The sequence below is a fragment of the Falco punctatus genome, assembly GCF_963210335.1.
Source record: "Falco punctatus genome assembly, chromosome: 13".
Taxonomy (NCBI): domain Eukaryota; kingdom Metazoa; phylum Chordata; class Aves; order Falconiformes; family Falconidae; genus Falco; species Falco punctatus.
In genome coordinates, this window is record NC_137593.1 from 5,711,190 (window position 1) to 5,996,677 (window position 285,488).

The 285,488-nt window shown below is 42.3% G+C and overlaps 12 protein-coding genes and 2 long non-coding RNA genes across 44 annotated transcripts in view; 8 read left to right on the top strand and 6 right to left on the bottom strand.

The window, feature by feature from the left end:
• The first annotated feature begins 5,485 nt into the window (after positions 1-5,485).
• On the top strand, positions 5,486-22,876 carry MYNN (myoneurin). Of its 2 annotated transcripts, XM_080410507.1 has the most exons (8): positions 5,486-9,816; positions 10,529-10,827; positions 12,773-13,575; positions 15,451-15,610; positions 16,266-16,444; positions 16,716-16,799; positions 17,228-17,314; positions 19,027-22,876. In XM_080410507.1, the coding sequence occupies exons 2-8, from the start codon at positions 10,562-10,564 to the stop codon at positions 19,293-19,295; spliced, it is 1,848 nt and encodes a 615-aa protein (XP_080266633.1). In that variant the 5' UTR covers positions 5,486-9,816; positions 10,529-10,561; the 3' UTR covers positions 19,296-22,876. The 2 variants fall into 2 exon arrangements, with proteins under 2 accessions (XP_080266633.1, XP_080266632.1); XM_080410506.1 differs by lacking the exon at positions 5,486-9,816 and having other exon boundaries at positions 10,354-10,827.
• On the bottom strand, positions 21,593-49,181 carry LRRC34 (leucine rich repeat containing 34). 8 transcript variants are annotated; one of them, XM_080410522.1, is made up of 13 exons: positions 48,605-49,181; positions 47,082-48,394; positions 44,683-45,873; positions 44,254-44,372; positions 43,235-43,359; positions 43,019-43,083; positions 42,167-42,250; positions 40,476-40,604; positions 30,201-30,296; positions 28,492-28,646; positions 28,240-28,395; positions 26,679-26,805; positions 21,593-26,406 (listed from the first exon to the last, which is right to left on the bottom strand). In XM_080410522.1, exons 4-13 carry the CDS (start codon positions 44,367-44,369, stop codon positions 26,203-26,205), a joined length of 1,257 nt encoding a protein of 418 aa, XP_080266648.1. In that variant the 5' UTR covers positions 44,370-44,372; positions 44,683-45,873; positions 47,082-48,394; positions 48,605-49,181; the 3' UTR covers positions 21,593-26,202. The 8 variants fall into 8 exon arrangements, with proteins under 8 accessions (XP_080266648.1, XP_080266647.1, XP_080266646.1 ...); XM_080410521.1 differs by lacking the exon at positions 44,683-45,873 and having other exon boundaries at positions 47,082-49,181; XM_080410520.1 differs by lacking the exons at positions 44,683-45,873; positions 47,082-48,394; positions 48,605-49,181 and having other exon boundaries at positions 44,254-44,673.
• Positions 44,762-47,083, top strand: LRRIQ4 (leucine rich repeats and IQ motif containing 4; the record flags this gene model as incomplete). The annotated part of the gene is given in 7 exon segments (XM_080408965.1): positions 44,762-44,965; positions 45,873-45,878; positions 45,882-45,967; positions 45,969-46,389; positions 46,391-46,546; positions 46,550-46,571; positions 46,574-47,083. Coding segments are annotated over 7 exon segments (1,254 nt in total). The 3' UTR covers positions 46,933-47,083.
• A 67-nt stretch (positions 49,182-49,248) lies between the features above and the next one.
• Positions 49,249-109,583, bottom strand: LRRC31 (leucine rich repeat containing 31). 3 transcript variants are annotated; one of them, XM_080410508.1, is made up of 10 exons: positions 107,632-109,583; positions 64,938-65,195; positions 63,526-63,648; positions 62,966-63,133; positions 60,332-60,499; positions 59,301-59,468; positions 58,368-58,535; positions 57,072-57,239; positions 55,764-55,931; positions 49,249-54,585 (listed from the first exon to the last, which is right to left on the bottom strand). In XM_080410508.1, the coding sequence occupies exons 1-10, from the start codon at positions 107,705-107,707 to the stop codon at positions 54,266-54,268; spliced, it is 1,785 nt and encodes a 594-aa protein (XP_080266634.1). In that variant the 5' UTR covers positions 107,708-109,583; the 3' UTR covers positions 49,249-54,265. The 3 variants fall into 3 exon arrangements, with proteins under 3 accessions (XP_080266634.1, XP_080266636.1, XP_080266635.1); XM_080410510.1 differs by lacking the exon at positions 107,632-109,583 and adding an exon at positions 66,818-67,970 and having other exon boundaries at positions 63,526-63,675; XM_080410509.1 differs by lacking the exon at positions 107,632-109,583 and having other exon boundaries at positions 63,526-63,675; positions 64,938-66,807.
• On the top strand, positions 67,975-107,638 carry SAMD7 (sterile alpha motif domain containing 7). Of its 3 annotated transcripts, XM_080410518.1 has the most exons (10): positions 67,975-76,207; positions 79,399-79,462; positions 84,409-84,512; positions 85,236-85,362; positions 85,504-85,640; positions 86,730-86,808; positions 96,145-96,824; positions 98,226-98,347; positions 99,198-99,308; positions 100,237-107,638. In XM_080410518.1, the coding sequence occupies exons 3-10, from the start codon at positions 84,410-84,412 to the stop codon at positions 100,507-100,509; spliced, it is 1,632 nt and encodes a 543-aa protein (XP_080266644.1). In that variant the 5' UTR covers positions 67,975-76,207; positions 79,399-79,462; position 84,409; the 3' UTR covers positions 100,510-107,638. The 3 variants fall into 3 exon arrangements, with proteins under 3 accessions (XP_080266644.1, XP_080266643.1, XP_080266645.1); XM_080410517.1 differs by having other exon boundaries at positions 67,975-79,462; XM_080410519.1 differs by lacking the exons at positions 85,504-85,640; positions 86,730-86,808 and having other exon boundaries at positions 67,975-79,462.
• LOC308072934 lies at positions 92,761-96,233 on the bottom strand. Its single transcript, XR_013931850.1, has 2 exons — positions 93,865-96,233; positions 92,761-93,178 (listed from the first exon to the last, which is right to left on the bottom strand). It is a non-coding gene; the product is annotated as an uncharacterized lncRNA (long non-coding RNA).
• A 103-nt stretch (positions 109,584-109,686) lies between the features above and the next one.
• On the top strand, positions 109,687-129,096 carry SEC62 (SEC62 homolog, preprotein translocation factor). Its single transcript, XM_080410528.1, has 8 exons — positions 109,687-109,815; positions 118,106-118,214; positions 118,617-118,722; positions 121,360-121,573; positions 123,253-123,345; positions 125,806-125,866; positions 126,789-126,908; positions 127,500-129,096. Exons 1-8 carry the CDS (start codon positions 109,780-109,782, stop codon positions 127,964-127,966), a joined length of 1,206 nt encoding a protein of 401 aa, XP_080266654.1. The 5' UTR covers positions 109,687-109,779; the 3' UTR covers positions 127,967-129,096.
• A 3,666-nt stretch (positions 129,097-132,762) lies between these two features.
• Positions 132,763-139,058, bottom strand: LOC308072933. The gene is made up of 3 exons (XR_013931849.1): positions 138,962-139,058; positions 137,530-138,623; positions 132,763-136,648 (listed from the first exon to the last, which is right to left on the bottom strand). It is a non-coding gene; the product is annotated as an uncharacterized lncRNA (long non-coding RNA).
• A 109-nt stretch (positions 139,059-139,167) lies between these two features.
• GPR160 (G protein-coupled receptor 160) lies at positions 139,168-142,160 on the top strand. 8 transcript variants are annotated; one of them, XM_080410531.1, is made up of 2 exons: positions 139,168-139,376; positions 139,866-142,160. In XM_080410531.1, exon 2 carries the CDS (start codon positions 140,745-140,747, stop codon positions 141,762-141,764), a length of 1,020 nt encoding a protein of 339 aa, XP_080266657.1. In that variant the 5' UTR covers positions 139,168-139,376; positions 139,866-140,744; the 3' UTR covers positions 141,765-142,160. The 8 variants fall into 8 exon arrangements, with proteins under 8 accessions (XP_080266657.1, XP_080266658.1, XP_080266661.1 ...); XM_080410532.1 differs by having other exon boundaries at positions 139,878-142,160; XM_080410535.1 differs by having other exon boundaries at positions 140,360-142,160.
• A 591-nt stretch (positions 142,161-142,751) lies between these two features.
• On the bottom strand, positions 142,752-181,181 carry PHC3 (polyhomeotic homolog 3). 7 transcript variants are annotated; one of them, XM_080410497.1, is made up of 16 exons: positions 181,056-181,181; positions 177,617-177,764; positions 176,690-176,848; positions 175,185-175,262; positions 173,465-173,590; positions 171,281-171,376; positions 168,420-168,660; positions 166,047-166,924; positions 164,387-164,537; positions 163,057-163,310; positions 162,084-162,240; positions 157,900-158,014; positions 156,395-156,545; positions 156,072-156,303; positions 151,464-151,588; positions 142,752-150,445 (listed from the first exon to the last, which is right to left on the bottom strand). In XM_080410497.1, the coding sequence occupies exons 2-16, from the start codon at positions 177,740-177,742 to the stop codon at positions 150,383-150,385; spliced, it is 2,952 nt and encodes a 983-aa protein (XP_080266623.1). In that variant the 5' UTR covers positions 177,743-177,764; positions 181,056-181,181; the 3' UTR covers positions 142,752-150,382. The 7 variants fall into 7 exon arrangements, 6 of the variants coding, with proteins under 6 accessions (XP_080266623.1, XP_080266625.1, XP_080266624.1 ...); XR_013931848.1 differs by lacking the exon at positions 142,752-150,445 and adding an exon at positions 155,813-155,909 and having other exon boundaries at positions 151,456-151,588; positions 173,465-173,623; XM_080410499.1 differs by lacking the exon at positions 176,690-176,848.
• Positions 181,182-184,303: 3,122 nt separating this feature from the next.
• PRKCI (protein kinase C iota) lies at positions 184,304-213,943 on the top strand. 4 transcript variants are annotated; one of them, XM_080410515.1, is made up of 19 exons: positions 186,692-186,707; positions 187,656-187,928; positions 192,402-192,523; positions 196,611-196,700; positions 198,027-198,077; positions 199,262-199,347; positions 200,708-200,848; positions 201,680-201,734; positions 202,474-202,532; positions 202,954-203,130; positions 204,129-204,226; positions 205,239-205,325; positions 205,938-206,073; positions 207,083-207,170; positions 208,337-208,462; positions 208,565-208,644; positions 209,681-209,770; positions 210,050-210,165; positions 211,307-213,943. In XM_080410515.1, the coding sequence occupies exons 3-19, from the start codon at positions 192,409-192,411 to the stop codon at positions 211,392-211,394; spliced, it is 1,683 nt and encodes a 560-aa protein (XP_080266641.1). In that variant the 5' UTR covers positions 186,692-186,707; positions 187,656-187,928; positions 192,402-192,408; the 3' UTR covers positions 211,395-213,943. The 4 variants fall into 4 exon arrangements, with proteins under 4 accessions (XP_080266639.1, XP_080266640.1, XP_080266641.1 ...); XM_080410513.1 differs by lacking the exons at positions 186,692-186,707; positions 187,656-187,928 and adding an exon at positions 184,304-184,719; XM_080410514.1 differs by having other exon boundaries at positions 186,671-187,928.
• Positions 213,944-214,095: 152 nt separating this feature from the next.
• Positions 214,096-239,595, top strand: SKIL (SKI like proto-oncogene). 2 transcript variants are annotated; one of them, XM_080410505.1, is made up of 8 exons: positions 214,096-220,427; positions 221,068-221,202; positions 222,150-222,994; positions 227,845-227,942; positions 229,359-229,597; positions 229,807-230,048; positions 231,195-231,419; positions 234,428-239,595. In XM_080410505.1, the coding sequence occupies exons 3-8, from the start codon at positions 222,242-222,244 to the stop codon at positions 234,587-234,589; spliced, it is 1,719 nt and encodes a 572-aa protein (XP_080266631.1). In that variant the 5' UTR covers positions 214,096-220,427; positions 221,068-221,202; positions 222,150-222,241; the 3' UTR covers positions 234,590-239,595. The 2 variants fall into 2 exon arrangements, with proteins under 2 accessions (XP_080266631.1, XP_080266630.1); XM_080410504.1 differs by having other exon boundaries at positions 221,068-222,994.
• Positions 239,596-243,171: 3,576 nt separating this feature from the next.
• Positions 243,172-253,629, top strand: CLDN11 (claudin 11). The gene is made up of 3 exons (XM_080410537.1): positions 243,172-243,683; positions 246,450-246,614; positions 252,776-253,629. Exons 1-3 carry the CDS (start codon positions 243,458-243,460, stop codon positions 253,006-253,008), a joined length of 624 nt encoding a protein of 207 aa, XP_080266663.1. The 5' UTR covers positions 243,172-243,457; the 3' UTR covers positions 253,009-253,629.
• A 449-nt stretch (positions 253,630-254,078) lies between these two features.
• Positions 254,079-285,488, bottom strand: part of SLC7A14 (solute carrier family 7 member 14) — a 53,302-nt gene continuing 21,892 nt past the window's right edge. The window contains exons 2-8 of one of the 2 annotated variants that reach the window (XM_080410502.1): positions 275,588-275,987; positions 269,090-269,326; positions 268,127-268,344; positions 266,041-266,187; positions 264,737-264,945; positions 263,305-264,182; positions 254,079-260,866 (exon numbers count right to left, since the gene is read on the bottom strand). In XM_080410502.1, coding sequence (XP_080266628.1) covers positions 260,544-260,866; positions 263,305-264,182; positions 264,737-264,945; positions 266,041-266,187; positions 268,127-268,344; positions 269,090-269,326; positions 275,588-275,891 — 2,316 coding nt within the window. In that variant the 5' untranslated portion in view covers positions 275,892-275,987 and the 3' untranslated portion in view covers positions 254,079-260,543. Of the gene's footprint in view, positions 260,867-263,304; positions 264,183-264,736; positions 264,946-266,040; positions 266,188-268,126; positions 268,345-269,089; positions 269,327-275,587; positions 284,057-285,488 lie in introns of those variants that run through there. The other variant, XM_080410503.1, reaches the window with a different exon arrangement.

Consider the following 285,488-nt stretch of genomic DNA (forward strand, 5'->3'; position numbering starts at 1 on the left):
TCAACAGCAAAAGCACATCCAACAGACCTTCATATGGCACAGATAAGATGTAAAAAACGTAAGACTTCAACCATAGGGGAGCATACCCAGCTGAGGTCTTTGAAATACAATATTCAACTGATCAAAGAGAGGTAGAAAAAAAGTCTCTTGTACTCCTAAACTATTATCAGTTTAAGTCTGATACAACTGGGAACTATACACAAATGCAGGCACTGACAACCGTTCCTTTTGTATAGATTTGAGGGTTTGTAAGACTCCCCCAGTGACTGCGGCTAAAGTTGAATACACACAAATTAAATGATTAAGCTTAATTTTAAGATACTATTAGGCCCAAGTTACGATCATGCCCCTGCAAACTGAAAACCATAAATGCAGAAGGTAAAAACCATCCCCCAGCTTCCTATGCAAAGGTCATGCAATACAGAACTGTTGCTTGAAGATGGACCTGATCTGACTGATCAGGCAGGTCAAAGTCACTGAGCACAGGACAGACACCCAGACCTGTTCTCCCCGGCCCTTGTGTCAGAGGGTTAGCATTGGCTGGATCTAGGTTTTTCCAAATTTCTTTTGGATAAAACAACTTCCCCACTTGGGTGTGTTAAGCTGCATACAGAGAACCGGGCAAAGAAAGGCACAGAATGTTATTATACACGTAAACCATTTTTAGTCCATAGTTTTAGCATTCACAAAGATTTGATTGTATGACTTCACTTTACCATTAAATTACTTCTGTAAAAATGATTGAGATGTATGCTTCTTCCATTCCCTTTGCTGATAAATGTCCTTAGATACGACATCCAACCACATTTTGAAAGTACCCCTTGCTGAGGCAATCTACAAACAGAATTAGGGTAGGGTTCTATTAATGTTTGCCAGACCTGTCAGAGGTTAAACAGCCTTTGAATTAAACCATTCTTTACTCTTTGATAATTATTATTTCTCCTTAAGACATTTTTTGTTGTCTTATAAGCAAGGTCAGCTTGAACTGCTTTGTTAGACTCAATATTGTAGTTCAACATTAACTCTACTTGCACTGTTCTTACAAAGTCTGCAAGCTCTGTCACCTCTGCAAACTACTTTTGGAAATACTTAGCAGAATTTTCAGTAAATGAAAATGCTCCAGCTTTTCTGTTGGTCATTTCAAGTACGCAGCAAAGTGTACTTTAAATTTACATACAAAGCCATACCAATATGTGAATCTATGCTAATTCACATCAGTTAGTCCATCTTTGCATATAAACATCTTGAACTGATTTAAATCTTCCTTGGTTTGTTTGGTGTGCACTGGCATATCACATACAACCCAAACAACCATGGCTGTTTAGAAACGAATGCAAGAAAGCTAAAAAGTAAACTGAAAACAGCTTAATGAAACCAACGTAAGACAAAATACTGCTGCTTTCACATACAGCAGGTTCTGCAAGGAGTGGAAAAGTGTTCTTGCTGAGATCGGGAAGGGAAATGATGTTGAGAGGTGACTGAAGGCAGAGTCCAGGGTTCAGCCAGGAGTGGAACACAGCTTGAGACCACTGCATGCTACACAATGCCACAGCTGGAATAAACTGCAGCTGAGATCTCAAGCTTAGAAACACGCACTTGAAAATGCGGCAATGGGGGAGGTGTGCTCATCACCTCAGGGTTGCCAAACCTGTCAGTTCCTGAAATGCCCTCATCAGAAGAGGGCTATTTGCCCAAGCACGGTAATATCACACCTCCGCCTACTACCCCATCAATTCTATGGGGTCTCTAAGGGATTTCACCTACATCGTGCAGATATTTTTTTTTTCTAGGTTCACTACAGAAAGGGAGCAAGTTCCCACAGGGACCAAAAACTCTGGGGTGTTTAGAAAAGCACACTAGAAAGATGACCACGCAAAAGGAAGGCAACTGCATGCACACATTAGCAGAATGCAGTGAGGCCGTTTCCTGCTGCCAGGGCAATCGACAGTGTGCTTTATCACCTTTGGCCAAAGCACTTTCTAGGTACCCGACCTGATATGACAAATGTCGCATGACTGATCTCAAACAGAGAAAACGTCCACCTCAAGCACATGCGAGCAAGACATCCTTCAAAGTTCACTGTTCAAACATTTGTCACAGAACCTCCAGACAACCTGAGCTCAGAGTTAATTTCTGAGCATCTTGCACTAGGTGACAAGTCACCCAGGATGCACAATCCTAATTCCCAAACCATCTGAATGGCAGCCCAGACTATGAACCTCAATAACACGATTTGATAATTTTATTGAGCACCAGTGCTCTTCTTCTCCCAAGCATTCCCAAACATCGCCTTCCTCTGTATCACTTTGTGTCACAGCTAGCACTGATGATAAACTTCTCAGTGCACACAAGCTTCAAATGAACCATTAGAATTTAAAAAACAAAAGGATTTTGGAGGTATTAATAAAAGCACTTATGCTCTGCAGGGAAGAAAATCCACTTAACGTCAAGTGATTCAAGCATGGCACTGAGGTGGACCTCCTTCCCCAAGCTGCTGACTGTCACAGGTAACTACTGCTCTCTGCCAGGTGAATTCTGCATCAAATTATTTCTTTGACACAGCCAGGCGGCTGCTACCTGCAAATGGTTTTAAACTCTTCAAGGGGAGAAATTGCTGAGAGCTTGTGGTTTGATTCCTAGAAAGCCACAGTAGCACCGGTTTTGGACTGTTTCACTGGGGCTGGAAAGGCAGGTGCAAGCTGTTCAGAACCAGTAGCAAGTTGTAGCAACAGCAGCGACACTTGCAATCTCCACCACAATACCATATTGCACAAAGTTTTCCTTGATACATAATAAATAGATACAAAGGTTTCTAAACTTTTTTTTTCTCTGACACATGGATCTGCAGAGCATACACTGTGCCATGCGTACAGAAACTTAGCAGTTTAAGCTTATCACCTCTTTCAGAAGAAAAAAAAATCATGGTAAATGCCATAAAACCAGATATATTTAGGAAACAAGACTTTTCTTAGGGAAACAAGACACTTGTAAAACAAGGAGAGTTTCATTTGAAAAAGTAACATACTAAGCACATAAACTATTTTGGCTTTGCATGTTTAGTTGCAAGTCTGAAATTAAGTATTTGATACGAAGTGAAAGCTGTTGCTCAGAAACAAGTTAAAAGAATGAAAACACATTTGTTGGAAACAAGAAAGAACATTACTAGCAGCAGAGCCAGCACTAGTTTCAGCTAGATTGGGTTTATTAAGTGACATTCCTATTCCACTACCAGAAAGAACCTATACGTCCGTCTTCAGGTGTGTAATGTCGGACTCTCCTATCTCCACTTATTCTAGCAACAGGTTTCCTTCAAACAGAATTAAAAATATTAAGTACCCAAGTTCACTCCCATCCTCTGTGCAAAGGAAAATAAAAAAGAAGGCCACAAGATGGCACTGGTCAAACGCTCAGGAAATTATCGAAGGGTTGGGGAAAATGTGTCATTGACTCATGCCCAAGCCCAGTTTCTAGGGCCATGTCTGTTCCCTGCCGAGGTGAAACCTGTGGTGGGGCAGTGGTGCACGCTTGGCTTTTCTCACACGGGGCATGCACATGTGCCTGCATCTATGGTAAATTTTCGGGGGGGGGGTGGGGGGGTGGGGAGGGGGGGGGGTGGGGTTGATGCTTGCTATGGAAACACAGAAGAGGTTTGGCCTGCAGGTAGTTCTTACCACAGAAGTACCTGAACAGCCTGCATCCATGGTGGCGAGGGACACGGGATGGGCTCTCGGCACTACTCCTGCAGGGAGACGGTGCTGACGGTGCTTGGCGTTCAACACGTAGGTTTGCTGCGTGGCGGGACCAAGGCCTGTGCACAGAGAGGAATTGCTGGGGACAAACCTTGACGCTGTCCCCCTCACAGTTCCTTCTTCCACACCTCGGCAAAGTACTTGTCACCAGCTCCCCGTGCTCGGAAGCTTGCGTGTTTTCGCAAATTCAGCTCCGTGCTTTTAAGTTCGGCGAGTAAAACTCAACATTTCTTAAAGCCGATGAGTAAAACCCAGCCTCGTAAGTTTCCATCGCTCAGGGCGCTGCCAGATAACATCGCCGCGGCGGGGGGGAGCCCGGCCCTCCCAGCGCCCGTCCTCCGGGAGGGGGGATACGGAACGAATCTCGGCGGGGACTGCCACCTAGGGCCTGCGCTCGGCCCGCCCCGCCCCCGGGGTCCCCTCTCCCCTGCCGGCCCAGCCGAACAGAGCCCGGCCGGGCCCAGCGGCCGTGCCCCGCCGCTCCGGGGCCGCCTGGGCCGCCGGTCGCCTCAGCGGGGCCGGGGCAGCGCCAACGGTCGGGCGCGAGGAGGGTGGTCGCGCGCTGGTCACACCCCCCGGCCCCGGCCCCGCGAGCCCGGCCGCGACGGGAAGCGCGCGCCCGCGGGGAGCCGCCGCGCGCTGTCGGAGCTGCGCCGGCCGCGCGCCCCACGACTGAGGGAAGCGCGGGGATCGGCCCGGCGGCGCCGCTCTCGTTTTGTTCTACTGGGATCGCCCCCGGCACTGGGACCGCGACACCGCGAGCGTGGCCGCCGCCGAGGCTGACAGAGACGAACTCTTCGCGGCGGCAGTGGCGGGGGGCCGGCCGACCGCGGCCTCTGGGCGATGCGGCGACCAGTCTCCGCGGTGGATCCGCGGATGCCGGGCCGGGGACAGGGACCCCAGGGCGGCCCGGGGATGAGAAGCACCCCCTCGCTGACCTTTTTTGATAGCGGAGCCCTTCCCCCCCACCTCCCCACCTCCCCCCCGCCCCGCCCCCGCTCCATCCCTCACCTCCCCCCTGCCAGCTCCCCACGTCCGCTGAAAGTCAGCGAGTAAAACAGCGGACGGGCGCGGGGAGCGCCGTTAAACAGCCTCTTAGGGTTAGACGCTCCCGGGCCTCCCCACCCGCCACGAGATCCTGGGGTGTCCCCGCGGCACATCTTAAAACGCCCTCGGCCACGCCCCCCCCGCGCCTCCATTGGCCCGGCGGGCACACTCCTCCGCCGCCACTGGCTGCGGCGGGGCGAGGGGCCGGAGGGAGGCAGCGGCGGGAGTTTAGAACGTCGGGCCACCCGTCCCACGGCTGCACCACGTGCGCCCGGGGGGGCACCGGGCCGGGCCCGCCCCTCTTCCCTCCCCGCTCCTTCCCAGCGACCGGGTCTGGGGGCTGCGGGGGCCTTGGGGGGCTGCGGGGGCTTTGGGGGCTTGGAGGCTGGGGAGCTTGGGGCTTGGAGGCTTGGGGGCCGGGGGCTTGGGGTCGGAACCTGGCAGCCGAAGCCGGGCCTGGCGCTTGGAGACGGGATTTGGGGCCTGGGGTTTAGGGCCGGGACTTGGGGCCCGGGGGGCTGGACTGTGGGCGAGTTCAGGCCCTGCCCATCTCAGCTGATAGCCCCTTACCCCAAAATTCCGCCCCCCACCCCCTCCGCTGCCCCGAGGCAGTAATGCGCCAGCCGTCTGTCCGAAGAGGGTCTTTAACTCCTTCACGATCTCTCTGTGCAAGGCGCTTTCCTGCTTAGCACCAGCTCCCCGGAGAGCTCACCTCGGATGCCAGCTGTCTCGCCTCTGCTGCATCACGCTCCTCAGAACCGTTTCTCTGTGTTTGCTTTTCGACTCCGAGATTTCCACGGAAAAGAAAGGTGCTTCAAGGCTGCGCAGTCTGGCAGGTACAACGGAGTATGATGCAATAGCTTAGAGCTCCTGGTCTTCCCAACTTTAATTGTACAAATACTGTACAACACTGTTCTGGTAAAGACTGTCTTTGAAGAACCTCATATTTTACGCCTACTCAGAAAGATGTATTCATGGACTAAGAAGGAAGTATCTGCACCAGATGTTGTGATTTTTATTGGACTTTCAAAAGGCACGCTACAGACACAGACTTCCTCCTAGACACTAGCTTCCAGGTAGCTGTAATCTCAGGCTTTTTTCCATGAAGTGTTAAGTAAAATCTGTTATAAAAGCTCATGTATTTTGAAAATATGTTATTTTCATGCTAACATGAGCACCATGTTAGGCACAGCCTTCCTGCATGCTGTCCACCATAATCTGCATTGGCTGGAAGGCAGTCAAGGAAGTGACAAGCCTGCTGTCCACTAAAAATTCCTATTAGGAGGAGCGCTTACTTTCACCTTAACACCACGTGGGACCACGCAGGCCATCTCCTTGTTGAAGCATTCAGCTTGATTCCAGGGAAGAGGCTGAAACCACCAGGAAGGATGCAGGAGGGGGCCTGGAAATCAGGACCATGGGTGGCCAGCAGCTGAGGGGAATGTGCTCGAGGTTGTAGGTCACGAACTCTGGGAGGACAAGGAGTGTGAATAGATAACAATCGACAGGATGAGACATGCCAGGAAAAAATAGGGGAGTGGGGAATGGATGGCCCAAGGAGAGGTAACACCTTGCTGTTAATTGATGACTGTAAACACTTACTTAAAGTGTCCTTTGTTTGTAGTTAACCAGTTAGGGGTTGCCTAGTATGTAATGCTTAGCTTAAAGAACCAATCAGTTTAAAGAGCCCAGCTTCTGAAAACATATATAAACTCGTGATTGTGTACAATAAATGGACATTTGCTTGCATCAAGCAGTGTCCCTTCTCTCCATCGCAGCAGAAGGACTGTAGTGGAAGTAAACCCTTATGCCAACATCATGGTGATGATTCATTCGTGACAGAATTGGAGCAGAGCTTGTCAATCCCTTGTGACTCTATGCCAACATCAGGAGGGTGAAAGAAGGTTTCAGGACCATGAAACCTTTGATTCTGAACCGTAATTTCATGGCCACCAGGAAGGTGGTAAGTTTTTTCCACCTCACTATGATTCTGTGTCATCCCTTCCTCAAAGACCAGGCACACATAATTTTTCTTCTGCGCCTTGCACAAGCAGCTCTTCAGGTGTGGTGACTTTTGAAGCTCTACTTTCTTTCAGCATCCCTGTTGGGTGCTGTGTAAAATCACAGCTGTACGGGTCAAGCCAGGGAGTACCACGGGGCCAGCAGTAGCCTTCCAAGATCGATATATTGTGGGCAACACTGTAACCGCGGCCCACCACACTGCCTGTGTGAGACCTGAAGCATGGACTGTGAGCACAGCCTGGAGAGACTCACAGACCTGGTACATCAGTGTGCTGGGGGAAGAGCTCTGTCACTGTACCTCAGTCAGAATCACTTTCTGCTCACTACTTTTCATCTTCAAGTCATTGTCATAGACATTCTTCCTCACAGCATCCCTAACTCCCCAAGATGTGACAAACTCACACTCTTTTGGGTACCTAGAGGAATCAAACAAAATACAGTGGCACCGGACAAGTACTCTTCCACTTCCGTCTCCATGGCAACACCAGCATCTCTCCTTGGTCAAGGTAGTCTTTTCAGGGATGCCCCAGGTAAAAGATGCTAGGAAAAAGCATTTAATGTACATATAAATTATGTGTATTATCTTGAAAAAAATACTAGAAAGATATTTTAGCCCTTTCACAGGCCAGGCAACTTCGGCAGCTGTGAAAGCAGAGACCATTCAGCTCCTTGGAGAAGGTTATAGTGTGTTATGAACAGGAGCTTCCTTCTTTAACCGTGGTTGTCAGGCTATGACTGAAAATATTGTATCAATAATAATGCAAAGTCATTAGTTACTTTGTATTTTTTGTTTCATTACAATTTTATTTACAATTATTAAAATTGAATCCTCAGAGGCTGCTGAAGACCTTGCATGAACAAAATGAGTGCTATTAATATCAGAGCAATATGCGGTTGGGCAGAGATGTGGCTGCAATGTCAACCTTCTCACCCTGGTGCTACAGTTGTGCACCACAGATCTTGTGATTGTGGTATGGCACTAAGAACACAAGTGTATTCCCACCAGTGTTTTTCCACGGGGACCTGAGGGAAGTTGCAAGCATTAAAAGAGGTAGTAATGATGCTCATTTTTCCCCAATGCCATTTTGTGGCACTTCTTATACACACATCCCTACAGCTACTAGAAACCTTTGCGTGATGACAGCAGCAGTGTCAAGAAATCTTGCAATTGCCACTGTCATATTCAACAGAATATCGTCGCCGCTTGCTTCCAGCTTTCTTCTGTTTCCCCTTTGCCTTCCCTCTCACTGCTTTCTCCTGGAGCCTTTCCTATTTCTTTGCTCTTGGCTTTTCTCCTCTCAACAGTTGGGGTTTGGCTCATGTTTCCCTTTGCCAAGGATGGCAAAGCTAATTTCCTCTCTATAGCTCCTTCCAAGATCAGGCATTTCAGTGCCTGGGGTACTAGAAAATCCAGGAGGATTAGTCACTTCCTCATTTTTCCAAGCTCCAGCTGCAGCAGGAGGCCTGCAGAGGAGAGGCTGCCTGCTGCAACGCACTCTGTGCTCAGCTCCCAGCTTGTCTGTTGCTCTCTTGCTGGCTGCTTTATTATGGTTCTGCCCTGCAGGGCTAGCAGTGCCAAACAACTCCCTTTCTCCTCTTTGGCTGGGGCTGTCTTATTCTGATTTCTGCTAAACACACACTGACCCTGCCCCACTTTGCTCCTGCAGGAACTCCAGTGCTTTCCACCTCTCATTGGCAGCCCTGCCCGGTTTGTCCTGCTCATCCCACCTGCACTTGCTGGCACCAGCAAGTCTCTGTCATGCTTCGCTCCCCTCATTTCCCCACACTTTTCAGCTCCTTTTGTTGATATCTTCTTGTCTGTGCTTCGTTCCCAACAAAATGATCCTTCCAGCCTCTGCAGCCCCAGCAGGAGGTAGGTTTGACGCTGTAAGCCATAGACCTTCGGAGTGACATTTTGCCGTCAAATATTAACAGAGGGTATGGCTTTTTATTGAAAGATATGTTGAAAATCAATTAGAGCATTCCAGATCCTAAAGTTTCTTGTTCATGCCAGTGCTGTCACTCCTGGTGTGTACAGGTGGCAGGAGGTGACAGCCCCGGAGCACCCCGCAGCTTGGGGCTGGCTGAGGGGAGGCCCTTGGTGGAGGCAGGGTGCCGCACCCCGGGGCGATGCTTGGGGAGCTGCCAGCACGGATGGGCTGTGGCTCCGTGGGGATGCAGCTTCTCGGGTGGGCCCGGGCAGCAGCGTGAGGCAGGTCCCAGGCAGGGTAGTCACTGTCGTGGGGGTGGCGAGCAGACACCATTATATGGCGCTGTGGACCAAAGGCGTTCAGCGCTGTTTCCGTAGTGTAGTGGTTATCACGTTCGCCTAACACGCGAAAGGTCCCCGGTTCGAAACCGGGCGGAAACACACGCCAGGTCGGCACTTTTCCGTTTTTTCTTCCTCACTTCGAACGTTGCGTTTCTGAAACTGACCGGGACTGACCCTGCTGCGGTGCCGCACCTCCGCACTTCTATAAACACCTTTACCGGAGTCGTTCTTCACTGGAACAACCGTCCCGGCGGGGCTCCTCGGCGCTGCGGCGCTACCGCTGACAAGGGCGTTAGACCCGTTTTATTTACCAGCCCAGGGGGCAGGGCGGAGACCCGGAGCTGCCGGACATCGCTCCCTGCCGTTGCGGTCCCCGGGTAACGCGGCTCCGCCCCGCCGGGCACGACCGCAGCCCCCGGCAGGCAGGGCGCCCCGCCAGCCCGACTGCGGGCCGCGCTCCGCCGCACCGCACCGCGGGGCCCGCAGTCCGCGCCCCCCCGCCCCGGGGGAAGCCGTTCGCGGCCCAGCCACGAGCGTTGCCCGCAGCGGGCCAGGCCGCGGCCGCGTCCCCCCCTCCCGGCCGGCCGCCGGTGCCCGCGCAGCCCCAGGGCCGCCGTCCGCCCGCAGCGCGGGGGCACCGGAACTGGCAGCCCGGAAGCGGCGCGCGCGGCGTCATCAGAACATGGCGGCCTGAGGCGGAGGCGCCGCTTCCCTTCCCCTCCGCAGGTGCGTGGGGCGCCGCCGCCGCCCTCCTGCCGGCCCGGGGGCGGCCCCGCCGCGGCTCCTCGGGGCGGCCGGGCAGCGGCGGGGGCACGGGCGGCGGCCGGGCAGCCGGGCCCGGCCGCGGGGGACGCGGGGGTGGCTGGGCCGGGCCCGGGCGAGGGCCGCGGCGCGGGGGGGCGCTGCGGGCTCCGTCCCGTCCAGCGGCGCGGCCGGGCCGGGGGGGCCGTGGCTGCCGGCACCCCGGTCTGCTGCCGTGGCGGCCCGGGTCCCGGCGGCCGCTCGGAGCCCCCCCGCGCCCGGGCTCTGTCCGTCCCCGGCCCCTGCGGCAGGGAGCGCGTCTGGGCCCCGGAGAGCGGCCGCGCCGCCGCCCGAGCGCGGTGGGGTCCCGGCGCGGGGAGCGGGCGGCTGCGAGGTGCCCCGCGGAGCCGGTTTGGGCATGGCCGGCCGTACGCTCGGGCAGGCTGATCCGCTGAGCCGGGGGGTGCCCGCCCCTTCCCGCGATCCGCCTCTGAAATGAGCAGCTCCCCAGGTTGAGAAAGATCCACCCGTCTCCCTGCGCCTCGTGCGGGAGCGCTGCTACACCAGCTGTCCTGCAGGGATCACGAGTGGGTTCGAACGCTGGCTCTTTCCTAACCATCATCTTACTCTGTGAAGGGGGAAACAAAGTTAAATCCCACATGTAAATCCTTTTTCTTTTTTCCCTTTTCTTTCCCAGATCAGAATAAAGAGGCTGCAGCTCGTTGTCAAAATGCAGTATTCCCATCACTGTGAGCACCTTTTGGAGAGACTGAACAAGCAGCGAGAAGCTGGCTTCCTTTGTGACTGCACTGTTGTTATCGGTGAATTCCAGTTCAAAGCACACAGAAATGTGCTTGCCTCTTTCAGCGAGTACTTCGGTGCATTTTACAGAGACGCATCTGACAATAACGTTGTATTGGATCAGACTCAAGTGAAAGCTGATGGATTCCAAAAACTCCTGGAATTTATTTATACGGGAAACTTAAACCTTGACAGGTAACACACTATTAAAGGGGGAAAGAGAATAGGGAAATCAACTCTGTGTTACAGCAGTAGTGGATTTTTTGTTGTGTAATAAGTTCTGGAGGAACAAAGAGTAGTGGATATGAATACATATTAACAAGTTGAAGAGCATCTGTTTGTATGTTTTAAAATACCACGTGACATGTAGTGCCAAAACAAAGGTATGTTGTCTCAGATTTCACTGACTGATAGTTCTGGTCTCCCAGTCTTTCTGTTTGCATTGGAAGGGGTTAAACATCTTGGGTGATTACCAGGAGAGGGAAGGATAAGTGATAAGCATACTCTTTCCGAAGTTAGATTATAGGAGTCCGCTTTTGCAGAGAAACCCTCCAGAAACTGTGTATGCAGTAGAGACTAAAATTTGAGGAATGGATGAAGATAGGCATGATTTTTAAAAAATTACATCTGTTAGAATTTGCATGATCTGTTACTTAAAATCCTATATTACACTGCCAAAAGGAGTTACAGAAAAAGTGGTATGTCCGTCCTTATTGCGTTGATTTGCTGCCTGTTGTATTGCTTCACATACAGTGAGGATTGTTTGCAACCCTTTTTCTCTCAGCAAAAGAAAAAGCTTATCCCTCATGAGGGAAGTGTGAGTATTTAGAAGTACGTAGCCCAGGATTTTTACTCCTTTCTCAATGTCTGGTGTCAAATGCAGGTTTGAAAACCCTTTGTTTCTACTGAAGTCTGAAAACTTATTCTCGATAATTTAAGTACACAGATACAGGGTGGGTTCTTTATTTTTTACGTTAGCTACAAGCACTGACAGCACTAGAGCCATGTACACAGCTGTGTGGTGCAGTTAGTGATTGATGCTTTGCAAATTACATATGAGCAGAAGTGTGCAGCGTTCTTGATGTCTGTCTGGGCCCACAGCAGGAGAGTTTCTGGATTCATTCTGAGCAGTTGAGATCTTTGAAGGAAGAGGATGGTGAAAGTACCGTTCTCACCCAGGCAGAACTATTTGACTAAAGATGATGCCTGCAGGTCTGCCCATGTGCACCCGTCACTTCATACTGTATCCATTTGGGTGACTGCTGCAACTGTCTGCAAATTCCGTTGCTCTCTGTGGTGGTGGGTACGTAAGTGACACCAGGAGGATGTACTTTGAACTCTGTTCTAATGTAATACGAGATGCTGAAACAGTTGTATTTCTGTACAGAGAGCAGTTGTGGCTACTTACTTATGGCTAATTACATTTACTGTGTAATGGATTGTTAGAATGATGTCGTTTACCATTAATCTCTCTTTAGAGTGCCGTAAATCCATAAATGCATTGATGGTGCGTGTTGCCACCTTCTCCAGATCAATTTTTTTCTAAACCATCAAGGCCTGTGTTGCAGCAACTGAAAAGCGGAGTGTAGTAGTTTAAATGAGGACTTCCTTGGTGTTAATGTTGTGTGTGTGCAGCTGATGCAGAATTAAGACTGTTTGCAAATCGTTTTATAAAACAAGATTAATACTTGCCTCACAGAAGTGCTGAGGTGAATGCACTGCTTACGAATTACTTAAGACTTTTGCCAGAAGGATTATAGAATGGTAATTTTTGCGTTTTGTTCCCCAGTGTTTTACCCCTTTGTGCTGTGATTTCTGAGCTTTTTGGACCAACAAGCCCCTGTCTAGCCTCACCACCTTACAACTGGACTTTTAACTTAAAATCCTACAAAAGGCATGCAGTTCTGTGGATCTGCAGACCCCACTAGACATGGGCCATCGGTTCGGGAGTAATTGTCATACTACTGTCTTGCGGCACTGCAGCACTGAGAGATGAGGTCTTGCTGTATGTGTTCTCCAGGTTACGTTTTCTGGCAGTGTAACCTTTCTGTCGCTTTGCTGTCTGTATTTTGTACAGTTGGTACAGAACAAATGTTTCCTTTGTTCAGAATATTGTCACCCAAGTCTTGCTTTCTTGCAGCTGGAATGTTAAAGAAATTCACCAGGCTGCCGACTATCTCAAAGTAGAAGAAGTGGTCACTAAATGCAAAATCAAGATGGAGGACTTTGCTTTTATTGCTAATCCCTCTTCTACAGAGACATCTAGTATCACTGGAAACGTTGAGATGAATCAGCAGACTTGCCTTCTGACTCTCCGAGATTATAGTAATCGGGAGAAAGCAGATGCTACTTCTGCAGAATTGGTTCAACCACAGGCAAAGAAAGCAGCTTTAGAAAAGAAATCTCCTCAAACCAAAAAGCGAAAGAAGAATTTCAGCTCCCCCAAAAGCATACAGAATAAATCCATACAATATCAGAACAATGTGGCCGAGAACACATCCATTGAAATGTTTTTGGATGCAAACAAGCTGGCCACCCAGATAACGGAACAGGCTGCCCAAGGCAGCGATAACTCTGAACTACAGCTGGCATCTGTGGTGGAAAGCGAAACACTGGCAGCGCAGGATATCCTGGTTCAGAGTATTGCAGCAAAACAGAAACGGGGAAAGCCTCAGCAAAGCTGTGCCCTGAAGGAGCACTGTATGTCTAACATAGCCAGTGAAAAGATCGCTTACCAGCTGGAGAGTTCAGGAGAAGAGCTTGACCAGAAGTACTCCAAAGCGAAGCCAGTGTGCAACACCTGTGGAAAAGTCTTCTCAGAGGCTAGCAGCCTGCGACGACACATGAGGATACACAAAGGAGTGAAACCGTACGTGTGTCAGCTTTGTGGGAAGGCATTCACCCAGTGCAATCAGTTGAAAACCCATGTAAGAACTCACACAGGTAAGCCATCGGCCTTGTCTGCTGGGCTGTGGAGACCTGGAATCACAGCCTGTGAAGACGGGACTAAAAAGATCTTTGCATTCTGACTTCCTCCTCTAGAAATTTTGTCTGCTGCTGGTATGCATGTGGGGATAGTACCTATATACTCGTAGCATGAAAATTTTCCGTGTTTTTCAATACAAAATCACAGTTTCTGCTTTAAATAGCTAGAGAGGACTTTATTAGGCTGAGCATCCTCTGGATGCATTCTGGAAAGACTCAGAAGAGCCGGCTACCCTTTAACTCTGTAGAGTGCTGGAGTGCCAAAATCTATTGCCTGTAGAGGGTAAAAAACTCTCTATACTTGATACCAGAATTTCTGTTGCGTTTTTTTAAACTTCAAATCGTAATATATGTTTGGTAACAAAAGTGGAGAAAAAACGCAATCTTGTGGCAAGCAGGTAACTTTCTCGTAGGGTCTTTAAAAAAGGCAGGGGGGTAGCTGGATTTCTAGAGCATTTGGGATTTTATTGAGTAAAATGTGCAGCTGAAATGTGTGATGGTGTTATGATCTCTGCATTCAGTAACGTTACCAGAAGTTAGTGTTATATCAGGAGCTACTGAACAAAGCATTAAAAGAGAAATCAAGTAGGAACACTTTAACGTTCAGACAATGTGTCTGACTTAAAAGGGTAACAAACAGCAAATTGCTGGAGCCCGGGAAAATGTATGAGAGAAGTACTGTGCTTGTCTCTTCATATGTTCTTCCTTAGAGATGGAAGACAGTGACAGGTTGGTTTGTTTTTCAGGCTGATCTGACATAGCTGTTCTGCTGTTGTCGCTGCTGTACTTAGCCCAGTGAGCAGCAGAGGGACCTGGTCTATGTAGTTTTCTTCCTTTTGTGGCTGACATTCAGAATTCTGAAGTAATGGTGAATCAGACAAAAAACTGTTTCCTTTTGCTTGTTTTCTCCTTTGGAAAGTCTTGAGCAGAGGCCAGCAGTGGAGCTCTTTCCAGGAAGCTGTGAAGATGTAAAGAGGTGAAGTAGGAGGTGTTGAGGTACAGCTGCAGCAGGACACCTTGCTCTTTCTGTAGCCAAGGGAGAGAATTGCAAATATTGTCAGCCAGTGACTAAGATTCATACATGAGATGGAGTTTGTGAGCAGCATTCAGGGACAGTTTGCTAGTAGGAACGTCAGCTGTGCTTTCTGCTTTTGAGGGTATTGTACTAGGAATTGTTGCACAAGTAGGTAGGGAATTTCATGGTGTTGGTTGCTAGATGGCAGGTTAGATGTCTAATACTGTTATTTTGGAAGTTTTTCTGTACATGGTGTACTTAAGAATTGTTGAGTTCTGGGTTTGATTGCGCACTGCCATAGAAATGCAGAGATAGGCTCTTCTGTACTGTCATCTAAGACTGTAGAGTTGTGTGATCCCTTACATGAGACTGTTGGCCACTGAAAGAGCTTGAATAGTTGGAGAAGCACCTGTAGCATCGTACAGCAGATGCTAATGAGCAATTAGTGAGCACTAGACTGTAGGTTGCTGTTTGATGGGCAAGAGGCAGCAGATGATTTACTGGTTGTTCGTTTTGAATATTCCGAATCGTGTATAGACATAACCAGGAAAAAGTCTGAAAATGTAGTAGTAGCATTCTTAATGTGGAGAAAACAGCACTGTTAAAAACATTGTTACCTTTTTTTCCCAAAAGGTAATGTGTTAAAAGATAGTCTGCTGTACTCCTGGCACATTCCACTTCAGTGGACTGGTGATGGGATGTTCCAGGATGTTATTTTTAAGAAGTATTAGAACAGACACCTGAGCTTTGGTCAGGTAGTGGACTGGCAAGCTTTCTTACATGAGTGCAGAGAGCACAAAGGTTTTATTTTTCACTAGGGGAGAAGCCATACAAGTGTGAACTCTGCGACAAAGGCTTTGCTCAGAAGTGCCAGTTAGTGTTCCACAGTCGGATGCACCATGGAGAAGAGAAACCATACAAATGTGATGTCTGCAACCTGCAGTTTGCAACTTCAAGCAATTTGAAGATTCATGCCAGGTAGGCAAAAATGAGATCCTGCCAATGCTTATCCATGTGTTTATTTAAACAGAATAATTTACTCCAGTGTGAGCAAGAGGTACACGTTCACGTAATTTGGTCATTTCTGCTCCTTTTCTTGTGGGTCTACTTGCACAGTGCGTAACGGAATAATAACATCTCTGTACTTCCTCATTAGAGAAGGGATTTGTGATTTATGAATGTTACAGCCTACACGCTGGTATCCTTATGGCATCGAGACATGGATTTTGTTTTAAACTGCTTGTAGCAGCAAAGAGGAGAGAAGTCCTTGGTGGGAGGTGAAACAGAACAGTTCTCACCATTCACTACTATCCGCATGGGGCTTTTCGCATTTTTGGCAGGAGTGGGAATTATACTCCCTTGTTAGGATTCGTCTTTTTCTCTGTCAGTACACTGTAAGGTGAAACGTGTGGAGCTCTCATGGTGCATGGTCCATGTGCAGGGCTTGCAGTTCAGGTCAGCTGCCACAGAAATCGCGGATGTGCTGATTCCCAGAGTTGCTACATCTTTTTTAGTTCTCAGAACATCTCCACAAGGGACTTTGGGCATGAAGTACTGATTGTAGAAAGTTATTTAATCGTGGGTGTTGATTCCCTTCGTGCCAGGAGGTCACTGATGCCCTGTTCGTTCACAGGAAGCATAGTGGCGAGAAGCCCTATGTGTGTGACCGGTGCGGGCAGCGGTTTGCTCAGGCCAGCACACTCACCTACCATGTGCGTCGCCACACAGGCGAGAAGCCTTACGTGTGTGACAGCTGTGGAAAAGCGTTTGCCGTCTCAAGTTCTCTCATCACCCATTCTCGAAAACATACAGGTAAGGGGAGCCAGAGCACTGGGGTACCAGAACGGGCCTGGCAAGGGAGAGCTGGCTGCCCGCGGAGGGGCTGGGTAGTGACCCAGGAGTCTGTAGGTTGGGAGTTACCACTAGAATTGTCATCCAGCTCCTTTCTTGTGTTTTTTCCCTTTGATTCCAGTTTAGGGAGCTCTTTCTCCCATTGGACGTTACCTCTGTTTCATTTTGATTTGTTCTTTATGTGTATTCTGGTTTATATATTGAAATAACATACTCCTTGTGTTTCCTTTAGGAGAGAAGCCATATATCTGTGGCATTTGTGAAAAGAGTTTTATTTCCTCTGGAGAGCTCAATAAACATTTTCGGTCCCATACAGGTCAGTTTCCAGACAGGCTGCTTCCTGCACTATAAATAATATTCTACTTTTACCCTTTTGCCTTTAAAATACACCATATTGCGCTGTATTTGAAAGAAGCAAGTTTCTTAATTTATATATGTCTGTGTTGACATAATTTAAAGAAAATATTTGTGAATTTTTTTTTAATTGCCTTTTTCAGACTAATGTCTGTGTAACAGCATAGGTGTTGTTGTACGATCATGGCTTTACTTCTGACGTTTGGGGTTTTTTGCTTTGTTTTAATGTATTACTCTGGAAACAATTTCATTCTCAATACACACAGACAAAATAACAATGTTACTAGTTGTATTCTAAAATAAACCATTGAAATCCGTTTTTCTACATCTCGTAACTGTGTTTTCTTTTAATTTCAACATCGTTCTAACTGCCTAATCAATTTTTTTCAGGTGAAAGACCATTTATCTGTGAAATGTGTGGAAATTCTTACACGGATATAAAAAATCTTAAGAAGCACAAAACAAAAGTTCACACAGGTGAGCTCCCTGTGCAGAGAAAGATTAGGAAACTACATCAACTGTTTTGTCTTCAGTACTGAATAACATACCCAAGCCTAAAATTAGAAAATAAAAGATTTTTGGATAGTGTCTCTATAGAGCCAAAAGCATCTGCTTTTAGAGGTACCCAAACCTTTTAAAGCATGAAGTACATGTTTTAAAGTAGATTGAAGACAAATTTTCAAGTATTTGCATTGCTATAGCAAACGCAGGTTGGGCAACGTAGAAGTGGATTGCTGCTGACAAGAATTTTCTGTACGTGAATATGTACTTTCTTGTACTAGTAACTTGTGAGAGCTTCCCATGTGAAGGCATAGTGTGAATTGCAGGAAATTTTTCACTTCTGCTGAATATGTTAAAGGAGTACGTCTTTACGAGGGCAGTAACTGAGGTGAACAAGGCATACTGGTTACAAGAAATGCTTTACATCTTGAAGGCACAAATATTTTTAACGTAATGGTGGAAGATAGCTTTTTTTTTTTTTTTTTTTTTAATATATGCAGTCTATGTTAATCCAAGTCTGAGCTGGATTAGCAAACACACGAGATCAGACAGCTGGCAAAATGTTCCCAGCTGCAAATATTGCTCTAAAAAGACTTTTCAAATCTCTGTTTCAAAGATCTATTCTAGATAGCAGATTTTGATGAGAAAGAAATTTGACAGATATTACTTGCCTTCAGTACGAAGCACAGAGATGTTCAGCTAGCCAGCCTGTGTCAGCAGTGGCTCCGAACAGCTCATTATCTGCCCAGCCTGAAGTGCATTACCCATAATTTCCTTGCCTTTGTCATATGGAAAGAGAATAGTAGATGTCTGTATGTTTGGATTGGGAGGATGAGAAAACAAGTCATGCGCAGAGGCAGCTTTGAACGTCCAGAGCTTGAGAAGCCCCGTTTAGGAAGGCCCCGGTGCAGCAGGACTCCTGCAGAAGCAAGGGTGAAGTGAGGGCAGCAGTGACTGGAGAGGGCTGGCGGAGCCTGAGGGTGAGAGCTGGGATTGCTGCCAAGGCAGGTCAGCCCTCATGGAGGGACAGGAGTGCTTCGCCGCTTCGGACCACTTCAATAGAGGGAGGGTTAAATACCTGATGTGGGTTAGCGAGCTGTGCAAGAGCAGTGGCAGACTGCGTTCGAACAAAGCAGTGAGGAGGCTGTCAGCGGCGATTTCAGTTTAGAATAGGAAATCATTTCTCAGGTGGCTGGATAAAAACTGCAGTGGGTCTGGCTGGGATGGAGTTAATGTTTTCTCCCGAAGTTGTTTATGGATCAATGATGTATTGTCCATTGCTGTTGCAGTTGAAAGAGGATACTTGGATGTGGCTTGTAGATTTTCTGGGGTGGAAAATCTCAAGGAAACCTTCATAATGACATTTTTTCCAAAGCTCCTTTGTGCACTATGATGTTGAGGTTTTGTTATCTTCTGTGCCATGCCAAGTAGAGGTCAAGTTGGAGTGCATCAGCTGCTTAGTTGTCATGCTACAAGCAGCAGAGGATGCGATTCTTAGTGCTTACATTGTGTTTACAGCTGGTTCTGGCTTTGCGGCACATTGGAGCGCTGATAGCCCAGCTGCCCAAGCAGTCTTTGACACACCAAGTGCTGGTTTTGACAGTCATTTGAAAGGGAATTTGCAGAATTTGCACAGGGGCTTTTGAACATTTATTTCTTTTGTGGTTTTTTTTCTTCCCCCTCCTCAGGATCTGAAACTCCTCCCGATTCTAATGCACTTGATAATTCTTTCAATGAACAAGAATCCATTCAGAGTCAGAAAAGTCCTTTACCGGAGTCCATAGATGTGAAGCCTTCTGAGATGTCTTTAGCACTTCCTCTTCCCATTGGGACTGAAGACCATCAGATGCTGCTTCCCGTGACGGGTAATCAGTCTCCTTCATCAGAAACATTACTAAGATCTGCTGTGACTGGATATTCAGAACCTCAGTTTATTTTCTTGCAGCAGTTATACTGACAGCACAGTACAGAGCCATCACCATCATTTGGTAGTGAACTTGTATACGTTTGGTAAGATGAACATAAGCAAGCAAGCAGTCACACTTTTTTAATTGGACTTGTTCTTTTTTTTTTCTTTTTCCTCTGTGTAAAGACACTTGTAAGGCAATTCCATTGTGCAGCGCTGTCTTTTGGGTTTTGTTGAATTGTGCTAATCTACAGTCAAATCTCTGTTTGCAATTAACACTGATTTCCAGGAGACAAATCCTTTCCAGCAACACCTGCCTTAAGAATTCTCTGTTACATGTTGAGTGTATTTTGGAGATCTCCCATGTTCCTGCTGATCCGATGTGTCACAACGTCATTTGAGAGCAGACATTTTAAGCCATATTTGATAGCTGAAGAATACTAACCCAGAGGTTTAAGGGGAAAATCATAATTTGAATGTACTAACAAGCTTGTACTTCTGCATTCTAAGGTGATATAATGGTACATGACGGAAGGTAGGCCAGTGCTCTGGTGAGGTGCTTGCCAAGAATTACTGCTGTCTGCCAGAAGTATCCATCTTCAGTTGAAGGCTGACCAGAGGGCAAGTTTTGTGTGTATTTTCCTGACGAGGCCAGTAAAGGAGGGTTAATTTTTTTTTTTTTTGCATGGTAAGCCAGGGGGTTCTAGTAGCATAGATAATACTGGGTATTCTTTCCAACAAGTCACTTTTTCTTTTCAGTGAATCCAGCATTGTTGTATCTTGTCCCAGATTTATTTTTCACGTCTCTAAAACACCCTGGTTTTGGCACAAACAGCAACATTTGCTCAAAAGGAGAGCTGGAACACACGTGTTGTAGATGAGAGGAAAAGATGCATTGACTTAATTGTGAGGCATGAATCATAGCTTCATAATCCCTTTTTTATAGTAGTGCTTCTTCTTGTGCTAGACTGTAGGCGCAAAAGAGGAAATAAATCCTGCCCTTCACTGTGAAAATAATAAGCGAATGCCACATGAGGGGGCATTAAGGAAGAATACAACAGAGCAGATCAATATTCTTCCAGGCAAGGTTTTCTTAAGTGTGACTGATTAGTTTTAATTGAAGTATTTATGTATTGCTTTACGTCTCATGTCACTTGTCCACAGTAACTGCAGAAAACCGGTATCTAGCAAGACCCATGTGAAGGTATGTTTTGTTACTAGCAGTGTACATTTTTAAAAAGCAACATTTTTAGTGTCTTGGTAGGGTCATTAGTTAAAGACTAGTTGACAGCAGGAGTACTTTTATACTCCATTTTGCCAGCTTCTTCCATTAACATAATGTTAGCATTAAGTAATCATCAAATAGTAAGCAAACAGTCATAGTACTGTACCAACAATGCATTTAAGGATATTATTTGTTGGTTATTTACTTGGTGCTAGCATTCGATTTCCACTGATGCCTTGTGTCCAGACACTGATAAATAGAAGAGCATAGGAGATACCTCTTAACTGATTCTGTTCTACATGGAGTAATAATTAATCTGCACCTTAATTAAACAGACTTGTGAAAAATTTCTTGGAGGATTTAATTTAAATATGGGGCCAGTGGTCCCTTGATTCCCGGGCATGACTACAGATATTATTTTTTTTCTTCTTCCTACATCTTTGTACATGTAAAGTTGTAGGCCTTTTGCTTCTTTGTGTTGATCATCTTGGTATGTGGCATGTTTAAAAACTCTGCTTCTTGATCATATTTCATGCTTTAATATATGGCAAATTTGCTGATAAAGTCTGCCACAGGCAGGAAGGAGTACAACTACGTTCACTGGGAACATTCTTAATGCAGGTATCTCTGACTCTGTCTGCTGGAGCTAATTATTGTTGTAACTGCCTGACTTACTTTCTTTGCTTATCGATACTACAGCATTTACAAACAGCTGATGTCCTTCGCAGTACTGGCAAAGGACAATGGATGAAGTTTTCTGATATTTTTTTCACCTCCTCTTTGTTTGTCATTTCCTCTTTTCCTCCCTGTTTTGCTTTTGTATCTTCTGTTGTTGATGTAGCACCTTAGTCTTGCCATTTAAGATTGGAGAACCACAAAGATTGGGATCTTGACTGTGTTAAAAAAGCAACCTCTGTGTAGCTTGTCCTAAAGGCTCCTCTTTACTTTCTCTCTCTGAAAAATATAGCAAAAGTCTTGGGATAGAGATAGGCTTAGTCATGAATACTGAAAAAGAACAGTACTGGACAACTGATAAATTACGTATTTTAACAGCTTTGAAAGATAAACTAATGATATGCTGCTGTTATCTGAGGAAAAGTATCTGAAGCGTAACATAGCCAGGATAAATGATCACAAGAGAGAACTAGCTCTGGAAGGAAAAAAAAAAAATTCAAAATTACATTCCTACGTAGAAAATGCATTCCATAACAATGTTTGTTTGGACTGTTTTTATATTTCTAAAATTATAGCTTGTTACTGTATTCTTAGATTTCAGACTTTTTTAAAAAATACAGTGCTTAGATTTATACAGGATTTGTTTAGATACTTAGTAACACTTGCTTTATTAGTCATTTAGTTTTCTTTATAGACAAGAAGATAATCATTATTTTTTACAAGACAACAATTTTAACCTTTCTTAATAGAAAACACAAGCTTGTAGTTTTGTCTTGGAGCAATAATTTAGTGACCTGCACTCTTGAGTCCCCATCTGAGAGTCTTGATTTTTATTCTCATCTTTTGTGAAGATATCTCAGCTGCTGAGGTATGATCTCTATGAACTGTATTCATTTACTAGAATATAGATTTTAAATATATATATACACACACACAAAAAAAATACTCGTAGGTGTGTTCAGGCTGGGTGCTGTAGGACCTGAAGAAGCAGGTCTGTACTGTACCTTTTGCCAACAGGTGCATGGAAATGGGCTGCACATCAAAGTCCTGGGTTTAAGGATTCTGAGTTCATTTTGGAGGTACAAGGTTTATAACAGCATTGATAACTTCTGTAAGGGATTAATATGGGAAAGCATGGAATCTTGTTAGGCAGACATCTCCTTGAGACCTGCCTGCAGAAGGCAAGAGGGAATTTTAATAATTCCATTAACAGTAACTTAGAGAAAATGACATGATTTGTCACACTCAGTACCGGTTCAGTCAATTTTGCACTGACATTGGTGCAAGTTTTGCCTGAATAGGTTATCTGCACCTAGAAGTCTCTGAATTGGCAATTGGGAAATACTTATGTGAGAATAGCTCCTTGTATGACACTCGCTTCAAAATTTGTGCCTGTACGTGGGCACAAAGCATGACAACTTTTCTGAAATCATGTGTTTCAAACCAGCTTTCAAGTATGGACAAGTCCCATGTTAAGGATTTCAGGGCTGTGATCTTGGAAAGTCTAGCGGTAGGCCTTGCAGAGTTAAGTTCAGATAAGGACTAATAACTGATCTTTTTGGTTAAATTATTTTTAAAGTATCTTTCATGTATATACAATTTTTCCTCTGTTATTTGTATATACCTCAACTCTCAATTTTATAATTCCCTGGGAAGGGAGGGAGTTGTACATATTTTAGCCTGAAGTGTTTTATGTTAGACTTTAATAAACTTGTTTTGTAATTTTCCCTCACCTTGTGTCTCCTGTTTTAACTGCAAGGGGTAGCAAGAAAAGGAGGAGGGAAGCAGTCTAACATAACCACCATCAAAGCACCCTGTGAGAAGGACACACGGTAGCCCTTGGTGCAGCACGCTACCACAGCAAGGATTGCTACTTTTTCTTCAAAGTAAACACACCTGATTTTTCTCATAGCAGATATTTTGGGTCTGTTCACACAAAATTAAACAAAAACTTTATTCTGAATACAGTCTAGTACAATGACTCTTGGGTTAATTTTGTCTACTTGTTTTGAGGTTTTGGGGGAGGTTGGTTGTTCTGGGGTTTCGTTGTTTTTTGTGGTTTGGTTTTGTTTTTATTTTTTACACAGTGCTTTGTAGATGCGGGTTTTATGTTAAAGTAGATAGTGAATTTCTTTATCAAATTTGTATCTTAACTTATTTTTACTAGATTGTTTAATTTTACAGCAGGTGGTATCATGGCTAGAGTACACAGTAGGACTTAGGGTACCTGTGTTGTACCACTGGCCTGCTGGGTCTGTCCTTTTCCTTCCCTTTAAACTGGGGCAAAAATGCTGCCTTTCAGCAAGGTACTGCGAGTTCTGGAAGCTGAAACAGTGCTTTACAGAGCAGGATTACACTTGCTTTAGCTACTAGAATAACTTAGAAGAACATGGCAAAAAATTCTAGGCTATATAAATTCTCTCACTCCAAAGAATGCAAGATACATCTTGTATGACTGTCAAGGTTTGGCTTCCAGAGAAAGGAAAGCAATAAATGTCTCTGGCGTAGGCCTCTAAGCAATACAGGTTTTTGCACAAACAATTATTTTAGTTTGCAGGAACCTTTGTATACAAAATTCAGGAGGAATTACTCTGCAGCCCTTTCTTACAAAGGGATACCAAAGTAAACTGTAACACATGAGCTGTTTTTATGGATATTGCCAATAATGCAGAGTGCTCTTACGGGCCAAGCATCTTGCTGTTAAACAAGGGTTCAGACAGAGTACAAATATTTCAAAAACATACGCTAGCACTTTTGAAAGGAGATGCCATTGATCCTGTGATATTTTGTGTATGATATTTTGCTATTTTACCACATCTAGTAAAGATAAAATACTGCCGTTGGTAGGGTTGGGACTGACCCAGTAGATTTGGTTCCCTGTTACCACAGCAGATTAATGAATGTCATTCATGCAAGTAAATTAAGACTTAATTTGGGCAATGAAAGTAGTTTGAAAGAGAAAGATAGATATATAGAAAAAAACATACCTCAATCTGAATCTGGTAGTGGTCTTTCTGGCAAGAAATTGTATCATCAGTGTCTCAGTAGTGAGAGTACCCTCTCAGAGTATAACCTGCAGTGCTTCAGAGCAGCAACACTCAGAAAAATACCAGCTTTGATAAATCAGGCTTATGTAATTATTTAAAAACCTAAGTATTTTCATAGCATGTAGATTCTTCTCAAACAATCTCATTCAGTATATCCTCAACTTCTGTTCTCATTGCTCTGTTCTTCCTGTTTAACAGCATCTAAAATACCAGCTCCTCTCTAGAATAGGGTTTTCACAGTGTGACTAGGGAGTGCTTAAGGAGAGGTCTACAGGTTGAGAGGGCCCTGTGCATACATACCTGCCCTGGGGGCTTGCCTCATCTTCTTAGGATACTAAGTGCTTTGTGGAGCAATAGTCAGACTAATTTGGGGGTGGGAGGAATGACAAAAAACCAACTGAACAGCAACAGTCTTCTACATACAACAGCTGTTGGTACCACCTTGATCCTTTCATACATCTCCCTGTTTCTACACTACTGCTGTGATAATACAGAATGCGAACATCAGCAGTTACGTCACTGCTGCTTAGGTATTATTGTTGAAAGTATTTTCTTTTTCCCCTCATACTTTGATCTTGTAGGTCTTTTGCCTATGGATTATTCTGTTACTTTATACTAATTTTTAACAGGCACAGTTAGACGTGCAGAAGATTGCACTAGTGAGAGCCTTTGAGCGAACCTCTGCTGTCTGGTTTGGTGACTTTTCTATTTAGCAGCGTGTATCTAGTCACCTCTACAGGTATGCACAGAGCGGGTGGAAAAAGGAAACAAGCTGAGTGGTTCCCAAACTTCTACAAAGTCTGTATTCAAACCATTAAACAATGTTTAACTACCATTATATGCATATGTTGTCTTATTCATGTGCAGGAGCTGCCACATGGCTATCATGATAGAAATCTTTTTAAACAGTTTTCAAGAGACAGGAATAAATAACGACACCAGGTTTGGTGGTGTTTTTCATTTGTAGTACAAGAAAGTAATACATGCTGCGAGTTAATCAAAATACCATTGATATCCCAGTAAATTAGGTTCACTAATTCATTTAACTTGGTTTTAAAAAAAGTCACTCTTGGAAAAAGATCAAAAGTGTGCAACTACTAAGTCAGAGATGACAGTTTATAGAGCACAGTAGCAACAAATGGATTTACCCAAACCTCTCGGCTTCAGCAGGAATCTTGTTCTACAGCATATCTGCTTTGCTGTCAAGCAAAGCTCCTGCCCAGCAGCTGTGCCAGGTGTTTAAGTTTTTGTCAGTTTGATGGGCCTGGCTGTACTCCAGAGACACAGCGACGTTACCTGTGGGCTGTTCCTGCGGTGTGGAAGCCTGACTGCAGAGACTGCAGCCCAGGAAGGCAACGGCAGCTCTTCCTCTGCAGCAGCTGTGTGGAAGAGGACCCTGTGGTCACGATGCTCTGTTCACAGGTGCTACTGCTGCTCTGGTCCAGCCCCTGCATCTTTTTTTAAATAAGCAGCACTTGATAGAAGTGCTGATCTCAGGGGGTCTTTAAAAACAGCGGAGTAGTTCAGCTGCTAGGAGTTCAACCCATGCATGTGCACTGCTGCAGTCTAAACCCTTTGCATGCCTCTGGTCAGTGACTGTTTACTCCCCACTACTGCTAAGAATACCTAGTGTCACTCACTCGCTGTAGTGAAAATGTTTTCTTCTAAGCATGTTCTTTTACTAAATTTATCTATTGCCTCAAAACCCTAGAGCTACAATTAATCATGGTACAGCAAAGGAGATAGAGCACTGTAGAAATAACTGCAGCAAAATTAATGAATTTTCATATTAATGGGCTCTTAATAGATTGAGCGTTATTTAGCAACAAATTTTAAGGTCAGTGGTTTGCTGTTTTATCTCTAATGCCATTTCAAGCGGGTTTACATTCCTTGTAGACTAAAGACCCAGAAGCAACAATGTGCAGCCAGTCTGGTATTAATAGAATTTAACTTGGTAGAAACCAGATAGGAAAAGCTCAACCGTATGGAATGCATCAAGCTGCTACCTCACTCACAAGTGTTCTGAAACAGCTGCAATGGCCAGACTGGCATTAGCATCTTTCTTTGTCACCTCCTCACAACTCGGTGTCCAGTAGTAATGCCTCCGAAGGCCATGGGAGAGCTCCGCAAGGTGAATGTGCCCATCCACTTCGTACGGTTCCACATCGGTACGGTTGGGTCTCAGGCGGCCTGTCTGGATTAATTCTGAAAAGGCCTGAAATGAATAAAACCAAGACTATAATACTCCCTTTTGACTGACTGCAGTGAGTGCTCTAGAAGATAACACACAGTAGGAGAGTACTTGATCGTTTGAGTATGCTGGTGTCCAGCGAGTCTCTTCACAGCACCATCATCATAATTTTTTAAAATACTTAGTAATTCAGGTATCTTGTTCACTAATTGCTGCAGTCTTCCCAATGACTGTAAAAACAAGTTAGAACAAATACACTAAACAAAACCCTTTTAGAAGAGTTCAGAAGCACTTACCATACAGGTGGCTTCATCAAATTTGTTCCCCCAGATGTAAATATAGGAAAGTTCCATGTTTGTTTTCATCGCATCTGAAAGAGCTACGAGTCCTTTGCCACTTATGTTGTTGCTTACCACCGACAACCTAATAAACAGAGAAAGTAGTTACACAAGTGCGTGCCAAACCACAGAATTCCCATCTTTTAATTGAAACTGAGAGCTTAACTATGATTTATCCTTATATTTTATCATTATCTGTTACTGTATATCATATAATTGTTATTGTTAATATAATTACTTATTTATATCAAGGCCAGTCCAAATGCAAAATTTTTTCAGGTTGTAAAGGCAGTTTGGATTATGGGCTTGTACTATTTCTAAAGGCATTTCCATGACTCCTGCAGCCAGGTTGGTCACAATTTAGTTCTTCAGTGTCAGGGACTTGCTGCGTGGTAGCCAGGTCTCATCTGTGCTTTGAAGCCCAAGCCTTGGCATTTATCCAGGCTAAGCTTTGATCTTTGTGGAGTGGCAGTTATTTTTATATTAGTGAACCTGGAAGGCTTTCAGAGGCACCTAGCAGCCACCACCTCCTCAGTCTGCTACTTAAAACTAATGGCTTCAGGTAACACCTTTGATCAGCTTTTACATCCTGCCGGCGCATGGTTTAATACAAGGTACGGGGAGATTACAGCTCCTCCGGGTTCACCCGGAAGCTGACTTCCACAGGGGATTTTCTTACGTGGTGAAGATCAGAATCAACAAATATAGTGCCTTATCCCTGCGTGGAATCTGATTATCTTAAAATTCTGAAGATGTACAGCTCTTGTTTGGTTTTGTTTGTGCATCACAGGGACCTAAGCTTTCAAGATGCAGAAAGAATTAACAAGAGCTAATTGCCTCACCCCCACCCCCTGCCAATTCTGGATGACTGTAAAAGCTGTGAATCACTGAAGTAAGATAAACCACTACAAAAACGGTTGTAAGCATCACTCCCTCCTGCCCCCCCCCCCAAAAAAAAAAAATAGAAGAACAAGCGTTGTCAGGCCACGCAGCAATGGACAAAATATGAAAAAAAGGAAGCACAAAGAAAGGGGACAAAATAAGTTACAAGCAGGCCTGGCAGTGTGGGAAGGTAAACACAAGGTGTTAGCATGTGAGACTGAATGGTGTGTCTTGGCCTCGTGTTTTACTCCTTTAGCTCATGTGAAGCTACAGGGGACTTAATTCAAATACCAACACAGGCCTCCTGTGCCGTCTGAAATGCGTGAGTGTGTCCTGCTGGGTCTCCAGCTGCAGGGCTCCCAGAGGACCTGTGCTCACCTCCAGCACCCTAGGATGTCTCACAGGTCTCGGGGCACCTCACGTGGCAGGACACCCCTATGGTCAGCAAAGGAATCCCACCCAGTCTGTCACCCACAAGTTTTTTCCCTTGAGAAGGAAAAATGGACCAAAAAGTTTGGAACTTCCTGATTTATCTGTTTTGATCAACATCAAAGCACACAGCTTTGATGTCAGTTCAGCCACTGCAAAGTCCAAGTTTCTTACACCTGCGGTCTGGGGAAGCTGTGTAAATACTAACGCCTGCAGAGTCCTGTTGTACAAAGCCAAGGCTTCACTCAGGTAGATGGCTCCATCATCTTCTATTCGGTTTGCATTGAGATCTAGGATTTCCAGGGTTTGGTTCAGTTTTAGTAGTTCTCCCAGAAATTTTACATCATCACGGGTTATTTTATTACTGAAAGAGAGAAGCACACATTTATTTTTTTAAAAAAAGTGCTAAGAAAATTAGTTTCTAATGTTATTCAGGGCTATGTCACTTAATAACTCTTACCAGCTAAGATCGAGGTATCTCAGGCTGGAGTTTTCATATAATGCCTCACACAGTCGCTCTACACCAAAGTTTCTCATTTCGTGCTTGCACAAGTGTAGTTCCACAAGCGAGGAGTTATTTTTCAACATCAGAGCTACGTGAACTGTGGTCTCTTCCTAAAAACATACACTCAGTTTTATTAAGCTGCACTTCAGGGTAAGATATGGTCTTGCTTCAGTAAAAGGGAGATGCACAGCTAACAGCGAGATTTGGTCACCAGTAGCATTCTATTTTGTATATTGTATTAAAAATAGCCAGGAAAAAATACATTGTGATAATGCTGAAAATAAAAAAAAGAAAAAAAGAAAAAGAAAAATACCAGAAATATATTTGCAGACTTACAGTACTAAATACATCCTTGCAAGATCAGAAGCATCACTGTTTGAATCATTCTGTCTAATCAGTTTTCCTCCCTGTCATTGTTCTTAAAAATCTGAATGTTTCAGCCAGTCTTCACTGACATTATTTTTTTGAGATGTAACGTGTTATTTAATGAAAAGAAACAGGATTGCTAGGGGAAAAAAATTGCCCTATTGCTGCTGTAAGGCAAAGTAAATTTGGTTTGAAGTGAATACTGAGTCAAAAATAAGCAACAACCCAGAGACCTCAGAAAATTATAGAGTTGAGGGTGGAAACAATGGCAAACAGAGCCTCCCACAGGCACAGTCCAGGCCTTGCTGTCCTATATTTTCAATAGCTGTAGTTCAAGTGGGGTTCTGAAATTAGGTATAGGCAGTTCAAGCTCTGTCTTAGTAGAAAAGAAACAATTAAAACCTGTTTAAACTGTTAAATTCACCTTTGGGAATTTAGGAAGATCTGGCCTTTGTGACAGCTTAATTTCATTATCCTGTCATAAGGAAAATACTGTTGCAGACACCTGACAACTGCTGCCAGTCTGGTGAAACCACCACCGTGAAACCAAGCAGCTCTGTAGCCAAGGCTCCTCCAGCACCAGCTGTGCACAAAAGCTGCATGCCTGCAAGTGCACAAAAGCTGCATGCCTGCAAGTAAAAGCCCTGCAGCAAGGTGTGCCTCTACACACCCAGCAGCCTGAGAAGATCAAAAAGATCAATCACTGCCTTGCAGATTCTCTTTTCAGCCCTCGATTGTTTTGGAGGGTTTGTGTCTTTGTTTTGACTTACAAATGCATCATAGGTTTTACATTGATGAGGTTCATTCACTTGTTAAATTTATGCTTCAAGTTCACACAGCAAAACAACAAAACCACACAGCCCAGTGAATATGGCATATTGTTGAAGTCTGCCTTTCTTTAGGCTGTGGGCACTGCACTGCTCAGATAAAAACAGCCTTTTGTTCTTCCCCTCATTTCCTGCTAAACAGCATTTCTCCCTTAGTCTGCTGAACTATGCATGAAACTCTCCCTGCTGTAACAGGTTCTCCAGTACCCAGACCTCTCCGTGTTAACCCATTATTTAATGAACGCGTATGTACCAGGAAAGAAAATTTTATGTAATTAAACTTCTAGTTAAACAGGAGCAACAGTGACTGCACAAAACTTGGCACAGAAAGAGGAAAAGAATATTTCTGCAACAATTTACTTTGTAAGGGAACCCAGAGCACCATGTAGTTCAGACATCAATAAATATATCAGTAATGACTTTACTTATGCTTCTTTCTTTGACTGAGCTGACACTAATCTACTTACATACCTCTTGGCTGTATAGTAAAGGACGATTTAGATTTATTGCTTTGACTGATTTGTTCTGAGTCAGGGCTGTTGCTATTGCTATTAGACACTCCATACCCTGGAAATGAAAATAAACAAACTCTTTAGAGAAACCTGTTCAATGTATAGATCAAGCAACCAATTTACTACAATGACTTAGAATTGACTGTCAAGAAGATCAAAAACGTCAAATGAATGGGCTCAGGTTGGAAATACTATTTTTTCTGCCTCCATGTACTCTGGAGAGTTGCAAGTGCAGTAGCCAAGTGCTTACAGACACATAATGTATTTTCTGATAATAACAGTGCCAACTCCCTATGGAATAATAGAGTGGAATTAGACTAAGCAGTACAAATGACTAGGAAATTTGGCAACTGAGAAAGTAAAAAGCAAGACTAATGAATCTCTAAGATACTTGTTCATTTAATTGATCCTGTATTTTGGTTTTCCTGATTTGTGAAGCAAAATCAGCTTGCGTGTGTTCCCTGAGGTCTTTGGTAAAAGTCTTAGCTAACATTTGTCCACTGGGTAAATTCATACTAAATGTGAATAATGTGGTACAGAGAAGCCAGAGACTAGAATATGGGCCAGTTCAGGGGTTATTTTATTTCCTTCTAGTTTGCTCACTAATTTATATTTATGTTACTTTCCAGTTAGGCTGGTCTACACCCAAAGCCATTTCATTTTAAACCAACTCTCTGTCAACTCCCTACACCAAGCATAAACACATTAAGCTTTCAAATAAATCCTACACTGGTCACACTTCCCTCATTTACCTATTCATAACACTCTTCATGCTTTCTGAAGGTATTCCCCCTTCTAGTTCAGGAGAAAATTCTGTAATTCCAGGAAAGAAATATGAGTTTTTAGAAGTGATCCACAGGCTTTTACCGACTAGAGTGGGAAGCACCCTGCTTAGGGATTGACCCATTCGTCCTAGGTGCACTGTGTAAAAAGTCTCAGCACCTGATTCTAGGAGGTGGCGGGTTATCCAAGATTAAATTGGGTGCCTCTGTGCTCAATTCAGTACTGTTGTGCTTATGGCCTTTATGGATCGAGCTCTGAAAGGAGCAACAGAGCTATGGGACTGGGTGACTTTCAGGCATTACAGTGATATGGAGAAATAGTGTGAAATGGGGACGCTTAACACCGACTGTGATTGTATATGTCTACTCGGAAATGCGGGTATGGTGACTAGTCATGGGTGCGGTGTCTGGTCACATAGGCACACAGCTCTGAGGAGACAACTACAGTTTTTGAGGAGACGCCTGCCCCTCTTCCTCTAACAAAGGGGAGACGCCTGCCCTTCTTTCTCTAACAAAAGGGGCTATTTAAAAGAGAATGAGAGAAGATGAGAGACATTCAAATGCTATCTAGAGGGAGGGAGTGCTAAGTCTCCTTGCTGGAGAAGATTGGATGGTCACAAGGACATGAATCACCTTTCCTTGCTGAAAAAGATTAGATGGTCACAAGAACATGAATCACCTACAAACCTGCAAGACCACCACATTCCAGGAAACGGACTGATAAGCTAATTAACATACGAAGCGGGGTTTAGGTAACGAATATGTATAGGCATTAATTGAATATTCATTTGTTTCATTGTATAAATGTGGGATGGTTCGTCACTTCGGGTATGCACGCTTGTGGAGGAGCGATCCCCCGTGCATCTGCGCGCAATAAACATACCTACTTTATAACTTTCGAGTTATAGAGTCTAATTCCGCACGTCAGTTTTGGCGAGCCAGGCAGGAGGATTTCTGCTCGGCCGAGGGACCAGCTGCGGAGCGGACGCTCCTAGGCGCGCCCCGGGAGATTTCCTCGGAGGAGCCTCCTCTTCTCAGCTGTTCACCCGGGAGCAGAAGAGAACCCCTGGATCCGCGGATAAAACGGTATGTTTAGTAACGGGGCGGCTGGTGAGACGCACGGAGACGTCCGGCGCGCAGCGTAGTCCCCAGGAGGAAAGGTACCTTGGGAGGGGGTTTGCTGACCAAGGGGTGGCCGCTAGCGATCTTGAGGGAAGATCGAGCAAACCCGAGGTTACTGCCATTCCTAAAAGCCCGGAGGCCTCGTGACGGAAAGCGGGGGGCGGGACGGAATAAGGCGGAATCTCACAGGAACAAGAGGGACCTCACAGCAAAAGTAAAAGGGAAACTTTTGCGTAGGAAAAAAGGGGGAAGCTAAAAACTTCCATTGGGTTGTCTTAAGAATTGGGGAATTCCTAGAATATAACAACTGAAATAGCGCTCTGTGTCTTGTTTGTTCTATGTGTTGTCTTGTTACATGTTCAAAACTTGGAGTTATGAAATGTATGTTGAAAAATAATAATATTCTGGTAATTCGTGGCAAATAGCGGAAAACTTAACACTCTGCTTAAGACCAGGAAAAATGTGGGTTTTGTTTGTTGTTTGTTTTTTGGCAATTGTTCATTGAAATGCATACTTTGTGAACTGTCAGTGTTCCTAAAAGTTGTACATAAGTGCACGGTACCGTATAACATACTGCTTGTGTGACTGAGGGCTGCCCGGAGAGTGTGAATGGTGTGATTGAGATGCGCATTTTGATTTTCCGTGTATAGCTTAATTATTTTGACTGAGTGTGAGTGCAAGAGTGCTTGAGACACGCGTTTGAGTGCAATACGAGTAAGGAGCTCTATCCGCGTTTCCGACCTTGGGTGGCTAAGGCGGCCGGAGAAAAACAAAGTAATTAAAATTGTAAAATGGGAAATGGAAGGAGTAAGCCCTGTGAAAAATCGCCCTTGAGTTGTATATTAAAACATTGGAGTGATATCGTAGGACATGGTGGTACTGAAAATAGAAGGAAATTGATTAAATATTGTAATCAGTGGTGGCTTTTGTATAAATTGGAGTGATGCGAAATGGCCTCAGGAGGGAGGAACGTTAGATTATAACACTCTCCTGTGATTAATGTTGTTTCTGAGGAGAGAGGGAAAATGGGGCGAAGTATCGTATACAGACATGTTCTTCGTCCTCCAGGACAAACCTGAGTGGCAAAAGAACTGTGGATTAGTACCCCCTCGGGATCCTATGGTACTAGCACTAGAAAGAGTGCGGGATTAACATCACCTGATCTTTGATTATGGCTTTAGAAAAGGATAGGAAAAAACCCTAAGACCTAAACTAGAAAGATGTTCTTGTTGAAATTTCTGTGTTTAAAAGCTCAGGTTGCGGTTCCTTCTGTGGAGCAACCAGAATGAAACACGTTGTAAGATAAAAATTTGTACTAATGTATGTAAAACCTGAGGGGGGTGGGGGGTGGTGGAGAATCAAAGACCTTGTGAAAGTGTTAAAGTATTGGGGTGAGTTTGTACAAACCCCCGTAGCCCCTCGAAGGTGCGACTGAGTCACGCTGGATGCATGGCAGGGTGTTTGCTGTTTGCCTGCGAAGGCTGATATGTAATAACACAGACTTAAAGCAACAAGTAGCAGATTTGCATTCAGGGTAAGAAAGAGTTAAAACAGAACTGCTGTTGCAGAGGCAGGCCTGTGTAACCTGCAGAGCAGGAACAGCATCTCTTGCCCGGAATCCTCCTGATGGTGGGGAGGAGGGGGTTGCTGTTGCTGACAATTGAGCTGAGGGACCTGACAATGTCACCCCAATTGCTGCAGCATTTGCAGTACAACAGGACCCGTAACGGCCCCTTTAGGGCAGGGAATGGGTATGAGGTGGAATTTTAGTGAATACGAAACCAACTTATTTGTTGAACTTCAGTAAAAAAAATAATAATTTTTTGTTACAGTTGTGGGAGCTGCTGGCCACCAGGAAAACATCCTGAAACCTTTAAAGTACAAACTAAGAAAACAAACAAGAATGCCAAATTCCCCAAAGGCCCTTCTTGGCAGGGACTTATTAGAACAATTGGAGGCAACAATCAAATTTAAAAAAGGGGAAGTTACTCTGGAAGTTAATGATCACCAATACATACAGGTTATGAGCCTATCTTTGGCCAGTACTCCTATAAAAAGGGAAATTGATACCAGAATTATTGATCAGGTATATCCCGGAGTATGGGCAATTGACATACCGGGACGTGCCAAGAATGCATCACCTGTTATAGTAAAATTAAAGGAAGGACAGAGTGTGATAAGAATTAAACAATACCCACTGAAAAGGGAAGATAGGGAAGGAATTCGTCCAAACATAGAGCGATTCATAGAATTAAAACTACTAAAAGAATGTGAGTCAGAATTTAACACACCTATCCTCCCAGTTAAAAAACCTGATGGGTCTTATAGGATAGTTCAAGATTTAAGGGCCATTAACAAAATAACAGAGGATCTGTATCCTGTAGTAGCTAACCCCTATACCTTACTAACCACCCTGACACCTGACCTAGCTTGGTTCACAGTTTTAGACTTAAAAGATGCCTTCTTTTGCCTCCCTCTCCATGAAGCCAGCCAAAGAATTTTTGCTTTTGAATGGGAAAATCCCGGAAGCGGTCGAAAGACCCAGCTCACATGGACGGTGTTGCCACAGGGGTTTAAAAATAGCCCCACAATTTTTGGAAACCAATTAGCAAAGGATTTGGAGTTATGGGAACCACCGTCAGGAGAAGGGAAAGTGTTACAATATGTAGACGATCTTCTTATTGCAACCAGAACCAAAGAATCTTGTATTATTTGGACTGTGAGCCTGCTGAACTTTCTGGGACTACAAGGATATCGGGTTTCTAAGAAGAAGGCACAGGTGGTGTTACAACAAGTCACATACCTAGGGTACAAGATCAGTGCCGGACAATGGGTCCTAGGGAAGGCCCGAAAAGAAGCCATATGCCAAGCCCCCCGACCACGAACTGTAAAGGAACTGCAGACATTTCTGGGAATGACAGGATGGTGCAGGCTTTGGATATGTAATTATGGCTTGCTTGTTAAACCATTATATTCCCTGATAGCAGCTAATCAGAAGGATCTTCAGTGGGATGCTGAATCAGACAGAGCTTTCCATGAACTGAAGAAAGCCTTAATGTCGGCACCAGCACTAGAACTTCCTGATGTGAGTAAGCCATTTTTCCTATTTTCCCATGAGAAACAGGGAATGGCATTAGGAATACTGGCACAAGATTTGGGACCATACAGACGGGCAGTGGCATACTTCTCTAAACAGCTGGATGCCACTGCAAAAGGGTGGCCTGGTTGCCTGAGAGCAGTAGCAGCTGTCATCCTAAACATCCAGGAGGCCCGGAAGTTTACCTTGGGCCAGAAAATGACTGTCTTAGTATCCCACACAGTGTCTGCAGTCCTTGAAACAAAAGGGGGGCATTGGCTCTCCCCACAGAGATTCCTAAAATACCAGGCCATAATGGTGGAACAAGATGATGTTGAGATCGTGACTACAAACATCGTCAATCCGGCCTCGTTTCTTAATGGGAATGTTGGCGAATCAGTCGATCATGACTGTCTAGAAACAATCGAAGCCACTTATTCTAGTAGGACAGATCTCAAGGATGTTCCTATTAATGGAGCTGAACATTGGTTCATGGATGGGAGCAGCTATATGCTGAATGGAAAACGACATTCCGGATATGCTGTTACAACCTCTGAAGAAGTGATAGAATCGGGACCGCTACCAGCTGACACTTTGGCACAGAAGGCTGAAATCATAACCCTTACTCGAGCTCTGGAGAGAGCTCAGGGAAGACCTATGAATATTTGGACTGATTCTAAATATGCCTTTGGAGTGGTACATGCTCATGGAGCAATATGGAAAGAAAGGGGACTGTTAAACTCCCAAGGAAAAATCATCAAACATGCGGAAGAAATTTTGAAACTCCTAAATGCGGTCCAGCTTCCTGAAAGGGTGGCAATTATGCACATCAAGGCACACCAGAAAGTGAGCACAGAATTAGAAAGAGGAAATGAACTGGCGGACAGGGAAGCAAAACAGGCAGCCAGAAAAGCAATCAAGGTAGAGGGTGCGCTAATACCCGATGGACAAATATCTCTAGAAGGTAAACCAGACTATACTAAAGAAGATCGCAAACTGATTTCTGACCTAGAGGGATCATATAATGAGGAAGGGTGGGCTGTAATCTCACATGGGAGAATAGTGATTCCTTCCTACATGGTATGGTCAGTAGTTCGGGAAGAACATAGAAAAAGGCACTGGGGGGCAGAAGCTCTATATAAGGATCTCACTAAAAACATAATAGCACGAAATTTGTATACTACTATTAGACAAGTAACCCAACAATGTGATCTTTGTCTCCAGACTAATCCTAAGATTACCAAGGGGCCAAAGTTGGGAAAATTGGGAAAGGAAATGTTCCAGGGCAACATTGGCAGATTGATTTCTCAGAACTTCCTTGAAAAGGGGGGTATCGATATTTATTGGTACTAACAGATACCTTTTCAGGATGGCCAGAAGCCTTCCCGTGCAGAACTGCTAAAGCCCGGGAAGTGACCAAAATACTACTAATACTACTCCAAGAGATAATACCTAGGTTTGGAGTCCCAGCAGTAATGTCCTCGGATAGAGGACCACATTTTGTGTCCAGAATAATGCAACAGATCAGCCACCATCTAGGAATAGATTGGCAATTACATACCCCATACCGACCACAATCGAGTGGCCAGGTAGAAAAGATGAATCATCTAATCAGACAACAGATTGTCAAGTTAGGTCAAGAAACAAATCTAACTTGGCCCCAGTCTTTGCCATTAGCTCTTACACGAATTCGAACTAGACCAAGAGCAAAAGAGGGGCTTAGCCCATTTGAAATTTTATATGGACGACCCTATGGGGTACAAAAGGGGACGTCTTCACAGACTGGTGAAGAAACAATGACTTCCTATATGGTGGCACTAAACAAACAATTAATAAGAATTGAGAAGCATGTGATGGGAACACGCAGTAGGGGTCTGGATGGACCTGTTCACGATATACGACCAGGGGACTATGTATACGTTAAGTGTTTTACAGATAAAACCCTGGAACCACAGTGGACCGGACCTTTTCAAGTCCTACTCACCACCTACACTGCAATCAAGGTTGAGGGACAGAATTCTTGGATTCACCATACCCGGATCAAGAAAGCCCCTGCAACTTTGTGGAAAGTAACCCCAGATAAAAAAGAACTGAAACTCAAATTTACTCGGACAAATGGGAACAATGTGGGTGGCAAGTAAGTGAACCTGAGCGGTTGTGGATCCACCATATGGGAAGGGCACCACAACAAACAATATAGAACAAAAGAGTCTGGGACTGAGCCAGTGGCCAGTCTTGCCCAACTTGTTATCAGTAAGCCCCAACTCAAACAAAGATATTTTTGATCAAAACAGATTTTATATGTATATATGAGGAACGTTTAGATTCTTAAAATGATCAATAGTGGGTTTAAACCATTTGTGTTTTTTTGTACCCTCTCTCTTGCCTACAACCAAGAGCCTGATAACTGGCCTTGGAATCATGCCCAGAAAAAACACACTGGAATAATGGGAAAGGTGGACTCAAAGACGAAACTAGCTATGGTGGTTTTTTCTGAAAATGAGGTGTACCAAAAGAATCAATGGGATTGGGAGGATGTACACAAAGTCGACCGATTATGGGGAAAATTAGGAGATAGGATAAAAGTAGGGTGTCAAACGTATAATGAAAAAGATAACACCAAGATTTCAGGAGACACCCTGATTAATGTCAGAAAGGTAGATAAGGAATTTACCCTTCTAAATACAGCCATGTGCTTTAATTCACGGGAATGTTGGCACAATTTTACCTTAACCGAGCCCATCTTTATAATATGCCTAGGAAAGGAATCCCCAAGAACAGCTCTGACTTATAAGATCAAAATAACAATCATGCTAACCACTGTTCCTACCACCACCACAGTTACAACAACCCCATTAACGCTTGATCTTAAGTTAACTAAACCAAATCCAAAAATTTATACAATTGGACCATATGCAATCAGAAATACAGGTCAGCAACAAATGTTGTTTAAAAGAATAGAGTTACAAATACAAGTCAATGTTTCTGATGTTAAGCCATCCTGTTCCCCCTTCTTACGGACCTCTTATGAGGGATGGACAACTTGGTTAAGAAAAAGAGGAAATATTTATCGAAACCGAATAGTGAGAGATGTAACTGGAATATTGGGAACAGGACTCGGAGTATTAAATTCCATAGACTCAGAGGTGATAATGAATAAACTAGCCGCCACCACGGCCGATCTATCAAAACTACAACAACCACTAAAATCTTCATTATTGGCATTAGGGGCGCACCAATGGTTGATATCGAAGGTACTCCCCAGGTGGGAACAAATAAACATGGAAGATCATCAACTCATCACTAAGGCGTTAGGTGGTTTACAGGACGACGTCGCCCTGGCTCTAAGTTGTATGCAAGCCCAAATGTGGATGCAATCAATAGCTGCATCCATAATAAGAGAAGGAGAGGAAGGCATATTTCCTACGGAAATTCGAAAGATGGTTTGGGACAATGCTACAGAAGTAGAAAGAAAACTCCAGTCATGGTGGAATATGGTGAACTTTACCTATGACCCCAACACACACACAATCACAGCTTTTGTATTAACCATACATAATGCAGTAATAATTACCATACACCCCATTGTAGCCCTTGGAATTAACCATAATGGGGTGCTCCTATACCCTTTTGAACATAGAACATGGGCCAGAAAGATAGGCGACAAGTGGCAAACAGTAGATTTAGAATCTTGTATTATGCGAGAACAGCAGGGCTTCCTCTGTGAAAGCAATACTATAATGGCCCAGGATACTTGTTTAGATACAGATCAGAAAATATGCCATTTCGAGGCCCGACCAAATGCAAACTTGAAAACAGTAATTATATATGCAGGGAAGGGATGTGCGTGTTTGAGAACTAAGTGTAACACAATAACTGTAGATGGGGAGATAAAGGAGACTGCACAATATTCAAATTATTTTACATCTAACTTTACCCTATGATCCATCATGATATAGAGGTGATCAAGAAAGTTTTTTTAAAAAAAAAAAAAGGTAGAACAGGATGGAAACCATAATTGGTGGAATACTCTCTTTGGCTGGTCACCTTCTGCAACAGGAATTCTTAACACTATGGTACACCCCATTGTGATCTTACTGATCAGTTTAGGAATTTCCTTAATACTAACCATTATGTTCTATTTGTGGGTTTGGAGAATGTTTAAAAGGGTAACACTTATGTATGATGCTTTATATCATTCGGGAAGACTGCTTAAGTAAAAGAATTTACTTAATTTAATAAAAAGGGGGGATTGATATGGAGAAATAGTGTGAAATGGGGACGCTTAACACCGACTGTGATTGTATATGTCTACTCGGAAATGCGGGTATGGTGACTAGTCATGGGTGCGGTGTCTGGTCACATAGGCACACAGCTCTGAGGAGACAACTACAGTTTTTGAGGAGACGCCTGCCCCTCTTCCTCTAACAAAGGGGAGACGCCTGCCCTTCTTTCTCTAACAAAAGGGGCTATTTAAAAGAGAATGAGAGAAGATGAGAGACATTCAAATGCTATCTAGAGGGAGGGAGTGCTAAGTCTCCTTGCTGGAGAAGATTGGATGGTCACAAGGACATGAATCACCTTTCCTTGCTGAAAAAGATTAGATGGTCACAAGAACATGAATCACCTACAAACCTGCAAGACCACCACATTCCAGGAAACGGACTGATAAGCTAATTAACATACGAAGCGGGGTTTAGGTAACGAATATGTATAGGCGCTAATTGAATATTCATTTGTTTCATTGTATAAATGTGGGATGGTTCGTCACTTCGGGTATGCACGCTTGTGGAGGAGCGATCCCCCGTGCATCTGCGCGCAATAAACATACCTACTTTATAACTTTCGAGTTATAGAGTCTAATTCCGCACGTCAACAGCACCACACACTTAAGAAGGAAAAGAACCTCCAGGGAATAAGAAGTCCTTCCCTCAACATGAATTACACAGGGCTTAGACAGCATAAGAAAAATGAACAGCAGAAGCAAACCTCAGAAAATCTGAAAGCCAAGCACTTGAATTCCCAGGGACATTGTGGCAATAATACATCATCCGTTAATGACTTCACAGGTGCTTTATGCAACATGCCTTTCCAAGTATGCATTGCCATATTATACATTGTGTTACCTGGAGCTATCACAAAATGTAAAATCAATGACAAAAGATGGCATTCCCCCCTGATTAAGCACTGCAGGACCTTTGTGATACCCTTGAAAGACTTACATCATTGATGATAATTTTACTGGGTTACTCACTATATCACAGTCTCCAAGATCCAGCTTCTCCAAGGTTGAGTTAATTTGTAGCATTGAAGCAAAAAACATCCCACCTTTGTTGCCTATTTTGTTTCCAGTCATTCTCATATACACAAGAGTTTTATTCCTCTAGACAAAAAAAAAAAAAAATTCCTTTCAAACAGCCTGATAAACAACACTGTCCTTTTCCTTGTGAATCTCGCTGGTTGTCACACAAAAACAAAACAACCCTCCAGAAGAATTGTGTCTAAGTGATGACACTGACTAAGCAGTTGGCTCAGGCTCCCCTCAGAGGAGTCAAAAGCATGAGAGTCTGGAAGCAAAACTCCAGTATTTCAAACCTTTTGTTTCTCCCAGGTTCACAAATTTCATAGTCACAAAAATAATCCAGGCAGATATTTCTGCCTAAGTTGACATCTGAAATGCAAATGATATCAAAACTGATTTTAATCTAGTAAGTGTATTTTAAACAAGAAAGTAATCTGCTTTATTTTTTCATAATCTTTTAAATCACATGACCAGTCAAAGTCAAACCAGTGTGTAAGTCTTTGCAGGACTGGTGACTTCACTGGTAATGTAAGGTTCTGATCAGACATCTAGGAAAGTCAGCATCTTTCCCCTCACCCATCACAGAATTTCAATGGGTAGGAAATAGCTATTTAACTATTAAAGCCCCAAATGCAATGCAGAGTAACTTTTTACTCTTAATTCCTCAGTACCACATAATCACTGACTACCAGAGATGATGGTTGATTAAGTTAAAGATTACAAAATGAGTAGTTCTGTGAGCAGCAGAACTATTGAAGCCTGGTTTCATACGCTTTTTATGTCTTCCACGTGTCCTCAGTACCCCTTCCCCCACTGCAGTGTGGCATCTACTACAGCATCTTCCTCCTCGGTAACACCCCCCCTTCACCCCGGATCCCCCCCCCCGCCCGGCCCAGCAGCCAAGGGGCTGGTGCTCAGGACCTGCCACCCTCCTGCTCAGCAAACCCCGCAAACGCTGCCCGGGGCTGCACACCCAGCCTGGGGCGTTGCCACCCCGGGCTGTACAACCTAGAGTACAGGGCTGTACAACCTAGAGTACCGCCGTAGGTTCTGGAGGCCTGTCAAATGCAGTTGAAATCAATTTGGTTTGAAGCCCATGAAGGAGGAAGAAAGAGCTCATGTGAGTGTCGTTTCACAGACACAACACATAGGCCCCATTTCCTTGGGAAACCACCTGAAAAATAACAAACTTGTTTTTATGCTGCTGCTGTAAGGGAAAGTTTTGAAAACATGTCTCAGACATCCTGGATCATGACAAATATTGATGTCAACGTACAAGCAAATTTAACACATAAAACGACAAAACAAACAAACAACAACAAACCAAAAAAAAAAAAAAAAGGGAAAACCGATGGCATTATTTATCCTATAGCATAGCTTGGCATTTTTCACACAGCAAACTCCAGCTGTGATAATGAAGTGTTAATGGCAGGACAGTGCAACTTTCTCTCCTGTGGAACCTGATTCCTGAAGTCTGCCCTGGGAAAACAAGGGATCCCTGGGACAGAGCAAAATGCTGAATGGTGGAAAACAGAGGGCCCTTTCAGCCCGCTCCGAGGTTGGCAGGACAGCTAGCACTGTTTATCAAAAGCAAAAATATCAAACTTGATGCCATTGTCTAAAACTCCCAGACAAATACTCACGTGGAGCGCTCCTGCTATCAGCTCTGCTCCACTTGTGCCAATATCATTAAACATCAGGTTAAGGTACCGCAGAGTGGAATTTTCCTTAGGAACAAACAAAGCAGAAAGTAGTGAGATTTCTTCCCAGATCATGCCTGCATTTTTCAAAAAGGAGATGCATCATACACGTATTTAAAACCTCTGTCCCTCACTGCATTTCAGGCAGCCCCTGATTTAGAGTAGTTAAAGAAAGTATGTCAGATGATGAGAGAAAGGCAGAAAAACTTGTAGCTTGAAGGTCCTCTTAGGCTTACAGAAACCACCTAGGAACCCATGTGCTCAGTGTGACCAAACGAGGCAGGTGGTCAAGCTCAGACGCAGACTTTCAGGCATTTTGTGAACTTACTGGCACTCCCCAAGCTGCAGGAACACAGGAACCAAGTGGCAACTCATCGTTTTCTGCCTGTGTCCTAGTGCTTACAATGGCAAAAAGCAGCATTAAAGTTTCCTGTGTTTAGACCTACAAAAAGGCTAACAGAGATGATAAAGTATCTAAACAAAGACCCTGGCACACTTGACACTACCATTGCCTCCTTTATTGAATTGAACTGTAAGCCTAAAAGCCCCATGGTTTATTCCACTCTTCTGTCTCCCGGACCTCATTGCCAAATGTCTGACAGTTTTCTACCAGAAATTTAAAAATCTCCCCAGAGAATACAATCTGAGATTCTAGTAGGGTGGATTTTGATGTGAAAGTCAAAATTAATGGGATTTTGCCAAATCAATGCATTCTTCTCTCCAACACTCCACATACAAATATTATCCTAACCAAATAAATTACAAGTTGCTGAAAGATAAACATCACTTTGGCACCTGGAGGAATGCTGCCACGTTCTTTGCTCCACTATCAGTCAACACGTTACACCTAAGATCCAAACCTGAAAAAGATGGAGAATATGACAGACACGTATCTATAATTAACTGATCTCTAAACAAAAAGAAATAAAACTGAACTAAAGCTGAAATCAACACTGCTGATGTTTTCTTATATTCACACAGCGATTTCAAACACACATGAAACAAGCTTACCTGTGACAAATACAGTGTCACGTAAGACAGAGGCAAGAACTTGAAGATCGTCACCTGTAACTCTCTGCACAGGCACTAGATGATTATTTCCAGCTATTTTTAATGTGATCCCTTTTGTCCATCTGCTGCAAGATAAAAATGTAAGAACATGGGGAGGAGTATAATGATACAGAAAAATGAATTCTCTCTCCAGGTAAGTGTATTCATGCTTGCCCTCGCTGGTGTGTTTACCTGCAGTTACCTGCTGCCACTACCTTTGGTAACACCATGACAGATGACATGTTTCAAGCTGTACCTCAGCACTGTCCTTTTTGATATTCTGAAGACACTGCACAGCTGCAAGAGCACACATACACAGAAAGCAGGAAGAAGCAAGGTGAGGGGAAGGCAGACAGAAACAAAGACTATCCTGGAGGTTTCCTCATCATCTCCTTTTTTACTTGCTCCCTTTATTTACTCTGTCCTGCCCTCAGGATCAAAAACTTATACAAACCCTTTCCCTACGCTGTATTTCTCAGGTTTTCTCTCCAAAGGGCTATTAACTTTTACCCCAGAAGCATCCATGAGAGGAAGCCTTACCTAGCCACATGATGAGAGAGAGTTTGGGTGGTTAATACCTTGGCAGGACTCAGAGACAGTTCAGGAAAGCGTTACCAGCTGGAAGCTAACTGGATGCAGCTAAGGGTTTTTTATACAGGAGCAAGACAAAAGGCTGGCAGTTAAGATGACTAGACACTGGGTTTGGCTTCTTTAAGGGACACAAAGGCACCATCCTGTAAATTTTTCACTTTGTTTTGATTTCACTGCTTGTAAAGCTGCCCAGAAGGGATATATGGCTACAAACTTCTGCCAAGATGATGTCAAGATGAGTCAAACCAGAACTTCAGCAGTAAATGCTAAACATGATTTGTGTTTAAGCCTGAAACTGCACAAACTTTCTCATTGTTCAGTTCCTTGTCCTGCTATCTTGTTTAAAGCTTTCAGAAGTATCGAAAACATGCTGTTTCTTATTTCCTTACGTTTCATCATTTTTATCAGCTTCTTGAAACACATGAGCAATGAAGGGGTTTTCAGGCTGGCCCAAGTTTTGGCAGGCCTGCACATAGCGCTGGTGAAGATCTGGAGGAACCGACATGACCTGATGGAAAACAAAACATGATCGCATGGTTACGGCAGCCTAGCAACATCACCGCGGGCCCAAGCGCTGTTGTGCTGGGCTCTGCATAACAATAAAAAAGGGCTTGGCCTGCAAAGGGTTACAGCTCTTGGTATGCAACACAAGAATAACAGATAGATACAGACAGGCAAAGCACAAGGCAAAACCATGGATTTGTGGATGTGTTTCTGATCCGCCCTCGCATAGGATCTACCCTAACAGAGGATTAATATCCATACAGGCACGTCCTTTTTCCCCACGGAGCAGCTGGGCTGCACCCTCCACAGCCTACCTGAGCGATCGGCACCCACGCCAACCCGCCATGACTGCCCCGCGGAGCTGGGCTGCTCCAAGGGGAACGGTGTTTGGCGATGGAGCCGTTCCCAAGGGCTGCCGGGCGCAGGCAGGAGGCAGGCGGGCTGGCAGGAGGCCCGGCGGTGCTGGCCCTCCCCGCGGCTGTGGTGGGGACTCTCGTCAGCTCACCCCCGGAGCATTTACTTTGTGGTCTGCCCACGGTCTCCGAGGAGCCTTTGCAAAAATTTCCGTGGTTACACGGATTAGCAGTTACTTCAAAGGTACCTGCGCTGGTCCTTTCCACCAAATAAAACCTCCCAGAGACTTCAGTGCAGGTGGCAGGGGGCGGGCTGGGGTCGCATGCACTCCTGTCCCAGTGTGTGGGGCTTGCAGCTCGGTGCTGAACTCGGAGCCGATATAAAAGAAAATACCCTCATGCAACAGTGGAATTAGACCGGGAAGCCCAGCGTGGGTCTCTCCCCATGGTGGTCACTCAGCTTTTCCTCGTCCTGGTGGCACCTGGAAAGCACCCGTCTCTGGAAACCCAGCCTCCTCCCAGCATAGTTACGGCAGCAGCGAAAAGGTCATCAGGTGGGAGATGACTGACAGCTGCCTCTCAGTCTCTGCTTTCCTTCTTATCATTCCTTCAGGCCATCTAGTCGCCCCTTCCCAACTCCTGCTGTTTCATATCTGGTAGCAGTACAGCTCCGGGGGTTATCCATACCGGACTCACTGGTGTCTCTCTGGCTCAGAAGCCACCAGGTGTTAGGTGAAGGTGCCACTTCTTTTACAATGGGACTCTTGCAGCTTTTTACAACCAGCACCGATGAAGACAGTTCTCAGTGTTTGTAAATATAGATTTCAAGACTCAAGGAGGTTGCTTTGTCCAGCAGAATTTGGCTGTTGGGGCACTTCAGAATGCACTGGGATTCAAAGATAAGGTCCTGCTGTATGTACTGCAGGATTTGGTCTCTATGAACACCATTGAGACTAGAACCTGTTCCTAAATGCTGAATTCTGCCAGTATTCATTTAGCATAGGAAGGTCATTGAGTGCTGTTGATTTTGAATTTTTTTCTCTCCTAACCAGAGCACAGAGGGCTGAGTCTCAGCAGAGCCAGGAGGCCAGTGCAGGGGCACTCATAGTCCCAAAGCTGACTCTCTTGGTTTTGGGGATGACCATGATCAGACTGCATAAGAAATACCAGTGAATGAAGTGCCAGAGAATGAAGCCCTTTCTCCCAGACACATCACAGACAAGATATTTTTCATTGATTTAGCCAACAACCATCACACCAGGGGTCCCAAGTCTAGAATATCTGGAAGAGCTGCACATGGAAAAGAACCTGATTGTAAGCGTCCCCAGAGACATCAATCACTGGAGGCACATGAATGTCCTCTACTTGGATCAGAATCACATACAGGACATATGCAAAGAACTGGGAGAGCTAAAAAGTCTTCTTAGCTTAGATTTAAGCAACAATCCCCTCTCTTGTAGTTTGCTGCCAGTTATTGGCCAGTTGCAGTCCCTTCATCAGCTCAGGCTCTATAAAACAAACTTGCACAAAATCCCAGTGCAGATCTGTGAATACCTCCATCATGTTGAACTGTGTGGCTTTTCTGACAACAGCCTTCAGTGTCTGCCTAAAGAAACAGGGAACCTGACAAAACTGAAGGAAATTTGCCTCCAGAAAAATAGACTTGAATGTTTTCCCCGAGGAGCCTTGTCATATTGCTAATTTAGAAATAATAGATCTGGAACAAAATCTAATCAGTCTTATCCCAGGAGAGGGAGGCTTTTGGACAAATTTACTTAAGCTATTTTTAGCTTTTAATAACTTATCCTCCATTCCTCCTACACTGTAACACTGCCAAAAGTTGGCTGTGCTGAGTCTCACAATCTCCTGCACAAGTTTCCCCCAGGTCTGAAGAATCTCACTGAAATGAGAGTGCTCAGACCTTCTGCTATCAGCCTGGAGGCGTTCCCACAGCCGGTCTGCTGCTGGCCAGCCCTTTCACATGTTTATCTAAGGAACACCAGACTGCACAAGATAGCCAGGTTCTTTACCAGATTAACCAGTGTCAGGATACTGGATCTGAGTGAAAACTGCTTTGATGATATTCCTAAAGGAATGTACACTGTGAAAAAAACAGAAGTATTTGCCCTGGGTGACAATCAGGTACAGGAGGTATTTTGTTCCTTTGTTTTCATTTTTATTTTATTGATACCTCCCTTTTGCAAAATCTAAGTTCTTCATTACAACCCCGTGCCACCTTTCCCTAGTACAGTGAGAAGGCATGTTCCACCTGGTACGCACCTAAGCCTGGGTTACTCATTATGACTGACATCTGAGTATTCAGTCAGGGTGAAAAAAAGCAGGAAGGTGGAAACACTGACCTTTGTGTTGAATCATAAAGAAGGAATACTGACTGGAGGGACTGCTTCAGTCTTTATGCATCTTTTTTTCTGCGTACACTGGAAAATGAGTGCTGCATTTGCATAGAATCAATACATCATCAACTGAAACAAAGCAGAGGACAATTGAAAAATGGATGTCATACTGTTAATGCCTTTAACACAATTAACGTTTGCTGTTCATTTGATAATGAACAATTATGTACCCTCAAGTTGTGCTGTTCTAAGTGTGACAGTATTAATGGATGTGCTCATTTTAGGGTCCAGAATACACCTTTCCTTTTTATATAATGCTCTGCTTCTTCTCCAAGGAGATTTTCACTTGTGCAATTTTCTTCCTGAAGATTACATTTACAGAGGCAGTAATTTATGCAAAAGAATCACTTTCAGATTTCATTCATTTAAATTACTCTCCCTTGCACTGTGTATACAAAGGAAATAAAGCAGCAGACTGATGTTTCTGCTAAGAAATAAAATTAACCCCATAAGAAGTCCTTCCAGCAGAGGAAACAACCTGGATTTTTTTTTGCCAAAATTTCCACCATACGGTGAGGTATAATGTTATATTAACGAGCGGACTATTCTGTGTTCATCCATCAACAGTAATGCAGCTTCACAGCATTTTCTTGGAGATTTTTTTCCTAAAAACAAAATCCCAAAGATTACTGTTTAATTGACATAATGTATCTTTTTAATGACTCTGTCTAGGTACCTGTGGAGGTGAAAGAACTGACAAATTTGAAGTGCCTTAGCTGATCTGAAAACCAATTCAGTATCTTTCTCCTGGAGTCATTAGAGAGATTGTATTTGGGACAAGATACAGGAATTAAATTCAGCAAACTGCAGGTAGGAGCAATAGAAGGGGGAAGATCTTGGTGTGCTGCAGCATGACACTTCGATGGACTCCAGCTGCTTCCAAATGCGGGACTGAAGGTTCTCCTTGTCTCTTTAGGTACGTGGTGCAGCATCAGGCCAGGGCTGTCACAGTAGGGATAATATCAAAACGTAGAGTTTGAAACAATGTTCTCTCTCTGAATTTAGTAGTCATCCCAATAGCATTTCCGTTTATAAACCTTACTTCTGCACTTCCTAATATTCTCTCTACATTGATTATATCCCAAGCTAAGGAAAAATGCTTTAATTATTAAAACTTACGCACACATATTTTGCAGAAACTGGAAGAACTACATGGAGAATAATTGTCTGGAGTACCTGCCTGCAACCATCAGCTCATTGACCTACTTGAAAATACTTGACTGTTGCAACAGTTTCTTTCAACAGCTCCTGCAGTCTGTCTGCCAAGTACAAGGTGAAAAACAGTCTTGGTGTTCATGGCCTTACGGACCCTAGTTTTGGAAGGGGGAGGGAGGGAAGGAAGGAATGCAGTACATCTTTCAGAGCTCATCCTCTAATTGCAAGGGAGCCAATAATAGTTAGGAACTGGGAGGGTGGGGAAAGTGCTGTGCCCAAGGCACATGGATGCGAGTTCCTCACTCATGACCTACCTCAGCCTCAAGGTCTGGGGAAAAAGGTGCTTCCCAGAGCTCAGCTCGAAGCAGATCCCCTGATGTGATAGACCCACTGGGTCAGCACCAGTGACTCCAGGGGGGTGGTGAAGAACCGGGTCTCTAGGGGTGCTCCTCAGCCCAGTCTTTCCATCTTCCCCAGTTCTCCATTCCATCTCTGTGTGGCTCAGCTCACTGGCACTGTTGGTGTGCTAATTAGCAGGACTTTTGAAAGCTGAATCCGGCCACCTGGCTACCAGGAGAGTAGTCTTCAACTAGTGAATTGAATGCTTTGCTAGGAGAGCTTGAGTCCCATCCTTCTGTATTTGGGAGCGGATCCTTTGAACTTGGAATGCTGTGGTGAGATGCTCAATACACACATTCATTACATGCACAGACCAAATCGTTTGTTCCTCATCCATGTGCTGTTTTGAGGAGCACGCGGGGATGCTCCACATCATTTGTTCTTTGTGCTGCAGCTGCTTTGTGTGTTCAGGTTTGCAAAAACTGCTCATTCAGAACAATCACCTGTCCCAGCTACCTGAGGATTTGGACAGTCTTCAGCAGCTGGAGTTGGTTCTTGTGGATGGAAACCGTGTGACAGACACTCAAACTGGAGCGTGTTGTCAGGGGACATCTGCCATCTGAGAATACTTACAGAAAAATAAGTTGTAGCAGTGGTGCTAAGAAAGTCACCACAATACACATAAAAAGCTGTGGGTTTAGTAATAGATACTCTGCAGAACAACCTAAAACAATAACTCTCTGTGCAACATCAAGAACATCTTAAACCACTCTTTGCATTGGCTACAGCAAAGCAGTACTTCTATTATTATGTTAAGGTAGGATATAGGGAACCATCAGGAAATACAGCACCGGGCATCGTTCAAAAACGTACCAGAAGGTTGTCACGGCCCCACCAGGTCACAGTCAGCAAACACAGAACAGCCCTTACAGCTTGCAAGGGAGTTTCCCTTAGTTCCTTGTCCAGCAGAAGGGGAACGGTTAGGGTGTTTTACTAACAGGTCAGATCCTCTAAGACAAGGCATTGCCCAAAGAAGAAACTAACTGCAGGTGGCATCTTCACTCTTGCTGACTGTATTTTGACTGCAGAGTTGAAGCTTCATTGCACAAATACATTGAACAAAACACATTTTTTGTGTGTTTTTGTGTTGCTTTTTTTCCCCCAAAGAACATCAGTCTATGTCACCAGTGGGCCACAGAATTAATTTGCTCAGAAAAAATACAGGGCAAGAAGAAAGGAGAGGTAAATCCTCAGTCTTTGATTCTTCTGAACCTGAATTATTTGTCTCTTTCTCTAATGTCTGTAATTTCTTCATGAACTACTCTATTTCTCCCAAACTGTTCTGAACTAAAAAGTGACATTTAAAGATGTGTAGACATGATCATTTACTATTCTAATCGAAGGGTCTGGAGGACTACATTGTTAGCATCCTCCTGGTAAGAAATTCCTCTTGAAAAAAATAATGCACAGTAAAAGAAGTCAGGTAGCTGGCAGTCTATCTTAGCTGCAAACAATGTAGTCTAATACAGGATAAAAGGGTTTTTCAGAGACCACAATGTGCCTGGCTTTTTGCATCAAGAATATCCACCAGTAATACTGTTCCACGCAGCTTTTTCTCCAGGTATTCAGATTGTTCTCCTCTCTTTTTCAGATCCAAAGTCTGTGGCATGGGCTGATGAACCAGAAGGCGACTGGACCTTTCTCAACACTTAAGAATCTAAAGAAACAAAGAAAGAAGGAAAAGAAAGAAAAAGGAAAGGGAAAAGAGAAACCTGTGAAAGGATCAAAAGCAAGAAAGTGGTATTTGGGCAGTAAATTGCACAGAGCTTTCTTCATTTACAAGGGTAAATGTGAGCAGACATAAGTGAGTAGTAGACAAGCAGTATTAAAGCTTCAAATCAGTGAGCGTTACAATGAAAACATCATTTTCTGAGGTTTGTTTTTGGGTTTTTGTCAACATTGACTCAGCTCAGTCAGGCAGATTCTGAAATATTCTTGAGATGTCTCATTCTGAATGCGTGTTAGCTCAAAGCATAGAGGCAGCTGATTAATTGGAAATTAATCTGTAGGAATCTGGTGCAATGAAGTGTTCTTTGTTCTAAATCCTGAAGTATTTTACATGCAATTCTTAGAAATCCATTGTCCAGTGAGGTACAGCCATATCTAGAGTGAAACAATGTTTGTGGCCCCAGCTACTAGCAGTTATTTAAAGAGTTTTACATTCAGAAATGATCAGTATCTTGTTTGGAAATGTGGAGGAGGATTCCAGGCAGTCAGAATACATGCACTTCTACCAGAACCTGCATTACCACCCTGTCTTACAGAGGTGTAAAAAGCTGTTTTGAAAGTATCTCTACATTTTTGCAAAACTGTTCGCGATGTTTTGACAATCTGTAGCTACAGTATTTGAATGACTGCAAGCTGTCAGATCCTTAGTGTTATAGCTCATCGCCGAGATAGCTTGGTGACAGTTTGTAAAGTGTCTGTGTATGACAAGCCTACTTGAAAGCAGGGAGTCTGCAGAATGCAACATTCTGCAATGATTCTGGGCCCTGGCCTGTCATAACACCTTTGTTATTCAAAAGAACCATGACAAACATTCCTAACTGTAATTCTAGCATGCCAAATTTATATGCAACCATGTCTTCCCAAGGCATGTTACACATAGCTGTTTGTCCTAGACATCTGATGTCAAGTTTTTATTCTGTATTGCTCAGTTACCTCTTAAACTCTAAACGCCTCCAGGGTGTTATTTGCAGTGTACGTAAAGCACAGAGCAGGACTGGAACCAGCCACTGTGCAGCTTCAAAATGCGCAGGTGGGTGGGAGCAGAACCTTTTCTTTAGTCGAACTGGCTGGTCGGAACTGCAGTCCTGCTCTCCCTCCCCTGGTCTGAGTTGCCTCAGGGAAGGTTGTGGCATCCTGAAGGAGGTGGTGAAGGCAGGGGCACTGAGACCCAGCTCTCCATAGAGCTCCACCTCCAGGCAGTGTACTCTGGATGCTGCAGCTACATCTGCATCAAGGGTATGGATCGATCTTCCGTCCGGCTCTTGAACTGATTGATATTGAAATCCATTAATGTGCTTGTTGGCCAGAGAGAGCTGGGCGTGCAGAAAAGGGAGATGGCTCAGGTTTGATTTTTCATTTTACTAGGTAACTGATGCTGGTTTAATTGTTTGCAGGTGTCTTGTGAAATTTTTTCACCCTAAGTGAAGGCAAAGAGGAACAGAGAGAAGGATGATCCAGAGACTGCTGAGGAGGAAATCACTGGAAGAGAGAGATTCGTGGGAAGACTGGCAGGTAGACAGGACAAAGTGATTTAATAAAAACTTTTAGCGGCACAACAGTGGCATAACAGGACCATGAGAGGGCTAAAGACTGAGAAAGGGATCATGAACAGCAAGCGGAGGGGTTGCTAGCATTGAGTCCATACTGTGCTCTGGAGCTAAGAATGAGAAACCCAACTGTGGTGAAGCAAAGAACCCCAACACTGAAGTCCAGTTCAGTCAGTAAGATACTGGACATTAAACATGGGCCAGCTGCTTTACTGAATTAGAGGTTCAAGTGGGAAAGGAGTGATTCAGAGGGATTCTCATAGAACAGATAAAGGATCAATTTTCTAGTTGGACCAGAGGCAGATTTGAGGAATAAAGTCACAGGAAGGCAAGAGATTAAGAGAAGAGGTTGGTGTGAGGCTGTTTAACAGAGGTGATGGTACTTCCACGTTAGAATAACTCCTGGTTTAAGACACTGCTTGAAAGTCTTTCTTGTTAGCCCTGTATGAAACAGGGGCTCTGCTTCATTTCAGAGGTTGACGATCTCTGTAGAAAATAACTGATCCCACACAGCAGCAATCCCAGGCTACCTCTGACGAATACACTCCAATTCATATCAAATTTCTCAGAGCTGGGGGAGTCAAGAGCGCATTCTGAGTGGAACTGAAACTCAAACCAGGAAGTCCATGGAGACCCTCACATGAAATCATGGATTAAGCAATCAAGAGGCATCAGCACAGCATGGTCAGCTGCAGGTTATAACCTTCACCGGTGAGAAGCTGATGCTGGAAGGGTCACTGGGACTGAAAGCTGAATATTGATCTGCACCTGCATGGGAGAACTTGCTGAGAGGGGTCTTAACAAGTTAGGAAAGTGCTACTGAATGATCCTGTTGCCTCTCCTCCAGGAGACCGTTGCAGCATGTAGATATACTCAAAGCTAATTGAGCAGTACTTTATCCCTCAAGCTGCCTCAGGATTTCTCTAAGACTCCTCACTCAGTGGGCAGATCTAATATCTTTACTTCCTAAAATACCTTACCAACGAATAATCCCACTGCAGCGTTTGAGCTCACGTGTGGGTTAACATGCTCCACGACACAAATGACTATGTCAGAATTTCGCTCTATGTAAGCACATACAATAAAATGCCAAACATGAAATTATCAAAGAAAAAAAATAAGGAGCCGCTTACATGTCCCAAGTTGATGTTTTTTCTAACAAGCCTTGAGCACAGAGCAGGATGCTGCACTCTTAGCTAGAAGCTGCCTCGTGGCTTTGAGTAACAGACTGCTTATTTCCTTCGTCTTTAGGGTAAGGATAAGAACATTGTCTATGTCACAAGGTGTTGAGAAAGTTAACGGATTAATCCTGAATGCAGGAAGCATGAATGCACTGCGGGGACTCCTACTGGCTTCCATAACGCTCTAGATGAGAGTCTTAGACCTGGAAGTCCAGTTTTGTGTTTCATGTCATAAAAGAGTCTATATGGAAAGCTCGTTCTGGGTAAGGCCGAAACAGCTCAGGATGAAAAGGAACATCCCTGAAGCATCCTGAAGCCTATGCATAGCTTTATTCAGCATGCTTATGGATTGCTTTTTGTCAAAAATCCTTGCTAAGGTAGCAGGACATGTTTCTGATCTAACCTGCCACACAGGACATGTCTCTGATCTAACCTTGCCCGAGACATGCAAAGATACCACACAACAACAAAAACAAGGTTTCTTACCTTGATTTTATGCTGACAGGACTCATCTACACTATGAGATGGCATCGAGGGCCAGAGCAGAGTCAGAACAGCTCCTTCTGTATTCTCTTTACTGGACTATTACACAATCCTGAATTGTTGGGATACTTTCCAAATCTCAGAATTATGTAGATTTAATGCATTCATGAAAAGGCAAAAGTTTTGGGGGAGAAGAAACTAAAATTTAAAACAGAGGTTTCAAGTATTTTCACATTAGAGGCATTTTCCTTATATACACGAGGCCACACTCCTGCTGCCCACCCACCTGCATTAGCACACCCCCAGCCACTTCCCTCCACTGGCAGACCTGCAGTGTGTCCATCTGAAATCATCATTGCTCTTTTGACAGTCATTGCAGTACTTGCAACATGAAGATGAAGCATATACAGTAGTGTAAGCATGGCCCAGAGAATCTGAAAGAGTATGTTATTAAATGGAATTATCCAGAAGGTTAAATAACCATTTTTCTGTAACTGTAGAACTATTTTATGAGCTCTTATGAGATTACTAAATCTTATGAGATTACTAAAAAATCAGCAGTCTTCTAAGTCAGGGACACAAAATACTTGGTTCATGTGCTGCTTGTGAAAGGCCTTCCAGAAACCTTCAACCTCCGTCAACAGTCAAAACGAATGTTTCTTTTGTTGTCTTGATTAAAGCTTTCCAACCGTTTCCGCTGGGATTCTGAAAGGACCCATCTTTGCAGCCCCAGCTCTGCCAAGGCAGGCAGCTTTGTCAGTGCTGCTAACAACTCGCTGAACCATGTCCCACAGCCACGGCGGGACGATGGGCGAAGACTGACATCCAGCTCTGAGAGTTCTTTGAATACTGCTAAGCCTTGACAGAAAATGACCCACCCTTCGTCAGAGATGTTGTTATTGTAACTCAAATCCAGCTTCCGTAATCTGGCTAGATGGCCATCCTGCGTCAGTAATGCTGCAAGAAATGACAGACACAAACACAACTAATACATGCTGGCAATTGCTTTAAAAGCTTGTAAGTAAGAAGAGTAGTATTTTAATACTATATTATTTACAGCTTTTCAGTAGTCAAACAGCAAGATTCCACTCAGCAATGTAAAATTGCTGTTGATCACAGAAAGACTTTTATCACAGCTGAAGGAGTGTACCACATTTAAAACATAGGCGATCAAAGGGAACAGAAGTATCAGGTTAAAATTGTATGGCAACCTGCAAACCTTTGAGCCATTGGAAGGAGGGTATATCAAGCACCAATTAAAATAGGCAGATAGTCTTTACACAGGGAGATTTAGAAAGAGGAAAGCTAAGTTAGTTGAGATGGCAGTATTACAGCAGCCACCTCTCACTGTGGGAGGGTAATGGGCCCAGTATACCCTAAAGCGAACTGGGATCCTTAACATATGATTGGCAAAGGAGACACCCATGAAGGGTGATGTTTGTAAAGCCAAAAACATTCAGGCTTCATCTCACCAGCCTTCAGATTACAGCACCTTAATAGCTGCTGCACAGCTATTGCCAGTCTCAGACACTCAAAACCCATGAGTCAGGCCCACAGAATCACAAGGAAGATTATAAAATAAACAGGTTTTTTAAAAGATCCTAGAATTTATTTCTTCGTCAGGTTCCCATTTTCCAGTATTTCTCAGCAGCTGCTAAGAGGTGGGCGAAAATACTTCTGTTTTAATTCTCCCACAATAGTTTGACTCCAGAAACACACCTAATGGGCTGAGAGCTGGTAGTGCCTGTATTACTGGCTGTCAGCACATACATTTTCTACTGAACCCAAAACCAGCAACGAAGGAAAATAAAACTTCTCAGAGGCAGCTTTAAATATCTGATATAAAAAACAGATGCAAGCCTTACATTTTCTAAGTGCTGCTTTTTTGTGTTAATAGATAAAACTGCTAGAAGATTCTTTGCATTTTATCCTTTTCAGCTTTTGCACTGTGCATGTACAGGGGACACAGACTTCAGCAAAATGAAAACCCTTTCTGGGAAAAATACTGCTGTATTTTCCATCTTTTCATTTGATGTATGCAAAAACGTGCTCAGCCCATGGAACAAGTCCCTTCTGAATTGTGGTCTAAATGCCCTGGGCTCCTTGACTGCTAGTAAATACCATGTTATACGTACTTAGAAGTGCCAAATCTTCAGCCACCAAGTTACAGCTGCTCAGTCTTAACACTTGAATCTCCGTTGCATGCTTTAGCGCTCCCAAAAGCAGCTTTAGGTTCCCACCAACGCACTTATTCCAAGAAAGGTCTAATATCTCCAGTTCAGGAAGGTGAAGGGCAGCCTCAGCTGAAAAGATTAAAACCAGCAACTTCTGCTTACTAAGAGAAAACAACGCAGCCTCAACAGACACCTCACCGGCAATTCACCTGTAAATAGGCTCCTCACAGGCTGCCTACTTGGGCTTAGTATGACTTATTTTATCCTAGTAAAAGCCAGACAAAAGAATATAAGAAGGGCCTGCCTATGGAATCTTTAAGGACTCTGTGGAGGGGTTTCATGCCTGTCTTTTTATTGGCTTGGTCTTGTCCCACTGCAGTCAATTTAATTCAATAGCTTGTTTCAAATCATTTTATATCAATGTAAAGAGAATTTTTTTGCTGTGAACTCACCATGCAAGGTGAAATAGTCTGTGCCTTTTGACAACACTGATTTCCATGATGTCACTCTTACATAATTGTAATGATATAAATATAGTACTCTTCCTGCAGGGAACTCATACCAGTTTAGTCTGTTACTGCTTGCTGAAAGCAGTCAAGTTTTACTACAGGTTTCAATGTCACTACTAAACAGCACAAAATATATTATAGTTGCATAAACCACAGTAACTAACAGATCCCTTCGTACTTAGATTTTTGTGTGCCATCACATGCCTATCAAAGGGACAGCATAGCTGTTAATCCACTGAGATTTGCAATTAAGTAGGTAAAAGAGGCTGAATTTACGTATCCTGTTGGACTTTTCTTCATGGCTGCACAGTATCTTATCTACTACTGCAGCCTTTGCTTTAGTTCCTCCATTGCCCATTGCTTAACTCCATCCCAGAAAGTTTCTACTGAAACTTCCAGCTGCAGTGCGATGAAAAACCTTCGGTCAAAACTTTACCTAACTAAACTGCAAATGCAGTGTTAAAACAAAACTATAATTACAGCATAAAATGATAGCATGCTTTCCTTTCTCTTCCAAAATTAGTGAGCATACAGAAGATTGCTGTCAAACAAAGGACTAAAAGGACTTAATCCAGTCAGGTATAATGAGGGAAGACAGACAATGGTTTTCCCTTGCAACCAGGTCCCATGGAGCACTGGTTTCATCACAGGCTGTTTCACTTGGGACTGTGGTATGGTGTAACCATGATCTTTGGAGCTCAGCCAAAGCGAAACGCTTTGTCCCACAAAGAGACACCCTTAAAAAAAACCCCATTCCTACCTAGTGATGAAAACGACTGTTCGCCTAAACCACAGTTGCTGATGGCCACAGATTTCAACTTTGGTAAAAACCTGAGCCTGCCCAGAAGAGGATCAGATGAAACTCCTACATTTTTATTCGAGGATAAATTCAGCTCTTGAAGACTGGAGAGTAAAGGTATCACCTGGGCTACAAAAATATGAAATAGTTATTAGACAGTCACCGATCCAGAAAAAATATGTAGTTGTACATTTCCCTGACATAATTTCTTTTCTTTATAAATCAATCCAAAAGTCAAGGCCAAGTTTTGACACTCAAATTTATGGTGAGTAATGTTTTAGTCCATAAATAGCCATGCCATTTTCAGTAAGAATGTTTAAGAAATTAGGTATTACTTACTCTGTGGAAGGTTGTCAGAACACTGCTTCCTGTTGAAAATTTCTAAATGAGGTAGGGAATTTAACATTAAATGAGATGGGGGTTATTTCCAAATGTCTTCACTGCTGGCTGAAACTCCTTTGTATTAATGTTATTACTCTCTATTAGTCAATAAATTAAAAATAAAACATGATTGCTATTAGTAATGGTTAATATTTCCCAACGCTTCAGCAGCAGCTTTTCAGATTACCTTCTTTATCATGATGGAAAATGATATGTGGGCAATATAGGCTTTGAGTCATGGGAATTTTTGTTGTCCTACAGAGTAAGAACCAATGCCAAAAAGTTACGATAATGCACACAGAAAAATAAACTGTCTCACTGATTAAATGGGAAATTTCTTTTTCTTCCTAACACTGTTTATGAGTTGGACCAAATCAAACCAGAGCCTGCAGTCTTCAGATTTTCTATAAAGCATACAGCAGCAGCAACGCAAGACCTCCTAACATCACTCTATTTGACGTATAGTTCACTAAGTGAATTTTAGGCAGTACGTTTACATGCACATATGCACCTTGGATCCATGCTAATTTATACCAGCAGGGGAACTGTCCCTGGCTATTTGCAAAATTACTGATTATCAAAAAAAGCGTGCTTGCTAGCAGTTTCTATATTCCCACCATGGGTCTGAATCATGGTGGATTCAGGTCCTTAATTCCACACGGGATCAGACACTATGAGCTTTCCTTCGATTCAGCAACAAAAAAAAAATTCCATATTGATCAAGCAGGCTATCCTGCACACTGCACTTGCAGAACTGCCTAGTGAAAAAAGTACTGAGACCTGCTAGACAAGGTTAGGCAGAATCTCTTACGCCTTTGAGATATTTTCAGAAGTAAAAACCTAGATTCTTAATGGATTTCCTCAACATGTCCTTACACAAAACGGTCATGTCCTCTTCTGTTACACAGCACTGGTGGAGATCAAGGACTTCAAGATTTTTCAAGCTGGCCAAATGAGCTGTTGAGTCTTTAAAGCCACCACCAATCTCTTTGTTACACGATATGTCTAATTTTCTTAGCTCTGCAAGGTGCTGTAAAGCAGTGTCTGAAATGGAAAAGGGAGCATGTTGGTCACCAGCTGCTGCAATAGCACAGGTCATGACTTTAGCTTTTATTTACTTTAACATCAAAGTTTGCACAAAGTATTGCCGGCAAAGCTCTTAGACTAGGCTTCAGCATATAATCACAGCAGACAGAGTGATACTGCAAAGCTTCCTCATCTATGCAACTCCTTCCTTCTCTAAAAGAGCAGGTGAAGGTGAGGACAGCTCATCCCCTAGATCCATTCAATCCTCAGCCTTTTGCTGAAATTACTACTGGATGTGCTAGTTAGTGCCAGTTGTTTTATCCTATGGATAAGACCTCCACCAGGGAGAGACACAGATAAAAGCCCATTTCATATGGATTCACTGGACACTCATTGAGTGATAATGGTAAATTTGGATTTTTCTCTGAAAGCAGGATTAACTTGTTAAAAGTTAGCTAGCCTGTCTATGCCCTCGTCTATGTTCTGTCTAGGGAGAGAAGAAGCATGTCCAGAGAGCTATTAATCTGCCCTAAGATGTGTCTCAGATAAATGGGGTGGAGGGTGACTCTCCCCACCGACTTTCACATGCTTAAACTCAGGGAAGATAAATGCTACTTCTGCTGAAAATCTCTGTAGTCTTTTATCAGTCCTCAAACAGCAAGTAATGATTGCCCATTAATACTGCCAAACCATCAGCAAAATCCCACCTCATTGCCTTTCTTAAATGGTTTTCAGATGTACAATTTATTCAGAATAAAAGTCTGTCTGAATGTAAAGTCTAACCTAAGCCCTGGAGGCTGTCTTGCTTTAATCCACACATGTGTAAGTTTAACTCTTTCAAGCCTGGTACATTTTTCAGATCCTGAGCAATAACCTTCATGCTGCAGCCGATATGTTTGTTGATAGAGAGATCTAATACTTCGAGGCTGGGGATGACACTTAGAATTTCAGCTAGGAAAAAAGGGAAAGAAAACCAGAATTGGTAAATGGAATACATACAGATGAGCCCTGGAAAAATATAGCACCGTGACAAACAGGAAGAGGTAGGCTGGGTTTGTCCATGTGTGTGGTTTAAACTTCCTGAGTTCCTGTTCTACCAAAAAAATACAGCAAAACAAAGATTGGATAGGAATCAATAAAATCAGTAAAAAATCTGTATGAAAATAAAGGTGAAAAAACACAAACAGTTAGAAAAATACATGGGAATAAAAAGCAGGAATACAAACAGAAAGAAAGATTTTCAATGAAGAGAGATAGGACTGTATGTTGCATATGGGCCATCTCCTGCAGTGGAGATGAGAGCACGGGGGCTTCTCTTTAGGGGAAAAAAATATCTTTTAAAACACAGAATCAGATAAAAAGACCACACAGGATTAAGCTATGGTGAGAGGAAAGAGGGGAGGGGTGGCCAGTGGTTGCCAACTCAACCTAAATCCCCATCCCTCAGACCTTCTTTCCTATCCCATGGCTAACTACATATTCAGCTGCTTAATTTTAAGCAATCAATGTTGGAAATTCTGGCACACATGACTTGCCCAGGGTCTTAAAGGATCCAGCAACCCTGGACCACCGAGACACCCAGACTGTGGTTTAGATCCACCTATTCTTCTCAAGCCCACCTCACATGATTAGAGAGAACAACTTTCTCTTTGGAAGAAAGTGCATGAAATCCCAAGACTGTGTAGTAAACACCATTGTAATGCGGGGCCTGAAATCAATTAACTTTCCACTAATATGTAGCTTAAAACAGCCATCATCTAGGTAGTTACATTTCTGTGAAGCCAGTGTCAGTCCAGCTAGATGGATACACATACCAAGGGATTCTCCATCCTTTGCCGTCAGGTTACAGTCTGTAATTTTCAGAAGTTTTAACTTGCATCCTTTCTGGAGTTTTTTTGTCAGGAGTGACAGTTTTCCACCTATGTTACTGTTCCATGATAAATCCAGTTCTTCAAGTTGAGAAACAATTTCAAATGCCTCTCCTGTAACAGAAATCTAAGATGATTAATTCTAGGTATCAATTTCAGTGCAAGACAAAAATACGGGTTTGGAATATATTAAAGAGGAAGGTTAGCCACTTAATTCTCAAATTATTATACTTCGAATGGCTTGCCAGGAAAATTGGTGTATGCCATGAATTGCTGCTACTGCAGGAATGTTGTATAAATTCTCACCTTGTCAAAGGACCAATACAGACCACAAGTCATTGTCACAGTACACACAGACCTGAAATTGATCCAGGTTCCCAAATCCTCATCAGACTGCTTGGCCATCATTGTAGACCTGTGCCAGGACCCAGAAAGTCTAGTCTATGGGGAAATCAATACAAGTGACAAGTCTGAATTTACTGTCCTGTATAGTTCTGCTCTATTTTATTTGGCAAACTTCCAACATCCTCTGCAGGTCATTTTGGAGGGGATGAAAGAAGTCTGCTCACAACTATTTCTGAAACAAAAAAGTTTAATTTCTGACAGGAATTTCTGGTTCATTTAATAAGGAGTCCAGATGAGCATTGCTTTGACCCGGACTAGCTTCCCTATGATTTCAAGGCAGACAGCACTGATTTTGATTATATTCAGAAAAATTAGCCTTTTCCAGGCTTGACGCACCTGCCAATGTGAACTGTGTTAATGTTTCTTTGTAATACTAACATCCCACTAAAGTAAAATCCATCTTCCCAGCTTCCTTTGTAGAGGGAGGCAGATGTCTGTTTGCATAAACTCATTCCCAAGATTGGACCATATGCAAATGCAATTTCAAAGTGTCATACACAAATTTTTGATCTAAAGTCTTGTCATCAACCTAATAATTGAGAATTGTAATTTGGTAATAAAACCATTTCATGTCTGTGTGTTTTCATAATTAATTATTCACAAAATATTCATAATAGAAATACAATTATTTCTGTTGTTGTAGAGTGAATATTGAGGTTTGAGAGAAAAGGACATTCCTTAACTTCCATTTTTGCATTTATTTTAACATAATGCCTCAATCTTGAATACTGAGCAATGCTCCACGGTTGAGAAGTTTGCCTTTGCAGCATAGCCTGTGTCTGTTTGACATGGGAACTAGCATTCCAGACACATTTTCCACCCAGAAGATAAATAAAGGACTAACTCCAGGAATGGCTTCCTACCAACTCTCACAGTCCCAGCTCTGAGCAATCACACAGGGGAGGTTAATATTATGGTTATATTTGCAGCATTGATTTCTAAGCAGAATGTGCTACATGTGGCCACATTTCCACAGATAGATGTGGACATAGACAGGCATATTGGCCTAAATATACATGCTATTTCCAAAATCGCAGGCAAAATCAATGCAAACAGACTGTTGCTATTCCACAGGTCAAGGGCATCACATATTGATGGCAAATTCAAGTCCTACGATGAGTTTTCTGTCTGTCTCAGCAGAGGCTAAGCCAGAAGGGGAAAAGAAACAGCACAGAAGAACAGGCAGAATAAATACATTTGAAATATAACCAATAAAAATGAAGAGAAAAAAAGAAGTATGAGAAAAAGGTTTGAAAAATAATGAAATAAATTTGAAAAAAAAAATAGGAAACGAAACATAGATTTTACCCTCATGAGAAACAGACCAATTATTTTCACCAGCTTTTGTAAAGATGCATTTTTCCTCCTTGCCAGATAGCATGATTGACTTTTGAGCTACCACCATATATATAATTTTATTTCTGAAGCTTTCCTGGAAAAAGCCTGGATATGAATGACATAACCCCCAGCTTTATAACGCAGAGTGGTTTTTAGAATTTGCAAAATAAGCAGTAGTTTTTATAATTCCTAGTTGATTGAGTTTGCCCTTCTAGATCCATATCACAGACTCACCCGAGTAAACTCCAGGCCCAGAGGTAAGTAACTTAACATCAGAATCTGAGCACATAACACCACCTTTAAAACCTTTAAATCTCATGTTTTGCAGAAAGCAGGGTTGCAGGTACTCCAAACAAAAAAGTACACAGAGAAATAAGCTTCTCCCAGACTTGCAAAAACAAGTCGTAAAGCTCCAAGGCAGCTCTTCTGGTTTTAACTCCTCCAAAAGACCATCATCTTTTGTGATGAGTACTCATCTGTCCTGCAGCATGAAGACCTAAGCTGACCCTGTTATGACTGACTGTTTCAGTTCTGCTGTCTACCATTAGATATCAAACCTAGTCAAAGAAATACTAAACCAAACTGAAAGCATGCTTTCCTGCAAATAGGACTGAATTCTGTTCCCTTCTGAACACGAAAGCTTCATACCCTGAGGAATGAACTCAGCAGATCTACTCAAGTGTATAAGGTCATTCATAAGCTCAAGTTCTTTCTACTGTCACAGCGGGAGTTCACATTGCCCAGTGTGCAAGCAGCAGGAGTAGGATGTAGGAAGAGATGAGATGGATTACATTAGACCCAAGCTGTCTGGAAGTAAATGCAAATGAAATCCTGTACCTAAGGAGGTGACATCCTCAGCTGTCAGCCTGCAGTTGTTAAGTCGAAGGACTTTTAACAGGTTCACATGATGAAGATGTACAGTGAGAGCTTTCAAATTCCCACCAACACAACCATTCCAGGACAGGCTGATCTCTTCCAGATCTGGAAGAAATGGCAGTAGAGAAGCTGTAAAAAAAAAAAAACACCAAAAGAAATAGTGTATTCTCTTTGCATGTTATTGGCACACCCTGGATGTCAACACATCTTAATACAGAGATGCTTTCTACAACCAATACAGCATTATCAAGCCATGATAATTTGTACCTCAGTTTTCTTATCTGTAGTTTGAGTGTAAGGACATTCATCTGCTTCAATCATCTGCCTGTATATTTACGTATATTACATAATTTATATAATTTATTAATTAACATTTCTCTGGGACCACCAGCTGAAATGTTAAATAAAACCAGGCCTGTATAAAAGACATGGAAGGGAAAAGAGGAGAGTGAATAACTGAACAGGCAAATAAAAATTAAAGAAAGGTATGAAACATCTAGTTGAATAAAATGTGTGTTTACCCAGCTCTGTTACATCTGCTGCACTTAAAGCACAATTATTTACATCCAGATTCTTGCTGTTGGGTTCCTTTCCCAGTTTCTGCATGAACTGGATAAATCTCTGCTCACCAGATGGTGACTCCGCTGCAGAAATGAGATGTGAAAGTCCATCTGAGTAACAAAGAAACAGGGCTCTGGTTACTTCTGCTACCAACACAATGTGTAAAACCTGTCTGTGGCTGTCAGGTGAAGAGAAACGAACTAAATCTGTCACTAAACCAGGGTCTGTTGTTGATCAGTGTGGACCAATAACTTGAGTGATAAGATCACTATAGATCAGATCAGTACAAAGCTCCTGATGCAGAGTGAGATGTTGCACATCTCCATGCTACCTTATGCCAGTGACTTCGGATGCTTGCACCGCCAGTTCAAGGACATGAAATTCACTGCAAACTCGGAACTGCAGCTATTCTGGATGCACAAGCTGTATAACCAGCTCCGTGTGCCTGCACTGTAGCCACACTGCTGCAATTCAGTCTGTACTTGATCTGTTAGCACCAAGTAGCCCTGCAATTGTGTGGTGAACCTGCTGCTTCCTTCGTGACAGACTATGTTCATTTTCAGACATTATGTAAGGCAGTTCCTGCTTTTCTTGGCTTTGCAAAGCATCCCCCACTTAGCTGCTTCTTCCATGCAGTTTGTACAGCAAGGAAAATTGCATTTACGTTTATTGCTAAACTCTTTAACAAGTTAGCAATTTCACCTAATGCCTATAGCTGGAAGAAAGCAGCCAAAAATCACACAAAATCACAATCCTACTCTCAGTAGCTGTCCTCCCGTTGTTTTCCCGAACCTACCCAAAACTCTTAGGACAAAGGATGGGGTTCTAAGCCTCACCTTCCACCTCCTTTTTAAAAATAGCTTCATTTCCTCTGGTGTGGATGTAAAGAATACGCTTATGTGTGCAAAACAACATACATGATGAATTTCTATTCCCTTCCCCTCCCCCTCACCAGTGTCAAGTGGTAGGAAACATCTGCTCTTGTTGTCTTCAGATTGCTTTAGCAGCAGGGTGGACAGAGAACTGACCTTAAATACAAGCCAAGCTACTGCTCAAAGCTTGACTTTGAAACCAAATAAGTTCTGCAACTAAAGAGCTGACTCCAGCGCTGACCTCTTACACTGGAGATCAAGGAAGAGGGGACCCAAAAGTTTTATCCCTCCTCAGCAACCTGGATCTTACTCCTTGCTTGGCACCTATCAAATTAGAGGGTACATACTTGATAATGTTCCAGTCAGAAGCAAATCCTGTCTAAAGGCTAAACTGTAGGCAGCAAAATACAGGATTTTGGCTAGCAAAAAAAGCAACTAATTTTCTATGAAATTAAAATATATACACATGCACATGTATTTCGCTACTGTACCAGCATTACCTTCTACAGAGAGATCTTGCTTCTCACTCTGATCATCAGCTTCAGAGTGGTTTATTTCTGGTTCTTTGATTTCCCTTCTGTCCTTGCCTTCAGATTTCCCAAAGTCAAAGCCCCTGAAGAATTTTCTAATAGCTGAAGGCTGCTCTTTTCTTTTTCCAGGAGAGGACCCCTTCCCTTGGAACCGTTTTATAACAAAGTCAAATGGGGAACTCTCTGTGATGTCCTCCTCATGCTTATCTTGGCAGCTCTGCACGTCATCTTTCAGGAGATAAGCAGACATAGAAAGAATTAGTTTTAGTAACATCGAGAATTTCCTACCGTTCCCTCCATGCTAATATCAGAAAACCACTGTTAAGCAGACCAGACTCTGAATTAATTTTTCCTCATTCAAAAGGAACTGTTAATGCTCAGTATTAGCACAGCAGTCAGTGGTCCTAGTTCTCAATGGTACAAGTACCACTCCCTGCTGCCTTGTTAATGCAGACTGTCCCTAAGGCCACCTCACCTGGCCACTGAGCGCTGAAGCAGGCTAACCTGCTGCTTCCCCTGTCACTTAATCCCCAGGTTTGGTTCACAGTCTTGTGGCCACATTAAAGAAGGAAGGCTGAGATATCCCCGTTCTGAGGGTCAAGTTTGACACCAAAGTGATTCTTCACAGCAAAGGCCAACCAGGAAGGTGAGAAGAGGTGGTGTGCATCAGGGAGTACAAGGACATCCTTGCCTGAATAATGTCACATGCTCCCAAGCTCAGGGTGGAACATGCAAACAAAACTCCATTAACCTTAGAGCAAAGCTAAAGTAATAGTGCTAAAACCAGCCAGGTATCATAGCTATGAACACTGGGAGTGTGCCACTGCTGGAAGAAAACAAGCCCCCCCAGATAGCTTGTTCGGATCAGTTCAGTACTAGTGACCTCAGTTTCAATGACTAATTCACAGGTAAAGTTTGACTCTACAATTTATACACGGTCTTTCCTCATTTCTGTTTATGCTACACAAGCTATAGCATCATCTGGAGATTCTGAAGCTGCTTTGGTTTTCTCTAAACATTACTTTAATGCTCTTTCTTTAGTTTTAAGTCTAGCATTCACCTGCACACACATGCTATTACTGGAGCAGTCATAAAAACTAAGCAGGCATTCATTGACTTTTGCTTTGTCAAGACTATGTAGAAAAGATATGTATAAGTCCTACTGCGTGCCGTTGACCGTAGGGGGAATGACCCATGCTCAGACCTCAATCCTGCAACAGACCAGAGCTCATGAATGGATTTGTGTACTCCCACAGGCTCCCCCCCGACTTCCCCCATACAGCCTCACACACAGAACTCATTCCACAATTTGCTGTCATCCATAGAGTGCATGACCTTGATCATCTTAATAATCATCAGTTGTATAGAATGTCACTGGCATCAACTTCCCAGAAAAACAAAACACGTGAAGAAGTATCAGAAACCCTATGACTGGCACAGATAGTTTTCACATTATTATAGCAAAAGCTGGGTCGGGGAAAATGTCAATATAAAGCAAATGCAGTTTTTATATAAACATACCTTTATTGCATGTGTGTGTATACATAAATGCGGGTATACATACTGAGATATATATATATATATGTATGTAAATTTTCATATTGTATTGGAAGTTACCTGCCATAATACAAGTGTTCATGGGCAGAGCACTTACAAAAAGCTAGTGCATTGTTTAAAGTCCTGCTCTTAATAGCCTGTCACAGCAGTATTTCTTATAAGTACAAAAATTATACAAAACAATGCACATAGGCGTATATGCACATTTACTGAGCTGGAAAGCAATGCTGGTTACTCTGGCTGTGCTTTCGTGCTGTGGAGAGGTATTATTTTAAAGAAGTAAAGAAACATACCTGTCTTTTCCATTGTTACACTTGAGGATCTCTTTCAGGTTTTACAGCGCTTTCAGGGATTGCAGGAGAAGAAAGCCATAATATGCAAACAAAACCTCACTTTTTTCCCTAATAGGATTTCCACATAGTTTTCTTTCAAGAGTTTCTGTCTTCATCAGTTTGATAGCAGCAGCTCTGCACAAGGGGTTTGTGGGCTTTTCCCTGATGCCTCTGTTCCCCTGCACTGTCTTCTGCTGTCAGCTTGCTGTCCCTGGCCTGTCTTTTTTGGGGGAAGTTTGGCAAGTCCATTTAAGTGCTCTGATCATACCACAGCTCAGACCCCTCACAAGGCAGAAATCAGGAAGTGGCAGCACAGCCTTCAGTACCGCACCTAACCACTGCATGGCTCTGAAACAGCTGTTGTTAAAAGAGGCTGAGTCACCTTATAGATCAGGTTACAGGACTACCTGAAGAAAAGCTCTTTGTTTTCCCACCCCTTTTGTCCATACTGGTCAGAGATACTGCTGGAGGCTGAGCAAAGCCATGCTGTCAGCAGGATGTTGCATAGTTCAGTAAGAAAAAGGAATGCAGAAGACTAGCGCGCTCCTGTTCATTTTAGGGCAAGGAGACATGAGAATAGAGGTCATACTGCATCATCCCACACAACCTGCTTGTGGGCAACAGTATGACACATTACAATGCAATAATTTGATACATCATATGCATACATCAGACTTCACCACACTTTTTTTGTCTGTCTGCCCTGGAATCTGATCTCCGTGATGGCAAACGTTACAATTTCTAATTTAAACATACTCATGGCTGGCTATGCTGAATCTCTTTCATTTTGATGATTATTTTTAATCTATGAGGTCTTCACTTTTGTAAGCTAAACCAAGCAAACTCTTCTTGTCTCCCCTGATGCAGCAAATTCCGTTTCCCTTATTACCTGCTCACCTTTGTCTGCACTGTTGCAGTATAATTTATGCTTCCTTAAATACAAGGGACGATCCACCTATATGTATACACTAAAGACATATGCAAACTGGAGTGCTTTTGGTGGGGAATGATAAAGCTGGTAAACAAAACTAATGACTGCTTTGAAAGTAGCTGAGCAGGCACCAGCCACAAGGACAGGCTTGACTCAGTGTGTCAGTGTACAAGTGATTCAGACAGGGTGCTGCTGTGACCAAACAGGGTAAGATTAAGAGAAAAAAATATCAGGAAAATCCTCCTGCCGATGAGAAGTACCATGCTAGGAAACATTTACAGTAGAAAAAAAACGTGCAAAATCACTGTGATGAACCATCTTTCCCTGAAGAAATGCAGGACACATTCATATTCCCAAGCAGAAAGGATCTCCAAGTTGGTTTTAGGGGTTTTTGACACCAGCAGAGGCTGTTCTGTCCGTTTCTGAAAACAGCATCTCACTACAGACCTGCATCCACTGGGAAAGATCACCTCCCTGTGTGCTAATTCACCTCACAGTGTTCAGGAATCTCAGCTATGCAGACTACTGAAAATCCGAAGCATTTCTGATGGTATGGACCTCATTGAATTTGACAGCTCTTTTCCACTTCTTGTGATTAAGAGAGCAGCCAGGGATGAAACAAGAGGCAAAGCAACCCATATTTGTGAATGTGCGCCAGGCTCTGCTGGCCCAAGACACTCAATGTATCTCCACTCTATAAACTCCACTCCCTGGAACTGGAGAAATCCTTAAGCATGTTAAACACCAATTACAGTGGTTAGGCTGGACTAACATGGATGCTCTGACATCAGTATATTAGGTGATGTGTTGCCCATTCAGAAATTCTTTCACCATTTTAAGCTGCTGAACGATAGTGAAAATACCTCATGGCACCATGACAGCATCCTGTAATCCGGTGAGAAGGGAAAGGTAGTTTTATAGTTTTGCAGTGACCTAGTTTCCTCTTCCTAGAAAGCAAATCTTTATCTTTTTTACAGTATCTATGAGGGAAGAGGGGACAGCAGGATTATCCCAAAACAAAGCAGCATAACTGGAGTGAGGTGGCTGCGCTGGGCTGAAACATTACTTTGCAACAGATCCAGGCTGTGCTGTGAATATGCAATATATCTTGACAGCCAGGCCAAGCCATGCCCCTGTTAGCAGATAGACCGGGCCTTGCTGTGTCGGTTGCTGTCTCCCCCAGGGCATCCTTCTGAACATGTGTCCTGCTCCTGCCTTGCAGACCTGTGCATCTGCTTCTGGCAGTACGTCATGGGCAGCACAGGACAGGCTTAGCTTTTGGAGTTTAAAAATAATAAACGCCTTCCCCTTTCTATCCAGTTAAATGGTTTGTGACCATCTGCCAAGTGCTCAGTGTCACACTTGTTTATATCTACTCTTCCCTCTGTGCAGACCTGGGGCAAGGTTAGGAACAGAACCAATTTTGGAACAACATAGTTAAAGGTGCATCCCACACAGCATTCCCCAGTGAGAGATTAATGTGGATTTTTGTACTTTGCCTCATTGTGACTCCTTAATCCGGCATATATTCCAAAGAAATAATGCCATTAGAGGATTAGTGCCACAAGTTCATTTGAAAAAAAGGATTTGCAAACACTGAAATCCTATATTCTATGTACTTAATCACTGAGTATCATTTTGGGGATTTCCTCTCCCTTTAGTGGTGTCTCTTTTGATGAAACCCAAGCAAAGTAGCAACTCTGTTTTGGAGGGCCCTTATTATCCATTAAAGGAAAACAAAACCCGAAGTACATGGTTAAAATAATACAGAATCTAAACACACTGGACTAAACCCATCCTTGCTGTCGCACAATCATTGCAGCTATACCAGGGAGGCACTTGGTCCAATATTTATATAGAATGCAATGATTTGGATATTTATCTGCTAGGAATATTTAATAGTCCAAGTCCTGCAGCATGTACGAACACACTGACCCTTGTTTGCTTCTAAGGCAGTTCCCTTCCCCTGCTTTGCTCACACCTAGTGAGGCCACTGTTCTCTCTGTGGGAAAAGGAGACTGAATCACTGCCATGTTATTCATTCTCTCTTTCCTTAGCATGCATCTCTGCTGCTGCGTTTCTCCTTTCTGTGTGATTGCTACTGCCTGCAGCAGCCTCCATGGGCTTCTCTTGCTTGGCTCAATTTGTTGCAGGCTGCCTAGGTGAAGCGGGCAGTTGCACGGGCCAAGAAATTGCTGGGGGTGGAAAAACACTTATTGCCCTGTGTCTGACATTGCCAGTGCCAGGTGACTTGCTCTTGGGCTGTGCTGACTCAGAATACATGTGCCAGGAGCTGCTGCTGAGTCAGGATAGGGGAAGAGTGGCCTGCTGCAGCACCAGGTTCCCTGCCCTCATCTTGCCCAGCCACGTGCATCAAACCATACCCTCCACAGCTCTCCCCATCCTCTCTCTCATCCCTCCATCTTCTGACCCAGTTCTAAGCCCTTGTAAGTGAGGCAGCAAAAATCAGACGTGCTTACATAGCTGAGAAGCCTTCAGCTGGCACTGGTGGTATGTTGCTAGTGCCACAACATCTGTATCATCCACTAATTTGATGTTGACTCTCTTTACATCCAGGCAATTCACAGAGCAGCTTTAGGTCTACACAAAATCCTTCAGAAGACACTGCACACAAGATGGGCTGGAAAGACAGTTCCCCAAGGATGAATGAATAGATGCAGCTGCACTCACTATTGGGAAGTGCTCTGCAGAACCTAGGCTGGGAAGCATAGCTTAGGCTTCCAGGTAGAGTTCAACAGTGTGCTGCCACCTGGATAAACACTATTTTCCACACATTCTTATACTCTCAAAAATTATTGTGCCACATAGAAATATTTCCCTGGAGCAAATTAATTCCAGACTTCCCTACACTGAGATATATGCATGCCTGAGGATTCAATTTGGTCCAAAGTATTCAAGTATCCCCATCATTTCCCACAAAATAAATATTCCACCTTCTGATTTTAATAGCCCATCAGCCTACAGTAGTTCCTGAGGCAGCTGTTTAAAACACATTTGACTGGGTTATGAAAACTAAATCCAACTCCCTCAATTCTGTATTTATGTACAACCATAGATGGATCACAGAAGGGGTTTGAAGAGGCACTGAGAACATAGGGAAACAGCTAAAACCTTGCATTCAGAAACGCATATGCCTCCGAGTGACCTCGAACAGTCCCCTAAACTCAGACTTTTCATGGGTGGAAAGTTTGAGGAACATTTTGACGTTTCACTGTACTTCTACTCTTTAAAATGTAATAAAAATTAATGTTATGAAACTGTGGTGCTAGCATGCAAAGGCGGGCTCTGCCCGAGCTGAAAGGGCTGCACACTTGGCAGGACAATCCAGCAAGTGCATGTGCTGAACGAACAGGTTGTGAGCAGAGATGTATGGCTGCCCCTGATTTATAGTTATAAGAATTTCAGCCCTGCATATACCAGTACGAGCTGCTAGACATAAACTGTAGAATTCTAAAATGTATTCTTTTTTTAAAAGCCAAAATAATAGCAATGATAAGTAGATTTTCCCAGCTATTCTGTCATATGGAATAGGCATTTTGATTTCCATAAAAAGCATGACTAATAGATCCATCACTGCAAATGTGTATTTATTTCCACAATGCAGATATTTTTCACACTCTGATAATGACTTACACTTTCTTAAATGGAGCTACACAAATAGGAACAATGTTTAATTCTCTATTACAACATATTAGTCTGATAGAGAAGATTTTCAAGCTGGAAAATTCTTTTTGGTTGAACTTATGCCAGAATTAATCCCTTTCCAGTTAATCATTTATGTGAATGGGTAACCTGCAGAGTTCATGCAAGGCCTGCAAACTATATTAATTACTAGAAACCTAATTAAAAATCAACAGAGTCCAAGGATCAGTGTTACTTCCATATGGTACCATCTGGTACAATGGGTCTGGATAGTTCAGCAAAACTCCCCATTGCCTTCTGTGGAACTTCAACCTGAATATGTGTTTCCAGAGAGCGCAACTTTATGGGGATGAGCTGGTTATAAAGCATTTTTAGGTTCATCCTAAATGACAGCATCTGAGTCCCTGTATTTCTAGCTGTTATTTCAAAAGTTAGTTAAAAAAAAAAAAAAGAGCATTTACTCAACAGGTTTTTTTTAATGTGATAGCAGCGCAGTCATAATTTGCCTTTCCACATCCAAAAATACCTTAAATACATACACAGGCTAATGAAAAAATTGCCAAACAAGCAAATATGAAAACATGTCTTGCCTAAAATGGTTCAATTAAAGATAATAAGTGGTATATTGTCATTTGCTTTGTTAATTATTACTCCAATGTAAAAAGGCACATCCAGAGTGAAATTCTATAGATGACACCAACATGGCAGAGTGCGGCTTCCGTTACCTCTGGTGTGTGTGCATGGAAATGGTAATATAATTTTACCAACTGATTTGCTCTTTCAGCATGTGGCCAGTTTGACAGTTTTGACCAAAACATCTCAGTCTTGTTTGATACCGTTAGCTGAACATTTAAAAATTCAACTTGTACGGTTTTAAATCCAGACCTTTCCAACCATTTTGATTCAGGGACACATAAATCCAGTCATCTTCCAACATACAATGCTTGGTCAATTTAATTTTCAAAGGAACTTCATGGTTAGCCGTATTTAATCTCTCACAGTCACTCATTGGCTTTTAAATTGAGATCAGCCATGCTAAGTAAAATTTAGTAGCTTCAGCTTTGTCCCTGCTTGGGTCCAGTTCTCTCTGATTAATTCTCAGATTTCTACTGGGAATGGGACAGCTGTGTAAACAACCTAGTCTCTCCAGACTTCTCACAAGAGCTGTGGTAAATGTAATGCTTTCCCATTGAACAGCCACTTATGTTGCAACCTGTTACCTTTCCAGTGAGTATTTGCTGACCTTGTCAGTACGTATTTAGTAAAGATGAACACCAAAGTTGGGCACTTCCCTCTTCAGCATGTCTTGCAACTCAGGCAGGAACTAGAGCACCTACCCTGCAACCAAGCAAAAGGCTGAGGATTGAGGAAAAAAAAAAAACAACTCCTAAGGAGTGGTATAGCTTAAAGGACATTCTGCATACCCAGGACATCAGAAGATTACAGTGGCACTGACACACAGCTTTGCCCATTCCCTTCTCTGGTTACTTTTCAGTTTCTTGTGAGTAGACCCAAAGGCAAGATCCTGTGTGTTTCTAAGCCAGCTGTGTCACTGTATAGTCTGGTGGTTGTTTCTACGCCCAGAACTCTAGAATCCAGAACACCACTTCTTGTTCAAGCTCATTCTTGCAATTTCCAGTCTACCAGTGACAGACTTCCTAACCCATCCATCAGACCACCCTTTCCATACTTGTGCTTGTGGCACTCCTGATTTAGACCTTTTGGGGGAAACCTGGAATGCAGTGAGGTTTAGCTAAAGAATTTGATTAGCCTGAACACAGATTTCATTTTGGAAAAAGATGGGGTGATCTGTGATAAGTCATTTACCAAGTTCTGTATCAGTCTGGTTCATTCCAGTATACAGAAATAAGTCTCCACTGAAGTGTATCTTGCTTCAGTGAACTTCATAAAATGACATTAGGATTATCACTCACAGATTCCTCACTTGTGACAGTGTTCAGAAACTGGATTAAAACCTGCTTAGACTCTAGTTTAGCAGGTTCTCTTCTACTTATACAAATCCATTCTGGCAAACAACATAATTTTTGAACTTGCAATAAAATGGTCTAATACAATTTTTTGCCATACATATCTGGAGATAAAATCCCACTACCTGAGCCATGTCTGTCATTGATTTTGTCAAAAGGGAACAAAGGAAGTTCTGACCCAAATCAGTGCTGACAAAAAGTCTAGTGACAACATTAACGCGATATCTACCTTAGTGCATGGAGCTGAATTCACAGTGATAACCCACTCTGGTACTTCAAAAACTGTAAAAGATGTGATGTAGTTTACATTGCTTTTGAAATTAATTGAGAAAGAGTCTCCTCATTCTTAATTCAGCTTTAGAATAGTACATAAACTGCCAAAAGCTGTTGGGTTTTTGGCAATGTTCTTCCAATTCCTTGTAGCCTATGATGAAATGATGCTCTCTTGAGGCATCCTATACTGGATGGATCAAATCCCAGTTTTGGGACTTCTTCACTGCTTGCCGTAGAGGTAACCCCAAGCTGTAAGTCTGGGTAAGAGCATACAGAAGGTGGTGTGGACTTCAGCTCCATCTTTCACATTAACATTTATCTAGTGTCAGTAGCTCAGATTACAAACACCAGATACCGAGTGGGAGCTGTCAGGCTACAGTTATCCCCTTTGGACAGAGGAATCTGAGTGTCGGTGTTTCCCCACTCACACATTCCTCTCTGCAAACAGGATAAAGTGGGACTACACTGTCCTAAACCATCTCAGATAACAGTGATGCTAATTGACAGACTGAGGCCCATTTGATACACTCTACATTACTTTGGTCTGTTCATAACTCGTCTCCTACGTCACTCTCTTTCCCGCCATTGCCACTCTGCCATTTTTTGTATCGACTGCTGAGTGACAGGCAGACCACTGCATGATTTGAAACACACCCCTGCCTGATGCCTGTGAAATCCAGTCAAGAAGTACTAGATCTTCTCTGGAGAGGAACCATTAAAGCATCTTTAGGAATTGTGGTTGTCACACGTCACTACAGCACACAACAATCCTGCTTCTGTGCCAGAAACCAAAGGCTAAATACCAGGGGTCCTGAAAGTCGTGTGCTCTCTCTCCAAACTTCCCTCATTAGGTAAAACAGGAAAAAATAAATATATATCCTTATCATATTGCTGGGCTTGCTTCTACCTCAGGAAGTAATTTTTCCTGGTATTGAACTTTTTGTTGTTTTCCTGAAGTGTGATTCACATGGACTAAAACATCTGACAAAAAAATGGATGCTGATGCAAGAATTTACTTCTAATTCATTTGGGCAACCCTGTATTTACAAAGCATTTGCTTCAGCCTCACTGAGACAGTCTCGAAAAATCCCAGCAGAGTAATTTTTTTTCAAGACTGTATCTATTCATTACATTTCAAGTCACAGGTTTCTGTAGGCAGTTACAGACAAAGCAGACTGAACCCAAGCTGAAAACTACCTTTAAGTCTAGAATGCTCCTTCAGTTCCTTGTCTGCCTACACATGCAACAATTTGGACAATGTCATAAAAATTATTCTTAGGTTACTTTAGCTGGTTTCTAATTATTTTTTAAAGGAAGTCCTACAATTATTTTTAAAGCCAAGTATTGAAATATATTTTTAAACAAGAATTCTAGGTGTGATTTTTTTCTTTATAAAGAAGGCCCAGACAGCAAGAAATTAGCCATGATAGCATTTACAACAAAAATAGTCAGTCACTTGAAAAAAAATCCAAAATAATCCCACGTTAGATATTATATCTGTATTTTGTGTTACATTATTACGAAATAGTTTGTTTTCAGTAAGGAGAAGCAGAATTACACCCCTTTGATAATAATAACACTTCCATGAGAACGATTTTCAATAGGAATGAGTCCATTTTCTCCAGGTTTAAGCATTGAGAGCATTTGAGCATTTGAGAGGATAAGGGGCAATTTTTTGTTCTTACAGCAAGTACTTGATTAATATTAGGCAGGTGAATAAGAGGTTAACAAACTTCAACCCTGCTGTCCATCAGCTGACATGGATATTAGAAGCACTCCCCGGCATTTTTAAGATCTGTCGTTTACTAGGCATTCACTCTGAGAGCTAACTCACTGGCAGTGAGAATTAAAGAGTAAATTGCCAGCTTGAGCAGTATAACCATCTGATCCCTGTGTTAGCCTCACAATATGCTTAACAGGATTTCCATCTTCTAGTTCCCCCCAATCCAATCGGATACACAATTCTGGGATAACAGTGTTCTGGGGTAACAGTTTGCCAACAGTCAGATTTAAACCCTCTCCAAAAATCAGCATAAATAGGTAACACAGTGTGTGAGAGCTAGGCAACTTGTTAACCTTCTCTTATATTTCTTGTTGGAACAGGAAGATTTTAAGTGAATGCATCAAGCATCTTAAAAGCTAACAACAGCTTAGCAGGTTAAATGTGAAATAGGTTTATCAGATCAGTGTAGTGCTCTTCTTGTAATTATGTTTTTACAGCCTTGTTAGGGGATGGTATTGGAGAAGAGCTTGTGATGTCAGAGTGGGTAGGGCTTAGAAGCAGGGATGAGGGGTAATCAAGATAAATTCAAATTGTATTTAAAGTAAAGTCAGCGTTAGTTAAGGCAGTTTTTGACACGTTAATCTTGATGTGTTTTAAAAGCTGCCAATCACATTACTGCGGCAGCTTGGAAGGAAGACTTACAGTGAAGACACATACTCCTGGATGTTCACGGTGTCTTCATTTTGCCCAAAACTAAGGTCTTCACAATAGATGTAAGTATACATAAAATAAAGTGTGCTAGTTTTTTACATAAATGGTGGTGCAACACCTGCTAAGCAATACCAAGAGGTGTATGACTTTTCAGATTTTGATAGGAAAGACTTATCTCACAATAGAAACAGTGCAGATCAATGCAGACTTCTTCATGGTGTTTTTCTTTAAAAGCAGCACTGGACTGCAGAGAGTAAAGTTAGGAAGTTCTGATTTCTCAGCAAACTGCTATATGTACTCTTCTGGGTAAATAATCCTGCTTACTGTATTTTTTTTATAACAAACTTGATAATTTTAGAAACATTTAAAGATCTATTTCACAAATGGAGGATTTTACTTTAGGAAGGCTTGTAATTGTGTATTCAGCGTTTTTCTGGAAAACTTTGGATACAGATTGAGTTGCTTAATATATATATGCACAAGTGTCCCATTGTCTTGTCTAACTAACAAAATACTTTTAAGATTTCACTGGTTGTTAATAATACAGCTTAATCTTTGTGTTTACCTTTTTAAAGTACAACAGAAAAACCTCAATATTTTATGGATACTTCCTGGAACAGTGGATTTTCTAAACCAGCGTGCAATCAGAATTAAGGCTATCATCACACATATATTTGGCTGGTTTAGTCTGATGTACCTACATAAGTTTTACCTAATTAAAATTTTGCTGGTGTGCATAGTCATTGCAACAAACCCTGGTGCCAGCACTGTTGTGGAACACCAATGTATGCACTGTGATGCATTTTGTAAAAATAACATCATAATGTGTTGAGGGTTCCTTATGTCTTGTTATTATCTGAATATTAAGTGTAAACTGAGAAAAGCTTGGGCACTGTTTTATTGCCTTTCGAGCTAAAATGGCAAGATCCTCAGCTACAGAGTATGTGAATTTCCATTATCTCCCCAGTGCCCCAGAGATTTGGAAAGAGCGAGACAGGGGAAATCCTAACTTAAATATTTTATCATGATCTGATCCTTCAAACTGGGGCTGAATACGTTCAGTCTGTTCAAATTACTGATTTCTGAATCTGCTTACAGGATTGGGTTTGTAATTTCACAGGTTAATCTCACAAGGGGAAAAGGTTTGTATTAGAACTTGTGACTTCATATGAGTTTGGAAAATAACAGTGGTTTTAGTATCTGATATCTGTGATTTAGATATATATTTAACATACCTGTAAATGTTTTTTAAGATGAGTGTGTGCTGCCTTTGGCTTTGTAATAAAGCAAGCTAACCTGAAACAATTAATGATAAAACCCCACACCATCCCATTTTACCTTAGTGGTATAAGATAGATCAAATACAGTTTTCTGTTTTATTAGAGGATTTTGGGAAGTCTGAGGGATACTGCTGCAAGATTTAATATCCTAACTGAAGCAGGGAGGTACTGAGGATTCAGTACAAGTTTTCTAGATTCAAACTCTTAGTTAGCCAGTGAAGTTTCTGGCTGACTTCACTGGCTAACTAAGTGAGCTTTACCTAAGTAAGAGTTATTAAATATAGATAGTTTTAAATAGCCTTCCTAAAACATGTTCCTCTTTCCACTACCTGGTTTCTTTTGGAACTGGGAGTGTTGTCATTTGCACTAGTATTTCATCTTAAAGAGACAAATGCCATGAAAATTCAACTGCATTTCATTTGGAAATACCAGCATCGCTTTCCGATCATCAGAAAGCTTTCCATCCCAAGACTTCTATTTCCAGTATTTAAAAAAAAAAAAAGGATTTTTAAGTACTTAAAAAGTAAGAAAATAATTTAGTTTCCCTTTAACTGATCCCACTTATGCCACACTTCGCAATTTTCAGGCTTCTCAAAGTATCAGACAAGAAGATAATGTTTCAAATGTCATCCCTAATTATGAAATAAATCCACAAGGAAAACAAATTACATGATGCTTCTATCTCTGTATACAACCAATGTAATAGAGAACCCATCCCTTGTAAACCACTTCTCCATGTACCAGTTTGTCAGGATACAGGGTGGGTGTACAATGTTATGCACATCTGTGCATGCACATGCTTTCTCTGCTACAACTACTATTTTTGTTAGTCCTTGCTTAGTTATTCGACTTAAGTTTTTAAAAGGCATAGTTAAAGCACTCGCTGTGGTCACAGCTGGAGCCTTTGGGTGCTGCCACAAATAACAAATGAATAACATTAGCACTACTGTTCTGCAGAAACCAGCCCTGTGGCTACAGCACTGAGCTGAGAGGGAGAAGAACTAAGCACAATTCCCACCTCAGCTGCTTACTGCCCTGTATCTATATGCTTCCAATGCCATGTTGTATGGCAGGTCTGCTTCTTTTTCCTTCACCATCTGTAGGCTTTGAGGGCTCTTGCCGTGTGTTCGTGCTCAGCATAATGCATCTCCACCTTTGGTTTTAGTCAATGCATCAGGCTGACTGTTGTCTTAGTGGCACACAGGAATAAGTTTCCCCTTGCCCCCAGACATTCCAGTGAGGAAAAAGATGAACTTCCATTATGAACCTAACTGGGTTCCTGAAAGACTGAGTTTGCCAATACTAAGTCTTCATTTCTTCCTGAAACCAGTGTTTACAAAGAAAAAAAAACAAAAAAACCCTGCTGCTTGCAATCTTGCAAGAGCGGTAAAACATTCATGTCTTCATTTCAGTGTAAAGGCATGCAATGCAAACTCTACTAGTGGACATACAGTATAAATAGTTATTTTCCTTTCTTTAGGGAATGTATTGTTCTCAATCCAGTTTTAGGATTATGCTCTAATCTCAGTCTCTGAACAGTCTGTGCCCACGTATCTAGGATTAGAATTTAGCCCTACAGCCTCTCCAATGGTACCTTAGCCCAATTAAGAAGATGTATTTCATGCTCCTGTATGACATAATGTTGGTATAATTGCTTTCTTGCTTTCCAAAAGTAATTTATTTTGCTGACTGTGGGTTCTTGAATAAGTACAATCTCTAGCTTTATGACTCTTAGCACAGGTTTAGGGCACAAACCCTGGATACTACAATATTATTAATATTCTAATGTTGTTAACTGGAATGTCTATCTATTTTTTAAAACACCACCTGATTTCTCAAGTGATCAGGAGAGCTTTTTCTGAGAAGGGAGCTAATGGAAATGAGAATGAGACAATGTATGAGTTTATTCATGTATTTCACTCATAAGCATGTATACATATTTATATTATGCTTAACTGATTTCTCTGACACAGATTTACCTGAGGATTTTAAACAATACTCAGCTTCTTCCAAACAGTCTGTGGAGCCACGGCAAAGGTATACTAAATGTTACTTTTAAAAAAAATGCTAATTCCATGTGTTTTATGTAAATAAAAATAGTATTAGCTATTGAAATCTTAATGCATTTAACTAAAAAAACCCCAATGTCTTCCAACAAGTCTATATTATACATAACTTAGTATACTACACTGTATTTTGCCAGTGCAATTAATAGACACATAGACTGCTGCAGACATTTTGAAATTGCATATAGCATGATTAGATCTGCAAATGCTTCTGGTTCATGAAGTTAGTGTCTTGCCACTTCTCATCTAATAAATTGAGACAGAATTAGTACTGGGTGAGTGGTTCTGCCTGCTGCCAAGAAGGGTTTGCTAAGGGTAAGACTCTAAAGGTAGAGATTAACTTGTCTTCATCCCTGTAATGTGCTGTACAGCCAGGATTTGTGCAATAGGATCAGAGAAGAGCCAGATATGAAGGTAACGCTGGACAGCTGGTGTGTATGAATTCATATGAACCTTGCTGCAAGAGTTTGAGCTACTCTCAAATCCCAGTTAATATATCCATCAGAAGTATACTTTCCCTGTTCCCTTGGAGATATATTTTTTGCTGATGATGGTTTCCAATATGCTAGTTATGAAAACAGTATGAACCTCGAGTACCGTAAATTTGACCTGGAAGTCAGAACCCCAGCTAAGTAATCAAAAAAGTTATTTTTCCAAATGGAATAACGTAGATCAGTCAAGTTCAGTATCTCCTCCTGACACAGTTGCATACAAGACTTTATATTAGGTTAAGCAGCTATCTATTTATCCTACCTGATCAATTGGAAGCCTCCCTGAACAAGAAATTCAGGGAAATAAGTGATTTAATGCAGGTAACACATACATATAAAATGTGTCCTTTAAGTTAAATTTAAACCAGACTGATATTCTGCCATTCAACTTGGGAAAGTAGATTAGAATTCTGGTGGAAATAACATGTCAACATTTTTACTACAGATACCAGAGTTATTTTTATGTATCTGAGAAGAAATCAAAGATAAGCTAGATAGGATTGACCGGCACACCAATAAAAAAACAAAACCAAAACCAAACCAGAATGACTTCATGAAGCAACTCCAGCAAAAACTTCATTAAGAAATCAAACCTTCCTTTTGGCTCATGATGATTCAAAAACCAGGTCGGCAGAAACAGTAAGCTACAGTTTTAGTGAAAGAAGATACCAATGAACTTTCAAGTCATGTTATTCCATGATTTTTTCAATACTATATCTTTTCCATCTCAAGCCAACAGACCACTTAATCTACCTTTGCAGAGATAAGCTGCTTATGTGATGCACATTGCCTGAAGCAATAAATGTTGCCTGAAATGATGCTCTATGCATCTTAGTCATCTAATAGATAACAATCTATCAAACACAGATCAACTCCACTTTGGGTGCTGTGTATTTGGTACCCTGCACTGAGTGAAAATGCATTAAAACTAAACATCACTTTTTAAAATAAGGATTTTAAGTTCTTAAACAGTTTCTGCTCCAGCTCTGAAAGGAGGCAGTGTGAGAGACTACCTGTCAACCGACAGTATAACATACTTCACATCCAACATAAAATCCAGTTTTGTTTTGGGAACTGCACAAACTATACAGAGAATACCACAGTAATACTGATGCTACTGGTTAATAAGCACACTTACTGCCATTTGATTGTTGATAGATTTCTGTCAGAACAGGCATGGTATATAGCAACCCTACGGTGTGGTGGTAGATTTGGGTCAGAATAGATGGGTCCCTTCCCGCTAGGTTTTCCATGATTCTACACTAAGGTTGTATCTATAATTTTAGTCACAGGTATGATTTTACTGGAGAGTATAGAAGTTCTAGGTAGGCCTGATAAAGTCTTACTTGAACATCTCTTCCCCCACACAGGGACAGCTTCCCCAGAATGAAGTGCATTCACAACTGTGATTAAAACATGGAATCGAAGAATTATGGCAGTTCCTAAAAAGCAGAAGTGGTACAGCTTGTCGGTCATCTGACAGACAAACCTTTGTTAGTATTAATAGTAGCTTTTACATATTTTTTTAAAAAATACTATAATAGAATGTTTAAAACCTCCCATTTTTTCCATTATGTGTATCTGCACCTCTACTGGTTGCTTTGCAGCTTCATATTCTCTAGTGAGGTGCACCAGAGGCCAGGCTGTAAGGAGGTAAGTACAGTTTAACGTTGCAGCTTGGTTTTCTAGAGTATTTAATACACAGTCACTCATCTGTGATGGAAAACCACCTAAATGGCTCACTGGATCAACACAATATGGCAAATACCATCATCTCAGTTGCCATCTATTTTTTTGAGCTGCTGTAAAGTTTAGTTCAGCACTAAATCGCTTTAGTACTGAGCTTTAAAATGCTTTAGCAGCTCAGAAGCACTTTGGCAGCTCAAATACTCTTCATGAAGCACCCAGCATCCTAAATCGCTTTAAGTCTGAAGTATCCTAAAAATCCACAAATGGAAACATGTCCAGCAGCACATGTTCAGATACATATGTCAAGAACAAAGGACATAGTGCTGCTCTTGGATTTGACGGGCTTGCCTGCTTCCAGGAAGACCTGGATCTTGGCCAACCCAGAGCATAGCATTTACAAGTGTAAAGAACTTTTTATTTTGAGGAAACAACAGTGGCACGGTCCAAGTATAGCTTCTACTCTCAGTTTGCATGGCTGAAATGACTAAAAAACTCATTTTGAGGCTGAGACCAAGTACCTCCACCATACCAAGGAAATGGCAAATTCCTAAAGCATGTGAAGTAGATATAAAAATTTTTAAGGGAAAGCTATCTAACTCGTCGATAGGTCAAAGGCAATACAAGGAGTTATAATGAATTATAAATGGGTTTGGTAACAAAATACAGGATTTAGCTGCTGTCAGATTTTGGATAGTGAACAGTTTTTAAAATTTAAGTTTATGTTTTGGAGAAGGACTGGTTGTGAAAAAGGGAATTTTGGTTGTTTCTGCTTGCTATTCCTAAGGAATTTCTGTATCCTAGGTAACTGGTTTAAAGGGAAACAAACCACTTGGCAACTGGATCCATCTTGTACTCAACAATGCCAACATCCCAAGCTGTGTTTGATCTCACTGAGACTTGTACACCACCACTGCCTTTACAGTGGTCTCATACACACAATTAGTCCCATAGCTGGATTTTGTGCCAATACTGTTAATCACAGGCATTGACTTTTAAGGCTAGAAGCAGGGGCAACATAGTATAAAAATAAAGATATATTTCAGCCTGCAAAGTAAGTTTGGCATAAATGTGAAAATACACGAGAAAGACTTGAGCAAAAGGTAGGCAGAGTTCTCAGGGAACAGTGGCATTTTAATGTAATATTATCATCACAACATGCTAAAGGCAAATTGACAAGTAAGCCATAAAATGGCCAGAACCACCTAAAGCCCTGGATGGTTCTGGACATCTGTGCTTCAGAGGCCACATCTTCATGGAGTGATTAATAACATGAATTCAGCAATCATCAGCACACAGCTGAAATGCAAGGCAGCTGCTGTCAGGGAATTAGTCAGCAATGACTTCCTTGCCATGGGATTCACATCCCAAACTGGACCCAGCAGACAGGACCCTTAGCAGCACAATCAGTCAGTCCTGTGTTTCTTAGATCTTGTTTCTCAACGATTCCTGTTTGCCGAGTTTCATGGAAAGATTCAGAAAGGCATGATTCACTTGAGCTCTCTCTGGCTTTGGTAGATTCTCTATGTGTCTCTCCTCATGTTTCTAAAGTGTCCCTCACTGCTATCTATACCAAGTGCCAACAGAACTCATGAAGCTGTAACTCTCTACCTAAAGGATGAAAACACTTAAGCATCAAGTCTTCCTTCTTTCAGGAGAGAAAGAATCCATTTCATCAGAGCTAACGGAGAAGAAAATTCAACTCCTTAATTTCAACTTACTTAAAAAAAAAAAAAACAACAACCAACCCGTTTGCTGTGCAAATCTAGTTTGAAACAAATGTACAGATGCCCATGATGCCTAGCCTACTCCCTCTGCCAACCCCTCAACTTAAAGCATCCCACACAGGATAGCTTTTAAACATCCAGGCTATGGGTGACAGGCCTTATTTGCTTTATGACCTATCTGCACAAAAAAATCCTGCTGTAGATCATCCCCCTGAAATCCTGAGCAGGACACACTGTGGTTATTTATCCGCCAGTATCAGGATCATTTGTCATCTAGTCACCTTCCTCCTTGGACAGAGTTAGAAATTCTCACGCAATCCACCTCAGTGACAGTACAGCTATTCAGTGACGCTTTGTAATCTACTAGTTTTTAGTCTAGATTTTTACTCCTCTGGCTTTATTTACCTGTACCTATATGGATAATCTGAGCCTCAGTGCTTTGATCACTGTTTTTGAACTACAAAGCATGTTCTTTAATTATTTTTTTTTTTTTTTTTTTACTTCATTTGCCAGTCTTAAGGGGCTGATATCATTTGGAACAGCTTATTTCTATCATTTCTTCCCATCTGTTTCAATTAGTTTACAGTAGACAGGGCTCCAAACTACTACAATTCCCTAAATTAAACCAAAGATACCTGCCTTCCTAAGTATGAGCACATGTCACTGTTCTCAGGGCTGCAGGCAAAAGCCTTTGGCTTACTTATGTCCTTTTGAGCAACTGGTATTTTCCAACTGACTTTCCTTGCACAGGAAGGCCCAAGGACATTGAACACCTCAGTACAAACAAGGGCAACATTCAGATGATCTTGAAAACTGAAAGTTTCTACATGGAAACCAATACAATCCTCAAACACTGAAAGGTACAGCTGTGACTGGCAGAACAACTACCATTTATCTGAGAAATAGCTTCAACCACCTGCTCTGTTTCTTACATTGTAGAATATCTTATTCTTTTCTTTGGGCCTGCTGGTTCAGTTCTTTACAATATAAAAGTGGTTGCTGTCTCCTTGCAGCATGACTCCACGAGATCACATGAGAAAAATGTCTATCCTGGGGGAACAAGGAACACTAGAAGAAAAGCACCTGTACAGATTAGCAAGTGGCATGGCAGCAGGAGGTAAGCAGGAAGAAATCTAACTGCACATTTGTTTATAGGATTGCTAATACTTGTACAACGTACAGGAAACAGCCAGTAACAGGTTTAGGGTCTTCAAAAAGTATTTCAAATTCACCTTAGGAGTAACTGGAGAAACATTTTTCTTTATGTAATTAAAAGTTAACATGGGGGATTCTTGGCATTCATAATTTGATCAAGAGATGCTAAGCACCTGGAAGAGTCAAGGTCACAGAGGAACTGCAACAAAACCCATAGCTAGTTGTTGTGATGTTCTGGCTTACCACTGCAGGCTCTCCCTTCTAGAGCTGCTGTCTCATGACAAGGCAGGTTCCAGCTAATAAGATTTTTCTAAAAATTAATCTGCATTAGAAATGAAAATGTTCTGAAGCAGAGAACTTACCATTCAGGGCCGTTCTCTTCTGTCTCATAGTGTTATATGGATTACTGTAAATTGTCCTTTTGTATACTTGACTGTGCACATCCTGTTTATTTTTACTGCAGTTTGATTGTATACATCTGTATTTTTTAGACAAAGTTGTTAAGGTGGCAGTGGAAACTTTTTTAATTGCTGTTATTACAAAAAAGTGTGATTTGCTAACTCATACTAAAATGCTGGCATTTGAGGAAAAAAAACACCCTATTTTATCTGGTGAAGTTATACTGCAGACAGAATTAATTCTAATTTACTACATTAGCAACAGAACTGTATATGCTTTGTGTCAGAACTGCGGCAGCGGCAAGAGATGCTAATGAGAAATCAGCTGATGGCAGTAAACCCTCAACTAATGGGTGCAGGCCAGCAAAGAATGCAGGCGATTCCCTCCCAGTTTGAGCCTCGACTGGTAGACAGGTATTTTGCACCATTTCTCTATTATATTACTGCAGTTAAAGAATAAATGTGCTTGTATTGTACCCGAGTATATAAAGATCCTAGATTATTCTTAACCAAACAATGTCCTTTGCATATTTGAATGTATTTTTTTCCTCTCAGAGATCTGTTGCCTTCAACTGAAATGATGGCATCAGCTGATGCAAGACAAATCCATATAGCGTCCCACCTCGGACCCACAGTCCCACAGCATGCAAACATGCCAAACATATTGTCCAACCGCATTTACCCAGGCCCAGGTAACGAAGCATTTTCTGCATCCTGACAAGTGAGAGTATTTAAATGAGAAAGCAAACTGCACCTACTAGTTTTTCCATAGGTAGCGTCAGTAACAGTTTATTTTCTTTGCACAAATGGTCTCACTAAAAGGAAGCATTCTGCCTATTATATGTTTTAAACTGTGTCCATTTAAGTCCAAACACAACCATTTTAGCTTTTTTTAAAAATACACTGCTTTCAAAATTATCTGCACAATTTTGTTGTCTTCTTTTCTTTTTGTATTTTCACACTTAAAGAAGCAAGTCAAATCAACGCTTCTTGCTACATTTAGCCAACGCTCATACATGAGCAAGAGCTGCTTTCAGAGACCACTTTACCTATCCTATTCTTTAATCATAATATCACATGCCAGTTTACTCCTGTAGGGCAACTACAAGTCCTTTTAACAAAGGCTCAAAATTACAGGGCACAGTTCTAAGGAGAAAGCTGGGTATTGCAGCATGGCAACACAACTGTGACAAACACGTCATGCTGCACATAAATTTGCATATCACTTTATACAAAGACGTCATATCTTAAGGCTCCTTCTTTGAGAAGAGTGATTAAATTATTGATGCCACATAGATCCATAAACAAGATTTTCTGGCTTCAGCTTCCAACCCCCCCAAATGCAGATCTCAAATAAGATACTCTCTCAAGAGGAAATATAATTGTAAATTACATGGCACCTAGGCTGAAGACAGTCTCGAAGGAGCAGGCTGGCTTTGCTTAACTGTTGGTTATTATCTTCTGGGCAACTATGTGTACTTCAAAGACATAGGTCACCAAACAGAATCACACTGCTGTCTCTTCCCTTTATGGATAATACCTAAATACAGATTTGATCCTACAAACACCTGATGCTGGACTTCACATTTCTACCACATATTCTCACCAAAGCAATGAGCAGAAATACTATTTAACTTGAAGTCATATCAGTTTCCTAGTGAAGCACATAATTCAAGTCTTAATAAGCTTTTTAAAGGGTCTCTCCATTGCTTTGGAGTTTGTGCATTTGCTTGAGGAAACTAGTGAATTTTAAAGATTTTTTTTCCCCCCCTCCCTTCAAGGATACAGCTTTCTGCAACCAGAATCCATGGAAGCTGTGGCCAGAAGACAGGAACTGGTTCAAAAGCAAAATATTGCCAGGTAATCAATAGTAAGCTTTGCTCTGAGGTGCATGCCAGAATTAGGGCAGCAAAGGCAGCTGAAAATTATTAAGTCACAGACGTGTTATAGGCTTTTATTTACAGTGATCAAGGTACTTTTTCAAGTCAACCAGGGAAGCAGAGAGCCCCTAGTTGTCTCTGAAGGCCTGAAGCTACTAACTTCCCCCTTGCCCCTATTCCGCTTTTAGCCCTAAAATAACACAAGGAAAAGAAACAAGCCCCTCAGCTTGGTTAAAGAAACAAACAAGATACAGACTTCAGCCCCAGCCCTTGAACTCTGGATCTAAACACCCTGAAGTTACAAAAAGTCAGAAAAGAATTCAAACTTTACAGCTGTATATTATCACACACATGTTAAGACACCAGAGCTGGGCCCTTGGGATGATTAGCTGTGCCTTCACCCTACCAGGGTAGACAGCTTTCCTAGTTTAATATAGTCTGAATGTTAGGGTAAGTACAGAGAATTTGGTTATTTGTACCAGTTTCAGCGTAATCAGTAGCTGGTTAAGTAGCCACCAGTGCCCTCCCTCACAGCCACACCATTTCCATAGCAGAACTCTAACCTCAAGCACTCCTGCACTGGGCTTCAGCACCGTACTGAGTGGCAGCACCCCTCACACAGTAAGACTAAAAGCAAAGAACAAATACATCTGAGTAGGCATCTCAAAATAATCATAACAGAAGTTTTTTAGCTCTTCAGTCGATTACTGAACTCCTCCAAGCACAAGATTTACATTAGCAATGCATTTCATATAGCTCTTGTCACATGGTAAAAACCCTGAGAAAAATCAGTAAAAACTAACAGCAAGCATTGATTTAAAGAATCAGTTACCAATATTTGAGTGAGCGGAGGTTATCTTTATTCGGCAGCGCCAGGTGCATGGGGGATCACTCCAAAGTCATGCACCCCAAGGGAACCTTGTGCCTGGACAATTAGCACACTCCTTATGTCACCCATTCAAGGATTTAGTACATCCTCAAGTCAACAATAAGGGTCTCCTCGGATAAACATGAGCACACCGTTCTTTAAATAAATCACATATGGCCCATTATTCATTCCCCCCTTTTCTAACAACTATTGTAAATTCTTTTACAACTATAAAAAAATCACTATGCCCTATGATCATTCTTTGACAGTACCAACCAAAACATTGAAGTAATACACATATTAGTATTCCTAAAACTATTACAATGAGTATTATAACAAAAGTGTGGTTACCTAATCTGGAATGGTTAAAGCATGAAGTTTTTGTCCCATATAGCCTTAAAATTCCATGACAAATCATCTTTAGTAATTTCATGTAAAATCTGAAACCTGTTCCATATCTTATAGATATCTGTTTCAATTTGATTACTTTGGTCTATGTATACATCCAGTAATCATTCCACCCATCAGATTGGGAACAAGTGTTTTGCCCTGGGTTTCCAGGACATGCTCCCTCTGTCTTGCTTTGAGCTTCCCAACAACAGTTATTATCACTTTTCATAAATATTGTGGTGATTAGGCTTAATATTTGTAAATCAAAACATATGAGTTGGGTCCCAGATTTATCATCAAATAGGCAATATCCTCCACCATCATCTGTTTTTTTCCAAAAGTCTGGCCAGGTAGGCCATTTGTCATCAAGATAATTCAAGTTTTGAGAGGCCACCCCATACAGGGGTGTTACCAGGCCTCCTTTAGGAAGACAGGTACATATCCAGCATTCCTTAGCTTTCGTAACATTAACAATCATTTGCAATGTTTGAAGATGGGTATTGTTTACCCATGCTTCAGTTTCTAAAATACTGACAACTGTTACAATCAAGATCAGAATAACTTTACACAAATGTCCCCTGATCCTTTTGACAGTCCATTGTGTCTCCAGAGATTTCTTTACCTGTCAATATCGGGTTCCTCCTTTATCTTGACTGCAGTAAAGATGGCCAACAATACTCAATAGGGTCCATTCCACTTCTCTTGTAGAGGATCACCCCATTATAATTATGATCTAAAGAACCATAGACCCATGGGTCCTGCTGGGGTGATGGCCCATGATTTCTCAGGAGCCTTCTTTATTGAGAGTAGTGAATCCAGGCTGGTTGTTCTCTTATCTTGACAGTGGTGAAGGTTGTCAGCAGCACCAGATAGGGTCCTTCCCACTTTTCTTCCAAAGGTTTCCCTGAAAAAGTCTTTATCACCAGACTTAAAGGAATGGACTGGTTGATCTAATCCTCTGGCCCTTGTTAATTGTCTCTGGAGGGCCTTCATATATTCACACAAATATCCCTCTCCTAACTGCCTTAGATCTTCTCCAGCAAATTGTAACTGGTACGGTCTCCCATATAATATTTCAAAAGGGCTCAAATTCTCCTTTGTTCTCAGTTTAGTTCATATTCTTAATAATACCAAGGAAAGAAATTGTGGCCAAGTTAAATAGGTCAAGAGACAAATCTTCACTATCTGTTAATTAATTAAATGGTTCATTTTTTTCACTTGTCCACTTGCTTGAGGCCTATAAGGAGTGTGTAATTACCAACCTATTCTTAATACTGTACTCACTTGTTGTATTATTTTGGCACAAAAGTGTGAGCCTCTATCCGAAGAGATTGTTGCCAGAACCCCAAAGTGGGGGATAATTTCATTTAACAATCCCTTTGTTACCTCTCTTGCTTTGTTTGTTCGACAAGGGAAAGTTTCTGGCCAACCTGAAAACATATCAGTCATAACTAATTAATATTGGTACCCCCCTTTTCTTGGGAGTTTGGAAAAATCAACTTGCCACTGTTGTCCTGGATAATTTCCTCTACTAGTGTTCCCTAGTTTTATTCTATTTGGTACATTGGGATTATTACGTAAACACACTTTGCATTGCTGAGTCACTTGTTTTATTACAGTATATAAGTTTCACCCTATCAATTTCTGATTTAGACTTTTATATAACATATCAGCTCCCCAATGAGTCTTATTATGTTCTGTTAGGGCTGTGGTCTGTATTAAATTGGATGGTACCACTGTACGGCCATCTGCCAAATAAGCCCACTTATTTAATTTTATTTTACCATTCATGTCCTGAATTAGCTTTAGGTCTTCTTTAGACTAGTTTGGCTCCTGATCTATACTTACAGTTTGGATTTTACCATCTGGTATTAAGGATAATTCCTCCTTTCCCACCTCCTCTGCTACTCGTCTGGCCTCATGGTCGGCCAGGCGCTTTCCAATTTCCAAATCAGTGCCTCAATGGGTCATCTTATGTTCTTCCTTCCTGGATGACCCTCTTGTAACAGCAGGGGCCATTCCTCACATCAAGGTCTGGCATGGCACATGTTCCCACTGCTCAACGCCTACTGGGTTGCAGCCAACAGCAGAGCTCAAGATTCTTCTTGGTGGCAAACACAGAGGCCAACCCAGTCTTGCCCTTGACTATGGTAGGAGGCACCTGACCAACCTTATTCCTTGTACTTCGTTGTCAGTGCAGAGTTTCATCTGTGCATCCCATAACAAGTCACTGTCATGGTAAAACACACAGATTTACATTAGTAGAACTACTACAGAATGTATTTTATCTCAGTTTTTATGCCAATATCCCCTACAGCCCTGCTGACTAAGGGATATTGTTTTACCAGAACTAGGCAGGCCTCCCGCTTATCATTTTTACTGTAGCGGGTAAAGCATTTTTCGCCTTACCTGGAGTTTATTTCCAGATATACCTGGTTAAAGATTTCTTTTATTTCAGGGAGGTCCTCTTTTCCACTTTTCTGTTGAATTAAAGATAAGCTCAAGATTTCAATTACTTTATCATTTTTAACTTTTGGTTTCATTTCTCCTTCTTTAAACATCTAGATGTTCTAATAAATCTCATCCCAACAAAGATTTTGGTGAATTTGGCATTCTTATTTGTTTTCTTGGTTTGTACTTTAAAGGTTTCAGGATGTTTTCCTGGTGGCCAGCAGCTCCCACAACTGTAACAAGTTCTTTTCACTGAAGTTTAACACTAAGAAGTCCACCTTATTTTTCCTAGTCCCTAGTTCACCAGAACCCCTTGCTGGTTCTTTAGCTTAGGGCAATTTCAATTCCAGTGTCCACTTTCCCTACAATATGCACAGTGATCGATCGGATCCCATAGGAGAGGGATTCACTCTTTCACTTCTGCCTGACATTCCTCCTCTGTCTCTGCCTCATCTCCTCTACCAGTTTAGAATGACCCAGCACTTCTTCTCTTACCTTCTGTACATGTTCCCTGTTCCTTCTATCAACATCATAATTACCTAGTAACAATCAACTCGAACCTTTATCTAGCCCTATTAGACCATCCTGACAAGTCTTTCACAACCAACTTTCAAACATCTAAATTTCCCCATCAAAGATGCACCTTTATTCTCCTCAGACCCACTGCATGCCCTAAAGGGGCCGTTACGGTCCTGTTGTACTGCAAATGCTGCAGCAATTGGGGTGACATCATCAGGTCCTTCTGCTCAATTGTCAGCAACAGCAACCTCCTCCTCCTCACCATCAGAAGGATTCGGGGCAGGAGATGCTCTTCCTGCTCTGTTCCTGCTCTGCAGGTTACACAAGCCTGCCTCTGCAACAGCACTTCTGTTCTCTTTCTTACCCTGAATGCTAATCTGCTACTTGTTGCTTTAAGTCTGTGTTCTTATGTATAATGCCTTTGCGGGGAAACAGAAAACACCCTGCCATGCGCATGACTCAAGTTGCATCTTTGAGTGGGTATGGGGGTTTGTACAAACTCACCTCAATACTTTAACACTTTCACAGGGTCTTTGATTCTCCCCCCCCCCCCCCCCCCCCCCGCCCCGCTTCAGATCTTACATACATTAGTACAAGTTTTTATCTTACAACGTGTTTCATTCTGGTTGCTCCACAGAAGGAACCACAACCTGAGCTTTTTAACACAAAAATTTCAACAAGAACATCTTTCTAGTTTAGGTCTCAGTTTTTTCCCTATCCTTTTTTGGAGCCATAATCAAAGATCAGGTGGTGTTAATCCCGCACTCCTTCTGTCACACAAACATATCTGCACACATTGCTTCATCCCACTTATGTTCTCTATGAAGAAACAGCACAAGCTGTAAAATTGTGTTGTAATGTAAGACTTCCTTCGAGTGGCCATCTTTCACCATCACCTAATGTATACGAAGGCCACCAATTCTGACAATATTTTAAAAATGTCTTTTTGTTCAAATTTCCACTGGGAATTCCACCAAATTCTTTCCAATGATTCAAAATACATCCCAGGGGTGTTTTGGTATTTATTTCTTGGCTCAGTTTGCCGCCCCCCCCCCCCCCCATTCCTAATGAGTCTGGTATTTGTCTACAATGTATTAGTTATTACTGGAGGCACTATACTTATCTCAGAACACACACCACAGTTCAAGACCTCTATTTAGCCTTATTTCTTGGCCTCATTATTTTTATATTATCTCCTCGCAAAATAATATCTTAGGCACTTGCCCCCTTTGTTCGAGTATACAGACAGCACCTAAGACACTAAGGGCAGAGGTTAGTTCGTGCTTTTTCCAAATTACATTAGTTCTAATGTTTTGTCCACAGTCTCCCGCTCTAATTTCTAATTATGCATTCCAACACTTCATAAATTGATTTTACAATCGCTCCATCCATCTCTGGCCAGCCCCTCGTGGGGAATACAGACACACAGATAGGGACTCCCCACTCGCTTCACAGTTACACTCACACACATCACACTCTCCGGGCAGCCCTCAGTCACACAGGCAGTATGTTACACGGTACTGTGCACTTACATACAACTCTAGTAATGCTGACAGTTCGCATTATCACACAAAGTACGCATTTCAATGAACAATTGCCAAAAAACAGATTCTAATTTTTTCTGGCCTTAAGCAGAGTGTTAAGTTTTCAGCTATTTGCCTAGAATTACCAGAATATTATTATTTTTTTCAACATACATTTCATAACTCCAATTTTGAACATGTAACTAGACAACACATAGAACAAACAAGACAGAGCGCTATTTCAGTTGTTACGTTCTAGGAATTCCCCAAATCTTAAGACAACCTAAAGGAAGTTTTTAGCTTCCCAAATCTTAAGACAATCGAATAGGACTATTACCCTTTTCAGAAGGCGTCCCTTCTTCTCAACCCTGCGAGACGGCGTCCCGTCTTTCGTCTTATGGGGTAAAACCAAATCTTAAAAGACAATCAAATACTCAAAACAAAAAAGGTATTTATATTTATTCTATGTTGTGCAGAAGTCCTTGTCCACCCGTGTGAGAAGCTGAGGGGTAGGGGAGTCTTGCTGACAGAAGATGCAGTCAGGGGCCCTGAGGGTCCCCAGGCCCCTGGATTCCAGCACTGGTGGAGAGTTCTCCTGGCTGGTTCACCAAATTGATGCCCAAACAGCACGGAGTAACTGCTCGGAGACGAATTTTGTCTTTAAGCAGCAACCCCCACCATATACTCAATAATTCTTTACACTATATGCACTTTAAAACATATAGAGGTTTACACTCACCCCTCGGATGCTCAAGACAGTACTCACATGCCAACATTCATATTATACAGAAATGTTCTCACATTTCCAACATAAAATAGATATTTAATATTAATCCTATAATTATTAATCTTGCATATACAGATTGACTCCAAATTATCAAATGTTTCAGTCTTCCGACTAAAACACAGATTTCCAATATTACCTTAATATTAAAACAAATACCAAAACAGAATCAGAGTTCTGATACCACCTTAACATCGAAACAAATACCAGAACAGAAACGAATATCAATCCTATGTATATGGATTGACTCCAAATTACCCGACATTTTAGTCTTCAGACTAAAACATAAATTACCAGATCAGTATCAGATGTATGCCTGCGGTGCTAGCTACCCAGCATGCGCCACCCTGCATAAGCACACAGAAATCTTACGACTTATGCACAGCTTTACAGATGGACCAGTCCCCAGAAACAGAAATATCCAGAACAAAACAGTACTATTCTAAATACAATATAATTATAATATTTAAAATTAATATAATATTTGAATAAAGATAGTACCTTTGCTCAGCAAGATGGAGTCCTTGTCTGCTCCTGCGGTGATCCAGATGAGATGAGGAGCCCCTCCGGGAAAATTCCCAGGGGTACCCCAGGGAGTCCCCACTCTCAATGGGTCCCGCAGCCGAGCAGAGGAGGTCCCATCTGGGTTGCCAAATTGATTTAAAGAATCAGTTACCAATATTTGAGTGAGCGGAGGTTATCTTTATTCGGCAGCACTGGGTGCATGGGGGAATCGCTCCACCAAAGTCTCGCACCCCAAGGGAACCTTTCAGCCCCCCCTTTATACAAGCCACTCATGTCTCTTTGTTAACTTTCCGGGAACTCATTAACATATCTTGTGCCTGGGCAATTAGCACACTCCCATTCAAGGACCTAGTATATCTTCAAGTTAATGATATTAACATATCTTGCACCTGGACAATTAGCACACTCCTTATGTCACCCATTCAAGGATTTAGTACATCCTCAAGTTAACAATAAAGGCCTCCTCAGATAAGTGTGAGCACACCGTTCTTTAAATAAATCATATATGGCCCATTATTCAGCATGGCCATCACATACACCCTCAGCCACATGAGAGCCAGTCCTACCTGCTCAGGCTTGTTCTTCAGTGCACCAAACCTGGGAGAGAGAGGAGGAAAAAAAACCCCAACAACCCACGAAAAAAAACCCCAACAACCCACGAAAAAACCCACAAAACCCTAACAAAAATAAAACCCCAAAACCTCAACATAAGACACCCCAACCTAAATCTATGAGATAACCTTTCACCATACTCACAATTTTTGATTTTTTGCTACACCACATGACCCCTTTACCCTTTATAGAAATCAGGTGTTGGCAACCATTCTCTTGCACTTGGTGCAGCTGTGCTGCTGAGCACCTGGGCCCAAATCTTTGTTCTTCAAGGGACTCTGCCTCATACCAAAGCTCAGTGATTCCCCACCTTGCTGGTTCTCACAAAAGCAGGCTGTCTTATCTGGAGGAATATTCAGGAATGTAACCCTCTTTGCTGTGTATCTCCACCTCAAGAACTGTGTGTGAGTAATGACAATTAGGCAAGAGGTACAAGGACATGGTACATAGACAAAACACACTTGGATCTCTGAAAGCAGAGAATTAATGGTTCAGAGGTTGTTGCTAAGGCAAAAACAGGGCAGAAAAAAGCTCTGAATGTTATGGAGTGATCAACTAATTCCTCGTAACAATCATCTGAATAGACACCTTTAGCTCAAACTGTTTTCCTGACAATTTTACATTAATGAGAAGACTAAAACTCAGACTCCCTCTGATCTGTTGTCCTCACCGCACTATTAAGAAAGCTATCTTGGTGCACGTTAAAGACTTGTCTGCCCTCACAAGCCCTTTTCCAGAGAACAGTGTGGAAGTCCCACTGAAAGCTCATCAAAGCAAGGACAGCAGACTGAGATGTTTCTGGTTTATGTCTGGTAGATTGGCTCACTTTTGCCATCTCTCAGCTCCACATGAAGCTGTGGAGCTCTAGGAGCTATAGTTTTTTCTTTTGGTCACTAGCTTGGCTCCAGAGAAAGCTGATGCTAGTGAAGGTTGGTACAATGGAGACACATACTACTTGAATTCTCCATATCTCACTGGTAAGCACTTCTACCTGCTATGCCAGAGGCAGGAAGCTGGCACAGACTCTGGAGCATTGGCTTGATCCACCAGGAGGGAGATGGTGGAGCACTTACTACCAGAATCTCACCCTTTCACACCCTCAGAGCCATGCTCAGGTGCCAGGTACTACGGAGAGTTACTCAAGAGACTTAACGTTAGCTTACTCTGAATATATGCACAGGTTCCATAGACAATATAATTCTAGTTCTTTATCGCTTACAATATCACTGCAATTTTGCAGTTTTCTGTACAATTTTCTGATGGGTAATATAAATCACTTATCTTCTTTAGTCTTTGACTGTTATGTCCCTGGAGACAATTTTCCAAATCCCAAGGGAGCATAATCACCATAATAATGCCTGGATTGCCAATATACAAATGACTTCTTTGTCTGAAATATTATCCAGAAGCATTACATGGAAGATATTTTTTTTCCTTTTAGTTCACTGGCAGCATATTAGATGTAGCCAGATTTGCCCATCCATCTGCAGTTTGTGCCCTCTTACACACAGCAATACAGGGGAGACAGAAGAAAAGCAGTACTCTTGCCTATTCAATTATCTGAGTTTTATTCTGCTGCTGTAAAAAAGAGGTGATGAAGGAACAGAGCTGCCCTAACTGCCTGTGCTCCTGTGTGTCTTTCAGAATGGAAATGGAGATGAATGCTATTTTTCAGCAAAAAGAAATGGAGAAAGTTCATCGGAAAGGACTACTGGGTCTGGAAGCACCTTTCCTTTACCATGGCATGCCAGCTAGTCCCATTGCTTTTCGTGGCAGGCACAGACTACCTGAAGGCCATCTTCCCAGCGACTTATACGTTCATCGCACCACCATTGATGAAATTCATGGCAATGCTATGCTCATGGCAACCAGCCCATACCCTCCAGTCAGCACTTTGCAAAGGGAGAGGGGACGTCGACCAGGGAGAAGAACTGGAAATCACAAAACTGCAGACTGTAGTGCCAATGGCACAAAGAACCAAGGTGATGACAAAACTACAGACCCTACTTCAGCTACAGTGGATGATGAGAAAGAAGACAAGAAAGAAGCAGAGGTGGAGACACCAAACAAACATGAACAAACAAAAAACCAGACTGAGCCATCTGCTGTTGCCAAAAACTGTAAAGAGTTTGAACAAGGCTTGAGAAAAAACTGTGCTACTCATGAAATGTCTACTGAAACCAACAACTGCAGCAGCACAAATGAGAAGGAATCTAATAGTTCCTGTGCTGCTTTTGATGAGAAGTACATGTACCCTTCTGCAATACCATTCTCAACATTACCATATGGATTTCCCGTACCCAGCAACCCATTGCTACCTTCAGGTTTGTCAAGTCTCCAGATTAGTTAGAGTGGTGTGTTGATATAATTTATTATTATTGATTTGCACTCTTATTTCTTCCCTCTGTTTTAAGCAAATTTTTGGTATGATAGAGTCATGACAACTAAATGTAGAATTCATATGCAGCAAATAGTAATACTTGGTAAATCCAAGTCAGCAAAGGTAAAGTGTGGGTTTTTCTACCTGCGAGCTGTGTTTGCTGACATAACAGTGCTGAAACCTTAGGCTGCAGTGCTTTATTTTGCAGGACAATGCAATTACACAGCAAAAAGTCACAAAGCAGCTTCCTAACTATTTCAATGCTTTATGCCATACACTATACTGTGTTTGTGTTTATATCAGTCCCTAGGGACAACACAGTTGTCACCCCTAAACTGTCAAGTTAGCAGCACTTTGAGGTTCGCTACAATTCTGTTCAACATATTACATTCTATCCTCTCCTTCTGGTGGTCAGGAGGAAATGTAACAGCACACAATCTACTGACCATAATCCCTGTGACTGTCAAACAGGACAAGGAATCCCCTTAGAAGTTGCACTCATTTAAGAACAAACTTAACCCTAAGACTTGGCCTCCTCAAGAGCAGAATGTAAGACACAGGCCTCTCCAGCCACTGTGCACCAATTATTGTTTCTAAAGCTTTGTCTCTTTTGTTAAATGCACCAGTGCCAGTGGATGAGCCCTGCAAAACTTCCCATTACCTGAAATGAGAACAGGCTGGAGTGTTTGTCCAGGATCATCTACTATATCACTGAAAAATATATAATCACAGAATCACAGAATCATTTAGGCTGGGAAAGACCTTTAAGGTCATCGAGTCCAATGAAAACCTAACACTGCCAATTCCACCACTAAAGTATGTCCCTAAAATGCACATTAAGTATTCAGTTCCTGTCTGCAAAAGGAATTTCAATTTAAATAAACATAATAGCTGAATGAAATTGTGACATAACTTCGCTCTTCTGCCCACAACTTTTCTGCATGTCCTTCTAACTCACAGTAGACACTATAAGCTAGTAAAGGCTTGGTTCCATTCTACTGAAATATAAATATTAGTCAAGTTAAAAACAACAGTAGGACCTAAAAACCATCGGATAATGTACTCATTAGAGAAAATACTGCAGAATTACTTGTGTGCGTAGTGATGGTACATACAGTGCCAACAGTAAACAAAAGAAGCCACCAAAAGAAAACCCTCCAGGATCAGCTGCTACTGACTATCTGGTGATTTTGGTGTCAAAGACTCCTGTATCTGTCTGTGACTACACAGTGCTGTTAGTATATTAGGTTCTGGACAAGTGTTAAAATTCTCATGTTAGCAATCATTTCCTATTGATTTGCAAGTAAAGTTCTACAAACATAACATTTGCATTTCCTCCTCAAAGGAGCACATGGCCTGATCCTGAACGTAGAAGACATTTCTTCTGTTGAAGACATTCGCAAATGGACAGTTGATGACGTATACAACTTCATCGTTAGCCTCCCAGGCTGTTCAGATTATGGCCAGGTGATAATAAACACTCATCACATTTTGGGTCTTTAGGACAATTTAGATTTTAAGGTCATCAGACAAATGTAAATGCTAGAGGTTAATTGGTTGTCACAAAGTTACAAACAATAGTAGTTTTCATTGTGCTTCAACTTATGAAGCCATGCTCTGAGAGGTTACATGCATTTCTGCTGCAACAACACAATACCAGCAGAAAAACAACAGCATAAGAAAAGTATCTTATTTTTTTCATTCCACATGCCCTGAAGAATTTTTATGCACATTAAAGCAATTTCTCATTCTTGAATATTGGTATCCTACCCCACCTGAGCTCTTAGAGGCATCATTCCTTTTGAAAAAATGAAGTATCATTAGAAATACAAGCAAAGAGGTTGAAATCTTGCATGTTCCTGGTAAAACCTTAAGAAGATCAACACTATTCTTTCATCAGTAGCAGGCTGCTCACTTCCTGAAAAAAAAAAAAACCAACCAAAAAACAAAAAAAAAACCTCCTAAGCAAACAAAACTCCCACAAAGTATCATTGAAATGTTACAAAGTTGCAAACAGAAACCCCAACAAAGTATCACTGAAGTGTTACAAAGTTGCAAACAAAACCCCACAAACAACCACATTGAAATGTACAAAGTTGCCACTTGCCAAGAACAAGTAAATAAACTACCTGCAAATACACTGATACCCACAGACCTGAACAAGAGACCGCATGCTGCAGTCAGGAGATAAATAAGATAAAATAGTTGCACTGTTATTTCCTCCTTCTATTTATTGCCTATGCCTCAAGATTAAGTATAAAAGATAACCAATGAAGTCTGTTTTAGCACATCATGATGTGTTCTATCATTTCATAAGGTATTTAAAGACCATGCTATTGATGGAGAAACCCTCCCCCTACTAACAGAGGAACATCTCCTGGATACAATGGGATTAAAACTCGGACCAGCATTAAAAATCCGCTCTCAGGTATGGTCATTAAATGTATGCCAAGATGGCAAGTCACAGAGATGTGAAAGAGTCAGAAGCTAACAGGATGAATTTTTTTTCAAACCGAAACACACTTTTTTCTTACTGATAAGGCAACTACCATAATATTAGGAGAAAAGAAATTACTCCAGCATAGTTTGCTTTCACTTCTCTGCATGTTACAACAACATGTAGGGGAGACACTAAGGGGAGGTTAGGACTGACAGTTTGAGAGACAAAGTGGAGTCAGGATACAACACTGGAGACTAGGCTGACCTTGGAAATGGAAAAGACATGTTTGACAGAATAACTGTTTCACTTTTCTTTTGCCTTCCCAGCTAGTAAGAACTGCTCTGATAGACACTTGCTTTTGCTTCAACCTGTCTTTTAAAACATACCAAGCAGAGGTTTCTACAGCCTTTTGGGGAATATGATCACACATGTTTCACAGACAGGCTGTCCCTTTATGTTTAAAATTTTCTGCTCTTAATTTCATCAGTAATATCAACTCTCTGTGTGTTTCTGTTGTTGCCTGGTTCTTTTAATTTTCTTTAACCCTTTGCTCTCTCTTACTCTTCTCTCATTAAAAGCACCTTCCCTGCTCCTGGCTGGCAGTTTGCCTCCCCTCTGTCCCATGGGTGCTACAGCACCTAGAGAGCAAGAGGAGCCTGATGCCAGGCTCAGTCACTGGACCATTTCCCAAACTGAGTATTGCCAAGCTTCTTCCACAAGAACCAGAACCTGGAAAAATATGAGAGGGAAAAAAAAGAAAATATTCTTTTCATTTTTGCTAATCACTGATAACCCTTTGAGGTGGCTGGGATCTCCTGGATGTCCCTGGCATTGCTACACAAGTCAGCCTTGATGTTTAATGGCCTTAACGCTACCTCAAGAAGCAATTACTGCAGTTGTGCTTTTGTCTTTAAAGGTGTCCCGACGTCTGGGCAATGTGTTCTACATGATGAATCTTCCTCTGTCTGTCCCCCTGCCACCCGCTTCAGGCAAACCCTCGGATCAGCCCTCTGACATGGCCTCCCCTCTTCACTGCAACAGCAGTGGCGATACACTGGATAGTCCCTGCTCTCAGGACCCAGAAACTTCACAAGCAGTGGAACAGATTGTTTCAGAAAACAGGGAAAATCCATGTGACACAGCTGGATCTCAGGCTGACTTCCAGATGATAACTTTCCAGAAGAGCTGAGCTAAGTCCAGGACATAACATGTTTTTAATAATACAAGAACCTCTAGTTAAAACATGTTTGAGAAGATAGCTACAGCCTGAAACCTCTGTATGACTGGGCCTGAATGAAATAAGCTGCAAATGCAGCATGAGGAAGTGTGGTATCTTGAAGAAGGCATTAAAAAAATGTGTTATTACTTTCAAGTGCAATTCATTAAAAAGAATACCAGTACCATTAACAGATAAATCTAATTTTTCATTACAGTCCAGCATCATCACTGAGATCTGTCAGAGACTCAGAGTGCATTGACTGTCTTACAGTGTGTTCACGTGGGCTACTGAGAAACTACAAGGAGAAGTTACAACTTCCACACATAGGTGACTTCTGCTTCTGTTGAACAAAATTTATATAGAAAATGTATATGGAATTCACTGGGAGAGTACGGAAATCATTGGGAGAGTATGGAATTGCCTGCAGAACATAAAGCAAAATACCTTAGACTCAGCAATATGAGTTAATTCCATTGCTATTCTAGAACTAAGCCTTTCTAAGTGCCTGGGAAGGGTACACAGGGTATAGACAAAATATACGGATTAAACCCTGGACATGAAAATACCACCTGTAACATCAATTTTAATTATTCTGAGGCATTCTTCTCACAAAGGTTTGAATTTGCTTTGCATGATTGCATGACTGGGATGAGTTCAGGAGGAAGCATCGCCATAAAGACCTTGGACACAGTTACCTGGATAGTAATGCTCCTGCAGGCAGCAGGATTAAAGCCACCTGCTTCCCACCTCCCTCTGCCACAGCACCCTTCCCCTCAGCCCTCCTGGACAAGCCACGGAAAGCCCTTTGCTCAGCATTCTTCATTTTGGAAGAGGCCATCAATTTCAGCCTGAAAGCTTCTTTTTTTCTGCACAAATACGATTTCCCCTCACTTCTGTTACTGATGATTCATTATCTCACAGCAAACAGGAACCACAAAATAGAGGGTTTAACTAGGGATAAATCCCTAGCATTTTATTGATTCCTGTGTGAATTAACTTTGTTTCCTCTTTAGGGATTTTGTGATACACTGGTCTTCCACTTAGGCTTTGGAAATCAGTATACTTCCACTCTCCTCCTTGCAAGAACGCTTATTTACTCCAAAGGACACACAAGTATTGATAAAATTTACGTTCTGTAAATTGAGAGTTGGTAGCTTGTGGATCTGCTGTATATTGCTACCTTAGATTATCTCCTCTTAGTTTAGTTTGCGTGGCTCAAGTACTTAAACAGCAAGAGGTGCACTGCTGTTTAGGTGGTGAGTGTCTAAACACCTGAGGAGGGGAAGCATTCTCATATTTTAGACTGTGAGCACACGTTCTTTTACTTCAGCATGAGATAAATTATTTGGTATCATTGGTATATTTGTGAACTAGATAATATGTGATTAGATGTTTGCAACAGCAAACTGTATACATCATCTTACTTATACTGTCCAAACTTTGCAGCCTTCAGAAGGGCATATATCTGTAGTACTGCTTTTCTGAACTAACAAAGCCTTTCTGTAAAAGGAGTAGAGCCTGTTTTCACTAAAAACTGCCATTGACATCAGTTATGGCAGTTTTGGGCTCTGCATATATCTCCAATTGTACACTGGAGTGTACAGTTTCAGGGTTAATCAGTAAAATCCAGCAAGGTCCAATGCAAAAGCGGGGTATGCTATGCAGTAAAATACTCCAAAGTTGCAGACAGACCCTGAAGTAATCCCCTCCTAAGCAAAGCACTGACCTTTACATCGCTGATCTGGTGAAATAATGGGAGTCTTTCCCAAAAGTTTGGATTATGTCTTATGCATCATCTGTCAGTATCTTTCATATAAGGAACTGTTTACTGAATACTCAATAGTGTTCCAAAAAAGCAAAATTATAACCTGAGGCTGAAAGGTTTAACTATAACTCCATAAGACCGTCTAAAAGAAGTACAACAATATTAATCTTGGACTGGCAATTAGTTTGCTGTTCCCTTTGTCTCAAGTGACACAAAATGTGTTAAACTCTGTTCTCTTCATTAACTTTTCTATATTTTTTTCATGGCTTTGAAACTTAGGCAGACTGGAGAGTTTTATGTTGAATTTGGTAATGTAAATGCTTGCTTTTTCAGATTTTGGATGAAACACAATTATCAATGTAAAAAGTCATATTCTGTTTTAAATGCTTTTACCTGTTATTTTAATATGTAACATCTTGGATTAATTACACTAGAAAAAATGTTTTACTTTTACAGTAGATTTAACTATTGTGATTTTTTTTTAAATGTAGATTGTTCATATACAATGAGGGAAAAAGAAAATATTTTTATATAGTAAAAGTGCTTCTTAAAAAAAGTATCAGGAACACCCATTGTGTTTAGCATCTGAAAAAATTTCTAACTTTTTTTTGTGTGCAATCGACGATCATGTTGACAATGTCACTTATCTAATTAAACACAGTTAATGAATTGGTTTTCAAATGGCATCCCGCCTCTCCACTGTGTGAAATATCTGAATCTACCTAAGACCTTCACGCTAGAAGAGGAATCCCTGATACGTTTCCAGGTCAATTAGGCCAGGAGATGTCGCTGTAAAGCTACAAGAGGTTACCTATCACCCCTCCGCAGAGAAATGCAGCACACGAGGTACAGGTGGCCTGTTAAGAGCAAGAATATGAAGAAACTGAACATGTTTTTCTAAACAGCAGAGGATCGTGACTTGAAATCCCATGTTCCAGGGAAGAAAGATTGAAATCTGGTTCTGAGGAGTGTGACTATTTTTGTAAAAGGCTCAGACTCGAACAATGCCAAAAGCAAAGAAAGTTGGGATGCAAACTTTGCAGTCTGGTACTACTTCTGCAATTAAAAAAAGTCCATATGATTCTTTCCACATACCGGGCTCTTCTTCCCAAAACGACAAAAAGGATGACTTCATGGCTTCCTGTATTGGATGGGGGGGAAGATGTGCTGGAGCAGCCAAAATGCAGTAAGGCCTGGACTGCATACAGCTGTAAAGTGAAATAGAAAGAGGTTTACCTAAACAGACATAATTGATTCTATTTCTAATGAAGGAAATACCACTGGAAATTAATGATCTCCTAAAAACACTTCAGAAAGATTGGGGCAGGGGGTGGTGGTGGTGTAAAAATTAAAAAAAGGCATAGAATCAGTAGACAGAACCATATTTTCAGATTTTGATGTGTTTCCAGGAATTATGTTTATATGTAAACATTGAGGCCTTACTGATTGTCAGCAGCTACATGTTCTTTTTTTACTTGTAATGCTTATTCTAGCTGCAAAGGGGTGTAGCCAGCAATCCTAAGTATATAAGAGAGCTGGCAGAACTGTACTACTTAATGACTTTCTGGTGCCTGTGCCACCACTGCATTCATTTTTTCTGCTATGCCACTAAAATCACAATGGGTGCAGATGACGTATTTTAATACATGTAAGATCATTAGAAATGTTTCATTTAACATCTATTGCTGTATTAGTCTGTAATAGTGGTGCAGTTAATGAAGAGAATGTGTTTTATGAGATGTTGTAGAAGTATCTGATTTTATCTGTATCTACACTAAATGTGTAGGCTCCTAGGGACAGGGACTTCCATTTCTTTTTTTCTTGTTTTCTTTTTTTCTTTTTTTTATTTATTTATCGGGCCAAGGTTAAAGACAAGATAAATAAGAATGTGTAGCAAACAAACAAAAAGGTTCTGTACTATAAATACCAGATTGAGGAAAGTCCTGAAAAGGAAGAAACAGTTTATCCTTCCTACCACAACCTGTGTTTCTGTCCTCATGAATGCTGCATATGATCATGATGTAGAATACATATTCATACAGACCTAAACAGATAATTCTCTGTTCAATTCCCCAGGTGAAAAATCCTTAAAAAATGCTCTGAATGTACAACAGTTAGGCAGAATTCCCACTTGGTCCAAGTCAGGCAGCCATTCTAATCAAGTACGTGGAAACAAGAGCAGGTGGCTAGACCTACAAGGTGATATTATTTCAAACTGACTCGTAACCATGCCACAAACTACTTTATAAAACTTAATATTCTAAGACCTTTTACAATTGTGAATCTTCCACAAAATAGTTTTCAGAATGTTAATTTATCCTTTGAGTTTGAAACAAAAAATTAATCACCTGAAGATTTTAAAATCACCTCTGATTTTTAAACTAAGTAGAAACTTCTCATAATTTAGGCTTTTGAAATACCGTAATATAAAGTTGGTTGGTTGTGCAGTATTTTGAGTCACCTTCAACATCAGAAATTTTACAGAAAAGCACCCAAAACTAGATACAGCTCTCATTTTGGTACCTTGCTCTGATAATGGCATAATTATTATAATTCACTAGAAAATAACAAGTCAGCTCTATGATGCTGGCTGTTCATCACGGTTCTGCAGCCTGTGGTGCTTGGTTTTGATTAAGCCTTTCATGCTATAATGAATAGCTATAGCTATATTGCTATGGCAATTTCAGTATAATAAGAACACATGTTATAGTAAGATAGAAAACCTCGCCTCACCTTTTTTATTTGGTTAGGATTTGGGGGGTTTTGAGGGGGTGGGTGTGTGCTTTCTGCCTTTGCAGTTGCAAAGCTCTTTTCTTCCTTTGGGAAGGCTTTGCTCCTACCACCACCTATACTGAGGCCACAATAATTATTCTGTTGACTTGGCCTTTAACTAGTCCTTTCTTTTGTCCCATTGCCAAGTTTACCTAAGACTGTATTCTTCCAGACGGACATTAGTTCTGATACTATCCACATGTTCTTCTTGAACCAACAGTTTCCCTGCTGGTGAGGATGCAAAGTCCAGACCGTAGAAAACAGGAACCTATTGTACGTGTTGTATAGAGAATGATACAGTATTTTTTCTGATAGTACAGCAAAGTCATGAATAGATGTTTTGTTTTATCAAAATTTAAAAACACATAAATGTTGCGTCTCTGTGTGTGTATTACTTAAATAAAAATCAATCAACCAAAATAGCAGACAGAAAAAGCACTGCTGACCAAGGGGGAAAAAAGAAGGCATCAGGCCAACCTGGTTTTCATCTTTGCTGATTCCCTTTCAGTTACAGGGTTCAAACGGCTCTGCTAGAGGGGTGCTGCTCAGTCTGTGATTCATGGGACTCCAGCAGTCGGTAAACAGTTTGCATTGAAAGATGGTCCGTAAAGCAATTACTGATTTCTGGTTTAATCTGGTAATTGGAGAGATATTCAGGAATCACATTTTTATATAACAAATATTTTTAACTCAAACGCTTGTTGTCATAACAACAAATTTATGATTTTGCAAAACAATAACTATTAGTTTTTCCTAATGCTATATCCTTAAACATTACGAATCTTCTCCTCCACTCCTGCCACTGCCAAAAAAATACAGATACACAAGCAAGCTTTTTTTATTATTTTTTTCCCCAAAACCTTAGGTGTTTTTTCCAAAAAGTATATTGATGTATTTTCCATTTAACATATCTATGTGTTCAGATACATCTCCACTGACTCCAGCATGGTCTGCTGGACCAGCAGATCAACAGTGGTCTTTAGGAAGAGCTAAATGCCACTCCAAATCAGGAGAGACATGTCCTTATTAGCGTTCATCAGTTGTTGCTAAAATGAAAACACATTCTTGCAATGAACAAAGCTGGCATTTGAAACAGATGTAATTAATTATAGAAGGACCAGAATCAGGAGAAATTAAATCTTAGTTCAACTATATTTTTTCGAAGTTATATTTATCAAATAATTCTGAGTTGCATAGAGATGAAAAGGCACTTGCAAGAGTGGAAGTATTTAAGAAGCTTCATAGCAAAAGATAATTCTGGAGATTTGTCTAATGAATCTTTGTTGTTCTGCTAAATTAAAAGCTAAGTGGCTAACTAAATATTTATAAGCTTCTGAGATGGAAATGACTCAGGATGTCTACACTGGAGCGTGCTTCTGAGTTATGACTCATGTATATGTGGGCAGATTTTAGCTGAACCTGCCTTGAAAGTATGTGATGCTACATGGTACAAGGCCATATTCCTTACATTTTGAATGCATATTCAGTGCTGAAGCTGACTGGATGAAAAGGGAGATAACCTCAGAGCCTGCAGCATGCTACCATCTGTAGATGATCTAGGAAATGGCTCCGAACATATTGCTGGGGAATTTGCCTATACTCCTTGAATTCCTCTATGGAAGCTCTTTCCTTCCTGCCTGCCTGCCTGTCTGTCTTCCTGCCCATCTACATAACAGTTGAGATAATTGTGATTTGTGTTCTCCATTCTCTTCCCCCAAAGCCAGAAGGATTAATCATGGGTCCACTGGATAAGCTTCTTACAAGTCAATGGTTTATTCAGCAGAAAGACACTTGCTCAGACTTCTAGTGTCACTTCAATTTCTGTATTGCAGAAGGCAGTGTGACTCTAGAGGTAATTTGTAACACGCTTTCCAGTAATTCAATTGCCAACATGTAGCCTTGCACGTCTGGTGTATATTAACCATGCTACAGTGGTAAGACCACATCATCTTGTGGATCCAGATGACTGACACTGAGCCCAAAACAATGAGATTACCAATAGCATAAATGCCAATAAATTGACAGAAATAAATGAACGTAAGGGTATGAGAAAATACATACCAGAAAGAGTAGAACACCACCTAATTTAGTGTTCTGCCTCAGTGGTCAAGTGAGGATACCTAAAGCAAAGTATAAGAATAAAGTAAACATTTCAGAATACTTTCATTACCTCCAGGGACCTATCTCACAGACAGCCAGAGGTGATTTTTATATTTAATAGCTCATGATGCACCTTTGTTTCATTACTCTATCCTGCTGTTTTTTGAACTAAGTTTCCAGCATCCGTACTCCCGTATTAGGTCACATTGTTGGGGTAAAGAAGAGGAGGAGGAGGGAAAAGAGGCTAATGAAATGCCGTCTGTTTGGCTTCAGTTGAAAAAGGAAACCACTCCACTTGCATGCAATATCCTTCATAACAGTAATTGTCGTGGTCATGATTCTGAAACCCTACTCTAATCAAAATGGCAGTTGGCACTTAAGGGGCTGTGACTTTACTGCACAGTTCTGAAATGCTTCATTTTGCAGCCTGCCCTACAGTTGACATAGACACTAACCTTGAACACAAGCCACTTGAACCTTCACTTCCATTCCCTGTCTTTCTTGAAATTCAGTCACTTGTTTCTCTCCCATTCACATCTGTACTGATGACTGCAAATAAACTTGCCACATGTAAGATTCAGTCTTGACAGGCTCTGTGGTCCATAGTGGTAGGAAGTTCACCATCCAGTGCCTCACACTAGAGGACACGCTCTCCAGCCCACTTTCCATTCCTCGGTTCTTTCTAACGGATCTGCTGAAGTGATCGGTTTGCTCCCTGTGCTGCACACCAGTCTGCTGCTGCATGCCCAGCTGTCCTGGGAAAAGCTCCTGCAAGTTAGTGTTTCTCAAACTTCAGATGAATTAAAAGTTCTGTGGAAAAAAAGAAAACAGGGATTAACCAGAAATCCAAGGTGTTTTTCTGGCAGCAAACAGCTTGATGTACTGCAGATAGTATACCATGCCAAAAAAGAAAAAAAAAAAAAAAAAAAGCACAATGAAAAGCTAAGCATTAAAGGTGGGTTTATGAATCAGCAGTAGATTCCAACACAACTGGTCTACGGGAAGTAAGACCTTAAAAGAGCCTGAAAGTAGAGGTATGAGGGATGACCTGGAATGCGACCCATCATGAGGTGGTTGCATCCTTCATGAGGAGGGCAGTGAGCAGACAGGAGTGCGGTTCCAAACAGCCTCTCCCACAGAGTAGGGAGGAGTTTCACAACTGAAGTGCAAGTATTGAGGGGCTCTGAGCTACACCATGCTAAAACCCTCACTGCAGGCATTGTGTATTATTAGCAAGCTGGAAGTTACAGATGGCTAAAACTCCTTCCACCAGAAAGCCTCCATTTCAGATGTGCTTTCATGTTACTGTAAGTTAAGCACATAAAATAACTGCTAAAACAACTGCCAACTTAAAAATCTATTTTTTGAATAAATGCACTCTGGATGCTTTTTACAAGGTATTGTTTTATTGTAACCATAAACACTCTTAATTCCCTATGCCTACATTTTTATCTTTTGAATCACACTTTTATAGTTTGTTCACTCTGTAGTCAGACAGCTTAATTTGTAACTTGTATAGATTTTCTTCCCAGCAAGAGCAAGAGGAAAACATTCAAAAGAAAAAGATGTTGGACCAGAAAAAGCACAATAACTGGCACAGTCACTCAGGGGCAAATACGCTGCTGGAAACAATTTTAGGTTTCTAATTGCCTCGTTTTCAATCTCAGTGGTTCCAAAATCGTAGGAACGGGAAGGGGCAACGAGATCTGAAAGGACTGGACAAGACTATACAGCACTGCACGTACTTTTCCATCCCGAAGTGCCAGGGTGCGGTTTGGAAACATGGAGCCAGGATAAACCATTATACGCTTTGCTAACTGGAGTGACCTCACAGCGCAAGCATGCGGGACAGCCTTTGACAAAAGGCGTTTTGGTTTATATAGGTTGCTTTCTGAATCCAGCTCTCCGAGAGCGTAGGAGAAGATCTGAGCAATCAGCATCTGTTTAAATAGGGATCATAGATAATTCTTTTCCATTAAAGATCTTTTCCAATCTAAATGATTCTACGGTAACCACTAACAAAAGCCTGCTACATGGAGCATCTGTAAAGCCTAGCGTCCTATTTGGGAGTATAAGAACTAAACGCACCGGTTGTTGTGGCCCAAGCGCTGGAACACCTCTATGGCAGCAGGCTGGGCTGGCTCCCCACGCTCACCCCTGAGGGCGGGCGGGCACCCCGGCTTCCCAGCCTGCGGACAGGCCAGGACGGGGCCGGCCCGCTGCGGCCTGCCCGGGCTTGGCGCGACGCAAGGCGGGGAACCGGGCGGCCGGGAGCCTCAGCACCGGGCCGGCAGCTGGACTTCAGCCGCGTGAGGCCCGGGCACAGCAGCGGGAGAGGCCGCATCGGCCCCGCGGGGAGTTTCTGATTAACCAGGCGGCTGCTGCAGCGGGGCCTGACAGCCCGCCGGGGGCGCGGCCCGGGCTCCCCTCAGCGCCCGGCGAGGCGCGGCGGGCTGAGGCGCTGAGGCGGGGCCGCCGCCGGGCGCAGTGAGGGGCCGAGGGGGCGCGGCCTTCCCGCCCCTCCGCCGGCTCCCGCCGCCTCTCGCGAGGCCGCCGCCCCCCCGCCCCGGGCTCACGTCAGCGGCGGAGCAGACGGGGACAACATGGCGGAGCGGCGGAGGCACAGGAAGCGGATCCAGGTAGCCGAGGCTCTCCTTCCATGCCCGGATCGCGCCCCTTCCCCAGGCGGCAGCTCCCCCTCCGCGCCCTCGGACTGGCCCGCTCCCGCCGGCTGGGCTGGGCTGAGCCGAGCCGGGCGGTCCGGCCGCCCCTCACAGCGGCTCCGCTCCCGGTTCCGCGGCCTCCCCGCCCCGACGCCGCGCCGTTGCGAGGTGGCGGCGGCGGGCGGGGCCGGGCGGCCCGCGGGAGCGGGCGGTGAGGGAAGCGCCCTGGCCTCGGCCGGGGCGGCGGGAGCCCCGCTGGGGGAGCGCCGCGCCGCACCGCACCTCGCTGAAAAGCCCGGGCTGGCACCGGGCGGCAGGTTTTCCGCGGAATTTTCTAGCAAATTCGTAAATCCTGGTCAATACTGAGGAAAACTGTGGCCCGCTGCGCGGCGGCGAAGCGCGGGCCGAGGAGCGTTTCGGGGGTGCCGCTGCCCTGGCGCCCAGGACCGGCCGCGGCCGGGGGCTGAGGGGCGGCCGGCGGGGGAACCCCGGCCCCGGCCCCTCTTTACGCGCGGGCCCGGCGGTGCTGCCCTCCCCCAGGCACATCGTCTGCTCGGTGGGCAGCGGGTGAGATTCGGAGCTGCTCCATGTCATCGCCCTGTTATCCGTGGGGCCTCACCGGCGCCCAGCACCCCGCAGTCCCCTCAGCCGGGCGCTGACACCCGGCGCGGCTCTTCCCAGCACGCGTAAGCAAAAGACATGGGACAGATGGTGTAAGCATCTTAAAAACAAACGTGCCCCAGCCAGGAAATGATGTGGTAAGGAAAGGAAATTTGTTTTTAGGAAACATAAACAAACAACCGTGTCTAAAAATAGTCCTAATCAGCTTTGAGTTAATGTTAAAATGTAGCGATGATTACGTGGTGTCGCTTAAAGGCAAAGTGGAAGCTTTCCTTACCTGAAGCCTGGACTTCACAATGTGTAACTTTAACAGTGGCTTTGTTACAGGGTTTTAAATGCATGCTACAGCATAGTTACATAGTCAACATAATACACATAACGTACATAGGCATAGTTACAGCCTCACTTACCATAATGCCTGTTACTGTTACGTATTATTAATGCTAAGCCTAAACTCTGTGTGTTTGGGATTTATTGCTCTGCTGTAAGTGGAGATAATATTAATGAGATAAATCATAGAGCCATTCAACAATGTAGACTTCATATATCATCTTTCTGCTTGGTTGCCCTCTCTCCTTTCCCATCCTTTTCCTTACTAGCCCACATTCCTGTCCTCTGAGAAGATGGAGATGTTCCTCTGCTTGTAATGGTTCCTCCCCCCCCCCCCCCCCCCCCCCCCTTAATTCAAATTACTGGGGGGATGGGAGGAGAAATGCAAAGAATAATTAATCAAAATCTTGTTAAGCAAGCTGTATCAATCACATTCAGTGAATTATCTTAAAACATTACAGATTTATTCTCTTTTCATAATCGTTACAGACTGTCCCTTACCAAGGATGACAACAGCTCAATAAAGCATCCATCGAAACCAAATTAAACATAATGTTTTGTGTACTGCTCAAGGCTGTGGTCTTGCAGGCACTTAAGGACTTTCCAGCCTGTTAGCAGTAAAAGTATTGCCCAGATTGTTAGTAATTATATCAATGTCTGGGTGTTAACGCTTCAGATGCAAGGTTATGACTGACCTAAGTTTGTGATAAAGTGTGCAGATAAAATGTGTATTGTGTCTTTAGTAATTTCCCAGTGTATTTCAACAACAATGGGAAGACAAGACAGCTAACAAAGAATACTGCTGAATGCCCAGAGCATGTTCTTAATTGGTCAGTGAATAAAACAACATGTATTTTTCTTGGTAGTTGGTTTTGGTGTTTCTTTTAACACTTTTTGAACTTTATTGACATAGTTACTGTATGATTATCACATTTCAGGATAATGTTGCAAGTTTCTCCTTTTAAAAAGGAGTGTGGGATTTTTACTTGTAGGTGTTTCAAGTGCTTTAGAAGTGTGTACATACTTTAGGATGATGTGTACCCCTTAGTAATGAGATTGTTTATCATACTGTGTGCAAGTCTGACATTTGAATACCCCATTGTCATTAAGTAGAGCTGTATTTCTTGACAAGAGTAAGGTTCTTAGGAGATGGTGTATTTAGCTGTAGAAGAGGCTGATGTAAGTAAGCATTCAGTTACAAATACTGTGTACAGAATCTGGGTTCTGAATAATTTTTCTGAAAGTTTCTGTCTGCCATCGAGATTGGAGTCATGGTAGCTCAATCAGCTAGCTACACATGAGAGATGAAAAAAGTCTCAGTAAAATAGTTCAAAGTTCTGTCAAGGCTACTTTCTGTGTTTTCCATTAGAAGTGTTAACAGAAAGAATGCATTTTATAGAAGGCGTTTTCATAAAAAGACACGTTGCCCAATCTGTATTGCCTAGAGTAGACTCTTCCTCTGGCAACGAGTTGAAAGTTGTGGAAGCTGCAGAAATCTTAACCTCAGAAGTTTGAATAAAGACATTTTAGAGGTAAAGTTTTTCAAAGTGTCATTCCTGATGGTAATTTAACTGTAATTAACATGGAGATTACTTGAGACATGCAGTAGTGAAAAGGGACTGGTCTGTAGGATGCAGATTGCTTGAGCCAGTGAGCTCCCACATGATTCAAATGTCTGAAATCAAGAATGCTTGCTGTATGTACAAGACTTAGAAAAGAAAAACAACGTATGTTGTCAGATGGCTAGTTTAATATCTTTTCTTTAGGCAGATATATCTTAAAAGATAGGAGATGTCTTTGAATGCTTGTTATTCCAGCAACCTGGTCAAAGCTATTTCATTTCCTTGAGAAAAAAATACAGTTCTATACGTACCCTGCAATACTCATTTAAGCACAAAATCTTCAGACTTGGTTACTTTGACAAGCATTCAGCTGGGTAACACGTGGCATTTGTTGGCAGGTCTGCAATTTGACTGTTAAGTAGGCATTAAGTTTTACTTAATTACATTGGCCAGATTCCACCATGCACAGTTTTATTCTGCCCATGTGAGGTTTTGTTTATCTTTGTGTTGCGATTAACAGCACTTGTATAGCACCTTAGTGCTGTGTCCTCTGCTCTAGAAACATTAATGCATATAAATACTGCTCTTATGAATAGAGAAAACAATTCTTAGGCAAATGTCTCACTGCAAATTGGTGGCTGAGGTGGCTCAATGTCGTCTAAATGCCATTAATGGCACATACTTTCCTTGTTGACTTTTTCCCCCTCTTGAATCACTGGATTCAAGCTTTGAGATTCTCCTGATGAAGATCATCTACTAATCAGTATTAACTTTTGTAGCCTACAGTTCTGTTGTGTCTTGGTTTGGGTTCTGCTGGAAGGAAAATGTGCAACAGCTGCATTGCTGCTTCCTGTGCTACAGCTTTTTGTGAATTGAGTATGGAAAGGAACTTCAGAAATGACAACAAAATGGTTTTACAGTAATGCAGATTATAATCCAGTTTGGCTGTTTATATGTATTTTCTCATAAATGCTAGTAAAGCTGAGTGGGGTGATACCAAAGGAGAATGGCTAAGTAACTTTGTTGAAAGTGAGTGGTATTGGATCATAGAGGAGGAAGAAACAAAGATGGGGTCCCCCCTGAAAAATAAGAATTAAAAATAGCAGACTCACTTGTGATTAAAACAAACAAACAAAAAAGTGATACTACTGTCGTCTGAACATCTGATTTACATTTTTGGAGGTGGGAAGGGAAAAAGTCAAAACAACTGGTCTGGGGTTAGAAGAGGACTGAAGCTGGCATGTTTTGGCTTCAAAATACTGTACATTGCTCCTTTAACATGTGTTTCAGAGCTTTGTATGTTTATAGCATTTGCTAAAAAAAATTAGTGATGGCTGAAAAGAAAGGAGGAAGAAAACACTTCTATTTTTAGAGGATATGTATAGGACAAAAAAAAATACCTGTCAATCTTTTTCTGTAAAGAAAAGTTAATGTCTTGTGGCTAGCACACAGCCACGGTAATCCAGAAGAACTGGTTTCTCTGCAAGGCTCTGCCAGAGTTTCTTTTAAGAGACCACAGGCAATCCATGTACTGGTCATCAGTGCAAGAGTTGGACAATTTTATGTTTATTAGTCACTGAAGAAAATATAGATGGAGTCCTAAGAGTAAACCCTAAGACCCTAACATGTGTGTTTCCCTCCTACCCACTCTCACCCAGTCATCTATCAAATCACACTAATTTGCGTGCTTTTTCTCTGTCCTACTGCACATTTTAGGCAATGTATAAACGGTTCAGCAAAATGGATGAGGAGTACCCACTCCCCTGCTACAGAACATCTTTTAGTCTTAAATCCTGAGAGTCAACAGGGAAAGGAAAAAGATAATCTTGTGATTCAGCTGAGCTTTGATGTGCTCAGACTGTCTTCAGAGAAGATAACACTAATGCAGTTGTAGTGTCCTTATAATGCGAGGAGGGTGTGAGGAATGGAACATGGAACGTGGCTTGACGGTGTCATTTTTGACATAGCCTCTCAGCTTGAAAAACAGGCTGCACGTGACAAATGTGCTTACATTTCTTCTTTTTCTTATCTGAAAACTGTATAAAACTTAGGCTTTGGAAGTCTTTTGTGGGGGATGGTGTTCGGAAAATCTAAGTTCTTACATCTAAGAGCAAAGAAATAAACTAGATATTCATTTTATTGAAATCAAAGAATTTTGATGACTCCTTTAAAACAGAGGAGTATAAATTCTTGTAATGTGTTTATCTGCACATGAAATAACTTGTTAGTGATAGTTATTATTTACTCTCCTGATTTTCCAGAAAACTTGTTTGCTTTACAGTGTTGAGGAAGGAAATCATCCTGTCTTGGGTTGTACCTATATTCTTGCAACTGTGTTGCAAAAGTTACAAAAAAATAAGAGTGAAATTTCAAACTGCAAATAAGCTCTGGCCTTATGACATCCATTGAGTGGTTCCAGGAGTAAGAGAACCTGAATAAGTCATACTTAGGTTCTAAGTGAGATGAGAGGGAAAAGGAAGCTCATGGGCACGCTAGTTATAATAACTCAGTTCAGATGGTTTTATTTTTAATGTATACAGGCTTCCTGGCTGCTGCAGACCCAGCTGGAGGTTGACTTAACTGGGAACTACATCACTGTATTGAAGGAAGTTCAGAATGCACTGTGCTATACTTTGATTTGGGAGATAGTGGTAAAAAAGTAATATGATTAGTTTTTTCTTTCACTTCAGTGGGTCTGAAAGGTCCCTGCGTTTGAAAATCTCCGTGTTCTTTTATGAATTCATATAAGACAGAATTTTATAGACATGCTTGAGAGTTATTCTTAAAAAAATTAAAGTATCAGTGCATTTCTATAAAGTAGGTAGGCTGAGCACTGCTTTTCCTGTCTTCCTGTAGGTGGAGTTCTTCTGTCTAGATAAATAGGAAATTGGGTTTGATTTTATTTTTAATGGCATTTTTCCAGAGTCTGTAAATTATCAGGGATCATAAATCTCTAAATTTTACATGCTGTCTAGTGACAACATGCATTTTTTGATACATAAAATGAAAGTAGATGCAAGGGTCTAAAACAATATATAGAGCAGAAGTATTTGGAAACTTGACACTATCCAATTTTTTATTAATTGGAAACAGTTTAGTTGTAGAATTTTAATTGAGAAAACATTTTACAACATTACAGTAATACATTCCCTGAGATGTTTCCTGAATCTTTCTGTCTTTCCTATAAAAGAACACTTTAAATATCAGGAAGTTTTCATATGCTTTGTAAGACTGTCGTGTATTTTAAAGCTTTATAATTTGTTGAGAACTACCCCTTGATTAATTTGTATAATTTTCTAAATGTGTAAGGAGGTGTCAAGTGCCTTGGTTTTGGCTAGTATTATAGTTGAACATAAAGATCAGTTGAACTGTGTCTTTAAAAAGTTGTGCTTAGGATACTGAAATTTTCAGTGATTTTGTTGATTTCACTTTATGATGAAATACTATTTTCTGTCAGTCATCTGTTTTAATATTTTAACAAACCTGGCTCTGTAAATAGAGGGATGAAAATAGGGTGAAAAATGGGGATTAAATTGGAGGGGAAACTTTCTCAGAATGAGCTCAGGAAAACTGTGGCAGTCTCTCTCACAGGGAAGCTTTTTTTGTTTGGGGTGTTAGGAAGCTATCCCACAGAAAAGGACAAAGGGATAGATAGTAAGGAGCAATTACAAAAAAATAATCTGGTGCTGGCCACTGCCTGTGTAGTGCGTCGCATGACCTAGCCGAATCATAAATATTTTAGGAAGAAGAAAAACCTAGCAGAGAGGAGTTACTCATATCTGTGTTATATGTAGCTTCTCTGACTGTTTCACTGTCCGTGTGTGAACAACAGCATTTGCCCTTGTGAATTGTTCCACATTTATCTTGCTGGTAGGAAATACCAGAAAAGCGTTATTTTGAAACACAATTGCTGTATGTAGCCATTAGGCTCCATGGTACCTTAGCATGTGCCCCCTACGGTAAATGGTACACATTTGTTCGTGCACTTTAAATGCGTTGTAACTCATTTTATTGCTATTAAACCAAATCTGGTTTGGTACCAAATTTGGTAGCATCATCAGTGATTTACAATTACTGGTACAACTGTACCATATAAGGGGACATCAAACCACAGTATATAAATTATGTGCATACATGCACTGCAGTTAGTGAATAGTTTTCCATGAGTTACCTGGTGTTTTGTACAGATTTTTAAAATTTAAAAAGAAAAAAAAAAAGAATTGAACAGAAGAGTTAGGAGTTAATGTAATCCGTATGAGGATTGTTAGGATCATCTGGCTTAATTTGAATGCATGTTTTTGAAACTGACTGGTGAGTGTGACAGCAGATTTTTGCATACATAAGAACAACTTAGACTTTAAAAAAATAATCTTAGAACTAACAAACTACAGAGTCTTTTGGTCATTTGGATATCTTGTATCTGTATTAGTCTCCTTAAAATTGTCCTCAAATAGGAAAAACAACAATCTCCTGGAGGAGGATAATTCATTAACCAGTTGATTTTGAAAGTTAGCTGTGCAAACTGTTGAAAATTAACAGCTCTCACCATCTGAAGTTTTTATTCAGGTGTAACAACATCTATCTGACCTTGCATTTCCACTTAACGTGCTTCTTGCGTTACTACGATTATACATCTTAAAAGCAGTAATGGAGGTTCTGTGTTTATTGACCTTTAGAAACATTATGTCTTTAAATAGAATCTTGGAATTCTATGTATTTCTGTAAATCACCAATCTGTTTTCTGGCTTCTGTAGTCTATTTCTTTGGCCAGCATGAGAAGAATAGGTACAGAAAAGGTACTGCCAGTCTGAAAAGATGTCCTAGCATTTCCCTGTTATTGATCCTCAAGGAGCAGGGGGATTTGGAGAATTAAGCCTTACTGCTTAAAATAACTCTTATAGAAAGGAATTTGGAGAAAGTTTGCATGAGTCAGTAATATGCCAAATCATACTTCACAAAAGCTATACTTTCGTGAAGCAGGAGCAGAAAGGTCTTCCTTTCCTGATTACGAATATTAGGTCTTAATTTTACATAATTGAAAATGCCCATCTCTGTCCTTCTGCAAGTTGGCAAATGTACAGGATTTGTGAACGTGTGCAGACTAAGGGTTCCCTTGTAAAACAGCTGTTTCGATGTTTGTGTATTTCATCCTGGTGCGCTTCATACTAATGTTCCCAGTCTCTAGATAGGAAGAACCTCTTCAATGGCACTCTGAAGTTTAAGTCATTTTGTAGTCATGCAGTGGTACTGGCATTTTCTAGCCAAACCTTTCAATTTCTTTTCAGCATGGTTTTTCTCCTCTTTCATATGGAATTCAAGCTGCTTTGTATTCTGTCAGCATGCCTACATTGTTGTAATTTCATACATACTCATTCCTTGCTGTTGTTTTTCTTTGCTCTCAGCTTCACAACTGTTTTCATCCAAGCTTGTGTGCCTTAAGCAGCTTTCCGTGTGCCCAGTGCTTTCCTCTTAGTTCCACCTTTAGTCTGCTCTTTTTACAGAGCTGTTAAAGGAGTTCATAGTTGTAACCTTCAGATCATCTAACTTAAGAATTCCTGCTCTTTTGCTTTATGTAGACAGACAGTTCTTGTGAAAATAGGTCAAGTGATTTTTCCCATCTTTTACATTTTATTTGTTATTTATACATTGCCATAAAATAATAAAGACTTTGCCATATCTGATTTTTTGATCCTAAATGAGTAATTTTCCCATGTGTTTAAAACTGTATTAATTTTGGACTTTTACCATTGTAGGAGGTCGGTGAGCCATTCAAAGAGGAGAAGGCTGTTGCTAAATACTTACGTTTCAACTGTCCAACAAAATCCACCAACATGATGGGCCACCGAGTTGATTATTTTATTGGTAGGGTTACTTTTAACCAGAGAATGACATTTTCTTCTAACTTTGTATTTGGGGGTGTTGTGTGTGGGGGGTGCTGCTTTGTTTTTATTATTAGTGCTTTGTCTGATAAGTATTGATCTTTTAGTTTGGTTTTGAAAACTTATTAGGCATTAGATAGTCATAAAATTAATCTAATTGGCCTGAAGAAAACACAGTAAACTTTTTGCTCTGTGATTTAAAGGTGTGCAGTTGTCAAGAGTAATTTATTTCAGAATAGCGGCTAGTCTTACTTTTAAAGATTGAGCAGATGCAGAATATTACCAGGACTGACTGGCTGGTTGGTGTAGTTCAAGGAATATAGACTAAACGTTAAAATAAATGTCATTAATTTAAATTAATTTTTAATTCCATTTTCCCTTCTAGCCTCAAAAGCTGTGGATTGCCTCCTGGATTCTAAATGGGCCAAGGCAAAGAAAGGAGAAGAGGCTTTATTTACAACCCGAGAGTCTGTAGTTGATTACTGCAACAGGTACAACCTAGCTTAATTCATCAGTTTTATTAATTAATACAGTTGTCAAGGTGTCTTAGTTGTTTAGGAACCAATTTCACTTAGCCTTCGTATACTCTAAAACATTTGTGGTTGTATGTAGAAGTAATTATTGTATTTTTATTACTGTGTTTGAGGGTGGAAACAAAGTAGTTTTGCCCTCTTTGTTCTCAAAACTCTCTCATGCTTTGATTATGCCGCTTGGGGCAGCAAGATGAACAAAATTATTTTCCTAAATTTTTTATTTATTTTAAATTAGTAGGGTCAGAGCTGTCAAATATCTCCTTCCCATGGATCTAGTGTGCTATCATGGCAGGAGCTGGACATTGAGGTTCAATTTATGCCTCTCAGGTGGTATATCCCTGCTGCTTAGTGCAGTCTTAAGTGCTTAGTTAGTTGAATGGCATGTTCTGACTATAACTCATTCAGGGCAGACACATAGGGTTAAGAGGACTGCCTACACTTGGAAAGCTCTGCTTAGAAATGAAGAATATGGGTAATATTTAGTCCATTTTTTTTTTTCTCTCCCCTCCCCTGGCCTCTTTTAGATAGCCATCCAGCAAGGTGAGATACTTCCCCCCCAGTTCCAGGGCTGATTCTGTGTTTGAACTTTAATCCTTTTGCTGATTTCTTCAAGAAAGTTTAGAAGAAAGTATTATTTTAATGCAAGCAGAAAAATAAGTTTTCCTTTCCAAGATCTTTGGACTGAGGTAGGAATCTGTATGCTTGTTCTTCAGTTGCTAAAGCATCAGATGAGACAACAGTTGGTTAAGTTGTTCAGCTCCAGCATTGTAAAGAACACCTGTGTAGTATACAAAGAAAATCAGTTCAACCCTCTGTTCTCTGGCACTGATTTTTATCATTTATTTAGTATCATTTCATGACCTGATGATCCATTTGGCACCATACCATGTCTGCAGTTCAGTTTCTCTTGCTAGCTCCTATACTGCTAATCGCTCTAAGGCCACCTTTGGTCACTGAAGCTGTTTTCAGAGGTTTGAACATTAGCACTGTCTACTTCCTTTGCCTTTTGGAAAGGGTGGAAGAATATCTTAATACAGAAATAATCTCTTCAGTATAAGAGGCTGCTTAGGCTCTTACTCGTATTAAAAACAAGTACCTTAACTGTCTTGGTGTGGCTATTGCTTGTTTTACTCATCCTATCAAACAAAAATCAACTATCAGATCCTGTTCCTTCACCCTGTGTCAATTGCATCGATGAGTTGCATATTTAAAACGGGTTACTAACTGAATTCGTAATGTTGTTCCAGTAGATAACATCACCCAGTACACTTACATATTGATCTAAGTTCAGTAGTTTTCTCTTGAGGGGGTTTGTTCACAAATAACCTGCATCAATAATGCTTGGTTCAGCAGTTCTATAGAGGGTTAACAAGTTGGGAATCGGCAAGTAATCTAGACTTGGTTAGTTACGTCAGGGTCTGCCCAGCTTCAGGACCTGGCTGTTGGCCATGCTGGTACTATGGCTGCATGCTCTGAGCAGTAGATCTTGCAGAGTCCTGTCTCTTTATATTCCATCAGAGGCAGCTCCTGCTAGTGAAAGAGCTGTCCTGCAGGCCAGGCCTGTCTGTGGGCTGCTCTGTACCTGAGCCCCCTAAACTTCCAGCTGTAAAGAAAAGTGGTTTCTCCCAAACAAGCAATTTTCTGTTGCTAGAAAGAGAATCCGTGTCAACAATTGTCCAAAGGGACGGTTTTTTATATATATAAAACCAAACCAACTCTGCATAATAGTCAGCATGCACATAAGTTTGATTGGTAGAATGCCTTCTCTCTCTTTAGCGAGTTTTCCTACTTTAACAAGCAGTCCAGCGTAAGGATTTGGTCTGCAGCAAGAGATGAAAGAAATCAAGGACAAATCAAATTGATTTGATGCATAGGATCAGGATTTTCAGTGTGAACGTGTGCTTGGATTTCACACCCCACTGCTTCCTCTCAGTCTGAAGGGCAGTATTCTGTGTGGCTCTTCCTATTCTGAATTCGGCTACGATCCTTTCAAGGACATTATTTGTTGGTGACAGCCTTGCAACTACAGAGTACTACTTCCTGGTGCCCAGCTGGCCATATATATACTTGCTATAAGGTATGTTTGTAGCTGACATGAATGGAATGCTTGCATATGTTCCACAGTTTCAACAGGGTGATTTTATTCATTGTGCACCACTTACCAAGAAAATTGATAAGCTATGTGCCTGCTTTCTTATTTTTGCTGTGAAATACATTGACGTGGACTTGAAAATAAATATTGGATGGAGTTGCGTTAATAGAAAGGATAATTAAACTGACCTGGTGGCTTTCTCCATCCTACAATTTCTGTATTCATCTATATCTATGCAAAATTCCACCACAGAAATGTATGGGGTTTACCCAGTTTCGAATGGATGAACAACCAAAACAAAGCAAGAGGTGAGACATGGGATACTTAGGTCTGGTGTATTTAGTTGTAAATACAGCAGATGAAGGTGACCTCTGTCCTTCAGTCATGCTATTCATGATTGTATTAGATCCATGATCTAGAGTGGTATCTAATAACATGATTGAGTGTAAATGTGGTTATCACAGCCACACATAAATGTATCATTTAACTTTTTCCATCTTGAGACTCCTGAAAAAACAGTTCTTTCATCGAGCATTGAAAGTGATGAAAATGAAACCTGACAAGGATACAAAGAAAGAAAAGGAAAAAGGAGGGAAGGCTGAGAGTGGGAAAGAAGAGGAGAAAAAGAGCAAGAAGGAAGGTGGCAAAGATGAAAAAGCTAAGAAAGAGAAAGAAAAGGAAAAGAAAAAAGATGGTGAAAAAGAGGAGTGTAAAAAGGTAAGTCTTGTCTGTAAGAGAACAGACAAACCTGTAACAGGGAATACATTAACTGATTGTTAAGGTTACATTGGCTTAAAAATATAGTTAGCTGTCCTAAACTGTGACATACCTTTTTTTGCCTGTTTCCATCTCAAAAATATACTGCTTTCTTTTTTCTTTTGGATATTTTTTTTCTTTTGTTTTGTTTTTCAACTTTGGAGTAGTTCAGGTTTTGATCTAGATCCAAAAAGAGGCTTCAGCTGGGCCTTTATGTACCTCATCATCTCCTAATGTGGGCTGAGTTGATCGAAAACCGCTTCTCTTCAGCTACAGCAGGCAATGATACTTTGTACAAGTGTATGTTAGCGTAGAACGACACATACGCATGTGACCTAATATCCAAGAACAGTGCAGCTGCGCTAGTGAAAACAAAAACAATTTTGCCGTGTTTGTTGATAAGAATGTTTGGGATGTAATGTTTGATACTCGGTGCTTGTAAATAACTCTGTACTAGGGGTCTGGTTTTGTGTATGACAGCTGCATTACTAATCTGCATAATGCCTAGTTTTCACAGACTTCTGATTTACTTTCTTTAAAGTTCAAACTACTATTACGGTACAAGTTTTCATGTGTATTTTCATGTTTTCATTTTCATTTATTAGTGGAACAGAATTCCTAAATTAAAATGTTAGGAACCTGCAGTAGAAACTTGATGAGGATGCGTTTTTTCTTCTGTATGCTGTGGTATGAATCTGGTGAGAGTTAGTAGGGTTGTGCACAAAAAGTTACTCCCTTTCAGACACTCCTAAGCGAAATGATGGCGCATTTAGTGAGAGGTATAGCCTACATGTACAAGAGCCTAAATCTCAGAAGAAAGCTACGTGGCTAATAAAAGAATTAGAAACAAAACTATCTTGCTGCCAGTCTAAACACAGAAGTCAATATAAGATTACTGAACGCTTGAGGTATGCTGATTATGCTAAAATACTGATTGTGGAAGTTACGAACGCCTCTGATTCCCTGGCATCTGGAGAGTTAACTTTATTAAATGTAATACTAATTTTTAAATTAATCGTTACTTATTGAACTGAAATTTTAGTGTTTTATATAAGCCAGTGGGTAGTAATTTGAACAACAACACAGGACAAAAATTAGAAACATAATTTCAAGCAAAGCAGTAAGCAAGGAGAAGGAAACAGGAACCAGGGAAGAGGAAGCACAAGATCCAAAAAGCAATTGAGGAGGACAGAGAATAAACAGGCAGAAACTGATTCTGAAGGGATGCCCATGTGGTAAATATGGCACCAAGGTACCAAATAATTCTAATAAAGTTAGTTATCATGAAGTGTTGTACCTTGTTCTTGGTCTGTGTGCAGACTTTGTTAATATTGGAAGAGCTTTGCTATGCGTTTGAAGACATAATGTAATCCTGAAGCCATAGTCTAGTCCTTATACACTAACTAAAAATAAAATTTCTAATTTCTCTTTGCTTAGTTTTCCTTTATTTTTAAAGTACCCTATTGGTAAAAAATGAGAACAGGAGGAAATGAAGCATCTTCACTTTAAAAAAAAAAAAAAAAGTGAATGTGATCTTAGGTTTGTGAAAAGTTATCAGACTCAATATATTAAAGTACTAGAAATTAAAACCTCCTGATGTTTTTAGTTTTTAAATATATGTAGTATGTGTTTGTCCTCAGGACGAGACCCCAGGAACACCCAAGAAAAAGGAGACTAAGAGGAAATTTAAACTTGAGCCACATGAAGACCAAGTTTTCTTGGATGGAAATGAGGTAAGATTCACAGGTACTTTCTAACTTTTAGTGTCAATGTACTGTTGTCAGATAATAGGTTAATTTACTGGATTTCTGCAAACTGCTTCCAGTCACGTTGAAAGAAAAATTAATGGCAGTGTGATGGCTGATCTTGAAGCACAAGATTTTTTTAGATATTTGTAGGAAGGTTAGAGGGAGATAAATGTAGGGTAGTAACTAAAAAAATCTAAAAGAAAACCTAATTAGTTTACATATTAGTGGCCATGAGGTGAAATGTTTGTTGTTGGGGTGTAACGGGGCGCTGGAGCAGGCTGCCCAGAGCAACTCTGCAGCCTCTGTGCGCAGAGGCTTTCAAGACCAGAGGGAGTAAACCCTTGAGCAACCCCGGGTGGGCCTCACAGCTGACCCTGCTTTGAACAGGAGGGTGGACCACAGACCTCCCGAGGTCCCTTCCAACCCAGATTGTCCTCTGGCTGCTGTCATGCTGAAATATTTCTAAACAAAACACAAGCCTTTTAGAACATCATGTTCAATCACGGAAGGGGAAATAAAAAATCTCTGCCACCCAGAGGGTGCCTGACTTTGTGGTCTGAGCAGATGTGTGATGCTTTAGGCATTCCTGAATTCTCATCCTGGCTTTACCACTGAAATTGTGGTTTAAAATACTTCTCTGTACTTTGCCTTCCTGGAAGGCAGAGTATTTATTTTTTTAACAGCTCTGTAATGTACTGAGTCATATTTGTGCTTTTAACATTTGGGAAAAGTGAAAGGTCTTTTACTTACAAAAGCAAAATTACACTGTGCTCTGTGTTGATGCTGTGTCACTGTACTGGGATCTCCCCTCAGATTCCTGTATACCTTTGGTTAGAAAACAGGTGGCAGTGAGCTCTGTAAATAAATCACTTGTGCAGAAATTGTACTTTTATGTCTCCTTATTTTACTCAGTCCATTCTTCTACAAGCTGCCTTGCTCTGTTTCATCCCACCTCTTGTAGAATCACACCTACCTCTGATCCTCCTTATTGTCTTGTACATGGAGTAACCAGGACGGCTTGTGGCATTCCAAATGAGGGTGCAGTACTGCACATGCACTATAACTGTGATTACAGCTTGTTTTAACATTGTTTACTTTTTTGTTTGTTAATGAGCTGACTTTTTTAAGAACTGCAACTCCCAAGAGCTTTTTTTTTAGTAGTAGCTAATTTAGAGCCTATCCTTGTGTATTTACATTAGAGCTGGTTTTTTTCCTTTTCTTCATTATATTGCGCTTATAAACACAAGATGTTACACTATCTTATTGCCCAGTCACCAGTTATGGCCTTCCGTTTGTTGGGCTCACAGAACAGTTGACTGGCAGCAGAGCTACACTTGCGTATGGTCAACTTTCACACCCTGTGAGAAGCAGAATATTAAATACTTGTTGCATCACACTGAAAAACTATATTGCTGCCTCTAAGGTGTCCTCCTGGTAGTTTGTATTAACGCGCCTGCTCTGAGGTTGCTGGTTTCTAGTAATCTGCTGCTTTTCACAGTTAATAGCTAAGATTCCAACTGTTTAGTTTGGTAAGAAAAAAAAAATGCAGTTTTTCCAGTTCAGAAAATCCTGCATTTCACCATTAAGTGTTTTTTTTCAATAAGGCTGAGCAAATCTGATTCGAATGGATCCGCAGTTCTCACACAACCATTTGGTACTGAGTGTTGCAGCTGCAGATATTTAGAGAACGGAGGGTACAGTTACACTCCCCTGCGGCCATCAAATGGGACTTGAGTGGAACTGAGTGTTTCAGCTGGTTGCTTTGTTCCACACGTTCAGTCTGGTGTCTTCCTCTTAAGTGCATCTCTTCAAAGCTAAAGTACTTTTTGTTTCCACTTGATGGATCTGAGAAACTTTTTATCTTTTTACAAGTGTTTTGGCTTCATGCTGAACAACATTAATGACTAAAGATGAAAACATACCTTGATTTGGTGATATTTCTGAATCTTTCGCTTCCCCATCAGTTTTACTGTCTGATTGTTTTCCTCAAGATTTTACATCATCTATAAATTACTCTGGCTAGAACTTTTTTTTTTTTTTAGAAGTAATTCTTTGAGAGATCCAGTCTGAGGTTTCCACTGTTCCTCTTCCCCTCGCAGCTGGAAGCCCCAGCAGCACCGTGTCCTTAGGCCTCCCACCAGGAGGCTCAGACTATAGCCGGCACAGAGCTAAGGGAACGGTGTGGGCAGGCAGGCCTGCAGCCCCGGGGCTGGCTGTCTCCTTCTGCACCTCTTGCACTGGGGGAAACCGGTTTCAAGTCCTGTTCGAAGTGTAACCTGAGTTCCCACGATACGTGACCCCTGCCCTGCTCCGCTGCCCTGGCACGGTACTGACCTCAGCGCCAAGTGCTACAGCGTGGCAGCACACATTTGGATGAGGGAATAAATGAAGCCGTTCATCAGAGAGCTAGTTTTCCAAGTGTAAATCAGATTATTTCTGTTGTAGGTGTACGTGTGGATCTATGACCCCGTTCACTTTAAAACTTTTGCCATGGGACTTGTACTTGGTAAGTTACGAGTAGAAACGGGTGAGCGCATCCTAAGTGTAGGCACAGTGTCAGCAGGCCTGTTTGTCCTTGGGGAAGTTTGTCTTTTTCCTGGACAAAGTTTTGCTCTTCAAGTTTCAGCCTGATTTGATACCAATCATATTACATGAATTTTGATCTCAGGGTGGAGGGGGCTACACATGGTGAAAAGGAAAAGCTGAAACATGCTTTAGCAGATGTCTGAACATGCACAAGTTTGCAAGCTGTTTATTTCTGTTGCTTTTAGCTAACAAGTTGTTCAGTTGGCAAATGTGGGCTATGTAAACATGTGAAAGATGTTAAAGGAGTTATTTTAAACTGTGAATGATACCTTTCTGACTCTAAACTTGTATTTGTGTAGGGTAACCCCAATCAGCTAATTTTATTTTTCAAATCTGAATCATTGTTGATGTTAACTGACATTCAGTGGGCTAACAGATTGTTCACTGTACTGCTGGCCTAATACCCTTGACGTGTACCTTCCAGCTTCCTCACCTGGAGAGAACCACCTTTCCTGGGAATCAGTGTCACCCCCTGGGGCTGTGCTCAGGCCTTTGACCTGTCCTTGGGGCCACCATGACCCCCACCCAGCTCCCTGCGCCCCTTTTCTGCTGCACTGGTTAGAGGCAGCTCTCTGCCCACCTTTCTGCTCATGCCCTCTGCTCAGAGGTGCTCATTGCTGCGCTGCCTAAGCACAGTGACGTAGAGTTGCTGGATGTGGCATCTCTCTGCCCAGAATGAAAACAGGAGTGGTGAATCTAGACAAGGTTTCAGTCAAGGCCTGAAATACTGTCAGTAACTCGCGCTGTGCTGAGCCAGTATCTGGAACAAACAGTGAGCCTAGAACATTTAAGTATGTACCGGGAAAAACTAATTGTCATTTTCTTCTTATCTTTCTATGCAGTGATTGCTGTTATAGCTGCAACTCTGTTCCCGCTCTGGCCAGCAGAAATGCGTGTTGGTGTTTATTACCTCAGCGTAGGCGCAGGCTGTTTTGTCGCCAGTATTCTTCTTCTTGCCGTTGGTGAGTGTCAGTCACCTTGACTTCATCAGCCGGTGAAGTCCAAACCGGCAGAGACAGCTCGCTGCTTAAACGCTTCCCAGGCTGGTGTCAGCGGGAGCCGCGCTGGTCCTGCCTATGCGTTTCCCTCCTGGCCACTGGGTGTCGGAGTTGTGCCACAGAAAGAGAGAAATCTCAGCTTGTGTCACCTGTTGGGTCATCGAGATTTATCCGCTGCCTGTTTTTAAAAAACAAACAAACAACAAAAAAACCAAAGGGGACAAAACAAACCCAAGAGCTGTACCTGAGGCCAGATTCAGTGGTGAAAGTGGTGTCACTGGGATTTTAAAGCTTGCTTTGGCTCACGTTTCTGTTGCGGAGGGGATGAACAGCTAAATCACAGATGAGATGCGTGGTGAACAGGGTGGGGGAGATGTGGTGGGAACAAACCGTTCCACGATGCCATTGCAGAATGAGAGGCTTCCCCCAGGCTCACTCCTGTCACTGGCTTGGGGTGGCTGTTAGCAGCGGGCATCTCTTACACCATAGTTACACATTGTGTATGTTTATTATAAACCCCAACATTTCCCGAGTTGTTGTTCTTTTTTTATACAGCTCGCTGTATCCTTTTCCTTATCATCTGGCTCATCACTGGAGGAAGGCATCACTTCTGGTTCCTGCCAAACCTGACAGCGGACGTGGGATTCATTGACTCCTTCAGGCCCCTGTACACACATGAATACAAAGGACCAAAAGCAGACTTAAAGAAAGAGGAAAAATCAGAATCCAAAAAGCAGCAAAAATACGACAGTGAGGAGAAATCAGATAGCGAGAAGAAGGAAGAGGAGGATGGGAAAACAGAAGCAACGAGGAACTCTGGAACAGACGGCTCGGGAGGAGAGCGACATTCAGACACTGACAGTGACAGGCGCGAAGACGACAGGTCCCAGCACAGTAGTGGAAATGGAAACGACTTTGAAATGATCACAAAAGAGGAACTGGAACAGCAAACAGATGAAGGGGATTGTGAGGAGGAAGAGGAGGAAGATACCGAGAGTAGGCCTTCACATGAAAAATCATAACTCACTGTGGTTTGGGGACTGAGTATGTGCAAATGGTTGGATTTTCTTTGTTGGCTGATCACCAAAACACAGACCATACAGTAGCATCTTTGTTTGCTGAAATATACGTGTTACCAAACAGTTTTATATCTAGTTCCTTCATTTTTTTTTAACCATTAACTTGATTACTTGGTACTATGTTAATCATTAATATCCATTTACAGAAGTTTTATCAATCTGACAAGTTTTCTATTGATTGATAGATTGCCCAGATCATCTTCAAACAAACTGAAAAACAATAGTTTTCTGGTACTTGCATAACTGGTCAATTAGTTTAGCTTCTCAAACTTGCTTTTGTAAAACAGGTAAAAGTTGAATGACCAAATCTCAGATAATTCCTAGTTATACTCATTTGATAGCTAGTTAGGTAAAGCCCTTCTTAGCCCACAGCTTTCTTGATATTTTTCTTGATTTTGTTTTCGAAAGATTGTGAAAACTTTCCTAAGAAAACTAGTTTTAGCAGAAGTATTTTGCTGAAAATATAAAAGCTGGTAGTGCTGAATTTGGCTGCCATGTTCTCTGTTTCTCCAGACTGTGTGCCAGCAACTGAGGAAATCCAAACTGGTTTTGTACATCTGGTTCAGAGAAAGCTGTCATCTCCAGCAGGTGAAGGAAGCAGCATGGTTTGGAAATTATGGCTGTTTTCTTTCTCCTGCTCCATCATAATTAAAAAAGAAAAATGTATTCTGTACATAATTTACAAATAAAGCAAACCATTTACTTTAACTGCTACTTATTATTTAGAGATTTGATCCAGCATTCAGTTTGTATTATTAAAGCCATTTTGTGGTGTATCTATCAGAGAAATGCAAGTCAAGAGGACCTCACAGAATATTTGTGTATGATTGGTAGCTGTTCCACAAGAGCTTTAGTTTTGTGCCAACATTCCATGTATTTGAGTATGAGTAAATTGATCTTTATTAAATGAAAGCAAACAACATAGCTGTATGTATGCCTTAATGTTAAAACTTTCTATGTTCTGGAACTGGAATACTTTTTAAACTGAAGAGGCAGGAGAGTATTCATCTGTTCAGAAATGTAGGTAACTCAAAGCTAATATGAAGTGACCATTAATAATTTGTTTATAAATATCTTGGAGTAGTTTGTGCGGTTTCTCTTACACATCCCTTTCTGCTGGACGTTTGGAGGATGTACTGGATGTTTTGGTTAAGACTTGGTATCATTCCTCTAGATGACTTTAACCGTAGATTTGATCATCTCCCGAACCTACTTGAAGATAAGGGTAAGCTCGACGTTTTAATAAGTGACTTGGAGAACTTTTTTCCGTATCCTAAATTGATTCCCCTCCCTTCCAGCATCAGCATTTTGGATGAAGATACTAATTTTTCAGATCACGCAAATATATACATCATAACGGGTGCATTGATAAACAATTTATGAATATGATGTACTTGCTTCTGGAATATCCTGAATATTTACTCCATAAGGAAACAGATAAATTGGATCACTTTTTTATTAATATAGCAAAAAATTAAAGGACCCATTACCTAAACAGATGACTCCTGGACACTTATGTGTTATCACTGATTAAAATAGCTAACACGGACCTGTTGCTGCCTTCCATACCTCGCTCAGGTTGGCACGATGCGATGGTGAAGCATCTTGACTGACAGCTGCCTTTTCGCTCCCTCAGGCCGCTGGGTCAGACCCTCTTTGCTCGCGCAGAGGCTGGTTTTCCTTTCTGCTTGTGTCTCACATCCTCGCGTCTGGCGCTGAGGACAGAGCTGCCTTTCTGTGCCAGCATCTTCAGCTTGGTGGCTCTGGAATTCACAGTGCGGCTGTCCTGAAGAGCTGGCGCTACGGCTTGCGTGGTAACTTGCTTCTTACCATGCAAGTGCAAAATTCTAAAAATCTCTGTACTGAAGACATGCTGGCAGTTCACGTTGATAGATTCCCGCTGGTTCCGACGGGAGCCAAACCACGGGTGGCTAAACCTGCATGCCCGTCTTCCAGAAGCTATTTATCAATTAGCACTGGGGAGAGCACTGCAGGGCACGTGCACTGGCAACGTGTCGAGCGGCGGGCAGCCAAGTCACTGCCAGTTTTGGAAGAAATGAACGCGGTGGATTTCAGTTGTTTCAGGTACAAGTGAAATAACTTCTTAAGGGCCTTGCTGAGGAAGTAGAAGTTGAAATGGTCAGATAACCAACACTTCAGTAACTTCCTGTTAAGTGGATGCATGCGATATGCCAGCGCTACCCACCTGCAGCCTGGGGACAAGTGTCTGCATCTCAAAATGATCAAAAATTTGTACTGTCACCTTAATAGAACCCAGGCTCGCACAGCTGCAGACACTGAGTGAAACTGTTTCACTTCGTCTGCACTGAACAACTCCAAATCTTCTGAGAAAGTAGCGTGAAGAAAGAGATCTTGGAGCTGTTCAGGGGTGAAGGAGAGGACTGCATGGCCCATCACTGTAATTTGCATTTCCTACAAATAATCCCCAAGTACTTGTGACTTACTTTGGAATGAGATAATGAGAGAAGTGATTACAATATGCCAGTAATAGTAGAATTGTGAGTGGGCTGTCCTGACAAACACTTCCAGTCCAAAGGGAGACAAGCACACAGGTATTTGGCCACATTTGGCTCTTTATCAGAACACCTTTACATAAGATATTTCAAAGTTGTTCTTACCGATTTTGACTTTTAACTACCAGAGACTAGGGTGACCTTATGGGAACCAGCATATACATATATATTCAGTGGAAAGTTATTTAACAACTCTATGAAAATATCCTTCCTGCAATAAAATTTCACAGTGGTCTCACTGATATTTTTCCCAGTGTTTTATATACCCAATATAACTATCTGATTATTTTCTTAGCAAGAAAATATGATTATTCCTAACTTTTTTTGGAATTAAATAATTACTGGTAAAACATGAATGAGTATTTAACGCAGATCGGTATTTAGCAGAGATGTTACACCCAAGTATGCTCTGCTCTGGCATGGATACGATAACCTCAGCTCACTTGTGGTGTTCTGGGATCCTTAAACAAAGGCAGCTCTTTCTCTAGCAAGAAATAATTAAAAATTACTCTTTGACAAACTTCCATATTTCTTTATCTGTAGAAACATTAACAGCACCGGTGGGGTTCTTGTGACTATTAGCAATTTTCAAATAGCAAAAGTACCTTCGTAGCAGTGTCATGGGGGGAGCATTTGCTTTCACCTGCTGTATATCATATAGCAGATTTTTCTGGGGATTTTTAAATACATTCATTTTATAGGAGATATTTTTTTTACTCATTTAAGCCTGTTTCAGTTTCTGTTTGAAATAATACCGGATGGTGTTCACAGAGTGTCATACAGCATAAAGGGCAGATAAAGAAAAATTGAGGAGGCTCCTCAATCAACTTTTAAATTACACTTTAACCAGGACTTGCCCTCCTTGTGTTAGATCAGGAGAAGGGCTGGCAGAAGCACCTGCCTTATGCAAACATCAGATATAGACAATGTAAACATTAACTGAGGAAATGTGGAAAATAGACCTGCCTGGCGTAGCCCCTCATTTTCCTTCCTACAACCACCTGCAGTTCTCTCTGTGGCACTTGGCTGCAAGAGCCTTGCAGAGCTGCTCTCCCGCTCCTCTGAGCATATAGTTCCTTTCTAACAGGGTCACAAGGACAGCAAAGTAATATTCAAACCTCACAGTTGGCACCTAAAGCACCGGGCAACAAAGAAACATCCTCTTCCAGCTGCAGTTGTTTTACTGGCAGCCGTTGGAAGTCCCTGTCAGAATCCCTCTTGGATTTGTTAGCAGATTCATTTCAAGAGAGCCCAGTTTACAGAGTAAACCCTTCCCGTCTTCCTGCTGCTGTGTCCTGCCCTTGCCCTCCCTCATGCAGTTGCTGAGCTGCTTACCCTGTGCTATCCCTGTGCCACAGATTACATACTCCAGCCGCAAACCTAAGCAATTTCCAAAAAAAGCCCCAAAACCAACCAAAACCAAAAAAAACCCTCAAGCCACCTAAAAACCGCCTGGAGGAAAAATACCACAGTGGAAAAGTTAAGTATCAGTAACTACTCTTCTCCCTGGAAATGCCACAGTGAGGACAGAAAACCGGCTTCCCCATCGCTGGGTGTTCCAGAGTCTGAATGAGCTCTTGGTCCCTGTGGGCCTGACTGTGGATCATAGAATAACAGAATCAATTAGATTGGAAAAGACCTTTGAGATTATCAAGTCCAACTGTTAACCCAGGACCACCAAGCCCTTGACTTACTGATGAAGGGGGAGCTGAGTCCTTTTAACTTCCAGATTCACTTCCCTCTTTTACTCCTCCTCCTCCTCAGGTTAGTGCCTGAAGAGAGAAGGAGAGCAGGGCCATCTCGAGCTGAAAACACCAGTAGGACGGGCTCAAAAATCCTGGCTGTGAAATAAAGCAAAGCAAAGCAGAGCAGGCAGAGGATGCTACGAGCTAGCGGTATCCCTGGCGTGGCTTTATCCATGCCAGGCCAAACGAGGAATGCCAAAGCCAGCCACCAACTCCTGCATGAGGCACGCTGCAGCACACAGTTTTAGATCAGCTTTTCGGATGAGAAAGTTTTATACATATAGATCCTATACATACTACTATGAGTTCTAGAAAGCTTGTATTTGACTTATTTCCTTGTATTTGAGTCTAAATTCTGCATGGAGTTGCACTGGGATAAATGCAGAGTAGATTCACACATTGGTAACATCACAAGAACAAGGCAGGAGACAGACTCTGTGGGTAATCCCTCCGCAGACGCGTCCCAGCAGGGGATCCTGAGGGACTGCTGTCCCCAGGTCCCCAGGCTGCACCTCCCGCCCATCGGCCTCGCTGTTCACCTCCTCCCTGTTGTGGGAAGGGAGGGCTGTATCACTTACTGCTGGGCTGACATTTCATCCAACTACTTCTCATACATTTTTAAAACCAAACCTAGAAACGTTGGAATCATCCAAGTTTGAACAAAATTCTTGGTTAGACTTTCTGGTAAAAATAGCATTTCTCAAACATTTTCCAATATGCAGTTCCTTAGTGGTTTTAACATAAGACCTACTGTTCAGCATTTAGAATGGAGATTATTGCTAGGGTTACCTTTTCTTTCAAATTAGCCAACTCTTGTTAGGAACTACAGCCTGTTCTGTGAAAGTCTCCACCTACTTGCCAACACAGCTATGCGACAGATGCGTTGACTTTTAAATACAGAAGATACAGGTCAGTTCTGTTAGGGACCTTAAGAGAAAGAGTGGTGATGGTTAACTATATTGAGTGAGGCTGACCCCCAGCTCACTCCAGAGGATTCCTCAGGCTACCTGGGCATTTTATCTAATGAAAAAGGTTGACTGATTTGAGTCTTAACCTCTCTGATTAATCCCCCTCTGTAAAGTCAGAATAACACAGTAGATCTTTACCTGCTTTACCACTATGCTGTAAGGGTATGTAAGCTGATGTTTGCAAAACACTTAGATGTAAGACGCGGGACACTCACTTCTAACAAACTTTTGTAAGTCACAGGCACTTAACTGCTGAGCATGATTTATTATTGATTCTAATCAAATACTTCAAAGGGAGTTGGAGGAGAGTGGTATGAAACGGTCCCAGGCTCTGCTGCACACCGACACGGCACTGCAGCTTTTTCACTTAGAGCAGAAGGACGAAACAATCCTATCAGTGTAAGTGAACTGAGACTGAAGCAGCTGCTGAATGTTTTCAATAGACTTCCTGGTAATGGCTGGTACAATTTTATTAAGGCTTTTCATTTTATTTAATAAAACATCAGATGATTTTATTTGTAATACAGCAACAGGTGCAGGAAAACAAAAGGAACATTTACTTTTTGTGTCCACAAAGAGTCCATTACTTACTGGCTGACACAGCAGGCACTCGTTTTGCCATGCATTTTTGTGGTTTGTATTTTTTTTTTTAATGTGAAAATAATGATCACTCAGAAACATACTTGGTTTATAATAAAAGACTTTTGAGAGAGGAATTAGTTTAGAGTTAGTAACAGCTTTAGGCAAATGGTTTCAGTGCAAGTTAAAGTAAAGAGAGCGCTATCTACTCAGTAAACACAGATCATGCTTTAGATATAGATCAAAGCATACTCTACAGGTGGTAACCACCATTAATCCTCATCATGTAAAACATAAACCAAACACAGAAAAGGCTAAGCTTATGATCCCATAAAGTACTCCGTAGCCTGGATCCAGTAAAGGATATCAGTGCTTATGAGGCCCTCTGGCAGTTTACCTTTACTAGTCAGTAAATGAAACGCAGAGAAGAGTCCCGGGTGACTCTCACTAGCCTTAACAGTAAATTCTTATTTTCTCTTTCTGGCATATGAATCTTCCACTAATAATTAAGAAAAGCTGTTTGTTGGGAATAAGAAGATGTAGTTTTGAATTCTTCAGAGTGAGGGTGGGACTGAAATTACACTTCACTGCTTTTTAGCTTCCTTTTAAATAGAAGTGCCACTATAGAATTTGTTTAAAATTGACATCTACCAGGAGGTAGCAATATTCTAAAAGGTTACAGAAGATTACTCACTCTGTGTTGCTCACAAACAACAAAACAATGACAGTAGCATCACCCCTTGCACCCCAGGTTGGCTTCAGTCTTAACAATTTTACTTTCTTGTCACAGTGACCAGTGAGCCATGTATCAGATCTTATAAATTACTGGTTCATACAACACAGTTTTCAGAGCCTTGCTCTTCCCATCTTTCTTCTAGTTCCCTGAAAAATTCTTTGTGTCAAAGACAAGCCAATAGAAAAATAAAAAATAAAAATACCCCTGCATCATCATCATCATGAGCACCAGGAAAGGTTACACCTTGTACGGTGAAAGCATGCTGCAGTTACACAAATCAAGGAAACGCTGCTACAAGGCTGACATCAACTACATGCTGCATGTACTAGATTTTCGTTGAACAAGCAGCGTTAGAGTTCTGTAACAAGATGCCTTCGAATTAAAATTACAATGGAAATAGTTTTTTCTCAACAAGAACTTCCTATGAACAAACCTGTTACTTTTAAGATGAGCACCTCAAATGAGGCAAATCAAGATCTAAATGCACATAATCTGTGCTTTTAAAAGATTCCTGAAACGTAAATGGAAACATCTTGTAAATGGGACACTGGTCAAGTATTTTATTGAAAATTTAAAATCTTCGTAAACACCATACTGTTTTTTTCTGAGACATGCAGCCTTTCAGGAACAGCAACTGCACAACTGCTTGCTCATCAGCCATTGCAAAACTCCAGTTGCTGATCCCATGCTGACAAGGCATAAAATCTAATAGGGCATTAAACATGCTCAGCCAGGCAACACCCAGTTAAAGGTATACCCAGACAAAAGGGAAGGATACAGGCGAGGCTGTGTCAGATTGGCACTCGTCTCTACATACAAATACATTCCAGAGACAATGTTCTGCGCTCGCCGCAGCCCACTGCCAGCTCTGCTCACGGCTGTTATGTCCATTTGTCTCCAAACTGAGCCATGCCCAGCTCCTGGCTGCTCAGGATATTGATTTCTCATAACAATTTTTCCAGGAGGTTACCTTGCAGCGTATAGCTTTCCCCACACATGACATCAAACTGCATAAATACGCATTTGATCTCCCTGTCTTGCTCCCACGTGGCTTGAGGTGCCCAAAATGTCAAGGTAAGATTTCTTGAAATACACAGAGGTGGGGTTTAAACTTATTCCTTCTGCTCAACTGAATGAAGGGGCAGATTACAACTAGCTTTTGAAGCACAACACGTCCCAAGCAGGAAAAACTGGGGAAAAGTAAAAGATTCTGTTCTAACTACACACAAAGCACCCCCTAGAATCCTTCAAGTAATGGTAAAGAAGTTGCATTTGCTATCTACACCTACCCCTGTCTGAAGGGAACTGTCTGAAGGCCCTAAATCAGGCAGCACTGAGGATGAAGCAGAAGGAACATGCAGAAACTCTCCTACTCCCCACTGGTCTTTGTAAGTGACTTCAAAAGCCGCAGTGAACCGTGGGGCCGCGGTGCTGAGCTTCATCACAGAAGGGAGAAGGTAGAGACCAATCCCCACTCTATGAGGACACAAACTTTGTTCAGTCACTCTGTTTCTTTCAGAAACTGAACAAATTAGATTTGAAGTTAGAGTTGAAGTACTTGTTCCTTTCCCCTTTGTCTTAAAGTCCTACCCTTACAATTAACAGAACCCAAAATATGAGCCACCAGCAGCAGGACACAGTCTTGAAAGCAGAAGGAAGCACCTATGCAAATATCTTCTGACTACAGGGGACACAGAAGGACAACCTCATCATCTGAAGAAAACACAAACAGCTTTTGCAAGAGGTTTGATGTATCATTACATGCACCCTTCTCCTGGACGAGGCGGTCTCCTGTCTTATTTTCACATTCAGCTGCCTGCATGCAAATATAAATTAATTCCTTAAACCTTTCTATTGCTGCACATGAATATAAATGCAGCCTCTTTAATCAAGCAGGATGGGCTCGAGCCATTATTAACAGGGTATGGTATTTGTCAAGTACCTGCAAGTTTTCCTGCGAAGCTGCAAGCGGAGTTGATGCTAAAGAAGTCCTGCCCTTATCCCATACTCGATGTAAGCAGCTTCTAGCACAGCAGGGCATCCCATCTTGCAGTATCATTTCTCTGACAAACAGGAAGATGAGATGTGGCAATCAGAAGCAGAAAAGAATCACCTGAGAGCAATCAGTAAGTAGTAAGCAAACTTTCAAACAACTGCCACAGAGGGCCTTGGTGGAGGGAAAGGGAAGCCAAGTGTCTCAGCATTAACTCAGGATGTAACTTGGGCGGCACAGTGCTCCTACGGGCCATGCTGAGGAGCCTGCTCGGAAGGCTCGCTGAGCATGGAGCTGACGTACTGTGCTGCATACTCTGGAAGCCACATGCTCATCAGGATTTTTATCTGCAGAAAAAAATGTCTGAACTGTCCCCATCCCCTCCTGGTTGTTCATTTCTACCAACCAGGTATCTCCCCACATAGGCCAGTACAGTAGTTTCTGCAGTCGTAAAGACAGACGTGATCAGAAACAAAAACATCAGAAAGATACCATAAAAACAATTCATTAGCTACCACTGGGAAAATCACTTCTGTTGCTTTACTTGGGATTGGAACTAAGAAGAAAATTTGTGAGGTCATCACCACTCAGATACTTCTGAGTGGGTCCACACCATGGACTGGGTGCTCAGAATGTACAATACCCATCTCAGGTGTAAACATTTTCTCATTGCATTGCAACTTGTCTAACAGACCTAGTAAGTACTGTTTGGGTAAGAAAATATTGCCAGTGTGAATGCTGCCTCAGATTACTTTAAGCTCTCACATTTTTTCAGAATATAATACCGATCATCAACAAACCCAAAAATCTCCCAAAGGGTTTAGCTCTCCTCATTAGGTCCCAGAGTTCTGCCCAAGTTTCAGGCAATCTGATCTGCAGGAATTATCTAAAAGATTTCATTTATTCTTGCCAGTACCTAATTTTTGGGAAAGGAAGGATGTTAGACACTACCTTTTCCCAGATCATCTAGAGACTCACACTAGCAACTCCTGCTCAGTAAGCTGGTTCAGATGAGCATCCTGTGGAGGCAGAGGAGTGGCCGTCCTGGGCACAGGGCAGGTGCTGCAGCATGGAAGTCACAGGCTTCCAAGCCTCTCATTACATTTAATGCTGAATTACCAAAAACATAAAAGGGAAAAAATAAAGATGTCATAGTATTACAGCTACATTGTGTACATGCAGTGATCAGGAAACCACTGCCAATTAACTTAAGAAGCACCGTCCAGGTCCCTCAGCAAGCCATTCCTCCGGTGGGATGTGCAGCTGTCCTACACATGCCGGTAAATGGGAATTAAAACAACAAATGGAAAACTAAATTAGTACTTTGATCTGGAAGAGGTGAAGTACTGTTACCGTGAATCTTTAAATTTTATTAAGTAGATTGCTACAGGATGGCCAAGCTGAAAAGCCAACCCACTTATAAGGTTTTATATTTATTTCCAGGATTACCTGTTTTCATTCATCATTATTTTTAAACAAATAATGGGTATTTGCTAACCTCTCTCCTAAACTTTTTGTAATTATTGAGAATCTCTGAGGAAGAAGAATTGAGAGACCCACTTGTGAAAAATCTTTTTGCCAGGGTAGCGTTCACAGTTAATATTTATTTATAGCCCTTTAACTGTATCATTACCAGAATGCAGTTGCCAGTTAAATATTAAGTTCCCTTGTGGAAGAGACTAAATACACAGTATTGAGGGGTTTTTACAATCTTGTGTTGTATTTCAAAACCAGAAGCGTTCTACAAAACCATTACATGATGTTAAAAGTTTGAACTGTGTTGCAAATACACCACTAGCTGACTCCTGGAGTACTGATTCGATGGCTTAATCAAGGATAAAAGCAGAGCTATGCCGAAGAAGGTGAACTGTCTCATGTTTAGAGGCATGCTGCGTTCGGTACGGCAGTACGGAAGGGTAACGTCCATGTGGAAGCCTCAAAATCCAGGGAATTGTGTATTGACCGTGCCCCAAGGGAAGCCAGGCACTTCCCCACGGAGGGCTCCGTGGGCAGGGACAGGAGATCCGTGCTGAGAGCTCTTCCATCTGTCAGACCAGAAAAGAAACAGAAATTGAGTTTTTCCAGTTTTTCCGCTGGGTGTTTGCAGGGCCATCGCTGGGAGGGGACCGGCATCCCCGCTCCTGCCCCAACACCTCTGTGTGGCTGGGACCGGCGCGTGTTCCCCAGCGGGGCCGAGTCCCAGAGCCAGCGCGGGGGGCGAGCGCACGCCGGGGGGCACACACCGGCCTTCGCACGGCACGGCCGCACGCCCACCGCCGTGCCCGGCACCGGAGGCCACGGCCCCTGCCCCGAGAGCCGCGGCCCCTGCCGCCGAGCCGCCCTCAGCCCCCGCAGCCTTTCGCCCCCTGTGCCACACGGTTACCACAGAAAGCGGTCACCCGCCCCCTGTGTGCTGGCTTCGGTGGCCCCGGAGGGCCGCGCCGCCCGGCCCTCGCCGCTCCGGTGACCAGCGCCGCCCCCAGCGCTTTTCCTCAGGGCGGCCCCGGCAGGCAGGGCCGGCCGCAGCCCGCAGGCGGCGGGAGCCGAGCGGCCGGGTGCGTGCGGAGCGGTGCGGAGCGGTGCGGTGCGGAGCGGTGCGGGGCGGGCAGGCCCCACCCGACGGCGCGGCGAGCCCAGCCCAGCCCGTCCCTTCCCGCCCCACCCCGGCCGCTCCCCGTGCGATGCGCAGGGGCGGAGATGGCCGCCGCCTGAGGGGGCCGCCGCCTGGGGCGGGAGGCCGGGGCCGGTCCCCGCGGCACAGGCCGAGGAGGAGCGCGGAGGGGCGGCGGCAGCAGCAGGTGAGTTCCCGGGCGAGGAGGGGCCGGCCCGGGCGGGAGCCCGGCGCCGCGGCCGCTGCCGCCCCCTCAGAGCCGCCCCCGGGCCGGTGCGGAGGAGCCCGCGGGGCGGCCCGGGACCCGGCGGCGGCGCGGGCTGGGGGGGAGCGGGCGGCCACCCCCGTGCTCGGCCCCGGCCGCCGCCCCGAGGCAGCAGCGGCCCGACCTGCGGCGGGGCTCTCGCCCTGCGGCCCCAGCGCTCCTGCGGGGCTGGGTGACGGGCCGCCCCGTGCGAGCCGGCCGGGCCTGCAGGCTGCCCGTCCCGGCGCGCCCCCGGCAGCGTGCGGTGCCGGCCGCGGCGCGCAGCCCGGAGGCTGTTGTGCTGTAACAGGTTCTAGCAGGCGAAAGGTACGTGCGCGGGTGAAGGCGAAGCAGCGAGCCCGGGTGGGCCGGTGGCCGAGTTCCGTGGACACATCTCAGGGCGCGCTGCCAAGCGTTTCCAGTTGTTCCAAGCTGGTTTTTCAGGAGACGCCGACTCAAACGCTCGCTAGCCCCCGCAAGCTGGTAACAGCGCGGTGTGGGTGCCTGTTTAAGTACAAGTGAATCACTGTTACCAGAGCTCCTGAGAGGCGGTTCCGTTGTACGGCTGCCTTGGCTCCTCAGCTTTTCTCTGCTGAAGCATCCTGCTCCTTTAGGAAAGAGAGAAGAAAGCAGGTACATCTTCACCTAGTGTGACCCGCTGACACACATGAAGCCATCCCGTGTGCATTTTCCTCAGCAGTTAGCACGTGGAGAACAGTTCCTGTAAGGCTTCGGATTGCCTTGCTGTTCCAGGATTTTAGCACCGAAAAGGGATGAGTTGGGTTGATGCTTCTAATGCTTACAGGACGTTTCTGCAGTCTCAGTTCCATATAGGTTCTTTGAGCATAATGAACTGTGAGGCCAAAATGTGAAATCTTGTATGATTTCTGTCCTCTGTCGTTGTCTAATTTCTTCAAAATATGTAGGAGCTCTGAAACATCCCTCCCTCAGCCCAGCTGGACAGAAAGATGCCCATACTTTCTAAAGGAAAGGAACACAGTCAGCCTTTCCTTAGGAAGAAGTAACTTCAATATCTATGTTGACTTTTTAACTCTCGGGAATGTAGTTTGAAGAACATAAATTGTCAAGAAGTGCCTAAATCCTAATGATGTGTTGGTGAAGCTGTTTACTCTTGATTAAGGAGCCTGGAAAATTCAGGTGTAAATTGAGTACTTGCTATGATGGAGAATTAACTAATTGATAGAGGTACCCAGAAATAAATTGTTACAAACTTTTTTTTTTTTTCCTTCTTTTCAGATATGAAGCACTGTGCCCTGTGATACCTACTTTGCTGGTCCTCCCTATCAGAGGATGGCTGCCATACTCTGTGAAAATTGTTCTGGTCAGTACCACTACACCCAGGTCAACCAATCTTTTGAAATCAGCTGCATGTTGCTCCTGATTGTACTTGGGAAAGTGTTCCTTGATTTCTTCATGTTGCAAGTTAAGCAAAAAAATGTGAAAACTAGTTTTTTGGGATACTTTTGCATTTCACTAGCACTTCTTGATTTCGTACTGCTGATGAGTATATCTTTCATTTTCTGTTTTGAGGACTTTGCCCTCTGGGGTGTGCGCTTTACAAAGTACCACATTTGCCTGTTCACTCAGATAATTTCTCTTACTTACAGTATTTTGCATTACCCGGTGTATCTTGTGGCCGGTCTGGATTATTACATGACTGTAGCCCAAACCTCTCAATTTCCTAAAAGAGGTCAAAGATTACTTTATGTATTTGCTGTGGTTGTTATATGGATTTCAGGGTTCTTTTGTATTCTAAAAGTTCCCGCTATCTATGAAGAACTAGAAATTCAGAACCATTTTTCCCCTTATCAGTGCCCTCTCTATACCAGCATGCAGAGCTACTCAGTCTCATGTGCCACGGTGCTGCTGATAGCCATGGCTCTTCTGGCTTGTTGGAAGCAAGTTGTAACCATGCTGCTGTCTGTCAGGGTAGTTTCCTTTGCCGGTCAGCCTGTTCTGATGTTCCCCTGTGTGTCTAACAACAACGGCACTTGCTCTAAGTGGCAGCTCCTGACCAGACTCCTCATCTGTTTTCTTGGCACTTGGGCACCTTTAGTTCTTCTTCAAATTATCATTTTGTTTCTCGGTGCTCGGATTCCAGCCTACATGGAGATGAACGTCCCTTGGCTGTACTTCATCAACAGCTTTCTCATTGCAGTAGCATACTGGTGTCGATGTCACGATGTTGAACTGACAGAGGAGATGTGGTCTACAGATCCATTTGTCAGCTGGAAATTCTGCTTTATGCCATTTAACAATGAAAACACAGAGCCAGCCGATAGGCCTGGCACAGTAATTGTGATCTGTTAATGAGCTGCTGACTGAAAAGACTGCAAATAAGTCCTGTGCGACAGCAGTGTGTAGTTTGGCGTTCGGTGGCTGTGTCCTTACAGATGATCATCTGTAGGAATGGAAACATCTCCAGAGCTATAACCCTTGGAAAAAAGTCCAGCGTCCACCGGTATTGTAATGACTGTTGCACCAGAGCATGGGACATGGTCCACTTCCACACTGGTTTCCAGTGGGCAGAAAGCACCTGCCAGCTCAGAGCATTTAAGTTGAAAGTATGGGTTTACCAAAAGAGCACTACTTATATACGTTTTCAGTTAAACCCTATGTTTATGACTAGAATTTTACACTTCCTTTAAAGGGAACAATCTCAGGTTTTATAGTACAAAATGCAATAAAGTCTTCTTCAAAGCTGGAGCCCTTTTTATCAGTTATGCACACGTGTTCACAAACTGTCAAAAGTTCAAACAACTTGTGTGGTTTTATAAAGTGTATTTTCTTGTTAAAAGTGTGACTTCTTGTCAGTTTGATTTCAGTGAAGTGTTGTTGTCTGTTTAACAGGAAATAAATCGGTTTAGTTAATGTAAAGCTACAACTCCTACAGAAATACAAACTTTGCTTAGGTAGTACAAAAATAGTGCAAGATGTGAAACTTCCACAACTACAGGGAAGGTGGTGATGTTTCATTATTTCTTTGCTACTGCTCCTCTAATGTATGTATGTACATATTAAAAAATAAATAAGTCTGAGAGAAGCAACAAGGTTAGTTGCTATACTTAAATACATACCCAAGGTTAAAGAATGGCTTAAATTACAATATAATTTATTTTGAAGACAAAATTACCTTAAAATTAAAACAGTTCAAATTTAAAGTGCGACAACTTCAGCAGGGGAAGAATTTTTCAGGTTTCTAGCAAAAATGCTCTCTTAATTTTCAAATTCTGACTGTTTTATGAAGGTCTCGATTTATTTTTGTAGAAGAGAAATAAATGATACGCAACCAAGGCAGACAAATGGAAGTAGCATTTATTTCTGAAGCACTGAACTCACAATACAATGTTGTACTGAAATAGAAACTATGTAAGTAAATGACGCTGTAGGTTGGTTAATCATTCACCCAGACCCACAGGGAACAATGGTATCACACAAGAATACTCATTAAGAAAAAATCTGCAGATAACAAAAGGTGCAATTACAAGCAAGTTTAAGCAGCATAGTATAAGGTGCTTTGTTTTAGCATTTGTATGATGAATTTATCCATTGACAGATTAAAGAAATTTCACTTCTACAGATCGTAACAAATGAGAGAATCTAAAATTCATTCACATGCTAGTTGGTAATAGGAAAGTGCTTTTTTAAAAAATGATTCACAAAGTGAAGATCCTATTTTTACATAATTCAGTGTGTGCTCTTCAACTGTAAAATTTAATTTTTGGGTTATAATTTACATTATTACATATCAATTATAGACATAGATTTAATTGCAGAATTTAATGCTACGTGGGCTAAAATTTCTTATAAAAGAATATTCCAGTATATCACTTCATAAGAATACACAATCACATCTCAATCATATATTTATCTTACATTTCTGCAATATATCAAAGTCCAATTGTCATTCTGATTTATTACTTCACCCCACATAGTGCTTCTTTCACCTACAGTCTGGTGTATTTCTCTGAGGTTTCAGTGATGTAATCAAAAGGACGTGAGCATTTTTAAGCAGTAGAAAAGGGTTGGGGGGAAATGTGTTAAAAAGGCCATCAAAAGGACAGTAAATGATCAAAAACTGAATTTTTAAACTAGTGCAATAAGAGGAGGCAATGCTTAGCAACATTGTTGGAAGTGTTTGGCACCACAAATTATTTTATCCTTTATGCTGGAAAATGTAATTGGAGGAAATTCTATCTCCATGTTAAAAGTAGGAAAGCACATACAACGTTAACTTGACAAACAACCTTGAGCAATCACTCCCTGCTCTCTCCAGTTGTTACTCGGGTTATTTAGCGCTTCAGATGCTATAGGATAAATCATGTCTACACACATTTTTTTGACACAGCGTGTCTTCAGGTTTTATATAAACTGGATACCCACTGAAATGGGGTTGACAAAATATTTACAAAACCTAATGCCATTTAAAAACCAGCAGATACCTCAAATACAGTAATGCACCAGGCATTTCAGAAGATCATGAAATAACTGACCCCTACGGACTTGGCAGGCAAGGGAAATTTCCTAATTTAAAATTCATTTAACACCTGATAAAGACAAAGTTATTTTCAAGTACATTTCAGATGCTTCTGTTTTTCGTGGTTAGTCTCACCCTGCCGATTCATTAACATATACAGAACCAGAACTGCAACAAATTGGGTAAGGCTGCTGATGTATTTTATTTATCAGTGTGGTTCAGCTCCTCAACCTGTAATTAAAGTTTGCACAACCCCATCTATCCTAACGTGGCAGAGTTCCCGTAGTCACTGCAGCGCTTCTAAACCTATTTTAAGTTTTGAATTTTTTTATTTTTTACAGGGAAGCCACAACATGCAGTCAAGGCAAGTATTAATGTACTGATGTGACATCACTGCATTACCATGAAATTTGTTCTTCCATACTCTTGGGGGAAAGATGCCAAACAGGATCAACCTTCAGGCTGTCACTACACCCACTGAATAGGCAACAGCGGCATTACAGGTCTTGACGCAGCATCTCACTGCGGTGTCTGAGCCTGCTAAGAAACTATTTAAAACACAGTAGTAGTAGCTCTTTGTAAGCCCACCTTTGTCCTTGACTTTTTCTGGAGGGAGATACCAGTTGTGAAGTGATCCTTATCCTATTACCCTCCTAACGACTAAGGCTTTTCCTCTGCATTTTCTTATTATCTGGTGCTTCTGGGAAGCCCTAACAGTGAACCCCGAGCCCAGCCGTGTAACCATCAGCTGCCGCCCTGCAGAACAGGATTACCTGTTCTGCACTGCCAGACAGCAAGAGGAGAGAAGCTATACTAGGAAATTTCTGAAATAATCTGAACTACAGACAACCATTGCTGTATCTATCTCCTCTGTACACGGCTTCTTGTGCTGTGCCAGCAGCTAATGGCCTTATACCATTCAAATACTTTACAGTCTTTAATTCTTATAGGATTATTTGATATTAATGGTAACAGCGGATACAGCATTAACCCTTTATGAGAAACTTCTGCACTTTCCTCGTATAACGAATCCCTTAAAATTCAACATTGATTTTGAAGAGATATGCTACATCTTTTCAACTCTCAACAGAAGTATTTGGCACTCATTAACAAAACCCTTCATTCTTTACACACATCTCTCCTGATCAGTACTGCTTTGCTAATGCTGTAACACAGAGACTGCTCGAAAAGGAAGCTGGGTGTGCAGAATTATCTCCTTGTTCTTTCCAGCGCCAACTTTGCAGAAAGCTGCCAAAGGATGGCAACACCCTGGCTGCTGATACACCGGCCAGGTGGTGGAGGACAACACAAGTCTTCCCACAGGTTGACCGGACTTCACCCACGAAGCAGATGTGCCTCATAAATCAATTACACTTGTGCTTCCAGCCTAATCCCATCATCAGCAAGGATGCCCTGATTTAGTACCCATGAACAATACTATAAGCCTTTCAACACCCCCATGTAACAATACAGTGCTTTTTACGCACAATTATAATGCTCCTTAAGTGTTACGTATTGCACTGAAATGATACCTATGATCACTATTCTATGAATGTACAATTGTGCTCAAATCATAATTCTTTCTAGATGGAAAAAAATCTCTTCAGATCTTTTTCTTAGCTTCTTACTGTATGCAGTCATTTTGGATAATTCAGCAGGAAGCTAATACATGCTAGAAGTCTAAAATTTTTTAACTTGAAATCTATGCACAACACTTGACTCCCAGAACTGTGCTTCGGGAAAGTTAGATCAATAATTACAAAAAATAGACTATAAGCTTACTATGTACCTTCAGTTACAAACACATTCACATCTCTGAACTGTGTTTTTTCCTTCCACTTAGCTTGAAGGGATCAGTAAATGCGCACTACCCTTCATGTGAATGAGCAGGTGTAAGTTTTACCGTAGAGGTTACACAAACCTACACAGCAGCGGAGGATGGGGGCCTTGAATACACGTGGAAGTACTGATCATGAGACCGAAAGGACAAGCAGGACACAAAATGCTCCAGCCAACACAGTGGATGCCCAACAGGGCATAAAGCCCATTTAGAAATCTATATGGAGGAGGAGATGGCAGGTGATAGAGCTCCTCTGAAGTTAGGACGATAGTAAAACCAAATCAGCCAGATCCACACAGACCAGGGTAATGTGGGCTAACTGCTTCTGCATCCAGCCTGCGCCCCAGGCTCTCACTGCAGGGTACAGGCTGCCCGTCAGCTCCTGTTACGTTAGGGACAGCTTTTTGAAAAAGCAGACATAGCATCTACACAGCAGGCACTTATCCGTACCATAATCACCATCTCTTTTTTTACACGTCACTATCTGCAAAGCCATCCAGTGGATGTTAACTACATAGAACCAATAGGGTCTAAACAAATTCTTGTGACTAAAGGAAAATTCCTTTAAAATTAACTTAATTTAGGCTTAACTTAAATGAACTAAGCATTAAACGAGTTTACATTTCTTTCTTGTCACAGTATTTCCCATCTGAAGCTACAGCTCACTGTGCAAGAGTGACTTAAAAATTAATTCACTATGAGCAATTATTAACACCTTACATTGGAATTATGCATTTATAGCTCTGTTCACACCTATTACATGCAGTATTCAACAGAAACTTATATTTTAAACAACATACTTTAAAATATAAGTTTCTCTCCATCTCTAATAAAGTAATTTGGGTGAATGTCAAAAAAAGTATCCTAGATTGATTTTTCTGCAGAGTCATTATCTGCAGCCTAGAACAACTGCTGAGTCAAAGTCCGGTTACCGAGTGACAACTGTATTTCTACATATATGCTAACAGGACATTTCTATGCAATACTGGTAAGAAAATAACCCTGAAAGCTTTTATACAGATGTGTAATTTTAATATGAATAGTCTCAATACAATCAGAACTACTCATGTGATAAATTATGTGGACGTCTAATTATTTGCAAAACCAGGACTGACAACACAGCTGTCATTGAGTTCTTCAATCACTCAGAGCTATACATTTGCCAATGTGTAAGAAATAGCTGTAAATTTCTGCATTGAGACTGGGATATTTAAAATGAGAACAGTCATCTGAAATAGGCATTAGCTCTAACTGGTATGCCAGGCAGCGACACACTACACCCAGCAAAGTCTCACGACATGAACATCCATTCTGACTACCGTTAAATGGTTTTATACCTGAACGTTTCCCTACAGCCAAGACCAAGGTAAAGAAGTGATGGAAAAGCTACCATGAACCTCAAATACTTGTTTCCATCCTGTTCCTTTACTCTTGCTGCCACATCTGCAGTTATGATGGACTCCATCTGCTCTATGCAAAAGACTGGATTCCCACTTGTGAATTGTCCAAAAAAGTTAGCGGGGAAAAGGCTGTTTTCACAGGAAAGAAATGAGGTAATAGATGCTTGCAGGACATAAACTTTCTATTTGATACCTCATTGACACAGATCTAGCAAAGGTTTTACCCTACGTCAAGAACTTAATTTCTGGAATAAAATAGGATGGATTAATGGTTAATGAATGGATTTACAATGCAGTCTGTTTAAAAACCCTTCAAACATTCTCTGGTGATCCAAGAGAACTGGCAGTTTAACTTGACAAGATGGTTATTTTTTATTCTCTATATAAGCAAGGTGATAAAGGCTTTACGAATGTGCCAAATGTGAGGCAATATGGGGTGGCTGGGAGAAGTTAGCACTTTGCCAGCAATGCTTGTTTTTGAACAAGGAGCAGCCTTAGAGCTCCCAGAGCATTTCAGTCAGCGGAGGTGGCTGGGCTTCCTCGCTGGAGTTCTCCGATTCTGCTGAAAACCACCACATACCGAGTGCTATGAGCCAGATTAAGCAGGGGAGTCTGCATACCCATTTTGACCATTCAGGTGCATTTCTTTAAAACCCCAAATAAACTCTGAAGCAGAGACAAGTGTAATAGTTGTAATTCTATTGGAAGAAGCCTCGACAGTCACATTCAGCCCAGTGCTCTGCAAAAGGGTTTTGCCCTGAGCTAATGCTGCAGCTTGCATTAAGGAGTAAGGTAGGATGGAGACTAGTGGAGAAAAAGGAAGGGAAAAAGCCATCCAACATAATTCCCTCTTAAGCTAAGGTCCTGTATTCCTTTCAAAAGGAACTGAAATATTGCAGGGATTACCATGACAGGTAGCCCACAACAGCAGCAGTCTGAATACAGAAACCAAAACCCCAGGAAATAAAGCTAATGAAAAGGATTTCCTGTAGACACATCTAGTGGGAACAAGTGTTAAAACAATAGTCAGTTCAAATCTGCAATGCTTCCTTTTTTTGCAAGAGGTTCTAGCTTAATTTGTGGGGAAAGCCATGGGAAATAGTAGTATGAGCCTTGGAAAACCTCACTGATCTGAACAGAAACAAATGATTGGTATGCAAAATGGTTCTGGAGGAATACTACTCTCAGTATTATATTGCTTTTCTGAGTAAATTCAAAAGCTTCTGAAGTAGACTTCAGTCCCACTTGGAAGTTTTCCAGCCCATTTTCACATACAGGTGTGATCTTTATTATTTTTTTTTTAAATCGATTTTACTGACACAGCTATACTGGCAAACACTCCAATACACTATTGTGTGCATACAATACAATGCAATACAATAGTGCATTTCTATCAGTATAGCTGTGTCTGCTTTTAAGCTCCTGCTTAATGCCAAAATCAGTGAAGGAGAAAAAAGCATTTCAATATACATAAGGCCCACATTCTTAGTTGATGCATTCATGAATATTTAAAGCATAACTCACTATCTGCGGCTCCCCCAAAACCACAGAAAACGTAGCGTACCAGAAGAACCAGAACAGACGTGCATTAACCAGGTCTACCCTGAGCTTCTGGCATCTGTCAGTGGTTACGTCTGAGGTGTGTATATCAACACTAGCTGTAGAAGGTCTCCTGAAAGCTGTCTAATAAAGCAAAATTCAAACAGCCATGAAATTCTGATGCATGTAACAACACTGTGATTAACTGCAGGTCTAAATAAGACTTGTAAGTCCACATTTTCAAATACGCCTTAAGCCATTATCAAATCACATTTATGCATACCTACTTTTTACATTGCCAAAGAACAGTACAATCAGAAGACAGATTAAAAATTAGCGTGAAATTTTCGTATAAAAATAATAAAACTTTAAGACAAAAGCCAAAGGATAAATATCTAAGATATCTTTAGTCTTCAATTAGCTCATCAAAACAGAATGTATACTTTAGAACATATGTTACAGATATGCTACAGGTGTATCTTACAGAAATGCTACAAATGGGAACCTACTGTCTCCATCATTTGACCATCTTTCAGATGAACATTGCCAAATGTTGAACCTTCACCTAAGAAGTTTATTTTACAACAGTAACTGAAGAGAGAAAAAACAAATTAGAAAGTGCTTAGCAACTTCCCTCCAAAATAAACCCAGACATCAATTAATTATCTAAAGCCTTTGGTGCCATTTGGATAAGGGCCCTCACCACATACTAGCACGTAACAGCAACGGGTTGTCCTAACTCGGAGCTTCAGTGGTTAATAAAAATATTATTAACATCTGCTATTAGTAAGCTTAAACAGTTATAATTAAAAACAATGATTCTAACGTTGATCTCTGGAAGATAACAGTAGAAAGTCTGTTAGTAGAAACAAAGCAATAGTCTAAAGGAAAATGAAGCACAGATTTTTTCTGTAATCTAAATTTACTCTTTAAGGTCATCAGTTAAATAATATACATATTAATCTACCTGTCATAAACCTTCCTTTCAGCCAGTGTATGTGCATTAACTCCTTTTGATCTAGGTCAGCAGTTCTCAAACTTTAGATCAGTTCCTCTTCAGGAATGCTTTACAGCCCCCCTGAATATCTCCCTACACAATCATTTATTATGCATTCATTTGCATAAAATACAAAATACATTATTTGCAGACACATACACATATTTAATTCAAATATACACAACAACTCTATCAGCACACATGCCCTTCTTTCCCTATACAAGAGCTTAGGGATCTAGGCCTGTACATAAGGGGAGCAGAGCTGCAAAAGGAAGGGAACAGAAGGTACAAAACACATTCGTGAACATCTGTACCCAGGTGATGGGGAAGCAAAGGCTGAGAAGGTGCTTCTGCCTCCGAGCCCAGGCAGCTTCCAAGAGCGTCAGTAACTGGGGAAACACATCTTTGTTCCACACAGAGTGCGAGAGAGGGAAGACTGAGGGAGACTAAAAGTCCACCAAGTGGGTTTGCAGCATCCAAGTCAAAATCTCCTGCCAGAGGGACAAAGCAGGCCCCTAGAGATTTCACCCAGAGTTACCTAGCAGTGGCACTCCTCCTGCCGACCCGCAGCTCCAGGGTCCCTCACTGCAGCAGCAGCTGCTCCTACACCGAGCTCTGAAGGGACTTCATCGAGCAACTCACCGTGCTCCTTCCTCAGACTACTGCAAGCCCAGCTCATGCTGGCCAGTGGACAAGTAAAAGGTGCTTGGAAGCTTCCAGTGAGACAATGGGAATGCGCTACAGGGAAAGACAAGTTACAAGAGGTATTAAGAAAAAGAGCATCTGAGCTATGCTATCCCTTCTCTACCTCCAGTCTTTAAAGTCTGGTTGTCTCAATGTGAGCTAGTTCTGGCCGCAGTTTTCAGCCCCTCATGCCTAGGCATTTGGGAACCTGAACCCCGAGTGTTCTCACACCTTCCCAGGATCCACTCTGAACCCCCATTTGAGAACTGCTGGTCTAGTTTAACTAGCAGCATGCGAAACGACAAACCTAACATCTTAATGCCCTCTCAGTGCATAGCAGCATACAAAGAGTAAAGTAACATGTGCTTCAGTTACCTCTGGCAAGAGTGTCATGCCATTGCATTTCAGTAGCCTGATGAGGAGGATTTTGACAAGACATCTACATGGTTTATAGTATTTCCAGACTTCAAGAAAATACTACAGTGGCAGAGATGAGGGTAAGCCTACACAAGGAAAACCAGCTGCCAACCTACCCCTTACAAACAATTTGCTCAGGACTAAAAGAAACTCAGACAGCACAACTAAATGCATAGCATTTTACTGTTATTAGTGCTTCCACAGGGTCCGTGGACACTTCTGTTATTTCAGTCCAAAAACTGCTGTATGTGGGAAAAATCGTTCAGAATACAGCAACACAATTTAAATGGTGTTTAGACTGGGTTGGGTGCTGGGATGTTAAACTTATAAGAAAGTACATGTTGGGGAATATTTAGCCTATCACAGCATATTTCACTTCATGTTTTTCCATGAACTCCCACTTCAACCCAAAGTATTATTCAGACTTTACCATGAACTTATGAATTGTGGAAACTACAGAGGACTACCTGGTATAATCAAAGGAACATTTTTAAGTCTTTATGTGGGGAAAACCCCATATATTTAACAAAACATCACAGTAACTCTCATGCCACAGGAAGATGTTGGCATATTACTGTTGGTTCTGTCACTGAGAAACTGTTGTTTAAACCTTCACGTTCCCCCCCTAGGATTCTTTCAATGAATTGATACGTGCACAGATCTTCAATGCAGGTCCAAGCTTAATATTCATTGCACTCATAAGGTGATCCTCCTTCAACAAAAGGAGAGCTTGCCCATCTATTTCTTGTGCTCTAAATTCATCCGCAATATCTTGACAACCTACAAGGCAACAGAAAAAAGAATTATTGGGTTAGAAACGTGCATTCTTAGATGCTGTGACTGTCCACGCTAGAGCTTTTCAGCGACACAATGTCTAATGCTCGTCCCTTTAGCTTGTAGAACCTAAGGTATATGCAACAGTTCAATATTACAATGGGAACTTCTGAGATAATCTGAAAGTAATTTTTATATGGCCTCTAATTACACTGTAATTATTGCAGAATTACTCACTGGAAATTTCAAGTCCTAGCAAAGACAGCTTTCTCATTTCAGTACAAGGAACAACAGCCATGACCTCATAATTGGAAGAGACTTGCAAAATATCACTGAAATAGCAATCAAGAGAGCGCATAATTCAAGTGGGTCCTTTCTGGCAATAAAAATATATGCATGTTATACTGCTAGGTACAGCTCAGTGAGAAAATTCACATAACTACAATTTCCAAAAGGTGTTACTTTCATCTGTATGTTACCACCACTGGGTTAAGCAAACAGAATTGTGATTTATGGGCTTTAGCATAACTATCTCACAAAGACATTTATCATCAGTTGAGTGAATATGCTATACACAGCAGTAATTCACTTCATAAGTGCAACTTTAAAATAGCTGGATTTTATTTTTTTTTAAATTATAAACTCTTTTTCTGAACATGAAATAACGTGGTCTGGGGTTATGGACGCCTACAACATAAGAACAAAATGACTCTTCATGGGTTGGACTGTCCCAAGTAACTGAAGAACACTGTGGAAACAAAAGGTTCCTCAAAAGATGTTCTAGACATCTGTTAAGCAGAAACGGTCAGTTATGCCTGGCTGTACGGCAGTCCTGTTACATGGACAAATGTCTTCTAACAAGATGAGTAAGAGCACTCATTGCCAGTTATCTATTTGAAGCTTCTTTCCCCATGGCTACGTTTTTTGTAATTTTTTAATACATTTATGTTCTCAATCCAGTGGTCTCTCCATCTGTCCCACAGCCTTTCAGACACACCGTAACTTGTGCTCCACTTTCCATTCCTGCATTCAATTATTCCTATGTCAAGCCTATTTTTTGGCATTTTTGTATTTTCCCCTGTTCTAAAAGTACATTATTACAGAGATATGAAAATCCTGTGAAGAACTCCTTTTCCACCCAGATGAGAGCAACTGACTAATTTCATGTCCTCTTGTGTGTTCAGATTTAAATTCTATAAAGACGAGTCTAATTTCCTGATGGATTTACAAATGTGTAAGAGACAAATAGAAAGGAAACATGGAAGGAAATACCAACATCCAAACCTTAATTAGTTTGGATTATTACTGTGTAGTGGTTGTAACATTCAAGGTTGGAAAAGGTTAGCTTTTCACAAAGAATAAAGCACGATTTTTTTTCCCTAATGATTTGTTAAACAGACTGCACACAACAATTACCTGCCACTTTATTAAGGAAAGGGAAAAAATAAAAGATAATTTGAAAAGAGAAAGGTCTTACTATGGAATGTTATTGTAGTCTCTGGCTACACCTCTCAACCTCTGTAGTTTAGGCTATAACTGTATAAACTACAATCCCAAAAGTAAAACAGTTGCTCTGTAGCAGTTGGGTAAATTTTAATTTGAACAAAGGACTATTTTCCATAGCATTTAAAACAATGCCAAGTTCTTGGGCATTATTTATTGTAACAAGTAATTAAGAGTGGTATCTTTTGGAGAAAAAGAAAAATCATTTTGTTAAAAACAGTATTTATATAGCCACTAAAGTCATTAAAATGTTTTAGTGCTTGTGCATATTCCATAACATTTACTTTCAATACTTCTGGTAAAGTGATGTAGTAGCACAGCCCAGCTACAAACTGTACCACAATCAAGACGAGAACATTCTTCAGGGGCTCAGAGTTGTCAGAGAGCTCCTGGAACGGTGCTTACAATTCCAGTACCAAGTGAAGACAAAGCTGTCAGTAACATCAAGAAAAATCTTAAGACAACTGACCATTCTCAGGAGGATCTAACGTCATCATAAAGGTTCTTATTTACACATTGACAACAGACAAAACATCTGTAAATCAAGTACTAAGTCATTCTGTGAAAGGCATCACTGTACGTCTGACCTGAGACCTGACCACGGTGATTGTCAGACCACAGCATCTACAAATAATGTGAGAGATCAAGAGAAGTTTTTACATTTAGGAACAAAAGTGGTCCTGTTAAAATAGGTAATTGCTGGTTGTTTTCTTTAAGTAGGACATGAAACATTTCCATGCAACTTCTCCAAAAATACCTTTTCTCAAAGTCATTTTGGAAAAGCAAAGGATGGAAGTTGAATATATTTCAGTTCCCTCAAACAAGTATATTTGGGTACTCTCTTAAGCACTTTTGCAATTGGTTGTTGTGCAATAACTTAGCTAAAACAAGGGTGGCAAGTGGGTGAATGACAAGTAACGTTGCAACTGAATAAAGAAAAGAGGAACAACTCTGCTGGGACTTAAACTGTTGCTGTCTCTTCCCCCCAGAAGTAACAAACAATAGAAATGTCCTACTATCTTCATTTCTCCAAAAGCCTTCAATGGAATTCAGGAAAAGCTGACAAGGACTTTGTCATCTAACTTGTCATCAATCCATCTAACTTGACTCCACAGTTAGATCTCAGCTACAGGCTCTGTGCAAAAAGCTGTAAATCAAAACAGGTGTCCCTGATGTTTATGAAAAGCTGACAGATCACCGTCTCCTACAACATGGTCTGGATGTGCTGCACCAAGTAGATATTGCAAAACAGCATAACGGAAGTCAGTAATTTTTTGTGTTATTCAACTCTGACAGCATATGAAAAAATATTTTTTCAAGAGAGCAGCTTGAGAATATATCAAACAGAATAAAGCCCAATATTGACAAAAACCATGAACATAGCTATGTAACAATAAAAATTCTGGTAGGTTGTAAATATAATTTTAAATACCTATTGAACTTTTTTTTAAAAAACTATTTGAGAAACTAGGCCTTAGTATGAATGAGAGTAACTGTAACAAATTTTCATTAAATACAGAGAAATATAAAGTCTGTTTAAAATTAAAGATTACATTGTTTATAGAATACGAAAAAAATCCCAGATCCAGGAGCTCGTGAAATAGTCTGAACGTAATGGTTTCAAAACAGAAACCACATTTTAAGAATAATATTTTTGTTTTCATACTTGCAAGTGAATTGTGTTTATATGGCACTTTAAGTTTTCTAGGACAGAATTATCGTTTATTCCTTTACACAACTCAGCATCAGGAAGTTATTGAATTAACTACAGCCTCAAAGCTATAAAAATAGTAACTCAGAACAGCAGTGATATAGTTACATTCCAGTAACACAGATGAAATACAGAAACAGATGACCATGTCTTAAACCTAAGGAACTTTGCTTGTTTTTACAGATATCACTGCAGCTTCTCAGAGGCAGATGATATAACTTAATTGCAATTTATAAACTATCAGAAGAAAGGTACTTCAAAAGGATGACTTTTGCTGATTTAAGACATCCCTTACTCAATTCTTTGCCTGACCTACTTTATAACAGATTATCTGTCATAACCCATGCGTATAACTTGGCAATGAAATCTATTCCCTGTGGGTTATTAGCCTAATGGGATACACAGAAAAATGGTTTAGCATTCCAGAAAAAGTAGAAAATTAGGAACAAACTTAACCTCGGTTTCAGTGTTTTGACATATGAGTTACATGGGTAAGCAACAAAAACTCTTGTATGACTGCTGTTAGGTAGAACTGCCTTGTTACCTGGAAGGATTACAGTATCTGATCAGATAGAATGGCATCCTTGGGAAAGAGCGGAGAGTGAAACTTTAAAGCTTACGATAGTTATGAAATGATAAATAAATGTCAAAAAACCTGAAGATGATGAAGGTAACTGTGAATATTGAACTAAAGAAAAGGTTTGTAAATAAGAAGCAGCAAGATTATTTTTTTCTGAGAACACCGTGTTTACCAGTATGCAGGGTCTGTAAGCAGAAGCTCTCTGCATTTCAGTTACTGAGCAAATCAATGCAAAACAAAGTTTAACTTCATTGAAGAAGCTTGCTTATTCTTTTTTAATGACTTGTATCAGGATAGGTCTTTCAAATTTTTCAGTTGTATTAAGGGAAATAACTCTCCCCTTGCTTTTTCTACTGAATAAGCAGCAAGGAGGCAAGAGAAGAAAGAAGTGTAAAAGGGAGGAAAGGGAGGAAGTGTGTCTCATCTCTCTACTGACCTCTTGAGAGAAGTCAGACTGAAGGAACAGCTCTAATCTCCATCAGCTGGGATGCAACAGCCAAAGTGGGACTAGTTCTATCAACACGGGATTTGTGCTGAAGGAACAAGCAAGAGGAAACAAATCACATTGCAGTTTCTATCAGTAACTAAAGACACTACTGCTGTTACCACACCACCTCCTCATCACACTGATGCTAAAAAGCAAGGAACTTTACCGTTAAAAAAACAAAAGGAACAAGTTACCGCACGTTACATACCAGGCAAAGAACGTATAAAGGCCCAAACTTCATCAACAGTCCATACTGATGGGTCAGCTTGCACCACTGGTAACAAGTCAATGCTCTCTGGCATTTTCCGAATTCTTAGTTCCCTAAGTTCACGTTCTCTCTCCCTTTCACTCTGTCTTCGCAGACGGGTGGTCATGGCAGCTGGAACAGCATCTTCATGAGAAGCCACATCTTCTTCTGCAGATGGATAAGTAATTGGAAGCTGGAAAATGTAGTACAAATACACTACAGTATTATATTTTATTTGTAATTCCCAAAAGAATGCCATAGTTTTAAGCAAATATTCCACAGACCTGTCTAAGAAAATGATCTCGTGATGCCCCATCAGGGCCACTCGGTCGACGCCCGCGTCGCCCAAGGCTTTGGCTATCTGATTTCCGATTCCAGCGACTGGTCTTGTCTGATGTAAACAGCCCAAACTTCTTAGTGCAACTAAGGCTGTGCCTAAAGAAGTAAGATATATTTGATAATGCACTAATAGTCTTTTGGACTGAATTCAATCAAGTAACCATAAAATTCCAGTGTTGCAGAAGTCTGCCTAATGAGACAACAACAGCTGTCACGGAAATACAAGAGAAAGGTACCTCAAAGGCTATTTACTCAGACTTCTTGTCTTGAAGCAAGATCAAGTACCTCTACATCATCCCTGGAAGATGTCTGTCTTTCCCATTCTTAAACATTTTCCATGATAGAAATACTTCTGTATTTTATTACGTAGCCCAGTCCCACTTCTCTGAAATGTCTGTTAAAAGCTTAAAGTCGCATTGTATCTTTTACTTCCATTTTTTCTGCCTAGCTGACACCCAGTCAAAGAGGACGGAGGCAAAAATCCCGTTTTAAGATTAAGGGGAAAACCCCCTTCTTAACATTATTTCACTGGTAGTGTCCCAACAAGTACCAAATCAAAAATATACATTCCCGCTACTTAAAAATGGCAATGTCTCACATGGGGGATTAAAGAAGTATGATATGTAAGAGAAAGGTGGTTTCTAGGCACACTGATGCAAAAAAATAACTAAGTGGTGATTAGAAATGGGAAACTATTTCCCCTTTCTAAAACATCTGGGATTAAATACCAATTTTCCAGCTGTAATGATGGAAGATTTTACATTCAGATGTTGACTATGAATTCTTATTTCTCTTAACCAAAAGAAAATAAAAGTAGCATACTAAACCCAAACAGAAATGGCAACCAGCCAATTTCCTCTGCTAACCACATGTACAAGGGAATGGCATTATTTTCAAGAAAGGAGAAGCTTTACAAACAATTATTTATGTTTATGAATATTTCTATTTTACTCTATGCAAGTAAAGAATTTTTACACTACTATTAAAAACATTTAAGAACATTTTTTGTCTATGTAGCATTTCCATTATGCCAAGAGAAGATAAATGCGGTTGGTTTTTTTGCCTACCATCACACAAAACTGTAAGAAAGCCCACCTAGCCCAGCATTCTTTCTGTGACATTGCCCAACATCAAGGGGAACACAACAGGAATAAGACAAACATAATGATTCGGGGCCCACAAATTTCTGCACCAGTTTCCAAAACCTTAGCAACCTTTAATGGATTTCTCTTCCATGATACACATCACCTTCCTATAAGCCCAATAGCATTCATGTCACCGTCTGCAAAAAGGTCCGCAATTTTACTGTAATTCTCTTTGTACCCATATACTCTGCAAATCTGGGTAGAAGGCAGTCATGTTTTACTGTTTCTTTGTTTTTCAACATCAGACACTACTTAGGCGCTATTCCATTAACCAGACAATGATAAGCAGTAACTAGACAGAGTACCTTTTGGCACAGGATGTGGAGCAGAATCTTTTTGACCGTAGAAATTTATTAGAATATCCCATTTTTCCACAAAATTCACACTTCAGAAGATCATTTTCTATTTCATCCAGCCCCTCTAAAGAAAGAATGCATAAAGAAGTCAGTTTCAATTACACAAAATTATATTCAAATTTCTCATCTCAAGCAGGTGGGTAGAAGATTTTTCAAATATCTAACACATTTAATTAAATACTTAGATTAACATAAAATTATGCAAAGCTAAGCAAGTCATAGCTTTCATTCGCTACAGAAAAGACCTTGAGTAAACTGAACCTTACTGAAACCGCAATTAAGTTATTCAATGAACATAATCAGCTTTGTTAAATTTCAAGCCATCCATGAGCAAGTCTGCCCTTAAACATAGTAAACAATTAAAAAGAAGTGTTACAGTCCTCAGGAATTGCTTATAAAGAGTTCATTAAGGGAACTGAGCATTCCACAGCCTAAATTCAATCTCTCCTGTAATGACATAACGCATTAACCTTTTAAAACTGTTTGAATAAGCAACTGCTACAACCAAAGGGACTTGTGAAAACAAGCAAAACATTGAATCTCATCTATGAGAAAGATAAGCTGCATATGAGAAAGAAAAGGATTATAGCATCTACTGATTTACAGCCTGCTGTTATAGGGTATTTTTCTGTTACTGGTGAGATGAGGCGGCACTTTTCCTTCTCCTTAAGAACTCCTCAAAACTTTCCTCAGGAAAGCTCAAAAGGCAGCAGTACAAGGCAACAAGGCAGCACACACATCACATGCTGAATGTCTATGCTTTCTTCTGCTGGAAGTGTATTTCATGGCTATGGCATGGTTTGTACACAGTTTAGAGTATTCGCAAATCAACTTGACTTGTGGCACAGAAAAAAAAAACCCAACCCTTATCCCCATGCACCATCTGTGAAATCCATCATCAGGAGCAAAGCAGTGAAACTGGCACAAACCGAAACATCATGTTTTGTGGTCATCTGGGTTAAGTAAAAGAACTGCATGCCACATGGCTGTGATCATGGACAAAATATATTGCTCAAAAATTCAGAGGACTAAACAAACATACATTTCTCTCACATTTCTATTTTACCTGAGTCACTGTTTCATATACTTTGCCTCTTGCTATTCACCTTTTGCGCTTGTACTTGTAATTTTACATAATTAGTTGCAAAAATTGCAAACCAGCTTTTTGCTCTAAACTCTGTTAGGCTCTGATGCCAGCTAATGCAAATGCAGGTATCAAAGTTTAATTGAAAAATTTTAACTATGAATTTGTAAAAGTCTGTTATAGTGATGTTAACTCACTGATCCGCTTGCAAGCACTAACTATTGCACTGACAAGGTAACAAAAAAGCACTAATGCAGCAAAGAGCTGAAAATACTGGAAAAGGTATTGGAATAACAAATCTGATGTATCAAGACTCAAAGACATAACTGAAAACTACCATGTTGCAAGTCTCCAGCATAATAAGTTGGTATCACACAGGAAGTAAAAACTGGAAATTGGAAACATACCAAATCTGACCAACCTTGCAACTAACGTTAAATATCAGAGATGCATCCTTCAAATAAATCACTCTGAAAAAGCCAAACCCTCCTCACACCCAATGCAGGTCATACTATATGGAGAAAAGTGACAATAGATTGAAAAGTAAATTGATCCTAAGAGTCTTTTCTTTTGCAGATTAGGTGCTTCTACCATATTCACAATCGTACCCTGGTTCAGTATCAGAAAATCTCCTTTGCTCAGCCTCTGCATATGTGGATGTGTTTCAGTCCTGGATGTTTCCCACTAGTTTATCTAATAGGTTTAAGTACACAATTTGCAGCTACTTAACACCAGCTGTCAGGAACAATAACTAAAAACAAAAATGTGTACGTTTAAATAATTCTATAGAACAGACAAGCTGTTTGAAATCTGAGAAGCAACACTGTTACTAATGAAAAGTTGTTAGGGAATGTTATTGAAAACAAAACTGAGTTAAGATCTATTGTAACAAATTAAGGCCAAAATGACTATTACAAACAAAGCTTCAAATATTCTAGAAGATACGCCAGACAGCAAAAAGTTTCTTCTGTTTGAAATATATTGGGCTAAACCAGGTACTAAAAAAAAGCTGTACTCCTGATCAAGAAAGCAGGTTTATTTAATAGCAATTTACTAAGCACAGTCAAGAGCTAAAAGATTTACAAATCTCACATTGTGTGTAGAAAAGTAGTGTAACTCCATTGTGCTATAAAGTAACCAAAAAATGTCAAACAAGTAATACAATTTACCAGATCACTTTTTTGTTTTTCTTTAAAAGCCTCTTTTACTTGATGCTTTCATGGACTTCCCTCTCAAAGAACTGGTTAAATTGAAGCCCTCACTGGGAGATGATACCAAAAAAACCCAACAGTAATTTTAAGTTAAATGAAACAAGGATTTAGAAAACTTCCAGTCACACTGCAAGCCTCCACTATTTAATATGCCAGATGCTTGCCTTCTAAAATTTAGTCTGCCATGCCTATGTGAACGCTTGTGAAGAATAAGGTATGGGCCTCAAATTATTTTACAGTAGAATATTGTTTAATATATTTAAGAAATGGACTCCGTAAAAATTGTTTCTTTACTTTTCTTTGTAGACAACTTAATTACAATATAATCAAAAGTTACAGTTACAAAGCAAAGCACTCTGAGTATCTGCCACTGCCTAAACTAGGCTGTTACTGCAAAATTAGGAAGAGCTCTGGACTATGAGATATACTAGTAAATGCACTCATATAACCAGCCACAATTTAGGAAATTCTGGTTTATGTTTCATTTTTCAGGCACAGTTTCCACAGCTCCTGACGACTTTGCACAGGTGTTGTTGCATCAACATGTAGGAGGACTGCAACCCACTGATACTTCCTTTCCGTAATGTGCTTCCAAGCTAAACCAGTTCCTACTAAAAATCAGTGCTACAAGTAAAAATATACTCTTAATTTTAAGACATATATAAGAGATACATATTGCCTGAGTGGTAAACTGAAACTTAAGCAAAAACTCCAACCATATTTACCTGATTTCACTACCAACAAATACTCTTTTTGAATTTGTAATGCTTTTTAAGGCAAGCTTTTTACCTTGTCTGCAATCCTTGACTCGGGTCTGACCCAATATGCTCATAAGCAGTACCGGATATAAATCTCTGTGGTAAAAAATAATGTATCAGAATCTAATAATCTAAAAGACTGAATTTTGAGCTAATTTTTTGCTGAGATACACAATGGATACAGCCAACTGCCCTATTGCACTTCAGTACCATTCATGGCAGAAACCACAGCCAGTAACTGCTATCATGTTGCTGTCTTGAAAGTTCCTGTGAGAAGAGATCAGAGGGACAGATGCTTTTAATTAAGTGGCAATTTACAATGCCTGGAGCGGGAAGCTGTGAAGCATAGCTATGGTGACAATTGCTACTGCTCAGGTCACGCTGTCCAGACTTTTTCCAGCCACTTCCCCAATACAGACCTGTGGCACTAGCAGACACTGTATTTGTCCCTTCTCACTCTGCTCGCTACAGTTTGATATGAAAGAGGGGAAAGAACTATTTTAAGAGAATGAAACTAAAAGTTGCATTAAGACAAATTTAAAAAAATTAAAACCAGCTCCTGCGCAATTGCTCAAGCTGTGGAAGAGAAAATCCAGGGACAGCTGAAAAATTCCAGACTTTCAAATCTTGGATGAATTTATAAAAAAATGTGAGTTAAAGAATAACTTGGCTTTTCTGGGCCAGGCCATGGCTTAATTTCCATTTCATAACACTCACAAAGCTATCTACAGTAATAGTGGTGCAACAGATCCAGAACAGTTGATTGCCGAGTTCTAAAAAAATCCACTATGACGATTATGTCAGATACTGCATGGGGAACTCAATTAAGCTCACGACTTAATGCCAGAGACCATTGGATTCTAAGCAGGACAAGTTCATAGTTTCTTGACATTTGTGTGCATCCACAGCAGCTGCTGTTATGATGTGTAGCTAGTAAAAAACATTTGAGAATAGTTTCTATTAGAGACAGTGTAAAGACTGGAGAAGAATTCCAGAAGTACAGACAGGATGGGATTCTGTAATACATACAGAACTGAAGGGGAAAAAAAATAAATGGGTATTTAAACAAAAACTACAAACCTTCTGCAATCATATCCTCTATCTCTGTGTCCGATGAGTTGTCTGCATGTTTTGTATTCTGCAAGTCTGATTCAACACACACAACACTCATGATCTGACCCTCCACTAGCAATCTTTTTTCTGCAGGCTGTTCTACCAGCAAAGATGAACGACTTACCTATTGCAATAAAAGCAAAGCAACAGTGATTAACTGAACAATGAATAATGAAAATAGTATTTGCGACTTAGCAGTTGTAACTGAGACTTGAATCACAGTTTCTATTCTGTAGCAACGATTCATTATTATATAGTGGCAAAGCTCTAAATACCATTTCTCAAATACAAAGACTCACTCCTGCTCTACGGAGTTTGCAATTATATTTAATAAAGGAAGAAACACATTATGCCTGGAGAAATGAAGGAATGAGAAAATGAGATACACATTAAATTAGTTAATAAGGCAGGCTCATAGGTTTTAAACTGTCCAAGTGTGGATTCAAAATTACCAGCAGTAATTCTTACCAGGCACAGTACTAATCACATCAAGGCCTGCCAGTGCTTTAAACAACAAAATTTTAACATTTCAGAATTTTAACAGACTCACCTCAGAGGTGTAAATTAAGGTATCTAGGAGATAGAGTAAATAAAGTTATTGCAAATGGTAGCCTAAAAGTCACAGTCTATATTTATCTCTGGATATAGCCTATCTACTCAATCGTGTCTCTGTTTTCACTTAGTCCCTTGTGATCCAGTGATAGCTGCAAGCCAAACAGTAGCCTGGATTCCAATTATATACATAAGACAATACAAACTGAACACAAGTATAATGGATGCTGTAAGAAACAGGTTACCAAATCAGTGGGAAAAAGGTCAAAATCAACATTACAAAAATTATTCAAGATCTAAACAGCTACTAGCCCCAAAAACATCATTGTTAAGAATAGTTTGCTTCAAAAATTAGTAGTAAAAAATCCATAGCGACTTCTGTACTTACAGGGAATGGCTCTAACCCCTCCTGAATCACAAAGCCTTCAATAACGTGGGTCAGGATCTGTGGTTTAACAATAGCCTGTGGAGGTTTATTTTCTAGGCTGGGAATGCTATTGGGCATTGATGTGCTGTTGCTCCTTGTTGTTGCTGCTGGAAGCAAAAGAGGTGGTGGTGGAATAGAAGCATGTGAAGGATCAGATGGAGATTTAATTACTGAGGCACTGACTGATGATGTCACTGAAGGTAGTCCCCCATGTTCTGAAAGAAAACCCAATAAAGTATGTTACATTTTTTCACTTATGTCCAACCATTGGCTCAGAATTCTAAAAATAAGAGGTGATAAGCACACCCATCATCCTGTAGCATAGGCGTTTCCCTGGAGTTTTTTTCACTATAGTTACCTTCTAAACAAGATGGTTTTCCTTGACAAACGATTCCACTAATGAACAGTTCTCATGTAAACATTACTCAGTACCTACTAACTATAAGCATAGCTGGCCGTTAATTACCTACACAAATCACAAGTTCATAAGTCAAAAGCAGAAAACAGTATTTTCAAACACTGGATTCTCAAGGCTAAGCACCTGAGGTATTTCTAGAGAGAATTTAATTTTCAGGAATGCTTTGAGCCTCAGCAACCTGCATGGTCACAAGCATATACAACATCAAGCCACTAAGCACCCAGTTATATATATAGCATATACATTGACATACACCCCCACTACACCATATATAGAGTATATATTTGTATATTTAGCACATCAGGAAAGCTTCATTAGTTTGGAGGACAACATTTGATACAGCAATGTATATCTTATACTTCACCGAAAAAGAAAAATTGTCATTGGTAGCTTTTGCAGTAGAACAGCTCCTTACTGTGGCAGGTAAAAAAAACAAAGGTGCCAAAAAGAATCATTCAGTGTAGTCAGCCGTTCTGATGGCAACTTCAGATTGCTGACCCTGATTCTGCAAAATCAGTCTCACACCAGATCAGTCAGCATATTTTGCCCGTATCACACAGCTATCACTTAAAGATTAACTGGAGATTGACACTTTTGTTAAGATTTTAGTATAAAAGTACATGCTAAGGAGCTCAAATAAGCATTTTCCATGCTACATATTATCCAAATACACATATAAGCTACACCTTTGGGACTGAATCACTTGTTCTATCACATGGATTTCTAATATATTTCATACAGTTTCTTTTACTTAAAAAACATTATCACTAAATTATAAACCAGATCAAAATAACAGGTTTTTATTTTAAAACATCAATAACTAGTCTAAGTTTCTAAGCAGAACAGCTACCTTAGTTTGGCATTTGTTCTCACCTGACAAAGGATCTTCTGAATTAAGTGCCTCGCCATTCCCCAAGGTTATGGCTGGTGGAGACAAAGTGGGTGGCGTAGGTGTTCTAGCCATATGGACACAATCTGATTCCTCTGGCATCTCTTCTTCGCATACGTTCTCCACTTGGTAAATCTGCATCCAACAAACTATGCTTTAAAGAGATTTCCATTCTATCTTAATACCTTAAAAGAGTTGCATAAATACAGTTCTTAAAATAAATTACCAGTGAAAATATGCTAACCTTCTAATAAAATACTAGTTTCCAAACTGCATACAAAACAATGAACTCTGGGGACATCACAATGTCTATGAGAGCAGAATTAAAGTATTTTTACAAATAGCAAAATATGAAGAGGCACACTTCTCCTACCAAACAGACCAGAGAACCTGATATTTTCAATGTCTTATTTTTATAGTTTACTGTATTTTTATTTGCACACACACTTATAGCTATTTAAACACTTCTGCAAAATGCAAGCTTTCTAACATAATGACAAATCTGCAAATTGTTCTCTATTTTATAGCGCAGTCTAATCAAACTGAGTATTTCAGAAGAGTACACCAAGACCATCAAACACTAGTGGTAATAAGAAATTAAAAGGTATTTTCCTCAAAACTATTAAATTTATGTGAATTACTGACAGCAAGTTTAGCAGATTACTATGTAAAACACTAAAAAACCTTGTCAAAAGCAAACCTGGCTTCTACTCTTTGGCCCAATTTCTACATGAAATATCAGAGTTGAGATTACCGTTACCATATTTTATATATACTATACATATATATATATATATAAAATGACTAATATAAATTAAAAATGAATAGCACACCTTACTTCCTTAACCTGTTGGCAACCTGATAAAAGCCTACAGGAGTTGTTGATTCTTTTGCTCACGTTGATCTCATAATGCTATCTCAAATGTCAGCATTATGTGTATATCATTTTATTTCACTGTACGTGATTTCAGTTCAGGGCAAGTGAAGCCGAAACCTTCAGTTGCGAACTGCTGACATCTGAGACTAACACTGAACTACATTAAATAGCAGTGATAGGGAACACAGCATCACAAATTCCCCTATTCTTTTATGAAAAGCATCTTTTCAATGGTTAGTACAAAATTAACTATCCAGAACTCTATTATCTTAATAATCTGCTACACACCTTCACACCTAGTATACAGATGATTCTCCTACTCAAAATTTTGATTGCCTATATTTATATTAATATATAATATTATATTAATATAATTAATATAATAAGGTAAAAGCTTACAGTCCATATGATGTATTTATCAAAATTCATTTTGATGTAAGTGTTGATCTATATTTACTTGCTTTTTTAACTTCAGATATGCTGCAATGTCATTAAGAGATAACATTTTAGATAAGAAAGTCCAAAAGTTGCACTTTCATGATGCTTCGTTGATATTTTTGAATGATGATCCATTATAGAAAGAAAAAAAAAAAAAAAGAAGAGGAAAATATCTTATTGTTTTCTTAAAGCTCACTTCTGTAATCAATAGGTTTCTTCTGGTCCTCTGTCTAGCATGAGGTTTAGCTCCCTCTGGTCAATGGGCCAGACTTACAGCTCTTTAGAGAAGCCAAGGATAAAGAATAAAGGACTGCAATAGTACCACTTACCACTGGAGTTTCAATCGGTACCGATGGCTGCACCTGAAGATTTACTGCAACAGTCTGTGGTGGTGGAAGAGTTTGAAATGGCAGCTGGACCAAAGCTTCTGCAGCAGGAAGCTCTTCCTCAGAAACCAAAGTGTTTTGAACCAAAACCTGGCCCTGGGACAGGATTTCAGGCTGCACTTGTAAAGACTGCACAGACTGCAATGGCAGTTGTTGGATCTGGGTTGAAGATGTTGACAGCTGAGGAGGAGCTGCAAGAGGGATGGGTGTGGACTGCAAGGCTGAATATTGCTGGTGTGGTGTCGAGGACACAATCTGTTGGCCTGGGGAAACTAAGCTGGGCTGATCTACTGACCCTATATGTACAGCGGGGGAAGATGGAAGCGGAAGGTGCGACGGAAGATTAAGTGGCTGTGCAATTGGTCGAACTGGATTGGTAGTAGTTTGCTGAGGAGCAGACTGCTCTGCCTGAAGAGCTGTCGGCACAAGGGAGTTTGCCTGTGACTGAATAAGTGCTTGAGGGTGAATAATTATTGTAGGCGACTGACTAGGGGAGTGAGAAGGTGGAGGGGATACCACTACTGACTGCTGAGCTGACTGGGATGGAGTAGGAGACAGTGTTAGAGGTGGAGGATGGATGTGAATCGGTGAGCAATGAGACTGGACACTGCTGGAAGCCGGAGGAAGACCATGGCTTGGGAGTGGTAGACAGTGCTGGGATGGAGGGGGGTCCTGACCCGAAGGAGTCTGAAGTGCAATTGGCTGGACTTGCTGCTGCTGTTGCAGTATCAGCTGATGATGTGAAATCTTTGGAGGTGGTGAATGAAGTGGGATCTGCTGATGTTTCACTAGTGAATGAGGTTGCAATGGAGAATACGAAGCTGTGAGGAGGGGAGGAAAGTAAAAATTAGTATTTATTTCTTTAAGTCCAGAGAACATTACAAAAATATTAAAAGAAAGCAAGTTTTTACTTTAGAGTAAGACTAGCACAACTTTTTCAGCCCTTCAGATCCATGTTTAGAAATACCTTCTTTGACAGCATATAGTACACAAGAACAATTCACTAGGGTTATATGCTAAGTTCCAAAGCAAAATGCAGCAATGAATACAGGAACATAGCCATGCTTTTTCCATATATACACACATATATGTGCTTTCTATATAAAAGTATCCAAACTTATCATTTTGGTGCTAGTTCTGAGATTACTGCTGATCCAGCCTTCACTTTTTTAACAATTTCATGCAACTTCAAATGGATTTAACCTTTTCTTTGAAACAGACTGGAATGGAAGAGATACACCTCTCACGATCAACAGGATTTGTTGATAACTGCTAAGTTAAAGTTTAGGTAAAATGATTTTAAGAGACTAAAAATTCCAAGAGTTCAGTATGAATCAAAACCTTTCAAAGTATTTGCTTGAACTTGAACACATAAACTGAAAGTATGAATCTAAAAATAGTGCAGCTTCTAGAGGTGACATATGTAAGTGAACCAGTGACTCATTACTAATTCCTTACAGCACCATGCACACGTATTTTCCTCCACATGTAAACTCCTTCTTTTTCTGTCTTCTCCACTTGCGAAACAACTCATTTATGTTGTCTTTTTTATTATTTATTCTTCTAGTGAAGATGGATGTTTTCCTTACAAAAGCAAGTTCTAAGAGCATTAGGGCTCAATACCTCAAGAATGCCCGCCTCAGTCCTACCCCTTCTCTAAAAGCTGCCATTTAAGCCAAACTAAAGTCCACAAAATTCAGACCAAGTGTCTAGACTACCCTTACTCTTTCAAAATAAGGAAGCTAAAACGCAAATACATTGCAATGTAAATGTCTACCTAACTAACTGCACATTTATTTTGATTTATCTCTTAATACTAAATAGCAAGATTCTGGGACACCATTAGCTATGGATTTATAAAAGTACTTGATTTAAGAACATTCTGATGACACAGACAAGACAGCAAGAAAAAAACCCCCAAAATATCAATGAACATCAAATTAAGATTTTGATGACAGCAAGAGGCTCGGGGTGGTTTCAACCCACACACTACTTCCCAGAGACTGGGGATGACATGTCTTGACAATGAGCATACAGAGAGACCAGTAAGAGAGAATCATGTTTGTACTGTGATTCAACTGCGTATTGCAATTGCTATATTGTGATTTAGGAACATTGCTGTATCATCGCGCTAAATCAAAATCCTGTGTAACATCCAACATCAACAAATAAGTAAGTTTACTATTAAATATTAAACTCTATTTATGTGGAATATCTAGAAGAACCCAGTCAGACAGCACTAGATTCTACCAAAAACATAACTTACAAATAACCTTTAATTAAAATAACTTTCTTATAGCTCCATTTTCATCCCACCTGGTGTTATTAAGTGATGTATGCTTGATGTCCGTGTGACTGGTGTACTCCGACACTCTGGAGTCGGGCTCTCGCCTTTTCTGTTGGTTTCTGAGGGATCTGGCTGGCTGCCCTTGGAACTGGTTATAGGTTTATTGGGGCAGAGGGACAATGACTGAGTTTGACTGCTGCTCTTTGGTGGGCCATTCTGTGAACTTGACAATACACCCAACTTCTGACTGCGCAACGTCAAGTTCTGAACCTGGGAAATAAGCAAAACACGAAAAAATGCAAACCATATAAACATCTGTGACAAACACTCAGGCATAACAAGCAAAGAAAAAAAAGTTAAGTAATGCTTCTCATCCCGCCTGATCAAAATACATGAGAAGCTAAAAATCTGCATATCAAAGTATCTTTTAAGCCCCAAAATTTTGAGAGGAATAGGGATCTTAAATTACTTCAGTGATAAAGAAAATACAGGAGACTTTTATTGAACTTTAAAAAGAATGGAAAACGTTCGTTACATTAATTTGAATTGAAACTTACATTTTCTCTTTTATTGTGCCTTCAAAGTGAATAACATAAAACATCTTAAGCAAATGCAATTTCTTTTTTATCAGATGCTGCATTAGTGCAGTGGTCTGTCAGTATGCCTCCGGAGACTAACATAAACCAGAGCCTCAGGTAGTCAGCGGGACCAGAATCTGCTGTATGTTATCTGTGTCTTATCAAACCTGATCCCTTTATTTCTCCAGTGATATTAATGTACCTTTTAATCATGACACCTCCAGTGTCACATGAAACAAAAGGTTTGCCTTCTGAAATGCAAATAGGTGATTATTTTCATGAATGTCTCTTATATCACAGCCAGGTTCTGTACATAATGATCCCAGCTTTCCAAGGGAAAACGAGAGCTAGAATTTTATTTTCAAGGATAAAGACTACCCTCATAGCACTAAATTACATACTTTACATGAAAAAGAGGACTAATTATTATCACCATCCACTATTTTGATTACATAATTCCTTCTTCATTCAACAGGTAGTACTTATGTAATGAACAGCTAGTTTACATTTTACTTCTCACTGTTCAGTGTGTTACTACAGGATGCATTCAAATTCCATTCTGAAGACAACAGTACTTTTTTCCCTTAATAGCATGCATCAGGCACTTACTGCAATCCCATCTCTATGAGTACAAATCAACCTTCAGCACACCTTAACAGGTAAGGTAATTAATCAGAGGTGCCCAGATCATACATGTGGGTGACACATATGAAAAGAAAAAAATATGAAAGCAGAAGGGAAGAGGAATAAGTAGGAGAGAAGTATCAGTTCACCTAACAGGCCATGTTAGGGGTGTGTCATTGAGACACTGCTATTCATTGATGAACTTCTTAGTTTCTCTGGTAATTTTACATGGAAGATGATACTAAGAGATCACTACTGTACCTTCACACTTGGCTAAGTGTAATATACAACCTATGTATATAACTAAATGTATCTTTTTCTTATTAACTGGCATTGCCTACTTGCTCAGGTTTGCTTATATAGTAAACAAAGCCATTTCTCTAAACCTAGCTAACTGAAACGCCAAGGATGTATTTATCACAAGGTAAGAAAAATAAAGGGTACCAGTGTTAAAGGCTTTCCATTGCATCACTGACTACAGATGAAAGAGGATCTTTGCAATGTCATTGCTGCTACAGAAACTACCAGACAACCAAGGTTAACAACATCTGGTAATAGGGCAGTGCTGAACATTGAGAGGGGAGAGGAATGGTTTGAGTTGGGCAGAGACCACAGCAGCTCATCTGACTGAATAATGCTCTGTGGTCTGGGGTGAGATTCTACTGTCCCTCTGCAGCCACGCCTCAGGAAGCTGCACAGCCAGGCAGACTTGTGCAAAGTGGTCCTCTAGAACACTGCAGTACAGAAGGACCAGGACTGTAAAGTGATGGGCTTTATTGACATCTCTAACTTGAATGCAAAAGACTATGATACAAAAAGCTACTAGCCTGTCCAGTAACCTCTCTGCACTTTCAAACTTGATCTGTAGGATCTGGAGGAGAGGCAGCTGTGATAAGGGATAATGAGGCATGATAACTCCAAGACTGAAGGAGCAATCACCTGTCTTCAACAAAGGTTCAACTGATGAATTTAACATTGTGAGCTTGCTGAACAACAACCTGCATAAATACACAGCTGGATTCCAGCAAGCTCTGCCCGCCTCACGCACCTACTGGAAAAAACAAAGGGAAGGCAGGCTTCAATGATGTACCATTATCTCAGAACAGTGACACATCTTTAAGGTCTTCAAATCTATTAGAATCTTCTGAAGGGGTGAACAAACGTAAGGACAGAGAACATTCAACAGGTATAATTTACTCGCATTTCTGAAAGGTTTCTAAACAAGGCCCATTTATCAAAGGCTTTTAAAGAAACTGCTAAAACAGAAGAGGTCTCTCATGAGAGCATAATTTTGTTAGATTAATGTTCACTTTTCACAGCAGAAGACTGTGATTAATACGTTCTGTAGCCATCTGTACAATGATGTGTATTTTTTCCAGATGATAAACAAATATGTTGAGCAGTGGAAAGCTAATACAAGTTCAGCTGATAACATTAAGTTATTCAAGGTAATAAAGACAAGAACTAATTACAAAGACCTAAAATGTCATATCCAGGATCCAGATTTTACATATAACATGATCACCGCTAAACGTGAGACAATAGCAAACCGAAGACACTGAAGTTGTACATAACCAGTACCCATTAGTAGTTTTTGTAAGTAAGTAAACCTAAGCACAATGTGCCCTTACTTTTCAGTTCTGGCCCACTCTAGTAGACATACCTTTAATAAATTTACACAAGCTCACCTGAGTAGCTGCAGACTGACACGAAGATGAGGAAGATGAGACAACGGGAATGTCAGACTGGACAGCAGCCACAGTGGTTGCAGGAGTAAAAATAAGCTGTTTAAGCAAGAAAAAAATATTTGGTAACAGACCGAAACTTTGAAAATATGCGAAAGAAACGCAGTATTTTTAAGAGATGCACAAAACTTACATGTAGGGATGTACCGCTTCTAAGATTTATTTTTTTACTTTTAGATGAACTTCTCAAAGCACATTTATCATGGTAGTTTAAGCAAATAAAACTAAACAATAATAACATAAAATAAATATAATAATGTACAATATTTGTTCTACATATTGAGAACAATCTTTCATATATATACACACACACATCATCTTTCATACGAACATTTTAAGAGGACTTCCCCTCCAATATTACAAATGAGTGAAACAGAGGCACAAAAAGTCAAGACAGCAGCCCAGTATCTACTATATTAAAGAAAGAGAATTTAGACCTTCCAATCTGTCAAAATGTTGTTTAATAGGCAAAGCTGTTATATGAACTTTAACTATGCTAAGTTTCATAGTGAGAACAGGTATCATACAACCAACCTGAAATCACTAACTTCAGAATACCAGCAACTATCATTAATTTCTTTATAGGCAATATAGCAAGGACAAGCTCTAAGGAAGGCTTTGCAAAGAGGCCATCAGTTAATCTTCCATATTTTTAAAGAGATCTCAACTGCAAGGAGCAGCTAAGAAGAAAACATGAAGGTTTTTATCTGGGATTGAATTGAGTGGTGATGAAGATGTTATTATGAGCTAGCCAGAGATAAGAGCTGACCTTTTTACAGAAAAATGAAAGGTCATGATGATGAAGAAAAATACATGATGTCTAGTATGTTAGCTAAAAACACTGAAAGACAGGTATAATGCTCAAACTACAGAGGGTAGCAAAATGGCCTTGCAATAAACACCATTCTAATCAGAAACAAACAGGGTAAGTTTCTCTTTTGAAACTGAAAACTGGAGTGTAAAGCTGTTATTCAGATAAACATGGGATTTGACATTGAGAGTCTCAATGAAATTTTAGTGTAATTGCATAGGAAAACTCTATCAATAATCCACGTCATTGAGAGAGACTGCTGCTACAAAAACGAGCAACGTCATCCTCGTATTGCTCCAGCTACTAAGTTGTTAACACATATTGAAAGGCAGTGACATGAAACGAGTCTGTAATTCCTGTCCCGTTAAATAGTACTTAGGTGGATTCAGCATCTAGCTTTGCTTGCAAACCAGACACAAGAAATCCTTTCACTGGCAAACGGATAAACAGGTGTTTAAATCTTTAACTCCTTACCCTCAAGTTATACTGCTTTTTCCATAAACATGCAGGAAAATAATAGCTAAAGGAAAAACTCAACATAGCATAACAGTATTGCTGTACATGCCTAAGAACAACCTCAGAAAAAGAACAAAGGATCTTTTTTTCCCCAAACATACTTCATAGGTGCAGTTCCTGCAAGAACTCATGCCTGTATCTAATTTTATAACCACTGTAGTCATGGACCTCTGGCTCAAATCTCGGTGCAGTGTAACAGCAGTTCTTTTATTTCATGTAGTTGAACATAACACTAAAAAGGTCTGGTCACTAACTCACACAATGCATAAGAGTCCTTGGCCTTTACCAAGTACTGGTTGGTACCTGCACATTCATGTACAACTTCAGTAACTTCTATGAAATTTTTCTAAGAAAATTTTGAATAGGAGTTAGAACTCTGAATGTTACCAGTGCTAGGGAAAACAATCTACCCTGAATATAAACAAACTCCAGTAAGCCCTTCCACATAGCCTGAAAAGACAGGCACTCTTTTTCTATTTTTCCCATGTTTGATCAATTTCATAACTGGAGTACAACCACGCTAAACACACTTAAGCAAACTTCACCAGAAAACTAAGCTACGGCAGTTCTTTAACTTGTGATGTCTACGGTGTTTCAGAAGATACATATTCACAAATTAGTGACTAAATTCTCAATGCTCACTGAAACTAAAGAAAAATACTTGTAAATAATTTATAGAAACAAAGCAAGAACTGAAACAGTTCAGGTGGGGTTGCTTGGGGATTTTTTGGGGGGGCAGGGCAGGGAAAATGACAGGGACAGACCAAACCCAAGCTTTAAAAATTGTAATCAAAACTTACCATTTGAGCTCGGAGATACATCTGAGCCTGGCTGGCACTCAGGGTTGGAGAGGTGCTCCCCAGCAACATAGTCTGTTGGGTAATACTGCTGCTAGTGGTGTTGGAGGTCTGTGAACGGCTTATTATCTGTGCAGGTGTAGGAGAGGTGGAGAGGTTAATCTAAGGAAACAAAAATATTGCTTCTGTCATGGAAATTCATTCATCCTAAGGTCTAAAGCCAGAAAGCCTTTGACAAAAATGGCAGGGGCAGCTGAAATCTCTGAACTGTAAAAATATCAAAAATATATTGAGCCAATCAGCACAAAACTAGATTCTGGCAAGATTGTACACTTCCATTCTTAAACTGCAAGCATCTGTTTTGCAGCAAATAATAATAACCAGTTAAGAGTATAAACAATGATTTTATAAAGTCTGAAAAATATACCTCAGAAATACACATTTATAGGACATGTAGCATGAGCTTGCAATATTTTAAGAAAAATACCTGAATTTTAATATTTAAGCATCTTTAAATGTTTGTATTATCTGACTGGACTGATATCTTCCATTATGCTTGTTACGCAAACTGATCAGGACACTTCTTTGTGCCACCACATACAGACTTTGATTCCTCATTCTACATATGCATATTTAAAAATGACTGGAGACTAAAACTTTCTACAATCTCCTATTAAATGCTCCTCAACAATTGCTCTTTAGCATCTTCTCAAACAAGAGTGGTTGTGGGTTTGTTTTTTTTCTTTTTTTTCCTCTAACCAGTCTAACAGAGTTAAGTGCCCAGCTCTTTTTCATCACTTACTCAAAAGATTTCCTTGAAAAATCCCAGCCCAATTATTCTGTTAGTTTAACATCAGACATCTTTAAAGACTTTCCCTCCTAAACGTAATGAATTAAGGATTTTACTTCTAACAACTGTAAGCCAAAGCAATGCTATGAGAGCTTAAAAATATATATAGTTGAATCACTGAAGCTATGCACTGAAGTCATGAACAGCTTAAGGGCATGATTAATAAGCAGGATGTCTGTAGGACTAACAAAGTCCTACTCGAGACAACTGTGTAAGTGTACATAACAGACTGTGCAAATTACATGTCTGAAGATGCCGCTTAAAGAAATACAGCATGAACTGAACACAGAGCTGCTAACAACTGAAACCTGAGCACATGCCTAGAATATGGATGAAATAATTGAAAGTGCATAAAAGATGCATGATAAAAGATGATATCAATAAAAGAATGAACGTTATAAACATATGATCAGTTTCATAAAGATATATATGTGAGCACTGACTTGGATTCTTTAGATGTGGTGCTCTTCAATCATTGATACACAGTTACAATTTTAACCTACGATAGTGCCCTGAATAAAGAAACTAATGTGACAAATCCAGTAAGAAATCATGTGAGAGATGAAAGCTCAGGGAGTGACTCCTGCAGCGGTCTGAACAGTCACTAGTGCTTGTGGACTGAGGAGCTGCCCCTCGGAGCACCAAGATGAGTCTGGGAGCAGGATAGCCTCCAACACAGGCCAGCAACTACGGCGGACACTGGAAGCACAGCCAACACTTACTACAGACTCATCATACTTCTATTTACTCTTTCTGTAATACTACTTTTAACTATGCAAATTTAAATACTAAAACTTTTCCTGTTTTTCCAGGTAGTTATATAATAACCGAGAGGGGTTGAGAATGGATGGAGGTCTTTGTTCAGTTACGTACCGAGGTCTGCGACATGCTTGACTGCTGAGTGACACTCCCAGTGGGGGAAGTGCATTGCCTCCCACCTGACAGGCTTGCCTAAACAGCAAGAATATGTGTCAAATATTGAAATCAAAAAGTGTTTACGTGATGTTCATATTATTGCATAAACCATTAGAAACATCCCTCTCTACCATTACCTTTTCTCTAAGTTAACAGTACAAACACTTTACTCAGTGGAAGTAGTTTTCAGCAAAGTGCACTCTGCACCATGGAATGCTATCTGCAAGGTGCTAAATGCCTTGAATTCCTACCCAATTTCAGGCACTCTGATTCTTGCAGATCAAGACTTGCACAAAAACTATCAGAGGTAAAACCTATCAAACTGGTAATGATGGAACTGATCATCTCACTACACCTAGGGTGCTCAGAACTTAAAATGTGACATCATTAAAAACCGTCATTATTAAAACTCACATCATAATTTTTACTATGATTAGAATCCTCTAAAAATAAAACAAACTTTATCGATGCTGTAAAGAACATCCTCATATTCTAGAATGGTAATTTATGTATGCACATCTAATGTCTGTAACTACGCTATTCCAGCCCTTCAGATCAATACAGGGACAGTGATTCCAGTTTCTGTGTTAACAGACTGCATACCTAACTTCTTAGACTTCCCAATCTGATTTTCTTTGCTCTGTCTCAGTAACTGCACATGCACACACAGTTTTGTCACAAAAAAAATGACAAATCAATATATTACCACGATCTAATGGTAAAGGTATAGAAGAAAAAGCCAGGCACACAGAAGAGTCAGTCCCAGTTCTGCCAACAAACAGCCCTACTCCTGAAGTCTTTAACTCTCTTTTAGCATTTCCATGTGTACAATCACTAACCACCACCTATCTCTGTGAGACAGTATTCTCAATCTGAAGTCAAAGGAAATCCTTCCACTGCTTGAGTTTTCAAAATGGGTCTCCTCCAGTTTTCACTAATGTTAAAAGCTCTGCTTCAGAAATTAAATGTCATTGACTTCCTGCACTTCCACACTCAAGAGTTAAAATTTAATTTTGCCATTACTTGTAATGCAGCCAGATGTGTGGCAAAACACACTAAGATACCAGATGTTCATTATTTTTATTTGATTTCACTAAGATACATTGCTATTCATTGCTTTCTCCATCAACTTTTAGACAAAAACATGGGATGAAGATTGAAGTAGTCTATTTTTACTATTTATTTTATTACTGTTTGATGATTTACATGATGCATTATAATGTATGCAATAAAGCATGGAATGGTTGCCTACTGGAGCATCTACAACACTGGACAAAATCCTCCCAACGGTTTGGAGGAAGATACAATTTAAAAATAACAAAACCATTAAAATATAACAGTGAATTCTTGGGAGGCATTAAGCTCAGGCACTTAAGCTGTTATTGTGTTTGACAATGCTCTAGAATTGTAGCCCTACTCTAGAAAGTAGTACACCATTCTTTTTCAGTAATCTTCACTCTCACCTGTGGTACAGTTGCCAGACTCTGAAATTGGGTACTGCTTAAGTGCTGCTGCTGCAAAGCAGCAGTCTGCAGCATTAGATGCTGCTGTTGGGCTGCATACATCTGCTGGAGGTACTGAGCAGCTGAGCTAGGAGGACGATGCAAGGCCTGCTGAATAACCTGTGGTGAATCAGTAGGTAATTAATTACAATTATAAAGAAAACACCATGCTGACATGATGCTGAAGTTCACCTTTACAAGGAAACAAAACCAAATAAATTCTTTTCACATCAATTATGTAATACTGAACTTGCTCCATCACTGTTTTCAACCAAGTCACAGAATATAGTCAACATACATATATTCACGTTTTCAAGGAAAGCCTGACAATCAGCTGACATCACAGCATCATTCGTAACACAACATCCAAGCCTCTGAGGTTCTTGTCCACAAGTCCTACACAATGTTCTGCTTTTTGAAAGATCAGGATAGCGCGTGAGAGACTCAATTACCAAACCCAATGGAATGGACTGTACAGTTTGAGGAGACCCAACTTAACAGCAAGAGGGGGCTGGACCCAAAGCAGCAGCTACACACACAGATACCCCTGGATCCCTGTAGTCAACGCTGGTCAGACAAACAGCTTTAATTTTGCATTATTTTGTAAAGGCTTACATTAATAATCCCTACCCCTAAGAATGGTGAAAAAATCCAAACTTTCTAGCATAGCATTTCCACCCTCCCTTATCTGGAAGGCAGGCCTGTACCCTGCACTATTCTTAAGTGGTCTGATACCCTTCCGTAAACAGTATCTTCTGAAAAGCAGAAAGTCAGATACTGAGAAAACAGAAATTAAGAATGAAAAATAAATCCTGTGTAAAGTATTGTCCAATGCCTATATTTGAGAGCACTGTACAGGACAGGAAAGAGCACCTCATAGCCCAGTACCTGGACGGCATGCCTGTCAGAGCCGCTGTAGACAGATATCTGTGGTAGCTGTGTCCGGGAAGTGGAGGTGGTAGTGATAGTAGTTGTGGACGCAGAACATGTTGTTGTGTTTGGTTCATTCTCCATAGCTGTGCAGCGTTCGTCCAGCCTGGCAGAATTGAAATAAAAGTAGTTCACTAACAGAAGGACAGTACACACTGATTTTTAAAGGCAAAAAATAATAATAAAAAACATCTAAGCTTCGCGGAGATAGAATAATGGACAATTTTTCAAATGGGGAAGAAATTTGTAGACTATGCAATGAAATTTGCTGAGAGATGTGTTTATAATCTTCTAAGACTCATCAAGAGTAGCAATAGGTGACCACTTTAGGAATACACACGTGATTTCCAGCAAGCTACACAGGAGTGCTGCTGCATCTCTCTTCCTCACAGCATAACACTGAAACTGCTGGCTGACCACTCTGTACATTGAGCAAAACATGTTCTCGGCAAAAATCAACAGTGGCATGCTCTATTTGGAAAGAGATGGAAAGGATGTAGAGAAAAATGCTTTTACTTTTTACAGCACTACCTCACAAAATACAGTAAGAGCCAAAGAAGCAACTACCTATTTAAGCATCTCTGATGATTCCTCCCCAGTGTTGTGAGATGTCCCTTTCTTGCAGAGCACAACCTCTCTCCCAAAATAGCATCTTAAAAACCAAAATGAATCACCTATCTCAATATATGAGGGGTGTTTAGTTTAGTTTCTCTTTCATTATTAGTATTACGATTAACAGGAAATAGCATAGTTGCTGTTTATTGCTTTTAAAAGGATGTTAAGAAAAGGGTGGGGGGAAGGGAGGCGAAAATATGTTTCCTTCTTACAATAAAGGCTGGCTCAGAAAAATAATCGTTGCGAGAGCTGCAATGTGCTAGGGAAAAATCAGCATTGCCAAGTGGCTTAACAAGCCACCCATTGGATGCTGCATCAAACGGGAACAAAATTAGTAGGAGTTTCAACTCGCACAGCTGAAAGCAGAATGCAACGCTGCCGGGCTGCTACCTTCACCTCTCAAAACATGACTACTTTGCAAGCAGAGAACGGCACATGATCCCATAGCTCCTGAGCACTTGGAATATCTAAACTTTAATAGATGTATGGTCACCTAAGGACCTCACGCCTACCATTGTATTGCATACTTGCATATGTTTTGACATCAAAGAAAATTTATGGCAATAAAGCGTGCTATAAAAGCAGAGATCCCTACTATTAGAACCGAGGGAAAAAAATGGGACTTTATTGTTAAATACTCAGATCTGTTGTGCATTATTAATGCCATTTGTCTACCTACATTAGAGCACAAGTTAACATACATGGGTTAGCCACTTCAATTGCAATGAAGAGAGCATTACTTCTAAAACCACTTTACATTAATTTCACATAACGTTAATGAAAAGTACCTTGAAAAAAACTCCTGTCTCCTCCAGAGAACATTAAAAGCACATCAAAATATTTACACCTACAGCTTGTCTAGCTAGTTTTAGCAGAGTTATGCAACCAGTTAAATTAGCCTAAGAAAACAACATTGGATGTTTAATTTCCTTCATTCTCAGCCACATTTTAGATGTATTATTAGCGAGATGTGCAACATATCCCGCTCTGCTAGGTATTCCATCAGAAGTTCACCCCATGAGAGCTATTAATCCTTTAGCTGAAAGTATCTAATTTTCAAAAATAATTTTGTCATCACCCAAGTCGTTCTCACAATGGATGTACAATGAAAACAGGAAAAAAGAGCACCTAAACTTTTGTTCAGCGTGGCCTGCCACTGAGGTGCATCTCCAGTCCTCCTCCCACACCTCCCTTAGAGCCGGTCTGAGATGCTTGCTGGCCACCCCTTGGTCCTACCACCACGCAAGCACTGCACAGCACAGTGTTAACAGGCAGAAATCGCGTGCCCTCTTTTGGCAAAGGATTAGTAAAGTGTTTCAACAGATGACACTTGTCAGAAGCCTCTCCTCTCTTCAAGTGAGGAGTGAAGTGTTTAAGGGAGAAGAGGAAATACAGAAAAAGTGGTGGTTTTTAATAAAGAAACCATTACAATTTAACAGATGGATATTTTATGACAGAAAGCATAAAAACCATTACAGACTTAAAATCAGACTGCCTTTACAGCGTTGCTTTCATTTACTTTACAATGCTGTATATGCAGAACCACTATAAAAAAAAAAATCTCAAGATACAATTGAAAATAATCTTCTAAAATTGTTCACTGAGTACTCAACAATATCAAAGAGGCAAAACTCCTATTGTAAAATTAATTTTGTTAAATGTACGATGAAAATCCTACAACGGTATTGCCTGTTAGAACCTAACTCAAAATAATGTCTGTAATGCAAAGTTTTAGAAAATGCACCAAATTCTGACTTTAAACAACCACGATGCATTTAAGCAAGCCCAAAACACAAAGCACAACAAAACTATATTGAAAATAAGTATTTATTCAAGCAGTAACAGTATGAGACACCACAGAATTTCAAATTACACCGTTTATAACTTAAATACTCAGAAGTTTTGTTTTCTTCATATTTTTTGGCCAAAGCAAATACCTAAAGTAAAGAAATACCTGCTGTTCTGTACCAATGGTGTTAAACTGCCTTCACGGTGGATACGAATGTCATGTTTGAAGAAGTTTGACTTCCAGTAAATGTCATGGTAATAACAAACACTGCTGACAATCTGTAACCATAACTGGCATTTGAAAATCAGCAATTTTTTTTAACATATAGCTTGTTCTTAATTCTTTCCATTCATGACCTCTCCTTACAGCTCTCCAAGGGTACAAACCACAGAAGAAAAATATGTTTCCTGCGAGCCCAGCCCCTGAGGGCCCTGTATGTGACTGAGGGCTCCGAGGTAACCCCTCTTCCCCCGCCACTCCAGCTGAAGTGCCGGCCAACCCTGCCCAAACCCTGGGGATTGTGTTTAAATAAATACAATTTAAACTATGCTCAGTGGAAAGACAACCCCCGCCGTGCGGTGCAGCGGCGCGGGGTGCCCGGCCCGGCAGGAGCCGCCGGCGCGCTGACGGACCCCGGGGCTCGGCCGGCAGCTGCAGGGCCCCTGGGCGCCGCTCCCCGCCGCAGGCCGGGCTGACCCGCCCGCTCAGCCCCCCGCACCGGCCCCTCGCCCAGCCCAGCCCCGCCGCCGCCACAACCGGCGGCCACGCTCCGGCCCAGCGCCGCCGCCGCCCCCCCAGCGGCCCCGCAGGCGCCAGCCACCGCCGGGGAGGGAGGGAAGGTGGGCGGGAGGCGAGGCACCCGCTCGCCGCCGGGGCCGGCCCGCCGCCGGGGCGATGTCAGGTGGCGGCTCCCGCCTACGCGCCCCGCCACGACCCAGCCGGGGCCTGCCGCTGCCGCTCCCCCTCCTCCGCGCATCCCGCCGGGAGACTCGCCTCGGACAAGGCGCTCACTCCGCTTCCGCCATCTTCTCGCCTCCCTCCGGGGGAGGTGCCGCGCAGGCGCGCTGGCCGCCGCCGCCGCCGGGCACGTGACGGGCCCCGCCGCCATGTTGTCGCCGGAGCCCGGCGTCGTCCGTGAGGTGATGCGGCCGGGTGCGCGCTGTGGGCGGCCCCGCGGAGGCCCCCGGGCGGCTCTCGGGCAGCAGTGAGGTAGCGGCTGGCTTCAGGGTAGCACAGGAAGGCGGTGGTGGGGAGCTGCGGCCTGGCAGGGGTGAGGGACCTGGGCTCCCCTCAGGGCCCGCCATAGCCTGTGCTGCTGCACGGTGAGCTGAGCACGGCAGCAGCGATGTTTGCTTAAATTTTCCTGTGGGAGCGATAGAGTTGAGCTCTGTGTTGCTAAGGCCTGTGGCAAGTAAGTTTTACTGACTTTATGTTTTAGCTACAGCAGGAAAATGAAAGACATGCAGCATGCAGTTTGAGAGTGCTGTTGGGAGATTTAAGGTCAGGGACGTAGCTGCTTCTAGTGGTTTTCCACATTGGTGGCTCAGAGACCTCAGCAGCTTCAGCCAGGATGATGGTGGTGAACTTTTAACTTGGCTTTCAGTACAAAATCTTGGCTCTGAGCCTTTCTCTGCTGTGGGGAAGACAGCTTCTCCATCTAAATTAACCATAACTGGTCAGAGTTGAATTACGTCAGTAATTCCTATATGCTAATTCCAATAATAAAAATAGCAGCTGCTGCATATTACCTGGCATAGATGAGCAAAGCCCAACCTCTGTAAAGACAAGTAGCCACCATGCCACATAGGCCTAAGTCAGTTTACATGGGTCATCTTGACAAACTCGGCACCTCGCCCTCTCCGTGATGTCTTCCTGTGATCAAAGAGATGTTTTCTGTGTCTAAGCATTCAGTAACATTACTAAATAGTCTCCAGGTATATAGTGTTTTCAAAGTTGCTTGTATTCCCAGTGATACAGAAAGCAAGCGGCTCAGTCCATTGAGAGTTAGGAAGAAAACTGCTGCATTGGACAGTTATGGATAGTTATGGGTAGTTAGTGACGCACTTAAGTATTTGATAAGAGAACCAGTTGTGTGAATGAAAATGAAGTTGGTTAAAAACTTGATAAAAGTGATAGGAACAAATAGTAAAATGTAGATCAGCAATACATTCTGCAGTTAGGTTGCTTGTTTCTTCATAATGCAATTTGACCAGCTGATACGTGGACATGAAGGGGGAAGAAAAATTGCTAGATACCTAGCAGCTAGTTGGCATAGATAAGTACTTTGCAAAGAAAAAGTCTCAGCAGGTGTCTTGCAAAACTCCAATACCATCCAAGGTATTATAGATGAGCTTGAACTCAACCCTAAACCCAAGGGTTGAAGCAGTTACCACAGGTGGACTGCCTGTGGCAAGTAGTGACAATGTACCAGGTCTAATGAGGATGCCAGGTTTCTATAAAAGATAACACGGTGATTCAGTAGGAGGTAATAGGAATTTTCATAGGTTAAAAAAGAAGGTGTAGGGAAAGTGAAGACTGATGCTGAAATACTCTTGGCGATCCAGTAGGAAATAGAAAACATTGGAAGTCCTGCTTGCAGTATATGAGTTCAGATACAGCCATGTACTTCCTCTTGTACAGAAAGGATGTAAGAATGTGTGGAAGCTGGGTGGAGCAAGTAACTTTCTTCTGAGAAAAAAACCCAACCACAATAGTGCAGGAAGGTCAAGTAGCATGAAAAAATTTTTGTAACCACACCTAAGGTAAACAGCAAATGAAGCAGTAAGTTGTTTTATCAAAGTGAGGTGTGTTGACTGGAAAGTGCAGCTCTCATGTAGCAGCCTGTACACGAACACAAAAAGCTCACCTCCATGGTGCTGTAATACAGGCAGCCAGATGTGATAGCGACTGGAGTTTGCAGGGGGGTAGTAGAAAAAAGGAATTGTTTTTACTGTAGCAGAAAAAACCCAAACCTTCCTTATTTCTTAGGATTGCCAGAAACATCCATCTGCTTAGGGAGCATTGGGGAATATAAGTGTGTGTTACCAGAGAAAGTACTGATGTATTGTTAAATAGGGAAACTGGAAGGGCATACTGCTTGCAGTGATAAAGGTGGTTTATGATTAACAGTTTGAATAAAAACCCTTTTGTTAACCATCCCTGTTTACCCTGCCTAGTTAAAAAGCATGTTACTGCTATGTTACTGTCTTAAAAAGTATCTTTGCCATTTCATATACGGTAACTAAAGCTGCACCTTAACCAAATATACTGTCTTGTGGGCAATTCATCATTGCATGGATACTTTAGAGTTCTTACAGAAAATGTTTCAGTGACCAGCAGCTGTAAGAAGCATGTTGCCATAGCAGTGCCAGCAGCCTGCCAGCTCTGCGCTGGCTGCTGAAGGGTTGCGTGCTACTTCTGCAATGGTTCAGTCTTAAAATCCTGAACTTTCTGTGGCACCTCTCAAATCGGGTTGGTAGTGAGGACGTAAGTAAAGGAATCACGGTATGAAACCAATCGCGAAGGAACACAGACGTGTCCGAGACACTTTTTCCTGGTGCTGGGGTGGTAGCGGTGGGTTTGGTTCCGCCAAACAGCTCAGCTGCAGGGCCTGGCATGCAGGCTGCACCCCGGCTGCTTGCAGGCGGAGCAGCTGCTTCCCACCAAGCACTACTGACGGCGTTTCTGGCGCGTTAAGTCCGAAAATTAGGACAATCCTGTTTGTACCAAAGTAAACCGACAAATTTTCCTCCTCTGCTCCCTCTCCTAAGCGCAGCTCCGGCGGGGCGAAGCCCTGCAGGACGAGCCGCTGCCAAAAGAGGCCGGACGCCTGAAAGTCAGAAGAGGCGGCTCGGCGTGCCCGGCCCGGCCCAGCCCGCAGCCGCCCGGTACGCGGGGCGCTGCCCGCCGCCGGCCTCCCGCCTAGCCGGCGCCAGGGCCGCCCCGCAGTCCCAGCATGCCTCGCGGTGGGCCATACCAAGCGGCGGGGAGGCGACGGGGCGCGCCGCCGCTCGGGACGCGGGGGCCGGCGAAGAGGGGCTGTCGGGCGGCTTCAGGAGCCACCCGCTCCGGCGGCTTCGCTGCGGAGCCCCCTGCTGCCTCCGCGCCGCCGGCTCCCCCCTTCCGCTTCGGCGTGGAGCACTCCGCTCCGCAGGTGTACGCCGGAGTCCCGCGGGGAAGAGCCCACGTAGCACGCGGAGGGGGGAGGCACACGAGGGGCGTGGCGCCCGCCTTCCCCGGGCGGCAGAGCTGCTGGCCGGCCGTGCACCGGGCAGCTGCTCCCTGCTGTGGCAGGGCCCATGCTCTCCTCTGCCTCCGTCCCGCGCGGCTCCGCGCTCTCCCCCTGCCCGTTCTCCGCTGGTCCCCCCACCCGCCGTGGTCCCACCCGCCTCGGGCTGGCGCTGTGAGGAGGAGGCGGGGCCGCGGCGCGGCGGGGAGCGGCGGGGGTCGCGCAGCCGCCGCTGCCGTCTCCCACTCCCCCTGCTCTCCCCTGGGCCGCCCGCCCGCCGCCCCGGGCGGTGCCGCCCGCCGCGGAGAGGGGGATGCCGACGCAGCGGGACAGCAGCGGCAACAGCACCATGTCGGCTCCGGGCGGCGGAGGGGGCGGCTTCGGCGGGGACAGCGCCCACCAGGTCCGGGTGAAGGCCTACTACAAGGGGTGAGTACGGAGGTGGGGCCCGGGGGGGCGGCGGCCGGTCTGAGGAGAGGCTTTCGCCAGCGCCCGGGGCGGAGCGGCGCGGCCGGGCCTGGCCCGGCACCTCGGGAGCTGGGGGTGCTGGGCCCGGGCTCTGGGGGGGCTGTGCCCCCGGGTTGGCGGGGCCGCGATAGTGTGTTGGGGCGCTCGGGGCGGGCTCCCCTCCGGTGCCGTGGCGCGGTGGCCCTGGAACATCCCTGGCTCTCCGCCGGTGGCCGGAGCTCTTGTCAGCGCGGGTTTTCGTCAGCGGTGGCTCTGTACGGCGGTGCCTCATACACCGGCTTTTCGGTGCGTGTGCCGAGACATTACCACCTCAAGCCCTGGATATCCGCTTGTTTGTGGCGGAAAGGGAAAAGAGGGACCCCCGCCCCCGACTGAAGAGCCGCGTGAAAATGGCTCTCGGGTGCCGCTCTGAACCGGGGTGCGATGATGGGACCTGTGTTCGGAGGAGCCGCTCCTCAGGTGTTGGGGGCCGGGGGGCCGATCCTGCGTCCCGCCGCGGCCTGACGGGGGAGCGGGGCTGGGCCTGGGGGGCCCTCCCTGCCCTGCCCTGCGCGCACCCGCCGCACCGCTGCCTTACCTGCTGCCAGGAATTACTGCGTGTTCCTTTGTAGTGCTTTATTGCGGGACACATGCCAAAATTCATACTTCAAAAAAAAAAAACCAAAACAGATATGTTCAGAATCTAGCTTTGGTGTTGGTCTCTCTGTGTTAAATGATGCTCAGGTCTAAAGGAAGACAGTGTTTGGATGAAAACCTATTTCATCAGATTTTAGGGTGTTTCTCAGGGACTGAGTGACTTCTGAGGGAGTCTGTCAATGGTAACTAAGACTACTGTCAATTACACTTCTAGGAAAAAAATGTGCTAGAGATCTGCACAGCAACATCTGAGTTTTGCAGGTCTAATTCAATGGCTCTCCAATAATAGCATAGAAGGCAGAAGCAGCATTCTGCTTTGGGTTCACAATCCCCTATTAAATAGTAACAGAGGACCTAACTTTAAGGTTTGAGTGCAAGGGTTGATAGTGGTTCATTGGGCCATTAAGTCTGAGAGGAGGTGATGTAAGCAGAAAAAAATGTAGGTTGCATTTTTGGATTAAGAGTGAACACATGATACTCTCAACAGCTTCCTTCTAGTTGTCTGTATTAAGTAGGAAAAAATATATTTGCAGTATTTACTATCTGTTATCTCTAGCTTTATATTTTTAAGGAGAGATATAGGAACCATGCTGAGCACTTGGTGTTTGCTACTGTGTTTGATTTCTGGCTTTGGGACTTTTCTTGACAAAAGTCTATGGAAGTACTGTAGAGGCTGGCACAATCTGTGGCTTTAAAGGATGTGTGAAAAACTGCCAAAGTAATAGTATGTGAAATTCCAAGCTCTTTGTTTTACGTCCCCTTAATCCATCATTTCTTAATGTCATGGATATGCCCCTGGCTATCAGCTAGCATAAGTGTTCCTTTGATCAGGCAGTGAACTAAAGTGAGAATTTTTCTGGGTTAAAACGGTTTGTCTTCTGCTGGTTCAGTTTTAATCTTGATCATTTCCACATTGGATCACAGGAATTCTTGCTTTAGCATAGGGAGGCTGTGGTGCAAAGAAGAGAGAGAAAGCAGCTCAGGGTTGTGGGAGTGAGGAAGAAAACTGCTATATTGGACGGGAATGCTGGCTTATGACACTTTGAATATTGAAATTGGGTAATAATTTCGAAAGCACTGGAATGTTTCATTTAGGTCTAATGTATAGACTGTTTATCTGTTAATGCAAACATCAGTTTACTTTTAGTAATGATACCGAGTCATATAGGGTGTTGGTTAACCATTGTGAATACCAACAAACCTAACAAGCTGAATGCCTTGGTCATGATTTGTTTAGAGATCTAAACAAATTATTCTCTCTGCTTTCTTACAACAGGTCTCATGCCTGCTTCTCAGACTAGCACTATCAAGAAGTGGGTATCAAAGCTGAACACTTTACCTGAACTTACACTGAAACAACTTGGAGACTGAGGATGTAAATGCTGATGCAAAAGGCAGCTTTTTCTCCTTTTGTCAAATAAACTGTCTCAAAATTAGAGCTGGATAGAGGATTTAATGGGAAATAGTATTAATCAGGAAATGTTAATCTCTTAATTTAATTTTAATAGAAGCATTTAAGTGGGTTGTAGAAGTTACTGTGAAAGCCTTGCTAGGAAGGTCTTTTCATCTTTTAGAACTTCTAATTAAAGAAAAAAACCCAGCAACTCAGAAGCACAGATTGTTCTTGAAACGGTTGGGAATCTGATAGTCTGGATACTTCCCTGGGGCTCGAGACTCCACACTTACCAACTCAGAGCAGATAGGAACCTGAATCCCCAAAACAGCACTTAGTCTGGCCAAGAGCCTAATTGCTTTTCTCAGCCAAGACAAAGACTTTAGCGAAGAGATCTTTGAAGGGTTTTTGTTTCACTCAGCTGTGCAGTGGTAATTCTTTATCTTAAATTCATGAAATACGTAAAACCAGGAAGGAAGATTTTCCTAAACTGAACAGAGATCATGAGAATAAGGGGATAGGGAATTCCCGGAGACTTGGGAATTAGGGCATTAAGTTGAGTTTATCCAGGTATTTCCTTCTCTCAGGTAAGCCACGCTTATCTGTCTCATAGGGCTGGTTGTTTAAAATGCTGAAAATAGTCTTACCTATTGTAAAGACCTACTGTAATCTCTGCAGAGTGTATAACAGAGGTTCCTGAGTGAGTTCTTAGGGAATTTACTCTTTTACACCAAATGTTTACATACTTTTTTGTTGATACGGTAACAAAGTGTAGCAGCTTCAAATGCATGGCACCGAATAGCATCTGTAATTACAACCATTTTAGCTTTGATATTACTCAGTTTACCTTTTATCTCTTTTGTTCTAGGTGCTTTTTGTCAGTTCAGTACAAGAAGCTTTTACAGCATTGGTACCTGTGAGGAGGACTGCATTGTAGCAATAGAGAACAGGTTCTTGTGCTATAGGAATCCTTGGAATTAATGTTGCTGATTTAAAAAAAGGAACAAAACCAAACAAACAACACACTTGAAGAACCATTTTTCTGTCATAGTTAGAACTGCTGGCTTGCGTTCTGTCTGTGTCTGACATTGATTTTGCACTGTTTGGACCATGTGGGCTGTAATGTGTGTTAGACTTGCAGGTAAAGGCGTAGGTTACCAATGCTTTGCTCACCTTCAGTTTGGTTTGGTTCAAACGAAGAATACTCCTGACAGTCCTCTCGTGATACATGTTAAACTTGCTTCTTGTCTTAATTTTAATACATTAATGTGAGTGGGGAAGGTGTGGGGGAGAAAAAAGTTCAATTTTAATTGTAAAATCAAAATGTATGTCCATCAATATTTCCAAAAACCTAACAACTTTCATAAGAATTTTTGAGTTCTTGCATCCTTTCTTTATATTATTCTTTTGTCTTGAGCACTTACTGATCAGCTCTTCAGCTCAATGTCTTATGTTGTCTGTTGAGGATAGAGTTCCATATAGGAGAGTGTTCAGGTTAAGAAAGCTTTGGTCTAAGCCTACAAACATGTTTTCACATGTTTCTTCTTGCTCTTTCAACATTTATTTCATTTTCTGGTGATATATTTTTTCCGGAAAAAGAGATTGCAGGAGCAGGCAGGTTGAGATCTCAGACTTCTGGGGAAAGAGATGCTTTAAAATGTTTTGAATGGCAGTTCCTGCACCTTGTGGTACTGAAATGACACTGAAACAGCATAATTCACCAAGAGTCATGTGGATTAATTCCAGTGAGCTATAATTAGCTGTTATCAAAAGCCTTAATGAATGACCTAGGTGTGTGATATGTAGATAGTATGTGATTATGTATCTGTGCATGTCCACATACATAGTACGTGATAGCTGTATTATGCTGCAGGTGGAAAAATCTGAGGCAGTAGTTTCTGTTCTTACAGTGGATTATTCCCTCACAGAAGTTTAAGCTCAGAAGTAAAAAATGAGATACTGATATGGAATTGCATTTCACTGTTGGCGTGGGGGGGGGAAGGTTGTTTGCTTGTGGGTGTTTTTGTTAGAGGATGTTATGACTGTTGGATGATCTGTAAAAGACAAAGCATGAGAAAAGCTGTTTGATCACAGGAAAGATGGGGAAGATGGTGATGAGGTTAGTGATCTTCCAGAGATACTTAAAATCTGTTCTCCAGTGTTTGTGTTTAGATTCACCATTTGCATGTTCTCAGTCTTCCTATGGTTTATCTTTTACTGATCCTTACATTTGCAAGGTATTGATTCATGCAGGCCTTTTATTAGTCTGAATAAAATGATCCTTTAGTAATATTTATGGAAGATATACATGACAACATTTCAAGTGAAAGTAATTCAGGACAAGTACTGTCTTGTTTATTTGCATGTTTCCTACTCACAGATCCCTGATTAAGAGCTATTATAATAGTGCTAAAACAAATTCTAAAACCCCTGATGCTTCCGTAGCAGAAGTCAGTTGACACATCCAAATGTGGTGGTGAAAAGGGTGTGCTTGAATCAGATTTTCTTCTAATTCCTTGTATGTGTCATAAGGAGACAAATAAGGATATTATGTCTTAGAATAGCTTTGTAACAAAGACACTTAGAAAAGCAGTGCATAAGCTTATCTTCATCAGAAGGAAAGGGCTGTCGTCGAGAAATTCTTCCCCACCTCTTAGTGAATGAAAGCATTTTGTGTATTTTCATGCAGGTCAGCAGGCTATGGTCCACATTAACTTGGCCTGTTAATTTTTGTTTAGAATGCCGCGTTTCTTCTCAGTAGAATTTAGCTTTGTCTTAGTTTGAATGAATACAGCTTTTTCCTAACGAAGACATCATCAGTGCTGTATTAGGTGCAGGAAATGTGGAAAATGCATATCTAATATATATATAATGCATATAGAAAAATATAATGCAAAGGTGTGGTAATAGAACTGCTCTGAAAGTGAGACCTGTCCCAGGAGAAAATGCCAGTGTCATCACTATAGTTAAAATGGCAAAATAAAGCTTCTAGGAAGACCTGTAATCTTTCATTTCTGTGTCATGTAAAGCTGGCTTTACTTCTGGAGGAAAAGTGCTAAATGTTGCTTGTGGAACCTTGTTCATACTTACATACACATATATATATATATTTATGCTGCTGTTAGCTGGGGTTCTCTGAAAGACTGATTAGTGTGTGTTACAACAGAGACAGTAAGGTATTCTGAATATCTTTAGTAACTGTCGGCTACAGTCCTGTTAGAGGTATTAGAGTAGTTATTCAGAGAACTTAAATTATAAAATAATTAAACTTTCCTTTTATTTGAAGAGCAACTATTTTGCTGCTTAAAGGTAGCAACAAGTAGGAAGAGGGTGGCAGGGTTTTTTTCCAGTTGGTACCAGCTTTTACTTTATACATATGGAGGGATTCCTGGACTGTTCATGTTCAGTACATCTTAACATTGTGACTTTTTCTGTTCACTGTAGTACAGACAAACCCATTTTAAGTGGACTTGAACCATCAAATTAAAAAACCTGCTGAACAGATTTTGCTAACTATTGGGTTTTTTAATCGTCAGTTTTTGACAGAGCATCAGTGATTGTAGTCTCTTGAGATTACGGTCTGTCACCTTACTTTTTCTCACATGTCTGACAATAATAGTCATGTATTCGCCACTTCTTTTAACATAAACTCTCCCGTTACTGACTAGTTCAATCACAAAATAAACTGCAGTAGTTGAAATACTTATCTCTGACTTCTCAGTGTCCTTCAGAACTTGATTTTGTTTAAGAAAATATTCCAAATATATCTGCGCTAAAATGTGAATTAATGAAGCGATGGTAAACTTCAGCACAAAATCAGTGAAGTCGCTAAGTAAGCAGTGCCTTATTTCCTTCCCTGAAAAACAGGAAATACAGGTTGAGACTTTGCCTTCTAATACCTCGTGGGTTTCTCTTCGGTTGATGCCTGTGTGTCTGTAACAGTAGTGTGCTGTTAAATCTGCCTCCTTTCACAGAGACAAACATTGGCATTGGGTTCGAAGTTTGTGGGTTTTGAGAGAGGATGCAAAGGGAGACCTTTGTATCAGAGAGAACACAGTTTGCCTCGTGGGATGGGTGCAATCAGGGGTTTCAAAAGAAGCCCCATTTGCCCCGAAGTACAGTACTGTGTCTAAATACTGGGGTCCAAATACAGCCTTGTTTTGCATTTTGTCTGGTGGAAAGAAGAGGAGCAATTCCTCAACCCAAACAATGTAGCAGCTTTTTGACTGCTTTATTCACCTTATGGAAGAGGTAACATTTCACTATGCTAACTGTTTACTGGAGTCTTTCCCCTAACTAAAGGAACTGTGATCATGCTCATAAATCCAGAAGTAGGCTAGCTGTTCTAGTGTGCTTAGAAATTGCTAGTGTATTTTATTCATGCCGCTGAACTTAAAGAAGCCTCAGGCAAGCAGGTTTATAGTGTGTGTTCTCTTCTGCTTCTGCAAGTGGTTCAGTACAGGGACAGTGACTACAGTATTTTACGTTAAGTCACCTTGATACCACTCTGCCCATGCACAAGATGTTTTAAATATGTTTAACTTGCTGTATATGTATGCTTCAGTGTAGTAGGTATGTTGATGTGAATTTTGACCAAATATAAACTTTGTCTGTTGCTCCTATTATTTTTTTCCATCCACCAAGTACTGCTGGTGGCTGGCAGGAACTGAAACAAATCCCAACGAGCTGAAGGCTTTATGGGAAGATTAGTCTCATAGCACAAACGTTGGGCTTACCATGAGGTGTATGTAGAGTAGTGTTGTAAACAGCCTTCCCCCTTCCTCTGAACTGTATCTCTGAAATCCTTTGTTTAGAGGCCTGCAACCCTGAGTCACCCATTCCCCTTTAAGGCCCAGCAAATACCAAGACAATTGGTCAGCATTTCATGTTAACATATTTAAAACACCAGGTTAACTAACTTTTAATTATAGCAGAAATACCCATTCTGCATAAAACTAAAGTAGTAAATTTTAATTCTAAGTATATACCTCTCTGTCCCCTTTCCTCCTCGTGGCAATGAAGCATCATGGGGGTCTCTCACCTCTCTCTTTCTTACTCCCCCCTCTCCACCTCCACTTTCACTATTTGGAACATTCCCCCCAACTAGGATCCCTTCCACTAGGAAACCTCTTTAATCATCTTCAGTAGTTTCTTGTATCTACACAATCAAAATTTAGTTGGAGAAAATGTCTACATTCTTACAATATTTTGATGCCTAATAACAAAATAGCTGTTAAAGTAGCAATATGTTAACAACATCCATCAAAATTTTTGTGGCATTTCATCTTTTGGTTTCCACTGGTATAATATATCTCATTTCTGTGTGTGGTTACTATCTGCTGCGACTCACTTCATAGTTATTTGGGCATTTAAATCTTAGTTTTCCTTAAGCAGATAGCTGGAAGATTAAATGTCAAGTAGTTGGCAATAAAAATCACTTGGAGCCTAACTTTGCTATAGGAAAGGAACTTATGTGTTTTATTTGACTTTAATTTTTTTTAGGGGGCTGCAGCAGGGATGTTCTATATTAGTGGTATATGGAATGTGTTAGAGCTGATGATCAAGTACTACATATTATGGTACAGTTTCTCAGATTTATTTTTCTCTTGCTCAGGGACATCATGATAACATATTTTGAACCTTCCATCTCATTTGAGGGACTGTGCAATGAAGTTCGAGACATGTGCTCCTTCGACAATGAACAGCTTTTTACCATGAAGTGGATTGATGAAGAAGGTAAATCAATGCTGATCAATGTTGCTCAACTTTCTAGCATTTCTCTCCCTTTCATCTTTTCCTTTCCCTTTGCCTTCATAAGATAAAACATACTTCATAGGTATACTTTCAGAAATAGTAAATCTGCCTCCAAAATTGATGGTTATCCAATGCCTTTGTAAGTATACTTTACTGGAAACTTGTTGTTTCAAGCTGCTTAGTGTGGAGAGCGCTTTTTTTTTTTCTTCTTTTTTCTGTTTTCTTTTTAACCAAATAAACCCTCAGTGACTGTCAAAATGTGAATTCAATGTTAGGTTTTCTTAGAAAGGGCTAGAAAGTATTCCCTTATACTGCTGGGGACAACCATGGTTCCCTTTAAGTCTTAAATTTTTGAAAGAGTTAAACTAACCTTAAATTATACGAATTACAGTATTTAGCTAAAAATCGATACAATTTAATACATACTTGTATGTGTAACCAAAAATGTATTTTGGGTGTTTATATCAGCTGTTACTTTAGCAACCTAAAGTCTATTAACACGTCACTACTAATAAAACTTTTTCTTAATATTAAGAGAAAATACTTGCCTGAATGATGTATTGTAACTTTTCATCAGCGCAGTAACAACTTTGGCTGAGAACTCTTGTCATCTCTAGCACTTACATTATCCATGTTAAAGTATACCTTGGATGGAAGAAAAAAAAAAAAAAGTTCAGTCTGTTCTCCCTTTTCCTAAACAGAGGTAGTCCAGTTGAGCTGTATGTATATGTTACAATGATTTGAAAAGGTTATTTGTAGTTCCCATTTCCTTTGTGGAATTGGTGTATTCTACACATAGGTTTTGAGCTACACCAAAGAGACATCTGAGCTGGGAAGTAGCTGTTGTGTTATTTTAGCATGCTAAGTACTTGATGCAGTACATAAAAGGCCATAATGTGCAGTGATTTGTTGGCAGTGATTAGTATTTGTATGCAGCGATCAGCACAAATGGTGCTTATAGAACTGTTTCCTCCCCTTCTCACAGCTTTCCCATCCAAAATTGGGCAACTGCCAGTTTATGCAGAGCTTAAACCTAAACATAGACCAAAGGTGATTTTTGGAAAGGCTGTATGGGCAGGTGTATTGAGATTCTGCAGTCTTGGAAATCAGAGCAGGTTTTCTTTCTTTTTTTCTTTTTTCTTAATTCTATTGATCATTCCAAAGTTGTTTGTACCAGGCAGATGCAGTAAAGTGAAATGAACAATGTTTATGACTGATCTGTGCAGTGGTGCTATTTGAGCTGAACACTTACTTAGTAGTAAGCTGGCTGTTTTGTTTTATCTTGAGGAAGATACAGATTTCTCGCTGAAGAGGAAGTTTCTGTAATGTCAGTCATAGTAAGAAGTATATACCTTGTTTTAATAAAACATTTGTAGAAAATTTGTGCAGATTCAGTAATTTACTTGAAGAAACAGTTTGTTCCATCTCAATTTCTGCTCTTTAATTAGAGATAGGTTTTTAAAGAAAGGAATGCTTCAGTTCAGCTAAATTACTTTCATTTATTCACGTAAGATTCAATTTTCACAAGGAATCTGTGTTTGCTTTAATCACTGATTTCCAGTTTAACATCAGTGGAGAAAAAATCTGGTGATGAGAAGTGTATTTAAAAAAAAAACAACCAAACACCAACCCTGTCTTTATTATGAGTAATTCTTTCATCTACAATGCATGGCTTCTTGCCCAGAACCCTGCCTCCTCTCTTCCTTTCTCTCCACCACTGTTTAGTGTTTTCACTTGGTATGCTTTCTGGAAGCTCATAATTTGCTTTCTTGGAAAATTCTTGTGTTGCATCCTCTTCATGAAAACTGAAGTTCACGCTTCAACAGCAGCATGAGGAAATGTGTGTACTGTGGACTGGTACTTGTTATACTACTACCTGTTCTTCTCGTAGTATAAGACAAGAAAGATATGGTGCCTAGGCCAACTCTTCACTACTTCCTGTCTAAACTGCTTGATCCGATGTGTGACTAAACTGGATTTACCTAGCCACTAAGGTCATATACTAAATGTCTTTTTAGCCTTTGCAAGATGCAGAGCATTGTGTATAACTACTTCTGTTTCACAGAGGTAACACAAAGACAGACCTAATTTAGTTGAGTGGTATCACTTAAATGTACAGATGAAACTAGAAAATAGAATTAACTTGATTTGATTTTAGACAAATTTCTATTTCATCTGTATGCGGTCAGTTTGCCCTACCTCTGTCTTCTGAAATGTCCTGTAGGATGGATACTAGCCATATGTTTGTGTTCAGTCCGTAGTTTCTTGCTTTATAACTCAAAAGTAAATATTTTCCTATGACACTTCCCCCAAATGTCTTTGGCTGCAAAATTTTACTACTCTGAACTTGTTGAAAGAGTATGTCTATAAACCTGCTGTTCCTAGTTTGAAGCATGGTGTATGCTCTTGAGAGCTTCCTTTTCTTTGGCCAAAAAGGAACACACAACTATTTGCACAGGTGTCAGAAACAAATGAAGAAAAACTGGTTTGTTGATTCTCATCATGAGTCTGAATAAATATAGTTGTTCATTCTTCTCCCCCTGTGCTCTGCACTGTGTAATTTTGCACAGTGGGTAGGCAGTTTGATGTCCAGATAGGCTAATTGTAGGGGTGAGGCGGTGTGGTGAAAAATGACTACAACTGGCTTGAGAGGCTTGTTTTGAGGATTATGACATGCAGAAAAGTATAAAGACAGAATGCCACAAATGGACGGTTTACATCTATTACTTAGATTTTAGCGATAGAAGGAAATGGATACATGAGAAGCAAAACTAACTGGAAAAACTTTTGTAGGATGAGTTTTAAATATCTCCATGTCAGCTAGGTGCGTGGTTTTGCTGAAAAGCCTTAGCAGCACCTGTACTAATTTTGAGATCTTGTAGTACGAAACAAGAAGGAAATAGTAGCCTGTGGCTAGTTAACTTTCAAACCACTGGAGAAAACCTTTGGTTGCATAGCTGTTCTTTTCAGTCATTATAGCAGCTTCCAGACAGACACGGGTGATCATTTAAAATATCAGATGAAGTCTTTAGATGAATCTTGAGAAATAGGTAAAGTAAAGGCTGTGTGTCCGAAGGAGTATGAACCAAGGCTAGAATCTAAGGTTCTTCTTGCTGCCGTTTCTGAATACAGCAGATCTCTAGCTTGATCTCCTTTGTTCCTCACCCACCCCTTTTGCATAGGTTTTAAACCAACCTGTATGTCAAAATTGGTTTGATGTTATTAAGTGTTGATTGTGAAATATCTTTGTGGATATATGTTACTTTTTTAGAAACAAAGTAGAGATCTACAAAGAGACCTTAGTCTTAAACTGTTACCTCTGAAACACAGATTTGTTAAAGCAATCCAACAGTCTTGTCAGAGAAGCTTTAAAATACAAGCCAAATGCTTGTATTGTAATCCATTCCATCTTCAGCGGTCAACAAAAGCTGCGATTGTTTTGCAAAAAGAAAGAAAATTTAAAAAACAACCAACCCACACCTTTTTCCTGCCTTGGTGCCCCTTCTTTAAGGGATTTTACTTCAAATAGTCCTGTGAGCATGATAGTAGTAGTTAAAAATCAGAAAAATTGGGTGTTTTCACTTAGGTTACATGATTTGTCAAGTGTCTTGGTTGAGGTTTGAGGAAAGACTAGAGGTCTTTCTGCTTTTGCACCTCCTGGTTAAAGTCTTGGCAATGTTGAAGCAGCTGTGAAAATAGAATTGACTCATTTCTAATTAAAAATCCATGAAATGAAATCTTAGAAGGATTTTAGGTGCAGGAAGGTAACCTGCACCTCGGATGCCGAAATGTGTAATCATGCTTGTAACAGACCAAACCATTGATGTTTTGTGTGTATGATCTGCTTGCCTCTTGGGAATATCTCATAATTTTATTTTCCCTGAAAGCATTCAATATGACTGTATTTTCAGATGTACTTTCTGAACAGTGTTAAAAATAAATATTACCACACCTGAGAAAATTGTTCTGTTTTGCTGCAATAATTACCTTAACACTGACTGTGAGGGAACTGTTGAATGGACAGAACTAAATGGATTGAGTTTTGTATTGTTCTTTTTTCTTTCAACAGGAGATCCATGTACAGTTTCTTCTCAGCTGGAGTTAGAAGAGGCCTTTCGGTTGTATGAACTAAACAAGGATTCAGAGCTGCTGATTCATGGTATGGTAAAATTTACTGTATTGCTTCTCATGTTTGTACCTGTAAATAAGTGGAATTTTTACCTTGCTTTATCTGTGTCATTTGCACAGATTAAATTCAATTAAAGCTCGTTGTGGCATCCTCTTGAGAGGATGCTAAAGACCATGTACCGTGCTTTTTAGCTGTCAGCATTTTGTCGATGTTCTTTATTAAATTAAGGGAGGGAAAAATATTTTGCTGCTAGTTTATTGATGAAAGACAGCCCCTATCTCTTTCACTCTTGCATTCCAAGTGCCTTCATGTACTTGCTGGCAACGAATGGTGGAAGAGATATAGTATAGCGTCCTACACTTTGTCATTGATTAGTGCTTTAGAGCTGCATCTATATTAGGAAAACAGTTGATGAGCTCCATTTGTGATGCCAGATCAGTCAAAAGTTTGACTTTTCTAAAATGAAGTACTCTAGACCAGTTTTGAACCTAATAATATTGTGCCCCTGTTTGATAAGTAATTGTCCAAATATTTATTTTTTTAGGGATTTTGCCTACTTTGGTTGCTTCTGCAGTATGTTTTTCTTACTGTTTGTAACTTTTTACAAGCAGAAGATAGATTTCTGGTTAACAGAGGTTGTAGCAGAAAAGCAGGGGATCATTGTAAAGAGTGTTAGCAGGTGTGTTGCACTACAGTGTCTTAGCATGGTCCTTCTCTAAAAGGATGCAAAAAATCTAGTTTGTGATCAGCTCATTTGGAAGAGAGAGCTTTTCAGCTTCCCACAAAGACTTTTAACTCAAAAGTGGAAGAAGAATGTAATTGTTTCTATGTATCTTTTGCAGCTTCTGTATGTATTACTTCGGTATGCTTTTTGATCTCCCCTTTCTCTGTTTATTTTTGTGTTTGATAAGCTTCTGATTAAACCAGCACCAGGGGTATCTCTCCCCAGCTACACTTCTCTCTGACAGTTACTGAAGCTACATAAACAGAAAAACATGGCTAATGTAGATCATACGTAGCTGTTAGGACACTGTAATCTAAGACGTTTATAGTAAACATTTCTGAATACTGGCTGTGATGACTGGTCGCATGAGAAACCAGAATCATTACTTTCTTTAGGAAATAACTTCATTTATTCTGCATTTTGCTTGTATTTCTCATGTATATCACTGCCAGCAAAAGGGTTTTGTGGCAGCTTCTCAGCTCACCTGCTCTTGCGCAAGGTTTTATTAAAATGCAGTCTGCGCTGTCTTCCTAAATGGTTGAATGTGTTTTGGAAGTGTTGTCTTTAACCCAAAGTTTTGTTTTCTGTCTGAAATAATAAAAATTAATCAGAAGTTAATGTCTTTCTTGCAGTATTTCCTTGTGTACCGGAACGGCCTGGCATGCCTTGTCCAGGAGAAGATAGTAAGTAGGCGTTTCAGTTAAGAAGTACAGACAATTCGGAATTCGTATTTCCTGTTTTGGAAGATTTTTAGATTCTATGGTTTGGCATCCTACATTTACAGATAATAATGCAAATATGTACAAATTAAATACTTAAAAGGAATAGAAAGTCTTGCCAAACTGAAATGTTGTTTGTCACTTCTGAATCATTGTTAATAAGCATTTCACATTCCTGTTAACTATTCATGTCACTCTGCTTTCCTTGCTTTTGCCTCTTCTATCATGACAGTTTTTTATCCTATTTCCATCTTTTTGATAGTTGCCAGATTGCTGGCTGGCTAATGTGAACAAAGGCTAGTAACCAACGGTAATGACTTATATTACCAATTAGAGGTCTGTGGTGAACTCATTTTAAATTGATGTTTAGGTACTATCAGGAGTATTCTCCAGAAACCTTTAAGTTATGTTAGCTCATGTACTAGGTATTAAAGAGGTAATTTTCCCTCTGTCTTAGTTTTATGAAAGAGCATGCGTATGTTACGCACATGCACATCTGTCAGTTAGATAGCCACATCTGACAAATGTAGATGTGCATGCTTAAAAGTTACTTTACCCTTACTTTAGCAGTGTGGGTAGTGCTGCTTTTCTGAAAAAAATGAGGTTGCGGACTGAATCAGAAATAGATCTGGAACTCAGTATAGTTCTGTATACTCTAGTTTTCAATTTTGGTTCCTGACATGCCTCTAGTAATAAAAAAGAAAAAAAATTAAAAGACCAAACAGTGGCAGCTGTGGATCTAAAAACACTGGAGGATTTGTGCAAGCAATCTTAGGGGCATGCTCCTGAAATTTACCTCCTTTCCTCCTTACTTTTCCCCACAGCTCCTCCCTAAGTGTAGGTAAGGTAGGTGCATAATTTGCACATTATTGTTTCTATTGTTTGGGCGGTTTTCCTTCTCTTGACTCACTGTTCCTTTTAACTTTGGAAAAGCAGAATTGACTTTGAGTGGATCAGGATACTCTATTTCAAATTTTCTCCAAAACTTAAAAAATGAAAAAGATACTTGGAACATTACTCTGTGTTTCTGTAAGGTGTAGGAGTGAAACTTTACTCTGCAAATCACTCTACACAGAAACCTCCATGAGAAGATGTTGTAGTTCTGTGTTTATATTTTTATGGATATAATCGTATGTTTTTCCTCTTAGAATCCATTTATCGCCGAGGCGCCCGCCGGTGGCGAAAGCTCTATTGTGCAAATGGTCACACTTTCCAAGCCAAACGATTTAACAGGGTGAGACTCTTGTTGGGTACTTAAAACCATGATACAGGGATGTCTTACTTCCGTAATTACCATGTCACTGCATTGAAAAGTTATAAGGTAGTTTTATTCTCATTTTTGTTGTTTGTCTATACTTGGTAGGCTTTTGATAATCCTATAGTTTGAGGAAACTTAATAATGATTAAATTATCAGGAATTAAAAATAGGGGAAAAAAAATTGGTTGCAATTCACTTTACTTATACTCTTAAACCATGATATCAATTACGTGAAAGCTCCCGTGTTCCTTTAAAATCTTTCCAGAGGGCAAACTTGGACACTGGCATTAGATGACTGCAAGCTGAAAATACATTTCAAGTTCTTTAAGTTCTGGGAATTAAAAGGTCTGAATTCACTTACGATGCACAGATTTTTCTGTCGTGACTTTTAAACAAGAAACCTGAAATGTTAACTCCAAACAGCCTGCTTATGATGGCGTGTAATCAACTAAAAATAACAAGCCATTTGTAACAATTTCAAGAAGCAATGGTCAAGTATAATTAGCTAAGGACCAAGAAAGCTATCTGCTGTATTTAGAAAAAGCAGCGGCAAAAATCAAACCCAGAGTATTTGAATAAGCCAGGTTCCTTGACAGGTTCAATGATTTTTCCTTCTTTTCTAAGCTTAGTGTATTGTGTGCTTAATGCTTGAGAGTGTCTCCACTAAACTTCATCTTGAACATCCTTCATGTCTAATGTCTGCTGGGGGTTTTTTTGGGGGTTGTGGTTTGGGGTTTTTTGACCTCTTCCTGGTCAAACGCTGTCAAGGCACCATAGTTCAATCACTTTCCACTCTTGCTTTCATAGGCACCCTATTTTCATGGATCTTTTGAGTTGTTTTGTGAATGTCCTTCAGTGAGTGGTGGTCTCCCCGTTTCTTGTTACCTGGTAGTTTAATGTGTTGAAGCTTTTGCTGTCCTGCCTGCCTTTATGCAAACATAAGGACCCATCTACGCAGAGAGGTGACAAGATAGGTAGCAAATTAGCTTGGTGACAGCAGCCTGCTGATTCAGCTGCAGTGGTTTTGACCTGGAGTTGGCTCATGCCTCCCTGGGTCTGTGTGCAGCAGAAGAGGCTGGCTGTGCCTGCACCTCTCCTTGTAGATTCATACTTCCTGTACAGCAGTTGCTGCTTATTGTTCCGTTGTAGTTTTTGAGCTCCTCTGTATTGTATCTGCCTGTGTGTTCTTAAAGTTTTCAGGTAGACACTCTTGGTATAGTGGCAAGTTTGGTAGGGATCTCTCTGATCTCCTGTTCTATGGTTTTTGTTAATGAAAATGTGGCTGAATAGTTTTTAGTTTTGCATTTTGATGGATTTTGTTGATTTGTCGTTCTAGAGAGCTCATTGTGCCATCTGCACTGACCGAATATGGGGCCTGGGTCGCCAGGGATATAAATGCATCAATTGCAAACTCCTTGTTCACAAGAAGTGTCACAAACTTGTCAGTGATGAATGTGGCCGTCATCCACTACAACCAGTAAGTAAAACTTACCTGAAAAGTTGTCTTGAAAAACAGCAACCAACCAACAAATCAACCCTGCCCTGTTTTATGCTAATGGTTTTCAAACTACAGTCTGCAAATAATCACAGCAGATGAAACATCATTCTTTATGGTTACTGTGACACGTTGCAAGAATGTTTGAGATTTACTTAGCAGAATCACAGTTTAGTGGGAAGGCAGTGGTCTTAATTTTTGTTTCTGGTATTTTTTTCTGTGTCCAATACGAGTGATATTTATCCTTCACTGTGTTGTTACATAGCATGTATATATATACACAGACACTATTTTACATCTTCAAAGTGAAGTACAGGTAAAATAAATTCTCTAAATATCTGATAGATCATCAGACTGTTTCCCATTTTAAGAAAAGGAAGATGAAATGCAGAAGTTCTTATTTTCTCCCAAGAAATTAAATCATCTTTACTTCTTAAGTCCCCAGAAAAATATAGATGATTACTGCTCCTAGTTTAATATTAAAAGCAGACAGCTACAAGTCTGCATTTTGTGAATTCATTTGACTAATGTATGTACTGCTGAACTACTTGAGCTTTTCTGTCTCATTTCTCATTGGCTATACTTTGTTGTACTAAGTTGTCATTTCAACAGCTTATGGAAATGTGTCATAATTCTAGAAAATATCTGGTTTCTTTTATTGTGTATGGATTACAGCAGTAACTATGTTAATTAATCATGTTAGAAAGCAGCTAGATTATAATCCTCAGGGATCATACATTTCATTTATTATCTTTTAAATAATGTCTCTCACATTTGGACAGTCTATTACAAAAATCCTGTGCATGTTTGCAGGAACCAATAATGCCTATGGATCCATCATCAGTGCATCCAGATAGTGTAGAATCTGGTAAGATCAGTAATTTTTGTTTTTCAATGACTGTAAGTTGCTGAAACATGAACCTTAGCTTTTCAAATGAAAAGGAATAACTTGAAGTAAAATTATTTTTAAACCACTTCCTTACTTTTTTCCATAGAAAAGAAAAATAAGATAGCTTCTTACTGCTAAGGGGGATATATAAATGCCTCAATTTTCCATGTCTTATGAGTTTAAGGAACTTGCCTAAAAAGGAAGGATTTAGGCAGTCAGTTACATTTTTTCCATCAGTAAGCTGTGTACTTTAAATGCCCTGATCAAACAAACAAAACAAAACCCTTAACAGAATTAGCAAGGTTTCTACTGGATCAGTAGCCAAACAAGTCTGTTTTTGTAGCAATTGGACTGATGGTCCTAACATTTGAGTTTGGATATAGACAATGATCAGTTTAAAAACCAAACCAACCTCTGTTCTTTACAAGATTCCCTGCGTGTGGAGTCTGAAGAGATCTCCAAATGTAATTACAGGGTTTTATATTACCCATAACTGATTATTACTCTAGTATTGCAAAAGAATGGTTCTGATGGCTTAAAAAAAATAGAACCACAAACAAAGATCGCCAAAACACCAAAAAACCGCAGCAGTTTGAATACTTGCAATAGATGCATTTAAATTGTGTGTGTCTGATTGAGCTCTTATATGTAGAAATTTTAAGGCCAAAGAAAATACTGTTTTGTTGCATTTGTCTAATAATTTTTCTTGTACCTCTAGTGATTCCATACAATCCCTCAAGTCATGAGAGCTTGGACCATGTTGGTGAAGAAAAGGAGGTAAGGTATCTTAACCATGATACTGTGTTCAGAGATCTTAAAGCCTATCTCTCTCAATTTCAAGATTTCAGTAATTTAATTTGTCACAAACTGAAAACTAGTACACATTTGGGTTGCTTGCTTGGGTGTATGCATTTGTGGCTTGCAAGCTGTTTTATTTTGAACCTTGAGTTGAGATGTGCTTTGATTTAGAAAGTATTCCAAACTCCTCCAACTTTGTTTGTTTCTTCTCTGCCAAGTCTCCTCTGCCTCCTTTCTTTACCCTCACATTCCTTTCCAGGACAGTGCAGTTTTAAGAATAACAAATGTTAATTGAATGACTTGTTTATATTAATTTTGCTGTTCTCTTTGAAATTCTAACTTTTGCAGTTGTTAAAATGGGCAAGCCTGCTTACTGATTTCAAAGTATCTTTATCAATAGGCAATGAGCATTAGAGAAAGTGGCAAAGCTTCCTCGAGTCTGGGTCTTCAGGATTTTGATTTGCTCAGGGTTATAGGAAGAGGCAGTTATGCAAAAGTACTGCTTGTTCGATTGAAGAAAACTGAACGCATTTATGCAATGAAAGTGGTGAAGAAGGAGCTCGTCAATGATGATGAGGTAGGCAAGCTTTTTATCAATAAATCAGGCAACTCTTCCAAAGAGCTTTCAATATCTACTACAAGGTGGAAGCCAGGCTTCTGGGTTTGCAACACTAATTGAAAATTATACATGTGGTTTCTTATACGAACTATGCTATAGAAGGTTCACAAGACAGATAACCGATATTGAGGTCTTCGTTGACAGATAGCTCACAGCCACCCTCCTGTGCTAGTGGTTTCTGTCGTGAGCCTCTTTGCCTCTGTTGTCAGTGTCTCCTTTTGTAGTCAGCACTGTCTTCATCAGTGCTCCTGCAAAATTCAAGTTCTTAATCCTGACTTGCTTCATTATTTTTAAGCAGTATTCCATATTTCTCCTATTATGTTGACTTGCTGGGCTGGAAAATAAAAGGGTGGGGTCTGGTTTTCATTTGTTCAAGTTTGTTTTTTTGTCACGAAGGAGAACACACAATGTTATTTTAATTACTCTTTAAATTGGACCTCTGTCTTAATTTTTGTAGCTTGTATTGTGATTAGCGGAAACTTGTCAGAAATTGCAGTATAAACCTCCTAAACCCCTCCTGTTGCTGAAGATTTCCCTTGTGTTTGTTTAGGGTACTCTGAAAAGGCTTGAGTGACTGTGGTTTGCCATCCAAGAGCTTTTGCATTTATTTCTTGGTCTACTGTTGATTTCTTCTGCATTTTGTGATGCTACTTTACACTTGCCTGCACCTATTTATCTTATATAGATGAATGTTTTTTCATTCCCAGATGTAGTTAGTTACCTGATGAGGCTAGAAGTACAGGACACTCAAGACAGGAAAAAAATGAGTATGCTGAATTGTATTACTTTGCATTGGAGAGCTATATAATAGTTAGTTTCTTGGAGAGCTATATAATAGTTTCTTGCAATTAAAATGAGAACAGCAAAACAATTGAATATCTTTCTGCTAACTGTCAATAATACTTGTCTTAAGTGCAGCAGTCCTTTTCTGAATGTCCCTTTTCTTAAATAAATAGGATATTGATTGGGTTCAGACAGAGAAACACGTCTTTGAACAGGCTTCAAATCATCCCTTTCTTGTTGGACTACACTCTTGCTTCCAGACAGAGAGCAGGTAAAGGTCATAAGATAAGAAGACGATATTCTTGCTCAAAAAATACTTCATACTGTTGGGCACCTTAAAGATCTATTTAAAGTATTAAGTGTTAGGTAGGTAGCGAAAGTCCATGTACTGTAAGTAAATCATTGTAGCATTTTGTGAGCAAAAGGCTGTATTCATCATCATAAGTTTTTCAGGTTGAGAAGGTGCAAAAGAATGTAAGGTACTGGTAGGTATGATGGTAAGGATTCTGCACAGGAATTGGTGCAGCTAGCAGACAGAAAAGGCTTAAGAATATGAAGTGGAAGACGGAACCGAGAATGGGAGGAAAAAAGGGTTTAGGGAGTAAAAAATTAGTTTCCTCATTTTTTGTACTTCCAATCTCAAACATGGACTCTCTGAAGATGAGTCCTTAAGCAAGACTTGGAAAAGAGTATCTGAATTTTAAAAAGGAGAACAGAGTAATAGAGATTAAAATGATAAATTTCCTTGCATGTTTATATATAGAAGAGATTGCAGTACACAAACTACTGTTCTATGCAATAATAATTTTCAGTGTATATATAAAATATAGTTATTGTATATTTCAGCAATGTTCTTGCTGTTTGAAAAGGTGACAGTCTAGCGGAGGAAAGTGAGAAGAAAGAGTATTTGTAATATACTGATAGTATCAACCATGAATAAAGGAGATTAAAAGAGATCAGGAAGGAAAATGAGGGGCGGAAATTTTTTTTTCTGGTTTGTGCACATAAATTGATGTGAATCTATTTACATAGTCACATATGTAAAGTACAAGCAGTCGCTGTAATGGATTAGGAATGTGGGAAGCATTTTTCTTTTAGCAGTGAAGGAATTATCTAGAGAAACTTTGTGTATTGATTTTTAACTTTGGGAATTTATTCAAAGGGAGAGAAATGGTGAAACCAGCCAGATTACCAGAGAGATGGGAGTTGAATTGACATTGTTTGATAACAGATCTGTAACATCTCAAATGTCTGTAAGCCTTGTATACTCCTGTGTGTTTCAGGTTATTCTTTGTTATAGAGTACGTGAATGGAGGAGATCTAATGTTTCATATGCAGAGGCAGAGAAAGCTGCCAGAGGAGCATGCCAGGTATGTGTCTAATTTCAGATTTCTTGCATCAGAACAGTTAGTTTTCTGACACAGTGCAGTAGTACAGAGATTATGATGATGAGCTAGCAAATCCTCTCCAGATGTTAAGGATTTAAAGAATGTGAAACCACATCCTCATTTTAATGCTGCAAGCTACTGTATATTTGTTTCAAGGAGGAACTGTAATAGAGAGCACTTCAGCATTGTTTGCATTAGCATTACCCTAGATGACTTGAGCCTGATTCTGAATTTTTTTTTCTAGAAAAACACTTTTGTGGTATTTTTTACAATGTCTAATGATATCAGTTTGTTTCTCTTGCAACCACTGCTACCAGCTGTCCAGGCAAATGCTGAGTTCTTGGTGCATATGCTTCATCTCAGATGGTGAGATGAAAGGGATGATGGCAGTAGTCATTAATATTAATTAAAAATAATTTTGGAAGTGACTGTGGATAGAAACATTTGTATGATTTTAAACAATTTATCCACTTCTCTGAGGAAAACTAATAGAATATGCGGACTTACATTTAGAAAAGTATCATACTACTGAGACTATGTTATTGTGGTTTGCATTTTGATTACTTGAGTAATCAATACCTCTTTCTATGCTAGGTTTTACTCTGCTGAAATCAGTCTAGCATTGAACTATTTACATGAGCGAGGGATAATCTACAGAGATTTAAAACTGGATAATGTGCTGCTAGATTCTGAAGGGCATATTAAACTCACAGATTATGGCATGTGCAAGGTAAGCTCTAGTTTTTTGCTAACCAGTAAAATCATTAATTAAGAAATTTGTCATAAATTAAAAGATGTAGAGCTTTAAAAAAGTGAAATTTCAAGGTATGGATTTACGTACAGTACAGATAGGCTGTATACTCACTTCACTTTTACAAACGGAGAAAAGAAATATGCCAAAGTGCACAGACTACACATAGGTGTGTATCTGTTTATGATTTTTTAAAGCTGCTGGATCAACTTGATTGGGAGGGTTAGACTGAAATAGACAAAATAGCTTGATTTCCAAAAGAGCAAGAAGTTGAAATGCATCAGACACACTTCGTCCCACTTGGATTCTATGACACTGCCCATTTTCTGTAGAAAAACTTCTGTCACTACAAAGACACTGGAGCACAGGTTTGACTTTGCCATGGAATTGCCATTATGCTGATGTATTAGAACTATTTTAAAATGCTATAATTTTGGCTAAGCAATTGAAAAGCATAAAATAATACAGGTTGGAAAGGGCCTCAGGAAGTCTAACACACCCTCCTGCTCAAAGCAAGGTAAGCTGTAAGATCAGGACAGGTTACTAAGGGCTTTATTCAGTTTGGTCTTGAAAACTTCCAAGGATGAAGACTGCACAACTTCTTTGGGTAACCTTCCCCTTTCTGCATTCTGTGCTTTTCTCTGAAAAGCTTTTGTCTGTCCATTGCAACGCCCCAGTCATGGAAGCTGTTCCACCATTCCCACTTGCCTATTGTTGGAGGTGTGGTGGTGCTTACTAACTAAAAACTTAGAAAGATGTCACCAATAGGTGTATGCCATCCTCTTGAGACTGTAGATGCAACCTACTTCTGTTTCTGCTGAAGCAAGTAGTGTTTTATATTCCTTTACACACAGATTTAAGTATAGTTTTACTGAAACAAAAGCAGTTTATTCAGGACACTTAATTCAAAATGAAGTTCTCAGCAGAGTGGGAGTGTGGGTGTGGGCTCTTTGGCTAACTGTATTTTCTTGCCATCTTTTCTTAAAAGGAGGGTCTGAGGCCTGGTGACACAACCAGCACATTCTGTGGGACTCCAAACTATATTGCACCTGAAATTCTCCGGGGAGAGGATTATGGTAAATTTAATTTTTCAATGCTACCATATAACTTTCACCTCGTCTCTTACTTCTTGAGTTGTTTAGAAAGTATAAAACTTCTTTAGACATGTCATCAGTCTTAATTCAGCATCCTGTCTGAAAAAGTAAATAAACTCTTCAAAGGAAAGGCAGAAAACATCACACCAAGCAAATGAAATACCCTGCCTTCCACATTTTGAAGTCTTTTTATCAGTCTTGAAGAATAGCTTGAGTCTTCCAAATTTATTATTGTTTATAACTATTTACTACTAATGATATACTTGCAGTCTTGAATTATGTTCAGTTTTGGAGCTTTATATTTGGCAGCAATGATAGTAGTAGATATAAATGCATTGCAAAGGGCCTAGGTAGTAGATGTCCCTTTCACAAATTTCAGTGTTAAAAAGGAAATTGTGCGATTTCTTGTTCAGGAAGTCCACAAAGATTCCTGAAGCAAGAGACGTAAGAGAGTATAGAAAGCTTAGTGTGTGTATTTCCTGTTACTTACCTTTCTTCCTAAGCTTCCATTACTGTGCGAAGCAGATCTTTGATCTGTTTTCTTCCCTTAAGATTTCAACAAGTTCTACAATTAGTATTTTAATTGTATTTATAAAAAAGGTATATATATCTTTTAAATCTTGTTACATCATTTCAATTGAATGTCTCTTTCAGACTGGCTTTGCATCTTCCTTCGCTATCAGAAACTTTCTAGGCCAACTGGACTATATCAGTCCCAGCCTAGCTACTGGAATTTTTCTTTAGCAGTGACTAGCAGAATAGATGTGTTTAGCTCTATAGATGACTGTCTTGCTACTATTCAGAATCATGTACTTCATCCTTGATTATCCCCTGCCCTGGATAATGCACTGTTTGTAGTGACTAGGCTTATGTATTATCTAAACCTTTGTTAAGGTCCTAACACCAGCCTTTTAACTTCTTGCATTTCCTTTTCTTTGTACAGCATCCCCACCTATCATGCACATAGTGAACCAAGTAATGTCTATAGTACAATCATTACCTCTCCTTTATTCAGATAATCAGGAAGACTGGCAATACTTAAATTTTTGAATTAGTTCTTTCTTCTCAAAACATGTCTGTCTGTAGCCTCAAAAGTGTTGGCATTTTTTCTCCAAAGTATCTTCAGTGTTGTCTTCTTTGAATTCTAGGCTTCAGTGTAGACTGGTGGGCACTTGGTGTACTTATGTTTGAAATGATGGCAGGCCGGTCACCATTTGATATTGTTGGGAGTTCTGACAATCCTGATCAGAACACAGAAGATTATCTTTTCCAAGGTAGGTACCATTAGTGATCCTGCACTTCAGTGCTTTGTCTCTACTTACCTTTAATCTAATTTTAAAAATGAAAAAGCTCATACAAACCTTGTTTTCTTGCAGTAATTTTGGAAAAACAGATCCGAATTCCCCGATCCCTTTCTGTTAAAGCAGCAGGTGTTCTAAAGAGTTTCCTTAATAAGGTAAGTGCTAAAGGGGATTATTTAAGACTTCTCAAGAGCAGCTGTTTGCTTTTTTAAAAAAACCCCTTGACTAATAGATGTGTAGCAGGCATATTTTACCTGCCATGTGCAGAAACAGGGTAGAAAAGGTTTGAGCCTGAGGCAGAGTTTCAGTGGAGTTGGGGGAGCTATTCTAGGTACTTGTCTTAAAATCTGAATCTCCAGGTTCTCTGGCTGGGATCATGAGTAAATTTCAAATTGAAAGGCATAGAAATGCTCCATGTGATTTCTTTAATCTGGGGAATTGAACAAACTTATCAGATTTATTTTAGTTCTTAAAGAGAAGCAGCATAGCAGGTCGCTTTGACAACTTCTGATGACTTCATTGAGGGAAATGCAGAGGCAGTATATGCTCGCTGTTAGCTGGTAGCTAGCTAGCCTGATAGTCAAAAGGTGCGTGTGTGGTAGTGGACTAGTCAAAAGCACATGCTGGCCTTTATTTAGTGAGTGTTATGTGACTGGGGAGAAAAAGGTATGGGAGAAACCAGATTTGGTGAAATTATTCGAAAAAAGTAATACTGTTCAAGAACACTGCTTCAGTTACAGCTCCTTGGTAGTGTGTGCATACGTGTACATGGAGATGCAATTGTCTTGTTAAAATAACCTTCTTTCCACCTTATCTATCAGTAACCTGCAGTTTCTACCCCAGTGTAACTGCTAGCCTGGCTAGTCAGTTTACTCAGGGAGGGGTGGCAGGGGAAGAATCAAATTCACTTGTAATCTAACCGTGTTTGCTCTGAAACATATGGTATGTTTAAACAGGTCTGAATAATAATAATAAAAAAAAAATATAGCTCGGTTGTTTATATAAATTCAGTCAAGGGCTTCCATATATTCATGCTGATTTCAAACAGTTTCTAAAATAAATAATGCTAACTTAGTTCTTCAGTGTCTCTTGTAACTCTGGTGTTTCATTTCTCGTGGAATTTGTAACACTTGCATTTTATTTATGTGTAGGCCATGGCACCCATTAAGAAATATTTCCTTCCTTGCACAGGATCCAAAGGAGCGTTTAGGCTGCCATCCTCAGACAGGATTTGCAGATATCCAGGGACATCCTTTCTTCCGAAATGTTGACTGGGATCTGGTATGTGAATGCCCACTGGCTTGGCTTATTTTCTCTGTGTACAGTGATGGCTTGATAAGTTGTTTTGAGCATGAGAAGACCTTAAGCTCTTAACTTGCAATGTACCATAATGACAATACAGAATCCTTTAACCCTTTTACACACAGTAAGTACAGTAGATTAATAGAATGACTGTAGAAATATATGAAAGAAACTTAATAGTAAGTTCCAGCCTCATTTAAAAATAATTCAATAGGTTGTAACTCATTCTTGGTGTCACTTAAATGCATTTATTCTTAGATGGAGCAGAAGCAAGTGGTGCCTCCATTTAAACCAAATATATCTGGAGAATTTGGTCTGGACAACTTTGATTCCCAATTCACCAATGAACCTGTGCAGCTCACTCCAGATGATGAGTAAGTAATGTAGAATTTATGAAGTTCTGGTAAGTCAGTGCAGGAGTTATAAAACTTAATTTAATATCTGTAGTTGTAGTACATAAAATATGTGTAAAGCAGTAAAGAACATTTTCTTGTGTTAGTTTGGAGAAAATGCTGTCATCCTTATGGTAGACTTAGTATGGCTGGATTAAGTATTGTACTGTGGCATGATGTAAAAATGAACTAACAGTGGGAAAGTTGTTATAAAGAATATAGCAAGGGAAAAGAATATTTCAGGGCAAGATGAATAAGTGCCATTTTACAAGTTTTAGTGGTATGATCTGCAAGAAATGAACTTGTGAAGGAAAAGACCTGTTTTGTCAAGTGGTTTATTTTTGCATTACTTTAAGCCATGATATTTCTAGGATGTTGGGTTTAGATTGAGTTTATCTTGGGTGTTCTGAACAAGAGAAGATGCTTTGACTTGGTCGGGTGTCTTGAATTGTTCGTAGTCAAAATAGATTATCCTGGCTGAAAAGCCTTGATAAAATGCATGATAATGTTTTTTATTTTGGTAGTGGATTTGCGGTGTCTTACTCCTGAGGGGCCCTGATTTGGGATGAGGAGGGAATGGCCTTTCTAGTTTGAGTCACTGCTGTTGATGTGTTAGGAATTTTCCTAGGGGTTTCTATAATGTTCATGTAGTATGTAAACCCAGACAGTGAATATTGAGTGTTATCTATGCACCTTAATTAGGTCTGAGATCCAACTTCCTTCTTTATCCCTTTATAAATGCATAATATACAAATAAGTTCAGAAAAGTTGTTGATCCAGGTGGAGGATCTATCTCGCCCTAATGTTTGTGTGTGTTTACAAAACTGACTGTTTTGAGAAAGTTTTAAAACTGCAGACTTTGTAGATTGCTTTGTGGGGAGAATATGTGCATGGGAGCAGCCCAGTCACTGCTCCTGAGTGGTTTTGGGTTTTGTTACCCTAATAGGGGCTAGGAAAAAAACCAGTGGTTAACTGTAAGGATAGAGGGGGGCTAAAAAGAGAGAAAGGAAACGTTCTCAATTGCAATCTGTTGTACAGGGCTTAATTTTAAGACAGACTACCGGTTACTATTGTTACCTTTTCATTTTGCTGATGAACTAATGAGTGGGTTTTGTCTTAATAGTGATATTGTGAAGAAGATTGACCAGTCTGAATTTGAAGGCTTTGAATACATAAATCCTCTTTTGATGTCAGCTGAGGAATGTGTCTGAATTCCCCCATTCCTGGACTGTGCCAATTGTTACTCTGTTTGTTTCTGCATGGATAAACATCTCTTCATTTGGATGCACTCACATAAAATGAGTAACAGAACGTCTTACCCTTGCCACCTAGTATAAATTACTCGCTAATTGTCTTTTTGTATTAATTGTCATCCAGGACAGTTGTTACACTGAACCTGCAGCTGCCAGATTTAAAATGTTAACTTTCCAACATTCTTGCCAAACATGAATTTTAATACAGAAGTTGGTCTCTGGGGCTCCTGACTGAACCATGGAGCCTGGCTGTATAATCTGCCAATGTAGCATTCTGATAAAGGAAAGTTTTCCTATTACTATAAGAACACAAATGACATTAGGGAATGTAATAAAATATCATTAAAGGACTTCCATTTTTCCAGCAAGACAAGTGAAACCTTATGACTTCCATAGTTCTAAGTCTCTTCTCTCTAAACATCTGAGTTCCCTGTTCTAGACTTAGAAGTTAAGCTATGTTATTGCCCTTCAGACTGAAATGATGGCAAGGAGGGCAGGTTTTTAAACTGGATAGGTCAAGAATGGCTGCTTTCACAGGGTGTGTTGATAATATCCTGAAGGAGATAATTATCTCAATATTAAAATCAATAGACTTTGCTCTGAAATTATACACTAGAAATTACATGCTGATACATAGAGTGCCTTTCTGAGCCTGTCCCTTTCACCAAGGGTTGTACATGGTATAAAGTGTCAGTTTAAATAAATGGAATTCAGTTAAGGCTTTGAAAAGTTAAAATCTGTAGAGTGCATTTTAGCAGTAACGGGCAGCTAATACTGATGGATGTAGAACCTTGTACTATTATTTATTGCTTTAACGCGTGCTGTCTTAACTGTATCAGAACTGCATGCGTTACAGCTATGGCCTAGATAAGGGCATTGTTTCTTTTTTTTTTTTTTTTTTTCTCTCCAAACCTTATTGCCATACTGTTGGAAATGCATTCCACTTTGCCAGTGGAAAAAACACATCTAGAAAAAAATAGGTGCTGTCCACAATGACTCCCTTAACTTATCTGCTAATAGATGGTGATACAATCACAATAAAACCTGAAATGTTGGTAGTGGGCTCAAAGTTAATAGTAAAGCAATTGGAATAAATTGAAAGAACGGTTCAAACTAGGATTTTTGGGATGTGTGATTCTTACATTTCATGTTAGTAAACAGTGTAATATACAGCTCAGATTACTCTTATTTTTAATGTTTAAGGAATAGTCTTGAATGTCTTAGGCTGAAGAAATGCCAAATGTACCACTTCTTTTATTTTAGGGAAAAGGGATTAAGAGACATTGGAGAAAAGAATCTGTGTTATGTAATTAAGAGCTGTAAGGCAAGCTAAGTGTTACTGAAAGCAGATCTGAGTATCTGTAAGCACAAGTTAGTAAACCTTACTTGAAGCTTTTAATAAGACTTCTGTGCTTGGTCAGTGTCTCTCCTTGAAAATCCTTATATGGTGACACTAAATTCATAGCACAAATCTCCTGGTGTATGGTTTTTTTTCACTTAACATGTTAACTTCAAGGATAGAGATTGCACAAACACACAGCAGTGTCACGGTATGGTATTTATTTCATGTTTTTCTTTGCAACATGAATGGGAAACTCTTAAAGTATTGGGCTGAGTTTTCAAAACTGGGAAGTGATTGGAGGAGCCTTAGTTTCAGGGAAACATTGAACCTCTGCACTGTTAAAAGATCAGGTTCCCTTAAATTCACATTGTATGTTTTCAAATGTAAAGTATCAGAGTAAACTAAAGTAAGATCAGCTAATAACTTTAGCACGTTTAGTTCATGTCAAGTGCTTACATGCAGTTTTAAAATTGTAATTGATTGTTTAGCCTCTGACTTCTACACCTGCATGACTAGTTTACATACCAGGACTTAACCAATATTTAAACTTGGAAGTTATTTAAAACAAAAAAGAAAAGCCTTGGCTCTACAGCGGCTTAATTTCATATAGGGTATCAAGTACAATGGCTTTTTATGTAAGGAAGGGCATTTCTGCTATTCATCACAGAAGAGGAATGGAGTAAAATGCTGTATTTTGTGCTTAAAGCAAAAGTTAATTTTTTTTATAGACAATGTCACAGAAAAGATACTTTTTTTTTATTTTCGTATCTAACCATTAAGAATGTTGCTAAGTGACAAACATCTTAAATGACTGTAAATCCAATTTTAAACTTTCATTTTCTCTAACGTGCCATGATGTTAACAGTTATTTTTTGTTGTTAAGCATATAGCAACTGTCATAAATATTCAGAAGGGACATCGGGTGTAAACAGTCCAGTGCAGTAGGCTTTGTCTTTTGCAGAAAGTGTCTGCACCAGAAGCATGATGTATTTATGTGGAGTAAACTCCTTTTTGTATGCAAGTTGGATTCCTATGGGTGCTCTGCTAGTTGATATTGTCACTACTATTTTCCTATTTCATATGGAATATGGTCTTGAACATTGTTGTGTAGTCATTCCTTTTATTTGTGCACACTTTTTACTTTAAATAAAACATTTATATTAGGCCTCTGTATGTTAACTTCTAAAACAAATACTGCGAAATGCTGCACTTCTCTCGGGATTGTCGTCTGACCCTGAACTAGCCAAGTTTCAAGGCAGCATTGTTCTAATCTTATGATTTTTTTTCTCAAAGATAGCACTGAGATAGACCACAGCAACCGAAGAAATACCTCCCTCAGCCTGTGCTCCCCAAGCATGTCTTAGGATGCAGATCCCTCTCCCACGTGGTTGGTTGTTTGCCTGACATTCATCATGCCCCATGGAGAAAAAGCATCCTTGTAGGTCCTGTCTGTCTTGCCGACACCAGTGATGAAACGAAAGTAGCGAGGCTTCAGCCAGCCATACATATAGAGAGCTTCAAGTAAAGCGCAATTCTGGCTTGCTTGACCAAGGACCTTCTGGAACTTCTAAGATGTCATCTCAGCTGCCAGAGCTGGGGATTTGGAATTTAGAGCAACACTCATCTGCTGCACTTACTTCTGCATGATTTCTTTCTTTGTTTCTTCAACTCCTCCCCTGCAGTCTCTTTTCTGACAGAGAGGGCAAGGGCACTTACCTCATACCCTGCTACAGATGCGGTATTTTAATATATCTGTGTTTCTATGTTTTAAAAGAGATTTCCTTTTGCAATCTGGCTTGTTATTAAAAGTATGCATCAGCAGTCCTAGGCAAGTGCTACAGATGGTTGCATATCTTAAATGCTTAACCTCCCCCCACGCACACTTCTTGTTTCTGTTCAGTTTGGTGGCCAACTGCTCTCGGCTCAGTCTGAGCAATTGTTTATGTTAAGACACTCTATAAAAGAAATTAATAGCTTGTGTAATCTCTATATATACTTGATACCTTAACTGCGAAACATGCACCCTCACTTCATGATGGATGGCATAAGCATGTTAAGCAACAAAGGTATCTGAAATTGTGTATAGATGAATGATGTTTTCCTGGGAAGCGGGGAAGAGGGAGCTAGGGATTAGAGCCCCTTTCAGAAAAAGGGGATTTTATCATATCTTGCATTTGCTTGAGCAGAGTTCCGTTAGGGTTTATTTTAAGACTTTTTTTTTTTTTTTTTTTCTTTCCTTATGATAAAGGGATCTGAACTGCATACTTGAAATGTGTGATCTTACCATTTAATTGCCAAGGATTAAAGACAGAGAAGCATCTCCCTCCCAGATCTGCGTGGCTCTGCGGGAGGTGGGCTTTTTCTGGCATAAATAGAACCAGAAATCAGTTGTGCCTGCGTTTGACTTCTAAGGAACCAAGTCTCTGGGCTTGTACCCTTTTTACATTGGGTGGTGAAGCGTCTGGCTGAACAGTTGAATTTTGACCATGATTTCAGATGCAGAAACTAAGTTATGGTTCACGTTCTTTATTAGCAGTAGTGTTTTGTACAGACCTGTTTCCAAAGTAACTTGTCCTGTAAAATATGGTGCATGCTAAAATCTATCAAATTCTGGTGCTTATGATAAGAACCATAATAGGGTATCTAATATGGTATCTGGTCTGTGTTACTTAGTCTGTCATAGGTTTCACAAGAGCGGTCTGAAGTATTACAACTTACCGCTAAAAATCACCACTGAAGTAATTTTTGGTTTTTTTCTTTAAAATTCACAAGCTAGTATCTTCAGAGAAGAAAATGCATGATTTTTGTTCTCTGTTCAGTGTTAAATTGTGCTTTTTAGCATTTTCAGAGACTGTATATGGAAACAGTTGTGGGGTTTTTTAATGTTCCTTTCCGAAGAAATGCCCCTCTGTTCATGAATATGCAACTTAAATCGTACTCATAAAAATGTGATGGAGTTCTTAACGTGCTTAGCGGTTTGATGAACAACGTTGTATCTGCATTAACCAACCCAACTGAAAGGTCTTTTTATTTGGTTTTAATACGCTATTTGGCACTTCACTTCATATGCAGTAGTTTAAAGGAATTATATTTATTTGCACTTGGACAAACTAATCTGCATTTCTTACTTAATTCTTCTTCCTAGTGGGAGCGGTAGCAACCCCAGAGATGGGCAAGGGTGGCCTGCAAGGAATTCAAAGGGGCATGTGTGTGTGGAGGATGTGACTTACTCTTTTTTTTTTTTTTTTTTTTTTTTTTTAAGCACTCCCTTTTTTCTTTGCTTCATGGTGTGTTGGAGGTCTGTGGTTTTGAGTGTGTCCTGCTTAGTATTATTTTAGAAATACATGAAATAAGAATTGCATACTTTCTAGAGAGCCGCTTGGTTTCCCATATATTATGTCCCTCATTTTTTATTTTAATTGGAAATGAAACTTGGGGTAGTCACTGTTTAATTGTAAATTAAAAAAAAATATTTTCTAATTAATAAATTATTTTCCTTAAAGCTGACTTAGAAGAGTAAAGACAAAAATTCTGTACAGGCTGCCCCAGTGTTAAACCTGAGGTGTTGAAACCAAGCACTGAAGGTGCCATTGTGAATTGTTTCAAGACACTTAAATGTTAGTTTTGTAAGCTTCCAAAGAGCTTCAGCCCTTCTTGAAAATTCAGTGGCATTAATAATAAAAGAAAGATTGCTCCTGTGCTTGTCAGTGCAAATCATTACATCTTGCAAAGGTCTGTAACTCAGGTTTTAGTTGCACAGTGCCTTTAGACGGTGAAAAGCAGTTCCACAGTAGAAGTTGTAGGCAGAGTTAACATCTTTTTTTAGACAATCCTCTACCTACAAACTTTGTCTTGCATTGCCTGATTATTGTAGCTCTATAGCAACACTATCATTACAGCACAATAGTTACCAGAATTTGCAACCTGAAATGGAAAATGTGCACCAGAGCTTGAAAAACCCAAATTAGATGATGCCACCAAATTCCTAAGCTTTCATGACATCTGTAGGTCTAATAAAAGATGTAATATCTGCCTACATATGTTGCTTTCCTTACGTTCCTAGATCAGTCCAGCTCTGGTGTAATAAATCTTGCATTTTCTTCAGTAAATTTAAAATGGGAATATGACGCAGTGTGTTTCACTGATCTCTATTTGAATAGTTGGTTGGGTTTTTTTAACAGATCCTAAATTCTAGAGGGTGGGGAAGATGGGAATGTCCCGAATGCTTGGACAATTGCATCACAGGTTTGTGTCTTTCAGGATCAGCTCCAAAAGCTGGTAGATTCATAAATCTTGTTTTATTCTGCTATGTTGTTGTGGCTTTTAAACAAACCTTTTATGTGCTTAAGTACAGAGTGTTGTTAGTATTCTTCACAAACATGTTTACTTTTTCATTAAGCTATTTGTCGTCCTACCGCAAACATTTTATTGCAGAAGAATAAAGAATTAAACAATTTAAGCAGACAATTGAGATCAAACATGAATGCACTTTTGCACGTTCTCCATCACTTCCCTCAGTCTTCCTGCCCTGCACAAAAGCAGTTCACATTTTCATGTAAGGCTAGCAATTGTACTCCTGCAACTGCTTTGCCTTGTGGTGTTTGCTTAACTGTGAATGGAGGAAAAAAATACCAATATTTGTAAGGTTTTTCTGCAGAACCATCACATGAGGCAATCCTCTTTTCTGTCTGAGACTGGAAATGCTGCAGAAGCATTTGATGTAGCTGCCACAGTGAGATGATGCTTGCGCAGGCCTATGTAATTGTGTTGCTGCAGGCTAAAGAACAGCATTTATGAAAAGCAGAGGGTACTACTACAGATTGCTGCACAATGCCGGAATTCATTTAAACATGTTTATAGCACTTCTCTGCTTTGAAAAGTACAAACAAGAACCCTAGATATCGAGGTGGAATGACCAGTGTTTATTAACCACTGTGTGCTGCTCAGTTAGAACAAATGCTGTTGGATGCAAAGATAAGCCAAGAGTAGGTTTATGGTCCAACATCTGTGAAATTTCCTTAAATACACAAATTACTTGTGGTGGATCTCAAGTAGCTGGAAAGTACAGAGGTGTCAGTCCTGATCATCCTTCAGTTCACGAAACTCAAACAACGCACCAAGCCTGATGTTTTTATACCTGTATGTTTCAGTTGTGATTCTGCTGTTACAGGGGAGTTGTGCAGATGAGTAAGGAAAAATGCCCTCCCTGTTAATTGTGGTAGTAATGATAAATGCTTCTTGAGGAAAGACAGTTAATCTTTAGTGATTTACAATAAAAATAGAGAAAGAAAATGAGGATGGGAAAGCACAAATAGGAGAATATTAAGGGGAATGGGGGAACTGCATGTCTCCAGTACTTGTGTTCTTCCTAGCTATTGAATCTTGGTTCCAGTTTTTGGGAAGCTTTTATCTCTGCTTTAGCCTGCGTGGAATGGAAGGAATTTGTGCCTTCCCTTCCTCCTCTATTTTCTCTAGCCTGTAAAAAAAAAAGAAGTTATGTTTTTCTATAGGCATTTTATTAAATGTCTACTTCAAGCAGCTGCAAAAAAGCGTACACTTAATTTCAAGTACAAACCTCCTTAATTTGGAGGTTTACATCCTTCCACAAAATTAAGGCTTCTTCTTGGCGCCCCTTCACTTGTAGGAAAGCTGCCTGCCCAGTTGCTGCAATACAGCAACAGTAAAACAGTGACCCTTGCCGTTAGGACGCCTTCCGTGAGTATGAAAACTGAGGTTATGTTCTATTTCAGTTTTGGTTCCTTCATCTGTACCTGAATTCTTTAATAATAGAAAGGTGAAGTGGTTTTGTTTGGGTTTTGAAAAATAAATATAACCATTATTGCCTTTGTCATCACTGAGTTATTCCAAACTCTATTCTGCTACTTCAACTGTCAAGAATTTATTATTTTTGCAATATAAAGTACCACAGGTCCCAAAGATTGCACTAGCTGCTATGCAAGCATAGAGTAGGAGCTTCTACCTACAATGTGACCACTTAAGGTTAGCAAAAAGGGAAAAACCTGCACACAAAATGACATGAATAATCCCAGATCACTCCTTGCCAAGCCATCATCAGCAGGAAATGTAGATACTGTAATTTTGTTGTAGATGCCAGAACTGATGTGGCGCTTTAAAAGCGAGTTAAGTGATTCACGAAGGAGCTTTGCCGTGATTCTCAAGGGCTGTTCCAGCAGTAAACCCTGCCAGCCCCGAGGAAATCTGAGTATATGAAAGGTGTGAAGTCAAGGATTAAAGCGTATCAAACCCCTGTGTGATCAGCAGCGAGGCAGGTTTTGTTTGCGCTGTGGTAATCCGTCTGCTGTGGCGTTGGGAGATGGCACGGAAGGGAGCCCATGCGCCGTGAGCAGTGCCGGCCGGTGTTAGGTGGTGCCTGGTGCTTGTACAACTGCCCCATTTTCGTGTGCTGTGCTTTTGTGCTCGCATTGCGTCGCAATACGTAACTGTACGCGATGAAAGGCCACAGCAAATTGGATTGTGCCCTAATCTCAGCTGAAGTGCCGGCTTTACGGAGAAGATGTAAATCAAAAAAGCTTTAGGCTCCTTGCGGATAGAAGGAACTTGTAGTAACGTAGTGGTACAAAGACTAAGCAGTGCCTGCAGAGCATTCTCCCCTTCCAGCAACGAGCCTGATGTAGGAGAAGCCCCTCACGCTTCCACTGCGCCGATCGTACCGCTTCCCAGCCAGGCTCCGTCGTGGGTTTCGAGACCTTCTCCCGCATCCCCTTGCTCCCGGTGCTGCGGCTGGAAGGAGAGGTCCGTGCAGCTGCTTTGGGGACAGACACCATCACGGCCACCCACCTTCCTGTGCGTCGCTGTCCCCTGGTAGCGGGGTGTCAGAGCAGCGCTCGCCTGGCGGGGGGAGCCTCGGTGGGAGACGCTCCCTGCTGGGGGGCTGTCACTGAGGGACCCTTGTTGAGAGATGCTCACTGAGGGACCCCCGATGAGATCCCCTCGCTGGGGGACAAGTCGCTGAGGGATCCTCGCCGGGAGATGGCCGCTGAGGGACCCCCAGCGGGCGGCCCTTGCTGGCGGGCAGTCCCCAGGGCCGCCGGCTGCTGGCCGCCGCGCCTCAGGGAGCGGTACGCCTGACAGCTCCGCGCCCGCCCCGGCTCCTTCTCCCTTTCCGCCATGGCCGCTCTCCCCCCCCCGCCGCCTCCCCGCCCAGCCGCCGCTCCGGTCCCCGGCCTCGGCGCCCGGCCCTCCCCAGCGCCACCGGGGCGCTCCCCGCCGCCCGCTCGGGCCCTAAGGGCGGCGGAAGGACGAGCTAAGGCCGGGCACAAATAACACTTATTTCTTTTTTTCTTTTTCTTTTCCCTGTGGGTTTTATTCCCCCCCCCGCCCCGCCGGCGGGGGCCGGGCCGGGGGAGGGTTTCCCGGCGCTGAGGCGGCGGCGGGCGGGGGAGGGGCGGCCGCTCCCGCCGCTGCCCCAGACAGGGGGCGGGGCTGCGGCGGCGGCGGGCGGGGGAGGGGGCGGCGCGCGCCGCCGGCGGGTTCGTGGCCGCGCGCCGCCGCCGTCTCCGCGGCTGTCTCCGCCGCCGCCGCCGTCTCCGCAGTGAGGTCACGGGTGGGCGGTGCGTGCGCGGAGCCCGTTCCGCTCCCCGGGCTGCCGGAGCCCCCGCCGACGCCGGGTGAGGGGCCGGGGAAGTTGCCGGGGGGTGGGGGGGGGAAATGGAGCTGAGCCGGGGGGAGGGGCGCGCCGTCCCCGGGGGGAGGGAGCGGCGGCGGCGGCGGCGGGGCTGAGGGAAGGGGGTGCGGGCGGGCGTAGCGCGGGGGCGGCGGGGAGGCGGCGGGCAGTGCGGGGGAGGGGGTGAGCCCTGCCCGGAGCGGTGCCGGCCGGGCTGAGGTGAGTCACGGCGCGGCAGGGAGGGAGGAGGGTGCGAGCGGCCGGGATGCGGCGTCCCGGGCCCTTCCGGGACGGGGCTTTGCAGGGCCGGGGGCCGGTTCCCGGGCGGAGGGGATGGCGAGCGGCCCCGATGTGCGCCGAGCCCCCGTGCTGTCAGGCTGCGCACGCCGTGAGGGAGCCGCTCCGGTGCCGCCCCCCCGGCCTGCCCGCCGGCCGTGCGCGCCGCGCCGCGGGAGCTGCCGGCTGCTGCTGCCAGCTGCGCCCATCTGCCGGGGCCGGGGGGCGGCGGGCGCTGCCGGCCCGACCGGGGGGCGCCCTGTGCACCCCTCTCTCGTAATGCACGGGGTAGTGGAGCACACCCCGCCCCCGGCACAGCCAGCTGTGTTTGGGGGTTGCTCCTGGCTGACCTCTTTCTCTTTTCACAGGTTTTCTGGAAAGACGTGACAGAACGCGGCGTTAGCGCGAGCCATGACTTTAGCCGGTGGCCTGGATCTTACCTCTGTTACTAATAACTTGGGGTGGGAAAATTCTGACACACACCAGTGACATCTGTGCAAAAGGTGACTCTCTAGGGATGTTTAGTGTGTGCCGGATCTGGATCAGCCTTTAATTTGGGGATTTATTTGTGAGCTGCCATAGTAACTCCCATGCTGGTGGTGAAATCATAAAGTTGGCAGCACAATAAAGCAAGCCCTTAAGATTGTGTTTAATCTCCAGGAACTGAAAGTGCTGAATAAAATTTTCATACACGTTTTGGATCAGTTGCATTAAGATCAGCATTCTTCAAACTGAGACCATTTTTCTATTTTAATATTTAAATAGAGACTTATTTGAAAAGAGGGTATATTTTTAAAGGAAAAAAATGATCAAGGATGGACACTCTTGAATCAGCACATCATTTTTTTTTACTAAATCGTTGTACAAGACAACTGTAAAATAGCGGGGAGTGTACGAAGAAAAGCCTTTTGTATACGTGTTGCAGTGGGGGTTTTGTATTAGAAAATTGAACAAATAACTATAAAAGAAAAATCTTTGTAACCTCTCTCCATTATTAATTTTGTGATTTCACATGCAAAATGGGTTACAGATTTTACTGTTGGAGGCTGAAGAAGTAACATTTTACTGAAAAGAGTGCAAAGCTTGGTAATCAAGAGCACTTGAAATTGTTGATTTTTTTTTTTTTGTATGAACAAGCAGGAAAATGCACATTCAAGACTTAATTAATTAAAGTTCTGGTGTTTAGCGATGGAAAGCCCGCAAATAAACTTCTCTCTAGGTCTAGTTTCAGACCAGAAAAGGAGTGGGATCCAGGAGGATGGAAGTCCTCCATTAAAAAAAGCAATGACAGAAATGCATGTAAATAGCAAAGTACAAGTTGTAATAAATAAATTGCCAACAATAAAGAAGGAGAACTTGGATGAATATGATGAAACTACTGTGGAGGCTGATGGGGAAGCCACCAAGCTGAACAGTACTTCACTATCAGAGCCTTTGAATTTAAATCCAGGTTTGAAACACACGTTGGCACAGTTCCACCTAAGCAGCCAGAGTTCACTGGGTGGACCGGCAGCTTTTTCAGCTCGTTATTCCCAGGAAAGTATGTCACCCGCTGTCTTCTTGCCTCTTCCGTCACCGCAAATACTTTCTGGTCCGCTGCTCATTCCTCCGGACAGCTCCACGGAACTCACCCAGACTATACTGGAGGGGGAATCTATCTCTTGTTTCAAAGTTGGAGGAGAGAAAAGACTTTGCCTGCCACAAGTGTTGAATTCAGTTCTCCGAGACTTTTCATTGCAGCAGATCAATACGGTGTGTGATGAACTGTATATATACTGCTCAAGGTGCACTTCTGACCAGCTTCATATTCTGAAGGTTTTGGGAATTCTTCCGTTTAATGCTCCATCCTGTGGGCTAATTACGCTGACTGATGCTCAGAGACTATGCAATGCTTTACTGCGTCCTCGCACTTTCCCACAAAATGGCAGTTTTCTCCCTGGTAAGAACACTTTGGCCCAGCTGAAAGAGACTGGCAGTGCCTTTGAGGTAGAGCACGAATGCCTGGGCAAGTGCCAGGGGTTGTTTGCACCTCAGTTCTACCTTGCGCCGGATGACCCGTGTATCCAGTGTTTGGAGTGCTACGGGATGTTCTCACCCCAGACGTTTGTGATGCATTCACACAGATCCCCGGACAAGAGGACCTGCCACTGGGGATTTGAATCAGCCAAGTGGCACTGCTACCTGCATATTAACCAAAAATACTTAGGAACGTCAGAGGAGCGGGAACTGAAGCATCTCTTGGAGGAAATGAAGGAGAAATTTAGTGAGAAAAATCAGAAAAGAACTCAGTCTAAAGTAAGTTCACCTACCCTTGTAAAACTCCCAAATCTCTTTCTGCTCACACGTAAATACTTGTTTTGGAAGCGCATTGCTTGCCTTTTGTAAGTGGGAATGCTTGTCAAATCAAGCCTAAGTTAAATTTGTGGGAGAGCTTTGCCATGGAAATACATTTCTCATTAAAAGGTGCGGTAATTTCTTCCCTCTTTGGGCTGTAAGTTAACTTCATTTGAGCTGGTTTGGCTTTGTTGGTTCTTGTTCTGTAAATGCAGAGCTATTGTGAAAATTTTTGTTCTTATTTGACCTTTGAGTATGTTTTATGCAGTGTGTGTTGCAGCAGCTGAGCAAAGCAGAAAGGAGCTTGAAAATCAAGTATTACAAATTCTTCATGTGTTATTTTTACTCCCGCACACACAGGTGCGGTGTATGGCAGCCTGGCTTGCTAGCCACCCATCTCATGACTTGGCATGCAGGGTACTGGTGCATTGCTAAGTTGCAATTTAGAAGCCCAAAGTCTGCTTGTTCAGCAGTAGCTTTCTGTTTAAACCACTTAGTATAGAGAAAATACGCCAAAGAGAGGGGGTTTTAAGCAGTGCAAGAAATGTGCTGTGGGCCGGTATCTTGACAATGGTTAATAATAGACATCGTATTTTTTTCCTGAAATAGTGCTGCAAGTCTGCACTGTGGTTCAAAAATACAGAGCTTATTTTTCCCTTAAAGACAAGCACCAGATAAATACTAAACACCATAGATGTTTCCGTTCATAGAAGGTGCAATTTTTGGGGTACAGTTTAAACTTAAGAGGGTTTTAGATGCTTCCTGCCCCATGACTATGGTTTTTTTTAGTGTATTCAGCATTTACATGTCTGTCTGATCGCTGCTGGTTCGATTATATATGCATTTTGCCTGTTGGATGTTTTGTGGTGGATTTCAAAATAGCAGCAAGAGCAGTCCAGATGGTTGAGCCCAAAAAGGTGTGCTGTAAGTTGACAACTTTTGGCATAAACTTCTGAAAAGTCACTATTGCAGAAAGGCTTACTGTAGTAACAGGTATTCTTATAGTTGTGCCTTATCCCTTATAGTCTACAGTAAGGGATTGTAGCAGAAAATTTCCACGAAAGTCTGCAATATGGCATGCTTCCATGTGCTGATTTAGTTGAAGATGTGGGTAGGTTCATAGCAAGGAGACTTTGCTTTTCATCTGATAAAGACATGGCAGTCTTTGTCCTTGCAATGCCAGTGTAGGTAATAAACGATAGTATGGTGAATGCATCATTGGAAATAGTCTTCTATATTCATACCTATAATACTGCTTCCCTTTTCACGGTAGCATGTCCGTGAGATCTTTGTTTCATGTGTACAGATGAAAAAAACAGCTGAAATTAGCAGTAACAGTAATTTGGACTGAACCGGTGCAAATGAAATACAAAAACTTTCTGGAGTCTTCTGCTGCAGACCTGTGTAGTTCTTTATAACAAAGCAGCATATGAAATCAGAATGAGAGAGAAACTGAAAACTTGAACAAAGAAAAAATGGTGGGGGAGGGTTCTTTATCCTTTTTTTTGTCTCATGGATATTCATCTGGAAAGTACAAAAGATTAGAAGAGTTTAACAGGGGAGTGTGGGAGCACAGCCTCTGTTTCCTTGTCCTTGGGAAGCTTGGGCTGCCTCAGTTATCTTTTCTTTCCCTCATATCTGTGGTGTGAGACGGGTATTTGGTACAATGTGTGGATGTTCCTTTTTCTTATGCTCCTAGGGAAGTGTGTGCGCGGGATGTTCCATTTGCTGTTCTGTCACCATCTTACCACCTTTGCTGAGTCAGTCCTCAGAAGTGCCGACGCATCTTTGAGGTTATTGTGGAGGGCCCAGGAAGAACAGTTGCCCTTGGCTAGGTTTTTGTCCATCCAGTAATAATAAATTATTAATTAATTCCCATAGTCTTTGGAGCATCCTAGATCCTGTGCCTTGCCTTTCTCCTTAGCATTTCACCCTCAGTTTATTAAGCTCACAGTGCAAATACGCTTCTGCTTTTAATGTTTTAAGAGCAGTGTACTCGCAAGGTTAATTCCTCTCTGGGTTTTTGTGCTAATAGGAAAGCTGTAAGCTGTGTATTTGATTGTCACCGAGTTTCTAATTTTCTGTTGAGTTCTAGACTGCAGTGTAATATCCACCTGCTCTTCATGGAACAGCTGCCGCTATGTCTCTGCTGATCTCTGCACTTTCAGATCCTCATCCCCTTTGACTTTGTGACAGTTTCTGATAATTGCTCTGCACTAAAACTCTGTCCTGCTACTCAGACAATTCCCAGAGTTCGTCATTGTGCGTAGGGAAAAGCTTGCATAGTGGAGAGTTAACATTTCTTCTGAGTGTTTTTGAGTGTTGTTATAAATCCCATCTCAGATAAAAGTAGTAGCTTCATGATTAAGCTGAAACTGCTACTTGCCTCCCCCCCCCCCTTTAAAGAACAGCTTTGTACAAGTAGGATTGAAGAAAGCCCTTTCAAATAGTTTGGGTAGAAATCATTGAATTCACCTTGAATATATAGTGTTCACAGAATTTCTTTAGAGCATCTAAACTAAACGGATTGTTAGGTAGTGAAATATACATGTATATATTGAAGTAGATGTTTTATTTCTATTTTATTAACCTGGATGATGAGGGAAGAATCATGTTAGAAAAAGACTTCATGTTTATTTGCAGTTACTTTTCATTTTCTTTCCTAAGTAAAAATTTGATTGCACGTTACGAAATTAATTTGCAAAATGCAGACTAAGCGTAGACAGTAAAGTCAGTTTCCATTTGAAATAGGTGGGAATGTTAAAATCTGACCTAAAAACTTGAAAATATAGATAACCTGATAGATAATTTCATATGAAAATGTATAAACATGTTAAAATGTGAGTCCTAAAATATGGACAAGATGTGATTCAGAAATTCAAATAGGGTTACTGTGTATTAGCTGCAGTGTAAGTAAAAGAATACATGTACATTATTTAAATTATTAGAATGATCTGAATAAGTCAAAAAAACTACAAGTGTCAGGATGAGGCTGTTTTTCTAGAGATTATTCACTGTATTTCAAATCTTTATTATTTAAAGGCTTGGTTATGAATTTACTGTTCTGGAGCTTAGCTTCCTTGTGCCCTCCCTCCTTTCTATCTATGTTGGAACTGATTTGAGGAACTGCAGGGGTGGAGTTAAATTTCAGTTTCATTGCTAGAGCTGAATTTAGTGGGCTGGAAGTTTCGACCAGAATATTGTAAATGGGATTTGGTATCTCTCATAGTCACGTGGCGTTTGATTCTGCAGACCTCGATACAAGCCACCTCTGTGTAACTGGGTGCTCTCTTGAGTGCCACAGATGAAGTTCTGTGGCAGTTTATTTCAGGGTATGTAACTATAAACTGTTCTGATAATATATCATTGTGAAGATGTTAGGATGCTAGATGAAGCTTTCGGTACAGTAGAATTATTATATTTTTTTTAGCTTTATAGGCTTTTTTTTTTTTTCAAATTGAGCAACTTCCCAGAGGTGCTGGGTCTGGCTGGAATGGTGTTAACTTTCTTCATAGCAGCCTGTATGGTGCCGTGCTTTGGATTTGTAGCTAAAACAGTGCTGGTAGCACACCATTGTTCTGGGTGCTGCTGAGCAGCCCTTAGGCAGCGTCAGGGCTGTCTCTGTGTTGGACTCGGCCTCTGCAGCAAGTAGGCTGGGGGTGGACAAGAGACTGGCAGGGCCCAAAGAGATACTCCATACTTCATAATGTCATGCTCAACAATAAAAACTGGGATGGAAAGAGAAGAAAGGGGCTTTTGGCATCCAAGGTGGATGCCATTTGGTGACTTGACTGGGCATCATTGTGCTTGTGGGAGGTGGTGAGCGATATCCTTTTCTTCACTTGTTTTTTTTTTTCCCCTTTCCTTCACCTATTAAACTGTCTTTATCTTGACCCAGGAGCTTTATTGCTTTTGTCCCCATCCTGCTAGGGCAGGGGGCGGTGAGGGGAGTGGCTGCGTGGGTGCTGGGCTGCTGTCAACCAACCACGCCTTACCCAAAAACCTGCTTCCCAAGGCTATTTTAATACCATCAAATTAAGTACCAATTTCTTAGCTATGAGTTTCATTTAAATATATGATGAGACACTTTTCACTTGAAATTACTAGTAACTTTGAAGTGGAGCATGAAGTATCCCCAGTAACTTTGACTAAAGAGTAATTCCAAAAAATATTTCTTGAGACTAACGGAACCAGCATTGCTATCCAAATACAGAATGCACAGAGGTTTTTAAAGATGGTATCTTCCAATGCATCGGAATTAATTTTGTTTGTTACTGCAAAGGGAACGGAGTTGTCATGTTAACTGCAGCAGCTTTCCCCCCTTCTGTAATAAGAATTTGTGACGACTGGAGAAAGTTCTGTCTCTGGAACACCAGTTCCATTTTATTCATAGGTTTTGTTTTGTAATAAATTATCTGGCAGGTGCTTAATATGATGTGAATACTTCATTGCAAGAGGCTCCTACCACCTTTTGGGAATCCTAGTTTCTGCTTTCTGTTTCTCCCAAACATTTTTAGCATGCCTCTGGCAGAGTTCTGGAAACTCAACAGAGCTTTTGTGTAGGTTTGTAAAGAGATCTTCTTTTAATTTTGTTGCTGCTTTGCCCATAATGGGAAATAGGAGATGGATGAAACTTCTGTATCTTGCGTCACTGTGCATCTCTGCCAAATACACTCCATTTTCCAGTACCCCAGTTTCTCTGGGGTGTGTGTGTATTAATGGTGTAAATGCCATTTTACTGAGGAGCATTTATGAAAATGTAAGTAACATGTACCCATCTTCCAGTTACCAATTTGTTTTCTTTTCTTTAGGCAGATTCACAGCAGAGCCTGGAATTATCGCAGTGGTACCCAGTTATAAAGCAAGAAGCAGAAACTGATCCTCAACCACCCTCCTTTTTCCATCCCAGGTAACTGAGTTTCCTGCATAGAACTATAAGCACTGCATGTACAAGTATTTAAATACTTGTGGCTATTTAAAGGTAATTCAAGCTGAAAAAAGTGTACTTTGCAACCTGAACTGTTAGGAGAACTTCAAGGGATCACACAGGAATAGCTGAACCCTAACTTCTTATGTGTTTTTTAGTGTAGCTACTAATGAACTGCTTATGAGTGGGTGTTGGTGCAGGACTCAAGCTGTGATCTGTGAGTGTTTTTCAGTAGGCAATACAACGGAAATGTAATTATAATTTCCCTTTTCAGAGTAGAAATGACGGAAAGTAATTTTTAATCTTTCTTATGATAAGCTGCATAGGGCCTGTTTACCGTGAGTGCAACTTAATTTCCTTTCCAAATAGACTGTTTGGTGTTTGAAGGCTTTCTTCCACACTGGAACAATGGCTACAGCTAAATTGTCTCTTGATTAGTGTCCTGGTTTTAAAAACCAAGTGCATTTTTTTTCTTAACGTAGTACACAGTTTGTCATCTGCATCAACAACGGAAACAGTTTTTCTTGACGAACCTCTTACCCTCATCCCCGTGTGGTTGTGCATTTACCATATAAGGGTGGAATCAGGCTCTTGGCTAGCAGCATGCATCAAAACAACACATATGCATCAAACTAGTTCCCACGCAAATGCGTGAATGCTGGAACTTCTGTGATGGTCCCTCAGTTTGCTCGTCCTAGCGGTGCCTGCCTTCAGAACTAGGAGAAAGGAAGGTGTCAAAGACAGCAATGTGAACTCCAGCGTCGTGCCACTGATTATCTTGGCACTGACATGAACACATTTGGCACTCTTTTCCCTCTGTAGTAGGCAAGAGCAGAGTGGCTAGGTTAGGGCAGTACGCAAGGGTGCTCCCAGGAGCCCAGGAGCTGTGAAAATCCAGATAGGTTGCTTGATGTATGTGAGAAAGAAGGTCCAGCATTGGTCTCAGACACGCCCCAGCACTGTGGCTGCACAGCTTTGCTATTGAAGGAGCGATATACTCATTCCCACTACACTGATCACTTCCCCCGTCCTCCATTGCTACTATAAGGATTATGAAGATGCTAGAGAATCTGGAATCAGTGGCATTCTAATTTCACTCTTTGCATTGAAGTGAAGACTTCATATGATTTTCTGTATGATTTTTTTTTTCATCAGCCATGTTTGGAAAATCCTGTTGTTCGATAGCTTCAAAACCTTATCTAGATAATCTACTCAGTAAAGATTAAGTGGATTGTTAGGATTTCCTTTTGCATAGGAAAAATATAAAAAGTATGTGCTTCTTTTTCATTGAAGCTCTTATAGTTTGAAATCACATTAAATTAAACTTACTGCTCTCTACCAGTCATCATTTATTATGCCTTACCTTTCATTCTTAATTTTACTGTTCTACTATTTCAGTTACTACCTTTATATGTGTGATAAAGTGGTCGCCCCAAATGTATCTCTTGCATCACAATATAAGGATGTTGCAAAAACAACAGTCAAAGCTTCAGAAGTAATGAAGTCCTCACCTGGACAGTCAGAGAAGAAGCTTGGTAGTGGAAAGCACAAAAAAGCTGCCTCCTATCCAGAGCTTTCTCTTGAAGAACAAGAAAAAATTGACTTGAAAAGTGGCGTGGAGCAGCAGAAACGTTTAGGTGAGTAGTGAAAGCTACGCTGAAGAATTTCAATTTTTATACTATATAATTTTGGAAAGGTGAACACTAAGCAAATATTTTGTGATGTCACTTCAGTTTTCCAAAAATTTTTTTTACTGTTTTGTAATCTTCAGTTTTCTTTGCATTTTTTTTATTCTGGAGATTTAATTTTCTGTGATTATTGTGCTGTGTTCTTCTTTTCTCTGTAGATCCACCTGTGTCAACTCGTTCTGCAAGAGGTGGAAAATCTGAACGTGTTTCTTCCAAAATCGCTAGAGACTCTAGCCATGTTGAAGTAGGCAGTGATGTGCGAACCTTGTCCCCCACGCTCATGAAAGACATCAGTTGTGAAGATGACAAGGGAAGGATCATGGAAGAAGTCATGAAAACCTACATCAAGCAGCAAGAAAAACTAAATACGATTTTGCGGAGGAAACAGCAGCTTCAAATGGTACAGTGCCAATCTGAGCGCATTTCACTTGTGACATCAGAACACTGATGTTAACTTGTTGGTTCTAGAATCAATGTCACAGATTTCATGCATTGGAAACACTGAAACACACAGATAATTTTCGCCCCAGCTTGAATTCAGACACCAAATCCTTAATATCCCTTATGCTCATTGGGTTTGAGTCCGCTAACAATCGGTGTCTTTTCAGTTTGCACCTGCTGTGTTCCAGCAGCTCCTTCATTTGTTTTATCCAAATGAAAACTACTTCTTTCACTTCAAAATGTTTTCCAAACATTTGAGTATTTTGTCATATGCAGTTTAAGTCCTCTCAAATTTGTCAGTTTTTGGGATTTTAGAGATGCAGACTTAAGTCCTCTAGGAGTGGTCTTATCACTGGCCTGTATAAAAAAGGATACTGCCTATTTCTATTTGATAAGCCCTTGTTTTTAGGGGGATTGTATTAGTCTTTTTAATAGTGGATGATATTTATATCGTAATTAATTTATTATATTAATATAATAATTATTAGAAGTGGGTGTTCCCTTGTGATTGTGCATAATTTCTGTTTTATGAATTAAGATGAATAGTCTCTTTGCTTCCTACATTCATAGACCAGACTTAATAGTTTAGTTTAGTTTAGTTAATGTTAAGCTCAGAATCTGTGAGCTCAGATGGGGCCCTAGAGCTGCTGCTTTTAAGTTGTTCTACTGTTGGAGGTAAAGCTTGTAGATAAGTTAAAAAAACCCTGAACAAACAAAAAAAAACCCCTTAAAAATACCAAAATGCCAGTGGAAAAAGAAATTGAACACGTTTATTCTGTTTTCTGATGATGCACTTCTACATTTTCAAAGTATATTTTAGTAAATCAGTGCTGCTGCTTTCTGAGGTTTGCTGCTGGAAGTTGTGAATCTAATTCTGGAAGCTCTGTGTACTTGGAAGTATCAATAATTTCTTACAAATTAAATGCTTGCTGCAGAATTCCAGGCTGTCATTTATAAGTAGATAAATACCAGTAACGAACTGTTGTTATCAGTAGGTAAATGTGCTCATTTTGGCCTCATTGTTTCAAGATACATGTTTAAATTCAGGTTTTTGCTTTTCTGGTCTCAGAACTAAGGTGTATGTGATGCTGGTTTTTCTTGACAGGAGGTGGAAATGTTAAGCAACTCTAAAGCTATGAAGGAACTGACGGAAGAGCAGCAGAATTTACAAAAAGAACTTGAATGTTTGCAGGCAGAGCATGCTCAAAGAATGGAAGAATTTTATTTTGAGCAGAGAGACTTGGAGAAGAAACTGGACCAAGTGATGAAGCAGAAATGTAGCTGTGACTCCAATTTAGAAAAAGACAAAGAAGCTGAATATGCAGCACAGGTGAGAAGGGAAAGTTCATTTCGAGCTAAACCATATTTAATGTATCAGGAAATTGTGAAGCTGTTGCTCAGCCACCTTAAAGTTTCATCTTCTCCATGTGTTCTGATACCATAGATGAATGCCAGAATAGGTCACAGTGACATATTTATTTCCGTGTTCCTTGATTGGAACTGAGGTAGAATGCATCTTACAGAAACATACGATGTTTTTGATGAAATACTAATCTTAAACATAAGGTTTGTTACATCCTCATGTAAAATAAATCATATTTTTAATGTATATAGGCTTGCCCATGTTGTAGAACTAAATGTTCTCATTTTAGTTACAGAAATAAGTTATTCCTCTTTTTATTCCTTTTATGTTAAAACAAAAAAACCCCCAAATCTCTCAACCAGCGTTTTGTAAATTTAGTAGCATACCTTGATGCTTTATCTGTTCCTCGGTGGTAGAATCTTCTGCACTGTCTAATGAGCTCCCTTCTGTGCTCTATCAAAGCATTTGGTCCAAGAGTTCTCTTGGAAATGAAAATCATGTTTTTGTCTCCCGTTCCTGCCTCTTGGGTTCATATGACAAAACCTATGGAGATTTTTCTTGTCTCTTTCACTTCCCTTTTAACTTACACTATTGCTTCTTTATGTTGGAGGTTATTCATGTCATTCCCATGGGAAAGATACAGTTAATGCCAAAGGGAGCCTTGGAATGCAGCTTTTGAAAATCAGTTGCAGTTATGATTAAATGTATAGTGAATTAAATGTATGGTGATATATTTTGTACCGTGTCACAGAAAACTAGTCTTCACAGGTGTTTTTTTTTTAAGTGAAGAAAATCTAAAACTTCAGCTCAGTAAAGTTTTGTGATCGTTTGATCATAGCTGTCTACATTTCCTGCCCTTACTGTCTCAGACTAAGAAACAGGCAGTACTTGAGAGACAGGTTTTGGTATTTTTGGGGAGTAGGACAGAGACAAACATCGTAAATCCTTCTCATGAATCTAATGTCATGACATCCCACTCCACAGATTCCTAGCCTTTGCTGCCAGAAATAATCCTCTCTGACTAAGGCCTGATTTACTAAACATCTGGTACAAGCCCTATTACTGCAAGTAACAACATGTTCTAATTTATGAAGGTAATCGTGTATAGTGTGTTTTATGTGGCTTGTGTAGCTTACCTTCTTTAAAAGGTAAAAACCATAGATTGTTCCCCAAGGAGACTGGTTGATTGTTCCTTTTGAAGTTAGGCTTTGAAAACTAAATAGTTCCTTGCATGAAAGTTTACTCTCTTATTACCTGAATGGTAGAGCAATTCACAACATACAATTTGAACCTTTTTCTCCTCATTACATCTTAGAATAGATTTTGGACTCTGGGTTCCAAGCAGTTGTCAGAAGTACCCAAGTGAAACAGAGGTCCTGGCAACAGGTGCCTTCCCCAAGCTGTGTACACAGCATTTAAAAAGCCTTAATCCAATGTCTTCTTGAAGCAGTTACCCAGGCTGCCTTTTCTGGCTGAGAACTGTGGACTGGGAGGAACCCTCTTTGTACTACATGCAACAAAATTAATAATTTGGGATTTGCAGCTTGCTTAAATGTCTGCTCTTCTTTGTAGGCCTGTCGGAAGATGCACTAAGTGCCTTCTCCCCCTTTTTGACTTCTTTATTGAATTATCTAGTTTAATTGTTGCTTTACCCTGTCAGTCACAACAGGGCAGTATAACCAGTACTGGAACCTTTCCTTAGAGGTGGAAGTCAAAATCAACCAGAGACATGCTTGTGCAGTACGTGCTGCAACGTGCAGGCCCTGGGCATATTGTACTGCAACAGTTTACTTCCAGTAGTGGAGTCAGAAGACTTGTGTTAATAGCCTATTGCTATCTAAAACCTGCTTAAATATTTCTGATTATACAAAGAACCATTTAAATATTTCCACTTACGCAAGTGGAGATGAACGTCTCCTGAATGTGATGTTTCTCTAAAATGGGCACAGCAGTTCCTTGGCCCAGTACATTTTGCAGCAACTGGCGAACACCAGTGACGCTGTGTGCTCCTCCTCCTTTCATTCTCATCAGCTGTCTTCCTCATTTTTAGCGAGACTTACGTTTAGTGAAGATTTAGATCAGGTGGATACATACCATTACAAACACAGATGAGTTTTTTTAGACTCAGTGAGCTCTTTTTGTAAGAAAAAAACACCTTAAATCAATGGTAGAGAAGATTACTAATTTCCAGTTTCCTCCCTGTTTTAACTGCTGGTAGTAGCAATTTTACAGTAACTTTCTCACACTTGAAAAATTCATCACACGTTTCCAGATCTCACTGTAAATAAGTTTGGACAATCTAGCAGGTTTGAGTTTTACTCTACTCCGAAGATGAAAAAAAATACGTAATTTCTGTGTTTCAACACCAGTTTGGGTGGACTCATGTTTATATTTGAACACACACATAAATGCGCAGGTGGTTGTGTTCAAGGTTTTCTGGATGTCATTTTTGGTAATGCTGTTTCATTTACACTAAAAAGTATCAAAAAACAGTGTTGGTGGTTTTGTTCTAGAAATGCATTCAGGCTTTGAAATGGAGTAATATTTTGTCAGGTAAGTGAAATCGACTTGGAAAATGATAAAGTGCTCTTTATTCTGGGATTTGTGAAACATCTGATGCAGACATCGTCACGGTCTTCCTAACAGCTTATATGTGTTACTGACATGGTCTAGTGTGACAGGTTGTACGACTACAATTTATATGTATTTGAATATTAGACTGTCCCATTTTTTTTTTGTTACAGTATGATGTTTATGCAACTCTGTATATTGATGTCATTTGCTAATGGTGTAGTAGGTAACTGCATAATTCTTGGTAACAGTAGAAGACAAGCTGATGAATGCTGGTGAACTGAAATACTTTTATCTGATGCATAGGGTGGTCATCAGTGGCATCTTGAAGTGAATAGTTGACATTTACAAGTAAGTTTGCTGTAATTTGCTCTGCCTCTCTGTCTCTCCTCTCTGTTTTACAGCTGGCAGAATTGAGACAGAGATTGGATCACGCAGAGGCAGACAGACAAGAGCTTCAAGATGAACTGAGACAAGAACGAGAGGCAAGGGAAAAGTTAGAGTTGATGATAAAGGAATTGAAGCTACAGATCTTGAAATCTTCAAAAAACGGGAAAGGAAAATAGAGATTGGAAGAGGAAGCTGCATTCTTTAAACAGGGTGTTTTGGTTTTTAATGAATTGTGAGCAGTTTCTGTGTGGTGAGAAAAAGTATTATCTGCAGGTTTCTGTTTCCCAGACAAATCCCGATGAAGATATACATATATATAAATAAATAGAGATAGATAGGTATACATTTTTAGATTTTCCTAACCAATGAAAATCTGCATTTATTTGTACTGGTATTTTTCTCAAACAATGAAAAATACGAAACTCTTGATTTAGAGTGACCAGTTTCTGTCTATTTCTAATGCAGTCTTGAGGACTCTATACCTTTTAACATTGTCTGTTAAAATCTATGTGGCGATCTTTATTTTGCTATCAATTGCACATCCAGTTATAAAAGTACATTAAAAACATTCTGAATTCTTCAAGATAAAAAATAGTTCGGGTTTCAGTGAGAATTACATGTTCTCGGACTGGGGAAAGTAAAGGCAGCTTTTCATCTGTAAGGTAATACTCAAAATTGCCACAATGATAGATGATTGATCATCAAAAGTGATTTACCAGCGTGAGTTTTTCCCATAATTTCATTGTGTGAAGTCAAGCTGATCTTTTCTGTATTTTCTATTTAACAACTCTTTATGAATCTAAAGAGTTTAGAGCCAGCATTTGCTTACCATGCTGGAAGAAGAAAGCATTAGGATTTTTTTGCAAATTAAAAGATTTAGAATTACAATGGAATCTTTGGAAGTTAAAAATTCATGTATTTTCTCTTGTTTTCTTCTGTATACTAGGTATGAAAGAAACATTAATAAAAGGCTGAAAGGTGGGGCGTTTCCTTCTAGAAAATGAGAAAGCTTGACTTAACTGGTTTTCAGATACTCATGCTTTCAAGAAAAACAGTATTTATTCAAAAAAATGTATTCGTCTCTCTAGTACCCTAAGCCTCCACACTCTGAGCTTCTTGCCAACTTGTGGATTTTTCTTTCATTACATAGAACAGGCCTTAACTGACATGGCGATAATAGCTTAAAAAATAAAATTCTGAGATACGGCATTTTGAAAATTATTTTGATAGTCTCTGTATTTGAATGGCATGGTAACGTTACCATGAATTAAGAAATACAGCATGTTTGTTAAGCTATAATATTTGAAAATGTGTAATTGTACAGAATTACTGTTTTATGTATATATAATGTTTGAGTACTTCGGAAGTCTGGTTCCTAGTGGATTAAACGCATGACTACACAGTTGGATGAAGAAATAACTTTTTTTGCACTCCTCTCCAAAAAGTTTGATACAGCTGATAGATACTAGCTGATTATATCAGTGACTAGGAATATTTTAGTAGTTCTAGTATTTCACTACATAATTTTAACCTGTACTTTAGCTTCTGTTTTTGAGGTACTTGGGTTTATTATTCTCTTAATAATCCAGTTAATTCTGGGTGAAACCACTAGTAAAAGGCTACGTTGATTTTCTCCACACACACACACACCCCCCGCCCCCTGAACTAGTAAAACTGAAAACTTTTGAGTTTTTTTTGTTTCTCTTTTAGTGGTGTAACAGGACTGAGTATCACAGAGAAAGATAAAATTGCACATGTCTTTAAACTGAATGAGAAATGAGGTGGTAAATCAAATGTTATGGAGTCATAGGGTGATTCTTTTATAGCTGTGTACAATTTTGTTTATGGACTCTGTGTCATATTTATACTGAAGGCTAAAGCAGGTTAGTATAAAAATACCAGTTTTCTTTGTCAGTGTTGATCAGAAAAGAAGATCCAGATCACATTTTTCCTTTCTTCGACTCCGTCTCCAAATTTTTGCTTTTAAAAAAATGAAAAGGCAAAAGCCCATCTTTGCAGCATGGTTTGGAAGGAGGGGTGCAGGCTGTAAATTACTCTGGTTGTTTATGCACCACGTGCTTTAAAAACACAATGAATGTTTTGTTGTAACAAGAACCAAAACCACAGCTATAGGAAGAGTACGTAAGAAAGTTCATAAAAGTGTGATTATTAGGGAATGGAGCTTGAAGTAGTCCAGCTTGATTGACAGAACCTACGTTGGATTAGCTAGATGGGCAAGTAGGAAAACACCGTCCTGGGAAACCGAAAAGTTTCATCCAGGTGTTATTAAGGGATCAAAAGATACCGTTTCTAGTTGCTTTTCAGTATCAGTGTTTTGAACCAGACTTCTTCGATTGTCAGTGTAGATAAGGCCGTACAGCCTCGTTTAATACAGCTGCAGTAACTAATTTACCACAGTATTTATAGCTTAGCCATTGAATGTATGGAATCCTCATGGGATTATTGTATTAGACTACCGTATATTCTGTTTCCATTCAGGTCTTGTCTACGTTATGTGACTTTGGCTCAAATTTCCCTTTTTGCCACCAGCTGACCTTCAGCAGTGGCAATTGCAGTGGAGTACTAGTATAGCCCGGGTTCCGGTGCCTCAACCAGCACTTCAACCAGCTCTCTACCAGCTGTTAACTGGTTTACGCTGTAGGCTATTAAAATGCTGATGGCCATAGTTTGTACTAATATTTTCACTCTTGCAAGAACTCAAGCAGCTATACGAAGTTTTAGCAATTCCAGCTGCAGATAAGGCCTCCTAATTGTTTTAAAACATCTGGCTGAAAACGCTAATGCGACATTTATTAAAAGTAGCTTTGTAAATATTCCATTTAGGTAATCTAAAGTTAGAATGCATTTTAAATTATTGTAATCCTCTTACAATTCTTAAATATTACTTTCAGGCTCTTTACTTAAACAATTTTCATACGTGTAGACTTAATTTTATACTGATTTTAAGTAATAATGTATACATAAATGTGCCATAGATTTTGTGTGTTCACAGTCTTTGAAAGATAGTTTTTTAGTAAATTGTAAATAATACTGTATAAGTTCCAGAACAAATATACGTTGACTTGTTTTTCCACTACCTTACGCTAGTTACATTGAATGGTTTATTTTACAGCCTGATACAGGAACTTGGAATGCACACTTAAGGGCCGTCACTTAAGTGCACACTTAATGGTAGAAACTGATTCTGTCATTAGGTCCTCGCTTTTAGTCATCGCATGCTCGTTTTATGTATTGTTATTTGTTCTGCCTTCAGTTAGTGCTTGCTGATCTTTCAGGCAGGAAGTCGTTTTCCCAGATAGTTGTGACATGAAGCCCATAGGAAAAAAATCCTAAAATTGGGCATAATGTTGGAAGTTGCATTATTAAACACCTAGATCAAGATCAAAGTTGCCTAGTGCACTCTCTGGAGCAAAGTAAGTGGGGCTCAAGATGACTATCTAGTTTGCTCCTATACTTTTTTAAACTAGAACTTTCACATGCTTTGTGTACTTTAATCAACAAGAAAATACAAGAGCTTAGAGTAAAACTCTTGTAATTTAGGTGGTCTGAAAGCACCCTCATTTGCAGCATAGCCGTGTATCCCTAGACGAAAGAGATTTTTATCTAAATCTCCAAACTTAACGAAGTCTGTGTTTTAGTTACTGTAAAGCATATCATTCAGTTTGAGCATTTAGATAAATGTAGCTATGTTTCACATTCTTAAACTAATTTTATGCTATATTTAATATATTGATAGCTTAGGTGTAATATCAGTTGTATATAGTAAAGGCATAATGCAGTTAGTGAAGTAGGAAAAGTTGAGTGGGAGCATAAAGCTATTGGTGGCCTGAAAAAATAAGTCCTGGCCCATATTTTAGAAGTCACAATGTTTTATTCATACATTCTTGTTTTATATTGGGGGAGGGGATAGCTAGAATGTGTTATGAAATTTTTGGGAAACTTTCCTAGCATTAGTCGTGAAGTTGGCCTTGAAATGCTGTCATGGTCAGCTTCCTAGAATTCACTTGTTTGTAGAGTATATATTTTGATTGTCAGTAAAGATAACAACTTTGTATTTTTTCTGCACTTAATTTGTGTAATTAATCCACACAAGAGTTTTCTATAACATGGTGAAGTCGACAAAAGACATAATTACACCTACCTGTTAATCTGTGCTTGCAATATTTCAGTAATTTTATTTAAGCTGCCAATAGAAAGCAGCAGAAAGCTTCAAATTTAGATTTTATTTTTGCTCATTACATTTGTAGTGTATGTATTCCATCAATTTTCATTACAGAAAACGTGTAGAATTTTCTATTTGTTGCATATTTCTATTTCAAAAAGAGAGCAATTTTTTAGCTTCCGCAAAAGCAGTTACTGCTTACAAATTGCACGACAATTTTGTAGTGTGTCTCCATTACTTAGAAAATTGTTTTTTTCAGGATTAGTGGTTCAGTTGGAAAACGCTTGAAAAATTAGTTTTAAGCACAGCAAACAAATGGTATAAAATTTTGCTATTTGAAAATTGATTAAATGTAACTATCAATTGAATTTTTTTTTCTCTGAATATAGATACCTCACTTAAAGGAAAGCACAGCTGTACTGTATTTAAACCAATTCTAGGAAATAATAAAAGGTTGGTCTAAAATATTTCGTTGCCATGATGTTGCTTTCTGTGATGGACAAAATCTGTTTTTGTGTTTTCATACTCATCCTTGGAAGAATTCATTGACGTTGACATGCCAGTATAAATATCTGAAATTACAGAAAGTAGCTGCAGAACAACAGAGTCTGTATTAGCTCAAGGCAACAGGTTGAATGACTATTCTGAAACCATAGTAGAAGCCTGTGAAAAACGATCAGTGCACTCAACAATTTTTAGTACCTTGCCAATGATGTACAGTCTTATTGTCAGAGTTGCTGTGGTTGCATTACATGACACACAAAAACTGTCCTCTACCTCACGTGAGATTTAACAGATATTTTATATGGTTTTAGTAAACAAGATGCATCTATCTGGTCACTTAGTTTACAAATTCTGAATTATATTTATTGAAACATGACATACTGTGCTCTTAGCTTATACCTCAATTGTATTTTGTGCTGTTATCCATTTTCATGCCTTGTAAATACCTGTATAGATTGTGGATTCGAAAACAAATAAAGAACTGTAATGTCAGAACACCTGTCTCTGTAATATTTTTGAATGCTGACTTCTAAACTTGACTTTTCGGAAGGTATTTTAACAACAGCGCTTTTCTAAGGAGGACAGAGTCTTGCTTGCTTTGATTACAGTAAATTAAAACCTGTTTACACTGACACTTATTAGCAGAACTCCCACTGCCTGCAGCGGGTCCCCGGTTTTCTAAAGGGTATTTTTAGCAAGATGTGCAAGATCAATAGCCCACCCTCACTATGAGCCCATTTGCTAAAGCTCTTACGGCTCCAGAAAGGCGTTATTTACTCTAATGTTTCTATGTATTTGTTATAATTTTGGTGTTTATACATGTAAATACATCCACTTGTGTAGTTGGCATGTTCTCCAGTGCACACCTCCGTTGCTACTTGACTAGTCTAGCAATGTTTGAGTTGTTCACACCTCTCTTAAATAAATAGCTTAGTAATGAACAAGATAAAACCTGCATGTTACCAGATAAAATGCTGAGGTTATATGAAGTTAAAATCAGAAATGAGAATTTTACTGTATTTCCTGAAAAAAATATGTACTGTTGATGGAAAATACACCCTACAGCACCTCTCAGGAGTTCTTGTTTTTTGTGAGTCATGATTACGTTGATTAACATTTTTGTGTACCATCAGGGAGCTTAAATAGCAGAAAATTCAGAATTGGAGAGAGGAGGAGTCAAGGAGGAAAGAGGAACATGTTCTTGTAAGCTGCGTGGGAGTGGGTCTTCCCTTTAAGTTGGGCGCTTCTCCACTTAGAGCAGTAAGCTATGTTCTATTGGTCACTTAAAAAATAAACTATATTGTTGTAAAAAAATACAACTTTTACTAGAAACAATATTTTGGAGATCTGGGTGGTTTTATTCATACCGAGAGGTTTTTCATGGTGGGTAGGCAGGTGTGGTGGCATACACAGATATTTTTCCTTCCCCTCGAGAGCGAAAATGCTTTGTCCTTGTTTTAAGTTGTTCGTCTTGCCTATAGGAAATGCTGATTATGTTTCAGATAGTTGCAAATCCTTAATGCTGCCATGTATTTGCCTGTATTTTACAGCTGAAGAGAAAAATGAACAGTATGGACCAAGGTGAAGGTGAAATTGGTGATATTGTGATGAGCTCAGCCTTTGGTGTGGAAGAAAACAACTAGCTGTGCCCCTTACAGCAGTTTATTCCTGCACCCCATGCTGTTTTTATACTGGTGCATTTGCGAGCAAGGGAGAAGCAGTCGGGCTGAAAACCCTGCAATGAAAAAGTTCAAGGTGAGTCACTTGTATGAGAAAAAAAATCACAGGGTGTTAATAGCTTGTGTAAGTATGACTAATTGCAACGCATGTCATTTGTCAGAGAAAATGATGCTGATCGAGGGGAACCTGCTTGAGTGACAGGGTAAAAAGGTTGATCTTTGAGGCATTCACAGTATTGCTGAAATAAATGCACGTGTAGCGCTCACTTTTAAAGTGGCAGATTTTAAGAATATTGCCCTGGTGTGTCAGTTTATTTAGCATATAGCTGGGAAGTCCTCCTTTGTTTATTTTATTGATCCTGTGAATCATTGTTCGCTTGTAGCGTATTAACTTATATTCACTTAAATACTGGTGGTGTTATTTATAACACTGACAAAATAGTAAATGTTTCCTGTCTCTATCGATATTAATAAAATAATTCAAACAGTGCCCTGTGGGCCCTGTTGAGCAGTACTAGTTACTGGAGTGTAAAATTTACTTCTTGCCTGTTGAGCTGCTGCACATTCTTTGATAAATACATTTGTGAAGGAGAACATGGCAGCATGAGGAGCTTTTGTGGTTAAGGGAACCATACTGGAGGAACCAAGCTGTAGGAGACTGATTTACAGTAGGATGTGTCCACAGCCTGCAAATTAAAATCTCACAGCATTTTAAAAAAACCCTCTTTTTTGCCCCTTAGGATGTGCCCGCAGTATCACCATGGCAAACGCCTCTCATCTCAGCTTTGGGATATCAAGATTTTGCAAAATTTTCTGGTAATTTGAAGAAAAATGCTTTGAAGTATGTTAGATATCTAAGTATTAGCATGATTTAGAGAATATGTGCGGTATTGAAACTCCAAAGGACTGGTGACAGCACTGTTGGACAACTCAGGTTGGAATCAGTCACCCTGAAGTGGTTAAGCAGCCTTGTGCCCGGTTTGAATCAAAAAGCAGTATTAAGCTGTGTGCATTTATACTCGATACAAAAAGATCAAATTTTAATTTACAGAATGATTTAAATTTAGATGGATAAAATGCCACTCTGAAAAAACGCGAACTGTGTCAGCAAAGAGGAGAGGCAGGAACGTGTTCATTTGTCATCTCGTCTCCTTCCAAACTCGGGGGGTGATGCGTGATCTGTCCAACGTAATTGCATGGTACAGGAACAGGGATGGCACTAGTTTCACTCAAGAGATGACATCATCCTGAAGGATAAATCTCCTGAATAATATATCAGCAGGAATATTGTTTGAGGAGTAGATTAGGGAAGGAGTAACCAACATTATAAAACACATGTGAAAGCAGCTATTAAATTTCCATTTGTAAAAACTCCTCTTCAAAGATAATTTTCAGCTATTTACATAGTAGCTCCAGTATTCAGATGAAGCTTTGACAAACCAAAACTGTGGCCTCATGCTTGAATTTTTGAATCCGAGGAACATGTGATGAAGCTTAAGATGGTCTTCGTGTTTTTCACTTTATTTGCTGCAGAACGGGGAAAGAAATACCGTCGGATGCAGAGCAGGATGTATTTCACTCCCGGCACCTCCTCTTGGAGCGTAGCTTCCAATATTTATTTTTCACTAACAGCTCTAGGAATGAATCGAGTTCATTGTTGGGCCGTTGTCCTGTCGGGTTTGTCCCTGCCCCGTGCAGTGGGGACACCTCTCCGCTAGTGGTCCCCCCAGGCACGCGCTACGCTGCAAAATCAGCAGCGCCGGGGACGCGCGGTGATGAAATGTCACCGGGGATGTGCTGGCACCCGATCACACATAGATCTGCTTGTGAAAATGCAAAGCAAAGTTAGGAAAATATCCTGCCTGCCTGTTTCTCCTGATGCAGAGCGGGCTGTGAAGTTTCTCTGCCGACACTTAGAGGCGGGCTGTTCCTGCTTCTGTCTACCAGACTAAAATTTACACCCGTAATGAGTCTGAGTAAAAAGCTGCTCCTTTTAATTTTAGCATTCAAAAGGTGCTGGTAAACACGTATTTGAGACCCCGGGAGTGCTAGGTGATACTTCTGAAAACCGAGGCGCAAGCAGAGAGTGCAGCGATGGGTCTTTTATGTTTTTGCAGTTACTGAAAACGGCACGAAAGAAGCGAGACGGATTATGTCCGTTCCCTGCAGCTGCGCTGATGGCTTTGACGAGGTGTCCGATTCCACCTCTTGAGTAACTCTGGCCACCGTGTTTCTTGCCCTGTCTTTCCATGCGGAGGTATCAGTGTGATCATTTGCCTCCAGCTCGAAAACACTGCCTCAATTTTTCTCCCTCGATGCTGCATTTTGAACAGCCAGGCTGTTTGCGTGTGACTGAAGCAGTGCGGTTTGTTTTTCATGCACGGGTGGGTGTAACTGCATCTCCTCCTCTCCGTGCTGTCCTTCCCCTCCGACTCTCTGGATGAACTGGCAGAAGTTGGGGCTCCCGGCTCGCTCCTCCCATGCGCTATGGGGCTGGAGGCAGCTCTGACCCCTCCCAGGGAGGGAGCTGGGCAGAGGCAGCCGAGCTCCTGCAGCAGTGCCTGCCCAGGGACCCATCTCAGCAGACCCCATCCCTCCCGCTCGCAGCCGGCAGGTCCCTGGCCGGCTGAAGCCCTGCGGGCGCTCTCCTGCCCAGCTCGCCCCACCAAGGCAGCGCCATGGTGGCCACCTGCCTGCACCTGGCCGGGTTTGTCTGCAGTTTCATAGGGTGGATCGGGGTGGTTGTGGCGACGGCCACCAATGACTGGGTGGTGACTTGCGGCTACACCATTACCACCTGCAGGAAAATGGATGAGCTGGGATCCAAGGGGCTGTGGGCAGACTGCGTCATGGCAACAGGTCTCTATCACTGCAAGCCCCTCGTGGACATCCTCATCCTGCCAGGTACGTGTGCCCCGTCCTCCCCTTCCCGCTGGGCGAGGAGTGGCGCCTTGCTCCAAGCCGCACCGGTCCTGCTTCTGGGGGGGTTGGTGAAGATGGGTTGATGAGGGAGCTTCGTCTTCACCAGCGCAGGAGATGATCCAGTAAATAGGCTAAAGAATGTGAATGACAGCTCTGAACATGATTCTCATAAATTATACCTGGTTGTAGTCATACCCAGGTATCATGTGTTATCTGTGGCTGTTAAAGTCCACTTAATGTTTAATCATTGTTCATGGTAAGCGCTCGCTGTTCCTTTCATGTCTTGTATCTAGATTGCATTGCAAAACATGGATAGTGTAGTGAGGTATAACAGCGTGCTTTGAGTTTTGCTTTGAGATGATGATGAGCTATTACAAATGTGAAGGTTCTATTCCTTAAGATGATTTTGAGTATAATGAATCTTTCAGCATCTATTATTAATGCTGCTATGGCTTTTAATCTTTTGAAAGATCGTCATTAGTCTTGATGGTCCTGATGCTTCCCACATTTTCTAAGGCAAGACAGAACTTTTACACGGCAAACAGATGTCACTATATTCAACTTGGTGTTTTCTAATTATATAGTAATTTTCATTAGTTTGCTGCAAAGCAAAAATTAAGCAAGGTGTTTAATCAGTATTAATACATCTTTTGAGCTAATTAGAGCTGTCAAAGTCTTGTGTGGTCTTGTCCCTGTAAGTTTAGCTAATGATCTCACGCGTTTCAATCACTGTTAACTCTGTAGCACTTCTTCATTCTTCTGTGGTTTAGATTTTACATCCTCTAGCATGTCAGAGATGCCTCTTCCAAAGCTGACAGGGTAGAAGTAACCATTCCTAGTAGTTTTCTTTCATGTTTCCTTATTAATTTGTTTAGGCTGTTGTGAAAATAATTTCACAAGAGGTTAGAAAGATTATTCATGAATTTCTCTGTTACAGAGCCTAGTCTGTCCCACATAGTGCTGAGCAATATTGAATCTCTCAGACTACCTCCTATTCTCCCTTTCTCTGTGTGCAGACTTTTATTTCAGTAGGCTTACCTTCCTTATTGCTGCTCTTTTTCAATATGATCCAGCCCAGAAGACAGAGAAAAGGCTTGCCCAGAAGAAACATTTTCAAATGAAATTTAATAAATAGGTAAAGAGGTCTTTCGGCAGCAGAAAGCAATGCTTGTCTCCAGCAGAAACAAATCACAAAAGAAGATGCTTCTGGTTGTAACCTATATGGTAGCCACAGCTTTCAATGAGAGGGAAATTTATCCTGGTGTGCCCGATAGCTGAAATGTATTTAGTCTTTCATTGCTGGAGTCAAGTCTTTGAAATGAATGTGATTGTATTCTCGTTTAATTGGGACTGATTGCACAGAAACCACACTGGGCACTGCTGTCTCCTTTGTTTAGGGTTGCTTTTTCACTCTGAACTCCTCAGGTAACTCTTTGGTTAAGTTTCCTCTTGAAAAAAATCAAGCAAATATTCAGTATACACACAGTCTGCATTCCCAGGAACAGGAAGTCCTCATTCCCGGTGTCTTACCTGTCTGTCAACAGGACTTGCTTGAGGCTCCTGTTTGCTGGTATTGTTTGAGGCGTCATAAAATTCCATATCTGCATGTGGCAGCTTCACTTTGTTAATAAGAGGGGAAAGAAAGCCAGCATGCTTGCTCGGCTGAGACCGTTCCAAGAGCCGGTGGAGGCTCACCCGGCACTAGAGCAAATCTGACACTTGTTCTTTTTCTTTTGCATGCAGGTAGTGACCTATTTTTAGTTATTTATATCTACATTTTATATAGTGTATATAAATTGATATTAAAATCTGTATACGATTATATATAGCTTATATCTATCTGAATATATAAAAATGGATACATTATTATACATAGACCATCACAGAGTGGTAGAAATGTCACAGCCCTGCCCAGCACACCCACAGTCCCCGGCCCCAGTTGTTCCTCGCTGCCTTGTGTTCAGCACAAGGGACAGGCAGGAGAGGGATGGCCACTGACGAAACACCGGGGAATGCCGTGATGTCTGTAGGGACCCAGAGGGATAACGTGGCCCTTGGTTATGGCAACTCAAGCAGCTCTGCAAAGTGCGGTCATTTCTGCTGGCTAAGGAAGAGCTGTGCCGGCGGTCAGCTGGAGCCACGGGTCTCCCCTGAAACCCGCTACCAGGCTGGACAGCATCGGGAGGTGGCTGGGGCTGGTGGGCATCCCTCCTCCTCCCAGGTCAACGGCCCTCAGCTCCTCAGGGCGGCCGGCGGCAGTACCTCATGGACGCCCATGCTTCAGTAACGGGTCTTCAGCCCTTCAGCCCTGCTCTGGCTGACTGTGGACCTCCCCTGCTCACAGCAAGCTGCTCTTCAGGACTTAAAAATCTTGTTATTTAATCAAAACTCTCCCTAGGAAAAGATATAGGAACACTCCTTCCTAGCTGTTTCTCCTACTTTCTCTTCCCATGTTTTCCACCTCCATGATTTCTCAGGGTCTTGCTGGGAAGAGCCCACGTTTTCCGGGCAGTGCTATTTCTTCACTGGAAAATGTTGAGCCTGCACACCCTGTGTTCAGGCGCTACCCGCTGTACTGCCGTCTCACTCTCTCGTGCCTGGTGAAGATTTAACGTTTACACAAAGGGTTGAACCTGTCTCCCGTACTCCACGCAATTCTTGGGAGCTAATCGAAGAGGAACCTTTGTCCAAAGGTCTCCTTCTTTTGTGCCAAATAATCAAAATCCTCTTTCCTTGCCTTGCCAACAGGGTATGTCCAAGCATGTCGAGCACTGATGATCGCCGCCTCTGTCCTGGGTCTTCCCGCTATCTTCTTGCTGATAACGGTCTTGCCCTGTATCCGGATGGGCCACGAGCCTGGAGCTGCCAAGTACCGGCGGTCCCAGCTGGGAGGGATCCTCATCATCCTCCTGGGTAAGGCGCGGAGAGCCGTAGGCTCTGCTGCAGAGCGGCACATTGTGAGCTGGTTGAGCACACGCACCTGGGCAGCTGCTGGCCAGGCTGGGCTGACCCTGCGGCTCTCCGGCAGCGCTGCCGTCTGGGGGGGCACGAAAGGCACGAAGGGGAGCGGGAGGACAAAGACAGGAGGCAGGGAGCAAAGCAGGGTGAGGAAGGGAGGGCTGCAAACCCCTCCGGTGTGTTGCCTTGCGGCGTCCTCGGGCACAGCCACTGCCCATGTCTGCAGGAGGGTGACAGCGGCTGCGCATAGGCAGCTGCCTGCAGGCACTGGTTTTGCTGGTTCGCCGTGGAAGTGATGTTATTTTTGGAAAAGGGTCTAAACTTTCAAGCTGCTTACAGGGAATGGATAGCCTCTGGATTGTCCCCGGGCATCGCTGATGCAGTAGGGTCAAAGTAAGCTGAGGGGTGGGGGAAGGGAAGCCCGCTGGCTGGCATGGACCTGAGAAGAGGGATGGTATGTCCCCTGTGCCTCCCAGCCCCTCTGGCCAGCCTTGCCCTTGGCCTCCAAGTTCCCCTGGGAATTTCTTCCCATCCTCAGTGCCTGTGGAGGAGATTGTTTTGAGCAGGGCAGACTGTGGAGCTCATTGTCCCCGCCACAACACCTGCATGTTCTTGAAGCCTCGTCATCTCAGCAACAGCCTGCGGTGCCTTGTTTTTACCCGTCCGTGTGGCAGGGGAGGAGGGGGGAGGGAAAGTGGCCTCTTTGTGTGGCTCTGTTGGTCGCTGGCAGCCAGCACTGACATCATGCCCGTCTTCTTTCTTCTTCTTCTTCTTCTCCTTATATTTTTTTTCAAGTGGGCACTGGATATAGCTGTACAGAGGGGCTGCCCTCTGGGCGCTCCTTCCCTGCCAGCCATCCCTCCTCGAGTGCCTCGGTGAGAAGCAGTCAGTACGAGTCACATCATCCAAAATCTAAGGGACTGGGACCAAGGGACCCTTTCAATGCCTGTTGTTTTTTTTGTTTTTGTTTTTTTTTAAAAGTCTTTATTTTTTAAAAAAGGGTTTAAGAGCATGTTGCCACAGCTGGGAGTCCTAAAATCAGCTTTACAGGGCCTGTTTAGAACATCCCCATAGTGAACAGTCACGTTAGAGAGCTGTTGGAATGTGACCTTCATCCCTGTCCTGAAACCTTGAGTCACGTATTTGGGCTCGGCGAAGTGAAAGGAAAAGTGTTTTTCTCTGTGTATGAACAACATTTTAGTGCCAGAGGGGTCCGCTCTGCTGGATTTCCCCTGCCAGGATGGGGGAGGCCCAGCAGAGCTGTGCTTTGTCGCAAATAAACGTGAGTTTTCAGTTCCGACTGAGACCCGTGCTGTAGCTCAGCCCTGTTTGCATGGCTGCAGACGTGGAGGCGAGAACATTGCCCCTAAATCCCGAAGGGTGACAGGATTACAGGACCAACACACACGCAGCAAACAGACTGCAGTGACAGTGTTGGGTAATGCTGCATCAGAGCACATGAAGTCCCGTGTCTTGCATGGTTGCACCAGGGTTTGGGGTCTGGTGTGCCACTCTGCCACCCTGCTGTGACACCGGGGAGGAGAACAGATGTCAGAGGGTGATAGAGAGGAGTTGTGATGCTCTGTAAGCCAGGTTCCTCTCTGCCTCAGAACATGGTTTTCCCACTAGGTAGATCCTGTGAGGCAAGGAAATTATTTACAGAGACACTGGCAGACAAATGCTCTTTGGGTTGGATTTAGACTTCTTACGGATTTTTGCCCCTGTGAGTTTTGAAGCATCTACAGGTGAAGTGATTGCTCATGTCGCTGATGTCCTGAATGATCTGGGCTGGCAGCAGCAGCCTGGTCACAATGTTTTAGTCACAATTACAATAATGCTCTTTTTGTTGGATCACAAATGAAAAATAAATAAGCTCCTTTTGCTCTTAAGTTGTTTTTTTCTTAAAAAAACCAAACCAACCCACATTTATTTTTACAGTCCCTTTGGAAGAAGAACAATATACAGAGCTTGGGACTTTCACATTATTTAGGCTGATTAATGATCTGTTCTTTGCAAAATGAGGTGTTACGATTCCAGAGCATTTAATAAGCATGAATCAGGCCTTGAAACACAGAATACTGGCTTAAAATTGATTATATTTTAGAAGTAATACACCCTGGACTGTTCTTATTTACCCTCTGGCCACTGAACCCTCATTCATGGTTTTCCCCAGCTGCAGGGGCTTCAGCCTTTTCCTCTAAGTGGAGACCAACTCCCAGAGCTCTGGTTAAAACAGAACAAATGCCAAACCCCTCGCTAACGTAGCAGAAATAGGGAGTGAAGATGTGATCAGGGGAGCTGGCCCCATGGCAAACCTCACTTGTTGATCAGGGAAGAGATGGCGGTTTGAGATTTATTATGAAGGAAAACAGGGGCTGAACTCAGGGAAGGGGTGGCAGCTTGTCACTGAAATTTATTTTAAAGGAAAACGGAGGTTAAAACACAGTGTGGAGCCAAAAAAAAAAAAAAAAAAAAAAAAAAAAAAGAAAAAAGAAAAAGTTGAAAACTTGCCAGGAAAACAATGGGCTCAGATATTCCATTGATTTTTCTGTCTACTGATAATAGCAGGCTGCAGAGTGCAACCTGTGTGCACACCCTCCTATCCTGCCTGCTGATGTATTTATGTCTTTGCTTGATCCTATCTGTCTGAGAGAATTGATTTATTGCTGAAAACAATCGTCAGCAGAAGTTTGCTCTAAGCCAGTACGAAAACATTTCATACACTAGTGCTGATGGAAAAACCCTGGCCCATCCTGTGTTGTTGATACTAATTCGGGGGACCCCTTGCTGGGAACCAAGCGGGCATTTTCCTAATGGAGTGGGGGATTGGAGACACTGGAAAACACGGATGAAAAATACATCAGTTACTGTGGATTACTACTGCAAAATGACCGTATTGGCTATTGTATACTAAACAAAGGATATTAACGAGTTTTTCTGGATACTGCATGAGATTTACTTCTAAGACCATAGATATCAAGATAAAAAGATTGCCTTGAACACAGGGAGGGGGAGAAAATCATGGATAATGTATTTCAACCAAATGCTTTGAAAGAGAAATCTGTGTGACTTTGAGTCAGCAACTCAGAATAATTAAATTTAGCCACAAAAGAAAAGTATTCTTTCTTCTGCAGAACTTGCTGTTAAGGAATTTGGCAGGGACTCGCCGTCCCTTGAGTTAGAGTACTCCTGCTCTGTCTGCCCCACCTCCGCAGGCACCTTCTGTGCTTCTTGTCTATGGGCACTTCATCTGGTTCCAGCAGGCCTGTAATGCAGAATAATAAGAGATTCAGCTCAGCGGACTGAGCTACCGCAAGTCCATAGTCAAAAAGGACTTAGAAATGCTGGGAGCCTGGGATGTATCCCTGTGGATTCGCAGTGACGTGATGGAGCGAGGACAACCATACCGTGTGTTACTGAGATGACTTTTCCGGGTAGAGGCAGTGGCTTTTGCAGGACTGCCTGCTCGAGCTGCAAAAAAGCACGTGTGTGCCCCCAAACACGCTTGTTTTTCCAACTAACCCTGCTGGTCTAATAGAAATATTCTGTTTGCAGACCTTCTCCTACCTTTCTGCTGGACTATACTGACTACAGCAGCTCTACTGTCTGAAGACTTTCTAATTTACAGAAAGTCAAAGGGTCTCTCAGCAGTAGCACAAAAGGGAAGGGCTATTAATTTCTATTCAAACACCTTTTCCATGTAGGCAGCTATTTTAGAACTTGAAACTTGCCTTAAAATGCCTTTTCCAGTCCCTTTGAGTTTCTTGGCAAATGAACTTTTTTTTTTTTTTCAGCCTTTCTCTGTGGTACAGCTAGACCAGCATTTGAGTTCACCAAGAAATATTGCCGTTGCAGACTGTCCTTTGCACATCCTCTGGGAGGATTTACAGCCCAATTTAATCTACGCAGAGCGATGAAATCCAGCCCTGTTTGAGGGCATTCCTCTGGCTGAGCGAAGGGGTCACCAGTGACTGACGGCAGCTGGTGGCCTCTGAAGGCAGAGAGGTCAAGCTAACCCGTGCAAAGTCCTTGGCTTGTGTTTCACAGCTTTCTAGTACTGTCAGCATTAAAATAAGGTGGTTTTACATGTAGCTGAGCCACACTCACAAGAGATGCTATTGTGTTAGCATCCCTGAGAGCTCTTCTCACCCCAGTGCAAGTGTTTTCTTCGATCCTGTGTGGTGGGGGAGGGTCTGGATGGATAAGGCTCTTATAGTCTATGGACATAAATATATATATATATATATTTACTGCTGACAGAAAAAGAAAAGATGATTGTTTCTTTTTCCGAACAACAAAGAAGTGTTTTTTCCAGCCCATTAGAATGCTTTGTGGATTCCTAACTGATACATTTTTGTTTTAAAGCGTTAGAGGCTCATGAGCTGTTTGCAGGACTGATCCACACGCAGGAGAAAAGCTGTTCTCCCCTTCTTGCCTTCTCTAAAAATTCCTTCCAGAGCTGTGGGGCCCTTGCTTTGAGAAGGCCTGAAATTATTACTGGCTTTATTAGCATCCTTCCAATGTTCTTCTCTTTTCCATAAGAAAATATTTTCTCTCACAATAACTGCAGCTATTGGGGATGGATTTTCTGTTGCACGGGCCAGGAGCTATGGTTTGTTCTCTGCTTTAACTAAACAATTTTATTTTTAATCTCACCCCCTTTTTTTTCCCTCTTGCAACCTTAACTTTTTGACACTGCCTCCAGATACCTTTTAACGCGGTCGGTGGAAATCTGTAACTCTGCCACGGTCCTGTTATTGTTTTGCTCTGATTCTCTGATAGCCACAAGGATGGAGTCCTGCACAGCTTGTCCCAGAGGCAAGTAAATATTGACAGATTAATTCTTCTCAGATGTACAGGCCATAAAGGAGTATTGTTTTAGGACCTGCTCCTGTGAGGTGATTAACACCATCAACTCCTGTCGCCCTGGGTGCATGCAGGGACTTTGCAGGATGGAGGCAGGACCCTTAGCGAGGGCAGCGAGTGTGACCTTGTGCAGCGCAAGGAGAACACGGGGCACGTGTTTTCTCTCTGCTAGGAGCAAACCACGCGTGTGTGCTGCACACCGAAACCCTGTGGTCCCTAGCCTGGCTGCCTGCAAAGTGCTGAATTTGAACCCGCTTTACTGTGTGAGGGCACCTCCTCCGCATCACCTGCCTAGTGGTCCTCGCAGCACCACCGCGGCAGCCTTCCTGGTCTTGGTGGGAAAAAACTATGGGATTTCAAGCAAAATTTGAATTCTGTGGTCATTTTTTGACCTGCTGTAGACTCCAGGTAGAATCCTGTTTTCCCTTCTGCAAGGCCCTTCAGTTTCTACTGAATTCAATAGGTTTCTGGGGAGCCTCACTGGGTTTGTCACTCTGTACAGAGAAATTTTCTACAGGGAAGTGCAATCTGCTTTCCAGAGTTGTGAGACATTTCCTCCTCCATAAAAAAAAAACCAACACAACGATGCTGCAGTGCTAATTATTCTGTCCCTGCCCATCTTCTGCTTGTGTTCTGTAAACCCTACTCTGTCCTTCTAAGGGCTGGGATGTTTCGTTAATGTGTATGTGACCATTCAGTGGAGCAACTGCAACGATGCTGATTGACACGGGCTGAGGACATAGTACGTGAGTTCGTGCAGAAATAGTGATTTAAACCAATTGACTCCGGGCCACCGATTTTACTGTCTCACCGATGCATATGGCTTTCGTGGCCTTGCTTCATACCTAACCTATTCCTAATTCTGCAGCTCTCCAGAGCACCGGTTTCAGGGTGACTTTCATTCTTCCCACTTAAAGATATTTCTAGGAAACAAATTTGTTTCCCTTGTAATAATATATCAGATTGTGTCGAGCAACAGTTGTTTTTTCTTCTCGTTTGTTGATGCCCAGGAGAGACGGCTGTTCTCTCTTGATCTTTCTCCCCGCAAGGCTCCCACGCTGCCTCCTGTTCGGGGATCTCTCGGCCCTGATGCTGATGCTTCTGCATCCCACTGTGGGGCTGCAAGGGAGGAAGGATGGGCTTCCTCGCTGTCCCCTGTCCTGCAGACCCTTCCTTCCCCTTCGGTGTGCTTTGTGTCCCCATGGTGGGGTTAGGTGCTGGCCTTACCGGTCCTTTCCATCTCTCCCCAGCCATGTGCGGCGTTGTCGCGACGATCTGGTTTCCCGTGTGTGCCCACCGTGAGACCACCATTATGAGCTTTGGCTACTCCCTGTACACGGGCTGGATCGGCTCTGCTCTCTGCCTCTTCGGTGGCTGCGTCATCGTCTGCTGCTCAGGAGATGCCCAGACGTTCGGTGAAAACCGTTTCTACTACGCCTCGGGATCCAGCTCCCCTACACACGCGAAGAGCGCTCACGTGTAAGCGCCCCAGGGACGTCCCACGGCTGCCGTCGGATGCTTTGGCTGGTGGGTTTGTGTGCCCTGGGCCTGCTTCTACTGACACACACTGCTGTCAGGCTCCCCGGGGAAGATTTAGAAAAGCAGCACAAATGTCTGGTAGTTTGAAGCATTATTCCCCCCATCTGTTCCCCCTTCTCTAGAACGAAAGCTCCAGCCAGCCCTACCTCTTGGTCCCCCCGTTTTGTCCTGACCACCTACCCCACCTTCTTGCAGCCAGGATGACTCGGATGGTTCGGGGTTGTTGTGTGGGGTGTAGCGTTTTTATTTTATCTTCTAGCTCCCCTGATTATGGGAGAGTTAAAAGCAATAAAACAAAGGAGAGAGACACTTCCCCATTGTTAGAAGGACTCCGGCAGCTTCTCCCACTGCTATTTGCTTTCCCCCGCTCAAGGTCACCGCTTCGGCACGGTTCGGGCGAGAGGGAAGGGAGGAAGGCTCTGCTCCCCAGCTGGGCAAATGTTTCTCTTTTGGAACAAGAGTAGGGGAATTATTTTCTGCCTTTCTCTGTAAATACTTTTGTATGAGTTTGGTCATTTTAGTAACAGTATTTCCCCCACCCCCACAGTCATCAGTATGAAGGAAACAGTACCCAAAGGTCCTAATTACATGGTAGATAACGGTGCCTTTTTATATAGTTTTAAATGACTTTGGGGGCTCTAATCCCCGCACTCTGGTTTCTTTTCTTTTTTTTCCTTTGTACAGATCAGTTACTAAAAATGTATTTTTACATTTTTTTAAACTCCTTGCTTTCTTCCTCTCGATTTGCGTTCTGTCTTGCATCATTAAAGCAGCACGTTTTAACACGCAGTATAATGTACCTGTTACAATACAATTCTGGTGAGTACTGATGATGCCTTTGTACTTTCAGTGAAATACTGTACAATAAATAACAGAGTACCTGCAACTACTGGCTTCTTTTCCTTCCTTCCTGTGTGTTTCCATAGCTAGCTTTTCCATGACAGGGGTTTCCCAATGATTTTGAAGATTATTTTTTTTTAATAGTGGTTCAGGACGAGAGATTCTGCTCTGCTGTAGAATTAAGTGGGCCTTTTGTTTTTGTTTGTTTTTTTTTTAAATATTTAAAATAGAAGTAATCTTCCTGCATGGTACTGACCGCTGCCTTTACCCATTCATTCTTTCAATGTTCCCAGTAGCAGCTTGCACTGGTGGTACCGGCTCTGGTGCTCTTCATATAAGGGGGACTTAGAAACCCACTGAGGGGGTGGAGATGTACCCCCGTGCTGCTCGGGCGTGCTGAAGTTGAGAAGTCATGTCGCTGGAAGTGCTCTTAACTAAAATAAGAGTCTGATCTGGGGTCATCACTCTGATTAAAACCATGTAAGATCAGGATCTAGCTCTGCCCTTACCAGAGGCTGTAGCAATTTAATTACGGTGATACAAAATCCCATCTGTTCCCAGAGATGTTAACTCAGTTCAAATAATTTGTGTAAGCCAGGCTGCAGGAACAGGAAAAGAGGCACAGCCGCCGTGCAGACATGGACAAGGGGGACAGCCCAGGTGTTGAGTGCCGGAGGAGAGGGCACTGAGCAAGCAGGGGAAAGGAGTGACCAAATTGTTTGGGGTGACGGAGAAGAAATTGAAAACATGGCTGCTAGTCAAGCCTCGGCGGATTAGGGACTGTCCTCTCGTCTTGGTCTACTTCAGCTGGAGAACCCAAGCTGGGCAACGCAGCCATGGGCAAGGATGCTGCAGCTCCCACCCCTCGCCTCCTCCATGTGGGAAGCTGAGGCCAGAGCATTTAAAAGGAGTCAGAAGGAGGATGGCTGTGCTCCACGACGACCCTTTGCCTGCATGGACAAGAGATGGGCAGCAGCGCTAGCATCTGCCTTTAACACCGAGCAGTCTTGAAGGCGTCTCTTGTGTGAACTTTGCATTGCTGCCATCCTATACAATGCACCCAAGGCGGGCAGCGGCGCGGGGCTGGTGGCAGGACACTTCTGCCCATTACATCACAGGCAGGGCACAGGCAGTTGTTGTACGCGCTGGAGAGACGCTATAAGTGCTGCCATTGATGTGTGGGTGCCATGGGCGAAGGGGCGGCGCACAGGCGTGCCAGCTTGTGCAGGCTGCCCGGGGATTGTGGATTGTGCGCCGCTGCCTGCCGCTTTGGCTGGTTAACCCCGGGGCCAGCGGCGGCGGGGGAGACCTCCGAGCAGAAAGCTGCTGGAACACTGCCCGGCCAACGGCCCTGGAGTAAACTGGGAGGGAAAAGCAGAGCAAAACCTGTCTGAGATGCCCGAGGGGGGCGGTGGGGGTGGCAAGGTGCTGGTGCTGCCGGAGGGGCTGGGGCAGTGGTGCCTGACCCAGTGGGGAATAAGCCCTGCTGGGCAGCACTTAACTTTGCTGCCCAAACCTTGAGGCTGCATCTTGGCATCTTCAGGCATGTGGGGCTGGGGACCCTCGGCAGGGGACAGTGCTGGGGCTCTGCTTGCTCTGCCCATGGTCACAGCTTACCAGCACATGAGCCCAAATCCAGCCCTTGAAAGGCCTGGGGCAAGCTGCTCAGAGGAAGGAAGAAGCTGTGTTTCAGGGAAGTAAAGAAAAAACCAAAGAAAGCAAAACAACCCCAGTTGCAGCGGCGGGGAAAACAGACATGTGCACCCGCGGGGTGCAAGGAGATGGGGCCAAGAACGTCACAGGATATTAGTGCTGGCACCGCAGAGGGGAAGTGTTTGGAGGAAGCACAAAGAATATTAAACTTTTCTAGTTTTTAAAGGATCAAAGCTGAAATACCTGCTTTGTACCCTCCCAAAACACCCCGCTCCCCCGTGGGGTTCTCCGGGGCCAGGCTGGCCATGGCGCTGTTGGCACTTGAAGGCTTTTGGTGCTCATTTGCTGATCTGAAGCCTCAAAACAGAGTCAAATATGGTTCTCCTGAACGGAAAAACTGTTCCACGCTGTGCCTAATGTCAGCCATGGGGCGGTGGGAGCGAGCTCTGGTGGCCACCCTGGCATGGAGGTGGTGCTCCCTGATGCCCCAGTGGAGCTCTCCCCGGCTCTACCAGGACCAGCTACTGCTCCCAGTGATGGCGAGCGTGCTGGCAGCCTCCCCACTCCCCACATAACAGGAATAACAGGAGGGAGCCCATGCACACCCCGAAGTGGAGAGGTGGCTGCAGCCCCATGAGCAGTGCCTGCCTCCCTGTGGCCCCGGTGCCCATGCAGGGGGGTGACAGCACCGTGACACCCCAGTCACCCCATGGAAAGGTGGGTGCCACCAGCACTGCGAGCAGACGGGAAGACGTTGGTGCTGCCTAGAGCTTCACACTGCAACAGTCAACCTGTGGTCATTGGCTTTAGTTTGGGGTTTTCTTTGTATTTTTTTATTGTGTAAACTGATAACCATTTTTTTTCCACAACAGTGCAAGTAAATACCAAAGTCAGCCCACGGAAAAGGATCTTCTACAAAGGAAATTTTGCAGCACTTATGGCAAGGTTTGTTCATCTCTAGCTTTGATTTAGCATTGAAAAAATATCGGACCTTCAGGTACTGATTGGCTTAACAAAATTTACATGGGAAAGTTTTCTTCTGTTTATTTTTTTGGTTTGGTCTTTCATTTCAAAGGTTTACATTACTATGGAAACTGATACTAAGACACATCTGTCTCTGGCTTTCTTTAGAAATCCCTTAGTTCCTGTTTGATTTTTAAATGTAAAGGCACACAATAAAGCTTTATGCATTTATTAAAATATACAGATTTTGGTAAATTTAGATTTTTTTTTCTTAGTATCTTGATAATATATATATAATATGTATAGTAGTCAATAACACAATCATTTGAAAATAAAAATCACTCCATAACATATCTGCATATTTTTTTTCTTTCTCATGACACACTACAAGATCCCATTGTACAGTGCACCAATGGGCTTCTGGAAACCACAAACAAAACCCAAAACAAAACAACCCAATAGAACAAACTTTTTAACAAATACACCGATTTCATACCAGAACTGCAGAGAATTGTTACACCAGAAAGTACCATCTGCAAAAAAAAGCAAGATATACATCAGAAAGACCGAACAAAACAAAGTGAAGATCATTTACAAGCTGGATTTACAACATCCCACGTCGTTCAGGGAGTGATTTCTCTGCTGTGTGGAGGATGCCGGTGTGCTGGGCCTCACACCGAGTGGTTGTAACCGTGCGGAGTGAATCTGTGGAGGGACCGAGACCGTACAGAGTCCAGCTGGAAGGGCAGAGGTATTGACGCTCCGTCTGTATCATGCATTGGGCTCCCTGGGGTCCCTCCCAGCGGAGGGCGGTCAGGCTGAAGGGCTCTGTGCCTCTCACCAGTGGCGGGAGCGGGATGGACACGTTCTGCCCATGTCCTCCCGATGGCTCAGGGGTGTGAGAACCTCCCTGAGGGCACCCAGGGGGAAAGGCTGCATTTTGGGGTTATAGCAAAACAAGCACTCGTGCCTCCCTCCAGCACCCGAAGCTGCCCCTGGGGCCAGCGGTGCCCAGAGGCGGTGGGCACGCCAGAACATTTTGGCTTTGGCAGCTTCTGCTTGTGCCCGTTGAAGACCCTGACACCTGCTACAAGGGAAGCGTGCATCTCCCAGATGGAGGCTGAACCCGCGTGTCCCCCAGGCACTGCCACCCGGCGCAGGGTGGGGACACCCCGCTGCAAAGCCACCTCCCTGGGCACCGGCTGCCGGCAAACCCAGGCAAGACCCAACCTGTGGCTCGACCACCTTCTCCTTACACACCTCTGAAAGGTGGGATATGGTGGCCTTGGGAGAAAGATCCGGCTCCCACCCCCCGACACGGCGAGGGCTGGTGGCAGCCCATCTGCATCAGATGGTGCCATGGCATCAAATGCTGTTTCCCGGTGGTCTTGGGGACGTGGCACAGCCGCCCTGCCCCAGCACTTCCGTGGGAAGGGGAAGGAGGGTGGGAACAGGAGCAGCCAAAGGGCTTCATTTGATGCATGGGTCCAACTGAGAGGTTCCTACTGACACCAAAGAGCAAGGGATCAAGCCCTCGTCAAATTATACGGCATAACTAGAGCAGACATGACAACAGACACTGGTACTGGTAACTGCTCTGCAGCGAGAGATTAAGGCTGCAGAAGGAATAACAGGCTTCGGTTCGACAGGGTACTGGGGCAGGAGGTCGTGGTTCGGCAGATGCCCAAGTACCGTGCAGAAGCAGAATGAAGACTACCTTGTCTATGGTACAGTACAAGAGCTGGTAGGAAATTAGCGTTAATCTTTCTCCCTGAAAATGTAAAGCCAGACCTGCGAGGTGCCATCTCTCTTGGGTACTTCTAAGGCATCAAAGGTGGGAGCGGCCAAGCGTGAGTGAGAGGTGACCTTCGCGAGAGGCACTCGGCACCGCCAGGAAGGTTTCCTGAGCTGGCCCGTCAGCGGTGTGCACATTGCAAACAGCTTTTCAGTGGGACACACTTGGGATTTCTGCTTGTAGAAGTGTGGTAGGGGCAGGCAGCGGGAGGGGATGCCAGATCAAAGCTTCCAGGTCCTTCTGCCAAATCCTTGCTCCCATCCTGAAGCCCTGGCAGAGGCCAAACTTCCCTTGACTTGCCTGGGGTGCTCTGGATTAAGATCTGCAGAATCAGATGCTCTTTTCCACTGGGAAAAGGACTGTAGTTTGTCACCGTTTGGGACAGGAGCTGCAGGGAAACTTCTGCAGCCATGGGCAGAGCCTCTCCGTCGAGCCCTTGAGCGCCGGGACCGATGGGGACAGGCATGGGTCCAGGCACTCTCAGCACGCAGCAACCCGCTTGCCTGCAGGGGATGCCAGACAGGCTCCATGCTGTGTTTTGGGGAGCTGAGCCTCATCCAGTGAACCAAAGGGTTGATGGTTCTCAGCATCATATGTTGCAAATCCTTCCTCACGCCCCTACCAATGTTAAATTGTCCCCTAGAATGCCAGCAGCAGCCCCTGTTACTGGGGGCTGGTCTGGGCTGCTCCAGGGGAGCCCTGGGGATGGATCCAGCTGCAGCCTTTGGAGGAGGATGGGTGTCACTGTCTGATGGGGGTTTCCCTTCGTTATTATTTATTTAAAAAGATGTTCCTCCATTGCAGTGTTTTATACTACGCATGTTGGTGATGGGCTCCAGAGCTGGACCTGCTGTCAACACAGCTGCCCTCTGTGCTGCGGGAGAGGGTGGCTGCCACCAAACCCCATCACCACCGATGCTGCTGCAGGGTTGCTGGTGGCAGGGAACGTTCCGGCACTGCTGGGGGTCACAGCCATGCTTGGGCTATACTGGAAGGTTTAACTATGAGAAACACCCACCTGCCGACCGGCTCTGCCCTGCGAGCCACCAGCTCTGTTTGGTTTCAAACTGAAAAACAGACACTTATAGAACAAGCAGCGTTTCAGTGTTTTTTCATACAGCATCCACCAAGCCAGGGTCAGAAGCAGAGAAAATGGTACAAGGTGGAGACAGCAGCAGGGAGGGAGATTTCAGCAGCTGAGTCCTTTCCTTTTGCCACACACGGCCCAGCCCTGCCGAGACACGGCTGACCTGTGGATGATGCAGTTCTGCAGGGCTATGGATGCGTTCCTGAAGCACTCAGGCCAGAGTGAGCACTGGAATGTGCCCACCACAGTGAGGGAATTGCAGCACAGTCACTTTTGTAGAAGACACAATGTGGTGGAAACAATGCCCAGCCTCAGAGATGCTCAGAGAAACGGTGTGTGGTCCTCATTGACCACTTGCACAAGGTGGGTTGAGCCAAGAGTGGGTCACAGCTCTTGCTGTGACCAGCATTGGGACCACGCTCCCAACTGCAGATTCCAGATGCTTGGCCATGCTGGGACCTCAAGGTTTGATTGAGATGGAACTAATTTTGAATCACAGTATTTGGGTAGCCTGCGGATGGACACGGGGGGTAGCACTGCTGTGTGCACCAAGTGCCTTTGCTCCAGAACAGGCCATGGAAATGCTCTGTGATGGGACCAGCATCTCTGGATCCACCTCTGAGTGACTCCCTCAAAAGGGGTTTGTCCATCTCCATTTCGTACCTACCTACCTGTCTGTCCCTCTGGCTCAGCTGTTACTTCTAGGTGGTTCAAAGGAAAAAAACACACATGCTAAGAAAGTGCCAAAAATCTAAGGGTGGCATCCCACCGTTGTGGCCATTGGGTGGACGTTCCCCAGGGACAACTTGTGTCATCCCCTCACACAGCTCCTTCCACCTCCCAACGCCCTCCCAGTTTGGCACATCTCCCACTCCACCACCTCCACCAGTGTGGCTGGTGCCAGGAGATCAGCCTGCGCCGGGGCATCAGCCAGCATTCAGCACAGTGAGACCCGACCGGTGGAGTGGGACGGGCCACGAGTGTGTTTGGTTTGGGGTCAACGGCAGTTGCAGAGCGTGTCCCGAGAACCAGAGGAGAGCGGGGTGGTGGTGGAGGACCCGGGGAGGATGGGGCAGGATGGGGGAGCCACAGGGACCTTTCCTCATTGCCTGGGTGGTGCGGTGCCCCGCTGCCTGCCCCACTACTCAGGCGAGTAGTCCAACTCATCGTTGGCGATGAGAGCCTCTGACGGCGGTTTGTGCCTGCCTTTGCTTTTCGACCTGCTACTCGTCCGATGGCTTTCCTTTGCTCCTGCCATTTGCTGGTACGAGAGGGCCTTGTCCTCAGAGGGGTCCCAGCCCGGGTAGCCCTCACCCTCAGTGGCGTAGGAGAAGCTGTCGTCCACAGAGAAAGGGTCGACGTCCACGTCATAGCGCTGGTATGTGCTCTGATGGAGGGCCTCCTCCCGGGCGCTGATCTCCAGCGTGCTGTTCCACATCCCGTAGCCAAAGTAGATGAGCAGACCTGTGGTGGGCGAGAGGGAGAGTGTTGGACCCCAGCCACCCGCACCAGCCCCGTGTTCCCACATACAACATCACTACAAACACGCCATGCCCCAGCGATGCCCACGCCGGGTGTGGGTCGGGGATGCAGCCCAGCTCAGCACCAGCCTCCTCCCACCCAGCGCCGGCTGGCTCCAGCCAATGCGCGATAAGCCTAAGTAAATATTCCCATATTTTTTAAGCTAGTGCATGGTGCAGTTGATGTCTGCTCTTCGAAGCTGCTGAGTTTGTGTTGTCGGACTGCCAGCTGTGACCCAAGGGCTATATGTTTTAAACATCAGCTGGGATGCTGCTGCCACATGACAGTGCCATCTGCATCTTCCATGGGACAGCGGCTCCCAGCAGACAGACGTGTGGAGGCTCCTGAGTGCCAACAGCCCCCACGCTTCCACCCGGTTGCCCTCCCGGCCACCCTTTTCTCTCTGAAGTTTTCTCATGCTCTCAGTCTCTCTCCTGCTGGTGTTCACAGCCACGTGTGCCCAGGGGTTGTAAGGATAAGTGTACTCGGTACTAAAACAGCTCTGAAACCCTGTTCTCCTCCCTGCGGGGTTTTTGTTTCATCTTCCCCCACTAGCCCTACCTGATCTCACCCTCCTGCACCAACGCTTTCCCCAGAGGCAAATGCATCTCGTTTCCAGTGGGTCCTGGGATTAAACTACCCCAGAGGTGTGCATAGAGAAACCCAGACTTCATATCCCGTGGACTGGCTACAAGGAACTTGTGAGGTTAAATCCAGGGTCTGTGTGGCAGGACCACACACATCTGCTAGAGAATTAAATGGGATGTGCCTCCCCCAACAGGCAAGCAGCCATGGATGGGGCTGGTGGAGCCCATCACACCTTAATGGAGCGGCTTAATTGAGTCATTGCAATTGCTGGCAGCTGAAGAGATATTAGATGCACCCACAGGAGAAAGTATTTAAACACAGCAGATAAAGTTGCTGCTTTGGAGTCATCTTTGCTTGTGGGTGGGAAGGATTCCCCTGGATTTGCAGCTTCACCGATTGCCTTTGAGGGTCAAAAAAACCCAAGTGTGTCTTCTTCAGCCCCAAGAGTGAACGTAGCAGCTACTGCCCAACAGGTTGGCCTGGGGTTCGGGGACTTGCAGAGTTGGAGTTTTGCTATGGGACCTCAGTCATGCAGGACTGGCTCAGGATAACTACAGCCCTCACCCCAAAGCAAAAGGAGGAATGGTAAAATGGAGCAAAAATGTGGTAGCAGCCCCCACAAAGGAAACCATGAGACTACTCTAAACTCTCTGAGACACCAGAGAGAGATCCAAGGTCTGTTTGTGTCATCTCCTGGCTCTTCCAACTGAGCTCAAACGTCTACAAATGGCAGAAGGCACCTGAGAAAAGCATGAAGGCTGGTGAGCCGGTGTGGTGGCCCATGTCTGCCCACCCCTGCTCCAGGAGGAGTGATTCCTGCCTTTACGGGAGGTGGCAGCTGACTGTGACCTTCGCATCAATCCTCATTCTCTTTCCTCAGCGCCTTCTGCCTCTCAACCCAGGACCCTGATCCCTGCTTTCAAAGGGAAGGGCTGTTGGTGGGATATTTGGCCAAGAATGGTCCTTTTGAGTGCTGGCACCATGCTCAGTGTCTGTTGTCTGCAACTGGGGCTCCTGTGGGCTGCTGCAATGTATATGTTTACCCATAGGGTTATTATTTCTCTGAAGAGTCCTTGGTTTTGATATTGTCTTGTTGCTTCAGTTCTTTATAGTCCAGACTTGGGAGCCTTCAGGAGGAGCTATGAGAGCTTCTTTGTTTCTCTTGGGTTTGTGGACTAAGCAGGTTGCAATGTAAAGCAAAGGGAAACTGTGGGTGTGCCGGGCTCCTGGCCTAAATGTGGCCAAAAAAAAGTCCACAACTAAGTCTGTGAGTCCTGAGATCTCCCTGCCACAAAGCTAAGGGCTCAGACCAAGAAAAGGAGCTACAGTCCACAGATCCCTTGGCTCTGTCTCTCCCAGGGCTGTTGGGGCTGGGCAGCTCTGGGCTTTGGAAACGCAGCGCTGAGATTTTGGTGTGGGCTGCTGAAGAGCTCAAGTGGGTGAAATAGCAAGAAAGCAGGCACATTTCTGTAGGAAACCTGCCTGTGAGGCAATTTCCAGAACCCACCTACTTTGCATCAAAAGACTCATCAAAATAGTCACCTTTGCAAGGAGCAGTTTACTTTCATCAAAGTGACATTTTCTGGAGGTGTGATTTTCCATTTAGCTGTGGTTTGGGGGCTTGAATAACCGAGGTTTCCAAGAACTTCAGGATGACAAGGGGCAAACACAAAGGACTGGGTATGTCCCAGCTGAAGAAGCATCAGCCTAAGCACTCTAATTAGGGAAGTTATTATTAACACCCTTGCAAGAGTGTCAGTTAAAAAATTAAAATAAATGAATCTCGGACTCACCCACAAAACACCAGACGGCAAATCGGATCCACGTGACTGTGGAGAGCTTCAGCATGAGATAGATGTTCACCAGCATAGCGAAGGCAGGGACGAAGGGCAGGCAAGGTGCCATGTAGGGCAGCTTCTTGGGGTTTTCCGGCTGCTGCAAGATCACAAACACCAGCACGACGATCAGCAGGACCATCAGCACGACAAGGAGGACAGCCCACCAGCTCTGTTCGGAGATGTAGTCTGCCCCGAAAATGATGAAGGAGCAGAAGATGACCATCAGGACGAAGAGCAGGAGCACGCAGGTGGTGACGGTGTGGCCGGTGGCCGCCGTGGGGCGGTCCATTTTCCCCGGCAGTCCGAGGTGGATGCGCATGGTGTAGTAGCGAGGGCCAATCAACTTCTTCAGCTTGATGAGGTAGATGTTCTCAGACTCATCTGCCTCTATCCCTGAGGTCATGTCGACTGTGCCGTAATTGGGGTGATTCACGTTGTAGGTGGATTTATCTGATTTCCCAATTAGCATCTCATTATCCCCCAGCGATGGCAGATTTTTGGCCCCACACGTGTTGGTCGGTGGGCCGGTGAACTCTTCTCCTTCGCTCCCTGGGGAGCAAGCTTCCTTCTCACAGTCGGCCAGGATGCCCTCCTTCTTCTTGGTGTGCTCCTCAGAAAGGAATTTGACGAAGCCATCGATGTCGCTCTCGGGCTGGTATCGGAGGAGCAGGACGCAGACGGAGACCAGCGTGTAGGCGAGCAGCGTGCCGATGGACATCATTTCTATCAGGTCTCGCAGGCTGACCAGCAAGGAGAGCAAAGCTGCGAGGAATCCAGAGACAATACAAGCCACTACGGGAGTTTCCGTGTAAGAACTGACGTGGGACAAAAATCTGGAGTGTGAAACAGTCGCAGAAAGTTAGAATTGCAGATCGCAGTGGTTCCCCGTTGCAATAACCCTTACCTGGCTGGAGGGGCCAGGCTCAGAGCTGTGATCCCTTCGGCTCTTACTGCTTTTTGGAGCTTAGACTCGTGACAGCTGGGGACTGGAAATACTGCTGAGGCTGGATCTGGAGTTAAATCTAGGTCTAACCAGCTCTGGAATGGGCACTTGGACACTTGCAAATAAGTGCCAAGGGTTTATACATGTAAGCTGCTCTCCTTTGCACATAACTCTTGAATTAAACACCCATGCTTTCATGAGCTGGACCCCTAGGCACCAGCACCAAATGAGACACTTTTGCATAGGCCACTCCTGACTTTTTCCCTCCAGGATTTTGCTTTGGTGCATGCCCCATTCTGCAAGCATGGAGTCTGTGGGCACCCACTGCTCCCTGCAGTGACGGTACTGGGCTGTCGAGGCACAGCACGGACCCCATCCCCCCAGCACACCTCCCCTCTGGGTCCCAAGGGGGCAAAAATAAATGCCAGCAGGGGCACAACTGACCTGAAGAGCAACCCGTCACCAGCCATGGCGTAAATGACTCTGGGCATTGGGAAGAGGGAGCCCAGCAAACTGACAGTCAGGCCGGCCACAGACCCAATGGCAACGATGAACTTGGCTGCATGGAAGCCATGGGCCACAAACATTTCCATCAGTGGAGACTCAGTGTCGATGGCATCATAGGGCACCATCAGTGTGAGGATGATGCTCACCTGGGGGAGGCGAGAGGAGCAGGACACAGATGTCAGCAGCAGCTCCAGGGGCTGCTGGGGACCTGCAGGGTGTGGGGGCTGCTTCTGAAGGGTAGAAAGCCAAAAAATGTCATGTTTGATTGGGACTGTATCTCTGTGTCCCCTGTGGAGGGCATATAAAGTGCTGGAGGTAAGGTCCATACGTGCTTTGCTGTGGGGTGGTTAATCCAGGGGAATGCGGGGCCTTCTCTGCCATCCAAAGGCAAGAAGGTGGCACCTTGCACCTTGCTGCAGCGGTGATGCAGGAGGCTGTGGGGCTCGGTGGGGTTAGGGATGCTCGTGCTGGCCATGTTCCTGTGTGGGGACAGTGCTGCCCTGAGTCACACACGCCCCATGGGACAGACCCACACTCCCAGATGGCATTGCTTAGGGCAACACCCTGATCCTATCTGAGCCAGAGACGCCGGTTTCAAGGGGAGCCCACCACGCTGCAGGAGAGGCAGTGAGTGAGTTTCTTTGGAACAATCACAACAATAATTTTTTTCTCCTTTGTGATTCAATTTTGCTCTTTTACAGGGAAAATCCCTGAGTACAGGCATGCATTTATTGGGGTGCAGAGCAGCTGAATATCTCTCGCATGGCCACCCCTGCCCATCCTTCCTTTCACATGGACCCTCTCCCATATCTCCAGCAGAGGCAGTGCTGCTTTTCCCAAAAACACAAAGAAAAGTTGCTGCAAGGCTGGATGTAAAAATAGGTGTGGGTGGGCATGAGGCATCAGTCAAAACCCAGCTGCCATCACCCCCCTGCAGCCGGCAGAAGGATCTCGGCAGGGTGACCAGAGCCTGGGGACAGGCTGGGCTGGGGCCGAGGGGAGCCTCGGCAGGACGGTGCGGTCACACGAAGCACAGCTGGTGTCTCGGCTCCCACCAAAGAAAGGGCCCTTGTCCAAGCATCTGAGCGTCAGACTGGCACCCTGGCTCATGGGCAGGGGAGCCACGCAGATGCCCAGAAGGGACGTGCTATAAATAGATACTGATTTTTTAGATATGTGTATATATATATATGCATTAATATATATTTATGTACATTTATGTATGTATAACCAGTACTTACAGACACGTATGCTGTCAAGCATGTGACAAGGGAGGCCGTGATGGCATAGGGGATGGAGGTGTTTGGGTTCTTTGCTTCTTCTCCCGTGGTAGCGATGATGTCGAAGCCAATGAAGGCATAGAAACACGTGGCAGCCCCTTTGAGCACCTGTGTGGAAGATGGAGGGCCTGAGTGCCAGGAGGGGGGCTGGCACCCAGCCAGGGACGGGGAACTCCGCAAAACATGAAGGAGCCCAGTTCTGCCTTGCCTGAGCTAAAGGGTGAGCAGGGGCAGGTCAGGGGTGCACACACAGAACTGGGCATTCCCACCTAGGGACAGACCCTGCGAGCACCCACAACTCAGAGATCTGGTCTTGGGAAAAGATTTTAACGTGTGGTCTGAGTCACTGGAGGCATCTGCAGCTTGCTCATGGTGCACCATGACCCTGTGCCTGCGCGGTGCTCGATCTGCTGGGAGATCCTGGTGGCAACAGGGGAGACAATCAGCCAGTTTCAGGTTTGCTTTCACAATTCACCGCCCCAAATCTGTTTATATATTACTAGGGATCTGGAGCATGTTTACACGTTCCATCTTATCCAGATGTCTCATGTGGCAGCAAGATCCGCTAGCAGAGGAAGCAGAAGAGAGCAGCCACAGTCAGATGTGTGCCGCTTTCCAAACAACTTCTGTTTTGCTTGGAAGCTGCCGACAGGTTAGGAGCACACGCTGGAGCACTTGGATGAGGATTTATTTGTACTGTTTAGTTATTTTTTAAAGCGATTTTTTAAAACATACGATATTAGCAAGGACATTAATATGAAAGAAACACTGAAGCAGGGCAAAAACTGTGTGGCTGAGTGAGCTAATTTGCCGTTGTGAAACACTCGCATGCATCTAGCTAGCTAGCTGGGTACCACGTGTCCATCACACCTGTCATCTCAGCTGTCTACTGATGGAGCACACAGTAAAACTCACCTCTTTTGGGGGACTACCTGTAATTATCTTTTTTAATTATCCCCCATGCTTCTGGGGAGCTCATGTCTGTGGTGTGTAAATTTACTTTTACAAACAATTTGGGAGACGAACAAGCAGCTGAAAATGATGGGAAGACCCTATCAGTTTTGATGTGTTTTGGATATGTATGTTTTAAAACCATGGGGGTTTTTTTGCCAGGAGGTATTTGGTGAGTTGAATTGGAGAAAAACAGCTATTTTCTACTTTCTCCTTTCCATTTCTATCGTATGGCATAGAAAGCCAAGAACAATCCAAAGGTAAATACAACCTCTGCTCTCAAATAAGCCTCAGTGCTCCTCTCCTCATTGTTGTTCCCTGGCAGAGAGTTATTGATTTACTGAAGGGAGGTGCAAGGACTGTATGGCAGCTCGGGACCCTTTCGATAATCAAGATTCTTGGTTTACTTTACTTTCTTGCTTATTTTTCTGCACAAAACCCCGATGGAGTCAAGCAGTGTAAATCTGAGAAATTATCTTGGGTTTAGGCCAGCTGAGATATTTTCAGTCTCTGTACATCCTTGGATAAAAACCAGTGCAAGCAAGCTAAAAAAGCCAAATATGTCCAAATTCTCAGTAAGCTTTGAGGGAACATCCATAAAATAAGTACTGGCAGGTGGCATTATGAAGTGCTCAAAACAAATGCTTGAGAACATTGTTGTTGAAAACCAGCCAACACAAGTATTTCCCCCTCCGCAGAGGCTGAGCGAGCTCCTCCTGAGTGCCCTGTCTCGGGTGGCCACTGCATTTTGCTCCATTGCCCGGCAATGAGCGGCATTTCTTAGGGGAGGGACCCACACGGAGTTTGGCTCTCCAGGAGGATGTTTTGGAAAAGTTTATTCTAAGAGGTGGCAGGAGATACGGGCAAAGCATTGCCATACTCCTTGGGTTTGGTTTGGTGGAGTGAGGGGGTCTGGATCCAAGTCTGCAGTGCTGGAAGCTGAAGGTCCCTGGCCAAAGTCCAGCTGGGTTTAGCAGGGTTGAGATTTGGGAAGTGCCGTGGAAGTCGGGTGTGTATAGCATGGGCAAAGACGAGTGTGTGGCAGCTGGGCGGCACCGCTTAGGTCTGTGTGTCCCTCCGTGCACCCAGGACTTACCCCCGGCCATCCAAACGGCAGGAATTGCCCTTCAGACCAGTTGTCACCCTTGACATAGAAGAGACCGGCAATCATGATGAAGATCCAGACTGCCAGGTTAATGATGTTGAGCACGTTGTTCAGCCCCACCGAGTTCTTCACCCCCATGGCCACGATGATGGTGACGATGACAGCAATGACCAGAGCAAGAAGGTCAGGGTACGACTCCTCTCCTTTCCCTAGGTAAGAAAAAAGAGGTGTCCAACTCTCCAACCACAGCTGTGCACCCCAGAAACTCTGCGGGGACCTTGGCAGAACTGCTCGGTCTCATTGCAAAGGTAGTGTCCAGGTGCCCCTGCCTCCGCTAGCTCAAATTGTTTTATTAAGGTGATAAATATTGATGCCTCAAGACATTGTTTGGAGTCTGGGGAGGGCAGCAAACAAATGACCGGGTCCCAATTTACAAAACATGTATCTGCCAAGTAGTAATTAAAAATTAATTAAACAGTAAGTTTTCATGCCACGGGTGCAGGACAGCTAGCTGTTTACCTTACTGGTAGGAACTATGAAGTATTGCTGGAACTGCTGGTTATACAGAACCACCAGAGCCCCGAGTTCCTACACAGAGTAGTGCAGGCACCGGCTTGTACCCTCTAACAAGGCTCTGCGTGTGCCTTACCGGGACCGAGCAGAGCACCCGCACTGGGTGAAGTGCCCCCATGCTGTCGTTAGCTTCTGACATTCGACTAGTTTTTCTGGATGCTTACTCTGCTAAACACCAGCTCATCCCGACGGGGTTCCAAGGTATTGTGTACCCCATCCCCCTAAATCCTGTCTGTGAACCAGACGGCAAAGGCAAAGTACCAGAGGCAGACAGATGGTAAATAATGAATGAAGCTTAATACTCATGTCTGATTTTTTATGAGCTTCCAGTTACTTTTCAGGCCCTAATTAGTGCAGGCAGCTACACATGGCATGACGCACCTAGCCCGTTCAACGTCCCAACGCTGTTGATCATCCAGCGGCTGATGGTGTGGTTGGCCAGCGAGTCGAACATGCTGCTGAGGGCGCTGGCACCCGCGGCCGTGCCGATCAGGTACTCCAGGATGAGGTTCCAGCCGATGAAGAATGCCACGAACTCCCCCACTGTCACGTAGCTGTAGGTGTAGGCAGAGCCTGTGGTCTTGGGAACCCGCACGCCAAACTCAGCATAGCAAACACCTGTTTAAAAAATACGAAGTAACATAAGGAAAATGTGCTTGGAAAAGGAAAAAGTAAAACTGCCTTGGTCCCACCTGCCTGGAGGTGCCAGGGGGTACCTAGGGCTGTGGCCACCATCAAGAGCCCAGAGACATCGCAGGGGGCAATGGTGACCCTCCCTCTCCAGTTGCTTGGCTTAAAAACCAGCCCGTTTTCCCATTAAGATGAAGCTGTGATTGTTTGTTTGTTTGTTTTTCCTGAGGATACGCAGTTCAAACTAGCCAAACCTTTACAGCCTGTTGTAGAAGAGCCTTCTCACAGGTGCATGCCTCTGATGGCCAGCTGCAGCCCCCAAAAACCAAAGCTGGGGGGGAATTCATGCACAGGGAGCAGAACTGGGCAGCGCCGGTGGTGCGGTCCTTGGGGCCCTGTTTCCTTGCAGTAGCTTTGACAGTGATAGATACCTCTCCTTCCCCATCCAACAGTGACACCATAATGTGATTTTTGCCATTTTTCCTGGGATTTTATCGAATGCTTTGTTTGTGGTATCAGTATTTTGACAAGCTCCCAGCACTTTTGGCTGCAGAAACTATCACAGCCCTGGGGTTTGCCAGGCAAAGGTGGTTACAGTGAGACCTGCCAGGGAACAGTGTTTGGGTTTCTCCAAAGCACCGTGGGGCACAAGGAGGTCAGGAATGGTTATAGTCGTTGCATGGGATCCATGCAAGGTGCCACAGGAGGGCTCACACAAGGCGACACCTCTCCCTGCCCCGGCTGTGCAATCTCCAGATGCCTGTCTCGGGTCATTGCTGTGCAGATCCAGGCACCAGCACCGCCCTGATCATCCCTGCTCTCATTCCTACTGTTGTAAGAGGAGTTTGAAGCCATCTTACATAGAGAATGTAAGTTATTTTAACACTTTAAAATATTACATAGAAGTCCCATTCTGAAGAGCACTTGCAAAACTGACTTTGTAGAAGAAGAAAAGCAAGAAGTATTTAACTGGAACTGTTTGGGAGGAGATTTCAGTGGACTTTCTTTCCAAACTCCTTGTGTACTTACTGTGTCAGGATACTTTTCAATAAAACCCTGACCCAGACACATTGTTGTCTTAAAACAACCATTAGCTTTTATTTAAGAGGAACTGATGGACTTAGTGGTAAACTACCCAAATATTAGAACAAGTGCTGGAACGATGCGCTGTGTCCTGCGTGTTTAGCACTGATTAAGCCCCTGCCCTAAAGACCCCTGTTCAGCTCATAGGAGTTAATGGGTTAGGGCTGTTATTATCATTGTGTAAACACGTAGTAATTATTATGGAGTTCTTTATCAGCTGCTGTTCTCTATTTAGAAGATAATAATTGCTTCAAATTTGTGATCAGTTCAGTATAGAGAGAAGAAATGTTACAAGGTCACCACTCTTACTGTAGGTGCAGTTTTTTACACAGCACAAACACAGAACTATTGAACCCCTAGGCTGAATTTAGTGGTGCTTCTTTTCTTGGTATTAGAGGTTTCTTATATTCCGTTCACTAACTTGCGTGCACGATGCTGGCAGTGCTTTGCAACAGGACCCTTCACAACTCGATTTCTGTAAAGCAGACCCAACTGCAGGAGCGGCAAGACATCCCCACCATCCAGCCCTACAGACAGTCATTATTCAAAGCTGATGAAAAATGCATGTGCTCGGCAAAGGCAAGACATTCACCGATAACTAGAGGCCTGAATGATTTATGAAACAGGTGCTCTGATAGGGACAAGTATCTAGTTTCTCTCTTTGATGGCCTTAAAAATCATATAATCTTTCTTGGAGGCAGCTCTACTTTTAGCCAATGACAAGATAAGGATACAGGATGATAATGGCAGACCAAAGACATTAATATGTATAAAATGTTTGTGTTTTCAATTACTCTATTAGGATCCCAGAACAGAAGAGTAATCTTCCACTGTGCATCAGGTCCAGCAATACGTTGTGGATATTTGCATTAGGTATCAGCATATATTAAGAAAATAAACTGCTTTTTATCATAGCATGTGATGCAAGACCTGCTGTCCATCCCTGACTGCAAGTGGATGTATTTGGTGGCATTAATCACATCACTTTGCTTTGCGGTGCTGCAAGTCCTCCATCAGAAACTGATTCACAGCCCTTCCCTCTCTGCTTAAAGAGGAAGTTAATATCATAATTTATTTGGGTGCAAATTTTATCTGGGTGCAAATAATAGTTTATTAGGGCACAGATTTTATCTCACTAATTTCTGCTGCATCAGTAGTGTATTTTTTACTTTTACTATTATTATTGTTAGTGGTGGTGGTGGTAGTGGTGTTTTAATAAAACTGCAACACAAAACTGTGTTACCCAGTTACTTCTCGGCATCCCTGGTGCCCGAGCACCTCACCCCCTGGCAGCCGGGGAGATGCATCTCTCCTGGTGCTTCGGCTCCGGGGCTGCAGGCGCAGCCTCCCCAACATAACTTTTTGAATTTGGAGATGAATTTCTTTTTTTGCCTCCAGTAAAGAGTGTTCACAAGTTTCTGTTGAAAATAAACCAACACAGTGGCTGCTGTGGAAGGCAATCTTTTCAGACAACCATTTCTTTTCCTTGAATATCAGCTATACTGTGTAATTGATTTGACAGTCACTACACTGGTGTAATTATAGTTATTGACCTTATTCAGGAGGACATAAACACAGCTGAGTGGTTTGGTCCATGACATTGTCCCTTCCAAGATCCCATCTACAAAACTCCATTTGTCAGATTTAATTGACCTCTCCATTCTCTGGTTTATGCTGTCTGAAGGTAGGAGGTGAGGTCACCAGCAGCTTTGCAGACAGTGCCAGTATGTCAGGATTAGTGTTGATGTTTCTGTGTTAGCGGTGGCTTGGGGTCACACTGGGCACCCTGACCTGCCTGCTGGGGGCTTTTGCTGGTGAGTAGTGCCTCGGCGGGGCAGGGACCGTGAAGTCCCCACTGGCTTCAACCCCCAAACCCCAGCGCTGCAACAGCTGCTGGGCAGCACAACCGGTGGCACGAGGACCTGGTGCAAGCACCGCAGCTCAGGGCACCCTCGTGGCTGCTGCTTTGCTTTTGGTGTCCCAGTGCAGTGGTGGCCATGGTGTGGATGCTGACCTCCCACTGCTGCCTGGCACGAGGCCACGCAGGGACCATGAGACATCCCACAGGGCACTGGCTCGGTGTGAGTGACGTTTCAGGTGAAACAAGCCTTTGGGGAGGGCTTTCAGCACCGCTGGAGGTAGCGCCAGTAAATTCATGCTACCATACAAGAAATCCAAAGGGATGGTCCTTTGTTAACCAAGAGCAGCCAATTTATTGAGGCAGATGTACAGCAAAATCCTATTTTCAGCAAGCCACTGAGCCCATGCACTGTGTTTCATGACCACTGTGTGCAGATATATAAAAGGCAGCTCAATAAAGAAAGTTTCCTTAGAAAAAGGACTCCTATCTCTGCAGCACCACCCAAGCAGGTCATCAGCTGCAGCTGCAGCCCCTCATCCCAGCCCTTATCCTGCAGCCAGGCTGCACCTGAGGCATGTGCTCAGCTCTACCCTGCTCCACCACATCCTGGATGCTGCTGAGCCTGCTCCCACGTGGGTACCAGGTAAGAGTATGGCAATGCGCTCCAACGTGGCATGGCTTGGTGCTTCAAATCCCTGCTAAGAGTTTCTGCGGTTGCAGAGCTGTTCCCATGGGAGAGAGAAAGTCTCTTCTTCCCTTGCACAGCCTGGCACCAAAGCCTGCGGGTTTGTGTGGTGGGGGAAACTATCTCATACTGGTGACCATGGTGGGGCAGGATCCAACCCTTGCCTGAGCTGGCAGTGAGGGGTTTGCACACTGTGATCAACAAGGTATAGGAAAGGAGATCACCAAAGGGAGAAGCAGTGGCTGGTTGAGAAGGTAATGGGGCTGGGTAAGATGGAAGCTGCTGATTTTTGCTGAGGAAGGGCTTTGGTGAGATTTGGGAGTGGGAGCAGGGAATGCCAGCGGTCACAGCTGATGGAGGGAGCCTGCGGTGTCCCCTGTGCTGGGGGCTTTGTGGAGGGAAGTTGGGCAAGCATTTCTGTTTGAGAGCTGAATAAAAGGCCTTCCAGTGATTGATCTCACTTAATTTATCAGTTTAATGGATTATAATGTCTCTAATATGTCGGTAAGTACCCTGATGAGGCACATGTTGCTTAAACCTAGGGAAGGCATAACTGGAATTTGTTGGGTAGATGAAACTGAAAAAATCCCTGTCCTAAACCAGGCTAAAGAGTGCAAAGAGATTCTCCACCAGCAGGACCTGTCTGGCAGGGCTTCCCCGTGGCCATCTCCCAAGGGAGCTAAATTGCTTTCTGGAAAAGTTTTTTTTTTAAAGCCAAAACCCTCCTGAGCTCACTTTGCAGGCAGTGGGATCTGATTTGGTGATCTGTGATGCACCAAGGGAGAATGAGTGATCTAATGGTCCCATCTGGCCTTAAAACTGTGAGAAGTTCCTTAAAACCTGTCTGTGCAAGTTTGTCCAAGCTCATTGCCCCACACGCCAGGAGTGACCATGATGTGAGAGCTGAGATCACGTCCCCGATGAGCCTGATAGCCCATCCAGCTCCCAAACCCATGCTTGGTTTTACTTGCCAAAAACGTGTTGCTGTTATAAACAACAGCAGTGTCAATGATGAGGCGAGAAAGCAGCCAAAGAGACTATCAAAATACCCCATCCCTTGCAAAACACTTTCCCAAGACTACAAAAGCAAGGAGAGATGAAAGCTGAGTGGGAAGCGGCGCAGGCTCCCGTGGGTGAAGGCAGGAGGAGGTCCCTGCTGCGGGGCAGGGATCGCGTCTGGGGTGAAAAAGCCCCTTTTGGAGGACAGGGTGTTTTTGTTAGATGAGACCCACCCAAGCTCCGTTTGCTCTTGGTTTGCATCACGGCCAGCAAAACCCTTGCAGAGGAGAGAAAGCAGGCAGTGGGAAAGGATAGACACTAATGCTATCTACTGCCTCAGTTTAAAAATGGACATTTTGCTTCATCTGTTGTGTTAGGATCTCAAATAACCATTGGATTTTATTGCGCCTGCTCAGCTCTTGTTCTGGGCTGAATCAGTGGTAGAATGTGTCCAAGCAGCCTTGCCAGCCTGGCGTTCAACTAAGGAACAGGGAGGCAGGGCAGCCTGTGTGGTTGTCCCCAGCCAGCATCACTGGGCTCTTTCCCTGGCACAGCTTTGGAGAGTGTGGCTCGTCCTCGTGCTGTGCCAGGGCTGTGCCTCTGGGCTGCAGGGGTTTTGGAGGCTCAAACTTGCACATGTTTTGGCAGGATCTCCATGGAGGTGCTCCATGGAGTAGCACTGCAACCTCTATGGAGAGAGCACGATGTGCTTCCACCTCTTCCTACAAAAATCCAGAGACCTGGAAAGCTGAGCTGGGTCATTTAGCAGTGTTTGCTGTTCCTGTTGTCTATCAAAGCCCTTTGCCATTTACTCAAGTTTTCTTATCCAGCCCACGGATGAAAGCTGGATACCAGACTGACACAGCATGCAAAGTCCTCCGAGCAGGGAGAGCAGGAACATCACAGCATCGTGTTAGCACTGATCTGGAAAGGACAAATGCCAGCAGTACTGGCTTCATGTGGAAACCACAGCTTGAGCCATATGCTCAGCTGGGTTCCTACGGAGGATATGGAATTCACCAGCTTTTCACTAAAATACATAATTCCTCTCTCCACGTTTGTTTGTTGGGACTTTTGTTTGGAAATTCAGAGAGCGATTCTGCATGAATAGGAGCCAATAAAATCAACTCCAAAACTAACTGAGGAATCTTGTAACTGTCAGCAACGTCACAAGAGAAGAAGCCAGCCCTGGCGCTACCCAAGCCACCGACATCTTTCCTGTCAAAACAGGGTTTCCCACAAGCCACGTTTGCTCCTGCTCCAGTGCTGTGGCTTGGCCGTGCTCTTTGCCTGGGGCTCCGGCTGCCAAACTCTCAACTGTTTCAAAATACATTGACCACAGGCTCCATCCGTGGGGAAGCCATCAGCAGCTCTTTGGGGTCATTACGCTTGGGTTGGTGGCTCCCAGTACAAGGTTTGGTCTGATACTAGGGCAATGAGGGACAGTGCATCCCATCAGCTGGGTAAGCCCAGTGTGAAAGGGATTTTTAGTCTATGGAGAAGTTGTTACTTTCTTGTAGCTTCTGCTGCTGAGCGTGGGTCCTGCCAGGTGTTTACCCATGAATGGAGCCAGAGGATGCACGAGATGGCCCATTACTCAAACTCCACCCACGTGACTCACCTGACAAGATGGAGGCAACAGCAGCGATGATGAAAGAAACGATGACCCCGGGCCCTGCCATCTCCTTGGCCACCAGGCCGGACACCACGTACATGCCGGTGCCCACGCAGCTCCCGACGCCAAGGGAGATGAGGTCAAGGGTGGTGAGGACCTTGGCCAGCCGGGTGCCCTGGGCAGCCGTGGTCCCCGTGCCCTCCAGCATCGACTCCACAGGCTTGGTGCGCAGGATGCGGGCACGCAGGGCATGGCCCGCCACCCCCCACGGCACCCGCCGTGGGTCCAGGCGTGAGAAGAAGCTGCTCATGGCTGGTGCTGGGCTCCGTGGAGGTGGGTCACAGATGGCTTTGGCAGCACCCACTCAGGGCTGCGGCTGCATCTCCCTCCTGTGCTGGTGGCCTGGCTGCAAAAGAGGGGCACACAGTTTTTAACTGCAATAGCAAAGAGGGATGTGTTCCATGTGGAGGAACTGAAAAGGGCACCTGAGCCAGTTTCTGGCTGGATCCCAGTGCTGGGTGAGCCCTGGTAGCCAAGGGGAGCTTTGCCTTCTCCAGTGCTGCTGCTCTGGAGAAATTTTTGTCCATCCCAATTGTTTTATACAACAGAGATGGTCTGCCCCCCTTTGTTTGTCTGTGTGGTTTTAGCCCCAGTAAACACAGCCCCATAAGGAGCAAGAAGATGACACCCTTCAAGTGCTACCAAAAGCGATGATGGCTATGTATAACAGCGAGGTGCTGGTGGCCACCGTGGCACATTGGGCCCTTGTGGAGACCAAGCCCAACTCCAAGCTCAGCACCATCACAGCATGTTCCAGCAGCAGGGATGCTCCTGCTGGCATTGCGTGTCAGCCCACCATCACTGTGCTGGGCCATGCAGAGACCTTCTGTGGGACATCACTGTGCTCCACCTGCGCTGTAAAAAATCTGGGACCTTAGCTCCACTCCTATATCCAGCGTGTTGAGATTGCTGCCAGGCTGTGCCTGGCTATGGGCTGTGATCACCATGGATTGGCCCTTACAAGGACAGGTGATAATTTTTTTTGTTATTTATTTTGGTGCTATAGCCAGGGAGCTGTAAGAATAAACTTCTGAACTGATTTTAATTAAATGTTTTTAATTTTTGGATGCTGCCATCATCCTGGTGAACCCTGCAGGAGAAAGTTTTTAAAGGTGCTGCTTGTTCAGGTCCCAGTGAATCGTGTGGGTTAAATGAGCCCTTGGAGTGGTTTCTTCATTCAATTTATCACTTCATTTTTGTAGTCATTGGAATACATTTTAGGAACTTCTTTTTTTTTTTTTTTTTTTTTTTCAATTAAGAAATGTGTTTTTTTCTGATGTAATGGCAACACACTTTGGGGTCTGGCTTCTGCGTAGCTAGGGCGAGCCGGGATAGGAGCGCGGCGGCAGCAGTGCCGCGGCCCCTCGAGAGCCAGTGGCCGACAGCATAGCCAGCTGCAGCTGTTTTTAAATACTTCTGAATCCTCCTGCCTGAACCCATCTGCTCTAGGGTTGTCTTAAAAGTATGAAAATATCTTGGTTTTCTCTTTCTCTTTCTCTGTGCTTTTTCATTCTAAGCCATATTCTCAAGAACTACTTGCCTGCTGCTGCTTCCCCCCCTCCCTTTTTGCTGTTCTTCAGCAAACGGTGTAGTTCTCAGGCGAGCTGCTGATACCAGCAGCAGTGACTTCCTAGTGACACATGATGACCTCTTGACTTTGAGCAAAATAACAAGAATTGACAATCTCTGCATGTTAATATAAAGGAACAGGTAACATAGTTTATTAATATTAATTTTAACCAGGCAGCTCCTTTCCTGTTATTACAGAAATATTCTTTTAATTGCCCTGAAGACAAAACAATTATTTTTCCATCTTTACATCCAAAACAAATTACATTGTGTCTGTCAGGCAGCCTTGTGTGGCTGGAGTTTATTAAATAAAACACAGCATTCATTTCATGTTTTGGTTGATCACGGTTCAAATTGTGCTCGTTTTTTACCTTGAGCAACCAGAAGCTGAAAGGCTGGATGTTCTAACAAGGAATAATAATAAGGAAAACCTGTTACTGCATACGTACATCTTTGGGTTGAGAATACAAACTGGGTTTGGCTTTTGGGTTGCTCAAGGAGTCAGCTGGTTTGTGGCATGGTGGGATCTCAGGTTAGGTTCTGCTTTCTGGTTGAAATAAAAGTTTGTGCTGGAAGGGGCAGCTGGGCCAGAGCTCGGTGGGTCTGCGCCAGCGGGGATGAAGCAGCGCAGTCCTTGGGGCAGTGTGTACATGTGCTGGCACCTCTAGGGTGGCTCTGCTTTGCCAGGGCAGTGTTTCAGCCATGGGGAAAATAAATTCTCTAGGAAAAGTGATCACCACCCAAAATTCATCTTCCTTTTATCGAAAGCACAGCATCTCTGAAGCACGGGCTGGCAAAGAGGTCATGCTCTGCTTCACCCAACCACTTCCCATCCTTTGTTTAATTGTTGTTCTTGGACTTTGTGAATGCTCCTAGGTGAACGTGAAAGACTCAGGTTACTATAATTAGGTTTGTGCCAAACTGACTTAAACTAGCCAAGAAACAGGGCAGACATCTGTCTGGTTTTGAACTGTTACAACTTGGATGTTCTTATCTCAGCGCAATGTTCTTGCGTACTTAGTGCTGTAAGAAAACACCTTTCCTAAGTGAACCCGTCTTTGGTTTACTCCTGCCAAAAACCTGCTGCAAAGTGAAAATAATAAATACTGAAGAGCCAGCTCTGAAGTCTTGTAAGGAAAAGCATGCTGAGAATCAATGGCTGGAAGCTGAGGTGGGACCAACCTCAAATAAAAGTGGTGGATTAACTATGGGAAGAGATGAACACTGGGAAGAGCTGATTTGTGTCTCTTGATGTTTTTATACCATTCCATTTGCTTTTCTGAAGGCTGTCTCATCACAGAAGCTACCAGAAGATGCAGGATAGTGTGGGATGGAGGTGCTGAGGCTGCAGGCTGGTCCTTGGTCCCATCCCCAGCTTTGTGCTTTGGCATGGGAAGACGTGCCTGTGTATTAAGGGGGTTGGGGCTGATGTGGTTTGATATCAGCAGTTTTTAATAATCTTGTCTGCGGTGCCCATGAGTGGCTGATGAAGGAGTTGGGAAGGGTGGCATATGCTCAGGTCTTGCTGGAAAAATTAGTGTGTCCCCTAAACCAAAGAGAGTTGAGCCTGACTGATCTAGACAGCCCTGTTCACTTGCAAGGCACATCAGGGTACAGAAATTACTTTGTCACCAGCATTGTAAAGAACTTCAGGGGAAGACATGCAGCCTTGTCCAGGGATGTTAAACTGCTAGAATAACGAAAAACCTTAAATATTTTAAATGGTTTAAATTTAATGCAGGAACTGGCTGGTGGATCTGTGATGTGGCCAGATTTAGGCTGCTGAGCTGTTCCAGCTGCCTGGGGCTGGGACCAGGTCCTCCTGCAATTTGTATGCCCCCTCCTAAGTCACTAAGGAGAAAAAAAAAAAAAAAAGAAACCAACAAAACAACCTCCAAAACGTCTGAAACAAAATAACTCTATAATTGCCACTATATTCACATAAAGCAATCATTTGAAACTATTCCAGATGTTTAAGTGAGATCAGCATATTGCTGCTCTGTAGCTTGGAAAACATCCTTTCACTCCATTTAAAACCATTAAAAAATACCTCATGCGTGGCAGCCACTTAACGCGGGGCACAGCCAGCTCACTCCTGCTCTGCTCCGCTTGCCCTGGCTGGCTGGAAGCGCACGGTGGGAAGGAAAGGGAATTTTTACTTGTGGGTTTGTATTTGTTCTCCTCATTGTAAACCTGGGACGATGAAGGGAGCTCTGGCTTGGAGGGGGTGAGCCTGACTTGGGGAGCTGCGGGTGGGTTTTGGAGCTGTGCAGCTCTCCATCGCCAGGCAGCCTGGGTCGGTGCTCCCCAGCTGATGCTGGCTGCTGCCACCACGTGCTTGTTAGCAACCGCTGTTTGTACCGCAACACTCTTCTTCATTAGGGTAAATTAACTAAAACAGCAATCAAGTCAGAAGGAGAGGCCTAGGTATCTACAGGCATGGATCTTCCTTAGCGTCTGGGTCGGCGCTGAACTCTTCCTGATGTAAAGCTCTTTCCTGCTGGTGGCCCCATGCTGGTGAGATGCAGCACAGTGCCCCCCAGCATCACGGATCCTCATCACCCCCACAGCTCCAGCTTCCCCAGGCGAGCTTCCCCTACCTAGTCTGTGCTTTGGGATGGCTTATTTGATTTGTCTGTTAATGACTCCCCTCTGTCCAGGAGTCCATAGGGGTATCCTTTAAGCAAAGACCTCTATTAAAAAATGCTGGGAACAGAAACAGAACATCAATGATGATAAATGAAAAAACAGAGCTCCTGTTGGTGTATTGACGGAAAGCCAGACAGGGGTACTCATTAAGAGGAAAAGGATTTTGGATTTCTTCGGTTTTCACGGCTCAGAAGTAATTATTACAGAAACTTGCTGATGCCCCAGCAGCAGCTGGGCCAGTGTGGTTCTGGCCCCGGCATGCAGGACAGCAGCGCCCACCTTGCTGCAGGGGGTGTTATGGGGAAAGCCTTTTCTCCTTGCCCAGGGAAGATGTGCCCCAGAAATGCAGGATCAAAGCAGGTTCCTATCAAACGCTGAGGTGGTGCCTGCTGTGGACATCAGAAACAGTCACACAGAAGCTTATAGTGCAGGAGCAACAGCCCCCCCGAGCCCCTCCTCGCTCCGTGTGGGGGCTGCATGCCAAGCTGGGCTGCAGCATCGCCCCTGGGAAAAGGGAGCCCCAAAGGCTCGAGGGGATGTGAGGGGCGGTTCGGGGTGATGTGAGGGGTGGCTGCTGCCAGCAAACCTGCTGCAATCCCAGATGAAGGACAAGAGAAAGGGGAGGAAACACGCTAGCCTGACATCCCTGCTCCCCCTCCTCGTTTTCTTTTAATTACTAGCTCGGTAAGGGTGAGGCGAGTGCAGGAAGAGACACAAGATACTGAATTTCATTACTGCTCCTACAGCAGGGAGAGAAATGACGTCAGCGGCGCGATGCGGCGCAGCAGGAGTCAGGCAGCAGCTCTGGTGGCCGCCAACCAGAGGGATGCCTTCTGCCGGGGCTGCTCGCCACGGCAATGTTTTCATTACAAATGCAATTTGATTTGGAGTTTTATATGTTTGTTTTTGCAGTGTTGATCCCCAGCTGGGCTGCCACTGTAAAAGCTGGCTCTACCTCCATCATCGGCCCTCCTTAAAGGGATTTAAAAGCCAGGCACAGAGCCGAGAGCGAGGACTGGTCCCTGCCAGTCCCGGCGCTGCTCACGTGGGTCCAGCTTCAGTAAGCTGGCCTTGTGCCTTTGCTGTTAAATTTGGGCTCTTTTTATTTTTAATCTTTCCATTTTTACTTCTGCTTGAGCAATTCAAGTGGAGCTGTGGTTAACTTAAATTAAAATGCTGGCTAAATTAAACTAGTAATATATTTCAGGTTTAAGACCAACTTTCTATGTTGCAGCCACTAAAAAAATGGGTTCATGGATATTTTGTGTGTGTCTTCATAGCAACGTGGGAGTGGAGAGATTGAACAGCACTTTCCTGTGTTACTTCCACCTGTGTTACATTAAGTGCTTTACCAATGTTAGCTCTGCTGTAGAGGTGTCTAAACATCATTACCTGCTTTTGACAAATAAGCAAAATAAAAGAAGAAATATTTAATTTGACCAAAACATAAGGCAAGGGTGCCACAGATGCAGTGCCAGCACCCAGGATTCCTCAAACTTTGTATTCTAGTCTCTAGTGCAAGAGTCAAAAGACCATAGATGTGTAATCCAGTAAAATAATTAGCAGGTACATAGAGATTGCCCTTTTTTCCCCTCCCCAGCCTTCAGAGGGGTGATGTGGTGTGCTGGTTTAACCACTGCTCTCTCTGGGGAGAGACTGGACTGCCCGAATAATAAGGGTGAAAAGGCAGAGGGAAGGATGGGTGAGATGTCAATGCTCCTTTTTGCCTTGCAGCTGGTGGGTCCCATTTCCAAAACTAAATAGCTAATTCAGTATTTGAGCATTGGTCTTTGGGCAGTGTGTCCAGGCAGGTGAGCAGTGAGGATGTTTAGGTGGCTGAGTGTCCATCTTCTTGCCTGGATGCAGAATAGGTGAGACCTGAAGTAACACATTCAGAGCTGAAATCGGAGCTGGTCATGGTGAAGGCCAGCAGATCCCTTGATATTGGGTTCTAAACTTTGCCAGGGTTAATTACATGTCAACCTCAGAAGCAGTTAGTCCAGGCTGACAGGGTCCCTTGGGATCCTCTGGAGCATCAGGCTAGTGACAAATAGCTCTTAGGCTGGAGGGATCAGTGTTTTCTTCCTTCCTAGAGGCAGGATGTGTTTGGAGGTAGTGCCTATAGCTCTTATAGCCTGCAGGTGATGGAAACCAAAATGCACCATTTGCCCTTTTGAGATGATTTAAGTTGAAAAAGACTTTTGAGATCATCAAGTCCAACTGTTAACCAAGGACTGCCAAGTCCACCACTAAACTGTATTCCTAAGTACCACACCAACGTGTTTTTTAAACACCTCCAGGGATGGTGATTCCACGCCTCCCTGGGCAGCCTGTTCCAATGCTTGACCACCCTTTCCATGAACAAGTTTTTCCTAATATCCAATCTAAACCTCCCCTGGCACAACTTGAGGCCGTTTCCTGTTGTCCTGTTGCATCCCTGCAGCCGCATCCCCTCCCCTTAGACAGTAAATCCCCTCCCAAGACACCAGGTTTTCTGCTGCCCTCCTCCCTTGCTCCTGTAGAAGACAGTCCAACGCCTGGCACTTTGGCTTTCCACTTGTTTTCTGCCCTTTTTGTATGGGTACCAGTGATTCCTTGTGGTGCAGAGTGGCACAGGACTGAGTGCAAGGCACTTACAACAAACAGTCTGTGAGTGCCGAGCTGTAAGTAATGCAATATGCATGAAGTGCTCCATTTGTGTTTGGAAAAAAAGCTATTTAATCAGCAGAAGGGGGGGCAAAAAAAAAAAAAAAAAGAAAGAATTGCAGAGAAAGAGGTATAATCAATTTGCACATTTTCAAAAAGGTCTGGTTTGTCATTGTTGTCTTGAGATGGCAAAGTAAAAGCCTTTAAAAATGTAACAATACTGCTAATGCAGGGAAATGACTAATCAATAGATGGGTGAGTTGAGCAGGGAGATGGGGAACCAGGAACTTCTTGTAACTGCTCTGACAGCCTCCCTCTGACAGAGTGATGAAACCACACGAAATTAGTAAATTTGTTCTTCCGTCAGTAAAATGGAGAAAGTAGCTGTCTTACAGAAGTGCCTGAGTGGTTAATTCAGTTGGGTTTTCGAAGGGAGCGGAAGAGAAATCACACTAAAAACTATTATCACTCCCCGAGCTGTGCCTTGTTGAAACCCATATTACTTTTGTACCTGTCCATAGTCATCTGCAGAAGGACCCTTGTGGCTCTATGTACCTTCAAACCCTCATTTTGCATTTGAAGTGCAGATGTTGATACCAATGCCAACGGCTATGGGACACAGTGTCCCACACCCTCCTGCAGGCGTGAGCCACAGCAGTGTCGAACACCTGAAACTCCTAAAGGAAGTTTCAGCTCCCAGGTCTGGCTGCTCAGGCTGTTTCAAGGACTGTTGACCTCTGAAATTCAGACATTTGAAACACTGCAAGCCTGGTGCCTGGGAATTGAGATTTGTCGCATATGCTGGCACATACTCCTGCAACCTCCCCTCTGGTTTTGGTGGTAGCAGCTCCAGAACCTGAGCTGTCACAAGAGGAAAAAGCATTTTCCTGATAGTATAGTGTCTTCTCCAGGTCGTAGGGAGCTGCCTGTCTGCAGTGCTAGGTATATGTTGTTCTGGCAGTATGATTGCTGCTGGCATCAGCAGGGTGGTTGCAGCCTTGTGCCTGCAACTCTGGGCTTTTTCCTATTTTGGGGTAGCAGATTATACTTCCAGTAATTACTGCTTTGATGAGATACACATTTTCTGTAATGAATCTCACTGTCAGAGTGGACAAAGGCTGCCTTTGTATCACTGAAATGTTTAGACCCGGGATACCAGACGGTCTCTTCTAGAATACTCATTTAGAAACTGTCTTTGCTTTAACAACATGCAGGAGGAAATCTCTGTAATTACTGGGTTGTGCTTCCTTTTTCTTTCCTCTGTGGATCCATACTTTTACGTCGCAGAATGAAAGTCATTATGGTTTGCTCCAGGCCAGCCATGAAAGCTGTTTTCATTTGACATAATTCACAGAATAGTTTATTTATTAATGTGTGAGGCTCTCTATACAGAATGGATTTTTACTGTTGTGAGAGTCTGGCTGATGCATCATTATGACAACTTATTCCATTTCTGGGTAGCATTTTGAATTTCAGTGGCAAAAACACAAATTAAATCTTTCAGTAAAATGCCAATTTAACACTTTTGGCTTTGTTGTCCAAACTGGGGGGGGGGGGGGGTGGGGGCAGAAATTACCTGTGTATCAAAAGAGGATCTGAAAATTCACTGTTTTTAAGCCTCTACTTCCATTTTGAAGATTACTGATTTTATAGAATTCCTTCATTCCCCACTAAGAAACTGTTTCCCCCTCTCAATGCTGACTCGCACTCACCAGCGGCCTTTCCGGCTTTCTGTAATAATTTAGTAGGAGCCTGAATTGGTCTTTTACACTGTAAACACATCAGGCTTACAAACACGGTTCAGCCTTTGCCGGGTTTTGAATGCATTTCTCTTTTGTGTGTGCACATGGTCTCATTAATTAGTTATCATGTTCCATCAGCGGTTATACAAATGTAATTGATTATGCCTGGCTGCCCCACTTCCACGATTTGGCTATCAGCTAATGAATGCAGGAGAGGTTCTCAAAGAACTACTTTCCTTAGAAGAAGCTGGAAAGACACATACTTCAATCCCCAGCCTACAAAAGGCTCCAGAAGAAGCAATAGTAGTATAAGCAAATCAATGGGGATTTTTTTTTGCATATCAAAAAGGGAGCCCAGAGCTGCGGGGTAATTTGGCTGGTTGTAGCCTGTGTCACTGAATTCCTCAACAGAAGTGAGGTAGATTCAACACACTTCAAGGAAGCAAATAGCAGCTCCTGCTGCTTTTATTACATGTTTGGCTGCTTATTCTTATTATTCACTAGGACAAAAAATCCTTGCTTCACATGAGCAATCCTCTTGCATTTCAACACAACTGATTATATGAGTAATGTGAGCTCAAGTTGATCAAAGAAGATGATTTAGAATAGCTTCTGTGTTTAGTCATTTATCATCATCAGTCAGGCAAATGCAGCGTAAGACCTAAGTGGTGTGTAGTGTGAGCAATGCCTGGTGTTGTGGCATGAGGGCTTTTTGACGTTTCTCGGTGAGTTACGAATGCATATCTAAATTGGCATCTAGGATGGTATTGGTGAGGCAGAATTAAATGAAGCATTATATGTTTTTAAAAATGCTAATAGCATAAAAACTAGGGTATTATAATATTCCTGAGTGATGCACATACAGTGTCCGGAGATGTCTTTGTGTAGCAAAGGAATCAGCATGAACCAACACGATTACCTTTAGCTTAAAATTTGCTTGCCATTGAAGCCCTGGTAGCTACTTGCATGCTTGCTCTTAGCCTCCCTTACTGGTGAGACCCCAAACCCCAACCTCTTTTCACTGAGGCAACACTTTTTGTCTCCCAGCTACAGTAGGCAGAGTCTCCCCATGGTGTGCTGCCGTGCCTGGCAAGCATAACTTCACTGGTGTGCCTGCATGCAATTAAGAGCAGAGTTGCTGAAATATAATCGCTGTAGTTCTTTGTGCCAGAGCTCTCAGCCAAAGGAACCTGACATATTGCTTCTTTCTGTCTTAATTTACTTTGCGCAGAGCTGGTGAC

Coding starts and splice junctions, on each gene's coding strand:
- MYNN (XM_080410507.1), top strand. CDS start 10,562: ATGCAGTATTCCCATCACTGTGAGCACCTTTTGGAGAGACTGAACAAG. Junction 10,828..12,772: donor GGAAACTTAAACCTTGACAG/GTAACACACTAT, acceptor GCTTTCTTGCAG/CTGGAATGTTAAAGAAATTC. Junction 15,611..16,265: donor AATTTGAAGATTCATGCCAG/GTAGGCAAAAAT, acceptor GTTCGTTCACAG/GAAGCATAGTGGCGAGAAGC.
- LRRC34 (XM_080410520.1), bottom strand. CDS start 44,399: ATGCGATCATGTTTTGTTTTCCATCAGGTCATGTCGGTTCCTCCAGAT. Junction 28,647..30,200: donor CTTTACTATACAGCCAAGAG/GTATGTAAGTAG, acceptor GTATGTTTTTAG/GAAGAGACCACAGTTCACGT. Junction 26,806..28,239: donor TACAACAGGACTCTGCAGGC/GTTAGTATTTAC, acceptor TCTGTTTATTAG/GTTGTCGGTGGTAAGCAACA.
- SAMD7 (XM_080410517.1), top strand. CDS start 79,299: ATGGAAATGAGAATGAGACAATGTATGAGTTTATTCATGTATTTCACT. Junction 86,809..96,144: donor CAAAAGCAAAATATTGCCAG/GTAATCAATAGT, acceptor TGTGTCTTTCAG/AATGGAAATGGAGATGAATG. Junction 96,825..98,225: donor CAACCCATTGCTACCTTCAG/GTTTGTCAAGTC, acceptor TCCTCCTCAAAG/GAGCACATGGCCTGATCCTG.
- LRRC31 (XM_080410508.1), bottom strand. CDS start 107,707: ATGGGAGAGAAACAAGTGACTGAATTTCAAGAAAGACAGGGAATGGAA. Junction 60,500..62,965: donor TGAGGATGTCACCTCCTTAG/GTACAGGATTTC, acceptor TTTCTGTTACAG/GAGAGGCATTTGAAATTGTT. Junction 58,536..59,300: donor AGACAGCCTCCAGGGCTTAG/GTTAGACTTTAC, acceptor TTTCCATTTCAG/ACACTGCTTTACAGCACCTT.
- SEC62 (XM_080410528.1), top strand. CDS start 109,780: ATGGCGGAGCGGCGGAGGCACAGGAAGCGGATCCAG. Junction 121,574..123,252: donor AAAAAGAGGAGTGTAAAAAG/GTAAGTCTTGTC, acceptor GTTTGTCCTCAG/GACGAGACCCCAGGAACACC. Junction 123,346..125,805: donor TTTTCTTGGATGGAAATGAG/GTAAGATTCACA, acceptor TTTCTGTTGTAG/GTGTACGTGTGGATCTATGA.
- GPR160 (XM_080410531.1), top strand. CDS start 140,745: ATGGCTGCCATACTCTGTGAAAATTGTTCTGGTCAGTACCACTACACC.
- PHC3 (XM_080410497.1), bottom strand. CDS start 177,742: ATGGAGAATGAACCAAACACAACAACATGTTCTGCGTCCACAACTACT. Junction 171,377..173,464: donor TGTATCTCCGAGCTCAAATG/GTAAGTTTTGAT, acceptor TTGCTTAAACAG/CTTATTTTTACTCCTGCAAC. Junction 166,925..168,419: donor ACATCACTTAATAACACCAG/GTGGGATGAAAA, acceptor CCCTCCTCACAG/CTTCGTATTCTCCATTGCAA.
- PRKCI (XM_080410513.1), top strand. CDS start 184,604: ATGCCGACGCAGCGGGACAGCAGCGGCAACAGCACCATGTCGGCTCCG. Junction 199,348..200,707: donor AAGCCAAACGATTTAACAGG/GTGAGACTCTTG, acceptor TTGTCGTTCTAG/AGAGCTCATTGTGCCATCTG. Junction 204,227..205,238: donor TGCTTCCAGACAGAGAGCAG/GTAAAGGTCATA, acceptor TGTGTGTTTCAG/GTTATTCTTTGTTATAGAGT.
- SKIL (XM_080410504.1), top strand. CDS start 221,888: ATGGAAAGCCCGCAAATAAACTTCTCTCTAGGTCTAGTTTCAGACCAG. Junction 227,943..229,358: donor CCCTCCTTTTTCCATCCCAG/GTAACTGAGTTT, acceptor CTACTATTTCAG/TTACTACCTTTATATGTGTG. Junction 230,049..231,194: donor GGAAACAGCAGCTTCAAATG/GTACAGTGCCAA, acceptor TTTTCTTGACAG/GAGGTGGAAATGTTAAGCAA.
- CLDN11 (XM_080410537.1), top strand. CDS start 243,458: ATGGTGGCCACCTGCCTGCACCTGGCCGGGTTTGTCTGCAGTTTCATA. Junction 243,684..246,449: donor GGACATCCTCATCCTGCCAG/GTACGTGTGCCC, acceptor CCTTGCCAACAG/GGTATGTCCAAGCATGTCGA. Junction 246,615..252,775: donor GATCCTCATCATCCTCCTGG/GTAAGGCGCGGA, acceptor ATCTCTCCCCAG/CCATGTGCGGCGTTGTCGCG.